Source organism: Malaclemys terrapin, chromosome 7 (genome assembly GCF_027887155.1).
Source record: "Malaclemys terrapin pileata isolate rMalTer1 chromosome 7, rMalTer1.hap1, whole genome shotgun sequence".
Classification (NCBI taxonomy): Eukaryota; Metazoa; Chordata; order Testudines; family Emydidae; genus Malaclemys; species Malaclemys terrapin.
Genome location: NC_071511.1, coordinates 94,695,839 through 94,984,196, shown reverse-complemented (window position 1 = coordinate 94,984,196; position 288,358 = coordinate 94,695,839). Strand labels below are relative to the sequence as shown.

Below are 288,358 nucleotides of genomic sequence, written 5' to 3'. Positions count from 1 at the left end.
AACTGAGTAAAAGCGGCAGTTAAAGGCAAAAAGGCATCCTTTGAAAAGTGGAATTCAAAAGCCTACTGAGGAAAATAGGAGCATAAAATTCTGGCAAATCTAGTGCAAAAGTATAATTAGGCAGGCCAAAAAAGATTTTGAAGAGCAACAAGCAAAGGCCCAAAAACTAACAACAACCTTTAATATATATATATATATATATATATATATATATATCAGAAGCAGAAAGCCTGCCAAACAATCAGTGGGGCCTCTGGATGATTAAGGTGTTAAAGGGGCACTTAACGAAGAGAAAGCCATTGTGAAGAAGTTAAATTAATTCTTTGCATCAGTCTTCACTGCAGAAGTTGTCAGGGAGATTCCCATAGTTAAGTCATTCTTTTTAGGTGACAAATCTGAGGAACTGTCACAGACTGAGGTGTCAATAGGTAGGAGTTTGGAACAAATTGATAAATTACAAAGTAATAAGTCACCAGGACCAGATGGTGTTTACTCAAAAGGAACTCAGATATGAAATTGCAGAACTACTAACTGTGATATGTAACCTAGTGCTTAAATCAGCCTCTGTACTCAATGTCTGGAGGATAGCTAATGTAATTCAGTTTTTCTGAAAGAGGCTCCAAAAGCGATCCTGGCAATTACAGGCCAGTAAGCGTAGCTTCAGTACCAGGTAACTTGGTTGAAACTGTAGTAAAGAACAGAATTATCTGATATGTATATGAACATGATATATTGGGAAAGAATCAACATGGTTTCTGTAAAGGGTAATCATGCTCCATGAGTCTATTAGAATTCTTTGAGGGAGTCCACAAGCATATGGCAACAGTGATCCAGGGGATATAGTATATTTGCATTTTTCTGAACGGTTTTGACATGCTCCCACACCAAAGGCTCTTAAGCAAAGTAAGCAGTCATGGGATAAGAGAGAAGGTCCTCTTCTGGATCAGTAGCTGGTTAAAAGATGGGAAACAAAGGGTGGGAATAAATGGTCAGTTTTTACAATGGGGAGAGGTAAATAGTGAAGTCCACCAAGAATCTGTACTGGGACCTGTGCTGTTCAACATATTAATAAATTATCTGAAAAAGGAGGTGAGCAGTGAGTTGGCAAAATTTGCAAATTACAAAATTACTCAAGATAGTTAAGTCCAAAGCTGACTCCAAAGAGCTGCAAAGGGATCTCACAAAACTGGGTGACATGACAGATGGAATTCAGTGTTGATAAGCGCAAAGTAAACATCCCAAGTATACATGCAAAATGATGGGGTCTAAATTAGCTGTTACCACTCAAGAAAGAGATCTTGGAGTCCTTGTGGATAGTTCTCTGAAAACATCTGCTCAATGTGCAGCAGCAGTCAAGAAAGCTAACAGAATGTTAGGAAGCAGTAGTAAAGGAGTAGATAATAAGACAGAAAATATCATGATGCTACTATATAAATCCATGGTATGCCCACATCTTGAATGCTGTGTGCAGTTCTGGTTGCCTCATCTCCAAAAAAGTTATATTAAACTTGGAAAAGATGCAGAGGAGGGCAACAAAAATGATATGATGGCATGAAACAGCTTCTATATGAGGAGAGATTAAAAAGACTGGGACTTTTCACCTTAGAAAAGAGACAACCAAGGGAGGATATGATAAAGGTCTACAAAATCACAAATGGTGTGGAGAAAACGAATAAGGAAGTGTTAGTTACCCCTTCACATAACAAACCTGGGGTCACCAAATGAAATTAATAGGCAGCAGGTTTAAAACTAACATAAGGAAGTACTTCTTCACATAACGCCCAGTCAACCTGTGGAACTCATTGCCAGGGGATGTCGTGAAGGCCAAAAGTATAACTAGGTTCGAATAAGAATTGGATAGGTTTATGAAGGATAGGTTCATCAATGGCTATTAGCCAAGATGGTCAGGGATGGAACCCCATGATCTGGGTGTCCCTAAACCTCTGACTGCCAAGGATAGGACTGGACACAGGGGATGGATCACTTGATAATTGCACTATTCTGTTCATTCCCTCTGAAGCATGTGGCACTGGCCACTGTCAGGAGACTGGATACTGTGCTAGATGGACCATTGGTATGACCCAGAATGGCCATTTCTTCTGTTCTTCAGTACACATCTTCCTAAATGAAGCAGGTGGTAGCAGCAATAAACCTGAGAGGCTGGACTGGATTCTAGGATGGATATCAAGTATGCTCTGCAGATTGCCTAGGACGCAATAAATTCGTTTCTGGGCTCTGTGGATCAGCAGGTAGGGTATGGAGTGACTTGCTGGGCTGGACTTGCAATATTAGCCCTAAAGACAATCTTTCCTGACAGGTTAATTCATTATTGTTATCTGCAGTGCAGAAGGTCCTAGGGGCACGATGTTAGGATGAGTGGGCCTATCAGGTTGGCAAAGAGAAGGGAAATCTCTTAATTTGCTCATCTATTTAGGGCATTCTCCCTTCTGTTCTTCTGGGGGGCTAGTGCTTGTGCTAGTTTGAAGGGTTGCAATGTTTGTTCTGGGGATTCTTGGCCATCCCCCTTCTATCAAGTGACAGATGCTAAGGGCACACACTTGGTTCCCTGCCCTTGAGCAGCAGCTTTGTGTTAATGGTGAAGTCGAGTTGAGGTTTTGAAGAGTCACGGAACAGAGCCTGCAGTTTGCTCTGAACTCACTGGGATAACTGTTCTGCATCTGCCAAGGTGCAAGTTAATGCCAGACAGACCCACACTGAAGGACAATATGACACCATACTGTGTGGGAGGGAGCTGGACACAATGGGGAATCATTTCTTAAAGCACAATAGAATTCACCTGTAGGAAAATCACTTTTTCACCCAGCAATTTAACTATATTTTGTCATTACCTATCATTAGAATTTTAATTACTCTCCGCAACTAAAGACCAGCCCAAGCTGCTAAGTTTGGCCACCGAACCAAACTTTCCAAACGTTTGAAATGGGAGGATGCTGGATTCCAGGTCAGATCTATCTCTAGTGGCAATTGACTGAAACAATTTGAGACTAATTCAGCTAAAACAGTTTCACTAGAAACAGCTTCCACTGTAGAAAATATTTCCATAGTTATACCTGGACATATGCTGCATCTAAAATGGCTGCCTAGCTTGTGATGAAGTAAGTTTAGAGGAATAGGGGCAGCTCTGCAGCTTACCACTTTACACGAGCTGTGTATCTGGCCTTTTTAGTTAATGCCAGTAAACAAGGTTCTATCAATTCCTTCTATCAACTATTCTCTCGGTTTGAGTTTTCCTAGAAATCATTAAGCTAAATTCAGAATAATCATTTAAATGTTTAAGTGTTAGAGGTTACCTTTTAGTGAAGTCATGCATCAGAATTCTCTTATCTACAAAATATATACCCTGGTATAGGGGATTTCCCACATATCTTCAGCTAAAGAAAAAGATGCACAATGTATTGTACACAATACACAATTTTTAATATTTTATCCTAACTCAGGCTACTTGAGCCAAATTCTTCCTTGAGTTATCCCAGGATTGTATATGGCCCATTTATTTAGATTAAAGTGGTACTCAGTTATGATTAGTGGGGGGGATGTATTCTTTTACATTTATAATAATATATCATCTGCAAAGCTACTAATAATTTTTGGGGAAACATTTCAAAGTTTGACTTAAATTTAAAGGAAAGAAACATATAGCAACTGTTTTCTTAGCATCTTCTCCATTCACTTATTTGTATTTCAGACCATTTCAAAGGCATTTCGTTAGAATACCTCATGGTTATTTTCATAACCAGCATGATGTACATGTATCTGCCACCCAGTGCTATAATGGCAATACTAGGAGTCTGTGTACTATGTATTATGTACAATGCATAGGAACATTGTAGGGTCACAACTTTCTGGATCTACTCTAAGAGTTCTTGGCTTCCGAGTCCCAATCCCAGTGCAGACCTATTTCATTTTCTGGATCTCCTACACTGGCACAGTGCTGCAGTACCTGGTTTCTATTTATCTATCCTAGGTACTTACCTGAAAGCCATCTCAATCTTCAGTCTAGTCATCCTCACAACACTTCTGTGAGGTAGGGGTGTATTATTCTCACTTTACAGATGGGGGAACTGAGAAACTGAGGGCATTTAGGCACCTGACGAGGCAGATAGGCACCAAAGTCCACCACTGGTATTTTTAAAACTGCAAATTAGCTGGTGCCTAATCCTGTAGATACCTGCTTTCTTGCTCATTGGCTCCAAAATGCCTGAGCATTAGCAAAGCCTAAGCACTGCTGCTACCACACAGCCAATAGCCACAGCTTTGAGAAACAGGGCTTATATGCAGGGACAGTCACAGATTCACCTAGCAGTACATCTGAACAGTTACATATGCCACCTCTCAGCCCCCCGCTGACATGGAGCTCCCTGGCTGTCTAATTGACATTTATACTAGGCTGCAGCACTCCTATCTTATTTCCAGTGGCTGGTCATGTAGGAGTGCTTGGGTCAAGCTTAACACATGTCATCTGGCACTGACTGCAGGTGTTAGATGGAGTGGCAACAATGAAAGTGCTTAAATGGCAGCAGGTGGCAATGGAAGTGTAGGGTGAACCAGAGATGTATGCCATGAGAAAAAGTTTAGTTAGATAGGGACAGATTGTAAGTTAGTGGGTTAGGGGGTTAATGGGGCACCTACAGGGAACAAGAGATGTGTGTTGGGACAGTTTGGGTAGTTATGGAAATAAAAAAGTGTCTTCATAACAAAGATTTGGGGGAAGTGGTGGTCAAGTACATGGGAGTGGGGGAAGGAACAGGTGTTAAGTGCACATGGCTGCTCATTTTTTACCCCCCCTCCCCGCTTTGGCACCCAGTGGCTGTCCCTGTACATTCCGGTTCTCTGCTGTATTGTGGGGCTTACTGGTGGAGACGTGCTGGGACTGGGGTCACATATCACTGCTTTGCCCTTTCTTTAATGTGAAGGTTGTGGTGGAGGGGAAACCAAAACAGAGGGCACAGATGACCATTATTGTCATTGTTTGAATGTGGATCAGCAGTTGCATCCTCAGAAGTAGTGGGTATCTGAGAAGTTACCTAGGTGTCAATATCAGTTTCAGCAGAGGTAGACAGTCCAGTTGTTGTTGGCTGTGGCAGACAGATTGGGGGCTGGGGTAGGGGGACGGGAGCACAGAGCCTGTGTGTGGTGGGGGATGGGACACAGATGAGAGGCAGACAGGCAGGGAGGTCTGGGGCAAATAGGAGTACATATGGGAACAGGAGGAGGTGGAAGGACAGAGGGGGGTGGTTGGGGAGGAAGGGACTGACAAACATTGGTACAAGTAAGAGTAGGAATGTCATGAGAGGTGAAGCAGGTGGATGCTGGTATGGTAGGTGGTAGTGGTTGGGGAGTAAGCAACATTTTGGCTAGGATTGTTTGAATTGATTCTGCAGGGGGAGAGGATGGGCAAAGCACTTCCATGCGCTTGGGTCTGAGTCCATACACTGATGAGTTGGGAAGAATGCCAGATGCCTGATACTGGGTGACCATTAGCATGATTACTCTGCCATCTTCTTCTGCAGTCTGGCTATCCTGCCAACCATGGAATGCAAAAATGGCCTCTTTAACGCCACACAGCCTGACACAGCTCATGCAGCTCACATTATTGGATTTATTCTAATACTCCAACACACCCTTGAGCCATCCAGCTTGCTCCACCTTATCCATAAAACTTCCCACACCAATCTGTCATTCTGGTTTGCTATGACCTCTCCAAAATTCTCAGTTGTAATGGGGGTGGGGTGGGAAAAACTTCATGAGCACTCTGCTGTAGGAACTGATGTCTCTACGGGTCTCTCTCGCTCTAGAGAGAATTATCGAGTTTGCTTGAGGTCATTTAGGGATATGCCATGATCCAAATATTATATCTGGTCCCCATCTGTGGCCACAGGAGCTGGAAGACCATGGCAGCTGCTCTAAGAGGTGCACCCCAGCAGTGCAGCTGGTGATGCTGATGCCCAGTGAAGAGATGTTGGTCCCGGTGCTGGTGCCAGGAGCAGACGAGCTTGTGCTTGTACAGGCCCAGCCAGGTTGTAGTCATGTGGTGCTGGTGGTTAAAAGCAGAGTTTCTTGTTTACTGTCCATACAGGTGGCATGTCTGAATTGCTACCCTCAGAGGGGATCGCCAAATGCATTGACGTCTCCCCATCTGACGGCTCCTCCTTAGGGTGGTAGGTTGAACCTGAGATCTCTAGCTCATTAGAATGGAGAGCATGGGGAAGGAGGGTTGGCTCCACTTGCAGAGATAGTGTGCACAAGGCATACATTAATGTATCTGAGCAGTCTCCATTGCAGTGCTGCCAATCCTGACCCATCGGACACATGGTGCTGGAGTGAGTGAGTCCAGCTTGATTGATGTGTGATCTTGTGGACAGACTGCAATGGCTAATTCCAAACTTCTCTCCTGGAATGGGTGCACGGAGAGGGGAAACTTGTTCAATCCCAAACAGGAAGCCTGCAGTAGAGCAGTGAACTGAATCTGGTTCTCCTGAGTACCAGGCTAGTGCCCTAACCAGTCCCTCATATTGTAAGGGAATAGTTAAATCCAGGGAAAAGAGGCCAAACCTATTTTCATTGCTATTTGAAAACATAATGACAAGTTATTATTAGCTTGAGATTTTCAGAGAGAACGTAGACACAGTATTGCCATCCCAAAAATCATGTATGCCTCCCCCCAACATGAAATGGGCTTGACAGCCATAAAAAATTTAAAATAATAAATGTTGGGTTGTTTTTATTTCCCCTTGGTTTTTGAGCCTGTGGAGTTTGTGTTTTCAAGGGCTAGAAAGTTATGTCTTAAAAAATTGAAGCTGAGATTCTTATATATTTCACTTGACTCCAGCTGCTGAGGTTTTAAGAAAAAATACCAAATATTGTGAGACTCACAATAAAATTGCAAGAGTTGGCAATACTGTGTTCCATTAATTGTAATGCAAGATGTCTAAATCTCTATATCTTTGAAAATCTCAATCTTAAATTCAATTATTAATTATTATTATGTTAAATTAAGTCTACATTATGGGTCTAATCTGCTTTACAGTTTCCCAGTAAAGTCTGCATATGTCATAGAGAGGATCGTTTGGCTGAAGACTCATTTTTCTAATTATACTTCTTTCACTTCCTCTGATTCTATTTCTGATAGTGTGGTAAGCCGTTGGGTTACTCCCGAGGGTTCTGTTCTTGATCCCATGTTTAGGATCATTGGATCAATGATCATTGGATGTCACTTTAGGCTCAAATCAAAAAGTCACCAAATGCCCTCCCTGCCCTCTCAGGAATATTGCCAGGATACATCTTTGTCTTTCCATAGCTAACCTGGCAACTGTAATTTATGGCTTTAAAACCTCTAAAATTACTCTCTCTACTTTCCTGTTGGCTAGACTTCTGACTAGAATGAATGACAATCGCCATCTTGTCCAGAATTTGGCTACCAAACTATTCAACTACCTAACCTTGGACTAGGGCTAGCCCAGCATTGAACTCCTGATTTAGAGCCTTTGCAGTGGTTTAAAACATTTTTACTTCAACATTTTGCTTTTGACTTTTCAGGCTCTTTGGGGCTACTTTCCTCATCTACCTCAGATTGAATAACCTCCCTTATTCCCTCTATGATCCTTCAGGCAGGAGTTCTCATCTGTCTTGTTGATCAGCTGCAAGCCTGTAAGGGCAGCACCTTTTCTTTCAGTGTTTCTGTCCTGTGGACTCAGAGTTGTAGTCCATCACATTTAGGAGATCTGAAATCAATTTTAAGACTAAACTGAAGACCTCTGGTTTTAGCCTGGCATTGGGTGGATGTTTTTAGTTTGATTGTTTTATTTTATTTGAAGTGCTGAGAGATGGTTAGATGGGAACTATACTATTTGGTCTCGTATGATTCACAACTAAAAGAACCTAACCCTCTCTTACTTATGGGCTAGACTGACAGAGCGTTCACTCAGCTGCATAGGAGAGTAACTGAGAGTGGAACACCAACTCACCCACCCAATTCCACTGCCCAGCGCTGCACAAATTGTTATTCCTCTGAGGAGGGTGGAGAATAAGATCTAGTTGCCAGATACTCTCCTCCAGGAGGAAACTGGGGGAGCCCTGGCTCAATCACCCCCTGCTTACCAACTGGAGTAGCTTTTCAGAGGGCAGTTGAGCTTATCCACAAAAGAGCAGAAGTAATTTACTCCCTCCCCAAACAAGAGGGGAGCAGCAAGAAGGAAGGAATTGTGACTGAGTTACAATTCATTCTCTGCTCTGCAGAGCGCAGCTGTGCACTAGCCAGTACTCAGGACACTTTGAACAGTCCAGACTCATGGGAGTTTAAAAGACTACCAAGGCTCTTCTCTCAGGCTTTTAGAGACGGGGTGGGCATGGGCTGAAGTCCAGGCTGTGTGCAGTGAGCATGCGGTTCTGCAGCTGGAGGATCACAGGGTATTTTATTTTCTTTCATTTTGGGGGGTGATGCATATATGTTTTGTACATTTGAGATATGGTAAAGGTGTTTCGAGCTTTGAATAAGCACCTTTTAATGTTTATATACTTAATAAATACATGAATGAAAGATGCACATTTCTGATGCATAGCCGAGTGTGGATCTATATATGAACATTCCTCATGTTGGAGCTTCTCTGTTAGGGATTTTTGCAAAAGTGCAGCGACACTGATGCAAACTGTTGGATTAAACATGCTGCCTTGTGTAAAGAGGGATTTGTATTGGTGCCATTTACCTACTCCTACATTTGGGAGTATTCACAGTTGGACTCAAATACAAAGCACAGCCCTAAGTACTTATTCTCACACCTTTTTTACAGCACCAACCTTGATAGCATGGCATTCTACTTGAACGTTCTAATTAAAGTGTCATAAAGAGCTATGCATTACACAGCTTTGTGGATTATGAACTAAGGTATACAAGAGCCTATATTACATCAGTGCACTTTGTAAGGGGGATAGAGAACAGATGACCAACCGAAAGATGGTTGTTTGCAACTACCTCCCAAAATGGGACAGAGAATAAACAGATTGCTTCTGGAATGGATTTAATATATTAAACAATTTAAATGTATCGAGTGGCAGGACTGTCACAAAACACAGGCTGAAATTCTGACAGTCAGGGAATCGGGTGATGTACTCAATATGAGTACAGGTAAGTCTCACTGAAGTGAGCGGTGCCACTCACAGAGGGTTATAGCATGATTGTGATCTGTAGTAAGCAGAGGGTGTTGTGTTGTTGTACTGCCCCTGGAACAGTCCTCTCTGAGCCCCGTCACTTTCCCATTTTCCCTGCTGCTCCAGGGAGAGAGTGAACTGCATGGGGTTTATACTGGGTGCAGCAATACTGTATGACATACAGGCACTGCTACAAGTCTGAGTGTATTGGGGATAGCAGCACAGTCTCCTTGCACTCTTCACCTATCCATGCTACTACCAATAATGCACAGGCAACAATGTGGGTGGCCCATAGTAAAGTGCACTTTCTTACAAGCAGTAGTATCAGAATCACAGAAAAGGTTCTATTCAAAGTGCACAAGGGTTCAGGATCTTAGTGCATAAAATGCTAACTTGTCCAAATACTATCTATCCAAAACACATGCAAAACAATGTACACACAACATTTAGAGCCTTGGTTTTGTTTATGGTAAAGAACAAACTTCACACAGATGAGTGTCTGGGCATGTCTGGGGTTTTCCTGTCTTTTGATGCTGTTGGTCTCCAGCCAGATTTGTGAAAAAAGAAACTAATGTCTAGAAATTATGCTAGAACACTGCACTGGATGTTGCAGCCATTTGATCAGTCAAGTTGTATATGTAATTCCTTGTCCACACTGTTCAGGGGCAGGCCTTTTAAGCATAAGGAGACATTTAATTTGGAATATTCATTGTAGTATTCTATTATTAGACTATTAATACTATTCTTTTATTGATATCTTTGTTACATTTAAAGAAAAACTTTAAAGTGACACTTTTACTTACGTTTCCCCACAGGGCAGTGACTATGTCTTCCTTTAGGTTTGTCAAGCATCTAACATAATAGGACCATCGTCCGCACTGCGGCCTCTGGGTATTACCATACTAAGTATAAAATAAAATAAAACAAATTATTTTTATATGAACCACAGATGCCTTTAGCCAGGTGTGGTGCAGGCGAAGGGAAGTTGAGAAGAGGAAGTATTATTAGGAGAAAAACAAATGGTTAGGGATTTTACAGAAATGGGACATTCCCCTCCAACCCACGTATGATATAGTTAGACGTAATCTGAAAGCGAATCACAAAACTGTTGCAACAGTTCTTGTAAATTTTACAGCTTTACAGCTTTGTCCTTCTGTTTTGTCCTGCAAAAACCCCATCCTTTCAGCCGAAGTAAGGCATAGAGCAGGTGCTAGGCATAAGCAGACCAAGCAATTGTTTAGTGCCCTAAGCAGCTCAAGGGGGCCCCCTGTTAATTATTAGTATATGCTGGGGGGGCGGCAAAATATTCCTGCTTAGGGCCCCCAGTGGGCTAGCACTGGCACTAGTAAGGCAAGCAGGATTTTGCCCTCTGAACATCCTGTTCATGTGCAGATTTCACATCCCACAGTTGTCTCAAAGTTCATGCAAATTACTTTAATCTGCTTAACCTAAGGGGGTGAGGAACCCTTAAGCTGCAGTTTAGCCCTTCTCTGTGCAATAGAGATATAATCCTAACAGAAATATGTATTTTGGATTTCTTGTCTATGCTCCCATCCTATCTGAACAAGGGCCCAATACTGCAAGATGCTGAGAGCCATCGACTCCTACTGAAATCAATGGAAGCAGAAGAGCTCAGTAGCTCACATAATCAGGTACCATTTGAAGTTTAATGGGGTTACATGATCAAACCAAGCATACTAATCAATGTGTGAATGCTAACTGGCCAGCCAGGAGAAAGCTGGATAGTCAGATGTAAATATTTTTTTTGCCAGCAAAAAGTGAATTCTCTGTGCCAGTTACTCTGCTTTGTTTAAATCTGAAGTCTACCTCAACTGAGGATACAGAACAAGCAACATTGTGAATGCCACACCTTTTAGCAATCATAAAAGCTTGAGTCTGCAACCCATATGATTGCTTGCTGGGATGAAGGGCCAGTTTGTGCCTTCTTGAGGTGTGTCAGATGAATCTTTCATGTGCAGATCACCCCCTTTCCCACACAACATGGGGGCTCAGCCATCCCCACAACATTGTCCCCCTTTTCAGATCTCACAGAGTCCTCTCTGTAGCATCTAAAGTCCACGATGGGGAGGAGCATGGACTGGGCAGGGCAGGGCCGAGAGGTAGTGTTTACATACCAGCTCCCCTCTAGCCCTGCAGAACTTGTCCAGAAAGGTAGTAGCCCCCGAGCTCAAGCCATGTTACTTTTTTTGGGTAGCCTGGACACCATGCCCAGTCCAATGCAGCCATGTTGCTAGGATTTTGTGTGCATGGGGATGGAGCAATTGTGGGGGGTCACAAGGCCTCTGTGCAGATGTCCATGGCTGTCTGTGCTGTGGATTTCCAGGGATCCACCAAATTTGAAGCAGACCTCCCATGCCCTTTCCAATAGGATGCCAGGGGAAAAGGTGCAGGAGGCAAACCCCACCAACCAATGGAAAGTTAGGCTGACAGGCACAAGAGACTCCTGATGGAGGCTCTCTCAGAAGAAATTATGGCTTTTTACATGGCAGGGGCAACAGGTTGGCCCAGAGATTTTTGAAGAAAGGAGACTTGTTTTATCGCTAAGGTTCAATGCCTTCCACAGCATACATTCAGGAAGACACGGCCCACGGCACTTAAGATGGCTGTAACTTCACAATACATAATCTAAATGGCAGTGTACAAGAGGGTATTTTTGCTGTACTGGGCCACCACATAAGTAGCGTGAATGTATTTTTGCCTCATGTGTCCCTTCTGTAGAAGTGCCCAGTGACACTATCATTTGGAGTGAAGAATCCATATAAACATGATCCTAGAAAGCAGGTATCCAGGAGTTTTTATGCTGCATCTTTATTTTTTAAACTGTAACAAACTTATCCGAGCAGCCAAAACATTTTTTATTAAGAGTTGTAACAATTACCAAAAATATATTTTGAAACGTGAATATCAGTAAAAGGTTTGTTTACTGGGGGTAGTACACTAGTATACTTTCTTGGCTGAGAAAGTCTGAGGGGTAAGAAAAGTGGAATTTGACAGACTATTCTTTGTTTCTAGATCAAAATGAGTAACAGAATATTTTGGTTTATGAAATGCATAAGAATTCCCCCACCTTCTGTAAATTCTCACTCACTAAAATAAAAGACTCAGTAACTGCTAATCAATTCAGCTAAAACATGACATTTTCAGAATTTAATTTGTCACCTATTCAAAATCAGGGACTATGGTATCCTCCACCAATATGTTCAGTGTAGTTCGTTTTTTTCAGATGTTTGGTTTATTTAACAGAATATTCTGTCACTTAATAATGGGTTCCTAGGAAACAATGAAAATTCATCAGTCACACATATCTGAATGCCATTTCCCCCCAACTCTGGGTTGCTCAGGGTTTGTGTCTTTGCAGTTAGATTGTAACTTTGTGGCATATAACCAGGGCCGGCTCCAGGATTTTGGCCACCCAAAGCAGCCAAAAAAAAAAAAAAAAAAGCTGCGATCGCAATCTACGGCGGCAATTCGGCGGAAGGTCCTTCGCTCCGAGCGGGAGTGAGGGACTGTCCGCTGAATTGCCGCCGAATAGCTGGACCTGCCGCCCCTCTCCGGAGTGGCCGCCCCAAGCACCTGCTTGTCAAGCTGGTGCCTGGAGCCTGCCCTGCATATAACGAGAGAAGAGAAATCACAGGCAGTCTGTATTTATTCAGGAGAGGCACATCAGTAGGTTCCACTACACCTTAGATGTATATTTTGAGGATTTTACAGCAAAACACCTAATATCCACCTTGCCCTTTCAATGAGTTTTCAAGTTCTCAGCTCACCTCCCTAACTTCCTACTTTTTCATGTGTTATAAACATGGCCACTGGGAGGGTTTGGTGACGGCTTGATCTTTCCTGAGAAGCCGAACACATACATAGCTTGTCATCTATGCCGGATACAGACAGCAGAATTATGGAACCAAGCTGGCTCTTATTTTAATTAAAGACACTTAAAGAGTCTCCTGTTACGGGTTGGTTAAAAAAACCCTCCAGTTAGTTAAATTGAAACTAGGGCATAGCATTCAACATTTTTCTTAACACAATCCCAGGCTCTGCCAAGATTGTATTCAGCAGGAGGTGTCAATGGTCCTGCATGTTATTTGCCAACATGAGATTATTATAAAAGTTGTCAGCGTAAGTGGAAACGTTTTAGTAACTGTGGCCAACAGAAAATTGAAAAACATTTTCTTTAGAAACACTTCAGCTTTTATGTAATAATTTCTTTGTACTTTCTCCCTCCTTTTTTAACCTCTGGGACTCTTGCATGAAAATAGTGTCTTCATTGCTTAGGAATTTTGCTTCTCCTGAGGTGCTTTTTCCTCACCCACAGGTATAATTACATCCACAGCAAACTAATTGTGATATCACAAACATAGAACTGGGGCTTCAGGTGAGAAATAGAGCTAGTCCAACAACATAACTACATGTTCATGAATGTTTTCTTTAAAAAAAAATAAAAATCTCTCTTTTGCTTTTTTGTTGAGCTTGACAAAAAAATGACTACAATCAAAATTTTGATTTTGAAATAAGCAGGACGGAGAACAAAGAATAGCAGAGTATAAATGAGGGAGAATGGACTAGCAGAGATGAAAGGGATGGGAAAATGAAGCGAGTCCAGTGTCTGTACAGAACAAATTCTTAGCTACACCCACTACTGCACTACAAGCTTAGTTGCTAATTGCAGGAGCAGTGATACTGGAAGGTTTATTGATGCTGTTAGTAGACTTCCTTCACAAACTCTGTAGGTAGGGTGACCAGACGTCCCGATTTTATCGGGACTGTCCCGATATTTCCTTGCTTGTCCCACGTCCCGACCAATGTGCGGTCGGGACACTGGACAAACAAGGAAATGCTCCGGAGCCCGGAAGTGCTTGCGCCCCAGCCCCGACTCCGCCCCCTCCTCCCCGCATCGGCTCCCTCCCTGAATCCCCGCCTCTTCCCCAGGCTCACCATTCCTCCTCCCTCCACAAGCGCTGGAGGGAGGCCCAGAAGACACAGGGGAAGCGCGGGGCCGGGGTGAGTGAGAGTCCGGCCTGGCCCCGAGCAGGCAGGACTCAGTCGGGCGGTAGGGAGAGTAGGGGGGCAGCCCACGGGGCCAGGCGGCGGCTGTTCTCCCCCCCGGGCAGCAGGACTCGGGAGCAGCCGCTGCTGCAGCTCCCACTGCCGCGGGGGGAGGAAGCGGCCGATGGCCAAGCTTGGCAGCTGCGGCTCGGACGCCCGGGCCCGAACTCCCCGAGCCCGGGCCTGCTGCAGGGACCTAGCAGCGCGCACACTACATCCAGCCCCTGGCCAGTCGCGTCTGGGCTGCTGCCCAGCTGGTGCAATTCCGCGGGCGGAGGCATCCGAAGCCCAGCCCCGTTCATTCCTCTGCGGGACTCGAGCGGGACGGGGGGGCTGGGGCCTGCTGCCCCCACTCCGGGGCCGCCGCGGGATAGCACCAGCTGGGCAGCAGCCCAGACGCGACTGGCCAGGGGCTGGGTGTAGTGTGCGCGCTGCTAGGTCCCTGCAGCAGGCCCGGGCTCGGGGAGTTCGGGCCCGGGCGTCCGAGCCGCAGCTGCCAAGCTTGGCCATCGGCCGCTTCCTCCCCCCGCGGCAGTGGGAGCTGCAGCAGCGGCTGCTCCCGAGTCCCGCTACCCAGGGGGGGAGAACAGCCGCCGCCTGGCCCCGTGGGCTGCCCCCCTACTCTCCCTACCGCCCGACTGAGTCCTGCCTGCTCGGGGCCAGGCCGGACTCTCACTCACCCTGGCCCCGCGCTTCCCCTGCATCTCCGGGGCCTCCCTCCAGCACTTGTGGAGGAAGGGTGTGGTTTTTTTTTCCCCGCCCCCTCGCCAGGCCTCCTCTCCCCCCCGCCCCCCGCGTCCCGATATTTGACTTGGGTGATCTGGTCACCCTATCTGTAGGAGACAGTCAAGAAAAAAAAAAATCAATGCTACTGTTCCATTTTGTTGTCTGGAAGATCCTGTGAATGAAATCCATTAGTCATGCTAAAAGGCAACGGGGTCTTTGGTGATGTAATTGCTGCAATTTTCTTTTTTCTCCCTTTCTATCTGGTAGATGCATTCTCTGCTGCACTCAGTCAGCAGTCCCAGCCCCGCATATCTTCAGTGACCAATGGAAGTCACTGAATTTAAGAGGCCAATTTAGTGTATCCTCCCACAGCAAGTGGACTAGTGGTCAAAGGAGACAAGAAGAAAACCACAGTAATTACTTAGGGTATGTCTATACTTACACGCTGGTTCGGGGGCAAGCAATCGATCTTCTGGGATCGATTTATCACGTCTTGTCTAGACGTGATAAATCGATCCCGGAAGTGCTCACCGTCGACACCGGTAATCCTGCTCCGCGAGAGGAGTAGGCGGAGTCGATGGGGGAGCCTGCCTGCCATGTGTGGACACGCGGTAAGTACCTTTAAGTTCGAACTAAGATACTTCAACTTCAGCTATGTTATTCACGTAGCTGAAGTTGCGTATCTTAGTTCGAACTGGGGGCTTAGTGTGGACCAGCCCTTAGTTACAGTTATATACCCCTTTTCTAGCGTTTGGGAGAGCAAGCGTAAGCAAGGAGAAGAGGGTCATCTGCTGAAATGTCAGTGTAAAAAAAAAAAGTTCTTTGTTTGACCCTGTCCTAACTCCTCATTCCTTGTGATTTGCATTGTTATTCTCCAATAGCCAGGTGGATTCGTTCTTGGAGAACATGAAGCCATAATGTAGTTCCCCTTTTTATGGAATCAATTTTAGGAAAGGTCTTAATTAAAACTGATAAACAAGAGGTCCTCATCCTGATTGGTTTTAGCTTATAGACCACATTGCAAAAGTAATTTTCATAATACTACAGTTCCCAATACAGATGAGGTCCTATCAGACCAGTTTTGTCAAATGAAATACAGGTAAACCTTCATTATCTAAATGAGAATGGGGATGGAGATGGGGATGGAGATATTTCTGAAATTCAGAGGAAAAAAAAGAATTCTAATTTGGGGGTATACTTTTGAATATCATTATTTTGAATTTCAAATAATTGGAATTATATTTTATGAATTTTTTGTGGGAGGATGTCTCAGACTGGATGAACTAACATTATTCCATGATTATTGAATAAATAAAGAAAATTTACTATATAGATCAATAACATTGGCATATTTGCTTTGGACACATTATTTTGGTTGTACAGTTTTAAAACATTCTCATAATGGCTCAGGAAACAGCCACTCTAGTTTGGCTTTCAGAATGAAAATCTTAGGAGCAGAAAAGCAAGTTCAATACAACTTTTGATTTTCATACAAGATATTATTTTTAATTGTATAAACTCCTTTCATTGGAGAAATGTGCAAGCATTGCAGGCTCAAAAATATACCTTAAAATCTGATGGAGTGTGAGCAGTTAGTGGAAGGGGACGGTGTGATCAGATGTTCAAGACATTACTTGAATTTCAAGATAAATACTGGGGAAAAGTAGCAGTTAGAGGAAAAATGACTACACATCCTTAACGTTTGCAAGGTGTTTCCAACCACAACATCTTAGAATCCTGAACAAGGCTGATCTTAGTCCTGTATTCTGTTCTTTATTTAGCAGTTTCCTTTCTTTTGGCAAATATTTTAATAATATCTACTGACCACCTGACAGACTCCCAATGTTGCTCTGTCACTAACCAACATTCTCTTATTAAAAGTGTATTAATTTGGTTGCTTTTAATAGGTTTTGCTAATGAGTACATCTAGATAAGCACTGTGGGGCAGGAAGGTTAGACTAGGAGAAGTTAAATCACTGTTGAGTGTGGTATCTTGAGAGATCTATAAAAGTCTCTGTTCATGATTCCTTCAAAACAAAGTGTTGTGAGAAAGGGGATGAGAATTCACCTGTTTTGTGAAAAATAATAAAGATGATGTATATTTTAAGGGCAAAAAAGGATATGAAACACCATTGTTGAGGGTCAAGGGACATCCTGAAACAGCTAAAAGGAGTCTCATGAAGTGGGTGAAGGATGTCACATGTGGCTCCTGACTTTACATCTATATTTTTTTTATTGTACACGAAAGACCCTGGCTTTCAAGACTCAGTGCCAAATTCAGAGTTGATATATAAGATAGTACAATTAACACATCAGGAGGAAGATGTAAGGTAGTCTGAGCTGGTTTTACTTTATGTTGAGGGATCCAAAGAAGTTGCAAGTTATAGTGTTTGGGTCCAATTCATGAAATCAGTGAAGTTATACAGGGCTGGATTTGGGTCTGCATAGGCAGTTACTTTAACTTGCCCCTACCTGCTACTCATTTTTCCTGCTAAACTGAACTCTTCCAAGTGCGGATCCTTTAGAGCAACACTTCCTTCCACCGATGTACTGATGTTTAAGTGGGCTATTTGGCACTTGGGCTGTGGGCTTGATAAATGGTGATAGGATGACCTTCCATTTTGAGCCCTGGCATCTTCTCTTCCAATATATTTGGCACAATTTAACCTTTATTTTAAAGTGTCAAGTACAAAGTACAGGATCTTTCTTGCAGAAAAAATTGATCTTCTCTTAGGTATTGTTTTGACCTTCTGGGTTATTTTGGAAGGGAAAACTCACTCTATGTGACAGTTGAAACTAGGTGTGTCCCAACTGCAATATTATAGCTACATCACTCAGCTGGGTAAAGGAGGAAGCACATTGGTGGGGCAGAATAAACATACACTGCCACTGTCTGAGCTATACATGTCTTGTAGTCAGAGGACTTCAGTCTCTAGAGCTATCTGGCACATTTCATCAACACTAAATTCACTTTTTAAAAAGTTCCATCTCTTTTGACAATATGCCAACTTTATTACTGTCTTTTTTTTTTTAAAAAAAAGTCCTTGCTTAATTGCTCTAACTTCAAGCTTCCATGACCTGTATGTGTAGTGCGGAGAGGGTTCTGGATTGTCAGTACTGCAGGCTGAATTTCTCAATCAAATGCACTGGTGGTGTTTCTGTTCCACCTGTATAAGCTTCTCCCTGCCCTTCTAGCTCAATACTTACCTGGGTGAACTACTTTATTGGTAGTGGATAGTTCAGTTTACATAGCCATACCATGGCTAGCCTCTCCATTGCCAACAACTTATGGTAGCCCATCTTGTGATGGGGACACTTGTCCACTGAGAACTGGACTGAGACTATCAAACTCATTTCACATAGGTAGAACAGCCATCAGATGTTGGCATTTTTTCACTAGCACCCTGAGCTGGATTAATACCAACAATTTAGAGGTATTTTAGTCTTTTGTAATAGCTTTGATGATCTCATTAAGCATCAGTCTCTTCTTTCAGTCTGTTTGTCCACACATCAAAAACAGGCTTCAGTGAGGCACAAGCTATTCATAACCGAAGCATCTTGTTCTCTACCTCTGCAACAATACTCTAGACTTTTCCATCTTTACTCTCTCTACTATAGGTAAATTAAATGCCTACTATTCAATTCTTCATTCAGCAAACAGTGGAACAAATGTTCAGTGACAGCCTTCTCCACACTGGTTTAATAGTTTATAAAACAAAAGGCTACTGATATAAGCTTTTCAAAATCAGCATTTTGTATTTAAAGCTGTTCAGCTTTATGATAATGGGACAGACCTTTCTGAAGCTAGGATTCCAGAGAGGTAGAGCTTTGCATGTAACGCAGTATCTTTTTAAAAAACAACAACGTTGGAATCCCATTTTCAAGTCCTTCCTGAGCGCTTAAGTGTATGTGTTGTTTCAGCCTATTGCAATAAGGACTGTCACTAACACCAATATCACACTAACCACAATGAGGCACTTAAAAATGTAATGCTACTTCAAATTCCCCTAAAAATTGACCAGTAGGTATAACCACAAGTAACCACAGTAACCGTTTTTTGTCTTTCCACTAAACAACAAGATATGACCTCACAGCAATTTTAAAGTTATTCCCCTAACATATATAATGCCAACTAACGAAAAACCTTAAACATTTGTAACCATGGCACCCTCCTGCCTAGAGGAGAAGCTGGGTTTTTGTATAGAAAAAAAGACAATTTCAGGGAAATAAATTCCAAACTTTGAGATACTTCCCCCTGTCTCCACATGCACACTGTCTCCACATTTACACTTACCCTATTTCCCCTCATTCACTCTCACCCCAACTCTTTCCTTACTCTGTAAACACACAGGTATCAGCATTCCATATGGTCCCACTTTGCCTTTCAGTCACTTTCCTTCAACATTCCTGCCCTCCTTTCCTCTCCTCCTCCACAATCCCTTGGACGGTGCTGTGTGCTCTCCTCACCAATGTCTCAGCGCTTCTGAAATGGATGGTCAGAACAAGCCATTCCCTCTGCTTAGCTCCTCCTTCTTGACTGAAGACAGTCTGAGGATGGTGAGGAGAGAAGTGGTTATTGGCTGGGAGTAGGGGGTATTGTTCCTCTTTGTTGGGACTTGGCAATTCCCCATAGCTGTTGTAAGCCTGAGGTTGCACCTCATGCTGCTCCTGATGTCACCGGACAGCACTATGGGGTGCTTCAAGCCATCACATGCTCTGCATATCCCTAATACTAGCTCTGTTTGTTCTGGGGCTGAAGGTAGCAGTGCAAACCCACTCCTTCTTCTGGAGATGCCTGCATTTGCTTTTGCCTGTCACTGGATGGCTGCTTTCTCAGCAAATGATTTTGGGGACTGCATAATGTGGGCTCTCTCAATTCTTAAAAGGTCTTTGGGACTGGATCAGCATGCACCTGCACATCCCAGTAATGCAACATTCACATTGGCAGCTGACTCCTCTGAGCTTGAACTATCCTCATGAGCAATACAGAAACTAGAGAGCTAGAAAAAACAAGGTCAGTCTCTTTACACAGATTGCTTTGGAAGAGATAAATATTTTGGGGGTGAGGGAAATTGATTTAGAATTCTTAAGTTCCTTTGAATATAGCTCTTTCTAAGCCCTTCCTTTCAAACTTTCCAATCCTATAGGAATCTTCCTTAGTGTAAGAAGTGCTGTAAACTCATTATCTTGATGTATTGTTAGTTTCTAAGCTTCCATGAAGTAAGTGTGCCAAATACACAAGCTGTATTCACTAACTGCACACCATGTGTCCTTTGGAAGGCAGTTTATCCAATAGCAAAGATCTGGAATGGTGTCCCTATGAAAAAAAGTCTTAGCATTATGAACTGACTATGGCGTCCCATTGCAAAACAGAACACTGATGCAATGAATTCAAACTGAAATTTGTCACTGAATATTCATTTTTTTAGGGGAGTGTGAGCACCTGCAACTCTTCATGAAGGCGGGGGGACCTGCGGCTGCTCAACACTTAAAACTTCTGTTTTTGAGAGGCAGCCTGGCTCAACAGGTAAGCTGTGTGCCCAGGACTCAGAAGATATTGGTTCTATATCTCGGTTTGCCACACCTGGCTGTGCTACTGACTTACTGGATGACATGGGCAAGTCTCTGTTTCCCCAGGTGGAAAAAAGTCGGGCTAATGACCTGCCTTTGCAAAGTGCTCTGAAGCATCAGCAGTACTCTGCTTCACTGAGTTAATCAGCCCCCCTCTCTGTCACTTTTCAGAATATGATGCCATTTTCAAAGAACAGGAAGATAATCACACCAGGTGATTTACCCATGCTCTGAGGTTGACTGCTGTTGGGACTGTATCTTGCCCATGCTTAAAGGGCCACCATGGACTTAAAAATTTCCCTTCTCTGATTTTCTTTTTAAAACCTACTACTATTTCAAATGTCTCCCCTCATTACTATAACTGCAAGAATTTTGTTTGTGTGTTTCTTTCAAACAGCAACAGGTAAGAAACGGATGACATTTTGCTACAGTTGTAAAAACTCATAGTTGCAGTTTCCCCTTTTTCTTTTTGAAAACTCTAGAATTAGCAATGTAATAATTTTACCTTGTATTAGAAATAGTAGCAAAATCTCACAAATATTGTCTCCATAATATTGTAAATAATTGACCACCATTTTCATCAAAAACAATCTCTTCTCTTAGATCTATTATGTATACCATATAAATGCATTTAACATCTCAGCACAATAAAAATTAGCAACACAACATTTTATTACAAGAGAGATAATGTAAGCACTGTAGTTAATTTTCTTCCAGAACATTAAAATAGTGACAGCTCCCATTTATAATACTGAGCACGTGCATGAGTTAGTCTAGCTAGTATTTGTCCACATTTTACACCCAAGGTAAAGTTAGAAAAAGCTAATTCATTCAAAATTTCATTCAAGCAGAAATAAAATTTTGTACTGCAAAGTTGGTCCATATTTGTACCTGTTTTTCCAAGGAGAAAAAGGAAAGGATTCATAACGTGCATTATGGCCTGTCAAAAACACTCACTTAAAACTTGAGAGTCACCACAAGAACTATGTCCTAGAACTCTGGCCAATTTTGTTGATTAAACTTCATAAGAAGTGAAAAGCTGAACGCTATCACAGGGGAGAAAGCACTAACAGGTCACTTTCTAAACAGATTTCTCAGAAACAGCAATTAATAGTCTCTTATAAACAATTTTCATGTACTCCTGTTGTATCTCAGAGTGTCAACAGAAAGTTTAACGAATCATAAAATAACATTTTTATGATTTTTTCACATCTAAATCAGACACTTCTAAGTACATAGAGTATTAGTAATGCATATACCACATTTGCAACTAGCTTTACTCATGGCCAAGGTCACATAGACAAACAAAGAAGTCCACAAAGAGAAAATTATCTAGACCCCCGCCCCAACAAACTTAGACAATATATTTACAAAACAGTAAAAAGCAGCTCCCACTCCTGTCCATAGCAAACAGATTTAAAACAGAGAGAGAACGTCTCAACAGTGGGGGAGGGGCAGGAAATCACTAGACCAAACAAATTATATAAAGTAACATTTTTAACACCTCTCGGGGCCCTGTGTGTCTTCTGCTATTCGTGTCTGTCTTTTAGAGCTGGTCTTCACTGCAGTGTTAGCTCAAGTTAACGTCTCTTGAGCTAGCTTAGCCCAAGAGTGACTGTTCTCACTGAAAAACAACACACAAACTGCAACAAATGATTGGATCAAGAGCACAGGGGGGTTGTATTAGCAGCACAGAGTAGCTGCATTCCACTGCATTACTAACTCCAGCATCAGCAGCATTCAAGCTTCAAGCCACACTCCCCGACAGGTCAGCTAGTTTGAGTTTAAAGCACCACCACACTCAAGCTGGACATTTGTGTGTGTGGACAGGATGTAAGTTAGGGGCAACACTTGACTTATAACCTGAGCTAACACTGTAGGGATAATAAACCCTAAGACTGTAAATGCCTTGGGGCTGGGTCCATCTTTGTCTTGTACAAATTTTTCTGCTCCTGTCTATTAAAGCCAGGCATGGAGATTATATGAGTCTCTCCCATCCTTCTCGCCTCATTTCCCAGTTGAAAGCCCATCTTATAGTTGTGCCAGCCTTGATCCCAGAAGATTATTCCCGAGGGGCTCAAGTGGAGTCCATTAATTGAGGAGAGTCTTCTACCTGTGAAGACCTCCCAATGGTCTATCATCCCTTCTTTATCTTCTTTAAGCATCTTACCAGCCTAATATAGTTGTCCTTCATCTGCTCCAGTAGGAATCTAGCAGTGTAATTTGTCCTGACATGTAGCAATTTCCCCCACTCCCATCACAATCCTTGTTAGCCTTATGTCCACATCTCATATCCTTGCCCTGGCATACAGCACTCTCTTTTGTTCTCCAGATATGGTCTGGTGACAGGCCTGTTGATTCTTCTTAGTATGGAGCAGCCAATCTCCAAGAGACCTGACTCTTCCAGTGTTGGTATGAATCTGTCTTATGTTCTCTCTCACAGTCCCCTGTATATCATCCTCATTTTTCCTTAGGCTCTGGTCCCAGACTATTTCCTTTGTCTCTTCCTCTCTTCTGCAGGGACTGGCTTCCCTTCTTTTCTTCCTTGCCACCCCATCTTCTGCCTGTTTTTCCTCCATGTTCTCTAGTGCAGCAGACCTATTACTCAACTATATTTCACCTCCACTATCCAGTCTCTTCCTCTGCCTTGTCCTTTTGGTCAGGTTGTTTCATGGGTCAACTGCCCATCAGGTCCTTTTGTTCAGCAAGTGTCTGCAAATCTTGAGTTGTCTTTACTACCTCCTCTCTGTTGTCCTGTATTATACTTTCAAATCCCTGTCTGAATTCTATCATCCATCTCTAATATTTGAGTCCTCTTTGCCATGAGCTCTATCAGATAACATTTCATGCATAAGTATTTTCTAGACCATCCCTGACAGGGGTTTGTTTAACCTGCTCTTAAAAATCTCCAATGATGGAAATTCCACAAACTCCCTAGGCAATTTATCACAGTGCTTAACCACCCTGACAGTTAGGAAGTTTTTCCTAATGTCCACCTAAACTGCCCTTGCTGCAATTTAAGACCATTGCTTCTTATCCTATCCTCAGAGGTTAAGGAGAACAATTTTTCTCCCTCCCCCTTGTAACAACCTTTTACATACTTGAAAACCATTATGTCTCCTCTCACTCTTCTCTTCTCCAGACTAAACAAACCCAGTTTTTTCAATCTTCCCTCAGACACCATGTTTTCTAGACCGTTAATCATTTTGGTTGCTCTTCTCTGGACTTTCTCTAATTTGTCCACATCTTTCCTGAAAGGTGGCACCCAGAACCGGACACAATACTCTAGTTGAGGCCTAATCCGCATGGAGTAGAGCGGAAGAACTACTTCTTGTGTCTTGTTTACAACACTCCTGCTAATACAGCCCAAAATGATGGGTGTTTTTTGCAACGGTGTAACACTCTTGACTCATTTTTAGCTTGTGATCCACTATGACCCCCAGATCCCTTTCCGCAGTACTACTTCCTAGGCCGTCATTTTTCATTTTGTATGTGTGCAGCTGATTGTTCCTTCTTAAGTGGAGTATTTTGCATTTGTCCTTATTGAATTTCATCCTATTTACTTCAGGCCATTTCTCCAATTTGTCCAGATCATTTTGAATTTTAATCCTATCCTCCAAAGCACTTGCAACCCCTCCCAGCTTGGTATCATCTGTAAATTTTATAAATGTACTCTCTATGCTATTATCTAATTCATTGATGAAGCTATTGAACAGAACCAGACACAGAACTGATCTCTGCGGATCTCACTCAATATGCCCTTCCAACTTGACTGTGAACCACTGATAACTACTCTCTGCGAGTGGTTTTCCAACCAGTTATGCACCCACCTTATAGTAGCTCCATCTAGATTGTATTTCCCTAGTTTGTTTATGAGAAGATAATGTGAGACAGTATTAAAAGCCTTACTAAAGTCAAGATATACCACATCTGCTGCTTCCCTCCTATCCACAAGTCTTGTTACGCTGTCAAAGAAAACTATTAGTTTGGTTTGACATGATTTGTTTTTGACAAATCCATGCTGTTGCTTACCACCTTATTATCTTCTAGGTGTTTGCAAACTGCTTGCTTAATTATTTGCTCCATTATTTTTTCAGATACTGAAGGTAAGCTGACTGGTCTGTAATTTCCTGGGTTGTCCTTATTTCTCTTTTTATAGGTGGCATTATATTTATCCTTTTACAGTCCTCTGGGATCTCTCCCGTCTTCCATGACTTTTCAAAGATAATCACTAATGGCTCAAATATCTCCCAAGTCAGCTCCTTGAGTAGTCTTATATATATATACACACTACATACTAAGCCAGAGCCCCAGCTTGCATAAATCAGCATAAACTCCATTGACTTCAATGGAGCTCTGCAATTTAAAACAGACAAAGATCTGGCCAGCATATTTAGAGTGTACCAGATGTATCCTAATTATGCCACTTTTCTCCATCACAGCAGGGTGCCTCTAAACTAAGGTCCCAATCTTGCAAAGTCTTGCTCATGTACTTATTTTATGCACTCTGACTAAAATGGGACTGCCCAAAGTAGGAGCATCCTCATAGTGTATAAAGTTAAGCATGTGCTCAAATCTTTGCAGGATCAGGGGCTAAAATATTTTAAATTTAAATTAACCCTCCCCCCCCACAAAATATGCATTGTTTACCAATGGCTCAATTTTGCTGCCTATACAGTACTTACACTGAGTAGATTCAACTGCCTTTAATGGACACTATTCATGGACTGTTTCTACTCAGTGTCAGGAAAGGTGGCAAAACTAGGCTCCACCTGTCAGCACAGCTGGTGTAAAGAGAAGGTAACAAGTTTTAACCATAAAACACTACTGTATAAGGAAGTGTCATATAAAAGCTACTTGATTTGACTGAGCAGTAAAACTGACAAATATTAGCAATCGTCTAGACAGAGATAATGGTAACATATGGCTTATATTGAAGTTTTCTATTGATATGCCTGTTAGTAAAGGATATTTAACAGTATAATTTAACAGTCCATTCCTGTGGATCCTTTTACATTTTTCCTCACTTCCAAAAATTATTCCCACATTTCTCTCCAACTCTTCCCTTTGCTTTTGGTTTTATTTTATGCCTTATAAAAAAAACCAGAAAATTTTGTTTTCGAAAGTCCCTCTTTTTCCCCCAAAAAAACTATTTTTAGTGCTTACAACAAGTAATTCATCAAAAGCAAGTCTCTGAGCCAAAACAATTTCAGTTCTTTAATGAAGCAGAATCCAGCAACGGAGCAGGTTCTTTCTGGCTGGCTCCATGATTTAAGCAACAGAATAATCCATCTAGGCCCCCTTCTTATGCTGATACAACACCCTGCAATGCATTACATTGTTATCTTGATGAAACAGAGCAGAAAGAGGTTCCACATTGCTTGGGCTAGCTAGGTTTAAATTAATGAAAGGGGAGGGTGACGGACCAGTTAGCTCTCTTCCTCTCCCAGCTGGCCAATGAGTTGCAGAGGTAGCCCTTCCCCCTCCAGACTCTGCTACTTCTGTGTGTTCGTCCTTCTCTGTTCAACTGGGGCTGTCCCAATTATGGTGACCCCATCTAATTTCCTACCCATTGAGGCGGGTGGGTGGCATTACAATCATCTTGAACTTTTGATCTGACAAGGTAGTTGTTTAAAACAAAACTATATTTCTTTAAGAGAGCTATTAAAGATGACCACATCCAGGTGTGGAATTAATTTTGCTTACAGGACAACTTCAGCAGATGGTAGAGCATATGTTTTTTATGGCACCAGGAAGGAATGCTTGCCCTAAATTAACTTCACTAATGCTAATTATAGCATTGTAGCAACAGCTTACAACCCTCTCAGATCTTTCTTCCTCTTTCTTTTCCTTTTATTCCTTTTTTCAAAACCATCATTCCCTAGATGTATCTCTTGCTTGCCTTTCTATTCCCCCTCCTCCCTTCACCAGTCTCTTGGCTACTTACTCAGTACATGAGGTTTGAAGGTGAGATAAGATGAATGTGATGTTGAATTCAAATCCTAACAGAAAGTTCAAACCCTGTTTTGCATTTTGCAAAGCAGCTTAAGAGATACTCTGTTCCCGCAGGTCAGAAATAGAAGCTCTGTAAATAAAAATTGCATTCAGCATCATCTGAGCTACTGTCCTGCAGCAAAAGGAATGCACTACTCCACTGTGTCCCAAGTCAGTGTATAATAAACTGGAGGAACATTATTGCTATCTACACTGGGGCAAATGAAAGAGTGAGATGCGTCAATTCAAACATTGAGTCAACTACAGCCAATTTCTAGTGGGTGCTTCCCTCCTGCCAGTTTTTCTGGGGTCAACACTGTAGCAACTAATGCAACTGCCTATCCTGCATGTGTGCCACTTGGCTGGATGCAGCGCTTCCTGCCAGTGAAAGAAGAGACTGCACTGAGTCTTAATACAACCTGCCTCACTTATTAACAGGAGGCATCGTGTTCACGGACATTCAGGGTGGGAGGCAGATAAAGTTTGATATTGGTGTCAGAGACTATTGGAATGAAGGCAAATAAGCAGTCTGGAATGTTGATAGAAGGTGGGGAAAGGAGAACATGATTTGCCCCTTTCCTTTGTTCTTGTTCATTCAGAATCAAGTGCAGTGCTAACACCTGGCAATAATTCTCTCCAAACAAGGCTTACCACTTGCAACATCATGCTGGTTCAGTGAGCTCAACTTTTTTTAATCATTCTGTGGCTGGCCTGTGGTGTACTGTAAACCATGTTAACTATACAGCACCTTTGGGAGAGTCTCCTTTAGTTAAAGTGCTAGGGGCCTGTGTTTTTAGGGTGCCCGAAGTCATGAGTTTCCCTGCTGACTGCCATAAAAATCTGCCAAAGCATGCAGAATAGGTGATGAGTGTGACTTGTGTGTCCAGAGAAGTATTATTCCCTGAACTGGGGACTTAAGTGACCTCGGAGCATGGTTAAATAATGTTCAGTGGTGACAATTGTAAAGATAGTATTTGCTCATAGGTATCACGCATTGTAATGGTCTAATAGGAACCTTTTACAGAATGAGTTCATTATAACCAAAATCATCACTCATTTGGGATGCTACACATGCACATTTCTACCCTGACTAGCCAATCAGTTTGAAACTTGAGCACAACAACATTTGAAAATAATTTGATTTCTTTTTTCCCTAAGGAGAATTTGATCTATTTGTGGTGATTAATACAGCATTAAAACAAACATTTTAGTTTTTATACAAATGAACATATACATGTTTACCAAACACTGGGCTTATAGTAATCCTGAAATACTGAGGTATTAATGTAGACAACAATTTTTATTGCTGTCATATGGAGGATATTTGTAACTGTCTTATCATACACGATTATTCTTTCATCTCTACATGGCACTCTGCCAGATTCCTGTATCTCCTGAACTGTTCTTTTGTATGCTAGATCTAATATCAGTTAGCACACTCCAGCATCCCCAGGCATTAATATTTCTATTTTTGCATCGAGCACTGGCTCATAAAATGACAAATATCATAGCACAAACCCCAGCATTTAATCAATGCTGTTGATGGCCAGAATTACATTTTTTTCTGGTGAGTAGTAAAAGGATTTCGATGAGATCTAAATACAGCAAAGTTTTTCTTTGTTCTTTATGGCTTTGCAGATTTAGATGAGCATGAACCCGCTTAATCTTAAGTCTCCTTTTCTAAATTTGTGGTATTATATATCTCTGCATAGGGTTCATCTTGATTTTTTCCTGAACAAGATAATCAAATAATCTTATATCAAATCCTTTTATTTCATTATTCTATATGTACCACTGTGAGCGTGCCCATCCATACATCTTTACAAAATGCTTGTCTGCTCATGCACATCATCTTAAACATAAATTTGACAAATTAATTTACAAATTAAATTAATTTACCTCGAGATCATACACATTTGAGAGTCCCCCCACCCATTATTTTATTTGCTGTTTACATGAACCCATAAAAAGGTCAAAAAACAAACCTTTTCCCCAAAGGTTTTCCCCTCCATCATGCATGCACATTGGTCTTGCATCAGCCGAGGATAATGGTAAAAGCTATTTCAAGTGCAGATGAGTTTCTCTGGATTCTGCTCACTTCCCTTGTAGGAGATTTTTAATGGTGATACTAAAAATTTATGTATATCACTTGTTGCAATGGAACCAAATAGGTGACAGCAAAGAAGTAGTAACACAAGTGTAAAAAACAAAAGTTTTTTTCCAGCAATTGTTTTTATAATAGGTAATTAAACTGCAAATGCTTTTGTTCCTTTTTAAGTTCTCCCTAGTGGTGTTATGTCCCCCAAGATGGGGGTATGTAATTTAAGTTAATTTCTGGGCAACAGAACCTACTTTTTAAACATATCAATATTTTAGTTTCCTAGGATGATTATTGTATTTATCAAACATCTCTTGGGGATGCGGGGGAAGAAAAAAAAAAAAAAAAGAGGGAAACCCTCAAGCAAATTTCCAGAGCGCACAATAAATGTGATTGTCTGGTATGACTGGTAAAATATCAAATTAATACTAGGGTTGTGTACATTTGGGAAGAACCACCCAATGTGCAAATTCACTCATAAAAAAAGTCAAATCCAGTTGAAAAACTGCAAGTAATCTAAGAAGTTAAAGTAAAGCAGAATGAAAAGTTTATTTGTGTAGTTGGTTCTCTCTTCAGAGTGTTTGCCTCAAAAAAACACCATTAGTAAAACAGCTGGAATTTGGCCAGCTATCCATACAACTTTGCATAGTTGGCACTCATCTTTGCTGTGTGTCTTTCTACAGCAATTAGACAGAAAAAGACAGTTATTTGTGTGGTAGGGGTATGATTACCCACAGAAACGGCATAGAAGAGACAGATTGGATTTTGCAGCACTAATATAATATATTCAATTTTCACTCCTGCCCACCTTTCAATGTGACTTTATCAATATTAGAGCTTCTATTTTTCCTTTTCTAGGGTATTTTGGAAAGAAATAATTTTGGCTGGAATTAGATGGACACTAGTCAAACTATCTACTGTGAGTTTCTTAGCAGCGTCCTAAGAAATATTTATCACCCATAGCAAAAACTACAAACACCATAATTTTTTCAAGGGGCAAACAATGTAAATGTTGGTGAGGTGCATGTTCAGAATGTGCACCACTGCCATCTACAGGAATATCAGGGAGCTACTTACATGCCAGATCTAAAGAGTGCAAAGTCAAATAATATCTTGCAACGTGGACTAAGTCTGGCCAAAAATACTCACAGCTGCCATTCTAGAGTAACACCGGTAGCTATTTTTAAAGCTTCAAAGGCAAGTGACTAAAGCTACTTTTTTCTCTCAGGTGTTTCAGACAGTAATAAGGGCCAGGATCAAAAGACTATTCTGTTCTATCTAGGTATTTATATGGCCATCATCATATTATCTAAGTGCTTCACAACTTTCCAGTGAGGTAGGAAGTAAGACTGTTGGTTAATCACAGTTAATTCATGTGATTAACTAAAAAAAATTAAAGCTATTTATAAAAATTAATCATGATTTTAATCTCACTGTTAAATAGAATACCAATTGAAATTTATTAAATATTTTTGATGTTTTTCTACATTTTCATCTATATTGTATTCTGTGTTGTAACTGAAATCAAAGTATATATTATTTTTAAATCTAAGCATTTAAAAGATGCCAACTCAAGTGTAAAAGCAGGTTGTTATCCATTCAGTTCTTTTTGAAATTTTCTTCATCTACACAAGTATCAGGGGGTAGCCGTGTTAGTCTGTATCTACAAAAACAACAAGGAGTCTGGTGGCACCTTAAAGACTAACCAATTTATTTGGGCATAAGCTTTCGTGGGTAAAAACCTCACTTCTTTGGATGCATAGCACGAAAGCTTATGCCCAAATAAATTGGTTAGTCTTTAAGGTGCCACCAGACTCCTTGTTGTCTTCATCTACACAGTTAAAGTCGTGAAACCTGCTAAACACTGCAGTAGCTGATCTGGGTCTAGCCCTGTTTCTTGTCGCTAGTTTATGGATCATGTTTCATCTTAGCTCAGGAGAACTGAACCTGCACCTCTGTGCTCTATAAACCTTTCTGCCAGCTCCAGGTTTTAGTTACCTTCTAATGATCCTCTAAAAAGGAAGAAAACCTTGGAATTTTACCATTGGCCCTTTTAAGTGCTGAACTTGTTAATCAACACTATTTCAGCAGCTTCTAGCTTTCACTGTCAACCTGACACATAGAAAGCTATGAACTTTAGCTCTGTAGATCTGAGGTAGGAGTACAGCTCTAATTAATTTGAGGAGAGCATAGATAGCCAAGTTAGGCTGATCTTCTCTAGATTCAAAAGAAAAGAGACTGAAGAGGGTTCAACTCATATGTCACTTATCCTGACCTAATATGCATGGACTGTAGAAGAGCAAACTCCTACTGAAGAGCAATTCTCAAAGCGCATCATTATACTATAGCTACAAATGTGTCAAAGTGCTAAGTCTTTGATTTCTGGAGTTGTCAAATACTCTGGCTCAAATCCTGACCACTAGCACACAGTCCGAATAATTGGGACTTGCACTGTGGAGATCCACATGGGTACAGGGAAAAATCTTCCTCGTCAGGGCCCAGCACAGCAGTGGAGCCTCTCAACACGTATTCATGATGATGGAGTAGTGGTATAACCTCCAAAGCCATTTTGCTTCCCTCCAGAGGAATGATTATAAGTATTTGAACTGTAAAAATGATAAACCATAGAAGTAGTATTTTTCAATTCACCTCATACAAGTACTGTAGTGAAATCTCTTTGTCGTGAAAGTGCAACTTACAAATGTAGATTTTTGTTATATAACTGCACTCAAAAACAAAACAATGTAAAACTTCAGCGCCTACAAGTCCACTCAGTCCTACTTCTTGTTCAGCCACTTGCTCAGACAAACAAGTTTGTTTACATTTACAGGAGATAATGCTGCCCTCTTCTTATTTACAATGTCACCAGAAAGTGAGAACAGGCATTTGCATGGCACTTTTGTAGCATGGCAATCATTAGTGGAACACTGGATGAACAACAACAATTGATTTACTCAGTATACGAATTGGCAACTATGCCACCAAACACAAAGCCATGCTATTAGTTCTTCTTTAAAAGAAATAAGAGCAAACATTAAACCAACACACTCAAAGAACGAGTGAGCCATTGGTCCGGTGAATACTTTGAGGAACATATTCTCATGCTCTTCATGTGAACAAGTTGTGTATGTGAGAAAATGAGTATAAGAGCTGTGGGGTAGAGTTCTGCAATTTTGTTAAATTTCTGAGCATTACTGAGCCACTGTTTAAATGACCTAGAGAAGGGACTGCACCAAAATCCTGGATCCAAACACCCTCAGACTTAGTGGAGTTGGGATTCAGATCTGCACTGAGCAGCCTAGATCCCATCTTAAAAAAAAAAATACAGTAAGTGTTGAAGAGCAATAGACTTAGAACTTGATCCTGCTCTCACTGAAAGTGACAGAACTCCATTGATGCCTATGGGTGTGGAACAGGTCTATAGCAAAGAAGTTTATTCAGCCAATATCTCATATGACAGGCAGCCTGATATACTGGCAGAGAGGGAGATGGTTAGTTACTATCCCCTCCCATCCTTTGAGTCACTATAGAACTTGGAAAACTGATTTTGGAATGGGATGGGCATGGGTGAATGTGTACTGTAACATATTATATTGTTTATTTTCCCTCATTTGGCCTGAAGCCCTGGTTCAACTCTTCAGCTCATCAAAAAGGCTTGACTTGGTCTCATGTTGTATTGAAATGTTATTGCTTCTGATTGGCCAGTTTTGCCATGTTGCCTGATCTTTAGATTATGCATTAATTATATTGATTACTTAAGAATTCCCAGTTATCAGTTTGAGGGTTGCCAGGTTTTTGCCCAAGGTCAGGCCCAGTATTATTAAATTATTATATAGTTGGGAACCCTGATGTGCACATACAAACTATATTTGTAAATATAAGAGTTCCTATACTGTATTAATACATTTAGCTCAGTTATAAACACCCCAACTTAGTAAGGTAGATAGCGATACTACAGAATGTACGTCTGCACATCCATATAGACTTACAGAATATCAGGGTTGGAAGGGACCTCAGGAGGTCATTTAGTCCAACCCCCTGCTCAAAGCAGGACCAATCCCCAACTAAGTCATACCAGCCAGGGCTTTGTCAAGCCTGACCTTAAAAACCTCCAAGGAACAAGATTCCACCACCTCCTAGGTAACCCATTCCAGTGCTTAACCACCCTCATAGTGAAAAAGTTTTTCCTAATATCCAACCTAAACCTCCCCCACTGCAACTTGAGACCATTACTTCTTGTTTTGTCATCTGCTACCACTGAGAACTGTCGAGATCCATCCTCTTTGGAACCCCCTTTCAGGTAGTTGAAAGCAGCTATCAAATCCCCCCTCATTCTTCTCTTCTGCAGACTAAACAATCCCAGTTCCCTCAGCCTCTCCTCATAAGTCATGTGCTCCAGTCCCCTGATCATTTTTGTTGCCCTCCGCTGGACTCTTTCCAATTTTTCCACATCCTTCTTGTAATGTGGGGCCCAAAACTGGACACAGTACTCCAGATGAGGCCTCACCAATGTTGAATAGAGGGGAATAATCACATCCCTTGATCTGCTAGCAGTGCCCCTACTTGTACAGCCCAAAATGCTGTTAGCCTCCTTGGCAACAAGGGCACGTTGTTGACTCATATCCAGCTTCTCGTCCACTGTAACCCCTAGGTCCTTTTCTGCAGAACTGCTGCCTAACCATTCGGTCCCTAATCTGTAGCAGTGCATGGGATTCTTCCTTCCTAAGTGCAGGACTCTGCACTTGTCCTTGTTGAACCTCGTCAGATTTCTTTTGGCCCAATCCTCTAATTTGTCTAGGTCCCTCTGTATGCTATCCCTATCCTCCAGCGTATCTACCACTCCTCCCAGTTTAGTGTCATCTGCAAACTTGCTGAGGGCGCAATCCACGCCATCCTCCAGATCATTAATGAAGATATTGAACACCACTGGTCCCAGGACCGACCCCTGGGGCACTCTGCTTGATACCGGCTGCCAACTAGACATGAAGCCATTGATCACTATCCATTGAGCCCGATGATCTAGCCAGCTTTCTATCCACCTTATAGTCCATTCATCCAGACCATACTTCTTTAACTTGCCGTCAAGAATACTATGGAGACCATATCAAAAGCTTTGCTAAAGTCAAGGAATAACACATCCCCTGCTTTCGCTTCATCCACAGAGCCAGTTATCTCATCATAGAAGGCAATTAGGTTAGTCAGGCATGACTTGCCTTGGTGAATCCATGCTGACTGTTCCTGATCACTTTCCTCTCCTCTAAATGCTTCAGAATTGATTCCTTGAGGACATGCTGCATGATTTTTCCAGGGACTGAGGTGAGGCTGACTGGCCTGTAGTTCCCCGGATCCTCCTCCTTCCCCTTTTTAAAGATGGGCACTACATTAGCCTTTTTCCAGTCATCCGGGACCTCCCCGGATTGCCATACTTATACCATCTCCTGCAGAACAACCTGAATATTGGTAATAAGGAAAATAATGGCTATTACCTTTCCCATTATTATCAGTGGCCAGTATTCTGGCACCTCCCAAGGACTACATCTTTTTCTTCTACCACCCGTAGGCTGGGGTGCACTTTTATAATATGTTACGCTGGCGCTGGTACGTTTGATGCATATTCAGCAGGTGATTTTTTTTCCTTTTCCTTATTTGTATTTCCTCATCTTACTAATAGTGGAGTGTCTTTTTCCTATAGGTTAGTATATCAATGATTTTAACTTGTTATTATATACATCCTTTCGTTACCATGGCTCTTTTGTGGTTAGGCACTGCATTTGTTATTTTTGTTCTAACAGGTTCTTTCAGTTCTTTCCAAGTTTCAATTTGTGGTGTACCTGTTAAGTTTAAAAGGGTATGAACTTAGGAAAGCCCCTATGCCACCCTGCCTGAATGCATCCTCTATGTTAAAGGTCGCAGCCATACATGGACCTTATGCTTTAGCTCTTCACCATTTATTAAGGTGAAAGGTCCAAAACATATGTATGCTAACTTTGCCTTAGCTTAACATATAGGTTGTGGCCTGCAGGTCCCCTGTGTTACAGCCAAAATACAGTTTAATATAAACCTATAAACCAGTGATTCTCAAACTTTTGTACTGGTGACCCCTTTCAAATAGCAAGCTTCTGAGTGTGACCTCCCCCCTTATAAATTAAAAACACTTTTAAATATATTTAACACCATTATAAATGCTGGATGCACAGTGGGGTTTGGGGTGGAGGCTGACAGCTCGCAATCCCCCATGTAATAACCTCGCAACCCCCTGAGGGGTCCCGAACCCCAGTTTGAGAATCCCTGCTATAAATTATTTATAATAAAAAAAAAAATAAAACCTACAAGAAAATAAGAAACTTATAAGAAAAAATACATAGGCACGCAAGCAGGCTAGTCTTAGATGTATCTCATGTACCTGTTATAAGTCAGTTTGTTGCAAGGACACTTCTGTGGTTGAATTATGTACCTGTGATCAGAACTTCCCCTTAAACTCTATTTTCAGCTCCACAAATACTTGGGGTTTTCCATTTAGCCTTCTCTCTGTGCAGGAGCGGCTCCAGGGTTTTTGGCGCCCTAGGCGGGGGTCCTTCCGTGCTCCCAGTCATCGTCGGCAATTCTGTGGCGGGGGGTCCTTCCATGCTCCCAGTCTTTGGGGCACTTTGGCAGCGGGTCCCGGAGCAAGTGAACGTCCCGCCGCAGAATTGCCGCCAAAGACCTGGAGCGTGGAAGGACCCCTCACTGCCGAATTGCCGCCTCTCCCCCCAAAATCCTGGCACCCTAGGTGACCACCTAGGTCGCCTAAATGGAAGCGCCGGCCCTGTCTCTGTGCAAAGTTTATCTGTTCAAAGTTCATAGGCTTCAAGCCTTATGCTAACTTGCTGAAGTGAATGTCTTACTTACAGGATACAGGCCTGTAGGTTTCTTGCAATACTGCTGACTATAATGCAAAGCAGTAAATATAATAAAGGCAAGCTAGCCCACTGGGCTACAGTAGCAGCGAACATAACAAAGGCAACTAGCCCACTGTCTTCATTGCCCACTTGTTAAATTTCCAAACGAGCACTTTATGCTTTCGCTGCCCTTCATGCTTGAGTGGAGCTCTCTGTAAACATCCACAAAGCTGCCTCATAACCCCTGTAGTAGTGTGGTGATCGTCCCTCCCACTCTGGGATGGAGGGAGGCCACACCACCTCACTACCCCATTGGGATCGCTGCCTAGTATCTGGGGGAACTAGCAAATAGGTCTTAGCATCCTGGCTGGTCCAATGGGTCCAACCCCCCAATAGTTAAGGCTGCGATTCTTTTATGGAGGTCGCGGAAGTCACGGATTCCGTGACTTTCCACGACTTCAGTGACATCCGCAGCAGCTGGTGCGGCTGACTTCAGCTGCTAGCTAGAGCGATCTGGAGCCAGCCGCACCAGCTGCTGCTTGGGAGGCCCTGGGAAGCTGGCTCTAGGGACCTCCTGAGCAGTGGCCGGTGTGGCCGGTCCTGTGAACTGCCTGAGCAGCGGTCCTGGGGGCAGCCTTGGGGAGCACCAGAGCAGTGGTCCCGGGGACAGCCCCAGAGGCAGCTACCCCGGCTGCTGCTTGGACGGCCCCGGGGAGCACCTGAGCTGCAGTCCCAGTGGCTGCCCCAGCACCAGCCACACTGGCTGCTGCTTGAGAGGCCCTGGGAGGCTGGCTCCGGGGACCACCGGAACAGTGGCTGGTGTGGCTGGCTTCGGGGAGTGCTAAGATTTAGTCACGGGTATTTTTGGTAAAAGTCATGAACAGGTCACGGGCTGTGAATTTTTATTGCCTGTGACCTGTCCAAATACAAACTGATAATACGTTTTCTTTAAGTACTTAAATTACTGCATTTTCTCCTTAACTATTTAATTAAGACTGTAAAATAAGCATTTGGTAACTTTTGTTGTTCCTGTAATTTGTTTTTAGTCTTGGGTGCCTTTCACTCTTCCAAAACTGCATTTTATTTTGTGAAAGAGTGTACTTTCACATTTGAACAATAACAGTAACTTGGAAATGGTGCAAATAGCCAATTATATTACAAGGTGATGTTAATGTAAATGAAATTAGTATGAGTAGGACTCATTCAGACTTTGAAAACATAAGCATATTATTTACAGCTGACACAGATAGCTGTTCCCATTTATGAGATTAAACTTTTAAAACTAGCAAGGATTTTATGATGAAGAAAATCTTGGTTATCCTGTACAGATAATACATTTGCACAAAATGGGTAATTTTACTGCTATGTTTGAGTTTTCTGGACATAATTCTATTTACTCCTTATAACACTTAGCACTAATGCAGTACTATATACCCTCGAAATGCTGGATGACCATCAATTAAACTGCAATAACAAATGAAAAGAAATAAATATGGAATTTTTCAAACACAACTGAACCAAGTTATTGAGATAGAATTTAATAACCATTTCTTTTCCTTAGTTGTTATATTTTTCTTTCCGATCAAATAAAGTTCCACTTGTGTGGAGGAATTAACTGTGTTTTGCTTTGACTGAAAGCTGAAGAATTAACATCAGAAACAAACAAAAAAAAATTTAAAACCCCAAATTACTTTAAAATCGCTGTTCTGATTTGTTCCCAAGTTTCTTTTAAATGTGGCCAGTACCTTAAAGTCACCTTTGCCACCCCTTCTATCCTCAGTTGTGCCAAGCAGAGTTTGGGGTAGCAGATCTGTTATCTTGGGCAAATAGGCTGTCTGCTCCTGGCTGAAACTAGCCTATTATGTCTAAATTCCCTCTCTCCCAGCCATCGATGGCTGGCTGAATTTATTTTCGGATGTTAATTAGGCTGCCATTGACTTGGCTCAAGATGTTATCTGAAGCTATTTTCCCCCACTCTCTTTGTCCTAGATTTAAAGACAGTGCCCATATTTCTCTTTACTTCCATAGTAACAATTTCTACTTGGTATCAGATATTTAACAGTGGATAAATTCCCAGCTGTTGCATAAGTGTAACACTTAGAATCAGCCTTCCAGTGCACCTACTCACTATTACACATTTTAAGTTTGTTTTCTGTGAATACCCTGTAATATTTATTTAACAGTCACTGTTTTGGCAAAACACTCCTGCCAGTACACGCAGGTGCTAAAATATCTGCAGAAAACACACACACACACACACACACACACACACACACACACACACACAGGGCATGAAATCCATTTGTTTGAAAAGTTAAATGAATATTTGTAGAAAATCTTTTTCTGCACCATTCAGCCAGTTTTATTTACATTAAGTGTGAACACAAGCCTGTGTTGGTGCAATACACTACTTAGAATTAGTTTATAGCTAAGGATTTCTACTATTTTTGTAGCACCACCAGGGGTTTTAAGTGACAGTCCCTCTGTACTTTGGCTGTGTGGAGTGCCTTGTTTGAGAAGAGAAGGGGCTGCTGTGAGCTGTGAACCAGAGACTTACAATCCCAGTTCTTTGTTGTGCCACTTGCAGTCCAGCCAGGGATTTTCTGGTATGCAATTTTCAGACCTGTTTACAAATTCAAAATCAGTTTATTTGCAGACTATTTGATAAGAAGTTTGCATAACTGCCAACAGATAAAAGCAATGGATGAGAATAGCTAGGGAGCAATACAGAAACACTTCGAAATGCCACAGAAATACATTGCCTCAGGCACCAATTATTTATCATCAATAAAAGATAGCAAAAGAAATACCATTTTATTCTGTATGATTCTTGTATGCAGGATGGTGCTTTTGCTTTGAAACCAATACTTCTCCCACTGATGATTAGAAACAGATCCAACTCTGAGAACGTATGATTAATGTCCTTTGAACCTTGGCAGTGAGCAAAAGAATGAAACACAAATCATTCAAAATTTCAACAAAAGTCATTTTCTTTATAAGAGCATGAGGCAGCTTTGGAGATTAGGGCAGTTTCATTAGCCCAATTTGAATCAATACCTCAATTCCTAACTATTCTAAAAATGATTTGCAGTGACTTATTAGAAGAATTGAATGCTAAAGCAATTTATAACAGCAGCACACGGATATTACTGCTATTTCTTATCTGTTTTCCAGGAGTGCTTGGAGGCCCCAACCAGGATTTGAATCCCTTTGTACAAGGCACTGTACTAACATACCAAGGCCTTGTTTACAGTGAGTATTTGCCCTTATACCAGCCATCCTAGTGAAGTCAGGAACAGCCACTGCACCAGTTTCAAGCCAGGGATTTGAATTGGTGCAGCTCAGGGAGGACAAAAATTATGATTTTTTAAATTTAAAATCAGATTTTTATGTACATTAAGTACATTTTTGTTTCTAAAATAAACCTATTTAAAATTAAATTTGAAATTATAACAACCTATGTTAAGGTCTAAACTTACTATAATATATTAAAATAATTTTAATTAAAATTGAAAAATATTAAGCAGTATATGTTTGTTGCTGAAGTTTTAAAGACAGTCAAACCAGAGAACTGATGGAACAATCAGCTTAGTTCTTGACTACATAATTATCATTATTTGTACAATGTATGGCATCCTAAGTAGAACATCTGCTTATCATTCATTACCTTCCTGCTAATTTATTCAGGGGTCTGCTGTTGATATTTAGAAGTAGCACACAAAAAAGGAACCTTAAAATAATTTCTCACCTCTCTGGGTGTGAACATATGTTTGCGTAAGAAACCCTCTACCATTAAAAACATCTCAGTTCCTTCTCTAAGAGGTAACCATAGGGGAAAGAGGTTCCCTCAATAAATAGTTAGGCATGACTATAGTATACAACTATATAGAATAAACTGTTTTCTCTACATTTATCAATATTTGCTGTAAATCGCTATCAATATTGTTAGAATTCATTCTTTGTACATCATCAGTTAATCATGTGAAGTACTTATATTTACCATTGTTTTAGCTCTGTTTATTGGTATGTTTATTGTTGATATTATCAGCTGTTTCTTTTGCTAATGAGAAGATTATTATTCACAAAGCATTCTTCTTCAGTCCTGCACAAAATGCCAACTTTGCTTCCAGTGGCTCTCTCTGTAGGTCAGTGTAAGATCTGTCTAGATACTTACATGGCCTCTATCAGAGTCTCTGAGTGCTCTCCCACAAAACATGACTTAGGCACTCACAAAAATAGTGATAGAGCACTGTCCCAGAGATCACAGGGCTTACCTCTATATATTAGAGTTCAAACTTGTTTGTGTCAGAATAGTGACATATAACGTCCCTAAAATCTTATGGAAGAGAGTAGTATAGTAGGTTTGCCACAGGAATCCCTAAAGATTGTGGAAATAAAACCCATGGTGTATTATGATCAGTGGAATTGGAGGCAGAGGGCCTGTATTCCCGGGAGGGATTGCTGTTGATGGGTCATCAGTGGAACAGGGAATGCAGAGAGTTAGGCTGGAAGCAACTCAGCCACGTGGAGAGAGCAGTGCACAGGTTTTAATAAAGTTTGTTCGACTTAGCAAAGAGCGAAGCTGAATGCAGGCTAAGGAAACATAGTGGCATCAACTGAGCTATGAGTTCGCTGAAGTGCAGCAGCTGGCAGTGTGAGCCACGGAGCTCAGTCTGAAGTCCCATAGAGCCCTAGATTTTGTGGACACAAATCTAGCCCAGCAATGGCCATGGTGGAAGGTGAGGTTTGAGCTGGATGCAGACCTGACTATGCAGGAAAGTAAAACTGTTATTTTATCTTATTGTGGGCCAAGGAAGGGAAGTCTGAACCACTCTGCCTTGAGCTTCACAGCACACCTAGGAGACCTGGGGAACTATTGTTCCCCATAGCAGAACAAAATTATGGCGCAACACAGGTTTTTCCACTAAAAACCAATCCAAAAAGGAGGAGGTAGACCCATATATATGTTACAGATTTACACACATTGGCCATTACATGCAATTTTGTGGACCTGACAGACTCCCTGCTTCAGGATAGGACATCTGTGGCACTTGGATCAACACCTGCTGATGCGGCTGTTCTAGGAAGGCAACCTCACATTAGACAGATGCTTAGACACGAGCATGCAATGGAAGCATCAAGAGAAAGAATGAAAGGAGGCACATCGCCCCCAGAAGTGCATGGAGCGACACACCAGCAGAGGAGAGAGCAGGTGGCCAGGTTTCCATACCCACAGTGAGTTGCATTTACTGTGGGAGACATCAGACAGTTGTGATGACATCATGACTCTCTCCTCGAGTTGGAGAGTATTTTGGGTGCAGGCTGTCAGGGACAGGGAACAATACCTAAGGAACAATACCAACCTCTGTGCATGCAACAGAGTTAATAGGGAAATGCCCTGTGTGGTTTCAGCTAGATAGCAGGACCTCCTGCAATGTTATTCTTTGGGTGAACTGGACTTGAACACCCCTAATACAAAGCGCAGGCACAATCTTTGATAGGATAACGAGCCTTGTGGATAAGGGTGAAGCTGTGGATGTGGTATACCTAGACTTTAGTAAGGCATTTGATACAGTCTCGCATGACATTCTTATCGATAAACTAGGCAAATACAATTTAGATGGGGCTACTATAAGGTGGGTGCATAACTGGCTGGATAACCATACTCAGAGAGTTGTTATTAATGGTTCCCAATCCTGCTGGAAAGGCATAATGAGTGGGGTACCGCAGGGGTCTGTTTTGGGACCGGCGCTGTTCAATAACTTCATCAACGACTTAGATATTGGCATAGAAAGTACGCTTATTAAGTTTGCGGATGATACCAAACTGGGAGGGATTGCAACTGCTTTGGAGGACAGGGTCGTAATTCAAAATGATCTGGACAAATTGGAGAAATGGGCTGAGGTAAACAGGATGAAGTTTAACAAAGACAAATGCAAAGTGCTCCACCTAGGAAGGAAAAATCAGTTTCACACATACAGAATGGGAAGAGACTGTCTAGGAAGGAGTACGGCAGAAAGGGATCTAGGGGTTATAGTGGACCACAAGCTAAATATGAGTCAACAGTGTGATGCTGTTGCAAAAAAAAGCAAACATGATTCTGGGATGGATTCGGTGTGTTGTGAGCAAGACACGAGAAGTCATTCTTCCGCTCTACTCTGCTCTGGTTAGGCCTCAGCTGGAGTATTGTGTCCAGTTCTGGGCACCGCATTTTAAAAAAGATGTGGAGAAATTGGAGCGGGTCCAGAGAAGAGCAACAAGAATGATTAAAGGTCTTGAGAACATGACCTATGAAGGAAGGCTGAAAGAATTGGGTTTGTTTAGTTTGGAAAAGAGAAGACTGAGAGGGGACATGATAGCAGTTTTCAGGTATTTAAAAGGGTATCATAAGGAGGAGGGAGAAAACTTGTTCACCTTAGCCTCTAAGGATAGAACCAGAAGCAATGGGTTTAAACTGCAGCAAGGGAGGTCTAGGTTGGACATTAGGAAAAAGTTCCTAACTGTCAGGGTGGTTAAACACTGGAATAAATTGCCTAGGGAGGTTGTGGAATCTCCATCCCTGGAGATATTTAAGAGTAGGTTAGATAAATGTCTATCAGGGATGGTCTAGACAGTATTTGGTCCTGCCATGCGGGCAGGGGACTGGACTTGATGACCTCTCGAGGTCCCTTCCAGTCCTAGAATCTATGAATCTATGAATCTAATAATGTACAAATGAGAGCATAATGCAGCCTGTAGGAAAAAGTGACCTCATAGTAACTAACCTGAAAATAACACACAGTAGCAACTGAAGTTTGCGATGGTGGATGGTGAACACCACAGAGCCAGACGCCATACAACCCATGGTGCAGCATCAGAATTTTATAGCTGCAGTGCAAGAAGCAACATGGGGAGTTCCATGGACTATGGAGACAACTTTAAAAGTGTATGGGGATGTTTACAGAAGTGATGGGTGCCTCGAAGGAAAGCTGTGACTGAAAGCAGACCCGACAGTGGAACCTGTGTGCTTACCATGAAAGAAAATTCTAAAGGTTCTGTGTAATCCAGTATACAAGGAGCTCTAAAGTCTGCAAAGCAGGGGTATCATAGCACCTGTAAAGGTCATTAGAGCCTGGGTAAGTAGCATGGTGGTGGTAAAGAAGCCACCAAGCAAATTACACAACTGCATAGACCCAAAGCCACTGAAATGGGCATTGAAAAAATGCCACTATCCCCTGCTCATAACTGATGATATCTTGCCAGAACTTTCCAAAGCCAAAATCTTTACAGTCTATGATGGAAGGAGCTGATTTGGGCACATAAGCCTGGATAAAAAGTCCAGTAATGCTGACAATCTTTGCCACACCATTTGGTTGCTACCGCTGGCTTCACATGCTGATGGTCATGAGCCCAGTACCAGAAGTGCTCTAGAGAACACTCAGCCAAGCACTGGCAGGACTGCCTGGGATGAAAATAATTGCAGAGGATATCCTCATTGTAGACAGAAGGAGCAGGGATACAGAAGCTGAACAAGACCATGACAGAAAACTATAAGGCTTTAAAACAAACAAACAAACAAACAAACAAACAAACAAACAAACAAAAGAAACCCACAGTGATAAGAACATAAAACTCAACCCAGAAAAAAATGTAACTCAAACAGGGTGTGGTGACATACCTTGGACATTTGCTCACAGTAGAAAGACTGAAAGCAGATCCCAACAAGATCAAGGCAGTCAGAGGCATGCCAGGGGATGTGAAAGGGATACACCGCTTGATAGGAATGATCAATTTTCTGTCCAAGTTCTGGCCACACCCGGCCACAGTAGCAGAAACCATATCAGCTCACAAGGCAAGATGTTGAGTGGGACCAGCAGGTCCCCAACAGCAAGCCTGTGACATGCTGAAACAAATAATAATGGATGCCCCAGCCCTGAAGTACTACCAGCCAAGAGAACCACTGATACTCCAGTGTGACACATAGGAAAAAAGGATTGGGTATAGCTCTTTTACAGGAGGAGCTGGTCACCAGCAGAGCCCTATAAGAGACTGAACAGGGGTATGCCCAAATAGAAAGAGCTTCTGGATGGAGTTGTTTCACTCCAAATACCACACTGGTACACTTACGGGTACACAGTAGTAGTGTAATCAGGTCACAAACACCTAGAGACAATCACAGAAAAAGCACCTTTTTGTGCTCCAAAGAGATTGCAGTACATGTTGATGTGCCTCCAGCATTACCAGGCTAGAGATCAGATTTTGTCCAGGGTGATTACTGGTGTTCTGAGCAGGGCATAGAAACCCAGCATCAGTGAGTTGGGGGAAGGAGATGAGGACACTGAATTCCCATTAATATGCTGCACTATTTCCCAGTTTCAACAGCAAAGCTGATGGAAATCAAAAAGGGGCTACAGAATAGGACATCCAACTACAGGCAGTCAATAGAGTCATACCAGCAGGTGGTCAGAAGACAAAAAGCTATGTACCAGATGGAGCAGAACCATCTTTTCAAATAAAAGACGAGCTGAGTGTCCTGGAGGGAATATTTTGAGGACACAGAGGTATTACATAAGGATGTTATGCAAAAAAAATGCATGCCTCCTACCTGGGCATTGATACATGTCTTAGACAGACTCAATAGCACGTTTGCTGACAAGGAATGAATACACAATTCCACTCTTTGATAACAGGGTGTGACTCTTGCCAGTCATGTGATAACCTCCAGCAGAAAGAGACTCTTACCACATGAGCTGCTCAGCCAACCATGGCAGTGGAATGATTTACCTTCAAGGAGAAAGCAGTACTTAGTTACAGTGGACTACTATTCAAGTTTTTGGGAGGTCGCTGCCCTGCCTGATATGAGAAGCAAGTCAGTGATTGGCAAACCGAAGGCCCACTTTGTGAGATATGGCCTTCTGGACACTGTATTTACCGACAACGGACCTCAGTTTGCCTTGGAAGAATTCAAGAGATTTGTACATAAATGGGAGTTTGCCACCACACTTCTTCCCCAGCACATCCATAGAGTAATGGTAAGGTGGAATCGGCTGTTAAAACAGCTAGGAGACTGTTACATGAGGTTTTTTCTTCTGGGTCAGATCCTTGTTAGGATTTTTGGCACACAGGAATACCCTATCATAAGGCTGTGAAAACAGTCCAGAGTAGGCACTGATGGAGTGAAGGCCTCAAACCTGCTACCAATGAGGGGAGACCTGCTTCAGCCAGCAGGGTGGAGATACCACTAAGGAGAGATGGCCAACAATCAGAGAAAGCATGCACTAGACCTACCAGCCCTGGAGACAGGCACTCCTGTGAGAGACTCCAGCCATTAGGGAGAGGAGACAACAGGAGGAGTGGACTAAAGGAGTTGAGAGGTGCAGTGGCATCCAGGCTATACAAAGTGACAATGCAAGAGGGACAAGTGATCCAAAGGAACAGGAGACACTTATGAGCCAGTGGACACAACATCAAGAGAGCGCCTACAGAGGTCATCACAGAACCATCTGGAGGTGAACTCCACAGGGAAGGAGGAGACTTCACAGAGAGACACCATGCTAGACTTGGAGACAGAGATAGGTCACTTCTGTTGTGGTGCTTGTTGAGAAGACCAAACTATCTCAAAGATAATGTAACCAGCTGAGCCTGTAGTAAAGAAGAGACTCCAACTCGGCTATGTGCTAGCAACCTCCGGCCAAAGGGAATTGGGTGAGGGGATCTAGGCATCTGTTATTTGTTGTTAATGTTTATATTAAAATATTTGTAAAATAGGGTAGATGTATTATGATCAGTGGGACTGGAGTCAATGGGCCAGTGTTCCCTGGGGGGGACTGGTATGGAGAGGACACCAGTGGAACAGGGAATGCATATAGAATAGAGAGATAGAATCATAAGATTGGAAGGGACCTCAAGAGACCATCTAGTCCAGTCCTCTGAACTCACAGCAGGATTAACTATTATCTAGATTATCTCTGACAGGTGTTTGTTTAACCTGCTCTTTAAAATCGCCAATGACGGAGATTTCACAACCTCTCTAGGCAATTTATTCCAGTGCTTAACTACCCTGACAGTTAGGAAGTTTTTCCTAATATCTAACCTAAACCGCCATTGCTGCAATTTAAGTCCATTGCTTCTTATCATACCCTCAGAGGTTAAGGAGAACAATTTTTCTCCCTCCTCCTTGTAACAACCTTTTACGTACCTGAAAACTGTTATCATGTCCACTCTCAGTCTTCTCTTCACCAGACTAAACAAACCAATTTTTTTTTTTCAATCTTCCTTCATAGGTCATGTTTTTTAGACTTTAAATAATTTTTGTTTCTCTTCTCACGACTTTTTCCAATTTGTCCACATCGTTCCTGAAATGTGGCACCCAGAACTGGGCACAATACTCCAGTTGAGGCCTAATCAGCCCAGAGTAGAGCAGAAGCTGGAAGCAACTCAGCCACATGGACAGAGCAGCCCACAGAGTTTAAATAAAGTTCCACTTGTTCAACTTCATTTGAAGAGCGTGAAGCTGAATGCAAGTGAAGCATGTGGTGCCTTAGACTTTGGGAGGAGAAATGGAAGTGGGTCCCCAAAAACTCCTACTATGCATCCACCATCTCTGCTGACACAGGCTAAAGCAAAACATGGAGTGGAAAGTAACACCAAATAAGGCAAGATTTTGGGGTTCAGACTGTTCACAAAAGATAGGATAAATTGGAGAGAGTCTGCAAGACATAGACAAGGAAATAATAAATATGAGGCAAATACAGTCCTCCTCTGAGACATGAGAGGCATGAGGGGCAGTAAAAACAGTGCAGTTCTCCCAGATGGGAGAGGCAGAATGTTGGGAGCCTACTGAGAGGGGTCTACAAGCTCTGAGTGCTGCAGGGGAGTCTCCCCAGGGCTCCATCTGCAGCAACAGGTGTTTTGGGGCGGGGGGGGGAAGGGGCAGGTCAGGTAACATTGCTAGTGTGTTAGCCACTATTCGGCTGGTGTGTGGGGGGGGAGGGAAGCAGCAGCTGCAGAGACTATCGCAGTCATGAGGCTGCCACTGCAACCAGCTCTACTGGTCTTCCCTGGTCCTGGGAAGCGGAGGAAGGGATGGATTCGGTCCCCACAGCACTCCTGTGCCACATCAGTTTAGGGCACAAAAGGGGAAGATTTGACTCTGTGGCTCAAAGCTAGAGACAACAGAAACAGCAAGCTGATAAAGAAAAATCTGACACCATCTCATCAGAAAGAGTAGCAGGAGAAGGGAGGCAATAGGGAAAGAAAAACAACCCGCTGGAGAGGAAGTCGAAGTCATAGTTCTAAGAATGTGTAAAGTATGAGAAGGGGTGTAGAAGAGTACTAGAAAGAAAGAAGGAGTCTCCACTGGGGATGTAGAAAGTGAGAGGGAAAGTGTTATTTGTGATAATGTGAGCAGGACTCAGTTTTGAGAGAAAAAAGACAATGGAGTAAGCACTTTGAATTTCAGCAGAGCAAATACTAGGAAAAGGTGATTAGTGGTGGGTGAAATCCATTGTGTGACGGGGGAAATGGAAAACAATCCAAGAAAAATTGCTGTATGTGCAATAGATGTGCATATAGCGTGAGCAGTAGATGCACTAGAAGAAAGCGCTCACTTTGGATGAACTTAGGAATTAAAGTTATTGAAAACTGGAAAACTAAAGCCTGCTGGGCTCGAGAGGGTGAGCACAGGGTTTTGAAACAAGAGACAGAGAAGGAAGTGAGACATTATTGATGGGGAAAAAAAGCACAACAGCTGATTTTTGGACTGAGCAGAAGTGGGGACAGTGACGATTCTGCCAAGTCATGAACAGGTGTACCTGGGGAGTTCCCCACACTTGGAAAAGTCTGTGCCCCACTTCTGGGTGGAGAGACCACTCCTCTCAGCACGAGAAGTCCCTGCTCAAGCGATCCGCCCTTGCGTTCCGGGTGCCCGGCAGATGGAAGGCCCGTAGGCAGATGTCATGGGCTATACAAAAGTCCCACAGCCTGAGGGCTTTGCGGCAGAGGATTGGGCCCTGCTTTGCCTGTTGATAAAGAACATCGAGGCCGGGTTGTCCGTGAGGACCCTGACCACCCGGCCCTCCAGGTGCAAGCGGAAGGCCATGCACACCAGCCGTACCGCCCGGAGCTCCTTGACGTGTATGTGGAGGGTCAAATCCTGAGCCGACCACAGACCTTGGGTCTGAACGTTCCTCTCATGGGCCCCACATACCAGGTCCGATGTGTCAGACGCTAGTTCCAGAGACGGGGCCCTTGGAGCATGTTTCTTGGGGAGGACCACCACCATAGAGAGGTGATCACTGGCTCTGGCTCTGGCACCATGAGGACTTTGTCCATCCTGTCCCTGGCCTGGGAGAACTCATGAGAGCTGGAGGGGGCCTCATCCTGAGTCTGGCATGACGGACCACATACGTTCACGTCGACATGTGACCCAAGAGCTGGAGACACGCTCTGGTTGTTGTCACCAGAAACCTTGTGACTGTGTCGATGAGCCCCTTCAGGGTCTCAAACCTGTCTGGTGGGCGGGAGGCTTTGGCCGACGAGGCATCCAGGACCGCCCCGATAAACTCTATGCATTGTACCAGGACTAACGTAGGCTTGGTGTCATTTACCAACAGGCCCAAAGTGGTGCATGTAGACAGAAGGAGCGCCACGTGATCCCGCACCTGCGACCAGGAGCTGCCCTTGACCAGCCAGTCGTCCAGATAGGGGAAGATCTGGTCCTCCCTGGTGCCTGAGGTAGGCCGCCACCACTGACATACATTTTGTGAATACCCTGGGGGCAGTGGACAGGTCAAATGGGAGGACTGTAAATTGGTAGTGTTCCTGCCCCACCATGAAACGGAGGAAGCGACTGTGCCCCTCAAATATATGAATGTGGAATTACGCGACCTGCAGATCGAGGGTGGCGTACCAGTCCCCGGGATCCAGGGAGGGGATGATGGAGGCCAAGGAGACCATGCGGAACTTGAGCTTCACCATGTACTGGTTCAGGCCTCACAGGTCCAAGATGGGCCTGAGCCCCCCTTTGGCCTTCGGGTTAAGGAAATAGCGGGAGTAGTACCCCTTGCCTTTGAACTCCCCGGGTACCGCTTCCACCGCTCCTAGGCCTAGAAGCCGCCCCACCTCCTGCTCAAGCAGAGCTTCGTGTGAGGGGTCCCCCAGGAGGGACGGGGGCGTGGGGTGGTTGGGCGGGGAGGAAGTAAACTGGAGCGTGTAATCCTGGGAGATGGTGTTGAGGACCCATCAGTCCTAGGTCAGCTGCAACCACTCCAGGAGGAAAGCACACAACTGGTTGGAGTAGGGAAGCTTTGAGGGTGGATCCCTGATGAGAACTGGCAGAGCGCCCCCAGGCATCCCATCAAAAACGCCTTTTCCCCGCTTGCTTGGAGGACCCAGGCTGGGGGGCAGGCCGAGACTGCCTCTGTGGGCGCCTCTTATAGTCCCGTGACGTCTTATAAGTGATCTCATATTTTGAATGGGTGGCCTGAGCAGGAGTCTGCTGCGGCTTGAACTTAGGTTTAGCCGGAGCTGGAATATAGAGACCCAGAGTCTGGAGGGTCATGCGGGAGTCTTTCAGGCAATGCAATTTCGTATCTGTTTGTTCTGCAAACAGAGCTTTGCTGTCAAACATGAGGTCCTGCAGGGAGGTCTGCGCCTTGCTGGACAGGGAGCCCCACAGATTGAACTCATACCGGCCCAGGACTCCTGGCATCTTGTCTGATCTGTCTCTTCCCCTCTTCACCTGCTTCCAGACATTTCCCTTCGTATCTCACCCCCAGCAACTCGTCCCAGTCTGCCTCTCCCTGGCTTTTTGTCCCAGTCTTTGTCCAGCCAACCCCAGTCTCCAGCCCTTCCCCAGCTTATCATCTGACCTCAGTATTCCCTCCCCACAACCAGTCCTGCAGTTCTCTCCCACCCTTATTTCCCTCACCATCTCCCAGATCCAATCTCCTTGCCCAACTGGTCACAGCCTCCACTCCATCCCACTCCCTCCAGCTCCCAGTCATACTCCCCTTGCCCAACCTGTCCCAGTCTTCTCCCCACAACTCCAAGTCACAGTATCTCTCTTCCCAGCTGTCCCACCAGTCCCAGTCTCACCAGGCTCCTTGTCCCCATATCCTGCTTTCTCTCTCACGAGACTGGCTAATATCCCTTCTGCATCTGAGTGAGGCAGCTTCCTCCTCTATGCTGTCTGGGCAGCAGTGTATGTGTGTGTGTGTGTGGGGGGGGGGGGCGGCGGGGAGGTTGGGTGGTAAATGAGAGCACAAGACAAGCTCCCTGCCGTCATTCCAGTGCCTGGCCCTGGACCAAAGCAGCCATTACAGGAAAAGTCCAGCTTCATCCCCGTCACCCTGGGTTGGAACTTGCTCTCTCATTCTGTGGAGTTGGAGCATACAGCGTCTGGTCACACATAGCATGTTCCATCCCCTGAGAGTTCATATGTATGACCAGACTGTGCATGCCCCATGCTCACAGAGCAACTGAGCATGCTCCATCCACCCTGTACTCGACAGTTGCTCTGTGAAGGTGGCACGTGCAGAGTCTGGTCAGCACTAGGCACTGTAAGGGTCTCGAGACTGCTCAGCGAGGATGGAATCTTCAGAATTTTTTGCCGCTAAACTCTAAAATCTCTGAGCCTGCGTGGACTGCAATTTTCAAAGGCTTATGACTGGGCTAGATTTGGGTGGCTTTTTATGAAGGTGGCAAAAGGCACATCCCTGACACAAAGGCCACGCTCTGCCAAATTTCAAGTCCTTGCTCCAAAGCATGGGGTAGCTAGAGCACCTCAGAAGGCTTCTTAAAGAAAAGGTCACCCGTTTTTTTTTTTTTTTTTTTTTTTTTTTTTTTAAACGCTGCAAAACAAATTTTTTTGAAAACATTCAGACTGTGGCAGACACCCAGCATAAAAATTGCAGTCCAAACAGTTAAATTTGGCAACTTATAAATAACTAAACAAAGGTTTTATAATGGGAAGTGTCAGTCACCCTTAATAATAGGAAGTGCTACCAGCCCCACCTATAATGACATTTTTTCATTTTTCTGGTTGAGCCAAATTTCAGATAAATCCAATGCCCCCTTGCCAAATATTTATTTCATGAAGTGCCATTGTGTGCCATTACTATTCCCGTCCACCATAGCAGATCAATCTGGAATAAACCACCCCAATGCCAACTTAAATTAATTTTAAGTATGGGTGATAAATAGCTCCTGTTCTGAAAACAACAAAATATGACAGAGAAAAATATGTTCAACTTGAGCTAACCAAAGCCACAAGATTTAACTATGGTATCAGTTGCTGTAACTGGTACCTGGAACTGTACTTCATACAACTGACTCTACGTGGACTCTCAGAAAGCTGAAGATGTCTCTAAGAAATCTCATTCAAGCTCCCCAAACAATTTTAGAGCTGGATCAACTATTTCATTCCTTTTTATTGAAACTCCAAAAAGGACTGAAGCAGACTGATTAATGTCCTTGTAACCCCACTGCATTGATTCAAGGAAGGCTCTATAATTAAAATAGCTTTTAAACAAAATCTCAGTATCAGACACCCAACATTATTCTTCTCATTAGTGGGAAGACTAGGAGAAAACTAGGGACAGCAGCATCTGTTTCCATTACAGTGTGGGTCTGCCAGCTAAAGAAGCATTTAATCACTCAGCAATGGCCATGTAAGCCTCTTGCTATATCAAGGCATACATCTATTGAGCTAGAAATCCATTGTCACTTGTGGTGCTAATATTCTGGGGTTATCAAAGACAAAGCACAAATCCATTGATTGAAAATACTAAATACATTTTTCTTAATCATTAATTATTCAGCTTCAAGGGGCAGAGTAGTTATGAAACTGACCTCTTACCTCATCTGACGTCTGAAAAACTGTCACAGAACCTGCTAATGAGAGTTTTGTATTTGAAATCATATGCAGCAGAAGCTTGTTAAATCAGATTATATTATAAAATGCTGCTGCAACAAGGTTAGTGGGTCTAATCCTTTTACAGCTATTTGTTTAAGGGGTCCCTCTCTGCTGTATGATATAGGTTTAGGTTTGGTTCGCAGGAAAAGTATTCATTTAAAAGATCTGTTCTTTTACCAGAAGAATTTTTGATTGCATTTCACTAGCTGATGCATCAACAAGGTCAACTGTGTTTCTCAGTCATGTGAGGTAGATACATATTTTTACAGTTTTACTGCAGTTTACTGTTTGTGGGAATTTTAGAAACAATGGAGGCTGCATCTACTCTGGGTGGCTTTTAAAGATTCTGGGACACCTTTTGAAAGAGTCAGGAAGTGGTTGATCATTTTCATGAATATCTGATAGCTGTCCAAATACTAAGCTCCCACAAATAGCAGCATGCCAAACTTATCACTGATATTTAAGAAAATAGTCATGAGTCACTTTCTGTGTTTATTGGACAGCTCTGTTCTTCACCATCATCATCTTAGGATGCCAGGTATTTCTCTTACCTAGCACAATTTTCCATTCAAGCTCTGGAACTTCTGAGGGTCCGTATCCATGAAGGTGAATACTATGGGTTGGATAATTCTTGCCTGCTTTGTACAAGGAGTAAACTCCTAATACCAACTTTCTTACTCTTGGTGTAGTGATGTCCTTGATTACAGACAAGTTGTGCAAAACATATCAAGGATTATAAATCAGGTTAGTTTGTCATGACTTTGCTTTTGATGTCAGGGTGTAGCTGTACTGCACAGAATTTTAATAAAATGTATGAAAAACACCTGAAATGTGCCCACAGGATCTCCTCCAAAGTCCAATGTAGTCAAAGGGAATTGACCTCAAAGGGCTCTGGATTAGGCCCACAGTACATTTTTCTAAGTATACCTATACCATACCATCAAGCAATAGGTGACAGTCTATTGAAGAGATTGCTTAGGATATACAATGCAACTGTCTAGTCTAAACTGTTAAAGAAATACAATTTAAAATAAATGTTAGCATGCACCAAACCAGGGCCTGATCCTGCAAATACTGAATGAATGTGAATAACTCTTGTATCATGGGAGTGTCTGCAGAACCCCAGCTACAAAAATGGACTGAAATCTTTTAGATGAACCGTAGCTAACAGAGTGAGATGCAGCTATCTAGGTGATGGGGAAGCAACGAAATGGTGCACATAACACTTCAATCTCTTGAAAGCATTACTTTCAGAATTAGAAGTCTGAGTCATTCAGGCACTTTTAAAAATGTTACTCAATTTAAGAGGCTACAAATGCTTCATAGTGCAGAAAACATCAGCTTATTTGGCAAATTCCAGATGCATTTGTTGAAATCCAGATCTGCTAGCAAACAATTAGTGCCTAGGAGAGAAGAATTAAATTCACAACAAATAATTCAGCCAGCTCTAGTGAGTTTGGCAAGTTTCTCCCTGGTTCACTGAATCTGTCAGCCTGGGAAGATTATTAAAGGTACAGTGGCCTGTACAGGCAAAAGCTCAAAGGAGATGAAGGCAGGAGGCATGCAACCTGAACACTGACATCATGCAATAAGACATTACTACTGGGCATCCAGGTGAGCTAACTGTTATAATCCTTCAGAATTAGCCAGTGATGGGGTAAGGAGGTAGAACAGAAGGATCTCCCCATGCTCCACAGTACCCTATAACTGGCCCTAAAGCTGAAGGAACTCTTTGGTGGGAGAGATAGCTGTCTTGTCATTCTTGTAAATAGAAAAAGTCACTGAAGCAGAACCTTCACCTGCATGAGCTCTTCAATCCTGAACAGCTCCCCAACTCCCTTCAATGGGGTGAGTACTTTTTCTCCTCATTGGGCTTATACAATGGGCCATCCTGTCCCCTAGATATTTCATTCCACCAAGGAGGCAGTGTTTGAGGTCTTTGGGGACTTGCATCACCCAGACGGCTGCACATAATTGTCTATGGATTATGCTCAAAGACAACAAGGCATAGAGTCCCCACATCCAATTTCAACAAACAAATAAATTAAACTGGACATCTGCTTTTTTTGTGGGGAGGAGTTTTGGGTTGCACTCTGACAATCCCAAGAAAATCTCTCTCTTTGTTCTTAAGGGTATGCCCACACTGCAAACAAACAAAAACAAAACAAAAACAAAACAAAAACAAACAAAAACAAACAAAAACAAACAAAAACAAACAAAAACAAACAAAAACAAACAAACAAACCCACCCCAAACCCATGGCAACAAGTCTTAGAGTCTGGGTCAACTGACCTGGGCTTGCAGGCATCACACTATGGGGTTAGAAAGAGCAGTGTAGATGTTCAGGTTTGAGCTGGAGCCTGGGCTCCGAGACCCTCCGCCATTAGCTGGGTGTCAGAGCCCAGGCTCCAGCCCAAGCCCAAACGTCTACACTGCTGTTTTTAGCCCCACAGCGCAACCCCACAAGCCCAAGTCAGTTGACCCTGGCTCCAAGACTTGCTGCCCCGGGTCTTTTTTTTTTTTTTTTGCAGTGTAGACATAAGAGGTGACACGTTTTTTCCTCCACATGATCCTTACAGATATAACTAAACGTAAATAATACTTGCTGTAGCACCTTCCATTCCAGGACCCAGAAGTGTTTTATTAAACATTTAAAAACTTTCCTAGGGCGATATTAGCAAGATCTGTTATTGGCACTAGAAGATGTTTTCACTTTGCAGTACTTTAAAAAAAAATATGAACCTTGGAGTTGCATTGTAAAGGCAGATCATTCTTCCTTACCTTGTAATTTCAGAAGCCAGTCTCTGATCAATCAACTGGTATACTTAGTGCTGTATTTTTCTATAACAAAACAGACCTTTTAGACTATCAGCCACTTGTTACCAAGGCTGGCAAGTTGCGTCATTTTTATTACTAGCTTAAAGGATACATGGAGAATCATGTGACTCAACTGCTTCAATAAAAGACATTTTATTACAAGCTGCTGGTCCCTTTTTAGTCTCTGTTCAGTATATTTTCTGGCAATGCCACCTGACATTATGGAGTCGCAATAATTCATTCATTTCAGCCAAACAAAAACATCACACAAACCAAAAACAAACCCTATTTTTTTTATGGCTTTGACACAGCGACATTGCATTTCTAAGGTCTGGTCTATACTACCCGCCTGAATCGGCGGGTAGAAATCGACCTCTCGGGGATCGATTTAACGGGACGCGACAATCGATCCCCGAATCGGCGCTCTAACTCCACCAGCGGAGTTGGGAGTAAGCGCCGCCGACAAAAAGCGGCAGAAGTCGATTTTGCCGCCGTCCTCACAACGGAGTAAGTCGGCTGCAATACGTCGAATTCAGCTAAGCTATTCACGTAGCTGAATTTGCGTATCTTAAATCGACTCCCCGCTGTAGTGTAGATGTACCCTAAGAAGGAAGAGGACGGGTGGGTGGGATGAAATAAAGCAGCTTCCAGTAATGCTCTTCCCTAGTAACTGATTAATTGGGATAGTTTCTGCAGGACTCTAACTTTAGAGAAATTAGAGATAAAAAAAATCCTATTAAGCAAACCTTCTGAAGTGTGTATAAAGCAGGAGAGACTGAGACACCAAGGCTATAAACCATTTTTTAAAGCTACTGTAGTTGCCAGGAATCATATACTTAGTAAAACTTAATCTGAGTGGGCATTGTTTGAAAAATTGTGCCCCCCTTTTAAAGGCAGGAAGAGTTTGAATTGTAGGTTCTTTCTGTACTTACTCTGGCTTCTACTGATGTTTGCTCTCTTACTATGCTCCTGCTTTCTAATGGTGTGACTAGTACTAGTGGCACTACTTCTTTCTTTGATAAATATGTCTTTGGTGGCACAGTAACAATTCTATTCTGTAGTCTTCTATTTTTCAGCTGAAATGACCAGTAGTGTGCTCATTTAACCACTGCAGAAATATGCAACAAGACAGTCCCCAGCCCGCACTGTTCACTTGAGTGGAAATAGCTGCAGCAGAGATGAATATGGGGGAAAATAGGAGAGAGAGGACCCAAGGCTCAGGCCCTATCTTTTCTAAGAAAAAAAATAAATGTGTAAGATACATTCTGTTTATTGATTTAGCTAATGAACAGCAAGGCCAGTTCTAAAGGGTAAGTACAGCCAACAACAGCAAAATAAAAGGTACAAGTTGTATTATATTTATTAGCCAAAACTTCCTGGCTCTTTTCACCATGTCATCCATGAAGCCAGATCTAACCCACATCACTTCTGAACAGTGAAAGCTAATAATGGAAAAGCTGAAATAAGAAAAACAGAAGCAAAGGGGTTATCAGTATCGCATAAATCTGGAAGAGCTCAATATGCTGGAAAATATTGTTCTCCAGTTGCTCTGTGGCTTTGTGATAAATGAAGGTGGGGGAGGGGGGCAATAGCTCCCTTTTATTGACCCAGCCAGCCAGTTAGCTATAAAATCCCTCTTAGTAGCTGTTCTCTACTTGCTTTACCTGTAAAGGGTTAAAAGTCTTACTGTGGTGCATCGGCAAAAGGAAGTGAGTGGGCACCTGGTCAAAACAGCCAATTGGAAGGCTAGAACTTTTAAAAATTGAAATAAGACTCCTCTTTTGCCTGTCTGTTGTTGTTCTCGGGAAGAAGCAGACACAGAGCAACTATGCTGTAAGACACCAGGGGCCAGGTATGAAAAATCATCGGTATCATACCTAGAAACTACTCATTTGAAATCCCAGATATGTAAGTAGATCAGGAAATGTCTAGGAAGACACAATTAGGTTTATCTCTTTTTATTTCTTTATTGCTTGTCTACTCTTCTATGCTAACCCCAAATACTTTTGTTTTGCTTGTAACCTTTAAGCTGGACCTCAAGAACGTTATTCTTGATGCTTAATCCTTGTAAGTGTTTTTTTTTAAATCTAGCAATAGCCTGAGTTTCCAGATTTTCTTGTACCCTTTTTAAAAAAACAGGATTGGATTTGTGTGTCCTAAGAGGTTTGTGCACATGTTGTTTAATTAGCTGGTGAAAACTGATTTCCTTTGTTTTCTTTCTCAGCTCTTCCCCAGAGTGGGGGTGAAAGGGCTTGAGGGTACCCCACAGGAAGGAATTCCCAAGTGTGCCTTCCTGGGTCCTCAAAGAGGTTTTACACTTGGGTGGTGGCAGCATCTACCCATCCCAGGTCAGAGACAAGCTGTAACCTTGGGAGTTTAATACAAGCCTGGAGTGGCCAGTATTCATTTTTAGAATCCTTGTGCGCCCCCACCTTCTGCACTCGAAGTGCCAGAGTTGGGAATCAGCCTTGACAGGCTTTTCATAGAATCGTAGAAGATTAGGGTAGGAAGAGACCTCATGAGGTCATATAGTCCAACCCCTTGCTCAAAGCAGGACCAATCCCAACTAAATTTTGCATCTTTACCTTTGCATAGCAGTTACAATTAATTAGATCCAGGACGAGCTAGGGCTAAAACCTGTTTTTATTTATTTTTTTAAAGGCAATAACATTAATTCTGTTGTCACTAAACTAATCACCTCAGCCAAAGACCAGAAATAATAAATCACTGTTAACAGTAAAATCATCACAGGACTTGTATTTTGAACATTCCCTCATTCATCATCCTTCAAGTCAGTCCTACATGATGCACAAGTCTTTTGGTATCAGGGCACAATGATTCATAGAGTTTATGGCCAGAAAGGACCATTAGATCATCTAATCTGACCTCCTGTATATCACATTCAGTTTCACGCTTTGCTCAGCCTCCTCAGAAAACCATAGAGCTGCAGCCATGCGATGTCCAAAAGGAGGGATCTGCATAGGATTTGGGGAAAAGGTGATGCCTCTTCACCTTACTCTCACTCTTAGTATTTACTGGGCAGATCTAGCCAGAAGTCAGTTGAGTTGCTCTGGATTTACAGCAGTCACCAAGTGCAGAATTTAGCCTCAGGACTAACAAGGAGGCTGTATTTCCTTGAAAGAGAAGAGAAGACTTCTGCTACAAAGAGGCTGGCCCATTAGTCTTGGAGAGCTCAGACTTGTGTGTGCAAGTTTTATACTTATTTTATACTCTGCATAATATAATCTAACACTGTGTTATTGGCTGCACACACATAGGAAAATGCTCTTACTTGCCTCTTTTTTGCTAATTGGAAATATCACTTCTCTCTCCTCTAGCTACCAGGTTCTATCACACCAAGTGAAAGGACCTGACACCTTTAAAAAAAACAAAAACAAAACAAAACACCGCACAACTGTGTTAAGTGCCCACTTGGTTAGAACAAAGAAACAAGATTCATGTAAAAGGTATCAGAGAAATAAAACGGTCAGATATGCTGAGCAGCCTTGGTCATATTTTTGGAGGAGAGAGGTACATGGTATTTCATGGCTTGACCAGCGTGCTTGGTTTCTATTAGAGCACCCAGTTCACCCCACTCACGCTGATGCAAGATTGCTGATTTTTTAAAAACTCAACCCTAAATCTGAGTAACTTGAACAGTACTGATCCCACCATTTCCCTAAGGCTATTCCACAGTCCAGTTTCCCTACTGCATGGCAGCATAACAGTCCTGTTATGAGACATTTTTCCTGATGAGAATTTTTTCCTGATACTCAACCTACATTTTCACATTAAATTTAATCTATTACTTTCAATAACTTAGTTCCTCCTTTATCTAATCAAACCAATTCTTCCAAATTTGATGCCCTACAAATAAATACAGATGGTGACATTAGCCTTCAGTTGTCACATAGATACCTAGGCCACTCTTACAGATCGCACTATAAAATCAGGGCCTATTTACTTTTAGCCTTTCCTCAGTGATCAGTCCCTCTAACCATTTAATAAATGTTACAGCCTTCTCTGGAGTCTCACCAATTTGTTAGCCTTTCTGGAAAGGCACAAGTGGGGAGCCTGAAAGCTCTGCTGCTGTGTGTGTGCGCACACATTGGTGAGCACAACAGAGAAAATGGAACAGGAAGTGACAAGGAACAGAAAGGCACACACCTGTCTTAGGGGGTGGAGTCAGGGGCGGCTCTATGTATTTTGCCACCCCAAGGACGGCAGTGAGGCAGGCTTCGGCGGCATGCCTGCGGGAGGTCCGCTGGTAACGCGGATTTGGCAGCATGCCTGCGGGAGGTCCGCCGGTCCCGCGCCATCGGCGTACCTGCTGCCGAATTGCCGCCGAAGCCACGGGACTGGCGGACCTCCCGCAGGCATGCCACCGAAGGCAGCCTGACTGCCGCCCCCCGTGGCTTGCCACCCCAGGCACGCACTTGGTGCGCTGGTGCCTGGAGCCGCCCCTGGGTGGAGCTCAGGTTTCCAATTCTTCAAAATTGATTCTCCTTGTGCTGTCAAATGCTAGCTACGTTGCCTGCCCATGTTCCAGCAGCAGGAAGCCCCAGTTGATCCTGGTTTTCTACATTTATTGTGCTACCATTTTCTTACTGCTTGCTTCAGGTGGCTTTTCCCCTTACCACTAGATCCTTTATTAATATTAGTCCACTGAGCTGCTGTATGAATCATGCTGAAAAAGTGATTGCTCAGAAGCTGTTGCAGGATTCTCCTAGTATCATCAGTAATTATATAGATTTGATTACTTCAGTGGTATTTTTACATCCATGTACAATTCTTGTTTCTTTGAGTTTATTTAGAAATAAAGACCATTTTTTTTTACCTGAAAATACTGTTATGCAAATCTTTTCCATATATAAACACAGCAAATGCAATTCAGAGCCCATGTTGTTATGTATTTCTAAAGAAGGTGCTCTGTACACTGTCTCTGAGGCAGCATTCAGACTATTTAATGTATTCTTGCTGTTGCTATGGAAATCGCTCCTTTTTGAGTCTGTGTGCAAATGCAGGTCTTATTATTGTGTGTAGAGGTGAAAAGTGTGGATGAGTCAAACTATTTGTTGTGTATTATTCTCCCACAACCTCAGTGCCATGGGGGAAAAAAGGGGAATTAGTGCCTATAATGAGAATGCGTGTAATAAGGAGCTAGAGGGAGATCGCTGGATATCAGTGAGTCAGAAAAGCTCTGGCTAAGAACCATCAGCAGAATGCATTTTCTGCTTCATCCATAGGAGATTAATTCTATAACTAGTTAAAGTCATCAGGCTGAGAAATAAAATGTACACAGCAGCATTTTTGCTCAGAGTGATTTCAAGTGTGTGACTTTTTCAAACAAAGTCATGAATACGATAGTATTGGGGGGGAAGGTCAGGTTTGGCATTAAAACTCTGGCAGCAGGTCTACAATCAACCTTGACTGTAAGTGATGGTGAGAGAGACCTGTGGCTGACAGGTTAGCCAAGAAGAACTGTGCCTCTCACCTGCAGTTGGCCTTACTAAGAGAGTAAGAGCTAGTTAGAAAATAGGCTCCATCCCCTCACCCTAGAATTTCAATTTTTAATCAAAAAGCCAAAAACTTCTGATCCAAAAATTTGATGGAAACAAGATGTTCAGCATTCTTGAATTGAAACATTTAATTTAGATTTGGTTGTGGAACTGAATGGGAATATTTCAGTTTGGCTCAGTCCAACGTTAATTTGCATCCTCCTGAGTTGCCACAGTGTCTCATGGGACTTGCAGTTCAGGTGCTTTGTGCCCCTTCTTTTTCTCTGTGGGGTTCCCTGGCTGGACTACATGGCTCATGTTTGACCATAGTCTCTCCTATCGCTGAGCTGCCATGGTGCATCATGGGAGATATAGTGCATAATGGGAAATGTATCCCAGGTTGCAGAGGAGAATGGTAATCATGAAGCACTGCAAATTTCCCTAATTAAAGTTTCATTTTTTTCAGCTAGAGGTTTTTGGATGTCCAGTTTTTCAATGAAAAGTTGAAAATTTCTGCAGAAAGCAAATGTTGTGAAAAATTTTGTTCAAAAGCACAATTTTTCATTGAAAAAATAGTTTTGATGCAAAATTCTTGAGCGGCCCTGGTGCACAAATTTAAGGATCATATTCACTATTCTTATCACAATGCCACCAAATATATGTCTCACTTTTACTCGCTGCCATGGCATACCTCACCCTTTGTCCTGGAAACCTGCACACTCCTGCTTGTACACTAGGGAATTTTACAAACTGTAGATTCATGGAAGTCAGTAGATATCTTTGCTGAAGAAGTGACTGAAAGAGAAGGCCCTTGTGAAACTCAGGTTGGAGGGAAAGCTAGCTGAAGAAAGAATTCTGCACACCTGAGTGAGATCTGAATACCTGTATAGCATATTTGATTGTGAAACAAATGTCCCAAGCTGCCACCTAAGCATAAAATATTAAATGTAAACTTAAATAAAACAGGGCTTCCCTCAGCCACAGCTCAAAATAAAGATACAGCTTAGTTCAGCCAAGTCCCACAGAGACTGCTACCACAACCATCCTCAACTTCAGCCCCCTCACTCCTGCTGCTTTTCTCAAGTGGATCTATACGCCCCTTTCATCAGCTGCCTACTGATAAAGAAGCTCATCAGCACTCCAGACAGGAACACCTCCTAATCCAGCCATGCTTAACAACAGAGTGCAGGGAAGACTGGCTATTTGGGGAGATGTTTTAACCCCATCCCTCCCATAGTCTGTGTGCAGACTCTTCACCCACACCAGCCCAATTCACATACAGTGGTGTGATCCAAGTGTCAAAGCAGAATCAGACTTTTAGTATATTTTCAGGTCTATCTATACATGTACAGTTTCACAATAATAGTAACCAAGTATTTAGAAAAATACAAATTAAAGACAATTTTAAATCCCTCTTTGGTTATTGAAATAATTGTAAAAAAGACACATCTATGAAAAATACAGCAAGTAAGGGAGTTAAATGACATTGGACTCAAATTATATGAAAAATGCTAGAAATTGCCTTTTTAAATTTACAATTGATGTTTTCATTACGTATTCTAAGACACTGTACTTTTAGAACAATGGCAATACTTAATATTTATATAGAATTTTTAATCTGTAGATCTCAAAACACAACTAAAGGTGAGTAAATATTATTAGCTACACTTTTTAGATGGGGACAAAGAGGGACAGGGAGATCATAATTGAAATCCTTACCTCACTGAAAACACAGAGTTTTGGCATGGACTTCAATGGAGTCAGGATTTCACCCTAAGTGACTTCTCCAAGGCCATACAAGAAATAAGGACTCGATCCTGAACCCATTGAAGTCAATGGTAAGGCTCCCTTTTGCTTCCATGGGGTAAATCAGGCACTAGACAAGAAAGCCAAAATTAGCTCTTGTGAGTTAACCCTGATTTGTAGTCCTGGGCTCAGAGAACTAGGCAATATTGTGTCATTATAATAAATTATTGCAACTAGCAGTCTGCCCATCTTAAACATCATTGTGACATTTGTGTGTGATAATCAGACCAGGGACAGATTAAATATATGGGTACATTTGTTTGTTTTCCCCTTATGTTTTTGAAAACATTAATTCATAATAGTATTGCAAAATATCTTTGCTGTATTTCTCTCTTATGTGCCATTAGTTAACTTGCTGTGTTTCATGGGAAATCAAATTACTTCAGATATTTACACTTTCAGATGTACAAAAACATATGAATTAAAGGATTTCTTCTATTATCATTCACTAACTGTCTATTTTTGGTAGTAGAGAATGATTAATCCATATAAATAAAATGCAAAATGGGTGTATTGCTATAACAGACTAACTCATATCATCATAAAAAAAGTTAGATTAATAATTTGATTATCTCATGATGTTTTTCCTCAAATGCATCAATAAAATATTTTAGATTGTTCAAATATGATTTGTGTATTGTGTATAAACCTTACCACCTTCCACTCTAAGTGCAAGGTGCATGTCTTAAATCTTGCAGTCTCCAACATAAACCCATGGAGTGTGTACTTTAAAAAAAAAAAAAAATCCAAACCTAAAACCCTACCAAAGCAAAAACATTACAGATTGCATACACAGTTCTGTCCTGGGAGAGAGGATGCACCACATGTCAGAGGTATCAGTCATGCTGCTTAATGCATTACTGGAAGACACTCAGATACTACAGAGATGAGGGTGGTATTATAGGCTATAAGAATAGAAACAAAACAAATGCACAGCATGTGTATGTGACTCTCTCTCTCTCTCTCTCTCTGTATACAGTGTATTTAAGTATCCACACATATGAAGTTGTGTGTGTAGGTTTTTGAACAATGAAGCATTTTTGTTAAAGTTATTTGAAATTTAAAAATCTCTAGATATGTCATCCCTTACCTTGGGATTACGGGAGGGATGTGACAGTTTCAGAATGATCATTAAAATGGTCATCATCTACCCAGAGTTTTCTTTCATTTAAAAAGTTGCCTGACTGTCATAGCTCAGTCATCTTCAACATCATTTAGTCAGTGCACTGGAAGATTACTTAAAAGGAACTGATTGCAGAGAGCTCTGTTTAAAAGACAGTTTTATCAGCCAAGAACAAGGTGAGCAGATGCACTAAAGGCTAATTCTTTTATTTAGAAATGCTGGTTTGCTTTTTATTGTTGGATTTACATTAAACTCTACTCTGTGAAGTTTGTATTTCAGAGCTAATGGAAAAGCTTTCTGCCGTTCTAAGTCTCAAGGAGTTCAGATGGGCATTTTTATATTGTGTTATTTAAAAAGCAGCTGCATCCAAGTTTGATAAATAGCATCCTAGTATTCTAATGAATTATTTCACCATTTAATGGGAGTACGATACTATGCAAATCACTCCATTCTTAACTACTGTGAGCAGACTTGGTATGAAATATGAATTAAATTAAACACTGCTTTCATATAAAAGTATCTTGTGGTTCATAAGTACCATTTGCAAGATGATACCACATAATTCTGTAGCCCAGTGGATAAATGTTTTTGAAGGAGTACAATTTAGAAAAAACAAATGCATCAAGTACTTTCTAACGTGGGGGTAGAGAATACAAGTGTAATAAGAAGCTAACGGAGGGTTTTATTCATGGGTGACTCAGTACTTTGCAAACTGGACTACAATATCATGGATTAAAAATTAAAAAAAAATTAATGGAGATGTCCTATCTCCTAGAACTGGAAGGGACCTTGAAAGGTCATCGAGTCCAGCCCCCTGCTGTCACTAGCAGGACCAAGTACTGATTTTGCCCTAGATCCCTAAGTGGCCCCCTCAAGGATTGAACTCACAACCCTGGGTTTAGCAGGCCAATGCTCAAACCACTGAGCTATCCCTCCCCCATTAGAGGTTATGTTCACTTTGGCTCTCTGGTTAGAGTGGATGTAAGTGAAATACAGGGGAAGAATAGCTCAAGGAAAAGATGTTACTTATAAAGAATGTTTTATACAGTAAGTACCAACAATGTGAAAATCAAAATTCCTTTTACATTTATTATAGTAGTATTAAGGCTAAGAACACTGTGGGTGGCAGTATTGAAAACTGTGTCACTGAAAAGGGATTTCATTCTAATTTAGTATGCATCCGATCCATGTATGAAATTCATATCGTGCATATACTACACTCTTATTAGAGGGACTGGGAGAGATTATCTGTGCTCCACTTGCTCTCATGCATCTTTAAATAAGCAGATCAAACAAAAGTTTAGATGCTTAACAACATGCTGTTGAACTCATTAGCCTTTTAGATTCAGTTTGTATCTCCCGAACCGTCTCATTCAAACATCTGCAAATACTCTACTAAATGTTTTTAGTATCCAGTTCAGATGGCCAGTGTTATTGTTCAGTTTGGTATGAAAGAATAATTTCTAAAACATTTGATACCCCACGATACCCCATTTCATACCCCACAAGTATAAATAGTTGTCAGGTAATAAATTGGTTTCATTAAGTCTCAAAATCTTTTCTGCAATAAAACAAGTTAACCCTCCCGCAGTTAATGTTCTTATCAACTGCAACTTGGCCTCACATTCTGTTAGGATTGTTTCACTATGAAATGAGACATTAGGTTAACAGATGAAGGAAGTGTACATGTCTAAGAAGAAAACAAAGAACAGAGGAAAGGGCTGGCTCAAATCAGTAAGTAATTTAAATGTTCACTAACACAGCTGGCGATATTCTGCTCTTATCATAAGAGGCTTGCTCAGATATTAACTGCCACAGGAAAGACTACCAGCTACTACCATCCCTCTGTAAGATTTGTGCAAGGGTTTATGCAGCTGAATGTCAGGAGGAAGGTAAATGTATTTGCCTTATGCCAAATTCTAGACTATAACTATAAGGAAGAGAATGATACTTGTCATCATTTCAGAAACAGGACTCAGGAAATCAACCCAGTTACACAATTAAATAAGTATTGAGGACCATCCTATGAAAACATTAACTGCCCTCACCTCCCATTAACTTAAATAGGAGTGGGAGGTTGCTCAGCATCTGCCAGGAGTGGCTCAAGTACATTGCAGGACTAGGCCACGTCCTTATTTTATCAACTGCTATTGAAAGGTGCTTGCAAAGTGGTTCTTAGAATGCAAGCTGATATACAGATGTGTGCACACACATGCACAAATACAGGTCAGAAAATGTAATCATCAAAAGATCTGACAAAAATTGTCACCTCTTTCACTGGTATTGAGCCAGCCTGGCGTCACTGGAATAGCAGCACACAAGAACAAGCACATAAGCAGAACAAGTACACAAATTCTGATGTGGAATGAAAGCTTTTCTCCTACTGCATTGTTAATGAAACCATTTTATGAATACTATTCAGCTCTTTCCCTGCTAATCTCCTTTGTGGTTGGGTTTATTTTTGTGGGAAAAACATATGTCTTGTAAATAAAAAAATAAATCAAATGGCCATTTTCTTCATTTCAAACAAATACTTTTAGCGGCTGATCCTGGAAGATGCCAAGGCCCCAGGCCCCAGCACCATGCAGAATTGGATCCCTAGTTTTATTTTGTACTACCAAGTGAATGAAGCAAGGGAGATTTCATCTTGTTCTATAAGACTTTTAGCACTGTCATAAAATTGGTCCAATAAACTCAGATATGAAGAATGACAATCTTATTGTTTTTAAATGTCCTATCATTCTCCCAGTATTGTCCAGTAGTTACTTTGTATGCCCTCTTTAGAATGCTTTATATCACATTGTTACGAAATGGAGAGGCACCCTATAGATAGTAGTTTTATGGGCAACAAAGACCAGTATCAAGTAAGATTTTCAAATTCTATACTTGTTTAACTATCCCTATGGGAAAGATATTCTGTGCCTTTAAACATGAGAAATATTAAAATCAGCTGCAATCAGCTGATTGCAAAATTCAGACAAATGTTTTACAGTCCTATTTAAATTAACAGTTTATATTTATATTCCAGCTAAAGACATGACTTCAAACAACATGTGCCCAAACAAATACTAGTTTATTTCTGAAGATGAATGGGATACTCTTGGGCTAAATTTCTATAAAATCCAGTTTTAATCCAAAAGGGGTACTTCTGTGAAAGACGTTTCCTGTGCTGGAAGATGGAGAGTGACATGTGAAAACATTTTTTTCAGACGAGGTTATGGAATGATACTAAATGGAAAATGACGGTTTCCCCTCTAGATTGATTCAGAGAATGGTGTTTTGGCAAAGTCCAGCAGCTAGTTCCATTTTTGTCACAACCACCCCACTATTCTTATTCATATATTTGCTAAACAAAACACCTCACAGACCTAATGATGATACTCAACATCAATACCAAAAACTTTTTCATGTTGAAATGTCTTAATAAGTCAGTTCCACAGCTATACAAAGTCCCTATGGCCTTTCAACTATGCAGGGATAGAGTATGTATGCAGCACGACTGTTTTCAGGAGTTTTAGGTTTCAATGAAGTTTCTTTACAATATGTCAGAATCAGAGTTAGAAATGAAAACAAAAAGCTATGACAGTAAGGACATAAGAACAGCCATACTGGGTCAGAACCTAGTATCCTGTCTTCCGACAGTGGCCAATGCCAGGTGCTTTGGAGGAAATGAACAGAACAGACAATTATCAAGTGATCCAACTCCTGTCATCCATTGCCAGCTTCTGGCAATCAGAGGCTAAGGACACCCAGAGCATGGGGGTTACATCCCTGATGATCTTAGGTAATAGCCATTGATGGATCTATCTTCCATGAACTTATCTAATTCTTTTCTGAACCCTGTTATAGTTTTGGCTTTCACAGCATCCCCTGGCAATGAGTTCCAAGACTGACTGTTGGATGAATAAGTACTTCCTTTTGTTTGTTTTAAACCTGCTGGCTATTAATTTCAGTGGGTGACCCCTGGTTCCTGTGTTATGTGAAGGAGTAAATAACACTTCACTTTCTCCATATCAGTCACGATTTTATAAATCTCTATCATATACCCTCTTAGTAATCTCTTTTCCAAGCTTAAAATCTCTCCTCCTATGGAAGGTGTTTCATACTCTCAATCATTTTTGTTTCCCTTCTCTGTACCTTTTCCAATTCTAATATAACTTTTTGAGATGGGGTGATCAGAACTGCATGCTGCATTCAAGGTGAGGGCATTGCATGGATTTATATCACAACATTATGATATTTCTATCTTATTATCTATTCCTTTCCTAATGGTTCCTAGCCTTTTGTTAGCGTCTTTTGACAGCCACTGATCGGATGTTTTCAGAGAACTATCCACAATGACTCCAAGATCTCTTTCTTGAGTGGTAACAGCTAATTTAGACCCCCCATCATCTTGTAGCATTTTGTATAGTGCACTTTAGCCAGAAACCAATGGCAGCTATTTGTTACTCATAGGTATACAATACTAAGATACTACAAATAGCTGTAATGACATAGTTCAGCACTTGCTGCTCAGTAATGGATGTTCTTAGAAAACAGAGGTCTGCGTTAGAGTGTTGGGGCTGGTCCACACTTAGTCCGGACTTCGGACTAAGGTACGCAAATTCAGCTACGTTAATAACGTAGCTGAATTCGAAGTACCTTACTCCGGACTTACCGCGGTCCAGACGCGGCCGGAAGTCTCCCCCCCGTCGACGCCGCGTACTCCTCTCGGCGAGCTGGAGTACCGGCGCCGACTGTGAGCACTTCCGGGATCGATCCGGGATCGATTTATCGCGTCTTAACCAGACGCGATAAATCGATCCCAGAACATCGATGGCGTGCCGCCGGACCAGCCGGTAAGTGAAGACTAGGCCTTAGTCTGACAGTCCAGTGTCTCAACCAATGTGGAGAATACAAAGTCATCCCCCTATGCAAAAGCTGACATTGTACCCAACACACAGCTTTCGCAATTAGACACTTATTATGAATACCCAACAGCAGCAGCTGGGAATAGTTTCAAGTGCAGTGCTTGCATTCTCTGCATATACAGATTACAAGGGAGAGTCGGCAGCTGCTTAGGTCAAATTCATTAGTCATCAGACAAGGTTCTGTATTCTTCTGACCCCATGTATCTTGCCTGGACTTACTGGCTCCATGAATGTACAGCTGCAGAGGCTGCATAGTTTGTATTGTACTTGCTCTGACGGAGTTAGGTGTGGACAGTTAAATGCTATTACTGTAAGTAGATTCATATGCTTACTTCTTTTTTCTCCAGTGGAATTTTATGGATAACAAATGTCTCATTCCATTTTCATATCTATTTAGGGTGACCAGATAGCAAGTGTGAAAAATCAGGATGGGGGGAGGGGGAGCAGTAATAGGGTCCTATATAAGTCAGAGCCCCTAACAACAGGACAGTCCCAATCATCAGGACATCCGGTCACCCTATATGCGTTAGGCATCTCTTCCCTCCTGCTGCTCGTACCATCTCAGTGGTACAGGGATTGGGCCAATGCCTGAAATTCCATTACACTAATGCAATACTTAACAGGTAATGGTGTTTACATGCCAAGATTGCTGAGAACATCCAGGCTTAGAGCAAACACCGATTAGGGCTTGTCTACACTACCGTTTAAATCAATGTAAGCTACATTGCTTTGGGGTGTGGAAAAAAAAAACCAAAAAAAAAACCAACAACCACCACACACCCCAAGTGACATAACTTACATCGACTTAAAGCAGTGTCTACACTGTGCTATGTTGGCGGGAGATGCTCTCCTGCCGATATAACTTCCGCCTCTTGTTGAGGTGGAGTAATTACATCGGTGGGAGAGTGCTCTGCCATTGACATAGCGCATCTGGGGAAGACGCGCTACATCGGTGCAGCTGTATCAATGCAGCAGCGCTGATGTAGGTGGTAGCGAAGACAAGCCCTTAGAGAGTTTTCACATAATACATTATCCATCACAGAGCTATCTGCATCCCACAACTAAAAATAATGTTGCACGCACTCTTCCTTCCCTGGCAGAAAAGAGGTGTCATTTTTTGCTTAGTTGGTTTTGTACAAATATATTAGTATGAAAGTGAAGATCCTGTTGCAGGACAGGTGGGCAATGAGGTAGAGTTTGCATTTAATTCTGTATGTGGTGAGTTTAGTGGTTATTTTTAGTGCATCTGGCAGAAAGTTCTCTATTTGTGGTCTATTTTCTATGAAAATTCTGTTTGCTGTGGGTAGGAGCCCTCAGTTGACAGTTGATGGTCAGTGGAACGTAGCTGTTGTGAGTGCCTGTGGTCAGAGATTGAGAGCGAGATGGGCTTACAGTTAAGCAGGAGAAATTCCACGGTGGGCTTGGAAATCAGAAAAGCAACTCTGAACTGGACACAGTGTTCAGTAGTGAGCCTGTGTAGAAAAGAATGAGTTAGGATGATACGTTTCCATTAACCCCTGTTGTTAGATGGAGATTTCTCAGGGATTGAATTTCATTTAGATTAATAAAACTTTAAAATTTTTAGGCATTCCCAAGTCTGTACTTTAACTAAATTATCCAAAATTCAATTAATTCATGCCAAACATTGTACAAATAATTAATTAAAATTACTTCATGAAGATGTATCATCTCCCCAGTTACTGATATCAATAATTTACATCAGTAACAACTCATCATCAATCACCTCAGACAAAAATTAACTCCATATCATTTCAAGGTCTATTGTTGTGACTTAATTTGAGATGTATGTCATGCATCCCTCTGTTAATATTTTGGGGATGACAATGAGGCTCAGGACTGGAAGGAATTGGATTATTTCTACTATCCTTGTATTAGCTAGTGGCTATTTATGTGAACCAAGTTGGGATCACAACATCTTTATGTTATATTTTTGCACTTTATATTTTAAACTTAGGAGATGGGTGCTCACTAATCGGGTGACTTAATTCACCAGCCCAAGAAGGAACCAACACCATGCCTAAGCCTGTTTCAGGCTCTTGCCTAAGGGTACAATTGGTTAAATTCATTAGAAACACTAAAACAAAGCAATTCCCCTGCTCTAAATGGGCATGAGTCTCCTTTCCCTTACTTCTCTCAGCCAAGGGAGGGAGGACACATCCTTCCCTTAAATCCCCTGCTGGTTCATATGACAGACAGATAGCCCTTAACCCCTTCCTGGTTGTTTCCCCCGTCACAGTGCCTATAATCATTTTTATAAGTCAAAATAAAGTAAAATTCATTTTAAAGATCCAGCTGCCTCGCACTCAGTCCTCAGCAGGTTAGGAGGTAAATTGTCATGAAGAGTACACGTCAGCATGCCTCCTCCTACAGATACCATATTCCATAGAATAAGAACAGAGCAGAGTTTTTTTGTTCAGAACCGCTTTGTCTGCAATTGCTAAGGGTGAGTGCACCTTAGGAACAGAGCAAGTATATACAGAGAACACGTTGGTTCTTTATGAAATATACTCAAGTGACCAAATAACCAAGGCCAATAAGATTTACTGCTATAATCCAATAATAATATATAGAACCTTTTTCCTGTACTATATTGATACCAGTCTCCAGGAACCCATCTCATGCTGTGATGTTACATTCACCTTATGCAGAAGGTATGCTCTCAACGTTACACCGCTAAGACCATCTTTTTATACCCCTACCTTTTTACAAGGTAGTGTGTATGTCATCTGAAACGAGATTTAACCAATCAGCTTTCTACCTTGTTTTTCTGGTACCATGGTGTGTACCCTTTTTATCTTTGTTCTGAATACATGCATTTCAGGTAGCAAAGGGTGTGAAGGCACATCCTAGGTCAGCTCTAGGGTAGAACAATCATATGTCTTGTCCTCTTCCTTTGGGATATTCTCACAGGCCTGTGAGAATAACTCTGTTGCTATGGTAAAGCACTCGTCTGTCCTGATATTGACAGCTTCCCTATTTGCTCAAGCCAAAACTTACTTCAGTAAATGCAAGGGGTTATGGGATACTTAGCGTAAGTGAGCAGGGTTAAATAAAAATCATAGGCCAATTTAACATAACTACTATAATATTTGTGCTTGATGCTGGTTGTGCTCAATGCATATTATATCTATATCTAGGGTGCGGATAATACATATTGTTAATGATATGTATACATTGTAGCCAACATATATTAGTGTCCTATTTTTCTTTGATTTCACAGTAGTTGTATGCACACAATTGGGCTGAATTAAGCTTGCATGTGCAATCTCAAGTATGACATTTCCTAACTGTTCAGTACTTAACTTTGCAATCTTAATGTTCTTAAGTTTTTTTAGATGTAATATAGCATACAATTATACATATAAATACTGTATACAAAAATCTGCTGGTATCAAAGAAATGCCATTATTATTGACAAAGTTGCCAGCACTTGTCCTCCTGCCATTATTAATAGACAATACAGAGAAACACGTCTCCCCCATTCTGAAGGCTCCATTAATATGCAAAACTGAAAAATTCCTTAGTAAAGAATGAGCACACTGATTTGTGAATATGTTCAGAAAAATAAAACCAGACTTACACTTTAAGGGGTTGTTCATATGTACACTAATGTATGTACACAAATATACGCAATCCCATGGATACTAGTGGGGATACATATACATACCAAGGGGAAAATACATCCTCTACAAGTCGTTTTGCTGAACATGGCAAAGCAGGATAGTTCGGGGTGGAATGCCTATAGTAATTTAATGGAAGGGATTAAGGATGTCTGACAACTGCTCTCAATAAATTAGTGAGATCAAAGAAAAATAGGACACTTTGATAAGAGATTGACATGTGGAATTAGCATACATACTGCTACAATTAAAAATGCATACTACTTTAACCTCTTAATATCAGAAGTTGAATTTTTGATCCTGTCTCATTGTTGATAGGAGGATGGTCCATAAATGACTGCTGGCACGGGAGAATAATGAAAGTATTGTCAACATCTTGATTCTATCACAGCCCACAAACAAACATACTGATATTTTTATGCAAGCATTAATAGTTCTCCCATAGAATATTAGTCTTTCAATTTTAGAAAATTTCAGAAAGACTACATTAGGATGTAGAGCTCATTTTGTTTCCAAACATTTATTTTGAATGAGAGGCTGCTTTCATTCTCCCAAACAATTTTTGGCAGTTTGAGGGAGGAAGAGTAAGATTTTCTCTAACTCTTGAATGAAGACAGCATCAATTCCAACTTCAGAGCTGGTTTGCATTGTAAACTTTTTAGTGAAATCTGAGTTGGGCAGCTCTGGAGCGGAGCAAAACATGGATAGAAGTTCTTGGAATACATTTCTCCTCCACAGATGATCTGCTTATACTAGAAGCAGTACCACATTTTCACTGTTCAGGAGTCTCATTAGATTTCTAGTACTTTCTGGCGTCAGCTGTGTTTTGCTTCCCATCCCTGCCAAATCCAGGAAATACAGAGAGGTATGTAGAATAAAATAATGAAACCAAAGACTTTCTATTCTCTAGACATTCAGGATCAATTTTTTGGCAATGGTCTGGATAATTTCTTAGGTTATCCAAGTCAGTTCCCCATCCTTACTATTAATGGTATTGAGAGAGTCGAAGGGTAAGCTAAACTCTTCTTCCTTCTTACCATGCTGCACAATATGAAAGCAAGAGAGGACACAAATAAACTAAGAGTCTTTAAAAAAAGAACACCATTGGTCTGAATCAGCACATCATACCCTATATTCCTATCCCTTTAGCCTTATGTTTTCTGGACAAAATTGCTAAATATAGCTAAAGTAAAATTCACAGTTGCTTTCATTTTTCTGTTCTGGCTTTGTGGTACAGCCTCTTCTGCTCGTTGGCCACCTGGTGTTTTCTTCATCCTCCAAGTACTCTGACATCCAGAATTCCTCCTCCTCTAGTTCACTTGTGTTGTTCTTATTACTTCAAGCAACAAAGCAGGAAGACCTCAGTTTACTATATTGGCTTATGGCTCACTGAGTTGTGGGCCAAACACTATCACTCTAGCCCAGGGGTGGGCAAACTTTTTGGCCCGAGGGCCACATCTGGGTATAGAAATTGTATGGTGGGCCATGAATGCTCATGAAATTGGGGGTTGGGGTGCGGGAGGGGGTGTGGGCTCTGGGGTGGGGCCAGAAATGAGGAGTTCAGGGTGCACGAGGGGGCTGGCTGGGGGTATGGGCTCTGGGGTGGGGATGAGGTTGGGGGTGCAGTAGGGTGCTCCGGACTGGGAACAAGGGTTTTGGAGGGCAGGAGGAGGGGGAAAAGGCTGGGGCAGGGGTTGGGGTGAGGGAGGGGGTCAGGGGTGCAGGCTCCAGGCGGTGCTTACCTCAAGCAGCTCCTGGAAGCAGTGGCATTTCCCCCCTCCGGCTCCTACGCGGAGGCGCAGCCAGGTGGCTCGGTGCGCTGCCCCATCCGCAGGCGCCACCCCTACAGCTCCCATTAGCCATGGTTCTCGGCCAATGGGAGCAGTGGGGGTGGCGCTTAGGGCAGGGGCAGCGTGCAGAGTTCCCTGGCTGCCCCTACGCATAGGAGCCGAAGGGGGGAAATGCCACTGCTTCCAGGAGCCGTGCGGAGCTACAGCACGCGCAGAGCAGGGCAAGCCCTGGACCCCGCTCCCCAGCTGGAGGGAGCTCAAGGACTGGATTAAAATGTCTGAAAGGCCAGATGTGGCCTCCGGGCCATAGTTTGCCTACCCCTGCTCTAGCCCAACCATGCAAATCTAGAATAAGTAGGATTTGTAACATAGGTGTTGGGGACTCTCCCCACTCCATCCAGCAGTTTAACAATGAGTGTTTGTGCAGACACTTCTACAGTTCATGACCAGCAGTAGTAGTGTATCACCCATAAGGGAAGCTCAGGGTTAAATTTACTTGTTCCCTGTCCCTTTATGGATGGACGGTCTGCTGAGGAGGTCAAAGGGATTAGCTCTGGTTCAGCAGCAGAGTTGTGCACACTCTGAAAGGACTGAGTAGCAATGATGCTTGTGCAAACTGTATTTGGTGGTGGGTTTTTTTAATATTAAGTTTAATACAACTGCCATTTTAAAAAACCGTGCCTGGTCTGGGAGAGTAACAGTACCTGGGGCCCAGATGAGCGTCCCTATGAAGGGAGTTTGGGCCTGTGATTCTGCCGAGAGGTGGGTCTGCTTTCTATCCTGGTCTGTCTGCCATGTCTCAAACTCCCAACTGCACTGACAGAGAGATGCACTGTGGAGCAAAGTTCCAATGTGTCGAAGAGCCACCTTGAGTGGTCTGTCCCCCAGGGTCTGCCACCCTCTGCTCAGCAGAACTGTGGTGCTTCCACTAAATACAGGCCCTTCTGTGCTCAGATAGGGTTACCATATGTCCGGATTTTCCTGGACATGTCCAGCTTTTTGGGCCTCAAATCCCCGTCTGGGAGGAAATCCCAAAAAGCCGGACGTGTCTGGGAAAATAGGGAGGGAGGGGTCGTGGGTCCCGGCCGGGGCTGCTGGGGCCGGCGGTGGTCGGCCGGGGCTGCTGGGGCCGCCGGGGCCAGGGCGGGCTGGAGCTGCTTGGCCGGAACCAGGGCCAGCGCCCCAGGGCCCGAGCCGAGCCAGGCGGGAGATGCCGGGGCCAGAGCCTCTTGGCCTGGGCCGGCCGGCCACTGAAGGGAGCCGCTTGGCCGCTGAAGGGAGCCGCTCAGCTGGGGGGCCGGACTGGGCCACGCCGCGCCACACCCCGCCCCAGCCTCAGCTTACCTGCTGCCTCCCTGTTTCAGGCTTCCCACAAACATTTGATTTGCGGGAAGCAGGGGAGGGTAGAGGAGCAGGTGGGCGGAGCGTTCAGGGGAGGGGGCAGAGTTGGGGCAGGGACTTTGGAGAAGGGGCGGGGGCGGGGAAGGGGCAGAGTTGAGGTGGGGGCATGGCCCCATGGAGTGTCCTCCTTTTTTTAAATTAAAATATAGTAACCCTAGCTCAGAGCGGGTGCTGGTGGTCACAGCCCAAGCAGAGGATTGTGCTTCAGCACTTTCCCTTTCTAAATTCATATCCTACATCTGTCCGACCCTCAGAATTGAGACAGAGAATGTTTTCACATTCCTCAATGCTGGAATTCCACACTTCCTTTGAGTTAGAGAGGGGAGAGTTAGGGGGTGGGGCGAGTGCTGTCCTGTAGTCTCCCCTATATTGCCATATTGCAGGGAGGCCTCCCATGTGCTTTCTCTCATATAGAATGGAGAGAATATACTTCTCCTATGGCTTTGTGAAGTAATGACAGGAGCAAGCTGGTTTGATTGAAAAGGTGTGGAAGGCTATAGAAGAAGCAATTCAGGGCCCAGATGTACCTTGGCTAGATATGGGCAGTGCTGTAGCAGGGTCTAATCTAAGAGAGGCAGAATAGAACATCCTTGTGATTTTTCCAGCTCCTTGTAGTGTACTAGGTGCCTTCAGTAGGGGCCTGAACTGCTCTCCCCCAATCCAGTTTCCTCTGACCTGAAGCAGGAGTGCCGCCAGCTTTTCTGTCGCCCTAGGTGGTGGAAGGTGCCGCCCCGAAATGCCGCTCCCCACAGAGGTGGCGGAAGGTCCCGCCACCGAAATACTGCCACGGTTGCCGCCCCCCAAATTGTAGCACCCTAGGAGACCGCCTAGGTCGCCTAACGGGTTGCGCCGGCCCTAGCCTGAAGGTATGTCTGCAGAGACAAAATAATTGTCTGAAGCCATCTTGTGTCTTTGCTACCCCTGAAGTAGCAGCTCAGAGTTGCTCCCAGATCAAGTTAGGAAGCTTGCAGGCCTGGAGAAATCAAGTCACTTGCCATTCATCTCCCTCCACCCCTCACTTAGACATTCCCCACACCCTTGCCTAAAATAAAATAAAATACAGAAAGCACATGTCAACATACCAAAAGACAACCCTTTTCAAACTTTAATGCATTACAAAAGAATGAATATTTTTTCAGGCTAACCCAGCACCAGTTTTGCCTCCATTATGAAATTGCAAACGAAAAATGAAGGAGCTTTTACAAACTTTTCTAAAATTAAACACAAATTGCATTTTTAAAATATTTTCCCTGCTTTTCACAAGTTGAATAAAAAGAGAAAGTTATTTTTCTTTATGTTTGTAGTCACAGAAATATCTCTCCTATCCGAAGTGGATGTCATACATAACTGGATGTGAGGTATTTCCAAAGTTACATCTAGGCTTTCTTTCCTCCTCCCCTCCCCCTAGTGTTGCTATGACAATCACAAGAGATATTTTTTAAAATAGCTTGGATGAAAACCCAATACCATCTCACTGCCAATGAAATCTCATCTCAGAGAAAAAAATAGCTATTCAGAAAGTTTACTAGGAAGTAGATTTGTGCATGTAAGTGTTGACATCAATAAATTAAAAGAAACAAGAGTTTAGATATTTGTGTCTAAAAAAAACAAAACCCCAACAACTTGTGTATCTAAGAATATAAAAGAAATACAATGTTCCTGGTTTCACTAAGAGAGAGGAAAACATCAGAGTGTACCAGCCTAAGAGTTAAATTCATTGCTCTTTCCAAACTCCCTCATACTTTTAAACATAATATCCCTCTAATTCCCCTTGCCTAGTTTCCTGACTTCTAGGCTGCATAACAGTTATATGATTCTAATTGAGGTAGAAATATTGGTTATAGGTCTGAAGATGTCACATGCCAGAACCTCAGCTGCTGGAAATTGGTATAGCTCCATTAGCTGCCCTAAATGTATAGTGAAAAAGTTCAGTTGAAGAGGTGCTCTGCAGACCGTACAGCAAGAGTACAGGAAAACAGTCTTGTTGACTTGTACTAAGGACTGACAAGTGTAACTGTAGGCAAAAATTTCTTCCTACTCTCCATGGACAGCATAACTTCTGCTGTTTGCTTCGCCTTATCAGTTTGGTTACTTTGATTGGCTAATTCACACGGAGCAGTTTCATTGTGTTGCAAGAATGGTACATAAGAAAACCCAAGAGCTGAAATGAATTTAAATCCTGAGTTTCAGACATAATACACAATATTTTTACCATCATGATTAAAAAAACCCACCCCCTAGCCAACCTTCAAGTCCCTAGAGAGCTCTCTTTAAAATCCCATAGTAAGTGATGCAACCACTGACTCATTTCTATTTTAGGTTCTGACAACAGAGGATGGTGTTGTTCAGAGCAAACACCTGTCAGACTATGAGACATCAACATCTCTTTTATAACAATTGGTCACAACAAATGAGATTTACAGACATCTTCATCATTAGTTTAATAATTTGCTATCCGTACATTTTTTAGTTTAAAATATCTTTCCATTTGTAATTTTGAATGGCACAGGCTTTTATTCTGAGTGAGCCAATACGATTCCCAATAGCAGCCTTTTACACAACTATATACATGCAGCACTAAATGGGTTTTAACAGCTATTAAGAAAATATATAGAACATGTCGTGACGTTGCACTCTATATGATTTTATGAAAATATGCTAATGAGTGTGAATATAATGTAACTGGAATATGCTTCATGCAAAAGGTCTCTTGTAAGGTATCATTACAAAGTTTATAATCTACTGAGTGTGTTCTTCCTATTTGTATCAATGTATCATTCTTGTATCTGAAACTAGAAATATGAAATATAACTCTGAGGGCCTATTGTAATTATGAAAAATGTGGGCCATTAATGGTGGTTTGGAATCTTGATGGCTCCCATTAACCAGGACAATTGTCTGTAGATGGCTCTGTTTTACTTGCAAGTCTTCCTGTATACGTGTGAGCATGGTATATTGTAGTTCAAGTTTATTTTTTTCCATGTGCGTATGTATTACACATTCACACACACAAAGAAATAAACAAACACTTATCTACATTTACTCACTTGATAGGTCACTAATCCAGGATGAATGAACCACTTATGGCTTACTGTTCCTAGTTGTGCATCTGTGTGTATGTAATCATACACACAATTAGGAACATTAAATCATGATTTGTTCATTCATGCTGGGTTAGTGCCCTATTAAGCAAGTAATGACTTTTCAGTAACTGATTTTTCATACGTATTTAGTAGTAGCAGATTGACAGTGACAGCCATGCACAATGGCATTCTAAAGTGCACGTGGCAACCTCTTAGAAGTCAAGGGCAGAGCAAAGGTATTTAAAATGTAATATAGTTAAGCAGAGTGATGACAGCATCAAAAACGTGATGGTAAACTTCATAGGATGTGGAAATATCTTCTACAGTCTATGCAAAAAAAGTTTTCCATACAGTCTGTTTAGTCCTTTTGAACAAAAGCAACCTCCACCCCAAATAAATCTTTTACAATAGGCAACCAACTTCTTGAGTGGTAGTAGGGAATCAGGTATGTAATAGAGATATTTCTACAGCATATACAGCTTATTACCCTTTACGTTTTTTAATCACAATCTTACATTTTGCAGACCTTTGCTTTGCCCTTAACCTTTAGCAGGTTGCCATATACGCTTTAGAATTCCATGGCACACGTGTACCACTGACTATCTGCTACTATTACCTTAACAGAGATATGACAAATACAGTTGTTGAAAGGTTAGTACTCAGTTACTATTCTAGCAGGAGAGAACAAGCTAATGGGTAATTATGCGACTCCTTCTTCCACTATCAGCGGATTGTGCTGAGAATTTGGGCTAGATTCTCAGCTGTGTAAAGTAGTGTAGGACTGTTGAAATCAACAGACCTACACTAATTTACATCAGGCAAGGGTCTAGCCTCAATCCTTTAGCACTAATTCAATTCAAATTTTACTCTCAGTCAACCTAAGTTTCTACGTGTCACCCTTTACTGCTATCGGACCACCTTCAACATTAGAATCATAGGACTGGAAGGGCCCTCAAGAGGTCTTCTAATCAAGTCCCCTGCACTCATGGCAGGACTAAGTATTATCTAGACCATCCCTGACAGGTGTTTGTTTAACCTGCTCTTAAAAATCTCCAATGATGGAGATTCCACAACCTCCTGAGGCAATTTATTCCACTGCTTAACCACCCTGACAGTTAATGTCCAACCTAAACCTCCCTTGCTGCAATTTAAGCCCATTGCTTCTTTATAAATGAAGTAATCAGGGACTGGACTTCTACAATTAATTACTGCATGATTTATTTTTTGTGGTGTTACTGTGGGAAGAATGGGCCAGAAAAGTGAGTTTTGCATCTTCTCTGAAAGCAGGGGGATCTGTGGGAACAGGGCCGGCTCTACTCTTTTTGCTGCCCCAAGCAGCGCGTCGAATTGCCACTGCGGACAGCGGGGGCAGGCCGTGTGCCGTTAGGGCAGCACACGCCTTTCCGTGGCGGTGGAAATTCGCGGCAGCTTCTGTCTTCAGCCGGAAGACAGAAGCCGCCGAATTGCCCCCGCGGGCAGCTGAACATAGAAGCTGCCGCCGAATTGCTGCCACCGCGGAAATGCGTGTGCCGCCCTAACAGCACACAGATTGCCCCTGCCGTCCGCGGCAGCTATTCGGCGCGCTGCTTGGAGCAGCAAAAACACACGGACTGCCGCCCCTTGCAGATTGCCGCCCCAAGCACCTGCTTGGAATGCTGGTGCCTGGAGCCGGCCCTGTGTGGGAAACCTAATCTGCATTTCAGATTTGTGAACTAGTTGCTGAGAAAACTCCATCTCCTTTTAATTTCTTTTAATGTAGGATTTTGCTGGCATTCTTTCATGTATGAAACACCCCCTGCCTTTTTTTAAAAGTAAAATAAAAAAATTTAAAAACAAAAAAAGGATCAAGTTTCAACTAAAGCAGTAACAGTGAGTTTGTATCTTCTTACATAATTTTTAAACCGTTCTGACAAACACTCTTGTATTTTCCTTCCCATATCAGTCCTGTGGCTATAACCTGCATCCATTGAATCAGAGGTGGTCCAAGTAGCTGTAAGTGGGAAGGGAGGTGTTCATAAGACACTTTCTCTAACAAGACATGGCCACACTATGACCACGTCTACATGGCACTACAGCGACACAGCTACGGCACGGTAGCTATACTGCTTTAGCACTGTAGTGCACATACTTCCTTCAGTGGTGGAAGGAAGTTTCTGTTGATGTAGGTAATCCCCCTTCCCAAGCAGAAGTAGCTACATAGACTGAAGCATTCTTCCATCGCCCTAACTGCGTCCACATCCTGCTTATATCAGGGTGTAACCAAAACCAGAGTTTAGGCTGGCATAGCTATAGTGCTTAGGTTTTGTTTTTCATATCCCTGAGTGATGTAGCTATGTCAATCTAAATTTTAAACCTATGAAACAGTTGGAGAGCCCCTGTTATGGCCCATTTACAACAAGGCAAAGCCAAGCCAGAGTTAGTTGCTGTTCTAGATAATGTACACCAGGAACACAAAAGTGTTTTCTAGTTAAAATGCAATATAGAACACAACTATTTTGGAGTGATGTACTAGGAGGTATTAGTGTTTGGGAAGGGAGATGCAGAAAGGCTCTCTAGCTAGCCAAACACTATTTTAGTTCTGGGGCTCACCCTCCCATGTCTCACATTGTTTGAGTAGTAAAGGAACCACCTGATGTTCAGATTCATTTCAGGGAAAGGGAGGGCAGAGGGTAGGTATGATGGGGGCTAGTAGACATGTTTAGAAATACTCAAAGTTACTGATGGATAGATCAGGGGAGGACAGGGACCTTGAAAGGTCAGTGACCTTGAAAGGTCAGTATTATGAATGCAGTTTTACCCAACAGCCTAGCCACTCAGGTCCTGATCTAGCAAAGCACTTAAGCCCATGCTCAACTTTAAGCACCTGAGTAGTCCAACTTGTGACTTACTTGCTTAAAGTTAAGCATGGGCTTTTCTGGATTGAGGACCTAGGCATTTGAAAGTGCCAAACCAGATTTCTCCTTGTATTTGAAATTTGAAGGTTAACAGATCTTCCTTTTGTAAAGACACAGGGCCAAATCCTCTGCTGATGTTAATTAGTATAGCCCCACTGTAGTCAATACATCTGTGCTGGCTTTCGACAGCCGAGGAGCTTGTGCACTTTTTTGTAATAATCTGAAAAGTTGCTTCTGCCCATAACTTGCTCCCCATTTAATATGCATCAGCCAAGTCCACTTACTAAGTGGATCATTTTTACACCCATATTCCCTGAGATTCTAAAGGAGAATATTGCTTAAGAAAGCAGCAATTATTTTACTTTTTTTGAAGAGTAACAGGTCATAAGTTATCATTCTCTTTATAATCGGTGACAACTTCAAGGGAAAATGCAAAGCTGGCTGTTTATGTCATCTTACACTGACTAACTTAACATGTCATAGGCCCTTTTAGCACCAGAGACATCATTCTGGCTTAGTAATCCCTTTAGAGAATTCCTTCCAACAAATATAGAAGGGTGTCCTCATGAGAAGAAAAATCTTTTCCTCTAAAATTGTTTACAGTCCAGGAATAGACCATAATGAAAAGAATGGCTTCACAAAAACCTAAGGGGCTGTCAGTCCACTTATCAGAAAAATATTACTACAAGTGCTACAGATGGGTCACTTACCCTTTCCGGTAACTCCTAGTGGTCTGAAAGTCAGGGGGAAAAAAAAAAGCAATATCAACAGACAGCTGTCCTAGTGGGCACTGGATAGACAGAATGACTAGCATTGCTGAGCTATTTAGTCATTGCCAATGGAATGATGAGCTCATGTTGCATAATGAGTCACATATTCACTGTGGTTAGACTGTAAGCCTAGCCCTCTCCCTCAGAACACCCCCACCCTATCCTGACCCCGACACTAGGTCTGGCTAGTTAACACATGTGGAATGAGAATGCACCTACCTCTGAGTTGGCAGCGTTAGGGATGTACTTGGATTCCCAGGTTGGAAGATTATCTCACTCAGTCTAAGTTCTCCCAAAGATATATAAGCTAAGCTATCGTGGTGAGTCTCAGCAGAGCTGACCTGAGCATTAGGGGATTTCAGTCATAAAGGAATACAACTTACAATCATTGGCAAACATGATGATGCTGAAAGTAGAGGAGCTGGTAGGTATAAACTACTTTTCATTCACGATTATTGTTATTTCAGGATTTTTATTATAACTAATCAGTGGGAATCTTTATTATTACAGGTACTTAAAGGACAACTATCACTATGATATTCTGGTACATAATTATATCTATTATACCACATTATGCTGGGAGGATCTTGTTTTAATTATTCCTTGAGTGTTGAGTTCACCATGTAATATAACAAAGTAGTTGACTGGGTTTTGTACTGGAAGATGACTCACCAGAAGGAATGGTGTAGCCTGGCATTCGTTGTATACTTTTTACTTTGTTTTTAAGCTTAGTTGCTGTATTTATATGCAAATCACATATTTAAAAGGTGTGCACTCAATAAAAGGAGAAAGAGGTCTAGATGTTAATTAGTGCTCAACCAGGGGTACACGTACTGCTGGGGGTAGGCAGAGGTCTTCCAGGGGCTCCATTAACTCATCTAGTTATTTGCCTACTTTGACAACAAGTTACATAAAAAGCACTAGCGAAGTCAGTACAAACTAAAATTTCATACAATGACTTGTTTATACTGTTCGATATACTATACACTGAAGTGTAAGAACAATATTTATATTCCAATTGATTTATTTTATAATTATCTGGTAAAAATGAGGAAGTAAGCAATTTTTCAGTAATAGTGTGCTGTGACACACATTTTTAGGTCTGATTTGTAAGCAAGTAGTTTAAGTGAGGTGTAACTTGGGGGTACGCAAGACAAATCAGACTCATGAATGGGGAATGGTAGTCTGGAAAGGTTGAGAGTCACTGGTCTAGATCACATAAGCAAGATTGTTTCCTTTGTACTTCTAATGTAATGTTGAGAATCACTAACAAAAATTCCTATAAACTGTTTTTCATGGCTTAAGGAGTTTTTTGAAAGATAGGCTGAACACTAAAAACTAAAACTTGATTTGACCAATAAACTGAGCAAACATGACAAATGTAGAGGAACATTGGAATGTTGTTAGGAAACTCCTTTTCCTCCCTGAGGAATGCTTTTAAGATGGAACTGCTGTATAGCATAGTTAGTAAACACTGGAGTTAAATTCTTTGGTAAGGTCCCTCCAATTCCTGCACTGCTAAATTCTCCAACAAACCAAATTGTGTGACAGTTTTTGATTGAAATAAATCCCAAACAGCACCATGCAATCATCCAAGGTTAACACACACACTTTGAAGGTACTTTAGCAATCATAGGAAACATTTTCAAGGACTGTTCTCATTTGTATTGTGTGCATAGGCTACCTAAAGCTACCATTATCCAGCAACATTGACGTCAATGGGAACTTTACCATTGACTTCAGTGGGTGAGGAGCAGGCTCTTAGCCTATGTATCAAACCTGTTTTAATTCTATTGTATGTGTCTGAATTAGACTGCAAGTTCCCAGAGACTAGCATATCTTCAGCTATGTCTGCACACTGCAGCATGCAGACTGTGCTTGTAAGTAATAAGGAATGATTTTGCACTGACAGGAAGTTGATCAGGCGGCTTTAATGTATCTTTCCACCTTGAGCTTCTATGACTTTCTAATGAATGTAACACAGGATAGAAATTAATGGGAAAACAGAAAGAGATGTTGGCTTTGTAGTCAGACACTTGCTGCAGTAGTACTACTGTTATCATAGCAGCAACCAAGACCCAGCCAGTAAGAAAGGGGATTCAGAACTTCATAATCCATGCTAGCTGGTACAGTGCTTGATCCAACACCCACTGACATCAATGGGAGTTTCTTCATTGATTTCTATAGATGTTGGATCAGGCCATTAATGAAACTGCAGCAACTATTGTCATAAAGCCAATCCTGTTGCAGAGCGTGAGTAAGCACTGTGCTCCGACTGTCACACACACACAGTCTAGGGACAGATAGAACACTTACACATATGTTTTTTTAACCACTGCAGTTGGCTTCTAGCTACTAAGTGTTCCCAGTAGGTGGGTGCTTAAGACATGGTGCTGCTATCACAAAACATTATGTTCCCTTTTACAGGTGACAGGGAAGAAGAGTGACAATAAAGAGACTGGAGATTTCCTTCCTGAGGACTTCAAAAATGGAGAGTACGAAACTGCTGTAAGATTAGAGAAACAAGAAGACCTGAAAACACTCCCTGAACACTCCCTGACCCGAGGAAACCTGACCCATGAAAAGGAGAAAAAGCTACAGGCAGAGGTAAGTGCTTTGGTTTTGTGTTCATTTTTATCATCATGTGGCTGCTGTACTGGTGTAGCCCTAAAATGCCACATGGTTTTGTTCTAACTAAAATAATTTTATGATGAGCTTAAGAAGTAAAACTTTTGCAGCTCACCACCCAGTGAGAAGGACAGAGGACCTCATCCAAAGTCCATTGAAGTCCAAAGAAAGGATCCTATGGACTTCAATGGACTTTGTATCAGGCCAGTAATGCTGTCAAGCTGCTTCTAAAGCTCTCTTCATTTGTAATTTCTAACTGAAGAACTAGGAATCTTTTCTGTCCAGAAGGTACCTGTGGCCAGCTGTAGAGTATGTTAAGGAGTGGCATATATGGCAAAAGCTCTCCCATTCATAAACATAACTATTGTCACCATCAGCTAGACAGCCCTTACTCCCCAAGCTGGCACACTCACACCATTCGCCTGCCAAGTGTTAATAGCAAAGTTCTGTACCTTGGCCCCCTGTTACTAAGGGCGTTCCTTTCCAGAATGCCCTGCCGTGTGCTTACTAGCCAGTGGGAGTCTTTCCACTGACTCAACGGGGCTTTGGAGGAGGCCCTTATTACAGAGCATATCCAAAACAGGGGAAGGTGAAGCTACTTGATTAAAATCCCCCTTAAAAATAGACATGAAGTGTCTGCTCACCTAGTCATTTTACATTTTTAGTTATTTAGGCCCAGATTCTACCCCCTTTACTCTCCTCATGTAGCACTGTAACAGGGCATGCTCTGGCCCCACCCTCAGATACCCCAGGAACCGCTCAGACTCTTTACTGAGTAGCAACTTTGCATAATTGATTTACATTCCCATTCCCCAACACCAATATAGTCCCATTCAGCAACATTACATACAGTGCATCCTTACCTTTACGGCTTCACCCCTTTCCTGCAAGGCCTGGGAAGTACAGAGATCACCCTTTCTTAAGATCATTAGGTGCAGATAGTCCGGCTTACTCATTCTGTGGCCCCAGTACTATCTTCCTATCACCTTAGTCTATCAGCAGAGAGGTATAACTGGATCAGCCAGCCTCCCAACCTGATCAGCTAATTAGCTTACACCTTCCCAATCAGCCTTCTCAAGGCAGCTGGCTGATGCCTACGTGATCAGAGGGCTGGCTCACCTGCTAGCTTCCAGCCCTGTCACAAGCACCGGCCTCCGTTGCGTAGTCCTACTGAAGTCAAGAGAACTATACAATAGGGGTAAGAGTGGCAGAATCTGGCTCTTGAGCACTTAGTTTTTTAGTCATTAGGGGCCAAATTCATATTTGTAAGCAGGTGTAACTATAGTGACTTCAGAACAGCTGCACCTTTTTACACCAGATCTGAATTAGGCCGTAAGCATTTACTGGCACCCCCTTTTAAGGACAGCAATGACATTTTTAGTAGATTTCTGCAGTGTAACAATACTGAGTGAAACTACAGGTCAGTATGAACCCTGGGTTCATTTAAAGGTGTATTTTCCTTAAGTTAAAGCCATCAGCTACACAATAATACGGAAGAAAAACTGTGGGCCACATCCCGAAAGGTTCTGGGGACATGGAGCTGGTATTTGAAGTCAATAGGAGTTATAGGTACTCAACATCGCTCACTATTTGGCCATAAAATTCCATGGGAAATGATACAATATGCAGAAACAGGGGAATTTTATGCTACATAGAGGAAAAACAAAAGGCCAAGTTCTTCCTTCATAGCTTGTGCAAATCTACTGACTAGGGAATGCTGTATGGGTTCTTAGGGCAGAAATTAGTCAAGCAGAACAGGGATCAAGGAAACACAGAGGCAAAAATTACTCATAGATACTTTTGCTACCCCTAGTATCAGTACAACTATCACAATTCACAGGTTTCATAGATTTTAAGGTCAGAAGGGACCATTATGATCATCTGTCTGATTTATATTACACAAGTTGTAGTATGTCACCCAGTGATTACTGTATCTACCACAACAAGTTGTGGTTGAAAGGTAGAGCCCTGCAAATCTGTGTATATCTACTTTATATCAGCAAATTGCAGATGGATACGGATCCAAATTTTATATCTAGAGCCCTGCAAATCAGAGGACATCTGCTTTATATTTGAGGACCATGTTCCCGGATCGGATGTGGATACAAATTTTGTATTTGCGCAGGGCTCTAGTGAAAGGGTGTAACTTTTAGAAAGATTCAATTTAACTTAAAGGCTACAAGTGATGGAGTATTAACCAGATCCTTTAATTACCTATTATAGTGGTTAATTATCCCATACAGTTGAACATTGACATCTTATTTCCAGTTTGAATTTAGTTGATTGACAGTGTAAACTGCATTGCTGTGCTGAAAGGAGTTTGCATTCCCTCTGGACTCAGTCTTATCATTTGCTTGTTTTATTCAGATCAAGAAGAAAAAGCTAGAGGAGAGACCAAAACTTGAAAACTTGCAAGATCTTGAAAAAATTATTCAGCTGAAGAAAAGGAAAAAATGCACAAAAGTGAAAGTACCCGTTTTAAAGGAACCTGAACCAGAAGTTATTGTAAGTTCTATTGTTAGAAAGTGCATTCTTTTATGAAAGACTTGATGGGATTTCTGGAACAGTGTACAGCTGCAACACACATTTATATTCTGTACATTTGTCTCCATCAGACAGGACCAGTGGATGTACCTACATTTTTAAAAGCTGCACTGGAGAATAAATTGCCAGTAATTGAAAAATACCTGTCAGACAAAGGGGATCCAGATGCTTGTGATAAGGTACAACCTTTATTCTTATTACTTTAGAAAGATAGCAGCAAAAGAGATCACGGGGTGTAGTTAAGCAAAATTCCAATTTCAATTACATTTTGTAGCCTCTCTTACCCTTTGGCAGCATAAAGGAAAGAGCATTAACTACAGGAAACTACAACGTATTAAGTTTGCTTGCTTTAAAGGGACCCCCGGGAACAAACACAGTATATTTTACGTAGGAAAGTCTGTATATTTATTGGAAGCATGATGGCAATCAGGAAACCCTGATTTCCTTTGGCAAGAGGCCTTTCAATGCTGCAGGATTCCATGACAATGAGCTACAATACAGAAGCCTTTCTGCACAGTTACGAAAACCGGATTCTTTCATTCTTAAAAAGCACAGCTTTGTTTGGATATCCGACTCTGCCACATTCCAAGCTAGGAAGGAACTGTCTGATTCCTTACACCATACCCTGCTTTAAAGTGCATTTGCAACATAGTATAATATGGACGTGGGAATTCAAGAGGTTCATAAGGTTTTTAATTTGAATGCCACATTGCAGACATTACTCATGCCCTTTAAAATGTGCTGGGTAGGCAGCTGTCATCTAGGAGGTTGCTATTAAAATTTAGCAGATTTAAGGTCTCAAAAGCATACATACTCAGAAATGAATCAGCATAAAATGTGTGTTTGCTATCATCCCAGGGTACAAGAAGGAAAAGGATTTCACAGATCTCTGTGCCACACACAATATTTGACTTATCCCTGTTTTATTTGACAGTATCAACGCACTGCATTGCACAGGGCATGCTCAGAAGGACATCTGACGCTGGTGGAAAAGTTAGTGGAAGCTGGAGCCCAACTTGAGTTCCAAGATATGGTATATACATGTTTAAGTTTCTTTGTAAAACCAGCTGACCCATACAAGAGACAGAATTACAGGGTCCATCACAAGTGATTAGAGCAGCTTGTAAGAGTGTACCCCAAAAACAGGACTATTGAGAAGGGAGTATAAGGAAAGGGTGTCTGCCCCTCTTCCTGCAACCTCCCCAAATGGGCTGCTGGAAGATGCGAGGATGAGAAACAGACTGCCCAGCATATCTTCTGTTGCTTATTCACAACAGAGCCTGACCAAAGCTTAAAGAAGAGTAGCAAACTTGGGGTCAGGACACTACTCCAGGCCTGTCACCTCTACAAAGTGGTAGAGATGCCATAGCCTCATCAACTGATCAACTGTGCACAATACAACCCCAATGCCTGGGCTGGGATTTCAGCCTGGAGCAGAAGAGAGCACGCTGCTCTTCTGGAATGCTAGTGGAGTAAGCAACAGCATTTGCTGCTGCTTCTGCACTTCTCCCCGCCTGACTATTTGCATCATTGTTACACGGCAGGGCTCAGAGAAGCCTCACTTAACTCTCCAGTGACTGGAGTTGTAGAGGGATGGAGGAACAAGAAGGATTCCCAAGGGGCAGGAGGAAACCTGGGGAGTAGATGGTGAGAGGGACCCCCTCCCCATCTGCAGAACAGCTTGGAAAAAGATAATGGTTCTTTACACTGAGCTTTGTTTTTCTTATGTTTTGGAGTCCAAAAGGCATCAAAACAGAGTAAAAAAATAGTGCTAGACATCAAAAACCGAACACCAGACTTGGCTAGAATGTTCATACTTGGCTGCCCACAGTTAGGTTTCTAAACCCATAGCAGGCACCCAAATATAAGTAGCTTGATTTTTAAAAGTGCTGATCACTCACTGCTTCCATTGAGTTCACTGAAATTTGTGGATGCTGGACACTTTTGAAAGGGGGGATCATTTAAACTTAGGGGGGCCTCCATATAGGCAGCCTGGTTTGAAAATTTTGGACCTCTTGTTTTAAATTACTGTGTAGAAAAATAAATCTGCACTTAATACAGGTTTAATTTAAGGCATGTGATAATCATCAAGTGGCCCAGACACTCTCTACTATAGCCGTGTTGCCAGATCCCACTGCCTTTAAGTACAACATGCAATGATTGTGAAGGGTGATAAATCAGCAGGACTAGAGACATTAAAGCCAATTAAGAAAAAGCTGCTAATGGCTACAGCTCAGTGTTCCCTGACTTGCAGTAATTTGATTTAGGTCAGACTGAATTAAAACCAATATTTATTCATCTTAAAATGATCACAATTGTTTAATTTGTTGGGTTTTGGTTCAATTATTTTATGGTTGTAGCTTGAATCTACTGCTCTTCACTGGGCATGTCGTGGGGGAAGCCTGGAAGTTCTGAAATTCCTGCTCAACAAAGGAATAAACAGAAACGCCAGAGACAAGGTATGTTCTTATATGGCTTTTTAAGCTGGATATGAAAAATTGATCCTCTGTCCATTATTTTGACAGCTGTTCTCCATGTACTGGCTCTAAATCAGATTTAATTATTTTTTTGTTGGTAATTTTCCTGCTCCCTCTGATTGTTTTCTCCCTCCCATTTGCTAGTTGCTCAGTACACCTTTGCATGTAGCTGTAAGGACGGGTCAGTATGAATGTGCTGAGCACCTCATCGCCTGTGAAGCAGACCTCAATGCCAAAGACAGAGTACGTAAATTATATATTTTACTTAACATAGAGGCTAACTCTCAATTATAATCTAGCACTGAGCTGACAATATGCCTTTATAATTCCACTTGATTGTAAAATGGCTGTGTACTTTGTTCAGCCTTGAATGATGGGTGAGCACACAGAATCTAAGCCAGTAATCAATCTTCTTTTGTTTGTTTTAGGAAGGAGACACCCCACTTCATGATGCAGTGAGGCTGAATCGTTATAAAATGATTAGACTCCTGATTATGTATGGAGCAAATCTACATATAAAGAACCGTGTAAGTAAGATTAGTACAGAATCTTCCCATCAGAATAGTTTCATAGATCTGCAGGCCAGAAGGAACCATTATGATGATCTAGTCCAGGGATGGGCAACGTTTGGCATGCGGCCTGCCAGAGTAAACCACCTGGTGGGCCGGGCCGGTTTGTTTACTTGCTACATCCATAGGTTCGGCCGATCGCAGCTCCCACTGGCTGCGGTTCACTGCTCCCGGCCAATGGGGGCTGCCGGAAGCGGCACGGGACGAGGGATGTGCTGGCTGCAGCTTCACACAGCCCTCATTGGCCTGAAGCGGCGAACCGCGGCCAGTGGGAGCTACGATTGGCCAAACCTACGGATGCGGGCCAAACCTTGTCAATCCCTGATCTAGTCTGACCTCCTAAATAAGATTAATTTAAAGTAGAACATACTGAAAAATGGTTTCTGTTTCATGAAAAATTCAGTACATTTTTGAAAAAATCAAATTTTTATCCAACTCAGATTTAAAATTATACTCCACCTTAAATCTACCCAGGTGATCTTAAAAAAAAAAATCCAGAGATGATATTCTTTTGGAGCAATTCTTTGTTACAACCTGTTGCACTTGCACTGTATATTTATAATATTTTAAACATCACAAACTGCAGTTGACTCTTAACCCCCTAAAAAGAAAGTCAGCTGATGGCTGGTCTTGGCTATGTCTGGATGAATAGTTAATTAGTAACCTGACCAGCTGGACCTGTAAATCAATTGAGGGAACTCTGGCTTAAGCAGAACTTTAAAGATTAATTTCAGACGCCCCAAAACTGACCTTTTGCATTTGGTAATTCTGACAGTAGCAGCTATGGAGTAACAGGAAGATGTCTAAAGCAACAGAGGGTCCCTATGGCACCTTTAAGACTAACAGAAGTATTGGGAGCATAAGCTTTGGTGGGTAAGAACCTCACTTCTTGCATCTGAAGAAGTGAGGTTCTTCTTCAGATGGAAGAAGTGAGGTTCTTACCCACCAAAGCTTATGCTCCCAATACTTCTGTTAGTTTTAAAGGTGCCATAGGATCCTCTGTTGCTTTTTACAGATTCAGACTAACACGGCTACCCCTCTGATACTAGGAAGATGTCTGTAACCAGTTGTTAAAAATACAGCAAATTAGCTCATCCCCACTCACGAAATCAGGACATTTTTTTCCCAAAGCCATGGCAGGCTGGAAAGTGACCTCTATTGCCGTCAATCACCAATTTTTGCAATTTGATGTTTTCCAAATTATCTGCCTTGCTGCCCAGGGACAGCATTTTGCTAAGACTTCCAGGCAACTTCCTCAGTCCACTTTTATAAGTCCCTCTGTAACATAGTCACTAATGACCATATTCATCAGCATATGTATGAAGAATAATGAATGGACAGTAAGTGCTGAAAGCCAAAAATCTGCTCTCTTAGGCCTTGTCTACACAAGTTGTACCTGTTAGCTTAAGGTGTGATTTTTAAAGCTGTTTAGTTAAACTGCTGCAACCCCCTATGTAGATACTTATTTCACTTTGAGTGATTTATGGTTTAGCTAACAAGATTCCTGATTATTTTGTTTTAGCTTAAATTAAACTTTGTGTAACTGAAAGAGTTAGGTATTTTAAAAGATGAAATTTAAAGTGTGCTTTATTATTGATCAGGACGTTTACTAATAGGGCCTGCTCCTGCAACCACTGAAATTAATGGATAGTTGTTAGCCGCTAACTTCAAAAGGAGCAAGAATATCTCTATAGAGTGGGGCAGTGGATACCATGGTGATGAGTTTGAGCCAGAACTTAGGTGTCATCAAATATAGAAAGACCATACATTAAACATATGTGTCTACTTCACAGAACTAGAAGAGAACAGGGACATTAATTTACTTGTTTATCAACTGAAATTAAACCTGGTTCCCCTCACTCTTTTGAACAGGAAGAGAAAACCCCTATGGATCTTGTTCTTCAGTGGCAGAATGGCACCAAAGAGATATTCAACAGCCTTAAAGAGAACTCCCACAAGAACTCCCATATAAACACATTCTGAAGAGAGAAAAATTACTTGCCTGGAGAAATGTAGTTTTCTCTTCAGCAATTTAAAGGCACCAACCAACCTCAAGAAAAATTGCACTGAACATGCTATTTTTACTGAAGAAAAAATTTGTATCCGATTGGATTATATGTAGCTGCCTTTGTTGGAATACTCTAGAACAAAGATTCAGAAATATTTAAAGACAGTTTGTGTTAAAATTCCATTGATTTAAAGTTGATTTATTTTATTTTGTTAGTGGTTCAAATGATTATCATTGTTGATCTTTGTCAACAAGTCATGTTACCGTTGTTTTTATACAGAGCGCTACAGTTACTACTGTGGTAACCTGAATCAGTCAGCAATATTAGCACCCTCCCCGCCCTTATCTTAGTCAGCAGTCCAAGTGTACTCCTATCAAGCCTTTCAATAGATCTAATTAGCTAACATGTCATTGTTGCCGTCTCTGTTAACTGTTAGTATTAGAGTAAGCTGGTAAAAATGAGTGGCAATATGTGGAAGACAGTAGAAAGCAATGGAAGGTTTACTAAGATGCCAAGTGGAATTAAAGGGACAGTTCAGTAATTGGACTTGTGTTGTTTAGCCATTGATAAAGAAGCCCAAGTCTAACATGAAGTAATTGTTTGGTTGCTGGGTCAAAGAAAGTTCTGAAGGTAAGAGGATGATAGTGAAGGAACATGCACCTCTGACAAGCTGGTATACACTGATTTAAGGAAAGAGAGATGTATATTTGTAAATGTGTACTGCTTTTTATGTACATTTTGTATTGATCTTATTTAAAATTTAATAAACTGTGTGGTTCTTTTTATCTCCGAGTGTATTCTGCCAGGTGGAGAAGTTGTATGGAGGGAGCACCATGATGCTGCCAGACAGTCCGCTTCTTTCTCTTTGTTAGCTAAATGATTAGGTGTAGTTTCTTTAGAAAATTACTCAGCTACCTGGAGCTGCCAGCTCTGAAGTACTATGTTTTCATTATTAAACCCCCTTTTAGCTTCATTTGTGTGGGTTTTTTTTTTTTTTTTTTTAAAAAAAGGTTAGACTGATAGTGGTCAATACCGAAGTAAAAATTCAGTTTTGAGTTGGAATAGGCATCAGATCCTCAGCTAAGTAGTAGTTAAAGCAGAGCCAAACAGGATGGGAAGCTTGAACAGCACCAGCCAAGGAAGTGGGGGAACTGTACTTGCCCATGTTGGGAGAGGAAGAGCAGCTCTCCCTTTGCTTCTAGTAGAGAAAGCAAAACGATATTCTCCCCTGCTCTCCCTTACTCTAATCCCTGTAGATGCACCAGGTGGGAGTTCTAGATCTTTTAATGTTAGAGTGGGCTTTTACACTGCACTTAATTAAAACCACACACCAGTGTCGCAGCCTCCCACATGAGAAACTACCACTGCCCCATTGTGTACACCCCTCCCCCAGTTCAGTCAGACTTTAGTCAGCAAACGTTAGAAATAAACCCAAATCAAGTCCTGGTGATACATTGCTGCAAATGATGGGCTATAGCCAGTCATTTAAAAACTGTTAATTATATTTAGACTTTGGCAGTATGCGTGAACATTGTATTACAAAAGTGTGGTTTTGCAGCATGTGAGTGTGATTATAACCGAATAAAAGAGCACAGATGTGATCTACCCACAAATCATCAACACCTATAGAATTCTATTAGCAGCCACCTATCTTGATGATGGATGAAACAGATCATCCTCTTCAGACAAGTGTTTTCCAAAGTGCCCCCTAATTAATCCAGCCCACTATATGCAAGTGCTTACAAAAATCTCTGTAAATGCTGGGACTTAATAGGCTCCTCTTTGTTGAGTCACAGTAAATTCTGTTACTGCCCACCACCCACGCACTGCAGCTACACCACTCCTATGCAACAGACCAGCTCAGTGTCCATGAGAGCTAGAACAGAACTTGCTGGAAATAGGCTCTGACTTTTTCTTTTGTCCACATTTATACTTGAGAAATATTTATACAGTCCAGGCATCAGAGGCTAGTGTGATACAAAAAGAAATCCAATTTAAAGAATTAAATGTGGTGTCTCCTACTATTCTATCAGTGCTTGGGAGGGAGGAGATAAAGAACAAATAATATAGGCTGTTAGCAAGGTTATGTCCAGGCTCGAACTGATGTTAAACAAATAGTAAGCCAGATTACCATGCTGCTTGTTCCACATTCACAAACCTCTCTCTATGCATCATTCAACAAGCAATTTCTCTCTCGCTCAAAGCAAGTACCATTCTGGCCATGGCAAGAGAAGGCAGTGCCACTCCCGTATTTAGTAGTCAGCTGGATTTGGTCTCCCCCTTTGTTTCAGCCAGAATGTCAGGACCTTGTTTATGATTCATTAAAGGACAAACTAATGTAATGATACCCAATGACTGACAACAACAGATCAAGCACAAAGTCAAAAAACATTAAGGGCAAAAATTGCATTGTACGCTCCTCAAAGTAAAAACTTCTTGTGACTAACACAGTCCATTTCTAAAAGTGTTCGTGAATTTTAAAGCAAAACTCCATCCATGGTGCTTAGTCCAATTGTTGAGTTTTACCTTCTATAAATCTACTGCAAGAGGACATGCAGTATGTTACAAGCTATAATTAGCATTTCTTCGCTTGCTTCCAGAGGTGGCCAAAGGGCTGAAATCATCATAGTTTGACACACAGCTGGTCCATTACAGTCTCTTACCCCTCTTTCATATTAGTTCACCATCAAAAGAAAAGCCTTAATCAAGACTTGGAAGAGCCTTAAAAACGTTTTGCAGGAGGGAGTTGATTATAATCTGCAGGCAGCTGGGTGATATGCACTGAGGTAGGAACTAGTAACAATAGATGCTCTTGCTGGAGAACATAGACCCTGATGCAAGTTCTATTTGTCTAAGGTTACTTTGACCGAGGTTAGGCAGTTAGCATGCTGTGACCACTGCTTATCGTATTGATCACACTCATCTAAGTGTTACCTTAGGCTCTTCTTGTCTGTCTGCTGTAACTAGCCGTTGTCTCATATTTTGATTTTAAGATCTTCTGGGCAGGGACTGTCTTTTAGTTATATCTTTGTATCATGTGTAATATAATGGGCTCAAGCCAGTAGGAGCTACTGTAATACAAATAACTGACAAGGGATTTCCTTGCAATTCAAAGATGCCAGAATCTCTGTTTCAGTAGACTATCATAATGAAATAAAATTAGACAGGGCTATTCGGCACCATGCAACTATTTTTCTTATGCCAGTTGGGGGAATGTGGGTACTGGCTTGCAGTGGTAAGGTAAAATATCTGGAAACTTTCTAAACTTTGATGAAGAGAAGAAGTGGTGATCATGTTTTAGAAGGGCTAACAGTAAAATCATGTGACTGCATAGAAAGATGTATGTAGCTGTAAAATTCATGCTGTAACATTTTTCACACTAATACTACAACCGCTACACCTTTCTAACCTTCAGCGATTGGGAGGGGTAGGGAAGAGACCACTGCTCTAACAAAAATGGCAAAATAGTCCTCCATTATCCTTTTACCATCAGCAGTAAGATCGTTCTGCTGTGGTGAAATGTTATGGATTTCAATAACCTTATTCTTGCACAAACATAAAAGTGTTTTTTTTTTTTATAAAAGATTCTTAGCTGAACAAATTAAAATAACGAATCAAGGCATCAAGGTTGGTAGCATGGGAGGAAAGGACTTTATGGAAGCTGAGAAGTTGGGGTTTGATCCTCATACTTCAGTCTTGGCTTTCTTGCAGACTGGGAGAACGCCTTCCTCCTCCGAAGCTCGGGGGGTTTTCTTGGTGTACACCACTCCAAAAGCAGTCTTTCTGGTTTCTGGAATTTAAAAATGAAAAAAAGCTAACTATGTTCAAAACAGATCAAGTAAAAGTGATACTAATATGTTAACTGCTTATTTCAGTCTGTTTCCAACCTGTGCCTAACAAGTACTTCTCCATCTCCCCCCCCCCCCCCCCCCCGCACAGATAATGCTGGCACAATGCAATGGATCTGAATTATGTGTTACTAACACAGTGCTTCTCAAATTTGCATTCTGTTGCCCATTTCATATGGGAGATAACCCCAGACTGCATCACTCTGCCAATCCCAAATGCCGTCTTTTCATATGGCATTGCATCCCTCTGCTCTCTATAGTAGCAGCCTGTGCATTTCACACAGCTATGGAGCAGTAAAATACAAGCATTCAAACACATTTAAAAAGGCAGCAGAGACAAAGATGCTCAAACCCAAGAATAAATAGTACATATTCAAAAGATTAATTATTTCAGTCTCCTGCGTTATGCCACAGAACTGGTTAGCGAGATGCTAACAAGGTCATTTCATCCAGCTTTGCAGAGACCTCTGGATTCCTCCTTCCCAAAGGAAAACTCCAAATTCTCAAATTTTGGATAACAGATTCCTGTATGTTTCACACAAGGATCATTAAAAATTGCATTCCACTCACATTCACTGGGTCCCCCAGACACCCAGCTCCTCTTCTTCAGGCATAATTATCTTGACTTTTGGCATCACAAGACCCCAGAGGCAATAGGGAATGGAAAAGGAAGTGGGACCACTAATTCAATCCCCAGGAGTGGCACGTCTGTTCATCTGCTCATTCTGATGCATGCAAGTGAGTTTACGACCTACCATTCCTCTATTTCTTGGGGATCCTCCTGTGATGTCTCAGAGGAGTTCAGTGGACTTATTCTGCAACTATTATCGTGGAGAGCACAGTTTCCACACTTCACACACTTCCTAGACATAGGAAACATGCACACTGAACTATCAGGCACCATCAGCAGGGAAAGAGCTGAAGGTCTTGTGTACCAGGAGGGTGGAGATGGTTTAAAGTTGGTTATCAGTGCAACTGTTCCAGTGCAAACCCGAAGTGCAGATGTTCTGCGTAGGTATAAGCAATGACTTGCACTGGTCAGTTATAAGGCACATGGTTATTCACGTAGATAAGACCCAAAACGGGTCACCAATATTAGGCAGGATAATATCTATACATTGTATTTTCTATGGCCTCAATTCCTGAGATCCTAAATGTAGAGAATACAGGAATTCTTGACATAAGATAGAGAAGGGACAAATATGGCTTTCAGATCCTTGTAAACCCATGAGTTAGGAGGCTACAAGATAGTAACTGAGGGAGAAACTAGCTCTTGAAGGTGACTTGAAAAGGGAGAGAGAAAAGTGGGCTTGTGCCCTGAAGAAGGCCGGGAAGGGTTTGTGCTTTTTTAAAGCAGAAATTAAAAGATAGAAATTCAGGTGTTTGTTTTGCCTGGAGACTACAGCAACAGGAGAATTAATTATATTATAACTTCACAAGAGTCAGGAGACAAAGCTGAATTACTAAGAGAACAAGGACTTGTTCAGACTGTTTAAAACTCTGTTTTCCTTTGGCTACAATCAATGGACTAATGAACATTTTAGAGAAAAGATGCTTCTGTTAAACATTTGACACCTTGCTTCCCTTCAGCTAAGGCGTGCAATCTCACAATAGTTACTTGCATGACCCAATTTCCCCCCCCACCTCCCAAGAGATGCTCCAGCAAAACCAGGGAACATCAGACTTGATATACCCAATATTTATGAAGTTAAAAAAACAAACAAGAAAAAATAAAGATTATCCCGAAAGACTGAAAAGACCTTTAGGACTTCTTGATATAAACTGCCAAACCCACTTAAAAATATCTTATAAATTGGACAATTGGTTAAAATACAAAATCAAATGGATTTGTTTCAGTTTAATACCATAGAGAGAAAAACAGTTTTGCACAGACTTGTAATAGTTTTTAGTAGTAGCAGTGTGGCTTTACATTAATCAATTAGCACCTAGTTACAACAGTAGGGTATAAATAACCCTTATGCTAATTCTGCTAATTTTATTAGATGCCCAAAACTCCACAATCAAGGAAGGCGGCCATATTGGTTAAAAAATGGTTTAGAGGAAAAGTGAAGGTAGCTATAAAAAAATAAAAAACTACTACATAAATGGAAGAACAGGGAAGTTGACAGTAATGAATATATAGAAGTTAGAAATTGTAGAAAATTGATAAGGGAGCAAAGTGACACAAGGGAAAAGCTATGGCTAGCAGAGTTAAGGACAATAAGGAATTTAAGTATATTAGGAACAAAAAGAATTCTGATAATGGTATTGATCCATTAGTAGATGGACGTGGTAGAATTATCAATAATAATGCAGAAATGTTAAATAAATATTTCTGTTCTGTATTTTGCAAAATAAATAGATGACATAATGTCATCATATGATAACACACTTTCCATTCCTCTAGCATCTCAGGAGGATGTTAAACAGCAGCTACTAAAGTTAGCCATTTTAAAATCAGCAGTCCAGATAACTTGCATCCAAAATTTTAGAAAAGCTGGCCGAGGAGCTCACTGGCCTCTTAATGTTGGTTTTCAATAGTCATGGAACATTGGAGAAGTTCCAGAAGACTGGAAGAAAGCTAATGATGTCCCAATATGTAAAAAGGGTGAACAGGGTAACCTGGGTAATTATAGGTCTGTCAGACTGACATTGATAATTGATAATGGAGTGGCTGATACGGTACTCGATTAATAAAGAACTAAAAGAGGAGAATGTAATTAATGCAAATCATCATAGTTTTATGCAAAATACGTCCTGTCAGACTAACATGATACCTTTTTTAAGGATGATATTTTAGAAGATTACAAGTTTGGCTGATAAAGATAATAGTGTTGATGTAATACACTTAGACTTCTGTAAGACATTTGACTTTAGATTAAAAAAGCTAGACAAATATCAAATTAACATGGCACACATTAAATGGATTAAAAACCGGCTAACTGATAGGCCTCAAAATGTAGCTGTAAATTGGGAATCACTGTTGAGGGGATGTGTTCCTACAAGGATATATTCTTGGCTCTATACTATTCAACATTTTATTCAATGACCTGGAATAAAACATTAAATCACCACTGACGAAGTTTGCCGATGACACACAAATTGGGGGAGTGAATGAAGAGGTCAGGTCACTAATACAGAGCAATCCAGATTGCCTGTTAAACAGAGTGCAAGTAAATAATATGTGTTTTAATACAGCTAAAACATAACTGTATACATCTAGGAACAAAATGTAGGCCATTCTTACAGAATGGGGAACTCTGTTGTGGGAAGCAGTAATGCTGAAAAAAATCTGGGGGTCATGGTAGGTAATGAACTGAACATGAGCTCCCTGTGCGACCTTGTTGCCAAAAAGACTAATTCAGTCGTGGGATGCATAAACAGGGGTACCTCAGGTAGGAGTAAAGAGATTATTTTACCTCTGCATTTGGCACCGGTGCAACTGCTACTTTAATACTCTCTCTAGTTCTGATGCCCACAATTTAAGAAGGATGTTGAAAAATTGGAGACATTCAGAGGAGAGCCATGAGAATGACTAAAGGGTTAGAAAACATGCCTTATGGTGACAGACTCCAGAAGCTCGATCTATTTAGCTTCACAAAGGAAAGGGTCAGAGGTGACTTGATTAAAATCTGCAAGTACCTACATGCAGATCAAAAAATGGGATCTTCAGTCTAGCAAAGAAAGTTATAACATGATCCAATAGCTTGAAGATGAAGCCAGACCGAATTTAGACTGGAAATATGGCATACAATTTTAACACAGAGTAAATAACCATTGGAACAATTTACCAAAGGCCATAGTGGATTTTTTGTCGCTGACAATTTTCAAATCAAGATTGGATATTTTTCTACAAGATATCCTCTAGGAGTTATTTTGTATTATAAAGGAGGTCAGGCTAAAATGATCACAATGGTCTGTTTTGGCCTTGGAATCTATAAGTCTGGGGTAGTTTAATTGGTTTAGAACAAGGCTACCACCCAAGTGCTGCACTAGGCATTTATTTAGCTGTTAGGGTTATGAAATGTGGTTTCATTTACAAGCCCTTAAGGTCGAAGGTAGAATAATAGTCACAACACAGCCACAGTGTTTTAAACTCACCAAGCTATAAAAAGCAACTAGATAAAAGATTAAGCTTTATTTTCCTCTCCTGAAATCTTATTTGTATTCCATGTGAAAATGCCTTGCAGAAAGGCCAACTGCAGTGTGTCTGAAAGGATACACATGTTGCATTTTGGAAGACGTAAAATTTTTCTCCAGAGTATTTGAAAAAGTTCAGCACTTCTGAACAAAATTTCTTGTTTTTTAAAATTCCTTTGCATCCCAGGATTTTAAAAGTGGACATTTAAAAATCGAAAATACATTGTAAACTTCAAATCAGGCCTTTACAATATGTAGATTTTTTTTTTAAATCTAACTTAGGGGGCATCTTAATTCTGAAGTATTAAAAAGCAATGGCATAACACAGACTTGAGTGTTACCCTCTTCAGTATGCTTGTTCAATCTATCTGCACCTAAAGCATTTCAATCTATTCAAAAGCACTTTACTTTACAGAAGGATGAAAACTGATACGGGCAGTTATAATGGCACCTAACACCACTTGTCAAGTATGCTAGTATCCCCCAGCCATACATGCAATTTTCACCAACACTAATTGGAAAGATGCTCCTCTATGTGTTGGGAAGAAAAAAAACCTCCTATATATGTGTATTGCAAGCAGACAGGAAACATACCTTAAGAGAACCTTGCAAAAGAACTGCTCACTCATCTTCGGTAAGCACTTTTTTTGGCCAGGTAAAGAAAATATCAGCTTTTTTCAACATCGTGGTAAAGGGTGAGCAAGTACATTTTGTCAGGGCAATGCCGTTTCAATATGCTACTGTCACTGCAGATTTGGCAGGAGGATAGAGGCTCACAGCGAATAGGCTCAGACTTTCGCATGAAGTCAAACCTGTCATTTACAACAGTTTCAGATCCCACCTGTTTTGTAGTTTGAGTTCCAGGTCCAGACCCAGTGTGTATCCACCTCATAGAGCAACTCAGTTCTGGCATTAAATTATTTCTATGGTCAAAACTGACCAGTCATTCACACCACTTATTATGGTACACATGGCAGACTTCTCTTACAATGAAAGAGATTCAAGACAGAGTAACCAAATTAAAATAAGAAGTTTCTAAGAGGTGACAGAGTTTTTATTTTATTTAATTTTGGGGGGGGGGGGGAAGGAGAGGAGGAATCAGTGGCACACTATAAAGTGGCTAATTGGGAAACCAGGATGTTTAAATTGATATATGTCATGTTGGCTTATTCATCTCTATGCGCCAGTGAATGCAGCACATAATACAACTGGAAACTTGTTGATTTCCACTGCAGTAGGTAAGAGTCAAATTACCTTCTGCCTATTGTTAAATGATGACATATATGAGCTGTGACAAGATGGTCGATATAGTATGGTGGGTCCTGCGCTTTTCTTGGTGGGGGGGCTAAAATACCACCCCTTACCCCTGCTCTTGGGGCATTGAGGGCCTCATTAGTGGCCCAGGAAGGTGGTAAAGGGGGGAAGCGGGGGAGGGGTCTGAGTTTGCTCCTCACTCTGGGTCCCAGCTCCTCTCAACCCCTGCAGGTTCTTACCCTCTTCCCCCTTGGGTGGGGTACCTTCAGTCCTTAAATGCTGGGGGAGGGAATGTCCCTCCCCTGCTGGGGCAGGGTCTCCCTTACTCCCGTTTTCTGTTCCTCCAAGTCTCACAGCACACCTCCAAGCGCCAGTCCTTCCTCCTTCCCCCTGACTGCCTGAAGCAGGGGGTTTTATTAGGTTTCTAACAGGGCCTTAATTGATTACAAGTGCTCCAATTAACCTGTAGCAACCTTCCCTAGTCTACAGGGAACCACGCCTTAATTAACCTAGGGTTTATATACTTCCCTTCTACCACTTCCCACTGCTCCCTGGCCCTCCTGTATCACAGAGCATATAAAAATTACAGTCCTTGTATAGATTTCTATACTGAAAGCACAAAGATATAAGTTCTAATTTTCTAATACTTCAGATCATTGCATCTCTATTAGTAGCATTTCTTAGCAAGCAGAGAACACTGAGTTTGATTTCACATCAAACTTCATAGTGCTCTCACAGCATATGTAAAATGATAAAGTTGATGTAAAATGAAAAGTCACAAAGGGAAGACAGGGGCATCTACAGAAATGCTTAAAGAGGGTGAATGCAACCGAATCTGCTGTCATTTAAGACCAAATCATGATCCTATTGAAGTCATTGCCAAAGGTCCCATTGATCTCAGCCAGTCCAGGATTTGGCCCTTATGAATCAAAATGCTATTTTGCTACATAATGTAATAGACTGATGTGTGGTTTGATTCTATGATCTGTGCTTTCCCAGAGGAGACCCATAAGTAGTAGTATAAGTATTCCAAGGCAACCACCACCACTGGTAAGACCATTCATTTCCTCTTGCTTCTTGTGGAGGCCACTGCACTGATGGAGAGAAAAGTACATGGAATGGAGAAGAGGCACCTGTGGATCATCACCTAGAGAAAGAATTCCAAGAAGACTCTTCCTTTAAGAGAGGGCCCAGCACCACTTGGAAAATAAGGTGTCAGAGCTGTATTACTAAAAAAAAAATTATGTAAGTTAACATGAAACAGAAAATAGTTTGGCTGTTCACTCACCTCCATGAAGAAGGACTGCTCTGCAGTTGGTAGAAATAGCTGCCTTGGCGTCACTTTCAGACAGGCCAAACAACAAACCTCTGTCACCTTTGTTAAGGAGCTTAGTGTATAGAAAGGAGTGAACAGATTAAGTGGTTCTTTCCCCGGAGGTAGATCTGGTCACTTGACAAATAACTGGGAACTATCAAAGCTGCAATTCAGAATGACATCTTGCATAAAGTTACCCGAAGAGTGGTACTAGTGTATGGGTAGCACTTAAAATATCGAGGATCTGATTCAATGCCCATTGAAGCCAATGGAAGTACTTACATTGTCAACATTCTACTGATTCTACTGTTGGATCAGGCCCTCAGCCGAAGAACCCATTCCCTTTTGAGGACAGAACCTTCAGTCCAGTTGAGTATTTTTCTCCAGACTTGTCCCTGTCCAGACTAGCCTTTCATTGAAGTTAGGAAACCATGTTTAAATGCTGTTCCATTGAACCTGGTTTGAAACATGGTTTTGTAGGGCACTGTGAAGGGGACTAGGAGTTGGCCAGAACATGGAATTTCCATCCTACAGAGTATTCTGAAGCCTTGCGGGAGGGGGGGAAATCCTCCTAATTTGGGAAGAAAAGGAAACTTGGATCTACTTTCTACATGGGACAAAACAAGTTTGCCACTCTCCCATGCCCATTCAGAATCCTGATTCAGGAAGGAAATCATCAACTGGCCTCATGTTGTGAAATACAGCAGGTGTACACATGCCCATGTTCTCCAAAAGTGACAAACTAGAATGCGGAGACTTTACTCTTTTTTTTTTTTTGGTCAGTTGCAGTATTAGCATTTTCTAGTATTAAAGTGTGAAACCAAAATCTGTTTCTCAGATCTGACACTGTATTATAAAAGCATTATAGTTTACAATCACAAAAGAACCCAAACACTCCTACTGAGGACAAAGCTAATTAAGAGTTATTTAACAGTCTTTTTATAGTTGCAATGTTTATGTTGAAAGAATTCTAGTACAGGTAGACTGAACCTTACCTTTTCACTGAAAGGTTTTATTTTATTTTATTTTTAAACTTTGTTTTATTCAACACTGCAGTTGGGGACATACACTAAAATCTCTTCTATATTTCTAGAGTATAATTTTGTTCTGAAATTAATAATTCAAACAATCTTCCTGCTGCCATGAGTTCTGTTACAATCACTATGTATTGCATCAAGGATCCGACCTACATAAGTCACAAATTTTAAAAAGGTCTGGAGGGTGGGGGAGAGAAAGGCATAGAAATATTTTTATTGCAATATCAAATATTTAAAAGTAAACTGCAAGTTTCCTATATTATTCTTAAAGATCAGATTTTACATGGGAAAGGATACAGATTAGCCACATCATAAGGACCTCGAAGTTCTAATGGCTAAAACAGACGACACAAGTGTGAATATCTACACACCCTCTCAATGTATTTTAGAGAGTCACAGTTTGCAAGATAAGATTATTTACAGAAACTATCAGCCATTATCTGTTAATTTAAATTTCATATAATCATGGGTTCCTGAGTTGCTGGAGATGCTAACATGAGAGCAAGACAATTGCTTTCACCAAGGGAAAACAGGAAGTGCCCACTTCCACTAGCAGAATTAAGAAAATTCAACAATAAGGTGATACAGAGGAAACCAAAAGAAAAATTCAAAAGAGTAATTATATTGATGCTTATATATCTAGCAGAAATTTATTTACATTAAAAAAATACTGACTTACCCTTTCAGCTGCACTAGATATAATTATGTTCTAGAGAATAAAGGAGAACAAGCATTAATCTTAGATAAATGTTATTAATAAATTGAAGATTAACATAAACCCAACACTAATACTCCTATGAGTATCATTTGAAGTTAATAGTTAATTCTGTTGTCCCTATCTAGCAAAAGTATCTGCTGCTTTCTGGAACAAAGAAATCCATGAAGATTGTGTATTATGGCTCCTTGGAAACAATAAACCAAAACCATCTATCAGCTCTGCACGTTGCAGAGTTTACCGGGTCAAGAGTCTATACCAAAAGAGAGCATCATAATTACACTCATTCCATCTACAGCTGTGTCTGGCCTGGGTCAGCTGACTCATGCTCATGGGGCTTGGGCTGCCAGACTGTGAAATTGCTGTGTAGATGTTCAGGCTCAGGCTGGAGCCCAGGGTCTCAGACCCTCCCGACTCACGGGGTCCCAGACCTCAGGCTCCAGCCTGAGCCTCAATGTCTACACAGCAATTTCACAGCCTGGTAGCCTGACCCCAAGTCAGCTGCCTCAGGCCAGCTGCAGGTGCATACCTGCTGTGTAGACGTACCCTTAATTACAACCCCTCACCCACAGACGTGAAAAAGCCAGAGTTACATCAGCTATGGGATGACCCAAATAGTCTGTCTCTGTGTTTTGGAGTTGAACACACAAAACAAACCCCCTAACTCGTCTGAGGGCTGGATTTTTAAAAGATTTTTTGATGGGGATTGAAGAAAAAAAAAAAAAAACCACTTCTAATAGCGTTAATTCAGCAATGGGGAGATCAAATCTTCAGCACATTTTAGCCCCTATTAACAATTATACTGGCTAAAAGAACTAGCCTGACGTCAGCCAGTGAGAACCCATTGGTATCATCCACTGACTTATCACCACTAATACTGATTGCCCTCAATATCAGCATCTATGCATTCAGATGAAAATGGTGGGTGAAGGAAGAATACCACACTCCTCTCCCATCTCCCTGGCTGGCTAACTCCCCTCTTTCCTTCACTAGGCTTCTATGGGACCCCAGGCCATGGCAAAGGGTGACTGTTTCGGGGGCTCACACATCCCAGTTCTTTGCATAGCTGCCACAGTTCCTTTAATGGTGAACCCCAAAGGACTCCTGCCTGTAATGACTTGAGATGAGGTGCTCATGGAAACCTACTTCTAAAGTATTAGCCTTAAAGATCTCTCATACCATTTTAAAGATGAAGATAGGGCTGTGGGATTCCTTCTCAGGACAAAGCCTGAGCTGTGAGGCCCTCTGCACTCTTCCCGCTGACATCACTGCCCCTTACATACCACACATCTCCAGTTAGAGGGATATGGCCCATTTGCTGCTCTTCTACATGGCTTCACTTGCCCTCCGCTTTCCGAACACAAGGAGTGGAGCATGGATTTGAGGAAAGCAACTGCATACACAAGTAGGAGCTCTGATTACCTCAGAGCTATTTGCATTTCCATGGAACGACCTCACTGTCTCCACTATGCACAAGACTTCTTCTGGTGCTGAGCACAAAAGAACGTGCAGACCCCTATGACTCAGAGAACACTAAAAGCCAGAAGCAGAAACAACACATAGAGGAACTTCCCCCCACACATCAGGAAAGATCTCAGGAGATATTTTTGCTTTGCAGGTCACCTTTAAACCTGCTTACTATGGATCTCGAGGGTGCTTTTGAATTTCAAGGGTGTTGACTGCTTCAGCTGGAAAAATTAAGCCTGCTGTTTTGAGCTGCAGCAGCCAATGCCTGTCTTCCAGACTCTGCGCAGAAGGGGAACAGCCAACAGAGTCCAGGAGGTGGCAACACCATAACTCCCCTTAGCTGGAGGGAGGCCAGAGGAGAAACCCTGCCCAGTGCTGAGCGGGCACAGGAGGCTGAGAAGAAAGATTCAGGAGGTGGTGCTACCTATCACATCTCCACAGAGAAAGGGAAAAAGAAAGCTGCGATTCCTCCTCCTCTCTCTTGAGGACTGGTGGGCAGGAGTCTGATCTGCTGCTATACATGTGATGTGAGGCCCCACCAGGATTGACAGGTTGCCCTGGTGGGATGCAACATATCAATAGGAGGGACATGAGGATCTTCAGATACAAGATTTTCTTCATTCCTCAGTTTCAGAAGCAGGGCAGAACGTAGGACAGAGCTATTTCAGCCAGAAATCTGCCCTGTGGCAGCCAGCAGTCTGGGCTTATTTTATGTAATAGGAGTTGTCATAACTATAAAGGGAAGGGTAACAGCCCTCCTGTGTACAATACTATAAAATCCCTCCTGGCCAGAGACTCCAAAGCCTTTTACCTGCAAAGGGTTACGAAGCTCAGGTAACCTGGCTGACACCTGACCCAAAGGACCAATAAGGGGACAAGATACTTTCAAATCTTGGTAGGGGGAAGGCTTTTGTTTGTGCTCTTTGTTTTGGTGAAAGTTCGCTCTTGGGACTAAGAGGGACCAGACATCAATCCATGCTCTCCATATCTTTCTGAACAAGTCTCTCATATTTTAAACTTGTAAGTACAGCCAGGCAAGGCGTGTTAGTTTTATCTTTGTTTTCTCAACCTGTAAATGTACCTTTTACTAGGGTGTTTACCTCTGTTTGCTGTAACTTTGAACCTAAGGCTAGAGGGGGGTCCTCTGGGCTCTTTAAGTTTGATTACCCTGTAAAGTTATTTTCCATCCTGATTTTACAGAGATGATTTTTACCTTTTTCTTTAATTAAAAGCCTACTTTTTAAGAACCTGATTAATTTTTCCTTGTTTTTAGATCCAAGGGGGTTGGATCTTGATCCACCAGGAGTTGGTGGGAGAGAGGAGGGGGGGATGGTTAATTTTTCCTTGTTTTAAGATCCAAGGGGTTTGGATCTGTATTCACCAGGGAATTGGTGAAGAGTCTCTCAAGGCTACCCAGGGAAGGGAATTAGCACATTGGGAGTGGTGGCAGCGGACCAGATCTAAGCTGGTAGTTAAGCTTAGAAGTTTTCATGCAGGCCCCCACATCTGTACCTTAAAGTTCAGAGTGGGGAAGGAGACTTGACAGGAGTTTAGTGATGTTTTCACTTAACTGTTTTTAAATACATGCAAGATCCTGTATTTAAAGTATTTTGTAAGATATGATATGGTATGATACAATAGTTTAACATATGTACAGATACCTAGATCTACAAGATGTGCTTTTTGTCAATTAGAAATTCACTACATATCTTTAACAATATGCACAAACATCTATCTTTGTGCAAATCTTAAGTCTCCAGGACTGTTTTTTGTGAATGCCCTGCATTGCCCCAGTTTTACAGCTGCAGTAACTGACAGGTTGCTCTGAAAAAAATCTCGACCATTTTAAAAGCATCGGCCTTAGAAAATATTAGCTGTTCCACAGCCAAGGGTATTTGTAGTCGGAATTATGGTTTGCACATATTGGCAGGCAAAGGCTCAGTCATGTGTTCAGAAATTCCAGCATCAAACCTTCTTGAAACTGCTCAGCCGATGCAACTCCAGAAGAATCTCAACAACTGACTGAATGAATTGTATTTCGGTTTGAGAGCTCACCTTTCCTTTGCAGATCTGCATCAGACTCAGAGCATTTGAAATTGTGTATCTTCTCATTGTGGAGTCTTTGATGGCAGGGGTGTAAAGAAGTTCAAAGTAAACACCGCGATCTATTGCCTTCACATGAAAGAAAGAAAATAATCAAAAACCAAAAGCAGAGTCGCATACCAATCTTACGACGAGTGTCTATTATTGATGACTTCTTCGCTCAGTTCTACCGCTTTATGTACAAAACTAACGTGCGGCAGGAAGTGTTCCACCAGAAACACACCGTAGTCTGAAGGGTGAAAATAAAGACACTGTGTCTGTATGCCATGTAAATGCACTTGAACTTAAGACTGTCAGGTAACTGAGGCTTATAATAAAAATAAATAAATAAATAAACAAAGCCTTCTCTTCCTCTCTACTTGCCAGGCTGTAATAGGCTTTCAGATGAGAGACAAACACAGTTGTTCAGCTGCAAGTGTGGAAGTCTCAAAGCGTGAGAGAAAGAGAACAGTGGGAAGTTTCCTCTCTTCAGAAGGCCAATCATGGCGCCAAACTCTGAAGAGCTGGTTAATCACTGGAGCATTTCATGAACAGATAGGCACTGTAAAAATCGACAGAACACTCCTTCTGCAGCTTCACAGCTGGCCCTGAAGAGTATCACTTTCCAAAGTTGAGGGTTCTCCCTAGCACCCATCACCATAGTACTCAAGTACTGACTAATGGAGAAGTTATTCCGGGAGAAGAGTGAAGTTAATTAAATATTCCCCACCCCATTTGACAATTTTTGAAGGAAAGTAGATTGTAGTACAGTTTGTTATTATTTATTATTTCTGTTATGGTAGTGCCTAGGAGCCCAGCCATGGACCAGGACTTCATTATGCTAGGTGCTGTACAAACACAGAACAAAAGAGCATTAACCCACCCTCACAGCCCCTCTGTGAAACAGATATTCTCACTTTTGCAGATAAGCTCCTGGCTCTGTAGTCAGCTCACTGCACAACACTATCTCACACTAGCGGTATGGAGCTTTATAGCAAGATGTTGCAGTACACAAAAGAGAACCTTATTTCATTTGTCCAATTAGCTGCTGTGCCTGTCCTCCACATACACCCGAGCATGAGATTTATCAAACATCATCACTAGCGCTGGTCAGAACCAGGGAAACCTGCCTGCCAAACAGGTTTCAGTCAGAAACCTGACTGACTTCCTGCCAGCTTGCCTGCCCCAGTCCTCAGCAGCCCACCAGATGGACTGTGCCAGAGCTGGCGCTCTCAGGGTATGTCTACACAACAATGTAAGCCTCGGGTTAGTGGGACTCGAATCAGCTGACCCATGTCAGGGCACCCTGTGCTTGTGTCTCTACACTACATTTTAACCCTAGGTTAAGGATTTTCTGACCCATGCTTGAACCTAGGGCTCTGGCATCCACACTGCAGTGCACAGACCTGAGTCAAAGTAACCCTATCCCAGAGTACCTAGCGCCACTTCTCCCCCCCGCAATGTCAACACTCTAGACCTAGGAATGGGATGCACTGTGGAAAAACGCGACTGCCCACCCTGTTTCCACACTGGGGTGGTGCCATTGATGCGACTCAGGTGCCCATAAGAAGCCCACAAGTACATAAACTTCATAACTAGCTCCTTTGGTGGCTATCTGAGGACAATGACTGCAGTTTGAGGAGGCTTTATACTGAACTACCATCTAATCTGAGAATTGGGCTCTCTACCTCTAGGCTGAGTCACATTGGCGGGAAAATGCCCTTGTGCACCCATTCTCAAGATACTTAGGACATCAGTGTTCAGGGCTTTCAAACTATTGAAATGAAACATTGCAATTCTTAATTTTTAAAATTGGATGTTCAGCAAAGGTGTTTGTTTGTTTTTTTAATTTATTTTTGTCTGTTTTGAAGTTTGACATAAAATGTAGATTTCAGAGGAAAAACACTCCCACCCCCAACAGCTGGCTGCTGCTGGCTGCAGAGTGGTGAAGTGCATCCCTAGGGCTTGGGGTACAGTGTGCTCCACTGTACTCCATTTGCAACAGAGTGCAACAGACTGCACCACAGATTGTTGGCATAGAGAGGACTAAAGAAGCTGCCCCAGGGAACTCTGGGATACATCCAGAGGCCTTCTGGGATCTGAGTCAAGTTGGAGTTGCGTGCACATAGGAAAGCAATAGGGCTCAGACCCTAGGTCCCAGCTTAACATGTGCTTGGACACTCCAGTCCTGCAGGGTCCTGGGGTACTAGGTTTGAGACCTAAGTTAACACATTTGGTGTGTGGATGCAAGGGGAGATTAGGCTTGAGCCCAGGCTTAAATTGGTGTGTAGATATACCCTCAGGGTCCCTGTGCTGCCCAGCTCCCCACATGGAGAACTGCTGGCGCTCTGGGAGCCTCAGAAACATTTTGAGAGGTCAAAACAAAAATGTTGTTTGGGGGAAAAAAAATCTGAAACAAGATGCTGAAATTTCTGTTCTGTGAGAAATTTAGAAATTTCATTTTTCATTGCATATCAGAACAATTTTTTGTTGTTATTCCTATGGAACAGGAATTCACGTTTCCAGCCAGCTCTAGCTGTACATTTTTCAACAACAAGGACTAAAATCTACCCATGGATGTCCACCCATGAGTAACTACTACTGACAAGGAGCTGATGCTGGTCCATATTCAAGGAAAGAATCTGACCTAAGTATCCAGACTAAGTTGTGTGGGCAGGATTTTATTTATAAAAGATAGTTTATAAATGGCTGATGCTTTGTTTTTACTCTAACTTTTATCCAATATCAAATATTCAGCAATTCCATTGGCTGGCACTGACTTCATTTAATGAAGCACTGCCTTACACAGATGAGACCTCAGTATAGTCATAGTGTAGAAAAGTAAGGAGAGAACACATCTTCAAAGAAAAACCACCCTGTAGTACAAGAGCAAGAAAAAAACCACTCCAGTGGAAAACCTCAGTTGTGTTAGTATTATATACTGAGTTTAATAGCAGCAAATGATTTAGTTGCAAATTTACCATGTTAACAGGGGGTCTTCGGAAGTAGAATGGCAGCTTTTCTGTTACATTTATGCATATCAGATCCACATCTAGATTTGTGCAAGCGACCTACATCACAAAAATACAAACAGATAAGGCACCTTTAAGTGAGCTGCCAGCTTTAGACATGCAGACATTTGCTATATCACAGATATGTCAAAGGCATTTCCAGCGTAGTCTATGTTTTAAATCCAAGAGCTGTTCCACGGGGATACCAGCAAGACACTGCAACAGTGCCATGTGGGTATGTTGGATTTATTTATTTTTAAAGCACTTGGCACTTTTAAAGCACCTTTTCCATTAAAATAAACAGATAGCTTAGCAGTGGGCATCACTGCTTTGCTCTCAGTTGGTTGTAAGGCACCCCTTAAAGTGGGGTTAGGAAAGTGATCCACCCTTACCAGATACATTGCTAATACAGCAGAACCTCCTTTTTTCAAACAAACTGCAAAGTTACTTTTCAAGTCCCAGAGGGATGATTCTTATTTGCTTTTAGGAAAAAGGATCTGGCCTAGGACAGCAGCACTTCAGACACTGCTAAGTGACTGTGGTTTTGGGTGACCAACTTGAGACCCATTAAAGGAGCCTGATTTTCAGAAAATGCTCAGCACCCACCTTCTGAGGGCCTCAAATTGGGTGCCCAAAATCACTACTCACCTTTAAAAAAAATCTTGGCTCCAGGCTACCAGGGCACATCCCCACAATTTACATTCTCTTTAAAAAGAGAAGAGAAGAGCTAAATGTGGCCAATGAACTGTCTAGAGACAGTTAACTCCCCATGAGGGGACCACGTGATTTATATAGTTTCTCACACAAGACATTAATTGCATACACTGTCTTGTTCATGCTATATATGCATACACAGTAAAGATGATTATAGGGGACCAGATTTTCTGGTCCATCAAGGCCATTTTTAAGGCTGGAAGCTATAAAGTGGCTGGAGATGGTCAGTGCAGAATTCCCTGTGTGGGGGGTGGAATTCCCCACTGGCAGAAATAGCTCTAGCACAACCTGAACCAGTGAAAGAGCCCCCCCGCAATTCCTTCTCCCCACCACTGTAAGGCAAGTAAGCGTGTCAGGGTTTTCCAGGGCACAGCACAGAGCTCGGCAGCTGCTAATGAGGGAACTACATGTGGTTCCCTGCAGCATCACTTCTCTACTCTGAGCACAGCTTGGTTGGAATGGAGAATCTAGCCCATACGTTATCACCGGGTGCGCTGCAAAGCAGAACCCAACTTCCCCATCATTTTCTGTTTCTCAATGAAATTCAGTTCAAAAGTCACTTTTGTTTTTTTGTTCTAAAATTAGCAATGTAGGGTCCTCCCTTCGTTCTCTTCACTCAACACCCTGGCAACTTTTTTGGAGGTGCTGAACCATGTCTCATAAGACCAATAGCAGAGGTGTAGCTCTCCCACATCCCTACCTACTAGCCTTGTATATCATCACTATTCCAGTCCTGCAAGGGGCTTACCAAGGTCCTCCAGGGAAGAGAGATTAGGAACACTAAGGTCTAAAATGCTTCAGCAGGCCATATTTATACATCATAAAGGAGACGAGTAAACACTTCTGGTTTTCCTTCCTGGTCCCTTGAAGAAGGGATCTCTGTTAATCAGCCTGTGTCGGGCGCACTCGACCCATACTGGATGGGGAAGTGTTAACCCTACATTATGGGATGAGGAAGCCATGCCTCAACTCTACTGGGCATGCTCCAAATGCACTAGTATAAAAGGGAGAAGCTCAACTCAGTTGAGGTGGACTGCTGGAGAGGAAGGACGCACGCCGTAGGCTCCAGCCAAAGCCCAAGGCCATGGGAGCCGGAGACGCCGCAACCCAGGCAGATGCCAGGGTACCCAGGGAGGCCTCACAGAGCCTGGAGTCACCAGGGACAGCGCAGACCAGGGAACCTGGAGACAGCAGAGATGTCCAGCCCGCAGCAGTGGGAACCACGGCAGGAAGCAGCCCAGGGGAATTATATAGTGGCTTGATTAGAGAACCGGAACCTTTAGTCAGCATGTTTTGGTTGGACCCCCCTGCTGACTCAGTGGCATGCACTCTTGCCACTACCAGAGCCCTGAGCTGGGGCCTGGTGGAGAGGGAAGGCCTGGGCCTCCCCTACCCGGGCCGCCATCACCCCCCTTTTTTGTGCGTGACTGACTGAGGCCACTTGGCCTTACTGCTCTGCTAACGGGGCAGATTACTGACTGACTACTAGGCCTTACTGCCCTGCGGACTGGGGGCGAATCCATTGACTTTGGCCACTAGGCCTTATTGCCCTGCTAACAAGGGTGGAACCACTGGTTTTGGCCAGCAAGCCTTACTGCCCAGCTGACTGGGGCAAAAGTGGTGACTGTGATTAGGCTCCACTGCCCAGCTAACAGGGGCAAAGCTATTGACTTTAGTCACTGGGATTTACTGCCCTGCTGACAGGGGCGAATCTGTGAACTTTGGCACTAGGCCTTATTGCCCTGCTAACAGGGGCAAGTATATTGGCTTTGGCCACAGAGACATAAACATGGGCTACTTACACCCTGCCCCTATACCCTAACGCGGGAGGGGGCACACACAACCCTGTCACACAGCCCACATTGCTGATGCAAGAGTCTCCAAAGCACAATTGTTTTACACCATGTACAAATGATTCCTAGATATACTGAAGAGGGCTTTGAGGAATATTGTCATTCCAAAATTTAGGCCCCATTTACCCTCCATTTCAAACCAAGTTTGATAAAGTGTTCAAAATCAGTTTAACTGCAGTTCTAGCTTAACAGATTTCCAACCAGCTGGCTATACTATCAGACACTCATTTAGCTGGAAGGCTGTTTAAACGGAGTTTAAGTATGGTTCCTTGGTCCAAGTATGGACAGAGCCTTAACCTATTTTTATCCCCTTCCTTATCTACAGTCTAATGCTATCAACTGGAAAGATGGGCAACTCATGGGACACCTACAGGAAATTGCAATCATCATTTTGGATTCTCTTTGGCTACTTACAAACTTTCTTTGATATTTAAAATGTCACCCTGGCCATTCCTGTTATCAAGATACTGACAAAGAGCCAAGGGGTTAGTGAATTTAGTGTGTAAATGTTGACAGTGAGCACAAACAACGCCCTCATTTGGCTCTGAATCATCCCCTACATGGGACAGCAGCAAGGGCACAGGAACTGGATACAGGAAGACACAAACAAGTGAATGAAAACAAAGGATCAGTCCACATTGCAATAAAAAAAACTCAGGGCTGGCCTGTGTCAGCTGACATGGGATTGCAGGGCTCAGGCTACAGGCTATAAAACTGCAGTGTAGACATTCAAGCTCAGGCTGGAGCCTGGCCTTTGGGACCCAGCCTGAATGTCTGTACTGCAGTTTTATACCCCTGCAGCCCAAGTCAGCTGACACGGGCTAGCTACGCGTGTTTTGTTGCAGTGTAGACATACTCAAAAATACAAAACAGAAGTTCCAGCAGATGATGTGTTGTGGGATGACAGAGAACCAGCCTCTCTCTACACCTGAGTTGGTTAGGAAAACATCTATTCCATGTCACGAATGTGCCATAACTGGAGGGGGAACTGTTCAAATTCAAGAATACCAGCCCAGACTCCCAGTGATTAGGAGCTGTCACAAGGAACAAAAAAGGAAAAGCCAAACTAAATAGAAGAAAGAAGCATGTTTAAAGGGAGAATTCCTAAATTGTCAAGAAAGTTGGAACATTTGCTGAGATCCACTCTACTCCAGTAATGGTCTTTGGATCAACCAGACAAGTCACACGGAGTCTGGTTGCCCAAACTTAAAAAGAAAAAAAATACATGGAGTCCTACCACTACAGCTCAGATCATGCACCCTCAATGGGGACAACAGCCTCATCTTGTGGACACATTGGTGTTGGCAGTAAAATAAATGAGTTATCCCTTGAAATTCCCAAAAACAAAAGGCTTACACTTTGGCAAAGTGATATTTTACTGATGAAGCCAATAAGATTTAAATGTTGACGTCTGAAGGAGATGCTTCAAAGGAAGATCAGGTAGATGCTAGTGAAATACGACCTACCTATTAATTTATTTAACAATCAACAGGACATTCAGGCTCTAAAGAATAATGTATTGCTCTAATTTCTTGTGTAGACTGAACATTCCAGTTCCAGTTGTTTTACATTGTTACTAGTGCCTCCTGGAAAGATCTTGAGCCACCTTAGGATAAAATAAATAGAATCATAGGACTGGAAGGGACCTTGATAGATGATCTAGTTCAATCCCCTGCATTGATGCAGGTCTAAGGATTATCTAGACCAGTGGTTATCAAATTGGGGTACACATACCCCTAGGAGTACACGAGTTTTCATGGGGGGTAGGCGAGAAAAATCCTCTAACGGTGGACAACGCACTTTATTTAGTAAGACTTGGCAATCTAATCAATGTTTAATCTCCATTCAATTAAAACTGAAGCCGCACTGGTGCAAATTTCCTTTCTGCTGTGTGACTCAGAATCAGAAGTTTTCAAACTCTGGGGTGTGCCCCCTTAGAGCAGGGGTGGGCACACTACAGCCTGTGAGCCGTTTTAAGCCGGCCCGCGACCCTGCTGAGGAGCGAGGTCTGGGGCTTGTCCCACTCTGGCGCTCCAGCCGGGGTGCTGGGTCGGGGGCGGCACCACGCGGCTCGGCCCCACTCCGGTGCTCCGGTTGGGGTGCTGGGTTGGGGGCTGCATCTCTGCCCCATCCCTGATCCCCTTCCTGCTCTCTGAATCTCTCAGTCCCATCCCAGAGCACCCTCCTACACACCAAACTCCTTATCCCCAGCCCCACCCCAGAGCCCTCACCCCTTCCCGCACCCCAACCCCAATTTCGTGAGCATTCATGGCCCGCCATACAATTTCTATTCCCTGATGTGGCCCTCAGGCCAAAAAGTTTGCCCACCCCTGCCCTAGAGGGACAAGGAGGAATGTTCACAGGGGCAGGGCTTGGGGAGGAAGCTCTACATCACCTCACAGGTCCACCCAGCCCGTCTGGTTGGGGGGTGGAGGGGGGAGGTTGCAACCAAAAACTGTAACTCAAGGGGGGAGGGGGTTTCAGCTCAAAAACTTTGAGAAGTGCCACTCCCATCCCCATCCTGAGCATTCCTTTGAACCCCCAGGGGGGCACACAGTTTGAAAATCTCTAGAAGCTGTTGCTAAATGGAAGGCAGAACCCCCCGCCCCTGCACACATTGCTTCTGCCTATCTCAGATGGGAGTACGTGACAGACTACATTATTTGGACAGGAGTACGCAGCCTAAAAACTTTGAAAACCACTGATCTGGACCAGCCCTCACGGGTGTTTGCCTAACCTGTTCTTAACCTCCAATGATGGATAGAGATTCCACAACCTCCCTAAGTAATTGGTTCCAGTGGTTAACTACCCTTAAAGTTAGAAAGTTTTTCCTAACCTATATCTCCCTTCTTGCAGATTTTTTCTGATGTCATTTGCATCTTTCAAAACCTAAAAACAGAAAGAGGATGACAGTCCAAGGCACCTTAGAAAACTATTCAATAAGAGGAACATTAATTTAAAAGAAAAAAATCAATCAAATGGTAGTTTTCTTAAACTACAGTTGTTACAAGTAAGATTTAAGATTACTATGGCTGAAAGATATTAGAAAAAAAATCTTTCAGTGTGTTTACTTTATATAGTCAAATTCTACCGCTGTCAGTTTCCTGTACATACGAGTCTTTCACAAGGCAGAGGTAAATTTTTTTTTTTTTTTTTTTTTAAAGCAGGGAAGTTTGATGGTTAAATTACAAAAATAGGCTGGGGAGGCAGGAGCATACAGTGGCAGCTGTAGTAACAGAAAATAGTTTTCAGCCATTTTTTTAAATAGACTCCATTCCAAGTTGGCAGACTTCCTTTGAAAGTGAATACTAGCATTCCCACCAAGAGATTCAGTATGCAAGTTGGTAGTCCATCATCTCCCACGTTAAAGATCAGTTTGTTCACTGTCAGTCAGACTAGCAAAAGCACACGGTTACTTGCTACTCATGCTTGGAATTCCACAGTTAGCAGAGAAGCCTAATGAGTTTTCAATCAATGAATCCACATGACAATTTTATGTGTGCAAAACATTTTGATAAATGACAGGCTGTGTCAGACCGTCAGCCTGATTGGGGCACTCACACCAGCTACGCAAATATCGCACATTTTAACACCTTGTATACGAGACACAGGGAGGTAGCGAATGTCTACTGCCTGACTTGTTAATCCAGAAACCACTTTGCATTAGATAGTGCTTTAGAACCAATAGTTTTCTGGCCGTGGTGTTTGTTCAAGATATATTGACAAAGAAACAGTACAACTTAGTGTGCAGTAGAATGCTCAATAACCACCGGAGTCTGATTGCACATTAAGTGTATTTCCACAGCAACTGTAAAATGCTTAAAAACATGATGGCCAGAAAACGCAGTTGATCAAGAAGCCGAACCTTCTCCTGTCTGACAGAATGACTCTGAAAAGATATGGTACTGCGAGGGGAAAATGTAATTTCTACTACTAATTATTTGTATTACCGTAGTGCCTAGGAGCCCTCATCATGGACCAGAACCTCACCATGCTAGGTGCTGTACAAACAAAGACAATCGCTGCCTCAGAGAGCTTACACTCTAAGTAGAAGACAACAGATGGATACATGCAGACAGATGGAGTAGGACAAGGAAACAATGAGCACTATTGGTCAGCATGATAGTGCTGTGATTTCAGGTCACTAGTGGCCTAACCACTGTCAAGTTTTCTGTAGGCTTCACAGCGCAAGTGAGTTTTAAGGGGGGGTTTTGAGGAAGGTAATGAGGTGGTTTTGCAGATGTTTACAGGGAGCTCCTCTCAAGCCTGAGGAGATGGAGGGAAAAAAACCACAAAAGTGCTTGTCTGAAAATTAAACAAAAGGGAGATGGAGGCTGGTATTATGAGCCAGTTAGAGGCAGGAGGAAACCTCTTGATACTCAATGAGAGATGATAGGTAGGGTGAATGTCACCTTACTGGATAAGAGTAGAACAAATTTTCTCTATCAACTACAAAAACTGAACCACATTAGATCATATTCAAACACACAAAACTGCCTTTATAAGTTGACAGGAATAACAATACAAATTTTAAAGGGTATAAAATAGCTGTATTTTGAGTGATAACCAATATGAGAAGCAAACCTTATTTAACTGGTTCCTGAATATATATCACAGAAAGATTAAACCACTAAAAGTGAATCTTTCTCAGGAGTATGGTGTGGAGCCCTTTCACTGTGATAGTTTGTAGTGTCCAAAACATCTGTTTAAAATATAAGAAGATTTCCGTGTAGCAACACATTCAGAGAATGAATCTTTACCAACAGGGAACAGGGTAAACCTGAAAGTTTGTTTTGAACTATCACACTATTGTGTTCAAGAAAACTACAGCTTTCCCTTAAATATTTTTCTCCTCTTAAATGCTTTTGCCTGGGTTTACTTCACTTCCTGCAGCTTCAGTGCTGCCCTTGGCAGCAGAAGGGAAAACTGCACACAAATATTTTGTAAGAAAAACCATGGTTTTGCAAGAGCAAAGCTTTCTCCTCCTACATTTGGCAAAAGCCCGTCTCAATGCCAAGGGAGACTTTTTTTTTTTTTTTTTTTAAATGGAAACATTTGATTTAGGAAAATACATTCTACATGTGCAGAGACTATAGACGCAAAGCTGCGTCCTGCCCTACCCTCCTCCACCCTATTTTGTTTTTTTTTACAAAATGATTGGCTGCTATTTCCATATGGCTTTTCAGTAAGAGATCTCAGACTTTTTTTGTGGGGGATGGGTGGTAGGTCAGTGAGAGAAAGTCACCCACAAAACCCCACTGCTCAAACATTTAAATCCTACATTCCTTCAGTCATCACAAAGCATCATTTCAACAGAGTTCTAAAACAATTCCTACTAAGCCAAAGAGCTAATGAGCTGAGGAAGGTGTTCAAATTTAGGAAGTCAAATGGTTTGAGACAACCTTTCTAAACACTGACAGCTTAACATGGGTAATGGATGCTTTTCTCTCACTGCCACTTGGTGTGCTTTTTCTGCCTTGCACTCTATCAAGTTTGAGATGAAATCCAAGCAGAACACTTGCCTAATCCAACTCAAAGCACTAAACATTATTCCAGCATTGGCAGCTACGATCACAAATGGATTCTCAGATGCGTCGAGAGAGGATATATATATATGTGTATTTAATACTTACGTGAAACAGTTTCTCTGTCTTTGGAAACACGGCTATGATGTCATACAATCTTATATTTGTAGATGTTGATCTCTGACAACAAGGGAAAAAAAATCACGCTAATTTATGGAAGATGTTAAAGGTATGTACTATGAAAATTGCCAAAACAACAACTAATAGAAGCCACGCTTCTCCAATTGTGAGTTGTAAAACCAAACCACTCCTATTAAGGCTCTATTAGCAGCCCTATCTGCTGACAGTGTTTCACCACGGTCATTATTTTGGCGCTCATTCGACACAATAAGTAAAGCACTAGCGACTGTTTGCCTTGTAAGCCACACACATGTCCTACTTTATCACTTAGAAAATGTAAGTCCTCCCCTCGCCCAAGTTATTAGAACACCCAGCAAAACTCCCTGGAGCCTCAGGAAGGAGGAGGGGAGAGGGATAGTTATGCTGGAGTTCAAGTTTAAAAACAAACAAACAAATGCAGTATCAGCTCTATTGTCATATTTTAAAATCTGAACTCAAGTTCTAGAGATGGGGTGATGATTTCATGTTTTAACACTTCTTCCCCCACCTTATCACATGGGTTGGTAGCAGCACTTTACTTGAAGCCTTCAGGCATGGGAACAGAACTCTGATTTCTCATGGCAGCATGTTACACCATTAGTAAATCACCAGTGCAGAGCACATCCCAGTTTTATAAAGTGAGATCTTCAGAGAGTGATGTGATCGTAAGGAGACATTATAGCTCAGCAAATTAGTGCAGTATTTTTTGTGAAATCCATAAAATTTCAAAAATAACATTTTACTATGAAGAGAAAATACAACTTACAAAATAAATACATTTTAAAACACTTACCAATACATTGCAGTGAGAAGGATCAGAAACTACAAGCGTTAGTCTGGTTACAATTTTAATTGGTTTGGATTTTCCCTGTAAGCAAAATAAACCATCAAAGAGACTGTTGACGAAAGTACAAAGCAAAAACCTAGCTAATAGATTTTCATGCCTATTATTATATATAGAGAATGATGTTTTGTTTATATTTTTGACTATACCAATTTTCTGATCACTTCTAAATATACTCTTCATATTTTTGTCTTTCTAATTTTAATGCTTTGCTTCTGTATTTTTTTGGTACATTTCTGCTCTTCAGAAACAGTGGATTTTCTTGTATTTCTTTGACATCTGTTTTTGCTTTAAACAAACGAACAAAAAAATCAACACAGCAGAGTAACAACACATTTTATTGTGTTACCGCTACTGTTCTCTAATCAAAGAATAAGGGCACTACAAATGCAGTTTTAAAATTGAAGTCCATTTTTATATATACACCTCTACCCTGATATAACGTGACCTGATATAACATGAATTCTGATATAACGCGGTAAAGCAGTGCTCCGGGGGGGGAGGAGGAGCAGGGCTGCGCACTCCGGTGGATTAAAGCAAGTTTGATATAACGTGGTTTCACCTATAATGCGGTAAGATTTTTTTGGCTCCCGAGGACAGTGTTATATCGAGGTAGAGGTGTCTTGCAGTTTGCAGAAGATAATGCTGCCCACTTCTCATTTACAATGTCACCTGAAAGTGAGAATAGGTGTTTGCATGGCACTGTTGTAGCTGGCGTGACAAGATATTTATGTGCCAGATGCGCTAAAAATTCGTATGTCCCTCAATGCTTCAACCACCAGTCCTGAGGACAGGCGTCCATGCTGATGACGGGTTCTGCACAATAATGATCCAAAGCAGTGCGGATCGACACATGTTCATTTTCATTATCTGAGTCAGATGCCACCAGCAGAAAATTGATTTTCTTTTTTGGTGGTTTGGGTTCTGTAGTTTCTGCATCAAAGTGTTGCTCTTTTAAGACTTCTGAAAGCATGCTCCACACCCGTCCCACTCAGATTTTGGAAGGCACTTCAGATTCTTAAATCTTGGGTCCAGTGCTGTGGTTATCTTTAGAAATCTCACGTTGGTACTTTCTTTGCATTTGTCAAATTTGCAGTAAAAATGTTCTTAAAATGAACAACATGTGCTGGATCATCATCCGAGATTGCTATAGCATGAAATATATGGAAGAATGTGGGTAAAACAGAGCAGGAGACATACAATTCTCCCCCAAGAAGCTCAGTCACAATTTTAATTAACACATTTTTTTAACAAGCGTCATCAGCATGGAAGCATGTCCTCTGGAATGACGTCCGAAGCATTAAGAGGCATATGAATCTTTAGTGCATCTGGCACATAAATATCTTGCCACGCCAGCAACAACAGTGCCATGCAAATGCTTGTTCTCACTTTCAGGTGACACTGTAATTAAGAAGTGGGCAGCATTATCTCCCGTAAATGTAAACAAACTTGTTTCTCTTAGTGATTATCTGAACATGAAGTAGGACTGAGTGGACTTGTAGGCTCTAACATTTTATATAGTTTTGTTTTTGAGTGCAGTTATGTAACAAAAAACCCTACATTTGTAAGTTGCACTTTCATGATAAAGAGATTGCATTACAGAACTTGTATGAGGTGAACTGAAAAATACTATTTCTTTTGTTTATCATTTTACAGGGCAAAAATTTGTAATAAAAAATAATATAACATGAGCACTGTCCACTTTGTATTCTGTGTCGTAATTTAAATCGATATATTTGAAAATGCAGAAAAACATCCACAAATATTTAATACATTTCATTTGGTATTTTATTGTTTAACCGTGTGATTCAATCACGATTAATTTTTTTGAGTTAATCGCGATTAATCCACAGCCCTAGTTAAGATTTTGTCACAGTTATTTTTAGCAGAAGTCATGGGCAGGTCGTGGCCAATAAACAAAAATTCATGGGAGCCCTGACCTGTCCATGACTTTTACTAAAAATAACAGGGGGAGAGAGGGCTGAGGGAAGGAATGACACCTGGATCCTCATGGGGGAGGAGGGACTGACAGCCCCAGCCCCACTGGAGGGGCACAGTCTTGGCTCCAGACACTGCCAAAGCCGTGGGGCGGGCGCACACAGCAGCGGAGCCAGCCCCAGCCAAAGCCATGGGGGAAGGCGGGCACAGTCCTGGCCCAAAGGTACGGGGGGGGGGGGGGGGGGGGGGCGGGGAAGAAGGGGGACAGACGCGCATGGCCCTAGCCCCGGCTGAAGCTGCAGGGGGAAAGGAGGGGTGAGCACAGCCCTGACTGCCTGAAGCCAAAGTCATGGAGGTCCAGTAAAGTCACAGAATCTGTGACTGACCTCTGTGATTAAATCGTATCCTTAACTATCATGTGCAGGTGGAATTTAAACTCTAACATACCTGTACAATAGGCAAAGATGGAAACAGTTCTGAAGGAGATATTGGTTTGACAATCTCCTGAAACAAAAAAAACAAACAAAAACACCACGGTTAAAATGTATTAAACATGGGGGATAAAAAATTTAGGCCCAAACTGTACAACTTCTAGATAGATGGGGTTACAAAATGATAGTTTAGTCATGTACTGAAGGATCCTGTAATTCCCTAACTTGCTTCCTTCTTAGATCACTCATCTAGATGTATGCATAGTTATGAACTTATTACTAAGTACAAATAAAGAAAACAAGAATAAATATTGAAACAGAGCCCTACCTGTTTCTTTTCTTTGAAATCAATGACATGGTTAATAGCAACAGTTGAATATCCCACTAGAAAAGGTAAACATATGGTAAGTTTGTTTTGTCCAATTTACTATTTAATAGAAATTAATCAGAATAGAGAGATTTAAGATTAGCAATTAAACTCCACACATCATTTACAAATCTGAAAGGTTTATTTGTGTAATAATTTGAGATTTCTGAAAACAGAAAATCAGTAGGAAACATGATGCCTTAACGTTAAAAATTTCCCCCCCTTTAAATACATGAAGAATTATGGTCCCAGTCCTGCAAACAATTATGCAAATGCTGAATTGTAAGAACACAAGTAATCCCATAAATTCAATGGGACTACTTGCTCCTTAATGTTAGATGCACAGTTGCTTATAGGACCAGTGCCTGAAGGTATATGTCTACTCAGAAAGAAAGAAAGAAAACCCACAAAAACACCCCGCTGCAGAGAGTCTCAGGGTATGTCTACACTACGATTAGACACCTACAGCTCACCTGTGCCAGCTGACTTGGGCCATATCTACACTTACATGGCTGTGCCGCTGTAAGATTGCTCATGTAGGCACGTTATGCTGACAGGAGAGAGCTCTCCCGTCTACATCATAAAACGAGGTCAATGAGTGGTGGTACCTATGTCAGCTGGAGAGCGTCTCCTGCCGACATAGCGCAGTGGACACGAGTGCTTATGCTGGCAAAATTTATGTCACTCGGGTGGGTGTTTTTTTCACACCCCCAAGCGACAAAAATTTTGTTGATGTAAGTGCTAGTGTAGACATGACCTTGGACTCACGGGGCTCAGGCTAAGGGGCTGTTTAATTGCAGTGTAGACACAGGGCTCAGGCTTCCTGAGCCCTGGGAGCCTCCCACCTCACAGGATCCTAGGATCCAGCCTGAGCCTGATTGTCTACAACACCACAATTAAAGAGCCCCTTAGCCGGAGTCTGAGTCAGCTGGCACAGCCAGCCACATATTTTTAATTGTGTGGTGTAGACATACAATCAGAGCCAGGTCAACTGACTCAGGTTCCTGCTGCAGGGCTAAAAAATAGCAGTGTAAACATTCAGGATCCAGCTCCAGCCCGGGCTCTGAAACCCAATGAGACCCTCCCCCTCCCTGGGGCTCCAGCCTGAGCTGAGGAAGCTACATAGCAAAAATTCCCGACTAACAGGGTGGCTAGTATTACAGCGAAGTTTTACTAGCAATAGTGCACATCTGCCACGATAGAAAGGGAACACGTACACTGGCTTATTCATTGGACCTATCATAAGAGTTAGCCAGGTTATCTTTCCAGCCTCAATACACAGGAGAAGTTAAAATGTATTGCATGATGTAATGCAAACAGAGAGACTTAAAACTGGCCAGTAAAACTTATTTTGTTAAGAATGCCCCGATGCAGTTTGTTTGCTAAACACGGCATTACCAACGGTGCTAGGACAAACACGAACAGACACACAAAAACTGTAGCATGAGGTTGGCTTCCAAATTAGGAGATTTAACACCCCCCTCCCCCATCACATTTAGTTTCAGTCTGGGGATCTAGTCGAAAGGGAGACTGGAAAACCATGTTCTCTCAGTCTAGAGCAGGTCCCCGCAGTGCAGAGAGCACAGGTGGATGGCACAGTTTCAAACGAACGCCCCAGGCTCTGGGAACCAGGCGGAGTTGGCAGGACGATTCCGCACCCAAATCCCGAGACAGTCACCGCGACCAATGAGGCTGGTGCTACCAGCACAAAGGCTACTGCTTACTACCAACAAGGGGGAGAAGGCGGAGCAGCCGCACTCTCCGCACCTCGGCTCCACCCCGCAGGGCGGGCCAACAGCCCAGCGCCTAGGGAAGGGGGCATTCCTCGCACGCACGCTGCCGCCGGAGAGCGCCCAGCAGTCCGGCTCTTGCAGCAGGAGTCAGAACCGTCCCCGTGGGCTCAGAGGTGCCCGGTGCTACCCACCCCGAGCCCCGCCCAGCCCAGGGCCTGACAGGCTGGTTGAGCTGCGCGGAGCCCGCCCAGCGCCCCGGGAGAGGCCGGGCGGCCGCTACTCACGGTGCGCGGCGGCCTCCAGCAAACTCTGCAGCGACTTCCTCTCCAGCGCGCCCGGGACGTTCAGATCCGCAAACACAGCAGCCATGCTGCAACCACGTGGCACCAACAGCCTGGGGGCTGCAGCAGTGCGCGTGCGCCTCCGGCCCGGCTCCGCTCAAGGCATGCTGGGAGTTGTAGTTTGGTAGCTGTGGCGGTGCATCCGCTTCCCCTTCCCCGCCCAGCCGGCCTGCCTGCCAGTAGCGCATGACGAGTGACACCGACACTGAGCGCAAGGCCCCGCGCGCGGTGCCCACACGGCGGCCACCTCGGCCCCCGGACTCTCCCGGCTGCACCCAGGGCAGGTTCCCCTCAGTGCAAACGCCGGGTCCGCTCCCCCAGAGCGCCGCACCGTCTGCGAGCATCTCAGGCGCACAGCGCTTACCACTCTGGGGGCAGCCAGCCTGGGCCAGGGGCTGTCAGCCTCCCGGCACGGCCCCCGCCAGGAGAGCAGAGCCCGTGTGCGCAACAGGGAGAACGTGCGGCAAAATGTCTCAAGTGGAGACAGCATCCGCCGCAGGCCCCAGCGTGCGGAGACCAGGGGCAGCTTTCTGTGGGCAAGGGACAGCACCCACGTTAATGCTGCTTCCTGCCCCTACCTGGGGATTCCTTCCCTTGCCGATCCCTGGGTTCGGGATGCTGAACCCCCAGTGCATCAACCGCAGAGGCACATTTCAAAGAAACTCAGAAAGGTGAATCTCAGAGTTTCTGAAGCCCTCAAGCCCCCTCCATAGATGCCTCCCCAGGAGGGGATAACCTGGCTCTTTAGCTACACTGTAGCTCGGTATATAGATATTTTGTGGAGGTGGAATCCTTTCCCGAAACGAAGTTGAAACAGAAGACCTGGTGGTGGGCTCCTTGTTTGCTGGAAAGAACAGCACTGTAGCCACTAGATGGAGCAGCTATATATTTTAAACTGAATGATTACCAATGAAATTATTTAAGGCACCAACGGAGCATTGACAATGACAAGAAAAGGGGAAAATGGGTTTTTAAAACTCCTCATTTTCTGATCGATTACATTTGAAATGTAATCGACGTTGTTTATAAATAACTATACATTTGGCTTACATACACTATTCATGCATTTTAATCTCTGTTAGTGAACCTCACCCTCAAACTAGGATTCACATTCAGGGAAAATATCAGACAAGTTCTAGTGGTTGAGCATTTAAAGAAAGTAGGGGGGACTTAGATGGTCATGTAGGTACCTAGATTAATAGGCAACTAGTTAACTACATATTTTCAACACAAAAGAGTCAGGGTTGCATTTAGTTTAAGTTTTGGGTGAAATAATTATTTTATTTGTACCAGTTAATGCATCTCTCATTATAACTGCCTAGATATACTGCTCTTTCCAATACCAGTGCTTTAGTTCTCTTATTACTTAATCTTAAAGGCTCCTTCCTGGGTTATCCTAAATGTATCTGTTGCAATTATCACTCATTCAGTACAACCTATCGCTGTTGTAACTATGCACACAACATCGATTATACAAACAATGGGAGAGAGTGAGTGAGCCAGCAACCTTAGAGTGAGCCAGCATTTCTTCTTCTCAGGGTCTTTGGAGACTGCTATGGTGAAAATATGTATCTTACAGTTGGAATGGAAAACATCAATACTGGGACACTTTTTTACTTCCTTTATGAGAAAATACCAGAGCCTAGGGATGGCTGTAGAGAAGTCTTTATTTCCTGCTACTGCAGACTTATATCTGGACTTAAGATGGATGGAATTTGGTATTTGGGTGTCAAGAGTCAGTTATGAGTCCAACATGACCCAAAAAGCTGCAGTTTTCTTAACTGCTAGGGGAAAATGATGGTGTCAGTCAAGGAGAAGGTGAGGTGATCTCCAGCCCTTGAAGAATTCCTTCTCTCAACTAGCACCTCTTAGGTCTTGGTTCAGGTTGAGCCAACTATCCTTTTTCCAGGTGCCAGTCTCCTTGATACACTGGAATAAATAGCACCGTTGCACTGAATGAAAAAGAAACGGAGTTATGTGTCATTGGCAATATTTCTTGCACTGCAGCCTGTCCGTTTTACAATGTCCTGTAATGGTAATACATAGGTGTTAAATAGGAGCAGCAATAACAGAAGGAATTCATGCATCACAACTGTTGGAGAGGGGAAGCAGCTGCCCATCGTGACTCTAAAAGGAATAAGAATAGCCAGCTTAGTGCCATTTTGTTGACTCCTGCCACGAGAAGTAGCTGAATCAACATTACTTCATGTTTGACAATTTTGAAGGTGGATGACAGATGAGAAAGTATCAATATCATAGTTTGCTTCCGTATGTTGCCATAAGAGGTCTGTCCAACAGTATAGCCAGTGCTATTGGTGTGCCAATCAGATGCAGTCCTGAAAGATGTTTTAAGGAATTTCCTTTGACATAGCTGAACATGGAAAAGCTGTAGGTATTATTTCAGGTTTTCTTGAGCTAAGTTTAGGGCTGAATTTGTTTTTCTTCTTGCATTTGTGATGAATTCAAGACTTGCTTTTTAATTATTGAGTATTCATATTGTGGTAATGCCCAGAGGCCCGTCAGGATCTGGGCCCTATTGTGCTAGGTGCTGTACAATGCATAAAGACAGTCCTTGTCCTGAGACACTTACATACAATGTAAAGCCCTGATCAGGTAAACTGATCTGTATTTGTAGCCCTACTGACTTTAATGGGGCTTTGCTTTCTGGAGCAACTTGCAGGGTCAGGGCCATAAACCATGGCCCAGATCCTCAGAGGTATTTAGGTGTGGGGGGGGGAGGGGCAAGTGGGGCAATTTGCCCCAGGCCCCGGGCCCCACAGGGGCCCCCCGAGAATATAGTATTCTATAGTATTGCAACTTTTTTTTTATGGAAGGGGCCCCCGAAATTGCTTTGCCCTAGGCCCCCTGAATCCTCTGGGCGGCCCTGTTTAGGTGCACAACTTCTATTGATTTTAACTGGCTCTGTGTGAGAAAACCTATGCCTCTGGATGGAGCCTCATTTTGTATGTTGCTTAGGCCTTGATCCTACAACTGCTTTTGTTTGGACAGACCCCAGTCTCTATTAAAACACTTGTGTTCCAGCACTGTTAGCCAAAAACCTCTAATGTGTCCTGCTTCCACCCTTACCGACCCTAAATCCCTCCTGGTGAAGCCACGTTTCCCTTCAGCTAAATTAGTTTTTGTGATCTCAATACTGAGCATAGTTTGGGCCAGGTAGTGCATTTGTCTGGGACTCTCCATGCAGATTCCGAGGGTGCTCACATCCAGCCACGTACCCTGAATTGTGCTGGTGCACTTTCAACAGACAGCTCATGGCAGCTAATGTGAGACTTGCCATAGCTCTGAGTTTAACCCTTCTGGCGGAGCATTTCTTATTAAGTACTCCTATCTCAGTAATTCACTAATTTCATGCTCCTGTTCACCATAGCAGTGCCCTTGCTTGTTTTTGTTGGTGCAGGATGAATTTTTTGTGGTGGTAGAACTTGTCTCCCAGAGATATAGCACCTTCACCATAAGTTTTGCCTTTTCTTGTTTTCAGGTGAGATGCCTCCATAACAGTTTCTGGGTAACTGCACCTGTGTTCTCCCATCCCCACTGTGTAGTTTACTTCAGGGGTTCCCAGTCAAGTCTCAGCTCTCATCTGTCGCTGGGCAGGAACCCTAGTCCCACTCCCTTCTGACCAGATGGTTTTAAGGCTGCACTTACACTGTGATATTCCCAGCAAACCAGTCTGTCTAAAGGCTACCGCCTGTGCTTTGCTTTCTCGCCAAGGGCTATGACCAGGGTATTGCAGCCATCACAAGTTACCACACAGCTCTTTCTAAGCAAGCCATGGTGGATAGAAATCAATGATTTAAAAAAACTTGATTTTTTAAATTTAAATCAGATTTGTTTGATAAAATGTGTCTTGAGGGAAAAACCTATCTAAAGATAGACACATTATAGCTCAAAGATATCTCAGCATGGAATAGGGATTATAAATTCTAATTCTATAGTATGAGACAATATATTCATGCAATGTTTAAGAAAAAAATTTGTAAACGAGTTCCAATAGTTCATGGATTAGGGACCCAATCTAATGGGGTTCCAGGGGTTTCTGTATAGATTATTTAGGTTAATCTTTCTATCTACCCAATGGGACTAAGTGCTCAGTCTAGAACAGGGCTCAGCAATCTATGGCACAAAGGCAGCACGCAAGATGATTTTGAGTGGCACTCACACTGCCCAGGTCCCAGCCACCAGTCCCGGGGGCTCTGCTGCCATCCTGGTGTCCTGGACGCCGGCCCCCTGTGACACGGGGTCCTGTCCGTTGGCCCCACTCAGCCCGCTGTCGGCCCCGGGTCCTGGCCACCGGTCCCAGGAGCTCTGCTGCTAGCCTGGGGTCCTACCGCCAGCCCCCTGCCACCCGGGGTCCTGTCTGCCGGCCCCGCTCAGCCTGCTGCTGAGTCCCAGGGGCTCTGCTGCCATCCTGGGGTCCCGTCCGCCGGCCCGGGGCTCTGCTCCTGGCCTCAGCTTGGGGCTCTGCAGCTGACCCCAGCTGCCTGGGGCAGTGAGGGATGCAGACAGGGGCAAGAGGGGGCTCAGTTTAGCACCCCACCTTAAAAATTGTTCCAGTGCCACTATACTGGGATATTTTTAAGTCCTGATTTGCTGCTTACATCACTATCACGTCACGTGTAACAGTGCCGTCTGCCGCATTTATTTTTCCACTGTAAGTTGAGAGGTACATTTGACAAAAGCAAAGTTAGATGTCTGTTCATTTCAGCCTTCTTGGACAGACACATTTGGATTTATTCAAAAGAAGGACCGTGCTGTTTGTGCTTTCTGTTGTGAAATTGTTGTTTGTCGCACATCAAGTGTTTGATGACATTTACAAACGAAGCACGGGCAAACTTTTCTTGACAAAGCAGACAAGACTGAATTGATCAAAAAGGCAGTAGCAAGATATGAGAAGCAAAGCAGTGATTTTAAATGCTTAAGTGTAAGTAAAAATCAAGCCACAGAAGGAAGTTATAAGATTGCACAGGTTTCAGAGTAGCAGCCGTGTTAGTCTGTATCCGCAAAAAGAAGAACAGGAGTACTTGTGGCACCTTAGAGACTAACAAATTTATTATGCATCCGAAGAAGTGGGCTGTAGTCCACGAAAGCTTATGCTCTAATAAATTTGTTAGTCTCTAAGGTGCCATAAGATTGCACAGTGCAGTGCAAAAAAATGGAAAGCCGTTTACAGATAGGGAATATATAAAATAATTTTTTCTCAGAAATTCTGAGGTTTTGTTCGATGATTTGCCAATAAAGATGCGTAACTAAATAAAAAGAACTGCTTGTCTCTGCCAGGACAGTTGAGAGATGCGTAAGTGAAATGGCAGAAAACATTAATGAAAAGCAGACGACTGCATTAAAAGATACAACAGTGTTTAGCATTGCAGTTGATGAGAGGGTGGATATAAATGATGTCCCACATTTTGCAGTTGTTGCCAGATATTGTGCTTCCGATGAAATCCAAGAGGAACTTTGTTGCCTAAAACCCCTGCATGGCACTACAAAGGGGGAAGATATAGGGAAACTTTTGTAAACCATTTTGAAGAATGAGGAGTTGACATCAGAAAAATATTTTGTATGACAACAGATGGTGCTTCTGCCATGGTCGGAAAACAGAAGGGATTTGTAAAGTTACTTGAAGATCAGATTGGCCGCCCGACAGTCAAATTTCACTGTATCATCAATCAAGAAAACCTGTATGCTAAAATTTCAAATTCAGAGCTTAATAATGTGATGAATACAGTGGTGCAAATTGTAAATGTCCTTGTTGCTCAATCTGCTTTGACTTACAGTTTCAAGCACTGCTAGAAGAGATGGACAGTGCTTATAATTCCACTTCACAGCAACATTTGGTGGCTAAGTCGTGACAAGGTTTTGGTGCGCTTTGTAAACTGTTTTGATGCAATCAAGGCCTTTTTGTCGGAAAAAGGACAAAACTACCTTGACCTGGATGATGACAAATGGCTGTGTAAGCTCATGTTTCTAACACCGCTCACCTAAACGAACACAACCTACATCTCCAGGGTGCAGGGCAATCGGTTCTGGATCTTTATGAAACCTGGAAGGCATTTGTTGTAAAACTTGCAGTTTTTTCTCGGGATATTCGAACTTCGACCTTCCGCTACTTCCAACACATAAAAGAGCTATCGAGACGTTGCACCGTCAATGTCGATGATTGGAATGTACATGCAAGAACTGGAATCAGAATTTTCTGACAGATTTCAAGATTTCCAGCGATTTGGCCCGAAGCTTTCTTTTCTAATTAAACCTGAAAAGTTCAACGGAAGCGACTTGGATTTGTCTTTATTTCAGTGGATGGGTGTTGAAGATTTTGAAATGCAGCTCATTCCGTTAAAAAGCTCAGAATTGTGGGCATCAAAGTTTGGAGATCTGCTGAGTGCACTTGAAGCTACCGAGAGAGATCATGGGGCCTCTGTTATGACCTGCTGGACATCCCTGCCAGTGAAATTTAACTGTTTGAAGAAAATTGCGTTTGCAATGCTTTCAGCATTTGGATCCACATACCTGTGTGAACAGGTATTTTCACACATGAAATCTGTCCTCTGTCCTTCTTGGAGCCCATTAACAACTGATTACTCAGAAGTCTGTGTGCATCTTAAAGTATCCAAATATGTGCCAGACATTGGAAAACTCAGCAAGGAAAAGCAAGGGCAAGGATCACACTAAAATTCATATGCTTGTTTTGTTAAAGCATTATATGTTTGCTGTTGAAGAAAAAAATCCAGAATACATAATGTTGTTGTTTTAGTTGAATAAAACAATTTAAATGTCTGTCTGGTGATGTTCTCCTCCTAATACAGCACAAGAAAATCCTCCAAATATTAATGATTAACCTGCTGAATTGGAGATAGTTCACCTCCCAATGACTTCATAAATATCAGCTTCAGTTACATTTGGTAAATGAAATAATCAAAGAATCATTCATTTTCTGATATAGCTGTAAAACTAATTTTTCAAATTAGTTTTCAAAATAAATCACTTTAAAAAGGTATAGTGTGTACCTTCTAAAAATGAAACCTACATCTATCTGAGTTGTGAAGAATATGTATTAAGATTATAACAACCAACAAGAATGCACTTTTATGTAGAAATCAATGATTAAATCGAGTCTTCCTGACTAGTGATTTAAATCAAATCCATCCTGAAGCAAGCCCATTTATTCTTAAGGTAAAAGTATTACAGAGAAAACATCTGAAAATAATAAACAGATTTAAACATACATTAAAGATACCAGGAGTCACCTATCATTCTTAGGGGCCCTAGTAGGCCAAAGACTTTCCAACCCTTCCACAAAGGGTGGGGCCCCTCTAGGACAGAAGGTCTTGTCCATTTGCTGGAGTAGAAAAGATCTGGTAACAATTCAGGCTCATCCTTTTATACCAAAAGACCTTTCTTTATTTCTTAGTCTCTAGAAAACCCACTTGAACTAGCTGTTTAGTTTGTGATTGACTTTAATAACCCCCCTCCCCGACACACACATTATTTTTAGTTCCTGGAGGACCTGTGGTTACCCTCTTCCTGGAGAAAAACACAATCATACTCATATATAAACCATTCATAAATTAAATACAATGGCCCCTAAAGATACTGAATGGGGATGCGATATCTGTCACAGCTGTGCTGCCTGCTGCAGTCAGTATATGTAATGTAGTCATCAAAAAAGTGAAAAATTCATTTCACATTTGTTTAAGTTGAGCAGATGCTAACATTTATTTTGAGAAGAAGAAAAGAAACACCAAAGAAATGAATGTTTACCACTCTGTTTTACTACCACAAAGTGGTGGTGATTTATTTTCACAAAGCCAGTAAAGAAAATTGCAGCTGCAACATCTCTGCTACAAGTCAAACAGAAACACGATGTGCTAAATACTACATGCTGGGAATAGAAATCCAGGTTCAAATAATAGTTAGCTTCAGAATGTAATTCAGATGGTGGTAAAATATGTTCAACATGTTGACAACATATCCTCCACAGGCTGGAGGGACATTTACCTATATCTTATTTATTATTCCCAGCACGCGAATGTTCAAAGCAGCAATAACTTACCAGACCTTTATGGGCACCAACGGAAAGGAGATGCTGATTTTGAAAGGAGAAAGAGTTGAAAGGAAAGAATAAAGAAAGAGAGAAAAGAATAGGTAAACAAACATGATATGAAGATGGACAGAATGGATCAGACATGGAAGGAAAAGAAAAAAGGGATAAAGAAATAGAAGGGAAAAAGCAAGAAAAATTTTCTGTTAATCGTACTTTTATTTTTTTGTACATCCCTGACACCATCCTGTATTTAAGTTTGGGGGGGGGGGAGTGGGATGGTGATTATTTTGTGCATTTTTGTCAATTTGGTTGCCCCTTTGCTTCAAGTGGTTAGCCAGTATTCAAGGCCTTATTGGGTTGTTTCCATTAGAAGGAGAAATTGATGATATGCATCAAGTATTTCTTTGGTGCAAATCTGTTTATTTACAAAGAACAGCTGTCAGTTTCCTTGCTCACAAATTCCAAACCTGCCTTTTCAGCCAGTCCTGTGCCCCAAGGACCCCTGCTCACTGTCAGGGCCACTCGTACCCTGCATCTCTAGCTTTCTGCCTCTCAGATATAGTCACTTGCAGCTGCAATTAGTCATTCCCTCAGCCTCTGCATTTCAATCATTCCCAGGAAACTTCTTGGATGTTGTGGCTTCACTGTGCTCAGGTTTTTCCATGCGGCCCAGTGCCTTGGGTGGTAACGTCCTATTGTTTCTAGTTATCTCACTCCGTAAAGGGGTTTAATTGCTTCTTCCACTTAGCCTGAAAAAAGGTGGTTAGCCTACTCATCAGCTTTAATTAGGTATGTGATTGTCTATTGATTAAAGAGTCTCTTGATGGCAGCCATTAACATCTTCCATCATAGCAATATTAATCCTGCTGGCTCCTCCGTATTCTTTAGTTGTCAAGTAAATGCAGAAAAAGACAACAGCTTTGATTCTCATTGGATGGAGTGGAGTGTAGGGGGCCACAGGGAGCCAGGGTTGGCTGCCTGATTCATAGACGCCCAGCCCTGGCACAAGACAGGGCAGCAACATACATTATTGGTGTGAGATCCTCAGGGACCTTACACCAGTGGAGGATCAGCTGTGGCAGAACTCTGTCCCACCATGCCCATACCCCTTCCTTCTCTTTACACTGGGAGTCAGGGCAGCTAGTGCAGAGGCAATGGAATCTCCTCTAGTGACTTTCCACTGGCAGAGAGTTCCTCTTTCCTCCACATTTTATTGTTTTTAACTTATTTAATTCTGTCAGATCTCAGTATCATAATCATCTAGTTGAGTCAGGCTTGGCACTACTGAGGGGAAAAGGGGACATTGTCCCCCCTCCCCCCATGATCTTCAAGGGGCCCCAAAGCTATTGTCAGAAAGGCCAAAATGTGCGCAAAGTTATCCAATGTTAAGCAGCAGAACGGCAGCAGATTGGAGAGGCTTCATCCTTTACATATAAGCCCCTTTGTTTTCAGTTTAAACCAATTTTTACTGAAAAAATCCTGGTTTTTACAAAAAGTATTCATTTTTTTCTGATTTTCACCCTACTGTTGTATCATTCAAATATATAAAAAAATTACTTGTTTTGTTAGGAAAATACAATACATTGCATGAGATAAATGTATTACAATAATTCATTAGTCTGTGTGTATATGCAAAGCTGCCTGTTGAAGTAAGGCTTAGCCTATTAGTCTAGTGTATTAGTCTAGAAGATACACACAAACGGGCAGACATGCAAGCTCTGAAGCACATGCGCATCTGAATGTACTGATGAATCTCATGGCCATCACGTACACATTTCAAGTAATTAGCAGATAATGGTTTAAAGATCTGACACACTAAAATGGGAAGAAAACAAAAATCTGTACCAGAATACATTTCAGAACACAAGGAAGTAGCTAAAAGTTCTAAAAAGACCCCAAAATGGAAGAAAAGAAGTTGAGTAAATGCACTGCAAATGGTGTTGCCCAGTTATTAAATGTAAATATTTATAGGCTAATAGTTCTAAGTCTACAACAGTAAATGTTTATTCAAATGAAAAGTTTTATTTGGGGATTAGAGAGATATTGTTTTCTTAAACTCAGAGGTAGCATTGTGTTTGGAGTTCTGTTTTAATTCTGCAGCAAACCACATTGAATTCCATTAATCAAAGCATCAATCTACTGAATACTTCCCCCCATCCCGTCCTTCTATCCACCAAAATAAACGCTGATATTTACCCAGAAAAATTATAAATAGTTTTTGCCACTGATTTTCACCTGTTTTTGTTGTAGCAATAAATACTGATACATTTTGGGGAAAAATTAAATAAAATAAAACCCCCAAACCAAAGTACCTATTTATATATTATAAATCACACCAAAATACTGACATCGTAGCCAAATTTTACTTTTTAAACCCAAGATTTTCCAGGGGTCTAACTAGTCTCTGGACTCCTGGAAGGTTAGTTGTTTTTTAAATAGTGACATCCAAGGCCCCAACATACCCACTTGCGCCTCCCAGTAATGGGACCCTAGAACTGGCCCTGAGGTCAGTCAAAACAGTGAGAAACTTCCTTTTACAATGTAGAATCACACCAATGACTACTAAACTCTTGCTGGATAAGCAGCCTGCAAGAACTTAACTCTTCTCTGGGTGCAACTGTAAAGAGGGCCACCACAGCACAGAAGCATTGCTGCTGAATGGATCCATCACTAGGCTGGGCTCAACACAGCTCACATTTCATCAGGAGAGAAAGAAACACACTATGACAGTGATTTCAACCCCGTGGGGGTCCACAGACTATATCTAAGATATCCAAAGGGGGTCATTCAAAAGTTTAGGGGTCTGCAAATGCACTACTGCATGAGGCCATCCAGAGCTATTTAGTGAAAATGAATGGAGCAGGAATTCATTCAGACTCTGGTCAAATGAATCAGCCTTCAAGCAAATTAGGAAAGAAAGGCTAGCAATGGATAGAGTTCCTATGAGGCACAGGCAAGCTCAAATTCAATGATAAATCTGCTGCAAGAGACGTTGCTAATGATATTTCTTGTTAGCTTCTCAGGTTAACTTTGCTCTTCACCTCACAATGCGCATCCCACAGGAATCTCAGCCCTCAGAGTACAGGGTACATCAGCCCTCCCAACACGCCTGGGTCCTGCTATTTCAAATAAATGAGCTCCTTAAGATTCTTCTTCCTTCTGCGAAACCTCGTGGGAGTGCAAAGCCTGGCTCTCCACATCCCCACGTCCTCCCGGGACTGTGATTTCAGAGGTCCCCTGGTCCCACACGGAGCATACCACAGTCTCAGTGCCAGTCTGGGGCTAGGGCTAGGATGCGGGCAGTTACTCATCCCAGCCTGCAGTCCTAAGGGCCCCCTCCTTTTCCTCCCACTCTCCCCTCGTCTCCTTCCTCGCCTTCCGGCCCCTTCCCCCAAGCAAGGGTGGCGGGGGACGGCGCAGAGGGGAGCATGCCCAGGACGGGTCCATAGCTGCCGGGGTCGCGGGCAGAGCTGTGGGCAGACCCCTGTGTGACCCTGCTCTGCTCCCGCTCGACTCGACCCTCCCGCCCCAGTTCAGAGGGGCAGGCTACTGAAGCCCAGAGGCAGCTGCGAGCGGCTGCAGGCGGGCGAGGGGCGGAGCAGCCAGGGAGACTCAAACTTCCCTCCCCGCAGCTCCCGCAGCAGGTAGCTAGGCTGGGCGGGGGCCGGCGCGGCTGTGGAGGCGGCAGCTGCGGGCGAAGAGCAGGCAGCCTCCCGGGTCAGGAGGGAGCAGCGGGCGCTGTGGGGCGCGGCCTCCCCGACGGCAGCGCTCAGGGCAGGCTGACCCCATGGCGAGATGCCCGCCCCCGCGGAGCGCGGCCAGCGGCGCGGAGCCGGCGAGCACAGCGGGGCATGGGGAAGTTGAGGCACCCGCCCCACCTCTGGTGGCAATGATCAGCTAACCGGGCTGAGGCGCTTCTCCCGCGGACTGTCGAGCGAGCCTCTGCCCGGGTCGCGGGGGCGAACCCCGGAGAGCTGGGGGCTGAGCGGGCTCGGGGACCCTCCCCAGGACCCAGCGTGTTGGGAGCCGGCGGCTTCATGGGCAGCACCCGTCAAGATGGTTATGGACATCAACAGCAGTCACGTGTCCGGCCCCCTCCGAGCCTTCGCCCTGGAGGCTCCCCGCGAGCTGAGCAGCAGTGGGATGGTGGCTGGCTCCCTGCACCCCCGCTGGCTGAAGATCATCCAGGATGTCACCGCCAGCCCCAGCCCCGCTTCCAGCCTGGCGGCCGACAATGACACTCGCTGCGGGGAGCAGATCCTCAGCTACGGCAACATGGAGAAAGTTGTTATCGGGGCCATTCTCTCCCTCATCACTCTGCTGACCATCGCGGGCAATTGCCTGGTGGTGATCTCCGTGTGCTTTGTAAAGAAACTCCGGCAGCCCTCCAACTATCTCATTGTCTCCCTGGCTTTGGCCGATCTCTCGGTAGCGCTGGCCGTCATGCCCTTTGTCAGCGTAACGGACCTCATTGGAGGAGAGTGGATCTTTGGCCACGTTTTCTGTAATGTCTTCATTGCTATGGATGTGATGTGTTGCACTGCTTCCATTATGACTTTGTGTGTGATAAGTATTGACAGGTGAGTGCAAAAGCGGAGATGCCAACATCTCGTGTGTACTTGTGCTGTGTGTCTCTTTCTCTCTTTGTCTGGAGCTGAGACAAGCAAACCGAGTGAATGCCCCCGTTTGAACACTACAGTGGCTAGGAGAAAAAATACAGAGTAGAAACATGACTCAAAGTTATTTAGTTGATAAGTTAGCAGAGAAGAATCTTGAATGCTGACTGCAGCTGGCAGATATGTTGTATGGCAATTCCACCAGGGGTCTCTTTTGCTTGCTTAATTTTCCTTGGGAAATAACAGATATTCTCAGAGGAAAAATTGATGGCATTTTTAAAAAGAAAAAAATCAGTTCAATCATAGACTAACCTATTTTACACCCGCAGCCTATCGTTGCTAACCTACACACAGGCAAATACACGTGAAAAATGTGGACACTAAAACCGGGATAGGGTATGTACTGACTGCAGGACAGCTTACTAGTAATTTGTTTCCAATGTTTAAATCGAGTTTATGAGTTCGATTCACCCCGAAGCTGAGGGAGAGGCAGCTTCAGGGAGCCTGCTGTGACTCCCTTTTTCTGCACTGGGCCAGCCCTGACATAAGTTACAGCAGGCTATAAGCTGTTGAAATTTATGCCTGTGGAGGATCGACACAGTAGGACCAGCCTCACCCCCACCAAACTCCCTCCCTCAGTATGCTGCCTGTGTGGGGCAGCAGTTGGCTCCAGCAACTTTACACCAGCTGGGATTTCCTCTCCACCCAGTGGTTTTGCCAGTGGCTATTTACAGCCCTTGTGCTACCTGAGTAGTGCAAAGGGGTTAGAGCAAAGGAGAGGATCTGGCCCGAAGATATTTCATAATTTTATTTAAACTATTGGGAATTTTGCTGTTATTGTCAACAAAAACATAGCAATTTGAAACCTTGAATTAAAAGCCAGTGGATTTTATTAATCAATATATATCAGTAATAATTGCTAGCATGGATAGAGCCATAGGAACTGCCTTTTTGAAACAGAGAAGTGGTCCATTTATTTCTGTGTCCTGTCCACCCGACAGGGGGTGGCAAAGGGGCAATTGCCCAGGGACCCGGGTGATTTAAAAGGGCAAATTGCCTGGGCAGGCAGCAGGACTCCTTGGTACACACGACCGCTCCGGAGCCAGGCCCCACACTTTGGGGGGCCCTCCGGGCCGGCGCGGGGTCGGTCCTGGAGGTAACGGATTCATCACTTCCAGGCCCTGCCGCCCCTAAGGACGGTCCTGGCCCTGGGGCCCGGAATTCCTGTCAGCGGGCCTGGTCCTGTCTGACAGTGTACCAGCTGTTTCAGAGGAAAGTGCAAGAATCCTGCAATAGACATGTATGGATAACCTACCCTCAGGAAAGTTTTCCTCTTGACCTCCAACAATCAGAGGTTGTCTTATAACCTGAAGCATGAAGGTTTATATCTCATTCAAAACTCTTGTTTATTAATATTTGCTGTTACAATTGTGTATATTCTTGCTCACGATGTATTGACCAATCCTTAGTAGAGTCCTCCTAAGCTCTTGAATTCAATTATATCTTGTAGAAATGAGTTCCACATACTCTTTAATGTTGAACAAAAAAGTATTTCCTTTCATCATTTTTAAACTTGCCATCTTTAAATTTAATTCTTGTGTTATGAGAATGGGTGAACAGCAGTGGCTGACTTACCCCCCTCCCTTTTTTTTTTACTATTCATTGCTTTGTATATCCTTTTATCCATTTCTGTGGCAAAGAGTCCCAATTTTTAAGTTTTTTCATGACTCTAATAATTCTTGTTGCCCATCTCTGAACCTCACATGCCAAGTAAGGCTGTACCATTGATATACATAATTGCACTGTGATATTTTCAGTATTATTCTTTATCCTGTTTCTTATACATCCTAACATTTTTGTTTGCTATTTTTGGCCAGTGCTGGGTATTGGGCAGAGGTCTTCATTGAGCTATCGACAAAGATACTCAGGTCTTTTCCCTGAGTTGTTATAGTTACCCTAGTGATAGTGTTATAGTTAAACCAATGATAGAAGTTATACACATGTATCAAGGGGATAATATATCCTTTTAAGATAGAATCTGGAACTAGAATTACAAAGTGATTGATTTTTAATGGACAAAACAATGAAAATATTCTCTCATTTTTTTACTTTGTTTATTCCTTGTTTTGTATATTAATAAACAAATACTTGTATTAAAGCAGGATCTTTTGGTTCTTAAAGAGTTCATACTTTCCTGCCGCTTATTTCAAACTTAAAATTATAATTCTCTGTGAAGCCTGATGCCTTAACCTCTGTTTACTTCAAATCTGTTATACAATCATGAGTTGTGATGCTGTAAACTAAGGTTGATGTCAGGTAAGGAACAGCTGCAGATAAATCCTTAGTGAAATCTTACTAAATGTTTAGTAACAACTGAGAAAAGAGAAATAAAGAGATGAGCTAGAAGAGTAATTATTTTTAATGGAGTTACACTGGCATAGAAATGGATTAACAGTGGTGAATCAGGTGCAGGTTTTTTCAAGGTAACCATGAGATATTAGCGACTTTTTGGAGATGTGACGATTCATAGAATATTTTCAGCAACTAGTAATGACCAAAATTTTAATTTGAACAGCAAACTATCACCCAGATAGCACTGATCTCATGCTATCTCATTTACAGTAGAATTACCCTTTTTCATTTGTGTAAGTAGAAAGCCCTTCATTTTTGGGTGAGAGGTGCATATCACTGAGTAAAACTCTATGTGTATAGTTGCAACTTGCAAATCACATGGTATGCATTATTTAAGTGAGTCAAAGAACTTTCACAAAGAACAATGGATTTGATGGAAGTGCCTGTATATTTGACCTTGCTTTAGAGGAAAAAAGCCTTCCATCCTACCCCAAAAACCTGCTCTGTGGAACAGTGTAGGGAGCATACACAGTAATCCAATTAGCTTCCCCTTGTGGGAAAAGCAAGAAGCAGGGTTTGGAGACAAAACTAACATGTTGGGCATATCATTTTTGCTTTTCTTTGTTAGAACTCTAAGCAGAAATAGCTCTTCCTGCAGCAAGTCATCTTTCCCAGAGATGAGAATCACTATCAGTCCAAGGAAAATCTTGAAAGAACTTAAGTATTTAATGAAAGTAAAAACCACAGTTTCAAACAAGCCATCCTTTTCAGTGAGACCCAGGGGACAAGGTTTGCAGTATGTGTGTGAAATTCACTCCACACACAGGGTCAGCACAATCTTCTGTACCATTTAAATCTCACTGAAAGCCCTTGTGTGCTTAGGCCTCATTTTCAGTTGTGTTAAGCAAAAGCCCTGCGAGATGCAGTCTAACACTTTTAAAGTCCTGTTGTAGCCTAGTGTGGAGCCTACACCATGGCCAGCTAACATGGCTTCAAACTGGTTAGCCTGCATTGTAATGCCTCTTTTCAATCTGTTAAGCTAATTCAGTTGAAAAACACACCCTTTTTGCCTATCGAGAAATACCCTCTGCGTGTGGTGTTCCACAGCACCATGCAAAATCCTGAAGTGTTCATTCCACAGGACCACAATGCCTTTCAAGTGATGGCATTTTATAATACCTAAAATATGTGCAGAGAGAGCGGAACAGCTCAATGTATTTGCATAATACTTTACTGACATTCAGAGACAGTTTGTTGAAGGAGAGTTTTGATGCATATCAAATAGAAGGCTAAAAGGAAATATAACTGAAAAGGTGATGGAATAATAGACCTATATGCACTTCAGTGATAGGCAATTTGCCTGTCTTACTAAAGATATGCAAGGACCGTATCCAATGCAAGATATAGTATCCAATTTGTTTTTTCACCCTCTGGGCCCACTTTTCAAATATAAGGATGTCCATACTCACCCTGGCTACTCAAATTGACACATGAGCACATAAAATGGGTATTTATTTCCCTAAGTGCTGCTTTTAGAATTCAGATACAGGATTTAATGATGCTCCATGCGGTTACTGAGCATCTAAAATGAAACCCAGACTTTGTCTGAAGTACCTGAATAAAACAGCTGGTAAATGTTTATGCTCTAGGTTGTATTAATGCATGCTATATTAAGACTGTGCAAAGCACTTATTAAAATGTTAGTATAGTGATCACTGACACTTTACAGGCTCCACAGGGACTAGGTCAAATTAGGAAAAGCACACTCCGGTGAGTATCTATACAGGACTGAACTTAATGGAGAATCTAAGGTAATATCCTTGACAATATCAAACATTGGAATTTTAGGCTTTTTGCAGGCCGTATCATCTCTTCTACCTTCATAGGATGAAAACCCCAGAGATCCTCATCAGGGAGTGCAAAAGTGGGCAGTGCCACCTCTATGGCATCCACCCTATATCTTGTGGAAGCTCTTCTGTAGGAATAGGTATCTGCCTATAGGATGGGGTGGGCTGGGTCAGAGGTGGTGTAGGGTGGAACTGGGGAAGTCAAGCATCATTCTTCCACCACTAGCCCCATGGAGATTCCAGAGCTAACTTAATATACTCACAGAGTCAATGTTAACTTTGCTAAGCACCGCATCTGTGATGTAGGAACCTGTCTGAGTGGGAGTTTTGGGGGAAGGTATGGGCTGCAGAGACTTGGCAGCATGGTTGTCCTGCAGTAAGAGGTAACCTTCCTTAAATAATACCTCTTATTAGTTGCTTTCCCCCTAATGTCTTCTCTTCTGGATTTTTAGCATATAGATTACACAAATTTATATTCCCTCAGATTCAAAAGTGAGCAAAATTCAGACGTGATGTGTAAGAGGTATAGGCTACACCTCATTAACTGGGTACGCGTCTAAGGGGAGTTTAAGTTGGTGTGGCTCAGGCTGAGGTGCCCAGTGAATTTTGCCCAATATAGCTGCACAAACCTAATTTGGGAGACAGTTAACTAAATATCTACATAAGAAGCAGCAACTTTTAGTCCAATTGAAAACCCACTCAGTTGGTTCCTTTCTAGAACTACTCTGGCTTCATGATTCTTTAGAAGTTAAATAAATACTATCATACAAGAAGAACTGTAATATTTTAACCAAACCTGCTTGAGTCATGCATGCTTTCTGGAAGACCTTTCCAATCTTTATGCTTCATCCAGCATACCATGAGTATTCTAAACTTCCTTTAAGTCACTGGGAATTTGGGGTATGCAAGTAATGCAGAATTGGGTTTTTTATTGTCACCAATATATTTATACTTGAATAGAAAAATCTCTCCTTTCTAACAGAATTCTGTTCCTTCCTGATTCATTCATTAACACTATAAACAGATATATGTGATTTTGCAGTTACTAAGGCCACGTCTATACTAAAAAATTAGATCGACTCAGCTACATCGCTCTGGGGTCTGAAAAATCCACACCCCTGAGCGATGTAGTTAAGCTGACCTAAGACCCAGAAGAATTTTTCCATCAACCTCACAACTGCCTGTCAGGGAGGTGGATTAACTACAGCAATGGGAGAACCCCTCCTGTCACTGTACTAAGTGTCTATACTGAAGCACTACAGTGGCACAGATGCAGCTGTGCTGCTGTAGTGTTTTAAGTGTAGACATAGCACCTTGGAGGACTGAGACCTAAGGTTGAGTGTCCTCAACTCCCACTGCAATCAAGTTGCCTTAGAGAAGAATGTGGATTTGCAGCCATTCAGCATGTCGGATAGCTCAGTGGTTTGAGCATTAGCCTGTTAAACCTGGGGTTGTGAGTTCAGCCCTTGAGGGAGCCATTTGGGGATTTAGTTGGGGATTGGTCCCACTTTGAGCAGCGGGTTGGACTAGATGACCTCCTGAGGTCCCTTCTAACTCTGATATTCTATGATGTCCCCGGAACCCCATCATGCCTGGCAGGATCAGGCACAAGTATTGGAAGAGCAATATCACTGAAGGAAAGATGAAACTTCCATTTACACTGAAATTCCTGAGAGATCAATAACAATGTGAAAGGAATTAAAGAAAAAGTATATGATGGAGTAATTTCAATTATGGTATATATTTCAGCAGAATCAACTCAAAGAATTAGCTTTATCCTAAACATTATTACCATCATAAGGGCTATTCTTTCCATTTCTAAATCCTTTAAGGAACTTACTGGTTCTGAGTCTGTAAATAATTTATTATCTAGCTGATTAAATATACGGCAGTGATGTCATGCCTTAAATGGAAAAGCAGCTAGACATTTCCTCTTTACTTTTGCCATGTAGTTTACAATTTTGTTTTTTCTAATGTAGTCAATTTAAACAGAGCCACTATCGTTCTTTCTCTTCCAAGTTGTTTTATTTCTTTTTAAGCAGAATTGGTAGGGTACTGTTTAGAAACAATCTATGCCTGTTCTATTGTTTATGCTGAAAAGACAGAGCTCTCATCATGTTCTGTGCAACACCTGTGAACTATTAGATGAAGAAACTAAATTTGAGTCTGAGAGATGTGATTACTTAGACTGTAAGCTCTTTGTGGCAGCATCTGTCTTTTTGTTATCTGTTTGTACAGTGCCATTGTGATTCATGAGTGGAGTTCCTAGGTGCCACTGGACAACATATTAATAATAATGTGAAGCAGATAAACTGGTAAACAAATGCTCAGTTTCGTGAATGATGCCTTTCAAACTTCTGAGGTAACTGCACCACCTCACAGAATGGCACCAGTATATGCAATTCATCCCAGCGGGTGGTACTTCTCTTGATTTGTTTACTGGTCCCAAGATCTGCAATAAATTCTCCCGCCTCAATGATTTGAGTTCCTGAATGGGGCTTAGTAACAATCCCTAGCCAGCCATAATACAGTCCCTCACAAATATGCAGATAACCTTATTCTTAAAGATATGCCTGTGTTTGTCATATATGTTACAATGACACTTCAGGAATGAGGTTGAGATCCTACTCCTACTGAAGCCCCCAGAAGTTTAGTCAATGACTCTGTTGGGAGCAGCATTGGGCCCTAAAACATAATCTGTGTCTTGTGATTGCACAGGGGAAGGTGAGAAAAAAATTAGGGATTAGGGATGCTTAGTAGCTATTCTTGTCACCTGTCAGCTACATTTAAGTACATTAGTTACTATAAAAAAAACAGACTACTCAGAATAGGGAAAGCTGCAAATTTTCCTGCACTTAGAGTCAAAAGATTATTGGGAAGGCTTGAATGCTGCAAAGTAGGTGGGATTATTGGATCAATTGCTAATGGACATTTTCAACGACATAAATTTTGGATCTCTACTTTTCATTGAAATCAGTTTGTTGCATTTTCCATCTGAAAGTAACTATTGATGCTTGCTCCCACATGGATATATATTGTGGCTTAAATTTTAACAAGTGATTAGTGATATCAGGTGCCCAATTTTTGGGTGTCCACTTCAAAAAGGGCCTGGTGTTCAGCACGTGGGTACTGTGCATTTCTCACAATCAGGCTCCTTTTAAAGTGGCTGAAGCTGAGCCCACAAAATTACCTTGTCATTTTTGAAAATTTAAGCTTATGCATATTAAAAAAAAAAAGTTTGTTCCCCAGTTCTTTTACCAGTCTGAGAGAAGGGAAGATTCCAACTGTTGCTCAGTGCCCAGAAATTACTTTGATGTTAAAAATAGGAATATATTTCCAAATAAAAAAAAATTGCACAACTTATTTCAAATCTGTCAGTCAATTTAAAGGATGTGTGTAATTCCCGGAGACATTGGAAATGGACTCCCCTCTTGGTAGTCATAGTAAAGGTTTCCATGAAGACAGACTGAACGTTTTCTGACTTGACAAAAAGGCTGTGACTCTATAGAAAGCTTTTGGGTTTTATTCTTTTTAAAATATTTTAAAGTGTAGCACAGACATGTCTTTTGGAGCCTAAGCATTAGATGGAGACTTCCATAAATACAGGCACTGAAAATGCAGGAAATATTCAGATGTGTATAATGAAATTAATCGGTACATTTGCATTGATCTGTATTTTCTTACAGTCCAGTAAGTGTTTCTTTAACTGAATCAATATTATTATGGTATGGAATATCAAGCCATTTCTATGTTTGTCAGCTTATGAACGGCAAAGTGATTATCTTCTATGAGGTTTGTATAGGATAGAAAAAATTGCTACAGTTACCAATGGTGAACTGCTCTATCACAGTGTCTTACACAGAAACAGAAGTATTTCCACAAGGAAATAGTTATAAAGCTTTTATTGAATAATTTTCTACAAAGACATGACTAGTATTCATGTGGAATTTGGAAGTTAGGTATGGTGATAAATGTTTTACCCCTTTAAAGGAGTTCACTGGTATTGTTAGGATTATTCTTGCAAATGCCACATTGTACCATGGAACTTTGTTGTGGTAACTTCAGTGAGATCCAAGTAATAGAAAATCCAGTATAAACAGCATCTTGGTATTGTATATGTGAATGTGTTCTTCAGATACAATGTGTTAAAATCCTGAGGTTTGTGGTAGGTTACTTTGGGCCCAATCCTGCATTCTTATGTACCTGCAAATTCTCAAACTGTGCAAGGAGTACAGGATCAGGGCCTTAATGATAATAGATATTATTGGGACTCCAGGCATATTTTAAAAGGAACAGTTTCCTTATGGCGTGTACAGGGAGGTTTCTAACAGCAGTTAGTGCCAGTATCATATTGCATGCTTGACGTTACTATGGGTCAGATTTTGCCACCTTAGTCCATGACTAATTGTAGTACTACTTATTAATTAATGCCCAACCTTATTACACAGGAGGGCCACATAAACCTAAGTACAACCTTGTGTAGGCCAAACAGATTCTGCACATTTTAGTAAGATTTAAAGTCACCTGTATTGATTTATATTTTAAGTTCATGTTGTTTCATATGTATTTAGACATACTGTACATAGAAACAACCTATTTACACACTTGTGTAAACATGACAAAATGCTAATGAATCAGCCATTAGTATATTTTGTTGAAGCAGGCCGTGGGTCTTATGAAATACTCTGTTGGGCCGTGTACAGCCTGTGGGCCATAGGTCGAGCACCCCTGATAATGTGTTAGAGCCTAACTCCAGCGGGAGGAGTTCTAGGAGTTCTACCTACAGGCAGTAACTAGGTTGATGGAAGAATTCTTCCATCGACCTACCACTGGCTATATGGGTGTGTGTGTGTGTGGGGGGGGGAGTGGTTAGATCAACTGAAAGTGTGGATTTTTCACACCCCTGAGTTACACAGCTGGGTAGACCTAACTTTTTAGTGTAGACCTGGCCTAAATACCACAAGCCGGTTGGGTCCCACTGAGCTAAGCGTTCTACAAACATATAATAAATGACAGTCCCTGCCTCAGAGACCAATTTAAAAATGCACGCAGTAAGATAATATCCATAGTATCCAAATAAGGAGGCACATTCTGTCTCTGTATATTTGTTACATCACCTGTGACAGCTTTTCTGATGGATGCCATTTATTTTGTCATAAACAGCTATTTGAAACAGCTCTAAACTGACGGAAATCAGTAAGCAACAATGGGCCTGACTCCATCTGCTCTGAGCTGCTGAGCAGTGGAAAGCTGCACTAAAGGAACAACCAAAGATTCCTCCAACAGAGGGAAATCGCGGGCTAGTTTTGTGCCACCCACTTCTCACCACTCTTTGTAGGGGGCTAGTTAGAGGTGAAGAGGACCAAGGAGAAGGTGGTGTACACAGAGTATGTGGTGCTCCACCTGATCGCTGACTAGCACAATGGTTCCAAAGGATTGCTGCAGCTGGTATAATTTAGAGCAGCCCTTAGGTTGCCCTAAATTACCCCAGGAGCTGATTTGGTTCCAGCATGGCCCAGAATCTGGGTAGTGGAAAAGGTAGTTTAGAACCACCTCTCCCCCACTGTGCTAAGTTAGGATCTTGCCTGCTATGTTTGAGTTTGGAGATCTCTGAAAAACATTTTGCAGCTAAAGGAAAAGCTACACATTGAATCTTTCACTTTAATATTAAAGGAGGCACTTCAGTGAGTGTAGCCTGTCAAAAGGCAATTGCTACTTAGGGAAAAGTCTGAAATGTGATTACAAAGACTGAAGTCTGTACAATCAGTTTACAAAGTGTGCAAATTCTAAAGCATTGCTAAACTTTTGTAATTAAAAAAAATAATGACAAGTGTTTGGGAAAGTGAAAACAAAAAATTCACCAGTTGTAAAAGCTGCTACTTCTACTTTCTCCTATAAATTCAGAAAGCAGCAATGTGTTTCAATGATGATTGTTCTGTAATAGGCCTGTGCCTACATAATATAAACAAACAAACATATATATCATCACATACTGTCAGGAGTAGAGAATGCTCAGGCAGCTCAAAACCTTAGTGAAAGTTCTTGCTATTATGATAGAGAACTCCCCACTAGAGAGAAAGTTAGATATGTCAGGACTCAACACTTGGAGGTAGTGCCTTGTAGAAGATCTCACATTTTGCACTTAAATACTGTTTTAGCTGATTACTAGATGTGATCTACCCTTCTCGTAATGTGCTGGAGCTGATGAGCTGCAAACAGATTTCTGTTTCAAATGTTACAGAGATGGTCCTTTTAGAAATGCTTAGAGATTGATAGGTAACTGAACAGGTTAGGGGACTTCCGATTGCTCTTTGGAAGTGCTTGAATAGGGCAAATAAGAATTCTGATATATGTACCCAACAGTCACACTTAGCAGAACTATTAACAATCTCTCAGCACAAAGATTAAACCTTCCCCAGGATTTAAAGCTGACACACTAACTTTTGACCCACATTTGGACAGATTACAGAAACTAGACACAGCTACATTGGGGTAATAGTATCTTGAATCCATTTTGACGGGAGTGTGTGTATTTAGATATCATACCACATATGGGAATTATTTACAATGAACTTGACTCTCCAAAACCAAACACAATGAAAGTTCAGTCAGAGGAGTGAGTGTACCCAAACCCATCTCTGTTTTGGAGCTCCTGAGATTTCACATGAGTATTGGCCATCCCAGGTATTTGAGGAGGATGGCTGATGTAGACTGGTTCAATTCAACTCACCGTTCCCTTCAGTCCATTCTCTCCTTTGTCCTTTTGAGACAAAGATTTTGGAGCTGGCTGTCAAGGCCATAGGAACTGTCTATTTTCTTGCATCTCCTCAGAGGAGGGAAAATGGGGACTTTTCTTTCCAGAAGAGAAAGAGTTAAACCAAGATTCTTATTCACTCTCCTCTTCCATAAATGTCTCAGGCCACTAAGCAGTCAGCAGAATAAATAGTAATTCTGATCATTCTACTTGCCAGTCCACAGTTGGCACATCCAAGAGAATGGCTGCCTGTTTGGCAAGTTCTCAGTGTCCCAGTCCAGGCCTGCATGATCCCATGGTAATGCTTAATCCTTTATAGCAATGTTGTAAATCTGAATAGACAAGAGGCTGCTGGCTGTGCATTTAGGCCCAGCACAAATTGTGCTCATGGGAAGGAGGCAGAGAGGGAGTGGAGCCAGAGTTGGACCAGAGACAGAGGGGGAAGGAAAAGTCTGACATATTTCTAATGGAGCGCCAACATCAGGTCAGCAAGAAGTACCAATAGGGCATATTGGCTATACCAGTTTAATTCAGTCCCTGAGACTTAGAGCTAGATCACAAACCTCATGTGAATATTTGCTCTCCAAGACAATAACAGAGATAATGCAGAACATCTAATTTTCCTTCTGTGTGTTGCAGGGAAAGCTAGATTTAGTAAAAGAAGAGAATTTCAGCCACCAGAGAAGGGCAGAAGGGATTAAGTACCTATGTTTTACTTGTCTCTGTAATTCTGAGGACTTCTGTGAAAGCAGTCTATAGGCTTTCTGATACATACTGCTAAATAAGTCAACCTTTGAGTTTTGAAACTGAACAGTTGTCATTTTCTACAACCATTTGAAACGATTTTGCCAAATTTAAAAGTCTCCCTTTGTACATAAAACTAGTATCATCATAAAGCCCTGAGTGAAAAATTAAACAGCTAGAGCGGTAAAGTTACAAGATCACTTACAGCTGATTATCACTAACAATTAAATAAGGAGTCAAATTTCACCTTAACACACACAACTCCTGTTGACTTTAGTGGGAGCTGCAGGCACATATCTGAGGGAAGAATTTGGCTCTGTCCGGTTAAAATATGTCAAAGGCTTTGGTTGTTTTGTCAGAAAATTTCACACAGGACATCAATTGTCCGGTACTCTTTGTATCTGTACATGCAAAGATAATTAATCATTTCCACCACTAAAAAGTTCCCTTGGTGAGGAATCCATAGAGATAAAATTACAAGCAGTTGCAGAAATATTAAAATAGAAAGATAAATCAGAAAGTGAGTCATATCTCAGCAATAACCCACATTCCTTGGCTGGTGTTCAAGCAAGACTGAAAGTGCTAATAGCTGCAGTAGTGCTAATATACAGAACTGACATCTTAAGAGCATTTTAAGGAAAGATAAATCAGTGGATCTAATCACAAGGAACTGCTGCATGTAGACAATCAAACTGCCTTGGAGCAGAGGGATAAGATTCATGAAACTATTACAATTATGCATTGATATATTGCAATTTAACTGAATAAAACAGTTTTACTAACTGAAGAGATGAGTACTCAAACAATAATAATTACTAGTATTTGACTTAGAAAAGTTTGCAAATAACTACCTTTGGGCTGGATAATGAACTATAAGCCACAAGCAAGGAGTAGTGCATCGTTCTGTTGTCTCTGGAGCAGACTGTTCTTGAGTCACATTCTACCGCTTCCTACTGGTCTCCCCTGCTACAAGGGGGAAATGCCCAGCCCTAGGCCTAAACCTAGCACAGCCTACTTCCCCTAGTGCACTAGTGTAACTCTGCAAGTCGGCACATTGTGTGAGGCAAAGCCAAGGCTCTGCTCTGTCCCTAACCACTCCCGCCCATGAGCAGGGGAAAGTGGCAGGTCTGCAGAGCCTACTCTCCTTTTTTTGTACCTGTGGAATAAAGAGTCATCACAAGGGAATCAGGAGGTGATATACACCCAGTGCTTAATTTGTGCCAGGACTTGCCAGGGCTGAACCCCGGCACTTCAAGCCTTGGCAGTTCACAGCCCCAGCATCTCTGGGCTTGCTGTGTCAGTTATGAAAGTAAAAAATTGCTTGAGCTCTGGCCTCTCTTTTATGACAAATTAAGCACTGCTTTCACCCACTTATTCCACTGTGTAAGCCAGGCCACAATTTAGCCCACTATGTCGAAAAAAGACCGTGGCTAGAGCTATGGCATGCAGGGCCGGCTCCAGGCACCAGTTCAGCAAGCAGGTGCTTGGGGCGGCCAACGGAGAGGGGCGGCAAGTCCGGCTCTTCGGCAATTCGGCGGCGGGTCCCTCACTCCCTCTTGGAGTGAAGGACCTGCCACCAAATTGCAGTCGAAGAATGAAGTGGCGGCAGTGGAGCTGCTGCAGATTGCAATCGCGGCTTTTTTTTTTTTTTTTTTTTTGCTGCTTGGGCTGGCAAAAACCCTGGAGTCGTGCCTGACGGCATGGAAGAAATCTGTATCCGAGCTTTCTTCATTACAACAGTTGTGTTAAGGCAAATTAAGCACTGGTCATGGCAGTAGTTACAGTGGATCAAGAGAAGAAAGAGCGCTCATCTCCCACCGATGGGACATCCGAGAGACCAAAAGCTCCCTAGGGAGGCCCCAGCTGCTCTCACTTCAGATTCTTCCATCTGCTTAATCCTCATTTCACCAGCCAGTGAAGACGCAGAAGAGAGGGAACTGAACTTCAGAAGCCTGCTGTGATCTACACCAGCCTGGGCCTTAGGCATACAACTGATCCAAGAACCAGGAACCACAATCAGCTTTGTAGCTGCCCCCTCTGTGAGCCACACCCAGCTATCACTGGGCACTGCTCTGGAGATAGGCCCCAGTGTTACATAGTCTGGGGAGAGAACAGTTGCAAATAATGAATATTTTTAACACAGCTTTTAATGGGATATTTTAAGATAAAAAACTTATTGTTAAAGCACAGGATATTTTGGTGAAACCTTTTGTTATTCTGAGCCATGAAAATGCTCCTAAGATTCAACCTGGGAGATACACCATAGTTTCCTTGAGGTGATTTCTTTGTTGCCAGAAGCCTTAGCATTGAAGCTGTTTAAATATATGAAGCATAAGCTAATGTATAACTTTTAACCCAATTCTACCACCCTTCTTCCCATTGAGTAGTACTTGCATCTGGTGGCTTCTTGAGACTAAGGATGGCAGGGCTTGGCAGAATGAGAAAATATTTTCTTTAACATTTTTTGTCAACTGCATCTACTTAAGTAGCTGCATTCTGTGGTATGGCTGATTGAAAACTGCAAGACTGAGGATCAATCCAAAAAGCGCAGCTTTCTTTAATGGAAAAACAGATCCTCAAAACTATTTACCTACAAAAGTTTTATTGGCCTTTTGATTTCCAGGGGATTTACTTTAGTAACTGCAATTTACACAAAAGGGTGTTATGCATGAAAATCATCTACATATCAATGGAAGAAACTCCCCCCAAAATGATCTTTGTCCTCATTTTTCAACTGATTTTAAAAGCTATTAAAAGTACACTATACTGCATATTCCTTTGAGACAGCTGAAATTCATATAATTAATTGTCTAATGCCATGTGCTTGAAAAGGAAGTTTGCACAATGAACAGAAGTGCATGCTGTTATATTTCAGTTTATAATGAAACTTGCAACGTGCTGTCACCATATTAAAAATGTAAACCTTCAAATCATGGTGTGACTGTTGCTAAATATTGTCCAGTATCAGGGGGTAGCCGTGTTAGTCTGTATCTACAAAAACAACAAGGAGTCTGGTGGCACCTTAAAGACTAACAGATTTATTTGGGCATAAGCTTTCGTGAGTAAAAACCTCACTTCTTTGGATGCGTAGAGACATCCGAAGAAGTGAGGTTTTTACTCATGAAAGCTTATGCCCAAATAAATCTGTTAGTCTTTAAGGTGCCACCAGACTCCTTGTTGTTTTTGCTAAATATTGTGTATCTGGCAGCAACATATGCCAGCAGGATTCTCCAAAAACAACAGTCCTCCTTTAATTGGGTTTCTAAGTAATTTTTAATGCCTTGTTTGTTGGTAGTAGAACTAGACAATTAAATGGGTTGAGAAATGGAGAATAGTGCAGAGAAAATAGATGATCCATGATCAGTTGTTCATCTGTGCAGGGAATTACATGGGAATACATATGCCTGAACCAAGAACAGCTGGTGGTGTTATTTTGATGCAAAGCGCTTCTTTAGTAGCCTATTAAGGTGTTGTTTTGATATTACAAACAATATGGCTCCTGCGGTTGTAAAGATGCACTTTTTGCGTTAAGTTCCGGAACATTAGTTTTCATTTTAAAAAATGTCTTTGCAGTTGGAGAAACCCATTTTTAGCACAAGTTGCTTTAGCAACAAGACTAATTGCAAAATGCCGTTGTCCTGAGTAGAACAGCTTTATTATTTGCTACATTAGTTTGGTCACTAGCACAAAACAAGCTTCATTTCTTCAGAGATTATGTAATTTTCTAAGCGAATTAAGATGACCTCAGAATATTCATCTACACATAAGAAAACATAAGAACTAGGGTCAACATTTCCAAACCTGGGTACTTAATGTTAGGCTCCCAAGCTCATAGTTAGACACCTAAATAAAAGTGGCTTAGTTGTCAAAAGATGTTGAGCACCAGAAGCTCCCATTGAATGCAATTAGATTTGTGGGTGCTCAGCTGTTATGAATATCAGGCCACATGAGTGCCTAAATATGAATTTAGGAGCATAACTTATGATACCCAGGTTTTGAACTTCTGTCCTAAAACTATGAGGGGAACTATTGAGAACTGAAAGTACAGTTGCCTTTTACTCCTGCATAGCCAGTGCCATCAAGGCCAACAGCTCCTGAAGGTTGCCAGCCCAGAATAGGAAGAGAGAGGACCCACACCCACTGCTTATCAGTGTGATATGCAACCACCTGTGGTGGGGGGAAGGTGGGCAGCCTTCTGCTGATCCTCTATCTACCCCTATTGCACCCATGAAGGTTGCTGCAGCAGTAGCCCTCACAAGACAGGTAAGAAAAGAGATGGGAGAACTGGGATTCTGGGCCCTTAAAATCCCAGTTATCTTTGAGGACATTGTAGGGCAGGCTCTCGATCTTCAGTTGCTCACAAAAGGCCTTTCCTCTTGCAACTGACAGCTCAATTTTAGAAATGTCAGCTTGCTGCATCACTTGTGCAACCCATCCCACCTTCTCTTCCTGGTGATCACTCAGTCAGTGGAAACCTGTCCCTAACCTTTCTCATATGGATGTCATTCCTCAGGGCCCTCAGCTAGGGTAGGGCAGATTCTCAGATGCTGCCTAAGGAAAGAAGTCAGTGGCTATATAGCACCCCTGCTCACACTCAGGCTATGACTAGTGTTTGTGGGCACAGAGCATGGATGGCCTGGAGCCCAGCAACCTCTGTCACATGGAGCTGGCCCACATACAGTAGTCTAAATTATCATTTTGCACAACTGGAGTCACAACATGGGGCCAAAACCTATCCTCCTATGTGCAAGCCCCAGTCCTACAAGATTTAAAGCAAAAAAGCAGCTCTCTGCTCCCAGGGCCGGCTCCAGGCACCAGCCCACCAAGCTTGTGCTTGGGGCGGCACCTGGAGGGGGGCGGCGTGGCGCGGCGCTCCGGCCGCCGGGGAGAGCGGAGCCACCGTGGGTTCGCTGTCTTCCCCCGGCGCTCTGGCTGCCGGGGAGAGCGGAGCCACCGTGGGTTCGCTGCCTTCCCCTGGCGCTCTGGCTGCCGGGGAGAGCGGGGCTGCGACTGGGCTCGCTGCCCTCCCCGTGGCGCTCCGGCCGCCGGGGAGAGCGGAGCCGCAGCAGGCTCGCTGCCCTCCCCCCGGCGCTCTGACCGCTGGGGAGAGCGGAGCCCCGGCCGGGCTCTCCGCCCTCCTCCCAGCGTTCTGGACGCCGGGGAGAGCGGAGCCCCGGCCGTGCTCTCCGCCCTCCTCCCGGTGCTCTGGACGCCGGGGAGAGCGGAGCCCCGGCCAGGCTCTCCGCCCTCCTCCCGGGGCTCTGGCCACCAGCGGAGCCGTGGCGGGCTCACTGCCTTCCCCCCGGCACTCCGGCCAGTTGGGGAGAGTGGCCCGCGAATGGGCTCGGCGCCCTCCCCTGCTGCGCTCCGGGGGGCGGTGGGAGGCTTTTTTGCCTGGGGCGGCAAAAAAGCCAGAGCTGGCCCTGTCTGCTCCCCTACGAGAGAGGCCTTGGCTACATTTGCGAGTTACAGCGCAATAAAGTCACCCACAGCACCGTACCTCACTCCCCATCCACACTGGCAAGGCACGTACAGCGCTGTGTCTCCCTGGCTACAGCGCTGCAGGTACTCCACCGCCCCGAGAGGAATAAGAGATGCAGTGTAGTGGCTACAACTCCCAGGTGTCAGTGTGAATGAGGAGTTAACTTGCTGCGCTGTGATAATCCTCTTATCAAGTGGCCACTCTTTTCATTGTTGTGATCGGCTCCAGGAAGTACCAGAGAGAAAAAGCAAACATTTTGCTGTTTTCTTTGAGTGAGTGAATGAGAAGCAGGGGGGCAGGGGGGTTGGAACTTGCAAGGCAGCGTGCTGACACACTCTCAGCACCCCAAAACCCACTCTCTCTCCCCCCACACTCCCTGTCACACTCCACCCCCCCTTTTGAAAAGCACGTTGCAGCCACATGAATGCTGGGATAGCTGCCCATAATGCATCGCTCCCAATGCAGCTGCAAACACTGCAAATGTGGCCATGCCAGTGCGCTGTCAGCTGTCAGTGTGGACAGACTGCAGCGCTTTCCCTACTCAGCTGTACAAAGGCGGGTTTAACTCACAGCGCTGTACAGCTGCAAGTGTAGCCATACCCAGAGGGGGAAGCCAGCTCTGGTAAGCTTCAGGTACATACTATGATTTCACCTCTGTGCAGTTCTGTATAGTGTCATGTTGTATTGTGGCATTTGGGTTCTTTTGGAAAATGATTCCAAGTGTAAATATATGTAGGAAAAGGAACCTGGGGAAAGGAGTTCACCCTGAGCTGTCAAGTAGTGGACCCTAACTGTGTAGGAGCCCAAATTCAACAAGAGAAGCAGAAACTTGAGCAGAGACCAGAGACTGCTGGAGAGAGCAGAGACCCTGGACCAGAGTCTTGCTTTTCCTTTAGGTTTCTTCCCCAGATTTGCAGCTTGTGTGGAGCTGACTTTGTAGAACTTGACCTGGCAGTGGCAGGCCTAGTGGTGTGTACTTCCCTTGCCTGCCGCAGACGGGCTAAGAAGAGCGGTCTCAAGGTGCTCACTTGGCCATTCTGAATCTAAATGGATTTGTGAATGAGATGTAGATGGGTGGGGGGATTGTTTTGTGAATAAGCATTCTGGGCGGTAACAATCTGGGCAATTAATAACTGGAACTGTAGGGTTGGCTGTATCTCCAAACACAGTGCTTGGGGTTTGCTTATGTTGTCATTAGATGTTTATCTTGTTTCTCCCAAATAAAAGGAGTTGCCTAAGGATTCCTGTGTGCTTGCAAGCAGGAAAGAAACAGCTGTAGAGGTGACCAGGCAGGATCAAATGTGAAGTTCCTAAAAGCTGGGAGCAGAAAAGGTTTCATATGGGAACTTGATCCAGTCATTTCATTTATTTTAAATGGAACTCCTAGGGTATGTCTATATGTACAGTGCTGCAGCGGCGCAGCTGTCCTGTTGCTCTCCTGTTGGCATAAAAAAATCACCTCCACGAGCAGCATAAGCTATATCAGTGGGAGAAGCTCTCCTGCCACCATAGCACTGCGCACACGAATGCTTATGCCAGTGTAACTTATGTCACTCAGTGGGGTAGAATATTCACACCCCTGAGCAACATAAGTTTTGCCGACTGGCTGTAGTGATGGGCTATGTCTACACTACAGCCTTAGACTACATTGAATGTGGCCCTTCCTACGATTAACAGTACCCAGGAGAAGGGCTACACACTGAAGTCATTTAGGTTATATAGTGTAAGTGAAGGGAGAACTACGTGTAAGCATATTGCAAGTGAACACAGGGCCGCCCAGAGGATTCAGGGGGCCTGGGGTCTTCGGCGGCAGGTCCCGGGGTGGAAGGACCCCCCGCCGCAGGTCTTCAGGGCACTTCGGCGGCGAGTCCCGGGGCGGAAGGACCCCCCGCCGCGGGTCTTCAGGGCACTTTGGTGGGGGTCCCGGAGCGGAAGGACCCCCCGCTGCCGAATTGCCACCAAAGACCAGAGCGGAAGAAGCTCCGGGGGCCCGGGGCCCACAAGAGTTTTCCGGGGCCCCCGGAGTGAGTGAAGGACCCCGCTCTAGGGGCACTGAAAAACTCTTGTGGGGGCCCCTGCAGGTCCCAGGGCCTGGGGCAAATTGCCCCACTTTCCCCCTCCCCCCCCGGGTGGCCCTGAGTGAACAGCTGTGTAAAAGTAATAAGTGCTAGGAAATAAAGTGAGGTTTGCTTCAGAGATGCCATGGAGGTGGTAGGTACATGCTTATGCTGGTACTGAAAATTATCTGATCAAGTATGACCTTACCTTTGCAGCATTCTGCACCACATCTGTAGCATGAAAGAGGACCTCCCTGCCTCCTCCCCTACCGTCATCAAAACATCAGTGGGAGAATAAATAAAATAAGATCTGTAAATGGAAAAAAAAAAGTTGCTTAACTGAGCTACAGAGGAGGAGGAGATGGCTTATAATCTTCTCATCAGTTCCCAGCGAAGGATTTTACAATTGAAAGAACTGTAGGTAAATAGTGGTTGGAAGGTCTTAAATTGCTGCTGCACAGGCAGCCTGACATCTTAACACTGTCACTTTTCCTCCCTCAATGCCTCTCTTCCCTCCCGCCCATTGCTCTTTATTTCTTCCTCGGATTAATATTCCCCCACTCCACTGGTTTATTATAACATGTAGGGATTTGTTATTGCTGTTGTAATTCAGTGGTTGGTCCTGGTTGAGTTAGGCGCTGACTTGCAGTTGTAACAGTCATAGAAGCATAGAATATCAGAGTTGGAAGGGATCTCAGGAGGTCATCTAGGCCAACCCCCTGCTCAAAGCAGGACCAATCCCCAGACAGATTTTTGCCCCTAAATGGCCCCCTCAAGGATTGAACTCACAACCCTGGGTTTAGCAGGCCAATGCTCAAACCACTGAGCTATCCCTCCCAAAAAGGCTTAGAGCTGATCACAGAAACTTCAGCTGAACCACATTCCACTTGGACATGTTTTGACATTTTCAGAATGAAATATTTCAACATCTTGTTTTGAAAAGACAATGTCATGCTTTTTATTTTAATATAACAAGTCAAAATTGAAATAAAACATCTAAATCAACCTGAAGCAAAAGTTTGTTTGAATTTTCTAGGGGAAATTTTCAGTTTTTGCTCATATTTGGAACAAAGCCAATTTTTAAAAATCCACCATGAAACAGAGCTTCTGTCCTCTGCACTCTGACAAACCCAATCAGAATATGCCTTTGGTTAAAGTATGTATCTACACTTCAAGCTGGAGCTGTAATTTCCAGCTCCAGGAGACATATAGAGCTAGTGCACTTTCTTGAGTGGGGCCCATGGCTGCGTCTATGTGCTAGGGTGTGATTCCCAGTTTGCATAGGCAAACTCTCCTTGAGCTAGCACACTAACAATAGTAGTGTAGCTGCAGTAGCATGGACACAGTGAGCAGAAGCACAGGCTAGCTGCCCCAAGTACATACCTGCCCGGACCCTATGGATATGTACTTGGGGCAGCCAGCCTGTATTGCTGCTTGCCGCTGCCTCTGCTACCACAGCTGTACAATGGGGCTTCAAGCTCGGTGCTCTCCCTGCTACTATAATTCAATTAATAACAACACCTTTAAAACAAAGGTATGGAAACAGATATACCCTATCATTGCTGCCGTCTTCCCCTCCTTCCCACAGCCAGGGAGGGGCCGTCGTTCACTTTTGAAAGAAGAGAGATTTTCTAATTTTGAAAGTGAGGCTGTGACTCATATCCCAGCTCCCCTCTCTGCAGCCCAGGAACTACTACTTCTTTTGTGTGCCAAGGTAGATGATTAGCAACGTTTGAAGAACCAAGTCCAGATTAGTGAGCCAGTGGGTAGCTTCAGGAGTGATTTGGAGATGCCACTGGCAAATGACCAAAGCGGACATGGATTTATAACGTGGTCCATAGTTTGCAACTAATGTCCACATTGACAAGATGCATTGTCTCATCTTCCAAAGGTGTAAGAAATGACAGCATCTGTCATGCAGTGTTCTAAAACGATTCAGCGTATGCCGTTGTTTCCTGGGTAGGTTGAAGCCTGGAAGTTCATTGATCAGGTGTTTGTCTGGGACATTTGCATTATCCCAGAATACTTTTCAGTGTGCCCCAAGACTGAATGAGGACAATTTAAGAGCCTTAGCCTGATCCTGAAGAAACTTGTGAGATTTCAGATGTGTCTTTAGAACCTTCTGGAAGTCCTCATGAATTGGTAAGTTCAGGTTGGCCATGGTTTGATTGTATGCATGAGCTGTGTGTCTCTCTGGATTGTGAGAGTGGGGCTAGGGCTGGAGAGAGTCTATGTGCCAGAGTGGACAACCTTTGAATAGGAACCACCAGTGGGAATGAGGCTCTCAAAGGCTTTGCCTCCCTTATAGGGAAGGACCCTCAACTATGCTCCTCCAGCCTTCACTGCCATCTTCTGTTCAGGTGGACATTTTACAGCTGTAACTCTCACACACTACTCATTAGTAATACTATTGCCTGCCTCGCCCCCAAAGCAGGAAAGGGAACACACACACAGTTGCCTGATGCCATTGATACCCCTGTTTTCTTGTACTCAACCCTACCTAGTATTATTGTTACTATTATAATTATTTTCATTGTTATGCCACAATGCTTCCAGCACATCCATGACTACAGGAACAGACTATTCTAGCTCTGTCCATCCCTGGGACTCAGCTAGGTCATATTACCAAAAGGGGTCCAACAGGTACGTCTTGCTCATGGAATTTGGCGAACCAGACAACCTTTCCTCTATTCAGAACATCCCATGACACAACACACTACTTCACCTATCACAGTCCAAATAGGGAGGAACTGTCCAAGAAGACAGCAGAGTAGATATAAGAAACTGGCTACCAGACATCTACTACCTATCCACTACACAGGACCATTATCTAGGTAAGGGCCCAAAAAAGGCAGCACAAAGCTACCTGAACTAAAACAGATGCTGATCAAGAAAGACCTTTTGCCATCAAATAATACATGACATTCTCAGTGATGACGAATCTGATGTAGTATGTATCACAGAAACCTACTTGATGACACTACAAGTCCTGTGCCAGGCCCACCTTGTCTACCAGGATACTCTGCTCATCCCAGACCCCGTTTTGTCCCCTAGATGACCATTTTAGGCTGTCATGTGGCATAAAGCAGCTGCAGTGAAAAGGAGAATCAAGCCCCTTGTTTCTGTTTCAGATCCATGACAAAACTTTGCCTCTTTCTTCATGACTATGTAGTTTTCTGAATAGTCTCTTGGGAGGGACTTTGTCAACTTACTTGGGCTTTCAAAAAGCCTTTATGTCAGCTGGTTTCCCCGTATCTGCTGTTTTGATGACATGGTCAAATCTTTTTAATAGGTCAAATCTTTTTAATGGGTTAGTATATATATATATATATATATATATACACTCTTATTATATGTTCCATTCTATGCATCCAATGAAGTGAGCTGTAGCCCACGAAAGCTTATGCTCAAATAAATTTGTTAGTCTCTAAGGTGCCACAAGTACTCCTGTTCTCCTCCCAACAGGGACAGAGCTGCAGCAGCAGGAACCAGTTCCAACCAGCTGCATCAGCCTTTAGGAAATTCCAACTAGTAGAGGCAGCTGCAGCACATCTCAGCAACATCTCAGGCAGGGCCGGCTCTAGGCACCAGCAAAACAAGCTGGTGCTTGGGGCGGCACATTTTTAGGGGCGGCATTCTGGCGCGGGCCATGCCGCCCCTAAAAATTTTCCCCGGCCGCCCTAACTCACCTCCGCTGCTGCTGCTCGCGCACCGCTGCTCGCCCTCCCTCCCAGGCTCTCAAACCTGGGAGGAGGGGGAGACCCCGAGTGGCCGCGGCGCGCGAAACAGCTGATTCACGCGCCGCGGCCGCTCGGGATCTCCCCCTCCCTCCTGGGTTTGAGAGCCTGGGAGGGAGGGGGAGCAGCGGCGCGTGACAGCTGTTTCGTGTGCCGCGGCCGCTCGGGATCTCCCCCTCCCTCCTAGGCTTGAGAGTCTGGGGGGAGGAGGCAGGGCTGGGGATTTGGGGTAGGGGCGGAGTTGAGGCGGGGCCGGGGGTGGGGTAAGAAAAAAACAGGTCGGGGGGAGGGCGGCCAGAATTGTTTTTGCTTGGGGTGGCAAAAATCCTAGAGCCGGCCCTGATCTCAGGAGTACATCAGACTTGTCCTCTGCTCCCTACACTGGTTTCCCATTGCATATCGAGTCAAGATCTCCATCCTTATCTTTAAGTTGCTCAATGGCCTTGGCCTCACATATCTAAAAGAACACTTAAAGCTCTGGGACGAAGACCATGGCTGACAACTGTGCATCTCAGGCGTGATGGATCTCTACCATCAGGGTACAGGTCATCTGTGCAGGAGACAGAATTTTTGTGGGGGTTCAGTCAGACTGTGCAATGGACTCCCCCCAGGATGCTGAAGTGTTATGTCTGGAGGCTAAGAATTGAGCAGGGAGGGGTGACAGGCAAATTGGGCTGACAGGAAAAGGGAAAATAAAGGCAAAAGTGAGCTGGACTGGGAAAGCACATCTGCCAAGATTGGGGTAAAAATGAATGAGATTTCAGAAATTATGTGAGAGATGATAAAAATCAAATGGAAACACACTGCCGGTACCTTTATTCTCAGGAGATTATAAATTGCCTTAGAATGAAAGCAGAATGAATGTCTCTAAAGGAAGTGGAGTGGTAGGTCTGCAGACAGAAATGAAGAGGGAAACATACAGAGATAAAAAAAAGAAGAAATATAAATAGAAATACAGGACCAGCAAGAGACTGAAATGAAAATGGAATGAAAGAGATAAAGGAAGAATGAAAAATGAGTTAAAGTGAAGCATATACAGAACATACAATGCAAAAAATATAAAGCAGTAACTGCTTTCAGAAAAGAGTAGAAGGAGGACTAGAAAAAAAAGAATAGAAACAAATAGAAAATAACACAGAAAAACTGGGAAATGGAAGAGAGGGAAAGAACCATAAGAAAGCTGTAAATATGTGAAGAGAAATTTTATTTAGTATTAACATAAAATATTTATATTTATTGATTTATTTAAAAAAGTTTCTATCAGTAAAGGTTTACATTTCTTTGGATTCTGTCAGAACTAACCAGAACCTCAAGATTGGATGCTGGGAATAAAGAGTCGGAACTTTGTCAGTCTCTCTCAGTTTTGGTGCTTGCATATTAGTAACAAATCTACCCCACTTCTGGCACTGGGAGTGAGCGATTTTTCTGGGAATAAACTCCCCTTTGTTTTCAAAAGGAAAGATGCTTAGGCTCCATTTGCAATCTAGAAGAATAAATGAAAATGTTCACCTTGGTACAGAGAATCACAATTGTTCACAAATATTTAATTTTCTCCATGCTTCACAATGAAAAATTATCACTTAATATTTTAGCATGAGACTAGTAAAGACTTGTACATAAAGTGCACAATATATAAAGTCTAAACTGTTATACGTGGTGAATAATGAGCTATAACACTTTTTGTAGTAAAACTAAGCACTTTCATGACACCTGACATTTAGCAGGAAGAAAAATTAAAGGATTAGGTTAAGTAATGTAATTAGGGTACAGAATTAGGCCGGTACTGTAGAGTTTGGGATTTTCACAGACTACCTCTAATTCACTACATAAAAAAGATTGTTTAATATGAAATCAGAAAGTTTTAGCTTTAGCAATGAGTACAGTACTCTCATTTTGGCTAAAGAACCAACCTTACTAGCCTGACATTGCAAACATTTACCAATATTTAGTCTGAGTTTTTAAAGTCATGCAGTACCTACAGTTTAACCAGCAAAATGCCCCCCTTCTAGGAAGGAGAGTAGAATTTCATTCTTTACTTCCTTTGGTTCCACATTATTCTCTTCCTCTTCTGCCATGAGCGGACAGGGTAGTTATGTGGTTTGCTAGGCTACAGCCAGACTGGCCTCAAGATTTAGCCAGTGCGTGTTGCAAAGAGACTTATGAATCAATACTGTAAAACTAGAAATCAAGCCAATTCCTTTCCACATCCCATCATCCTATTTATCCCCCTCCCTCAAGCTCATTCTAATTTATGTACATGTGTTAGCACTGAATGTGGTAAAAATGCCTGTGTAGTACTTTGTACTGCTATTACTGTTAATGAGCTTATGTGACTAATTGAATGCAAATCAAAGATGCAGTGTTATCCTGTGGTTTGTGCATGGGAATAGAGATCCAAAGACTTAGGTTCATTACCAAGTTCTGCCACTGACTTCAATAAGCTTCAGCAAGTAACACATCTGGCCCTCCGGACGTTTTAATCTGGCCCTCGAGCTCCCAATGGGGAGCGGGTTCAGGGGCTTGCCCCACTTTGGCACTCCAGCCAGGGAGCGGGGTCAGGGGCTTGCCATGTAGGAGCCAGACGGGGGACATGCTGCTGCTTCTGGAAACTGCTTGAGGTAAGCGCCTGCACCCCTGACCCCCTCCCACCCTCCAAACCCCTCGGTCCCAGCCTGGAGCACCTTCCTGTACCCCCAACCCCTCATCCCCAGCCCAGAGCTCCCTCCCAGACCCTGAACTCCTCATTTCTGGCCCCACCGCAGCCCCCGCACCCCAACCCCCAATATCGTGAGCATTCATGGCCTGCCATACAATTTCCATACCCAGATTTGGCCCTCGGGCCCAAAAGTTTGCCCACCCCTGATCTAGTATAACAGGCCTCAGTTTTGATCAAGGCCCTTAGTTGCTACTGTAATAGAAATACTAAATAGATTTCGTGGTCACTTTTACATTATTAGTTATGTGTTATTTAAGTAGTGGAGCATTACAATTAAATAAAATATATTAATGAAGAGGCAAAAATTGTTCTAGACATCAAATATAGGTCATGTAGTAGGGAGAAGGTTTGTAAATTCTCGACAGCTTCTAAGAATCTCTGTTAAGTTTTGTTATGTCCTAGTCCTATACTTGTTTTAATACTTCATTGAATTCAATAGAAAATTAACGATGGATTATTAAGAGATTATGGCAGCTCTGCAGATGGAGTGAACGTTAAAGACAACCAAGCCCTTAAGTTAGCATCATTCTTTAAAATAATTTATTCTGATCTGTGAACAGATTTGAAAGGCCCAAATATGGTGAGATAGATATCTAATTCCTGACACATTACAAAAGGAAGTATATCAGGTTTTGTTATTCTTAGAAAAGATTAAAAATAAATAAAGGCAAACATTTATATTAATCTTTTAAAATATAACAAAAGCTGAGATCTTGGAACTAAACACAAGTGCAAGCAGGGCCTTACCATGAGGTGAACTGAGGCGGCCGCCTCCGGTGCCAGACTGTGGGGAGAGGGGGGGGCACCACTAGGATCCAGAGTGTAGAAAATGGTGTCTGCTGCTGGTGCATATGTATTCTCTCTGCTCTAGATGCACAGAGATGGTGGAATGCTGTACTGGAGGAAGGAGGGCACAAGAGACATAACAGACAGGCAGGAGAAAAGGTGAGAGGGAATAATAGAAAGCAGCAGGAGCTGCATAGAGAGAGAGGAGGAGGAGCCTCTTATGTATCTCTCTAGCACCCTCAGGAGCTTGGACTGATTAATACCAGCTTCTCAGGGAACTTCCTGTTTCCTGCTGCTTCCCTGAACCCACTTGAGGAGAACAGGCAGTCAACGGAAGTAGTAAGAGCCAGTTAGGCCCTTAAGATGCTGATATCTTCCCTCACTTAGGCCATGCTACCAGCCTGCTTATTTGTCCACTTCAATTGAGTGTTGAGAGCCACTATAGCTGGCACAGAACAGCAGTCATGAGTGAAAGAAGAAAACGCCCCTCTGGGGCAGCATTCAGAAAAAGAAAGCAACAAAGGAAGCTTTTCTATCTAAGCAGGAAGGAGCTCTCCTGAGATACATAGACACAGTTCATAGTGAGCCTTCCGGCCCCAGTGGGGATGTGAGTGGTGAGGAGATGCCTGATCTTCCAGTTAGTCAGAGTGCAGGTGACCTGGCACCTACTGCAGCATTCATATCTCCATCTCAAATGGATGTAACCATGCACATTCCTGAAGAAAAGTGTAGATCAGAGAAGAGTGTGGTGGAGGCGCAAGAAACAGCTGCTGCTGAGTTTAGTTCCTTAAGTCTAGATGATCGAGGACTGTGGACCCACTTGAGCAGTAGCCTGAGGGACTTCCTTGTACTGCATGGGCCACAGCAAGTGAAAAACAAAGACAATGAAAATAGAAGTTTCCATCCAACACATTACTGGCGTGAAATCCCCAATGGTGACAAAGTGGAGAGGCCATGGCTTATGTACTCAAAAACCCAGAATGCTGCATACCGTTTTTGTTGCAAACTCTTCCAGTCTAATGTTCCAGCCACATTGGGTTCTACAGGAACAAAGGACTGGAAAAATCTGGCATGCCATGAGAAGGCAGCAAATCATCAGAGAGCATTCCATAGGTGGAAAGAGCTTGAGAGAAGACTAGGGTTAAAGGCCACCATAGCTGATCAGCATCAAGAGAAGATTGCATCAGAGTCTCTTTACTGGCAAAATGTTCGGACAAGGCTCATTGCCATTGTGAGAATGCTTGCTACCCAAAACCTAGCACTGCATGGCACTTCAGATCAGCTGTATGTGCCAAACAATGGAAACTTCCTTAAAATTGTGGAGCTGATGGCTGAGTTTGATGCTGTACTCCAGAAGCATCTAAGAAGAGTCACCACCCAAGAAATGTACACACACCACTACCTTGGAAAAACAATTCAAAATGAGATCCTATAGTTACTGGCAACAAAAGTCAAACAGAAGATTGTGGCAGATCTGAAGTCAGCAAAATATTACTCTGTTATTCTGGACTGCACACCTGACAGCCATACAGAACAAATGACTTTAATGGTGTGTTTTGTAACAACAATAGAACCTGCAGTGGTGACTGTCAGAAAGCATTGTCTAGAATTTATTGACATTGATGATACTACAGGAGCTGATATGACAAAGGTGCTTCTTAAAAAGCTGGAAGATATGGGAATTTCGATAGCTGACTTGAGAGGTCAGGGCAACGATAATGGTGCAACATGAGAGGAAAGAACAGAGGAGTGCAGACACGGATGTGAGCTTGAGCTTTTTTTGTCCCATGCAATTCTCATTCATTGAACTTGGTGGTCAGTGATGCAGCATCAGCTTCTAGTGAGGCTGTTGAATTTTTTAATGTAATTCAAAGCATCTATGTATTTTTCTCTGCATCAGCTCATTGATGGCAAATTTTGAAGCAACATCTGGGAACATCCTCTCTGACACTGAAACCACTGAGTGCCACACGATGAGAAAGTTGAGTGGAGGCGATAAAGCTTATCAAACACCAAATTGGGAAGATAGATGATGCCATAGTTGCCATTATGGAGGATAGTGCTTTGACAGGAACTGTTCATGGGAGAACAGTGGCAGAGGAAAATGGAATCACCAGAAACATACATAACTTCAAATTTCTGTGCGGCTTAGTGTTTGAAGTAAATGTTGTAAGCAAGAGACTCCAAGGTGTTGACCTTGATATATCTGGAGCAATGGAACAACTGGGCAAAGCAAAGTCATACCTACAGTCTTATTGGTCAGATGAGGGATTTCAAAACGTTCTGAAGAGTGCATAGAAGTTGGCAGAGGAACTTCACACTGAAGCTATTTTCCCACCCATTCAAGAATACAAGGGTCATTGAAGAAGAAGATATTTTGATTACAAGGCACAGGATAATCCCATAAGAGACCCCAAACAACAATTCAAAGTTGAATTCTTTAACCAGGTGCCAGATTGTGCAATACAGTCAGTTGAAGAACGTTTCATGCAGCTCAAGGAACACAGCAGTACATTTGGGATGTTGTATGATATTCCAAAACTCCTCGCTATACTTGAAGAAGACCTACACCAGCAATGCAGGACACTAGAGACAGTTTTGACACATGATGACATGCGCGATATTGATGCGAGTGATTTAGGTGATGAACTGAAAGCCCTTTCAAGATACATTTCAGCAGGATCAACTCCAAAGACTGTTCTGGAATATATGTGCACAAATAAGATGACCACCCTCTTTCCAAATGCTTTTGTTGCTCTGCGCATACTTCTAACACTTCCTGTAACAGTTGCCAGTGGAGAACGCAGCTTCTCCAAGCTGAAGTTAATAAAAACACATCTACGCTCCACAATGACACAGGAGAGGCTGGTCGGCCTTGCAACCATCTCAATAGAGCATGAGCTGGTCCAGACTGTGGACCTTCCGTGCCTTCTTTGCAACCAAGAAGGCACAGAAAGCACCACTTTGATTATTCAAACAGATAAAAATGCCAGTGTTTACTATGCAGACAAGAAAAGTAACATTTGCTGTTCAGGCATTTGAAAGTTAAGTGTTACTTAAAATTTTTGAACAAGGCATTTTAAGTTGTTAGTTCTCCTTTATTGGAGTAGGTAGCAGAGCAGTACCATGAGAGGAGTAGAACAGGAAGAAGGCAGAATTGAGACCTTTCAAAGTTTTGGCCCAAGCCAGGGGACATGGGGGCGTCATTTGAGCTCCCCGCCTCAGGTGCCAAAATGTTGTGGGTCGGCCCTGATGGCAAGCCAAACCCTATTCAAGATTTAAGTAGTAACTAAACAAAATATGTGGATTCCAAGTAGTATTTGTCTTCTGCAGTTTTTCCATTTTTACTCCATACTCATCCATTCATCCTCATGAAAGAAAAGCCTTGGCAACTGTGGTTGGAGGTTGAGTCAATGGCTTCTGTTACACACATGGAACAGTCATATGCTTCAAGCACAAATGCAGGGACATTCAGAGAGATGTAGTGAGAAAGTTCTGAAAAGCCTGCCACATCTGTGATAGATGGGTGTCTACAGGCACTCACTTCTGTACTGCTGTAGATGAAATAGCCTCCGCACCATTTTATGGTTTCAAGGACTCAAAGATCTCCATACTGACCATAAATACTATATAGTTTATTATTTGTATTATAGACGCACCTAGAGACCCCAATTGAGATCAAGGCCCTGTTGCACTAGTTGCTGAACAAGCACATAGTGAGAGAGACAGTCCTTGGCCCAAACAACTTGCAATGTAAATAGACAAAAACCAACAAAGGGTGGGAGGGGAAAAAGAGGCACAGAGAAGTAAAGTGACTTGCCCAAGTTTACATCCTAGGTCAGGTCCAGAACTCTGCTTTTGGGAGTGCCTGTCCAGTGCCCTATCCTCTAGATCATGCTGCTTTCTCTGTGCATGTTATAGCCCAAAGCACTTGCTATAGCTTTCTGTATAGTTTAACACACTGTAGTAAGTGAGGTGGTTGTGTGATTTGTAGTTAATATGAAAGCACAGGGAATATATTAGCATTGTTAGATATAGACCATTTTCTATAGTCATTGTAGTTTATCAATGGTATATCAAAAAAGCCAAAATGTAAAAAATAATGTTCCCCAAGAACTGTAACCCACAGTGAAAATAAATATCCTTAACAATACGGTAAATATTACAAAAGAATATTAGGTCACACTGAGCTGGAGTTTTACTAATAGTATTGAGTAAGGTCTCTTTTCTTTGTAAGTATCTTCTCTATTATTGTTATTCAGTAGAGACCTGATGTTTATTAATGGGTAAATGTGAAAAGTGGTGACCGAATGTTCAAGTTCACTAGTTATATTTGCTGAAAGCAATAACATTTGAAACAGTTTTACTGTCAGATCCAAGTCTGTTATTTATTTTTAGGAGAAAACATCCATAAATGGAAGAAACAATGAATGTTTATAATATTGCTGTAAAGAATCAGAGTCAGATGGTACATTCTTCTGCTGCTGCTGGTATTGTGGCTTGACATTATGTGGTATTTAAATCTCTAGGTCAAGAGCCTAGGGAACATACTTATCTAGAGAAGCCAGCTACTACAAGTGTGACTATCACTCTTCTCCTCATGGAGAAGCAGGTCTGCCAACAGGGTAGGGGCAAAGAGTGCAGTTGCCCAGGGGCCTAGGTGATTTGAAAGGGTCTGGGGGCCCCCAGCTGCCGCTGGCAATGCAGTAGGGCTAAGGCAGGCTTCCTGCCCAACCTCGCTCCACTTGAATCCGGATTCCAGAAGTGGCTAATGTCCCTGCGGCCCCTGGGAGGGATGCAGGCGGTCTCCGTGCGCTACCCCCACCCCAAGCACCTACGCCGCAAATCCCATTGGCCAGGAACTGGGGCCAATGGGAGCTGCAGGGGCGGTGCCTGTGGGCAGCAGTCCACAGAGACCCCCTGGGACCCCCGCCTAGAAGCTGCTGCCAGAGGTGTGTGCTGGTCACTTTTGGGAGCCACCCAAGGTAAGCACCGACCCCCTGGTCCCCTCCTGCACCCCAACCCCCTGCCCCAGCCTAGAGCCCACACCCAGCACCCAAACTCCCTCCCAGAGCCCAACCCTGCACCCCGTCCTACACCAAAACTTCCTCCTAGAGCCCAACCCCGCACCCCGTCCTACACCCAAACTCCCTCCTAGAGCCCGACCCCACACCCCCTCCTGTGCCCAAACTCCCTCCAAGAGTCTGCACCCCTCCAGCACCCAAACTCCTTCCCAGAGCCCATACCCCTCCCACACCCAAACTCCCTCCCAGAACCCACACCCCAACCCCCTGCCCCAGCCTGGTGAAAGTGAGTGAGGGTCGGGGAGAGCGAGCAACGGAGGGAGGGGGGATGGAGTGAGCAGGGGGAGGGGCCTCGGAGAAGGGGCAGGACATGGGCATGATCTCAGGAAAGGGATGTGGCAGGGGAAAGGGCAAGGGTCTTTGGGTTTGCGCGATTAGACAGTTGGCAACCCTACCGGGGGGGCATGTGGAAGCCCTGGCCATGCCAGCAGCTCTCTGAGCACCAGCAGCACAGTCGACAGCTCTCTGGGCACCAGCCAGCACAGGCGCAGCACCTCCCAAATGTCAGGTGGACCGCGACGGCAGCTTGTGTGTGCGTGGGGGCCCATTGACTATTCTGCCCTGGGGCCCAGAATTGCTGTCGGCAGGCCTGTGGAGAAGGGAGCTGTCTTTTTTAAAGTCTGGTGCCACATTGTAGGGTCTAGTTCACTACAGATTCTAGTCCCCATCACACTTTTGGGGGCTGTTACATCATAATAAATTACTGGGATTATTTGTTTTCATAGCCACCCTGCAGGGTTGCTGTCAGTTCCAGTCTGTCTCACTTTTCTATGTACCTCAACAGCCCTTATCGGTTTTGGAAAAGAAAGAGAATACCATTTATTTGATAGGTTCCATTGCTAGTAGTGTGAATATATTCAACAGGGGGTGGGATAGCTCAGTGGTTTGAGCATTGGCCTGCTAAACCCAGGGTTATGAGTTCAACCTTGAGGGGGCCATTTAGGGATCTGGGGCAAAAATCTGTCTGGGGATTGGTCCTGCTTTGAGCAGGGGATTAGACTAGATGACCTCCTAAGTTCCCTGCCAACCCTGATATTCTATGAACAGTATGTAAATAGGCCAAATTCAATGTGGGTTTATGCCTGCTGGGACTCTGTGATTAGTGGGCTTGCATAGGGTGTTAATTTTAAATGTAACCCACTAGGACCAGTAATTAAGATAATGGTATGAGATCAATACTTATGATTTTGTGTTCTTATATATATATATAAGACATTGCTTGGAGGCCCCAGTTTAGTTGAAACTCCATTGTGCTTGGCACTGCATGTATGCATAACAAGAGACAGATTGTAAGCCCCTTCCCTGAAGAGTTAAATAGACAAGACAAAGAGTGTGGAAAAGGAAATATTATTAGCCTCATTTTTCAGGTTGGAACTCAGGCTCAGAGATTTGCCCAAGATAACATAGGATGTCTTTGGTAGAGCCAAAAAATGAATCCCAATCTCCTGAGTCTCAGCCCAGTACCTTAAAGATCATCCTTCCTCTTCCTTGCAGTAAGGATTCTGAGAAACCAATAATCCGACAGGAAGTTTGGACAATGCAACCTCTTTGCTTCCATGTCAGCAAGGCCTCAAGAGGTTACAGACTCCTTGGATGCTGCTTTTGTCCAAACAGTATCTGAAAGCAATTGCTTCCTATCAGGAGCACCATTTCAGATTGGGGAGGCACAACTCCCGGCTGGTGAGGGGTGAGGAGCAAGCGGCAGCGGGAGGGGTCGCTCCCAGCCTGTGGTACGAAACTCCGGGAGAGGCAGGGGGCTGGTGCCCCCTGCCCTCTCTAAATGGCACTGCTCCTTCCTACTCAGTAATTTTTGGAAGGTAATAATAATAATACTGACCGTATTAGAGAACCTACTTTCTGCTACTCAATAGTGACACAATAGTTCAGAAAGGCATGAGTTTTTGTTAAACCATTCTGTAATCTCCAGCATATTATACAGTGGCAATGATTAACGTTATATTAAGGTTGTATCTAAATTTTCAAGGTTAATGGAATTTATGCACTCAGATAAGAGATGTGAAGGTTACTTGATTTATGCCTGTTTAGTTTTTCCAGCCCATTACATTTAACAGAAGTAGATAGGGTAGAAAGGAAACCAGTGTGTTTTTATGTACATTAGTTCATTTTAATTTCTAATAGAATACATTGTGGGACTCAGCTTTACACTGACACCACATTTTACTAATGCATTTTCATTCATATGGATATATATTTGCTTACATTAACTTTTTTGGTTACATTAGGATGTGTTACATTGCAGCACTGGGCATTCCTAAAACCAACATGTATAATGCACAAATTTGTCTTTCACTGAAACTTAGTTTAATCCCTCAAGCTATATACCCTTGGCCCTCATCATCATAGCCTGATTGTTTTCCATGATAAAGTTGGACACATATAGTATGAAATAGTTGGACATATATAGTACTATGCATCCCAGGAACACGTGTCTGCTGCTATTGCTCATGCCCTTCAGGTACGAAACTCTCCAAGGACCATATCCTGTGTTGATTTCTGTAAAGCTATGTCTGCCTGACAATATTCTGTAATGTCCTGAGTGAACTTTATTGAATTAAGTTAAACCTTGTTGAAGTAGTTTTAATACCTTTGGGATCCATTGTATTTAAAATGCAGTTCTCTGTGTGTTACTGTGGAATTGCATGTGTATATCTTCTATAAGAGATTAATACAATCGCTGGAAGGTATTAGGAACTTCAAAGGGCTTTTTTTTTTTAATAATACTCATGAAGTGGATTTCCTAGGAAAGTGCCTGGGGGCAAGGGGAATGCAAATGACTCTCTTCGCATCCACATTTTTGAAGCCAGGTCCTCCCTGGGGAAGAAAAACCCATTGTATACTAATTACCTGCTCCTGGAAACTCCAGATCAAAGACCCCTGAACTGTATAAAGGGTGGACAAAATGTGTTCTGACCATGCTTGTTCTGAACTGAAACTGTTATGAGATTGTCATCAGAAAGGAAACCCCTTGGGTGGGGCACTGAAGAGCTGCTCCTTCCAAAGCCCATGCTAGATTGGGTTAATCTCTGGCAAGCTTATTAGCATGCATGCAGTTTCTTAATATGCTTTCTCTGTAATGGTTTTTAGTTTAAGAATAAAATAGGCCTGCCTAGAAAGAACTGTATGGGAACTTAAAACTGTAGACAATCACTCTGCTAACCATCTAGGAAGAGAAAGCAAGCAGGTATGCTTGGGCAGCCTGTCTCTGCTGGGAATAAGACAGTGAAGGCAGGGAACTGTCCAGCCTGGAAATACCCTAGTCCAGGGGTCAGCAACCTTTCAGAAGTGGTGTGCCAAGTCTTCATTTAATTACTCTAATTTAAGGTTTCGCGTGCCAGTAATACATGTTAACGTTTTTAGAAGGACTCTCTCTCTAAGTCATTATTATATAACTAAACTATTGTTGTATGTAAAGTAAATAAAGGTTTTTAAAATGTTTAAGAAGCTTCATTTAAAATTAAATTAAAATGCAGATCTTATCAGTTTAGTGTGATCTTTGCCTTTGCTTTTCCTTGCTGAGTTTTCCAATGTCTGGCACGTATTTGGATACTTTAAGATGCACACAGGCTTCTGAGTGATCGGTTGTTAACCCACTCCGAGGGGGACAGAAAACAGATTTCATGTGTGAAAATGCCTGTTCACACAGGTATGTGGATCCAAATGCTGAAAGCATTGTAAATGCAATTTTCTTCAAACAGTTAAATTTTACTGGCAGGGACGTCCAGCAGGTCAGAATAGAGGCCCCATGATCTCTCTCAGTAGCTTCAAGTGCAGATCTCCAAACTTTGATGCCCACAGTTCTGAGCTTTTTAACTGAATGAGCTGCATTTCGAAATCTTCAACACCCATCCACTGAAATACAGACAAATCCAAGTCGCTTTCGTTGAACTTTTCAGGTTTAATTAGAAAAGAAAGCTTTGGGCCAAATTGCTGGAAATCTTGAAATCTGTCAGAAAATTCTGATTCCAGTTCTTGCATGTACATTCCAATCTCATTGACACTGACATTCCAACGTGTCGATAGCTCTTTTATGTGTTGGAAGTAGCGGAAAGTTGAAGTTCGAATTCCCTGAGAAAAAACTGCTAGTTTTACAACAAATGTCTTCCAGGCTTCATAAAGATCCAGAACCATTTGGACTGCACCCTGGAGACAGAGGTTTAGTTCGTTTAGGTGAGTGGAGATGTCAGTTAGAAACATGAGCTTACACAGCCATTTGTCATCCAGTTCGGGGTAGTTTTGTCCTTTTTCCGACAAAAAGGCCTTGATTGCATCAAAACAGTTTACAAAGTGCACCAAAACCTTGCCACAACTTAGCCACCAAATGTTGCTGTGAAGTGGAATGTCATTATAAGGACTGTCCATCTCTTCTAGCAGTGCTTGAAACTGTCTGTAAGTCAAAGCAGATCGAGCAACAAGGAAATTCACAATTTATATGTTCATATTCATCACATTATTAAGCTCTGAATTAGAAATTTTAGCACATAGGTTTTCTTGATGGATGATACAGTGAAATTTGACTGTCGGGTGGCCAATTTGATCTTCAAGTAACTTTACAAATCCCTTCTGTTTTCCAACCATGGCAGGAGCACCATGTGTTGTGTCACAAAATATTTTTCTGATGTCAAATCCTCGTTCTTCAAAATGGTTTACAAAACTTTTCACTCTATCTTCTCCCTTTGTTGTGCCATGCAGGGATTTTAGGCAACAAAGTTCCTCTTGGATTTCACCGGAAGCAATATTTTGCAACAACTGCCAAACATGGAACGTCGTTTATATCCACGCTCTCATCAATTGCAACGCTAAACACTGCTGTGTCTTTTAATGCAGTTGTCTGCTTTTCGTTAAGGTTTTCTGCCATTTCGCTTATGTGCCTCTCAACTGTTCTGGCAGAGACAGGCAGTTCTTTTATTCTAGATACGATTGTATCTTTATTTGGCAAATCATTGAACAAAACCTCAGAATTTCTGAGAAAAACTTCTTTTATATATTCCCCACCTGTAAACGGCTTTCCGTTTTTTGCAATGCACTGTGCAATCTTGTAACTTTCTTCTGTGGCTTGATTTTTACTTACACTTAAGCATTTAAAAACATTGCTTTGCTTCTCATATCCTGCTACTGCCTTTTTGATCGATTCAGTCTTGTCTGCTTCGTCAAGAAAGGTTTTCTTGTGCTTCATTTGAAAATGTCGAACACTTGATGTGCGACAAACAACATTTTCAAAACAGAAAGCACAAACAGCATAGTCGTTCTTTTGAATGAATCCAATGTCTGTCCAAGAAGGCTGAAATGAACAGATATCTAACTTTGCTTTCTTAGGAGCTGACATTTTGTCAAATGTACCCCTCAAATCACAGTGGGAAAAAAAAATCGCAACAGATGGGACGCACAACATCAAACGCAGTGCACTGTTCCATGTGGCATGATAGTGATATAAGCAGCAAATCAGGACTTAAAAATATCCCAGTGGTGCCGGAACAATTTTTAAGGTGGAGGTGCTGAGTTGCACCCCCTCTTGCCCCTGTCCGCACCCCTCACTGCCCCAGCTTGGAGTCAGTGGGCCACAGCTGGGGGTGGCTGCAGAGCGCCAGGCCGAGGCCAGGAGCTGAGCCCCGGACTGGCGTCCGGGACCCCAGGCCAGCAGCGGAGCCACCCGGACTGGTGGCTGGGACCCGGGGCTGGTAGACTGAACACCGGCTGGCAGGGGGCCGTCGGACAGAACCGCAGGCCGGCAGCAGAGCCCCGAGGCTGGTGGCCAGGACCTGGGCAGTGTGAGTGCCACTGAAAATCAGCTCTCATGCTGCCTTTGGCACGTGTGCCCTAGTCAGAACTCCACCCAAGAAAGGCAACAGCTGGAAGCCTGAGTGTGGGTGCCACTGCTGAACCACTGAATGGAAATACAGGTTCAGTTGCCCTGAACTGTGAAACTGCTTTACAAGTGACTTTTAATTAATGCTCAGTCATGCTAGTAATTTAACTCTTTTGGGATTAAATCCTGCTAGCCTCAACTAAGTATTCCCATTGGCTTCATTGTGAGTGTGAGCTGTTGTACCTCACCCATTTATAGTACCAACACAAACCTTAAAATGCTTCAGCTAATAAATAGATATTTTGAAGGCTCCTCAGTCAGGCACTTTCTGTCCTGTGACAATTGAACTCCAGACCTTTCCAGTATGAACTCTGATTTTTACATCTTGGAATGCCCTGGGGAACTTTCTGTTCATCACGGTGGCACAATCTCCAGCCAGTGATTTCACAGAATAGAATTCTCCATGACATCTACAGCTTGTCTCCAGGACTCCAAGACTTAGCAGAAGATAATATTCTAATGCAAAAGGTGAGAGAGAATGAAAACAACAAAAATACTATAACTTTTATAGTATCTGTTACAATATGCGATCACTTATCATGGAGGTGCAATTCCAGCCAACCACAATAACCATTCTCAGCCCACTCCTGACCCAGACTTCAGAAGTACAGAATGATTTGACTAGAAGCTCACTGTAACTGGCCAGTCCAGGCTGTGAAGGATATGGCACAGTTACCAAAGTCTACCTTTCACACTCCTGTCATGCCAGTGATGCTTAACGTCAGTGATGTTGCTGAGTGATTGTTGCCACTGGATTCTTACTTAAAGAAGTAGCATTAGCCATAATTTGCTACCTTGCAATTAGGACACCAGTGTGGCGCTTTACAGTAGTCTCACCATCTAAATGGAACTTGAGTCATAAAAGTTTCTTAGAATAAAATATTTGTATTCTAAGTTCAACAACTAACATTTAAGAAATATTTACAACATGGAAACCTGTCAGTAGACTGCATTTTATTCATAAACTCTATGACAAACCCTATTGTTTCTATAGCACTTATGTAATTTGTTTTCTTAGTCTTTTGTAAGCCTAAATATAATAACTTTTATCAGTTATAGCTAGATGCCTTTGTTCTCAAGCATTGTTGAATTGAAAGTTGTAATGTATTTTTATTTTGTTTAGTTAATAAACACTTGATGTGAGTGTTGAAGAAATGGCATTTCTTTCTAATTATGTAATCATAAAATGTATTATAATGTACTACTAAAATGATCGAATCATGGAATACAATTGCAAAGTCTGTTGTTTCTCTTGGAAGCACAAAGGTAAGAGTAAAACAATGTATCCTATCCAGTTTAGTGGCGTGGATCTATACACTTTATTTATAGAATACCTCTTGTACGATCACTTATATTGCTCTAAGCACAGTGATAAGTCAAAATGTGAAAGAGTAATTGCTTCTTTGGGTGAATTGTAGACTATGTACCAAGGGTTAAATTCCAGACGTTAGCTAAGTAAAAACCCAACTTTCAGAATCTTTTATAAAAAACTTTTGTAAGCAAAAAATGATTCCGTCTTTACATAATTAGAAAGATTCTACATCTGGGGTGAAATCCTGGCCCCACTGAAGTGAATCGGAGTTTTGCCATTGATTTCAATGGCAACAGGATTTTACCCTAGGAGAATAACTGTCTCTACAGGAAAGCAGGTTCTGCCTATCCTAACGGTGATTAAGTTGACATGAATTAACTGCAAGTTTGAAAAAGTGCAGAAGACAGGAATAGAGAATGTAAAATAAAATCTAAAATATTTATTCAATCTCTTTATGGCAGGCACATGAAATAGTTTACCCATAAATCAATGAACCATGTAGTAACTCTACCTTATTGTTCTAGGTACCTTGGAATAACAAGACCACTTACATATCCTGTGAGGCAGAATGGAAAATGTATGGCTAAAATGATCTTGTGTGTATGGCTCCTCTCTGCCTCTATCACCATACCGCCACTTTTTGGTTGGGCCCAAAATGTGAACGATGAAAAAGTTTGTTTAATCAGTCAAGACTTTGGTTACACAATTTACTCCACTGCAGTTGCATTTTATATCCCGATGTCAGTGATGCTTTTCATGTACTATCAGATTTACAAGGCTGCTAAGAGGAGTGCTGCTAAACACAAGTTTGCTGGTTTCCCACGGCCAGAAGAAAATGAAGGCATGGTTTCTGTGAATGGAGTTATAAAGCTACACAAGGAATCAGAAGAATGTACAAATTTTTCACGACTCCTTAAACATGATAGAAAAAACATTTCCATCTTCAAGAGAGAACAAAAAGCTGCCACTACCCTGGGAATTATTGTTGGGGCCTTTACTGTGTGCTGGTTGCCATTTTTCATCCTTTCAACTGCCAGACCCTTTATCTGTGGTACAGCATGCAGCTGCATCCCATTTTGGGTTGAAAGAACATTTCTATGGTTGGGTTATGCAAACTCTCTCATTAACCCCTTTATATATGCCTTCTTCAATCGGGACCTGAGGACAACCTATCGCAATCTACTACAATGCAGATATAGGAATATCAACCGGAAACTATCAGCTGCAGGGATGCACGAGGCTCTGAAGCTTGCAGAAAAGCCAGAATTTGTGCTGTAAGGTCACTTATCCCTTTTTACAATAATTCCCTATTTTATATACATTTTCTTTCAACTCTGAAGAGAAAGCTAATCAGAGAAACTGCCCCGATGAAATCATTAACTATCTGTAAGACACAGCTCCTAAACTTAGTCCTAAACTCCACAGTTTTTTGCTGTAGTAAGGACTGGGCCCTAGAGTATTTGGGATTTTAGCATAAACCAACCCTTTCCACTTTATACTATTATAAAAGGAAACAATGTAAGACAAAATTGGACTGGGGAAATTGTGTCATTTGGGATTATTATTATTTATATGTTTCAGAGTGGTAGCCATGTTAGTCTGTATCAGCAAAAACAATGAGGAGTCCTTGTGGCACCTTAGAGACAAACAAATTTATTTGGGCATAAGCTTTCGTGGGCTAAAACCCATTTCATCAGATGCATGGAGTGGAATGTACAGTAGGGAGGTATAAATACACATTGGCCAAACCGGACAGTCTCTACACCAAAGAATAAATGGATACAAATCTGACATCAGGAATTAGAACATTCAAAAACTAGTAGGAGAACACTTCAATCTCCCTGGTCACTCAATAATAGATTTAAAAGTGGCAATTCTTCAACAAAAAAACTTCAAAAACAGACTCCAATGAGAAATTGCAGAACTGGAATTAATTTGCAAACTGGACACCATCAAATTGGGCCTGAATAAAGACTGGGAGTGGATAGGTCAAAACTAAATAAATTTGTTAGTCTCTAAGATGCCACAAGTACTCCTTGTTGTTTTTATAAAAACTAATTTCCCCTTGCAAAATACTCACACCTTCTTGTCAACTGTTTGAAATGGGCCACCTTGTTTACATTGGCCTCATTAGCACTACAAAAGTGATTTCCACCCCTTCTTGTCAACTGTTGAGAAGCCCACGTCCAACTTAATTGAATTGGCTTGTTAGCACTGACCCCCCACTTGGTAAGGCAACTCCCATCTTTTCATGTGCTGTATATTTATACCTCCCTACTGTATGTTCCACTCCATGCATCTGATGAAGTGGGTTTTAGCCCACGAAAGCTTATGCCCAAATACATTTGTTAGTCTCTAAGGTGCCACAAGGACTCCTTGTTGTTTTTATTATTTATACGTAATAATTTTATTCACTTGATTACCTGTGAATAAACATTAGTGAAGGTTACTATCACTTTTGTATACCTTCCAATGAAACAGCATTTATCGCTATGAAAAAATACACATTGATTATATGAACGAGATCATCTGCTGGTATAATTTGGTGAAGCTTCAATGGTGCCATGTTGATTTATGCCAGCTGAGGATCTCGTCCCACATCTCTAACTTAACATATGAAACTGGTATATAACCTATTTTAAGACCAGGAAAAGGCAATCTGGCCCTTACCTGACCCTGCTTAATCTAAGTCTTCTGATTTTATCAGCTGAGCCCACCTTCTCTAATTTACACTTGAACTTTCCCAGACTCAAATCTAGTGTTCTGTTGGCCTTGATATTCTTTGCTCAACAACAGTAGTGAATTGTCTGAGTTTATCGCAGTTTTCTACTTTCTAGAGCCCATCTGCTAGTTTGTGAACCACTCTTCTGTATCAAATATAAAACTCGATACCTAAGAAATCATCTTTTGGTCACTACTCATATGATTACCTAATCTTTTTTCAAAATTATTAAGTTTTGTCAAAAATCTCTCTTTTTCAGTAATGCATTCAACCTTGCCTAAAAACGTGGACATTTGTTCTATTTGTTGCCCTGCGCAGCAGCCTCTCTAAGGGCTTGATCCTGCTCTCATCGAAATCAATGGCAAAATTCCAACTGACTTGCATGGAGCAGGATCAAGCCTTTTATCAATAATATACTTTCTGTGGAATGATGCTCAGTACTGTGCACCATATTCCAGGTAATACTCAACAAGTTACAGTTCAGTAATGGTCTCAGGGTGTCAGATCATTCATTTTGCTTTCTGTCCCTTGCTAACATACATGTAGTTTGCTCTATTTATTAGAGCTGTGCATTTAGGCTAGAGATGTTCAGTTTTACCCAAAATAACTCCCAAATCCTTTCCTTATCATTGTGTTGGATGACTGTTCCATTTGGCGCCTATTTCTTATCTTGATTTCTTCTTGGTTAACTATTTTAAAGTTGTCTACAGTGGTCACCTTTGCCATCTGCTGACCCAGTCACCTAACACTGGAGGATTCCCTTCTTCTTACTGATTTCTTTGAGTTCACATATGAATGAATATTAGAAACCACTTCACCAATTGGTGTTCCTACATTTTGCAAATGTTAAGCTTAAGAAAGGAAAACTTGGAGGTTTTGTAAAAGAAATCTCAGGAATAGCTAATATTGCATCATGGGGAGGGATAGCTCAGTGGTTGAGCACTGGCCTGCTAAACCCAGGGTTATGAGCTCAATCCTTGAGGGGGCCACTTGGGGATCTGGGGCAAAATCAGTACTTGGTCCTGCTAGTGAAGGCAGGGGGTTGGACTCAATGACCTTTCAAGGTCCCTTCCAGTTCTAGGAGATAGGATATCTCCATTAATTTATTTATTTAATTGCCAATTAAACCCTTTCTATTATTTCACAGTTTTAATACTCCCAATTTTTTTTTTAGAGAAAGATAATTTCTGAGGAGAAAGCATACTCATTACAAAGTAGTCTCCCTCACTATAAGTTAGCAATAAGGTTATCTCATACATTCTATTATCTTATCATGCCAAAATGTATTTTGGGCTAAATTCTGCTCTAACATTCACCACATTAAACTAACTTTAAATGAATTCAGTGATGTTACTTGAGACATACACCAATGCAGAATTTGTCCCAGTCTTCTTGTATAGAGTTTGTAAACTCACTGGAAGTGCACACGGTTGCAGGCAATAGCTGATGTTTACCAGATACATAGATGTGTACCAATATTCCCTCACTACCTTGCTCACATGCATCACTGTGCACCCTGCTGGCAGGCTTCATGCACAGTTACATTTGAGCCATTCAAGAGACCTTTATTTGCCAGGAGGCATCTGCTTCCTGCTGGAAGAAGGGGCTTAAGGGCTCCCACTCCACCTGCTGTCTTCTGTCTGAAGTAAGGGTGTCCCAAGGCACCCCGTCCTCCCACGGAAAGAGTGAAAGTAGTGAATGATAGTGGTATATGTGTGAGTGAGAGAGATATGTCTCTACTGTGGTGATAAACATTAGTACAAAACCCTAAAACAGATTACATCTCTCTCTCAGACAGACAGAAAGTTAAGGGAGGTTATACAGGATGGAGAGAGGAAAAGGGAAATGAAAGGGGGCAAGGAGCGTACAAGGAATGTAAGTTATAAGAGAAATATATGAGGAAAGACAGCTAGTAAATGGACGGGAAGGAAGATGAAAAAATATGTGAATGATAAATAAGATGAATAGAAAGGGAAGCAGCGTAGCCTGGGGGAGAAAATGGGGGTGGGAGAGATTGGACTCCTGGGTTTTAAATTTAAGCTCTAGTTGTTCCTCATACAGAAAAAAAAATTAGAGGCAACCTGGGCAGCCCCCAGGAATCTGAGGGCAGAGACATGAACTGATCTAATTTGCATCCCGGTGAAATGAATGGAGCTGCACGGGTGCCGAGAGCAGAATTTGGCCCAGAATGTACAAATGGTACTGGGGCTGGTGTTGCCACAAATAAATTTTTATATCTAACATGAAATGAATTATTTTGACATCAGAGGTCACCCATCTGCCCAGACATATGTTTTAAGATTACACAATTTAAGGCCAGTTTATTTTTAACTGGGGAGTGCCTAAAGTTAAGTACCTAAATCAATATACTGAAGTCAATGGGAGCTGCAGGTGTCTTTAGTATCCAGCTTTATGTCCCCGCATCTGAGAATTACGGCTTAAGTTTTTTCAGCAATCTGATGCTCAGGTGTGGGGATTCTTGCTGGATCTGGGAGGTATTTAGAAAGCTTCTTGTTAATCAGAAAGGCTGAAAGACTTCTGAAATACCAAGTAAAAAGCTAATTTTGTTGGTGTTTTGGAATCTTTACAAAATATTTTTATATTTGATACTAAAGGTTCAATCTTGTCCTCTGGAGCACAGGGCAGCATAAGCTGGAGAGGAGAAAAGTACAGAAGGAGCCCTTTCACCCACGTAAGCACTCAGTCAGTATTTCTACAGAGAGGTGTGGCCACTTTATCAAGCAGGTCCATGCGTTCCATCTCAAAAGGGTTGAGGTCTGCCATTAGAAGTTGCATCTAGCCCTTGCTCCACAGCTGACTAGTATATATATTGCCACTGACAGCATATTTTAGCTGAACAAATGGTAGATGTACACATCTGCAACTTGGAAGAACAAAAGTGTAACCTACAATGGGGATGTTCCCACTAGGTAGGAAAGATTTTAAAATGTTCCTAATGTAAACACTCCCACTATAGGATATACTTGTCTCTTACCAATACCCATACTATTGAACCAGCTATGCAGCAACAGGAGTTATTTGGCTGGGGAAGTTCCAAACAGCATCCGTTTACTCCTTGTGGCACCAAGATCAAATATTTCTTCTTAGAAAGCTCATTCACTTCCCTGTATTTCCTGGAACATTCTCTTTTCCACATTTATATTCACACTCCTAGGGCTCCAGAATTCCTTCCTAGTTAAAATTATATAATCTCTGGCTGTAAGGAAAAATGGGCCAAATTCTGCCCTCTTTTACACCGAGGTATCTGGTATAACAGAGCAGAATGTGGTCCATGGATTTGGAATTTGGCTGAAACAAAGATATGCTTTCCTTCTCCTGAGAATGCTCTCTCACTATCTTTACTGTTTTTAACTAACTAGCTTTGTGAAAAAGATGTCTAGTAAATCACAAGGTTCCAAAAATCCCAGAGGAAATGATAACCTTAATTAACAACTTAGATATCTCTTCAGTGCCTGTTGAGGCAACATATTAGTGTAGTTTCTGTTTAGTTAACACTAAAGTTGTGTAAGTAATGGGAAGCATTATCCACAAATATTTACTTAAATTTGAAAGTGAAAGTGCTTTGTTTGTAAACCACTCTTGTGTTTACTTTCCATGTGCATTCCAGCAAATGAGTTTTACTTGCAAGAATGTGTGCAGGAACTACATTTTAAGCTCAAAAGCTGGAGTATGTAGATAGTTGATATGGAATTCTGTTTGAGGTTCAGGCTTTCCAGGTCCCATTACCAAAGCCCAGGTACATAGGCAATTCATGTATTATTGTATCCAGCAACAAATTCTGACTTGCTTGCTCCCAGAACTGTTCAGTCTCCTTCATTCTCCATGGCTCCTGCCCTAATGGACAGGGGCTTGTACATCCTGATTTGGAAAGCAGGGGAGTCACTCTAGGTTGCATTTCTATGATTAGGGTTGATCTGTGCAGGATCTCTATGGTTAGACTTTCTCAGGACTCACAGGGTATGTCTACACTGCAATATAAGCCCAGGGTTCAAACTCAGGCTCAAGCCTAACCCCCGTTCCATCCACACACAAATTGTGCTAGCTCTGGCTCTGGCCCAGAATCCCATGGGGTGGAGGGTCCGAGCCTCAGTCAAGCTAGGTACCAGGGATCAAACCCTATGGCTTTCAAGTATCAGGGGGTAGCCGTGTTAGTCCGTATCTACAAAAACAACAAGGAGTCTGGTGGCACCTTAAAGACTAACAGATTTATTTGGGCATAAGCTTTCGTGGGTAAAAACTTCACTTCTTCGGATGCATCAACAAGTTATATGCATCCGAAGAAGTGAGGTTTTTACCTATGGCTTTGCTCTTTGGATGCAGCCCCACTGGACTCGTGCTCTGGGAGTCTCCACAAGTGTCCTACACTTGGACCGTCAAGTTTTCCGACACTGCACCACAAACAGGGCTACAGCAGCCACATTTTGGGAGGGTGCTAGGAAGTCTGGGATATGGCTGGTTGGAGTCGGGCCCACATAATGCACTGGAGACACTGGAGACTCAGGGTGGAACCCAGGATTCAACAATTCCTAACCTAGGGTTACAAATGTGCATAGACACTCAAGCCCTAGGTTTACAAACCCAGACTCTGCTAACTCAAGTTCTACTAACCCTGGGCTTACATTGCGGTGTAGCTCTATCCCCAGAAACCCAACCAGACATTGAGCCTAAGGCACAGTCCCTAATGGCCAAAAACTGGGAACAACAACTAGAGTGCTCTAGCAATAACTAGGGATCATTAAGTAGTCAGGACCACCCCCACCTGAGCCAGGGCCAACTGGGAAACACCAAGATCCCACTCGTTTCGATTTCCTCCCACCTCCAGCAGCCCATCAGAACCTGGGTTTGGTGAGTGTCAGAGTACAATATAAGACCTATTTGTTTAACCACTCTTCTGATTAACTGATGGATTCAATTAATAGCAGAAAGTGGAGATCTGTTGTTGAGCCTTTGAAATGAAAGAATTATAATTTGGGTTTTTTTCCAAGTTATTTTTAACAGTTTAAACCAGGATCAATCTATCATTTTATAGTCATTTGATCAAAATAAAAATATTTTCTCATTTTCTCTTCCTATCCAGATATTATTTTATTATCCAATACCACACAGAGCCATAGATGTGCCAAATAATCTGAAATAAATGTACTGCAGACAGTTATTGAGTTAAGGGTGTCTATGAGTAAATCTATACTGCAAAGTTTTATCTTTTTGCTCCCTTTTCATGTTCTAGCTTTGTGGTGTATAACAAGCATCCGGTATATATAAAAGAACATGGTACTATTTTTACTATTCAACATAGCATCGCTAGAGCACTGTTGAGGTAAATTTAGAGATGTTCAACTAAGATTCTAAAATGCAGGACACAAAATACCATGGAATCTTGAAAATGACGCCAATTATTTTGTGCACAGCTACCACCTTAACTTTCTATTTGATTTTTCTTGTCTTTCAGGAAAAACTGCTCAAGAGATAAACTTCTCTCAGGGAAAGCAAAGAAAAAAATTATCAGCAGATCCTGTTCATAGCTCACCGTAGATCTTAGGTTCTTTTCTTGTTCTTTAAAAAGAAAATCTCTCTTTGTCTATTGGTTTTTGTACAAGAAGTACATGCTAATAGTATCTTTATTGCTGTTATCTTGATTTTTTTCTCTAAATAGTCATTGCCACACATGAGTTTGGTACATTTTTTGTCCTCTCATGTATTGAAAATGTATTGAAATTTGTTTATAATTTTTTTCAATGTTCATTTTCTATATATCTTAATAATGGTAGACTAGTAGCTCTTAACCTTTTTCAAACCAGGAACTCCTTCAGCCCCTCTCCCAAATAACCAAGACCCTTTCGCATTGAGCAGTATGGGAAGTACAGAGTGTTTGCAATCCCATGACACATGTTCACAACCCCCAGACTGACATCCCTCACTGTAGACAAAAGGCAGTCTGATTATTTGCTTTCTTGTGGATGCTGATATATATATGTATATATATATATATATATATATATATATATATATATATATATATACGATGTACGAAACATTTTAAGACTTAGTGAAGCTATGACTTTTTAAATTAGTATTATCATTGTCTATCATTTATGATAGATTTATATATAGTTCTAATTGAATAAATAATGCCAGAATCAGAAATACATATTGAAATACCTAAGTTTCCAGAAGAGAGAAAGCCCACTGAGAGGAAACCTACTATATTGTTATAAACTATTGACATACCAGACTGGATAAATATTTTGCTCTTAGTTTTACATCTACTCAGTCAATAAAATGTCAAAAATTCTCTTTTAATAGAGCAGATGTGTGGGCTTTCCTTATGTGTGGTCTTGTTAGTTCCAGAAAATGGTGTTTACAGTATGTTTAACCTTTTCTTTCTACATAAGAGAGAGCCACTGTAACACACTTGTTCTCTAAGAGCGCAAGTATTAAAGTCTGTCATGAATTAACAGAATGCAAATGACTAGACTCAGTAACTTAAAACACAGAATAATTTAGCCCCGTCTGTAAAAAAAGGATAATGGTACTGATTCCCTTTGTAAAGAGCTTTGGGATCTGCAGATGAAAAGTGCTCTATAAGAGCTAGGTATCAGTAGTTGGATAATGGAGCCAAGCAGCATTTTAAAAGAGGACTCTCATACCGTAATAGGGATCATTCAGTCACAAGAAAAATACATACAAAATGGGAACAAACATATGCTTGATACACATACTAAGGAAAAAAGTTATTTTGTGGTATCTCAGCCTTATAGAACATGGCGAGTAAATAGAGATCATAGAAAGGTAGGAATGGAAGGGACCTCGATAGATCATCTAGTGCTGCACTGAGGCAGGACTAAGTATTATCTAGACCACTCCTGACAAGTATTTGCCTAAAAATCTCTAATGATGGCGATTCCACAACCTCCCTAACTAATTTATTCCACTGCTTAACTACCCTTGTTGTTAGGAAGTTTTTCCTGATCCTCCTCTTTATGTCCCCCAATTAGTCTTCTCTTCTCCAAACTAAAATCACCCATTTTTTTCAGCCTTTCCTCTTAGGTCTGGAGTTCTAGACCTTTAATCATTTTTGTTGCTGTCCTCTGGACTTTCTCCAATTTGTCCACATCTTTCCTGACATGCGGTGCCCAGAATTGAACACAATACTCCAGTGGCACCCTTATCAGTGCTGAGTAGAGTGGAAGAATTACTTCTTGTGTCTTGCTTATTATACTCTGAATACAACCCAGAATAAGGTTTGGTTTTTTTGCAACAGTATTACATTGCTGACTCATATTTAGTTTGTGATCCACTAGCACTCCCAGATCCTTTTCTGCAGTAATGCTTCCTAGCCATTCGTTTCCCATTTGTGCAATTGATGATTCCTTCCTAAGTGCAGTAATTTGTATTTGTCCTTATTGAATTTCATCCTATTTATTTCATAGAATTTCTCCGACTATTTCTCCAGTTTGTCAAAATCATTTTGAATTCTAATCCTGTCCTTCAACTGCTCCCAGCTTGGTATTATCCGCGGACTTTATTAGTGTACTCTCTAGGCCATTATCTAATGATTTACAAAGACATTAAATAGACCCAGGACAGATCTTTGCAGGACCCCAGTCAATATGCCCTTCCAACTTGACTGTGAACCATTGATAACTACTCCAAGGACAGTTTTCCAACCAGTTGTGCACCCACTTTAGAATAGGTATGTCTAGACCAGTGGTTCTCAATGACTGGTGCATGGGCCAGCACCATTCCCTGAGATTTCCCTGACACAGTTGGGAAGGCAGCAACTAGTCCCTGGTATCAAAAAGGTTGAGAAACACTGGCCTAGGCTATATTTCCCTAGTTTGTTTTTGAGACTGTCACATGAGACGATATCCAAAGCCTTACTAAAGTCAATATATCATACTGCTTCCCCCTTAACCACAAGGCTGGTTACCCTGTAAAGAAGGATATTAGTTTGGTTTGACATGATTTGTTCTTGACAAATCCATGTTCACTGCTACTTATCACCTTATTATCTTCTAGGTGCTTACATATTGATTGATTGAATATTTGCTCCATTATCTTTCTGGGTATCAAAGTTAATTATACTGCTCTACAAGTCCCTGAGTTATCCTATTCCCTTTTTTGATAGGCCCTTTTCCAGTCCTCTGGGATCTCTCATGTCCTCCATGCCTTCTCAAAGATAATCGCTAATAGCTCAGAGAGCTCTTCAGCCAGTTCCTTAAGTATTCTGGGATATATTTTGTCAGGCCCTAACTTGTCTAAGTAATTCTTATCTTGTTCTTTTCCTATTTTAGCCTCAGATCCTACCCCATTTACACTTATGTTCCCTATGTTAGTTATCTGATCACTACTAACCTTTTTGGCGAAAACTGAAACAAAAAAGGCATTTAAAATTTCTGACATTGCAGCATTTTCTGTTATTGTCTTTCCCATGTCATTGAGTAATGGGCCTACCTTGTCCTTGGTCTTCCTCTTGCAGCTAATGTATTTGTCAAATGTTTTCTTGTTACCTTTATGCCTCTAGCTAGTTTAATCTCATTTTGTGCCTTGGCCTTTCTAATTTTGGCCCTATATGCTTATGTTTATTTTTTTTAATATATTCATCCTTCGTAATTTGACCTAGTTTCCATTTTTTGTAGGACTTTTTTTGTTTCACATCATTGAAGATCTCCTGGATAAGTCATGGTGGTCTCTAACCATACTTCCTATCTTTCCTCTGCACTGGGGTAGTTTGCTCTTGTGTCCTTAATAATGTCTCTTTAAAAAACTGCCAACTCTCCTGATCTCTTTTTTCCCCTGGACTTGCTTCCCAAGGATCTTCCCTACCAGTTCTCTGAGTTTGCTAAAGTTTACCATCTTGAAGTCCATTGTCTTTTTTCTGCTGTTTTTCCTCCTACCATTCCTTAGAATTATGAACTCTTATCTTTTCATGATCACTTTCATGTAAGCTGCCTTCCATTTTCAAATTCTCAACCAGGTCCTCCTTATCTGTTAGAATCAAATGTAGAACAGCCTTTCCTCTTGGTTTTTTCTCCACCTTCTGCAATAAAAAGTTATCTTGAATGCATTCCAAGAACTTGTTGGATAATCTCTTTTCTGCTGTATTATCTTTTCAACAGATGTCTGCGTAGTTGAAGTCCCCAATAACCACCAAGTCCTGTGCTTTGGATGATTTTGTTTTAGTTGTTTTTTAAAAAAAAGCCTTATCCACCTCTTCTTCCTGGCTAGGTGATCTATAGTAGATCCCTACCATGACATCAATCTTGTTTTATGCCTTTTATCCTTACCCAGACACTTTCAACAGGTCTGCCTCCCACTTTTGAGTCAGTGCAAGTTTATATGTCTTCGATATACAAGCCAACACTTCCTCCCTTTTTTTTTCCTGTCTGTCCTTCCTGAACAAGCTGTACCTTCTATACCAGTATTCCAATCATGTGAATTATCCCAAGTCTCTAAGTATTACAGTGATTGGACACTATATAGAAACATAGAGCTGGATACACACAAGGGAACAATTTGTCCTTTCCTAGAAAGCATGTAAATACTACAGCTACACACCTACCTATGATAAATAGATTGATTTGCCTCCACTAGAGACAAGATTTTGTTAGTGAAGACTGATTAGTTAAAGCATGCTTAATGGAAGCCTGGCAGTCACTATGGTTTAGTAGTCTACTAAGAGATTTGGGAATTTTCTGTAGAATCTTACCTTAGCATGAATTTACCCCGAGGAGCGATTTGTCTTGAATGGTTGGGATTGATTCTCTAGGGCCTACACAAGTTCTTTGCTGCCCCTCTTAAGGGTTGCACCTGGGAGGCCTGATATCAACACTGATAGGTTAGGACTTTAAACATGTCATGGAAGTCAAACAGCATGAGAGAGAACTTATGGATCACTGATGGTATACATAGAATTGGCAGATCCCATTATTCAATAACCATTGGAGTTCTTTTCACCTAGGCATGGATTGCAGGACTGTTTCATACACAGACATTGATTTAGATTTCTCTTTTTAAAAACTGCCATAAACAGGCATTTAATATAGCAAACACTATGAAAGTACCAATAAGGGTTTCTAACTTTCAACCATAAAATCAAATTTAGAATTAGGAGAGTCAATCTACAGTATCTTTGTTATTCCAGATTTTCTCTCTGTTTCACACAGAGCATATATAACTTACTCCAAATTTTCTCTCTCTCTCTCACCCACCATATCCACAAATAAAGATCAACAGAACCAGCAATATCTGAAGTCACTCCTATTGACTTCAGTGAGTGTGCATCTCTGAGGGCAAATATTTGGTCCTACAAGTTGTATTCATTTCAGATTTATGCAATATATAAGCAGATAAAAAATAGAAAACTTCCTTAGGCATGTGAATTCAACTAAAGCAGACCCTGAATATTATTTTTATTTAAATATATAGAGATATATAAATAAATGAAACTTAACCTATTTTTGATTATTTCATTCCTCCATATCTAGTTTTGACCTTGGATATGATTATCTGGTTAGTCTTTACAATTAATTGCTTATGTCTTCTCATTTTAACTAACAATGGGAATAAACTTGTTTGAAATCTATTTTTGCATTGTATCCCACTGTAAAATTGCTTTTCTTGTGTTATCCTTTGTTGGTCTCCAGGAAGTGCCTCCTTTTGTTCAATTTATTTCCTGTTTGCTAGGGTGGGTTCATGTGCTGAAATACTCGAGAGTTAATGAAATGATTGACTGTTAAAGGCCTGCTCCTGCAGCCTGTGCTGATGTCAATAATCCCATTGATTTCAGTAGGAGTAGTCACATGAAAAAGGGCTCTGCTCAGGCTCAAAGGTACCACTATGCCTATGGCATGCTGAGGGAGTTGAGTTTAGGCTGTCATGCAAACTAAACTCAGAAATTCTCAGCTGTTTCAGTTTTTAATTTTCAGCCTTACTGTTGAACTCGTGTTTTTTGTTTGTTTGTTTTTTTGCATTAGTGCCAAATCCTGGATCTCAACACAATGTCTAAGGGGCTGAGGAAAGACTCATCCTGTGGGACAGAATGATTGGTGGATCTATGTAGTCACAGATCCGCTACCATTCTCCACAAATAACTTGATTTTGAATTCGGTGAAATTACTCATCTGATTAAGTTTCAGGGCCAGAGAGCTCAGCATCTTGCAGGGTCAAGCCCCCAAATCCTTGCTGGCTGGGGTGCAGGAAGCCCCCATGGAACAGAACTCTGATATGTGCAGAGACTGATGGCCCCCTACTTCCTTTTCCATAGCAGAACAGCTCTAGTTCCACTGGGTTGAGTTTCTCTACAGCATCAGAGGAGGGAGCAGGATTTGGCTCCAATGATCATTAATGGGACAATGTTGCAGCTAAGATAAAATGTGACATTATTTTGTCGACAAATATTGGGTGTGAAGTTGTTTTTGCAGAAGTTATGTGGATAAAGGTCACTTTGCAAAATCAAGGGAGGGATTCTCCATCCTGCTATGGCCCCTTTACTCAGCTTTTGTGCCTGGGAAATTCTCCTGTCATAAGAACTGAGCCAGGACAACCACAGGTTATCTTATGAGACCCCCTCCACAAGTCCTGACATAGGCTGTGGGGCTTGGTGTACGACCAGAGAGTAGAGGGGCAGGCCAGGGGAGGGCTTTAGCAGATGTTGCTTCATTAGTTTTTGGGCTGCTGTACCTTAGGGTTGTCCAAATTATGCTAAGGGCCTTTTTAGCCCTCATAGAAGCCTGGAATTGGGCAAGCACAAAGGTGACCTTAGCCACCCACTTCCTTGGGCCTCAAGTTTTGTGCTGAACTTCTGGGAAAGAGCTCTAATTCTTTATAAGCCTAATCCAGTTCCCATCAAGGTCAACAGGAGGCTTTCCGTTGATTTAAATGGGAGTTGGATCAGGCCCTGTAGGGGATGCTGTTACAGTTTCCTATCTAATTCATTGTGGGTTGTGTATTTTTTCTTAAAACAGGAAAAACTCTGATTACTCAAGAAAAAAGAGTCATGACTTATGACCAAATGCACAGCGAAGTAATCAGATATGGCCAAGGCACGACTGGGGAAGGAAAAGTAATGAAGATTTAGCCTGAGAAGAAATGGAGGGGTTATGAAATGCACTTAAACTTCTTTGAATGGGAATGCTTAAAAAATAAAATAAAAATCAATGAGCTTGATGCATTGTATTTAATGTATTTCTCATGGAAACGGTGACATCTCTCATTTATTACTGGGACAATTGCTATTGTGTACAAATGAAAATAGTTTTCTGTTTGAGAAAGCCAAATCATTTTAGCAATAAGCAGTTTGACGCTTGAGGGGAGAGAAATCAACTGAAATCCAGAAAGACAAGACATTGTACATATCTGCACCTTTATCAATCAATGTAAACAGAAGAGAGCATTCATTTATGTTTCTCATGCTTGTGGGTTACAACATTGCTATTAATATTCAGGGATCACCGGTGATACAGAATGTATTTTGTTTTACTACAAAAAGATATTTTTCAAGCAAATGGTGGCAATGTAGATGCTTTCAAGCCTTGTGTTGAAAATGTTCTGTGTGTCTGAGCTAAAATCCAGAAAGGCAACAATAAAAGGCTGATTTTTTTTAAAAGTGGCCCTTTGGTACTAAATGGCGAAAGCCTTGTCTAGTTATATATCTTTGACACAGGTGGTGGTTGGTCTTTAAGATAAAAATGGAGCATAATTTGTTGGTTGTCTCAGACCTTTCAGTAAAAATGCATCTCATGGATTTTATTATGACTAAATCCAAGAGACAAGAGCAGGATGTATATATTTTACACAACAAAAGGTTAATTTATGTCCTTTCTAAGTGGTGATTTTTGATGTATCAGAATATATAGAGAAACTAGGATCTCTCTTCATTCAATTAACTGCATAAAAGGTGGGAGGATTTCAACAGTCTCTTGTGTGCTATCTGTTTCCGAAGAATATATATAAAAGCACCCTTTTTACTTTGAATCGCATCTGTTCAGTTGAATTTCATGGGGGTGTATGCTGTTGTACTGATGATAATCAATTACCAGAGTAGCCATTGTCACTGTATTAAAAGTCACCAGGACTCCATTCAGTACCTCATCAATAGGATTATTAGTCACTGTGAACCCCACATTTTAAATAAAATAAGTGCCTTTGGTAATTCACTTGGATTTCCCAAGAGGTACATAGTGAGAACAAATAGATCTGTACAAAATTCAAGCATGTCAGTGATAAAAGTTTTGTTAATCCTTAAATATTTAATGTGAGAAAGTTTATTGTAAGTACTCAATGGACCAAATTCTGATCAGTTACAATGGTATCGATTTCAGTGGAATTACTCTGAATAAAGTCAGATCAGAACAGGGTGCAACAGATAAAACTAAGGATAGAAGATTTAAGGGAGAAGAGGGACTCACATAAGTGACAGTAAAAGCAAAAGCCTGAAGATTATTTTTTCTTCAGTAAATGCAAAACAGAATGCAAAAGGACATCTGTAATATTCTAAAGCTAGTTTTTAACTCTGATGTTTTTAGCTACTTCACAGACACTGAAGCACCTGTATTCAGAACAAAGTGGAATGTCACGCTTTCCTTTTAGATAAAGTCATACCAAAACCTTAACTTCAGATTTAATAGAATAATTGTACATTATTAGATCTATTATTTAAATGAATTTTTGTAATATGTACTAGTATTACAATTTTCTGTGAAATTCATTGTAAATATTGTGACATTAAATTTAATCAAAAATATATTCTATTTGTAAATGTTGTAAGAGAAATGTTATCTGAGGGGTAAGAAGCAAGGAATGCTTCAAAAAACTGGTGGATGGGGAGCTACAATGAGGGAATAGGTGCTAAATGCTTTTGGTCCAACATTGCCCGTGAAAACACAAGCAGTACAAATTTATAATATCATTGTGTTGCTTCAGCCAATGATTTTGTTCTCATTTTGTCTAACAGATTTTAAGAGGCTGAAATGACAGGCACCTGCCTAACAGCCATTAGTGCTTTTAAAACTCCAGCCTGAATTTCCATCTCTTTGTTAAATTAGAACAATGATCCCTTAGAAAAATAATGTAGGTCATGCTACTGGTATTTATTCTAAAAAGAAGAATATCAAATAGAGTACGTACAGTGAGCCAAGTTTGGCATTTCCCTATTCCCAGCATGGGAGAGCTGGTGGAATGTATTGCGTCATAGTAGGTTACAGTTCCACACCTTATCATTATCATCATCACCATCCAACAACAGTCAATCAACTAAACAATACATCTGGGTTACAAAGAATACTGGAAATCATAATATACTGATATTTTATCATGCAATACAGAGCTCATTATTCCAGCTGTGGCCTTCCTACAATCCCATCTCCTGCCATACTGAGCAGTAGATGGCAGAGCTTACTTTGCTAAGGAGTGATCAAGGCTTCCCTTAAGTACCTACACACCTAGAATACATTAATTAAATCATGTGCACAACATGCGACAGGGTAAGAAAAGGAGTGTACAAAAATGCCAATGGGTAATTTGATCATCTGCATAAAATGACACTCGGCACTTCTCTGATGCCTTCCATCTGCAGTTCTCCAAGTGCTTTACAAACATTAAATTAAGCCTCATGTAAGGTGGGCTGGTATTATCCTCATTTGCCACATGAGTAGAGTAAGGGTTTAAGTGATCTGTCCAAGGCTGTAGCAAAGCCAGAAATAGAACTCAGGGTTTCTGGCTCCAACATCTGTGCCTTAACAAAAAAGGAGTCTTCGCTGCTTTTCCTTTCTCATATTAGTATTTCACCTTCTAACATTAGCTCTAGATAGGGTGGCCAGACAGCAAATGTGAAAAATCAGGATGGGGGTGGGTGGTAATAGGAGCCTATATTAGAAAAGACCCCAAAATTGGGACTGTCCCAATAAAATCGGGACATCTGGTCACCCTAGCTCTAGATAACTTGTAAAATAGCTGAAGTTTAGTGTAGAGTATAATTATTCTGTTAGTTTTTGTGGTCATGGATGATTTGTGGAGTAATGGTCCGAATTTGAATTCTGAGAGGTTACACTGATATGTGGGTGAACTTAAGCCACCTTAAAGGGGCCTGATTTTCAAAAATGCTGAGCACTTGCACTATGAAAATTAGGTTCTTTTTAGATGTCTGAAGTTGGGCACACACACAAAAATGGGAGGAACTCACGGTCAGTAGTCACTTTTGGATATGCCAAAAATACAAATGAACCAACAAATAAGGTTGGGGTTTTCAAAGGCATCTAGGGGAGTTAAGTAACCAAATCCCCATAAATATTAATTTGATTAGAGTGCCTAACTCCCTTAGGCTCCTGGGAGAACTCCCAGTTTAAGTACATACAAAAAATATAAGATGTTAAGATGCAATGTTAGGCTCATGCCTCTTTCAATTTCTTTCCCATCTAAAAAAAAGCCCCTTTACACTTTCACCCACAACTATTTTACATTTGGGGACAATATATACCTTCAAGTCAGCGGCACTGCTATGGGTACCCGCATGGCCCCACAATATGCCATCATTTTTATGGCTGACTTAGAACAACGCTTCTTCAGCTCTCGTCCCTTAACGCTCCTACTCTACTTGCGCTACATTGATGATATCTTCATCATCTGGACCCATGGAAAAGAAGCCCTTGAGGAATTCCACCATGATTTCAATAATTTCCATTCCACCATCAACCTCAGCCTGGACCAGTCCACACAAGAGATCCACTTCCGGGACACTACAGTGCTAATAAGCGATGGTCACATAAACACCATCCTATACCGGAAGCCTGCACATCTACCAATGTGATATATGCCATCATGTGCCAGCAATGCCCCTCTGCCATGTACATTGTTTAAAACCAGACAGTCTCTATGCAAAAGAATAAATGGACACAAATCAGCCGTCAAGAATTATAACATTCAAAAATCAGCCGGAGAAGACTTCAACCTCCCTGGTCACACAATTACAGATCTCAAAGTCGCAATACTACAACAAAAAAACTTCAAAAACAGACTCCAACAAGAAACTGCAGAATTGGAATTAATCTGCAAACTAGACACCATTAAATTAGGCTTGAATAAAGACTGGGATTGGATGGGTCATTACATAAAGTAAAAACTGTTTCCCCATGATAATTTTTTCCCCTACTGTTACTCACACCTTCTTGTCAACTGCTGGAAATGGGCCATCCTGATTATCACTACAAAAGTTTTTTTTCTCCTGCTGATAATAGCTCACCTTAATTAATTACTCTCATTACAGTTTGTATGGCAACACCCATTTTTTCATGTTCTCTGTGTACATATATCTTCCTACTGTATTTTCCACTGCATGCATCTGATGAAGTGGGTTTTAGCCCATGAAAGCTTATGCTCAAATAAATTTGTTAATCTCTAAGGTGCCACAAGTACTTCTCATTCCCTTTACACTTATATCTGTTCTCCATTTTGCTTGAATAAGTGATATACTGAACCCATATTTCCTCAAACTACAATTTGTGCAATACTTTCTTTTCTGTTGCTAAATTAGATGAGGCTCATGTCCATTCTGCAGCAGAGAATTCCAGTTTTTTAAACATCTTTGGTTTTTTACAAGTCTACGGAGACCCACCAACATCACGCTTCCTGAACCACCACAGCTGTGTTTGAGTTTACAGGATATTTTTCACCATGCTATTTTACATTTAACTTCCCCCCCCCACACCCCAGACAAGAGAGTATGACTTTCTTTCATCTTTCTACCTAATTATATTGCACTCTTCACTGTTGCATCTAAGCACTTTTCAAAATTACATAAATCCAGACAAGTGGCATACGAACAGACCCAGTAGTATTCACTCTCATTTCCTTCTGTCAAAGAAAAGGAAAAACAAAAGGTTTTTAATATTTATTAATATAATTATCATGTTTTTAATATGAGGATGGAAAATCTATGGGAAAGAGGAGAGTCTTGCATTTTGTCTTGAAAACAGTCAGGTTTGTGGTCATTCTTGTGGAAGGCACTTGTGGGAGGGAGTTTAACAGAAGTTGTCTAGCTACTAAGGGCAGGTCTTCACTACGGGGGGGGGGTGTCGATTTAAGATACGCAAATTAAGTTATGTGAATAGCGTAGCTGAATTCGACCTATCGGAGCCGACTTACCCCGCTGTGAGGACGGCAGCAAAATCGACCTCCGCGGCTCCCCGTCGACAGCGCTTACTCCCACCTCCGCTGGTGGAGTAAGAACGTTGATTCAGGGATCGATTGTCACATCCCGACGAGACGCGATAATTTGATCCCCGAGAGATCGATTTCTACCCGCCGATTCAGGCGGGTAGTGTAGACCTAGCCTCAGAAGTATCTGTCACTAAGTGCCTTCTAGTTACCATTGCCATTAAGGGTTCCATTGTTCCTGAAGATCATTGCTGCCCAGGATGGTCTGGTGATCACACAGGGAGAGGTAACCTTGGAGATGTCCCAGGACCAGCCCATTGAGCACACTGAAGATCAAAGCCAGGACTTTAATCTTGAGCCAGCATTCAATGGGTATCTGGTTAAGTGATTGGAATGAATAAAACAGTACTGTTATTGACCTGAATGTGTCAGAATGCAGGATGCTGCATCCTCCACTAGTCAGGACCAGCTCCAGGGTTTTTGCCACCCCCCCCCCCCCCCAAAAAAAAAAAAAAAGCCGCGATTGCAATCGCGATTGGCGGCACTCCAGCGGCAGCTCCACCACGCCGCTTTCTTCTTCGGAGGGAATTTGGTGGCAGGTGCTTCCCTCCGAGAGGGACCCGCCGCCGAATTGCCACCATGCCGCCCCAAGCACTGGCTTGCTGGGCTGGTGCCTGGAGCCGGCCCTGCCACTAGCTGAGGTTTCTATAATGAATGCAGAGGTTTGCAGTAATCTAATCTAGTTTGAAGGTTATAAATGCATAGATTACAGTGGTCAGGACTGCAACTGATGGGATGCAGCATTATCTGCTGGCCAGTCAAATGTGGAAGGCATCATTTTTTCCCTGTTCTATTTGGGTAGCAGCTGTGAATAAGCAATCTGATTTTTAAGATCAATTTTAAGGCCCTTTTACTGTATCAGAGGGGTATATGGGAGTCTGATAGGGCTTAACCACATCACCTCCAAGGTTAGAGAATACATCCAATTAGTCATGCTCTGCACCTGAAGAGGTGAGTAGCTCACTGACTCCCAGCCAGAGGGGGCAGATCTAGGCCATACTAAATAGACTGAAGGAGCTTAGTTGAGGGAGATGCTGTAGAGGAGACAGGCCTCTCTGGCTGAGAGAAGCCCAGGGTTATGGGGGCAGCATACGCTCCTGTGAGGGAATTGCTGAGATAGGGTTTGTGCCAGTAGAAGGGGAGGATTTTAGTAGCCCCAGGGGCCTGGGAATTATCCAGGTTCATTTGGACCTGTTTGGGATACTCTGGAAGCGGTTTGAATGTTGTGACTTGGCCGAAGGGCTGAGCCACAGAAGATCTGGAGCCAGAGGCAGGCAGCCAACAGGAGGCACTGAAGTCAAAGACAGCAGCAACATCCCACACTGACGCAAGAGCATGCTCCAAGGATGGGTGACGACTATCACAGGGTGGCTAAGTGTAACTCAGTATCAGGCCCAAAGTGTTCAGGAGGACATGCAAGCTGCTTTGGTGATGGTGCTTACTGGCTGGATCAAGTTGCTGCTGACACCAGCTATAAATATAAGAATATTCATCACCGAAGCACCCGATACTAATACATCACTAAAGTTCTGCTGAAGTCAATGTGGTTTGCCAAATGAAAAGTAACTGATAGTAATGACACATTCTGATCGCCAGAAATAGAGAGGAAGTTTGATAGTTTCTTTTTGTTTTCATTCATCCAATAAAACCATTAGAAGGAAGGAAATAAATAGAAATACATCTTGGTGGCTACTTTTTCTAGAAATCTCATTCATTTATTCTACACACAACTGAGCCAAAGAAGTGGTGTTCCACTGAGTTAATCCTACATTTTGAATAACATTTTGTCCTGTTAATCTGTGACATGTCAAGTGATTAACCCCAGTTGTACTGACACACAGACTAAGGGAGAATTCAGAAGTGCTGTTTAGAATTTAATGATAGGAGAAAAACAGGATGCATGTGTCAAAAATGAAGACAAATATCAAGTAGATATAAAGCAATAAGACAGTTGTGAAAATATTTAAGATGAAACAGGGAATAGTATTGATTGGAAAGCAAATTCTGGATGAAACTAAGCTCATAAGCAAAAAAGACAACAGTTTTGGAAACCAAAATCTTAATTACTCTGGCCACATTTTATGTAGAGAATTATGAGGAGAATTGTCTTTCCTGTATGAGAGAGAATGGAAAGGATAGGAGGAAAACCTAAAAATATGACAGGTTTCAGAGTAGCAGCCGTGTTAGTCTGTATCCGCAAAAAGAACAGGAGTACTTGTGGCACCTTAGAGACTAACAAATTTGAAAATATGAAATTGTCTTGGCAAATATAAGGAGTTCTGGCAGGCTTCTTAGTTGCCGGAGGCAACCAAACAAGGAGTTTTTCTTTGTTTGTGTACATGACCTGGGTTATCTCAATCCTTTCAAATAGTATTTCAAATTCATTCCCAGTGTCAGCCCAGCAATACCATCTAACTGAACGAAGATTATGGCCTATGATGAGTCAAAGTTAGTTAATTATATTGGCATGCACCTCTGAAGTGGTCCAAGAGTTTCAAATGGATCAGATGTGAAAGGGTAAAGAAAATTTATCCCTGTCCAAAGAGAAGTTTAGCTCAGCAAGAATGTAAATTGGCTGATAAACTGATGATCAAGGACATATATGATGAAATCCTAGCCCTACTGAAAATAGTGAGAGATTTGTTATTAATGGCAGTGGAACTAGGATTTCTCCTATGAATTTTGCTAATCCTGAGTTCTAGTCTTCCTCTCTCTGTTAATTAGAAACACATTCACTGGAGAATATACTTTTATTTGTTAAAACCAAGTTGAAATAAAAAATATTTAAAAGCAATTATAAAAATATTTAAAAACAAAAGTATACTGAACTAGAAAAGCAGCAATGTCTGAAACACATTATCTTTTTAAAAAAGGTTATTTCTAAGTATGTAGGTGCTTGTGGGAGAAGAAGACAGATATGCAATTGAGGCTGGCATCCCTGACAGAGAAGGCAAGGGTTGATGGCTTGATAAGCTCATAGATCTGATAAGTAGGGGAGGGATAAATAATAAAGGGCCTTAAAAGTAAAGACAAACAGTTTGTATTTGAATGGGAAAGCCAGGCAGGGAGGGCAGATACAAAGAAAGAGGGATGATATGATTGGAGTGACAAACCAGGAAAATGATTCCAGCAGCAGCATTTTGAATGAACTTGAGGGAGGCCATGTGGCGGGTTACCATACGTCTGGATTTTCCCGGACATGTCCGGCATTTTGGGCTCCAAATCCCCGTCCGGGGGGAAATCCCCAAAAGTCGGACATGTCCGGGAAAATCGGGACATGTGGGGCCGGCGGTCGGCGGTGCCGAGCCAGGGGCTCGGGGGCCGGGCCGGCGGAGCGGTGCCGGGCCGGGGGCTCGGGGGATGGGCCGGCGGAGCGGTGCCGGGCCGGGGGTTCGGGGGACGGGCCGGCAGTGCTGGGTGGGCCGGGGGTGCTCGGCCGGGGGCCGGGCCCGGGGCTGGCACCCCAGGGCCGGAGCCGACCCAGGCTGGAGACGCCGGGGGAGCCAGACTGGGCCGCGCCTCCTCCCCCCACACCTCCCTTACCTGCTTCAGGCTTCCCGTGAATCAAATGTTCGCGGGAAGCAGGGGAGGGGGCGGAGACTTTGGGGAAGGGGCGGAGTTGGGGCGTGGGCGGGGCTGGGGCGGGGCCGGGGCCCCGTGGAGTGTCCTCCTTTTGGAGGCACAAAATATGGTAACCCTAGCATTGAGGCCAGAGAGAAGGAGATTACAATAGTCAAGGCATAAGATGATGAGGGCCTCAACAACAGTTTTGGTAGTTTGGACAAAAGGGGAGAAAAGAATTTTAAAATTTTCTGTTGATAGAGAAGTAAGACTTCGACTCTGTATGACATAACTAACAAACTGCATAACACTAAACTAGCTGCCATGCACCACTATAATTTAGTGCTGTCAAATCCACAATGAGTTATCAAAATTAGACATTTTTCAGTATTGTAGCATTAGAAAGAAGTGATACTTGCAATGCTTTAATACTAGAGAGGAAGACATCAGATAAGGACTAAGATGTAATGTCCAGTCCTGGAAAACCATGTTTTTAACAAATCTTGGAATACTGGGGAACATAAGAATGGCCTGCTGGGTTAGACTAATGGTCCATGTAGCCCAGTATCCTGTCTTCTGATAGTGGTTGCTGCCAGATGCTTCAGGACAATTATTGAGTGATCCATCCCCTATCATCCAGTCCCAGCTTCTGGCAATTGGAAGTTCCAGAAGACTGGTACAACATTAGCTTTCCCCCCAGTATTTAAAAGGGTTAAACAGAATGGCCTGGTTGATTATAGGCTGGTTAGTCTGACATTGAGATCCAGGGTAAAATCATGGGATGGAATCAATAAAGAATTAAAGGGTGGTTCCAAAATTAATGCCAGTCACATGACATGGAAGATAGGTCTTGTCAAACAAACTTGATATATATCTCTGAGATTGCGAGTTTGATTGCTGAAGACAACTGTGTTGACATAATATACTTAGACTTCTACAAGGCATTTGACTTAGTCCTGCATGAGCTTCTGATAAAATAATCAGCACTATGCAAAAATCAATGTAGCTCATATTAAATTAATTAAAAAATTAACTGATCTCAAAGTCTTCACCCTCTTAAGGGGTGCTTTTATTGAGGTCCTGCAGGGATCTGTTCTTGGCCCAATGCTATTAAATATTTTTATCGATTTATCTAGGAGAAAATATAAAATTGCTTGTAAAACTTGCAGATGTCACAGAAATTGATGGAGAAGTAAATAATGGTGATAGGTCAGTTATACAGACCGATCTGGATCACTTGGTAAGGTGGACTCATTTGAATAATTTATATTTTAATACACTCAAATGCAGGGTCATATATCTAGGAACAAAGGTCACTGTAGCAGAGTATTTCTGGATCTGGCACGAGAACCTCATATTCCCTTTCTTGGGAACTGCACCAAAGTTCTCATGTTTGTCAAATAATATCCCTTTTTGAGATATGGTTTATTAAAACAGCATCACAGTTCAAATGTCAACTTAAATCAGAATAGGTGTGTGTGTGTGTGTGTATGTATATATGTAGTGAATTATATATATTTTATATAATTATAAAGGTTCCTTCCCAAAAAAAACAGCTGCTGCTGCTCTGTATTTCCTCTGGCCAATTTTTCTGAAGGATTCTGCTCCTGCCCTTCCCTGAAGGTAGCTCCAGCCTGGCCTTTGCATCTGCATTGGGTGGAGAACTGCCACCCCAGTCCTCTGAGTCTACATCTCGAGCTGGTCTCCCTTCACTGATGAAGAAGGTTCCCTCTTATAAGTCTCACGCCAGGTTACTAACTGGAGATTTGATCCTCTGGCTCAAGTGAAATGCTGGCTCAAGCCCATCACCTGGGGACAGATAACTAGACACAGACAAGGCTGAGCTCAACTCCCTAAAAGAGCCAGTCCACCCTGTGACAATCACATTTACAAGATGGGGGACTGTATCCTGCAATGCAGTGACACTGAAAAAGACTTAGCTGCTTATCCATCACAGACCCCTGAGCGTGACCTTCAGTGTAATGCTGTAGCTAAGAGGGTGAATGTAATCCTTAGATGTATAACCAGGGGAACAGTAAGTAGGAGGAGAGGGGTGGTTTTGCCTCTGCATATGGCATTGGTGAGACCATTATTGGAATACTATGTCCAGTTCTGGTCTACACACTTTTAAAAGGATATTGAAAATTTGGAAAGGATTCAGACAAGAGCTATAAAAATGATTTAAGGTCCGGAAAACCTGCATTAGTGAGCCACTTAAGAAACTCAATCTATTTAGTTTATCCAAGAGAAGGTTAAAAGATGACTTGATCATGGTCTAAAAGGATTTCTTGCAGTACACACCTCTTTAATCTTGCAGAAGGCAAGTTGGAAGCTGAAGCTGAACAAATTTGGACTACAAATAAGTCACAATTTTTTAAACAGTAAGCATAATTAACCACAGGAACAACTTACCTCAGGCAGTGATGAATTCTTTATCACTCAAAGTTTTTAAGTTGAAAAGAACATTACGGGCTTTATGCAGAAATTAGTGGGGGACGTTCTATGGCAGGAGATCAGACTAGATGATAATGATCCCTTCTGCCCTTGAAAAATCTATCAATCAACATCAAATGACATTCTGAATAAATCTCCTGTGGAGTACGATCCTGTTAAAGTTTGTTATTTTTCTGAAAGAAGAGAATCTCATCTTTGATGTTTGAGTGTGTGTATATATATAAATAAATGATGCGCATACTTGATAGTGTAGAGGTTTATTCCTAGGAATGTGGGACTGCTTCATAATTCAGAGAAGTTAAAGCCACGTTCAAGGTATCTAGGTGATTCCAAACTCTATGTCAATAAAACCTGTTCCAGAAAATATTAAAGCACTGTCATGTTTGTTAAGCCATTTTATAGTGTAAGGTTTATGGCTTTTTTTATTGGGATTATTTTTGTATCTATCCTCTGTAATGCTGGCTTCTCTTAGTACTATGGAGCATACTGTAGAAGTCTTGGGAGAGAGAGAACAATACATTCTATTTTTAAAACTTCTAATATACCTTTTCTATCGAATAGGTGGCCACAATGTAAAGTCACACACATTTTGCAGTGCTCTAAAGCTACAACCAAATGCTTTATACCACTGAGAAGGGGAGATTCCCAATTCTTTAATGGGATAAAGGATCTGTTGCTAGTTGAGATGTTTCTATATCGAATCATAGAAACATAGAACAGGCAGGAACCTCGAGAAATCATCGAGTCCAGCCCCCTGCACTGTGACAAGACCAAGTAAATCTAGACCATCCCTGACATGTATTTGTCCAACTTGTTTTTTAAAGACTTCCAATGATGGGGACTCCATGACTTCCTGTAGAATTCCAAAGCTTAACTACCCTTATATTTAGAAAGTTTTTCCTAATATTTGTTGTAAACCTCCCTTGCTGCAGACTAAGCTCATTACTGCAGTGGACATGGAGAAAAATTGATTACCAACCTCTTTATAACAGCCTGGAAGACTGTTATAAGATCGCCCCTCAGTCTTCTTTTCACAAGACTAAACATGCCCAATTTTTTCAACCTTTCCTCATAGGCCAGGTTTTCTAAACCCTTTATCATTTCTGTTGTTCTCCTCTGGAATCTCTCCAATTTGTCCACATCCTTCCTAAAGTGTGGTGCCTAGAATTGGACACCATACTCCAGCTAGGGCCTCACCAAGGCTAAGTAGAGCGGGACAATTACCTCCTGTGTTTTACATTAAACAGTCTTAGGGTTGGTCTTCACTACTCGCCCGGATCGGCGGCAGAAAATCGATCTCTCGGGGATCGATTTATCGCATCTCATCGGGACGCAATAATCGATCCCCGAATCGACGCGCGTACTCCACCAACCCAGGTAGGAGTAAGCACCATCGACGGGGGAGCTGCGGCGGTCGATTTGCCGCCGTCCTCACAGCGGGGTAAGTCGGATCAGATATGTCGAATTTGGCTACGCTATTCATGTAGCTGAATTTGCATATCTGAAATCAATTCCCCCCCCGTAGTGTAGATGTAGCCTTAGTAACACACCCCAGAATCATATTAGTGTTTTTATTTTTTTGCAGCTGCATCATACTGACAGTTCTTATTCAGTTTGTGGTCCACTATAACCCCAAGATCCTTTTCAGCAGTACTACCACCCACACAGTTATTTCCCTTGTCAGGTATCAAATCTTACAACATCATTAGTCCAAGCTTGAAATGTATTAGTCCTGGGATGAAATCCTGGCCTCACTGAAGGCAATAGCAAAATTCCCAGTGACTTCAAATGAGCCAGAATTTCACACCTGAACTTTATAGATAATGGGAAGTGGAGGGGTGGGGAAAATTCTGTAGTTGGAAGGAAACATTTGTGGCAGGTTTTTAAAAGAAAAATCATTAAATGATGATTGCTTAAAAGTTGCTCAGTGGTTTGGGATGCTAAAGAAGACTCAGCAGAGATTAATTAGTGGTCAGAGAACAGGTGAAAAGGGAAAATGTCCACAATATGTAGGGCTGAATTCTCTAAGGTGCATAAGCTGCACTCAGCATAGCTTGGGGCAAGAGGGCAAAGGTGACCTTTGTGCCCTTTCCAATCCTGGGAACAGTTGGGGACAAATTCAGCCCTGGTATAACTTGCAGCAGCCTCAGAGACAGTTCAATGCAGGGTTGGCATCTCCACCACAGGGTGGAGCCTCATTCAGCCCCTGGGCCTACTCAGGTCTCCTCGCATGGAGCTCTCCTGCGCAGCTCCTTTTCCTTGCACAGCGAAATCACCTTGCTTCTACTGCCAAGCAGCAGTCTGCAGAACATAGGAGGAGCAGGATTCATCCCCATGGGAAGAATACAGGCAGAAGTGCTCACATAGTGACTTAGAAAATAGCCCTGAGTAACACAGGAAATACATACTGATGCTGTTTAGAATACCAGTCTAACTGATAAAGTGTGCCAAAACACAGGCCAGAGGAACTAGCAGTTGTGTGTGAAGTGGGAATGGCTGCGGGACGCAGACAGAGAGAGATTTATCCCATAAGCACTTTAAGGGAGGCTTTTTTCCTGCTCTCTCTGCCTCTTTCACCTCCCTTTCCCCAAACCTAATATCAAGATGTCATCTCACTGTGCTCCTAATTTCATAAGGAGTCAGACCAGCTGTGAGGAAAGTGAAGAGGAAAGTTGCAGAAACTGTAAGAGAGCACAGCTGGTCTTATCGCACATTCCACAGCGACTCACTCAGCAGTCACCACAGCACCTATGGTAGCCATCTAATGTGTAAACTTCATTTGAATGAGAACCAGCGACATATGTGAACTGCATTGTACCACACGCTCAACATACCAAGAGATACTATATCAACATCTACCCATAGGACATTCTGATTGATTTACTTCAGATCTGAGCATGAAAAAAACATACTGCTAAAGTAAAAAAGCGACAAAGAGTCCTGTGGCACCTTATAGACTAACAGAAGTATTGGAGCATAAGCTTTCGTGGGTGAATACCCACTTCGTGGTCATGCGTCTGACGAAGTGGGTATTCACTCTCGAAAGCTTATGCTCCAATACTCCTGTTAGTCTATAAGGTGCCACAGGACTCTTTGTCGCTTTTTACAGATCCAGACTAATATGCCTACCCCTCTGATAAAGTAAAAAAGGAGTCTCTTTTGATTTTCACAAGACACATTGATTCAAGTTGCACAAAATAGTTGCATCAAAGCATGAAAAGCCATATCCATGTGTGATGTAACACAAGTCAATCAGATATAATGTGACAAGAATAAGACACTGAATAGTTTTAATAGATGAGATATTTTATTCATCATTTCAGTGAACTGAGTGTTCAATATGCAAATAACTCAAATAGAATTCAACTGGCGCTCTGTATATTTTTGAAATTCATAACATTTTTTCCTTGATGAGACCAAAACAAACCTTTAGACTGTTAACATAATTAGAGAACTTATTTATCAAAAATAGCTTAAAGAAAAACAGGTATGCAAGGAAATTAATTCCCAAATCCTTCACATTTCAGATGCCTGTGACAAAAATGTTAAATGCCTGTGGCTATAAAATATGAATCTTCATTATAACCAAAAATGATGATTGCCATATCTGTAACAAATGATACACATTGTGGAGGAGACAAGATTAGTAGGAAGAAGAAATGGATTTTTGATGTACTTGGTACTAAGTTGTATTCTGTTCTTACTTATAATATTCAAACCTATAGAGAGATTAAATGTTAATGTAGGTAGCATTTAAAAGGAAATTACTTTTATACAATACACTACAAAACTCACTGAATGGAAACCTCTTTGCAATGTGGCCTCTTTGAACGTACATACTATAGAGAATAGTGAATACATTGGCTGAGGCAATTTTAATTTAGATTAATAAAAGACAAGTAAGTCTGATTTGGTTAAACTTCACTCACTTGATTAAAGCTCTCACTAGAATAAAACCCAAGATACAGAAAGCTATTTAAATTGACTGGATAGTGTTGAATAACTCTGAAAGAATAAGAATTAGGAAGTTTTAATGAATCCCTTGACGGGTAGCTCCTACATTCCTTTGGCACACAAAAGTAGCACTGACTCAGTGTGGGGATACACAGAAATGCAGAATCAGGGCCCAAGGGCTCAGTATAGTGGTGATCATGAAGGATGCTGACAATATGATTCACACTCCAAAGTTGCAGGTACTCAGAACCTCTAATGATCAGGCCTTAAATGAGGAAGACTAAGGAAGTGAAATTCTTCCCTGTCCCACTTACCAGTTCCCTTCCCTGCCACATTCCTGCTAGTTCACACCCTGCTTCCACTTTGGTGCAATTTTTTCCAACCCTAACCCATCCTTCACCACCAACCACATAATATAAAAGTATTGCATATCTCCCTATTTTATACATTGTTCTGAAAACTGTTTGACAATTTGGATGCATAAACCCACTTGTAAGTCATGAGTTTTCTTGTTATAACATTGGATACTCTATGCATGTTGGTCACCGGTTTTATAGTATTGCATCAAGCACTACAAACTAAGAACCCCAGTGGTGCAATTTTCTTTCTTGGTCCTATAGCTATGTAAACCTAGTTATTAATCAGGCACTAAGTTTAATAGAGAATTATGGATAACAAAAAGTAAGGAAATAAAAATAAAGACAAATTAATGACCATGGCAAATCCCACAATTCCTGCTGCAATCATTTGTAGATGTTTGGCGACATCAACCAACGCTCAGTTAGTGACAGAAGACATAGTTGCTACTTCCTTTTGCTGGTACCATTTCTATGGATCTGTCCAGCAAACAACTCCTCCTGAAGTACATGGTATCAGTGCTAAATGCCTACCCATGAAAACTAGTAACATTACAGAGCAGAAAGGCTACTGTCCTCCCTTTTCTGCACTTCATCAGATTGGCTGTAAGTGAATAGCTTTCAGCTGATATTACAAAAGTTTAAGAGTTCTACAATAGTATTTACCCATCTAATTCCAGGCATAAAACTTTTTAAATCTTCTTGCCAAGTTATGGCAAAGAAGAATTTGATAGTGACCTTGAGAAGTGTGTGTATGTGGGCTGGAATGAAAGGAGGAGCTACTCTGGCTGAAACTCAAATCTTTTTATTTCTTCCGTTTGTATCAGCTAGGTTATTAGCACCCAAATCTGGCTGTTGATGTCACCTAATAAAATAAAATTAAAAAAAAAACCCACTACTGGATGTGCTAAAAACATTTGCATATTATCTTAGATGACCCATTTGATTTATGTCAGTCACTTGACTTTAGGAGAGATGAAGTGGGGAATTCATTAGAGTAAAAGCCTCCAATACACAACTAAAAATTGACAGTATTTTTATACTCATTGCCCCACTCTTATTTTTCTTCTTCTAGATTCCTATTTTTCTTGCTGCCTTTACATATTTTTACCTTTAATTCCTAACAAAAGTATAAGGGATGTTTTAGGGCACAACCAAATAGAAAAGGACACATTTATATGCCACTTCACATACTGAGTTCATCTTACAACATCCACAAGGATCAGTAATTAGGTCTCCTATAGTGTTAATCTTGTCAGATCAATTATTTATTCTTTTTATTTCCCCTGGCACAGCAGTGAGTGTTTCATTGGTCTGATACCCTCTCTGCAGGACCACATACCTGAAGCCTTTTATTAAGGGTGTAGCAAATATCTAAATTTAGTATTCATTGAAATAAGTGGAAATGTTATTTAGCTGAGGCAAAATTAGAAGTCAAATAGTGGCTAGAACAATAAACGATACAGCCACATGTATTATCTTTGGTCACTTATTGCAGCAGGAAACAATAATATACATGAAGGAACATTTTGAACTTGCTCTTAAAAAACAATCTTATGGAGAGTCATTAGAGTTCTTGTGAGCAAAGATGCATCCCTCATAGGTTTACAATTACCAGCCAGAGAAAAGAAAGATCGAGACAGCAACATAAAAACATTAGGGGAATCAGGTCACAGTAAAGTCAGTGGAAGACGTCTTTGAAAAAGTAACTTTACATTTATTAAGCTATATCACCAGAAATTTTTTTTTTAAAGGAACACACAATAATTCTTCAGTGTGGTCCCTGGATTGACCCAACAAGGAGTAAGTCACTGAGCCCCTTCCAAGAATGAATTTGGGTCAAAATCAGCATGTATTACTTCGTTTACTAAGGATCTGATCCAGCTCCCATAGACTGGCATATGAGTTATTAGATGAAGCCTCAGGGCAAGACTCTGGCTGTGCTATAGTTGGAGCAAGTGGGGCAGAAACATAGTCCCAACCTCACCTATAAGCCCCCAATTCCTTTGGTGAGTCTACTATAATTGTCTGTGCATATCAGGACATCCTTCTCCTGCTCTCAGTCTCTTATGCACTCACACAGGACATATTAAATATTATTTAAACAAGATTAAGAATATTAAACTCTGGCTAATTTCTTTCAGCTTTTTATGATATTCTTCCATTGGGTTGAGTTATGACCTACACTTAAAATAAGGAACACCAATAATCTCTCTCACACTGGTCATCACTTTACATATGCCTACTGTACATTCACTAATGTAACACTACTTTTATTCTGTTCATTAAATGTTAACTGGATTTTCACCCTTGCAACCATAAAGACACAGTTATAATGGTGGTGCAAATGACAGAACTAAAGATTGAATAAAATGTGATTTTTGTAAAGGAATAATTGCTAGTAGGAAACCTGGTTGTAATAAGGTCTTACAATCAGACAGCAATTACTAAAAAACTATGGAATTATTGCATTCAGTACAGTGTTTTATAGATAGGAAGAATCATAAGAGAAAATTTGAGAGGGTAATCTAATCTCTTACCCAAAACATTGAGACGTGGAGTGGGATCAATCTGACTGAAAATTTGTGAGTCTGAAACCAGCGTGAATAACAAAGAATAAAAGATTATAAAGTTGCTGCTTTCTTCAAAATGATTAGACACATCAAGGGCGGGGGGGGGGGGGGGTCTACACTGGGGTTCGTGAGTGACAGTCTAAAACCAAGCTTTGTCCTTGCAACAGGTAGCAGCAAATGATGGTTATTTCTGAAAGGGAAGAAAAACTTTTAAAAATGTTCCAGCAAAAAGATGTGGATACATTAATGGAAGCCGTTATGTTACTAAAATTAATTAACTGATTAAAACTTTATAGTGTTATTTCTAAGGGCTCGATAAGTCGTATTCAAATTACTACTTCTGTAGTGCCATTGTACACTCAGCACAAGGTAAAATGCTATTTTTTACATCTAATTCTTATTATATCTGTTAATATAATTTAAAGGAAGGAGACAAAAAGCTTAGATTGCAAATTTTTCCATTTGTATCTTTGAAGGCATAATTTGTATTAGAGTGCTGGTTAATCTCTTGTGATATATTTTGGAGATAAACTTAAGGACAAAAATTCTCAAAGCTAAAGATATGTGCATCTAGATAGCAAATTTCTTTAAGGTGGTAAATAAGAACAACAGATTCTTGTTCTTGTTTTATTCATTAGCCTTAAAGTAATTATATCTGTGTTCATCTATTTCAATTATTCCTCCATCTCTAAGCTTCCTAGAAATGCTACAATTCTATTAGATACACATATATAGAATAGAACCTGTTGGACCCAAGAGTTGTAATTCATTAGACATATTGAATATATAAAGCTGAAAACTGAGAAAGCAAATGTACCTTTCTATGCAACTGCAGTTACTGCAGCCATGAGATTACGTCTGCTTGGTGAATTTCTTACCCACTACTCTCTTCCAGGCCACATAGCATCATTGTTTGCCTATGCCACTTTCAAGACATTGGCGCCTATGAACTGTGACCTCTCCCACTGCCACTGGAGTTCCACTACTATCTGTCCTAATTCTCTTTGGTCAACCGTTTATGTTTGGCAGGCTATATAGGGGTAATGTGGAAAAAGTCACAGAAATGCTCTCCTCTCTGTCAATCTGAAACGGAGAACATTAGGTTTCATATATTATATCAGGATCAACACCTAGTCAAGGAAAGTGTAGGCCCCTTACTGAATGAGGGAGGCAACCTAGTGACAGAGGATGTGGAAAAAGCTAATGTACTCAATGCTTTTTTTGCCTCTGTCTTCACGAACAAGGTCAGCTCCCAGACTACTGCACTGGGCACCACAGTATGGGGAGAAGGTGACCAGCCCACTGTGGAGAAAGAAGTGGGTCTCTCTCTCTCTCTCTGAAAAACCTTCCCAGGGAAAGTTTTGTGGAAATTTATGTCTGCATGAAACATTTCGGCTTAAACAAAACAGCAATTTCACCAAAATTTTGGTGAAAATGTTCCAACTGGATCTAAAAGGAGGCATTTTCACATTTCAGTGACTGATGGCAACTACACAAAAACAAACTAACTATTGTAGCCACAGATTTTCATAACAAAACAATAACATTTTGTTCATCATAGTTATAATTAGACAGGTATTTTGAATATGTATTAGATAAGCACATCTTGGAGACTGCCTCTTAAAATGATAGCTTTGGGCCAGATACTCTGTTATTAAATGATACATTAATAGTGACGTGATGATACATTGTAAACCCCTGCTGAAGCAAAGACTGTGCTGCATCCAACACTTGTTATTTATTATTCACTATAAAAATGAACCATGTCCAATAACTCCTTCTGATGCTTGGATTAGTTCTAATGAATTTATCCCTGGTCCCTAGCTACCCATAAGAGGTTTAGCTAGGGTGACCATATTTCCCTATGCTGATACGGGACGCCTTGTAAAATTACTTGTATTCAACAGCAAACAATCCGAACTATGCAGTAGCCCCTCCCGCCCCCCAACATGCTATTAAAAACTCCAGAGCCCAGCAGGGAAAGGGGCCCCATGGAAAGCACCAGGGATCCAAGATTCAGCCCCGCGGCTCCTGCCTTCAGCCTCACAGCTCTGGCTTCAACCCCGTGGCGGGCGCTAGGAATCAGGGCTTCAGTCCCCCCCTGTGGCTCTGGCTTCAGCCTTGCAGCGGGTGCTGGGAATCAGGGTTTTAAAACTCCCCCTCTCCCGTGGCTCTGGCTTCTGGCCCGTGGCGGGCGCTGGGAATCGGGGCTTCAGCCCCTCCACAGCTCCAGCTTCAGCTCTGGAGCCAGCATCGGGAACTGGGACTTCAGCCCCCGCAGCTCTGACAGTGAACAAAAAGGGGCATGAGCATGATTGAGCCAAACACAAGTAAACAATTGCAACAGATATTCGAAAACACTCCCCAACTACAGCTAACCAGCTTCAGAAATCACATCTAATTTCTCCATTGAGGTGTGTTATCCTTCTGTATATTTCCTGCCTATAACTTTCCTTATAGTACATAGCTGTTTACTAGGATATGTTTTCCTATACTGAGATAATTAGTTTTCTGATTTGCTAGTTACTGGGATCACTCATGTGAGTAAATATTGGAGAATTGGCTATTAAGGGCTCAATCCTGGATTTCTGGTCACCCAAGTCTCCCATTAACTTCAAATCTCAACAAGAGCTTTAAGTAAATGAGAGATGCAGAATCTGACCCAGATTCTCAGATAGGAATCCTAACACTCATGTATTTTAATAAGAGTTGTGATTGAAAGCTTGGGTTCATTTTACAGAATACCAGAATGTGGTATCGAAAACTTGGCAGTCATTGGTTAGTAGCAGGGATTTTGACTCAGGGTCATCTTTCTACAAGTGTTCTACAAGACTGGAGTTTTTGATCTTCCACATCCAAAAGACTGTGAACTTAAATCACAAGAGCTTTTATATTAAATCAGATTTGTTAATAGCTCTTCAAAATTGTTATATTACCATTAAGTAACACTATGCCCTTTAAAAGGGAGACAGTCGATCCATGGCTCCCTCTGGAACTCTATCAGATCATTGGCAGGATGCACGAATATTGTTTAGCTGCTTAAATTATCATAAGAAAGAGACAGTAACTTAAAGAGACTGAATTGTCTCATGACTCAGCCTATCTAATCAGCTGATTAATATTTACACAGCAGATTTCCTATCTGGAGGAACTGCCTAAATAAGCCCACAGAACATATTTTTCTTTATGTACTTTTGTTACATAAACTGCATAACATAGATGTATCTTTTTCTGTTAAATGTCAAGCTATTATCTGCAAGTTACAGCATGTAGTGCCTAAATTCTATGTTATTGAACAAAATACCAGAGAAGACTGACTAGTTTTGATAAAATACAGAAAAAGATTAAACCTTTATTTGAGAAAATGGTCATAGGATCATTTGGGAGACAAATTCCCATGAGTGTCTCCTGGTTCCTACTGAAATATGTTCAACATGCAGCTCTTTTTAATTTGCAATACAGAGAGTTGCTACTCAGTTGGGAACTGCTATGAAAGAAATTGGAGTCCATCAACCCTCTATGGATACAGAAACAAAGTGCAGTGCCATTGTAACTATCTCCCTACAAACACTGCTGATGCTAATTAATTTTAATTGAGAAGGGGTTAGTCTTATCCAAGGCCCTTGAAGGACTCATAGTCCATTTGTAATTATATGGAGAAGAATCCACTTCTGCCTCTTATTGGTATACGTGAAATGCTTATTTTATTATGGATGTTTTTCATTGGAAAAAATGGCTTGATATAATGGGCCTGATCCACAGAGTGCATGGCAGGCTGCATGCATGAAAGGATGGTTTAAAATTAATCTTCATACTCACCTGATCCTGGCCCAGCCTCTGTACCACATTAGAGCAGCTATGTTAGTCTGCTCTAATTTATACTGGCTGCAAAGGGCCATAAGGGACTGAAACTACAGCCAAGAATAGGTTTGGATAGGGGGGGGTTTCCCAGCTATGCTTCCTTTTACCTCTTGTACTGGCAACTGGGATGAATAAAGGTGTAAGGAACTTTATGCCTCCAGTGGTTCATCCTTACACTGGGGTGATCCTGCCTAGGCCAACCAAACCAGTTTCTACTGGTGGTGCAACACAAGGTAGTTACCCTGCACTGGGGATTCTGCCCTAATACTTTGGATTTCATACAACGGGCTGAATGACCACTCTCTTTCCTTTCCCTCTAACATTGTCTGTAATATAGCATAATTAGTTTATGTTTATGTTATGAAGCTGTCACCTTCAGCCCCCAACTAAAACCTCTCCAGCGCATCATCAGAGATCTACAACTTATCCTGAAAGATGATCCTTTACTCTCACAGATCTTGGGAGACAGACCTGTCCTTGGTTACAAACAACCCCCCAACCTAAGCAAATACTCACCAGCAACCACACATCACTGAACAAAAACACTGACCCAGGAACCTATCCTTGTAACAAAGCCCGATGCCAACTCTGTCCACATATCTATTCAAGTGACATCATCATAGGACCTAATCACATCAGCCATACCATCAGGGGCTCGTTCACCTGCACATCTACCAATGTGATATATGCCATCATGTGCCAGCAATGCCCCTCTGCCATGTACATTGGCCAAACCGGACAGTCTCTATGCAAAAGAATTAATGGATACAAATCTGACATCAGGAATCATAATACTCAAAAACCAGTGGGAGAACACTTTAACCTATCTGGCCATTCAATGACAGACCTGCGGGTGGCTATCTTACAACAGAAAAACTTCAAAACCAGACTCCAACGAGAGACTGCTGAGCTGGAATTGATATGCAAACTAGATACAATCAACTCAGGATTGAATAAGGACTGGGAATGGCTGAGCCATTACAAACATTGAATCCATCTCCCCTTGTAAGTATTCTCACACTTCTTATCAAACTGTCTGTACTGGGCTAGCTTGATTATTACTTCAAAAGTTTTTTTCTTTTACTTAATTGGCCTCTCAGAGTTGGTAAGACAACTCCCACCTGTTCATGCTCTCTGTATGTGTGTATATATATATCTCCTCAATATATGTTCCACTCTATATGCATCCGAAGAAGTGGGCTGTAGCCCACGAAAGCTTATGCTCTAATAAATTTGTTAGTCTCTAAAGTGCCACAAGTACTCCTGTTCTTTTTGCATAATTAGTTTAATCTCTCTACACACAAACTGGCAGCGGAATGGATTTAATGATCTAATGGATTTCTTCCATATCGCTATTATAATCCAACATTTCTCAATACATTCTGTGTGTCCATCTCATATGTTGTATTACTCAGTAAAGCAGTGGTCTGTAAAAGAGAATCGTATTTTAAAACTAACTCAGGTTTTCCACAAAAAATTCCCCAAAGAAAATGGAACAGAAAAAACTCTAGAAAGTACATGGAATTCACACCCTACCAGTGTTTAAATCAACAAAACCCAGAAATTCCCTCACTACTATGTCCCATTATGCAAAACAGAGAACAGTACAATGTGTAACACATACAATAACACACTTCTCTGAAGACTTTCCAACACTGGAACAAAACAAAGTTGAATATGGATGGATTTGGGGCTTCATCTTTGAGTTTCCTAACATTTGTTGGTATAAGCCAAAAATCTTCAATTTTTAAAAAAAGTAATAACTTAGTCTAGTTCTGATGTTGAAGACAACACATGAGATATTTCTAAGGGCTTCTTTAACTATTTCCTATGGGCAAATTAGTGATATTTGGGAAAAATTACTTTTTAAATACCCAGGTAATTTGCCAATATGTATTTTCATTTTTTCGCCTTAAATCCAGTGTGTTTTGTGGTGCACTATGAACCTGTATTTTTCATTTAAAAAGTAATTATGTGAGATTTGCTATCATGTGTACAGGAAATAACATTGCTAATAGGCACTTCAGTTCCCTGTCATTATAGATAATTTAACATTTGAACACAATTATTGATGTGTTTGGGTGTTCTAGCATATTTGTTACGTCTTTTTTCTTACAATCATAATCTTTTTTTTAATGGCTCTCTTCTATCAAAACTGTGATGTCTCCAAACACTTTTATAGCACAGTGCTTCTGCCTAACAAAATCCCTACCCAGTCCCTTCTGCATTCAACTGGCTTTGGCTCCATTCCTTAGTCCTTTAGTTTAAGCAGTAGGCTCATGCTTGTTGTGATGGAGGTAGATTCAGTCCCGATAGTTAACCCAAATGGGGTGGGTTACACCTGGATAAGTGGGTACAAATAAACAGGAAAGGGAATACAGGTAAAACTACCAATACATGTATAAAGTGTGTGCAGTGAACGGGAGTGAAAGGTTTTTGTTTCTTCCTTTGGATAGCCAGCAGACTGGTTTTATGTTTTAGGTATATTTTGGACTCTATCTAAAACAAATGACTGGGAATACTGCCCTGATACAGCAAAGCATTAAAGCATCTGCTTAAATCTGTCATTATTCATCAAAACTCCTAAGCATGTATTTAACCTCAGTCATATGTTTCAGTCCCATTGAAGTTAATAATATTTAAGAGATATGCGCTAGGAATTATTCTGGGGAAGTTCTATGGCCTGTGTTATACAGGGGTCAGATTAAATGAGCACAAAGATCCCTTCTGGCCTTGAAATTATGAATCTATGTGCTTAAGTGCTTTGCTGAAGCAGGGCCTCTATTAGGTAAAATGGAGGAAGGAATTGCTCTGTATCTGTGGCTTTGTCTACACCACTGGGGTAAGTCAACCTACGTAGCTGGAGTCGATATAGCTTAGGTCAACTTACTGTGGTGTCTACACCATGCTGCGTCGACAGTCTCCCATCAATTTACCTTAATCTTCTCATTCTGGTGGAATACTGGAGTTGACGGGAAAGTGATCTCTGATTGATTTAGTGGGTTTTCACTAGATCTGCTAAATCAACACCCAGTGAATCGATTGCAGCAGCATTGATCCCCAGTAAGTGTAGACATGCCCTAAGATAACTTTTGTGAGCTTAGAAGAAGTACATATGGTTTTAAGAAGAGTAAATAACGTATGAGAATGTTTTTGTGTATCCAAACCAAAGGACTTATTTTGCAATATGGCCAATGTAATAGTAAGCTAATTCTTACCCTGGGAGTGTTTTCCTTACAGCTTAAAGATACAGGTAATGGAGACATTTGTGGGGGGCAGGCGGGAGGGCAGTCTTATACTTGGGAGGGTACTATGAACTTTGATCCTTGGCCAATGGATTTTTGGGAAATAGTTTAGAAACTGGATCATTTCTTTGCAGGTATTTTTGGTTGTGATTAGTTTAATTAAATATTTGTATAACGGAAATTTTGTATTAAAAGGTGGTAAAGACACACCTGCTGTCTTCGCAGCATGTGGGAGTTAACTGGGGGAGGGATTTTCCCTGTGCAGTTTGAACTAGATATGAACTGAAAAACCTATCTTAAACTACTGAGTAACATTCCTGTGCATTGTTTAACAGCTAATCAATTTTTTCCTTAAAAATTCTTTTGACTGTTAATAAAAACAAACAGACAACAAACATACATTAAAGCAAAGAGACAAATGTCAATAGTAACCAAGTAAGTATATACATAGAACTCGAGCAGCATGATAATGTTGAGCTAGTTGTCTTAACTTTTGGCTTCACAGGTCACAGAATGAAAAAAATATGCTAGAGGAGAACAATAAACAGCAAAAATATAAAAAAATAATTAAATTAAGAAAAGGCAGAATGAATTGGTTTTGAAAATAGGAAGTAATCCCACTAACCAAGGACTGAATCACAAATCCAATATATTCCATCATTTCACAATGTACTGCATATACAAAGTTTCTACAAATTATTCACTATTAATCTGTATACTCTCTTACAAAACAGAACTGAAAAGACCTCACTTTCCTGTGTTTAGAAAACGTCACATTCATTGTATGTGAGCTCTTCAAAAGTGAGAAAAAACAAACTAAAAACTGTCTTTCAAGTTAGTGGCAATCAATATTTTTTTCACATCCAGCAAGCCGAACACAACTTGTAATACTACTGACTGGGCTGAGAAAAGGAGGGGTAGGGCAGGAGTTGACAAAATGATTCTTATGCACAGTTTGTAGATCAGGTTCAGTTTGTAAAGTGATGGAAGATCATTTGGGATGAATGGCAATAAAAAAATGTAAGTGCTTTTATTGTTTTGTTAACAGAAGCTGCAAATTAGTATTTGCACACATACAAGTTATACCATTATTAGTGTAAATCTTCAGTTTTCTACGATGGTCAAGCTATTGGGACTGATTCCAATTTTATATCAAATTTAATTTACTTGAACGGAGTTATACAAAAATTACATTGGTGCAAGTGAGAGCAGAATCAGTTCCACTGTGTCTATTATGATTCATATCTTTGTGATAAACTCCAGTAGTATGCCTCTCATTTACCATGCATTGCTAATCAAGGATAAGGCATTGTGATTTAACTTCTTTTGTGGTGACTGAATGAGAAATAGGTTTTCATACCAAGTATGACTGAGAAATTGACTTTTATATTATATTACATAAGCACTCCACTGGTTTGTTTTTGGAAAAGCACTTTCAGGTCAAGGTGACAGTGATATAAATGTCTATAAGATAAAAAAATTATTTTATGATTGCTTCCTTTTAAAGATAACTTGCTTGTCCCATAATTGAATATTAATTGGCTCAACCCCTTTAATATCCTTCGATAAAAATAATGTTTCAGAAAAGTCTGTTTGAAAAATATAGCTATAGTCTCCTCTTCTCCGAACAGTCTGACTACTGTCCCACTGATGATTTGTACAACTAAAATAGCCCTTATGACCACTGCAGTAAATGCATCTGCAGATATCACAGATGAAGATCTATATAAAATTCTTCTGAAAATGAGATTATGTTTAGTGAATAATAAACTATAGGGATTTCATGAGCCAGCTCAACCAATTTAGACTAGCAAAAGCATGTTAGCCATAAAAATTTTATTAGAACATTTGTTATAGAAGAGACACTATTCCTGGAAGATTCTAAATTATTTTCCATTTAATTCATAATTTCTGTCCATCCACATTATGTTCCAAGTTACGCAACCCCATAATCTCAGTGCCATCCTTCATTCAGTCCTCTCACTGGATCCCCCCTCATCCAGGCCATTTCTAAATACTGCTGCTTTTTCCTTGTCACAACTCATCTAAATGCTGGCCTTTCCTCTCTGTTCACACAGCCAGAACTCTTGTGCAAGCCCTTGATACTTGTCTTGACTACTTTAACCTCCTCTCTTTTGCCCTTGACTACACCAGCTTTGCTCTCCAAGTCCATTCAGAATGCTGCTGCTAAAAATCATTTTTGGATCACTGTTCTGACCCCATCAGTCTTGCACTAGTGCCTCTTTCACCTCCCCATCAAATATAAGTGTCTTCTCTTTTTACTTTTAAGGCCCTTCATAATCTTGCCTCACCCAGTTGAGCTAATAACCTATTGTGACATTGACCTCTGCCTATATTCCCAGCCTTTACTGCCCACCAGTTAACTTCCCTGAACATATCCATGCTTTCTCCCACACAGCCCTACTTGCATGAGGAAAACTCCCTGATAAAATCCAAATGCCACTACTTTGTCTTCCTTTGAATCCGCTTCACTGGCATAAAGTCTGAACATTTGGGCTGTATGTGGATGAAATGTAGAGCATTTGGGGAGGTAAAATCTACTTTAAAATTATGAGAATTTAAAAGAATGCTAGGATCTTTCTCTTCTTGTTTCTGTGCCATCAGGGTACACTCATGCCACATTTTCAAGCTTTGCAGCCATGATGGTTAGAAACTTACTTTACAAAAAAATGAAAGTTAGCATTTGTTATCAGAAGGTGAGGCTTAAAGAAAACCATGAGAGTTGGAAACACTGGGAGTATTCCAGGAGAGTAGGTCTGGTGCATGCTTAGGACTTAGATTTTCAGAACTGCTCAGAGGCCCTCCTCTTGTGAGTCAGGTGCTTCTGATTAGTCATGTGTTAGCCGCATGATTAAGGCAGCAGGTGCAGCTCAGTCTGCTCACGGTTGCTCTGCACACCGCATAGGAACCCCCACTTCTAGTTGATTAAGAAGATCCCAAGGACATAGGAGAGCATGGGTGAGAGAGTTTGCACATGTGATTCTGATTGTCTATGAGAATCTGATTGTCTAAGTCTTCCCCCACTCCTCCTTTCTCTCTAGATATGTCACCCGAGGATGGTTGGGTGTTTAGTCAATGGCTGGTGTGGCACCCACTATGATGCACCTCCCTTATTCCTACCTGTTGTATCTCTTGCCTCTCCACTGGCCCTACCCTTACTCCAAAGCCCTTACAGGCTTTACTGCCCACTGTCTTACAGGCTTTGGAGTAGGGGTGGAGCCAGTGGAGAGGCAAGAGATACAACAGGTAGGAATAAGGGAGGTGCATCATAGTGGATGCCACATCAGCCATTGACTAAACACCCAACCATCCTCGGGTGACATATCTAGAGAGAAAGGAGGAGTGGGGGAAGACTTCCTCTGGCTCAGAGATGGGGGAGGCACCAATACTCTGCAAAGAGCCTCTTTGGGCCCAGGAGGACAGTCCTTGATATATGGGGCACAGGTGGTCTGGCAGTACCAGCTCACTTCAGAGGCCATAGTGTACCTACAAGAGGAGCTCAGGGATGACCTTGGTAGGGTGAGAACCAGAGTCACTACCAACTGGTGTCTACTTGTGTGAGTCTCTCAGGCACTAGGCAAACTGCTGTCTCCCATTGCTTGGAAGAATTTCTAAATGCCATGGTTACAAGGGTAACCAATCAAATATGCTTCCCTGTGGACAAAAACAAACAGGCGATTGCCACTTTCCATCAGTGCTAACCCTTATGAATGGGACTCAAATCCCTAAGAGCTCCAAGGGTAGACAAAGATACCCATGGAAACAGAAAATATATGAAGACCATAAATGTGATGTGGGTCTGTGACCAGCAATTGCTGTTACAGTTGTGGCTACATTTCCTGGATCCTGACATGACCATTATGTACTGACAGTATGGGCTTTGGACAGACAGTGGAGTCGTCAATGGAGATAGAAACAGGAGACAAAGGGGAGAGATTAGGGAAAGAAAGGACAAATTCGGTTTTGGAAAGAGAGTTAGAGAGGACAGCAGGACATACAAGAAAAAAGGTCAGAGAAGGAGCTACAGTTCTGAGACTGAGTGGAAAGAGAAAGGTTAGGAACAGTGGGGATAGAGATTTTGAAAACACTGGGTGCAGAGATGGTAGTTGAAGCCATGGGAATAGAGAAGAAGATGAGACTGGGAAACGTATTTAAGTTGGGAACAGAAGCAACTGAAGAGGCAATAGGGGCTGGCACTCCGGATTTTCCATCAGATTACAGGATATACTTCATAATTACTTGGATGAAAAAAAAACAATTTATATCCAACACTTTAAATAGAGAAATATTATTAAACACAGCTAAGCAGTCTTCTGCTGTCTATGCTTCTACATAATACCATTAAGGTCAATGCGAGTTACATGTGTCAGGAAAAGAAAATACAAGTCAGAAAGAATTACTGAAGGATTACCTTGAAATACTTACTATTTTTAGAAAACCTTGATTTTTCTATTCATGCTACTACTGGTAATAAATAGCTTCATTTTCATGTTCAGTGACACTTTAGATCAGATGAGAAAGTGGCACATTATGTACAACTGTAAGACAAAGGACATTACTGTAGCTGAGAAGGATATTTAGGTAGGAGTGGAGGAAGATTCTTCACTGCATACCCATTGTCAGGGAGATCATTAAGAGTATCATGGTGAGAACTGTAGTAATCAAGTTGATTTTGAGGTCAAACTACACTTTTTTTTGACTACTTATGCTTTTGTTCTTGTTTTTCTGAAGGTGTGCTGTGCAATGAAGACAAACGCCCAGTTGTCTTCCCTTCATGGCTAAAATTCACCCTACAAGGCTACTTACATAACAGCAAGTGCTTCTGAAAGGAGCTTTAAGTAACTTGACAAATAGTCACTTGGAGAAAGGCTTCTCTCTCTTCCATAAAAAGAACAGGAATACTTGTGGCACCTTAGAGACTAACAAATTTATTTGAGCATAAGTTTTCATGGGCTACAGCCCACTTTATCGGATGCATAGAATGGAACATATAGTAAGGAGATATATATACACATACAGAGAACTTGAAAAGGTGGGAGTTGCCATACCAAGTCTAAGAGGCTAATTAATTGAGAGAAAATTTTTTTGTAGTAATAATCAAGATAGCCCATTACAGACAGCTTGACAAGAAGGTGTGAGGATACTTAACATGTGGAAATAGATTCAATGTGTCATAGAATGTCAGAGGTGGAAGGGACCTCAGAAGGTCATCTAGTCCAACCCCTGGCTCAAAGCAAGACCAATCACCTGACAGATTTTTGCCCTAGATCCCTAAATGGCCCCCTCAAGGATTGAACGCACAACCCTTGATTTAGCAGGCCAATGCTCAAACCACTGAGCTATCCCTTCCCCCAAATTCAGCCATTCCCAGTCTCTATTCAAACCCAAATTGATGGTCTCTAGTTTGCATATCAATTCAAGTTTAGCAGTTTCTCCTTGGAGTCTGTTTTTGAAGCTTTTCTGTTGCAAAATTGCCACCTTTAAGTCTGTTACTGAGTGACCAGAAAGGCTGAAGTGTTCTCCTATTGGTTTTTGAATGTTATGATTCCTGATGTCAGATTTGTGTCCATTTATTCTTTTGCGTAGAGACTGTCCGGTTTGGCCAATGTACATGGCAGAGGAGCATTGCTGGCACATGATGGCATATATCACATTGTTAAATGTGCAGGTGAACGAGCCCCTGATGGTATGGCTGATGTGATTAGGTCCTATGATGATGTCACTTGAATAGATATGTGGACAGAGTTGGCATTGGGCTTTGTTGCAAGGATAGGTTCCTGGGTTAGTGTTTTCACTTGAATTGATATGCAAACTCAATACTATCAATTTGAGTTTGAATAGAGACTGGGAATGGCTGAGCCATTACACACACTGAATCTATTTCCCCATGTTAAGTATCCTCACACCTTCTTGTCAAACTGTCTTAAATGGGCTTGATTATCACTACAAAAGTTTTTTCTCTTAATTAATTAGCCTTTTAGAGTTGGTAGGGCAACTCCCACCTTTTCATGTTCTCTGTATGTGTATATATATCTCCTTACTATATGTTCCATTCTATTCATCCGATGAAGTGGGCTGTAGCCCACGAAAGCTTATGCTCAAATAAATTTGTTAGTCTCTAACGTGCCACAAGTACTCCTGATCTTTTTGCAGATACAGACTAACACGACTGCTACTCTGAAATCTCTCTTCCATATTGTTCATCTTGGACCATACCTCTAGAGGAGAATAACTGGCTTCAGTTACAGATAGTTCTCTGTATGCAAGCCTACTACAAGAGGAAAATCATTGAAGTCTAATACATTTTAGCATTTACAGAAGTTAGTATAAAAATCCACATCTCTAGTTTTAGTTAACATTAAACCAACAGCGGCAAATTAGTTAAAACTGAAGAACATGAGGAAAAAGAGATAGACAAAACGAAGTTTTAGTATAGCATGAAGACCCAAGTTGCAGATAATATCCTGTATTTCTGCAAGAAGCAACAGTTCTGTCCATCCTTCCCAGCAATACTGGGACAGATTTTTTTCTTTTAATAACCTTACTTGAAGTCATGTTTGGAAACAGTCATAAACTGTCTATTAAGTCCATGATTTTAAGCAGCTATCAAATTTTACTACCTGTCTAAATTGGCAATTTTAAGCCGGCTCTCGAGTCAGTGCTTTGAGACATCTGTAATACCTCTAATTGAGAGTTTTAATTTGTAGGTCCTTTGCACCTGTTCAGATATTTTGTTCCTTACCCTCTCATTTGTGAGAATTTCTTAATAATTTATAAATACAGTCTAGTTCATGTCCTTAAACAATCTCTGCTACAAAAAGACTCCACTTTCTTAGGAATGTATTGTTGCAGCCTTAAGCGTCTGACAGTTTTAGCTCTAAGTATTGGACCAGATTCAGATACCCTTACTCATAATTTGAAATCAGAGGGTCTCCTTGAGGAGTTAAGTGCTACTCACCATGTGTGCAAACATCAGAAACTGGTCCACTAAAAAGCTGGGTTTTTCAAAAAATTCCTTGTTAGAAACTAAAATCAATTAAAAGAAAGGTGAATAGTTTAGATATTATCCCCACATAATTCCCTGTTGCAGACAGAAGCACCATTACTTTTGTTCATAAAAGGATATTTAATTCAGGTGAAGGGGGATATCTCCAAACATCACTTATGTTTCAAAATTTTATTCAATAGAAACTGCAAATCCCACAGGAGGATTTTATTCAGTTGCAGGTATTTCCACTCTTGGGGTGAAATCCTGGCATCACTGACTCCAATGGGACCAGGAGTTCATCCTTGATGTTTCAGTTGAGACTCTATCAATTTGAGGAAAATACAGACCCATCAAGTTCCTTCAGGCTTGGTAGCAGTATTAATGTGATAAGAAAGGTTAAGGTTAGAAAATGCAAGAAGGTGGTTGGCAAATTAAGATGAATGCTGTGGTACTTGGGAGTTTCTTCCTATTCCTTCCTTATCTTTGGGAGAGACCAGTGCTAAGAATCTAACAAAAATTTGAAATCCTCATTTGTTTCTCTAGGATTCCAAAATTTCCGATAGAATGGATATTTAGGTAGGAGTGGAGGTTATGAGAGAAATAAACTTGTGATCAGCATAAAAATTATATTAAGTTTGTCTCTGCTCCAATATTAATAAAAGGACTATCTGGACAAGGTGTAATAAGTAGAGATAAAGGCTGTAAGTCTACACCAAACAATAGAAAAGGTGGCAATCCTATGTAGTGTCTTGGTAGAGATTAAGGTCAACAATCTCTGGAGTTTGCATTAACTCTGCGTGTTCAACTTGAACCATATTGTGCCGGATTTTCAGAATTCATCAAGGTCACTGGGAGGTATGGTTCTTCAGCAGTTCTGGAAGTCAGACCCAGGGAGGTACATAAAAATGGTAAACATTTTAGCAAGTTTGGCTACATTACTTGCTTGCAATTAGTGTTTATTATGATAGAATGGGGAAGTTGATAGATACATGGAGGTTGCTCATTTATAAAAATCTGTAATATAAACTTTGACTGGAGAGTCCTATTCTACCCCATCAAAAGCTTTTGGTACCTAAAGAAATTAACATGTATGAACTATGAGAAGAATCAATACTCTGCTTATTTAACATTAACTACAAAATGTACAGCAGTAATAAAACCATTTTATTGATATTCATTGGGGAAGATATCACTTTATCCAAGTTAGAGACCAAGAGTTTGTGCCAAATGTGAGAATCCAAACTGAATGATGAAATGGACCATAACTGCTGCTAATAGCTGCTTTTAGTGTATGTGTATATATATATATATATATATATATATATATATATATATGAACTCCTGAGAGAATTCTGCACCTCAAAAAATTACGCACACAATATTTTAAAATTCTGCAAATTTTATTTGTCAATAAATAAATGTGGCTCCAGCATGGCAGTGGGGAGCACAGGCTACTGGTTGCATTGAGGTGGGAGATCACCCTGAAGCCCCTATATCCCCCAGGACAGGGACTCGGCCGTGAGGCACCTGACCCTGACACGGTGCAAGGGCTGGGCCTGCCCCAGAAACACCCCGGGGCCCTGCCCTTCTGCGCCAGGTGCATCAAGTGCGGGTGGACAAGCTCAGCCCAGCAGGATCCAAGTGTCGAGAGTCTTAGTGTGGGGGGATCCAGGTGTGGCATGAGAGGTTTCTCTGTGGGGCAGTCTGGGTAGGGGTGGCTCAGTGGGAGATCTGGATGCACAGGAGCTCATTGGGGGGTTCCAGGTGCAGGGGCAATGGGATTCTGCAGGGGATCCTGGTGAAGGTGGTTGGGGCTCAGTGGGGTTGGAGTGGAGGGGGGCTCATCAGAGGGTCCAGGTGTAGGGGGAAAGGGCTTGTCAGAGTGAGGGTTCAATAGGCCTGCTTAACAGGGGAGCCCCAGCTCCTGCTGAGGGGATGCCACATTCTGGACTCCTGCCCTGTGATTCCCCTATCCCCTTTTCTTCCCCATCTCATCCCCCTCCGTCCCATCCCCCTCCTCTCACTCCATGGGTGCTGGAAGCATTTGTATAGGGAGAGTGCTGAGAGCCATAGAACCAAATAGTAACCCCGGTATATAATGGAAACCACTTCAAGCCAGGGTGTGCGGCAGCACCCCCAGCACCCTTAGTTCCAGCACCTATGCCTCACTTTCACATTCCCCTCCCCTATTCCACCCCCTTCCTTCCCCACTGCCCCCGATCCTCCTTCCATCATTTCTGCCATCCCCCCCTTACTCAGCCCCACCACGGGCACTCACTGTTGCACAGAAAACAGGAAGACTCCCAGCACACAGAAGCTCAAATGGCACTAGGACCCAGGAGGCGGCATTCAGCTGCAGAGTCAGCAGAGCCCAGAAGTAGCCTCCTTCAGCTGGTCAGCTCTGCGCTTGCAGAAATGGGGGGCAGTGGCACATAACCCTGTGTGCTCCCCCCTGCCTCAAGAATTACCCCAGGAGTAATATATATCTGTCTACATACATACAAAATGTGAACTTGTTGTTAAAGAAGAAAAGACATAGGAAAAAAGGCAGAAAAACAAAAGTGAGCAAAATCTTTCGAGAGTTAAGAACCTAGCAAAATTTAGATTAGCCCTTGATGCACATTGCTGTAAAGTAAGTCTCTCTCTTACAACACGTGTGATTTAAGTACAAACGGAACGATCTCCGCATCATATTAATACAGTCTACAGATTTGTGGGGAATGTTAATATCCCAAGGCTCTTCTTTTGAGCTAAACATTTAGCTTAGGAGGCAAAATTAATACATTCAAATAAACTAGCACATTGCTAATTAGTGCCTCTTTTGGCAAGACTCTCCAATCCCAGAGGAGCAGAGTCCCATTTGGATCTGTTAAGAAATATATTTGAATAAAAATTTGAAATTAAACATTTAACTTTATACGAACTGCATCAGAAACTTGACATCACATTAAAGCAAAAAAAAGTTTGTTTGTCAGTGAAGTTCCTGTTTACTCCATAGGGTTTTTCATAGGCAGGTGCAGCTTTACTTCAGGGTAATTGTATAGAAAGGTCTTCTATTGTTGTGAGATATTAAAGAAACAGCATTTTCGTAATAAAGAAGAGTTCTTTTTGCAAAGTACCAGATCTCAGGTGGTTTAGTGTCCTATCTTGGCAAATTGATCCCTGTGCTGGTTCTATTCCAGCTGGCACCTCAGTCTCCAAGCTGAAGTCAGGAAAAAAAGAATTCTCTGCATGAAAATTCTCCTTCTTACATTCTTCTACCCGAACATTCTAAAAATTAAGGCTCCAGGCATATTTTTTCCTTAAGATTTGGTTTGGGGGAGGTGGATGGGACCCTAGCAAGCTAGCTGTCTGTTCCAATGCTAGGAGTCTCGTATTCTTTACCAAACTGATGGTTAAATAAGTTCTGAACAAATGAAATAGGATTCTTGTCATCTTCCTTCTCAGGGACACCAGTGATCCTGATATTAGAGCAACACTTATTATCAAGGTCTTACTTATACAAAGTACCAACATCGTCCTTTGAGATCAATGGATTTCTTCTCAAACGCAATCTCTCCGATTTCTAGGTTGCTCGTCATTTGCTCAGCTTCTTTCTTTCTTTCCTTTAATGAATCCACCTTGATGTTCATGATTCTTGGTGTCCATTCTCATGAGAGTCTTTTGAAGGTGATCTGTGAGAATCTAGGTTTCTTGTTGACAGGCCCAGCCTTCAGGAGTTCCCTTTTTGAAGTCAGGTTCCTCCACATTGCTGGCAGCTGCCACAATGCTACAATTTAAAGGCCTCTGATCTATCAAAGCCATTACTCTGGTAAAGTACTTAATAGTTCTGAGTTTTGCTATGGTGTGGAACTTAAGTTACCCACAAGTTAGGTGTCTTTGGTGGAAAGTATATGTTCAAATAAGGTTGTTTAAATCAGTTAATAAAAATCAGTTAAATGATGTTCTGAGACAAAGTATCTCTCCATCACACAAATTAGCTATTTCTAAGTTACTCATCACAGAAGTATCTAAACTTAGCAAAAAGTATTTTTCTTAATTCCTTCATCATTCATTCATCACTTTGCACTATTATGGTGCTGTTCTCTAACATTACCATGAAATCAGTGAACAGTGGCTAGGCAGACAGGAAATATTTGGTACATTCAACAACATAGCAGCTGACACACTGTCTACATGAAAAGTTGCACCAGTTAGCTAAAGCTCAAGGTGTGATTTTAAAGAGATTTAGCTAACCCAGTGCAGTGTCCCCACAGGATTAGCATTGGCTTAGCGAAACCAGCGCAACTTTCTCATGTCATCAGGCCTTGAGCACTACCTAAATGTGAAACGTCAGCAGTCAAATGGTTAAAGATATTCAGATTCCAGTTGTACAAGGTGTCCTGGAAACAGTTGTACCGTGCTGTTGACAATGCATCACTTGTCTGATCTCCTCCTTATCTTTCTCTTTTTAATGTCTTATTTAAGTTTTGGGTACTTAAGACTAATGTCGGGGTGTAGTTGAAGATTGGTAATTAAAATGTTCACACTACCCACTGCATTTTAAAATAGCAGAATTGTCAAGAGAGAACTTTGAATGCTGTCATGCATCATTGATTTCAAAACCAGTACTGAAAAAAAAAAGCCTTCTCAAACAAGGAAACAAGGACAACACTAAGAAATACAGAAATAGTTGTTTTGTGAAGAGTGGCCTTTTTGCCCTCCTGGCTGATGATTGATGATACAAAGAAACTAGGACACGTATAGAAAGAGCAGAAGGCATAGAGGGACTTTTAGATAAAAGATCCTTGTTTACGGATGCTGCCAGTTTCCTCTTGACTCCATTTAAATGTATGCTCTACTTGAGCCTATTATCTCATCTGGATTTTGGAGGTTTTTCACATTACACAGGATTATGAAAGTTGAACAAATACAACACTCAGTGAATATAACTATTATTAAATAACTTACTCTGGTATTCAGCCAATTCTCATGTCATTGTTACATGTCCACTCCCTCAAAAATGGTCATTAATTTGCTGAATGTTCTCTCCTAAAAGTTAGCTGTATTATTGAATCTCAATATCTATTAGTTTGGGTTCAGTTTTAATTATGAGTGAAGTTTTAGGTTGATTCGTATTTCATCTGAACTAATTTAACCATCAGAAGCAAGTTAATTTTGTAACAAGCATTTGAAAGAAAATTCAGTATAACTTAAGCTATCCAACTTCACATGAATTAACTAATGTTGTAAGTCATTAGAGTAACTCTAGGTATATCCCATTCATTTTTGGTATATAGAGAGCTGACAGTCATATCCAACATCTGGTAAGCATTGTTACTAAGTAAGTTGTAGTTCCTTGGGTCACCACTTGTTGTTGATAAACAATTGTATGGAAAGAAACAGTGAGGTGGGCAACAGAAAAGTGTATGACAGCTGCAGCATAATACTGACTGTGTTAGGGTGAAATCCTGGGCCCTTTAATGTCAATGGCCCAATATCTGACAGATCAATGAGGACACTGTTGCACCAATTCAGCATCTTCATTCACAAAAGCAGATGCTTGCATCCACATGAAGCCAAGTTACAGGATCAGGGCCTTGCTTTGTACCCCGCACAAATAAAATCTGCATTCTGACATATCCTTCAAAAAGAGAGCAAATATGATAAATAAAGACTGAAGCAAACACTAGTTGCGTCTCATTACTTCTTCATGTCTGTCTCTGACGCAGTGCTGTTTGGAATATATCTTCCATTTGATGTGTTTCTTCCTCTAAAGGATATATGAATGCCACCATATCATCTGCAGTTATACCTTAGATGCATTAATCAGAAGTATTGAGAATTGAGGGAAAAGCTCTTTACTCTTTCTCTCTTCTCATTGTTATTCAGCTTGGTGCACTGTTATCTCACAAAGGGGGCCTTAAGTTCCTTTCTGAACTGTTTAATTAGCGTTTCAATTTGAAATACGGAAATGAGTGAGCAAGCTGCACAGAATGCTGCATGATATGTTAAATTTAGCTCTTGCTTGTACTTGTTATATGCGAAACTGAAGACCATGAAGGCATTGGTGAAGTGCAGACCTTGGCCATCTGCTGTGTGATGGCTTAAATGGTAGAGCAAGTGGTGCAATTCCCAATGAAACCTCTGTATTGCAATTTATCTAACTGAAAATCAGGGCTGCCTGGGGGGTAGGGGGGGGCAAGTGGGGCAATTTGCCACAGGCCCCGCAGGGGCCCCTACGAGAATATAATATTCTATAGTATTGCAACTTTTTTTTAATGGAAGGGCCCCCCCCGAAATTGCTTTGCCCTGGGCCCCCTGAATCCTCTGGGCAGCCCTGCTGAAAATGGGCTTATTATTTAGGTGTCTTTCAAAGGCTTTATCAAGCTTACTTAATGTTTGTAACGCCCCTTGAAATCTTCAGATGTAAGGTGCTATAGATGCACAAGTATGATTGCAGTGACTCTATTATCTGGTAGTGTCATGCAAGAATCTATATCTCTTCCACATGGGAATGAGATAGAGGGTCCCCTCTTTACATGGATCTGGTGCCTCACATAAAGTTAAATTGTACCATATAATAAAACTTCAATGTATTCTCTTAGAAAGTGATTTGAGTCGGATGTCAGTTTCACATCTTGAGTAAAAAAATCCCCTCTGGCTCCTCTCCTATCTTTCAATTTTTTTTGGATTTTTCTTTATGTTCCCCACCCTCAGTCAATCATTAAAAACAAAGTTGATTTTCAAAGATGACTAGGAAAAAAAGTGAGAACAAATTATGGTAAAAGGAAAACAAAAAAAGTTAAAGAAAAAAATTAAAATATAAAATGAGAGAAATCTTCAATTTTGAGAAAAGGCCATTTTTAAGATAAAGTTTTTCCATTTAGAAAATTTCAACCAGCTCTACTTTTAAGCTGTTAGTGACAGCTACCCAACACCTATTTTTAAACAGAAAAGAAACAAACTATTGTTTTCTTTTTTAAAAGTAATTTTGTCTTTTGTATTTATTTTCAGCCCTCCTTTCCATAACTGTCCTATTCAGTGACCTAAGGACTTATTCATTGACTGCCAATGTAATCAGTAATTGATCCCAGGTAATTATTCATATGTGCAGTAATGCTAAAACAGACTAGATCACCTGGTAAGAGATAGCATTTATTTAATGGCTCTGTCATATTACACAGCTCATTTACAAGATGGTATCTATCTATCATGTGACTGGGATCATTTTACATTGCCTCCCATGGCTACTGTTGCAATAGTCACTAAAACGTATTTGTGTACAAAGAATCAAAGTTACAATGTTACTAATGTTTGCATTTTTGAGTAATGGTTAGATGGTGTATTAAGGATAAATGGTTGTTCAAGTTATGAGGTGTAGAAGTGTGATAAATTTAATTTATGAGTTAGCTAACTGCAGTGTATGATTGATGCATCACTGTAAATAAAAGTAACAAGAACCATTTGATAGACAACGTAGCTGAGTCAGCCAGGTTCACTAACAATGTTTGCGTTATTTTGTAGCCCATCTAATTCTTAGCAGTTGCTAAATTTAGAACAGTGGCTGTGCTTTTAAGATGCCTGTCTCCTTAATATTTGGTTCTCAACCTACTTTTTTGGCAGTTTTCCTAGAAGTTACAAAGCCTACCAGAATTTCCCACACTAGCAAAACTTACTTCTAAAAGCATTTTAGAGAGAACATCTTTTTAAAAATCCAGTCCAGAACTTTGTTCAAACTTCAGCATCACTTTCTCGGAGTTCATTTGCATATTGGGTCATGCAATTCCCAGCAGAACCATCTACTGTGGAGCACACTGCAACAGCAAGAAAACCAGGAAAAAGTGTTTAGTTTTGTGAATTGTCCATACCTGGCATGTATGAAGTTCCACTAGCTACAAATAAGTACACACAGTGGTCAGACTGAATTGGGACACCAGACTGGCAATTACTCTGATGTCTCCATCAGCTTCGACAGAATAAAAGGTCTCATTTAAAAAAAAATCTGTTTGAACCCTTATGATTAGGAAGGTCTTTTGTCAAGCATGAGCTGACCCATTACAGCATGATTGCAATGGAGAATATAGACAGGACATTTCAGTCTCCTATAAAAAGACTAAAGCTCATTGAGGACTTCACTAGTACTCTATACTCATGTCAAAGTCTCATCTATGTTACACCTTGTAACTGTTGCAATTAGGAGAAAGGACAACTGTGTTTTATCTATGTCCCTTGAGTCACTGGTAGCACCCTAAAGCTAGAAACAGAAACAACTGGTAAAGGTCAGACTTTGGGTGAGGTGATGCTAACCCTGCTCCAGAATGTTAAAAATGTCAACAGCCAGGGAAGCCACGATCATTACCAAGGATAGGAGAAAATTTGCACAAACCCTCTCATGTAGTCAAGAGCTTCAAAGAGTGACTCTCAGGAGAAGAAAATGGCAGCAAGGGAAATTTTCCCCTTTCAGCATTTGTTCCATATGAAAGAACAGTGCAGATTATACAAAAGAAAAAGAATCATGCTAGTTACGATAGTTCTCACCTTAAAAGAGCACAAAGGTTCTAAGTTACCTTTTAAAATACTAAGTTCAGTTTAGACACAAGGCCAGGTTTTCTGTTGCACCTGGGATCTGCTCAGTGTAGCAGTGAGGGAATAGACATGGAGTTGGTTACAATTTCCCAATTCTCTGCCCTAACCTGGTGGCTGTTCTTCATAGGCCAACTACCAATGGCCCCCAAGGAAGTAAATGTCAGCCCAGCAAATGCTCCAGCCTTGCCTCTCCTTTCCCCCTGTGCTAGGACTACAGGGAAGGAAGGCCAATAGCATAAGTGTATCATAGAATCATAGAATATCAGGGTTGGAAGGGACCTCAGGAGGTCATCTAGTCCAACCCCCTGCTCAAAGCAGGACCAAACCCCAACTAAATCATCCCAGCCAGGGCTTCGTCAAGCCTGATCTTAAAAACCTCTAAGGAAGGAGATTCCACCACCTCCCTAGGTAACCCATGCCAATGCTTCACCACCCTCCTAGTGAAAAAGTTTTTCCTAATATCCAACCTAAACCTCCCCCACTGCAACTTGAGCCCATTACTCCTTGTTCTGCATCTGGTACCACTGAGAACAGTCTAGATCCATCCTCTTTGGAACCCCCTTTCAGGTAGTTGAAAGAAGCTATCAAATCCCCCCTCATTCTTCTCTTCTGCAGACTGGAAAAGGAGCTTGTTGCCTTCAGAAAATTTCAATTCAGAATGGCTGCCTTGGTACCTTGCAGGAATTGTCGTTTGGGTGCCTCATACTTGCACTGTCCCTTATAGGCTGGGCTCCTTGGTTAGACTAGTGGAGACCAGCATAACAAGTACCAGTGACTGGAAGCTGAAATTCAAACTAGAATTTAGGTATAGTTTCTTCTTTTCCTTTTCCTTTTTTAAGGACAGTGACAGTTATTAATCATGGGAACAAGCTACCAAGGGAAGTGGTGGGTTCTCCATCTCTTGCTGTCTTCAAATCAAGTCTGGATGCCTTTCTGGAAGTCATTTTTCAGTCAGACAAGTTATGACTCAGTACGGGGTACCTGGATGAAATGTAATGGCCTGTGATATACAGGAAGTCAGTCTAGATGCTTCACTGGTCCCTGCTGGCCTTAGCCTTAAACTCTATGAATACTGTATGATGGCCTAAAGTCTTATCATGGTGAGGGCAGACAATTGCATCACACCCCTAGTGGGAGTGTATCATAGGCAATGTAGTCCAGCTGGGGAGACCAGCCCATAAGAGAGAATGGGGTCATGAGGAAACTGAACTGCAGCTCTCATGAGGCAAGGCAGTGGGGTACCTGAATTGAAATATTTTTATTTTCAGGAGTTTACTGTGACAATACATTCATGCTCTCCTTGGAAAGTAGACACTTTTTGTGAAGTTTCATTTAGTCAAAAATCCAATTAAGAAATGTTTTGGCAAGCCCTAGATAGGAACAATGCTTCACCTGCTGAGGTCCCCCTACTGGCCGGAAGAACCACAGTTAGGGAGTTACAGGCAGTTGGTCTTCTATTTGAGCCACCTGCACAGTACAGGGCTGAGAATCTGGTTTGTTTCCCCACCACCAATCTCCAAAGGAGTAGAGTTTCATTCTGTAAGATTTGCAAGGTAAATACCAAACCTTGGAAGAATGAAGTCAGTGATCAGAGCTGAACTCCACTTCATTACTCGATTTCTGGGAAGTTCAGATAAGCTGTAATCACTTAAGCCTCTGCAGCACTTTCAATTACTTGTAAATCTAATTCCCATAATTTGTTTTATTTCTAATTTTGTTGCAAATAACATAGAAGTTTCAATATGCATTCCATTTAGTGCTATATAATTAATTTCCATTATTAGATTGTAGCATAAAGTAAACAAACTCTGAAATGGCTGTGTTTTATACCACTAGCAAGCTGCATAAAAGAGCAATCTATGGTAAGATCTTTAGGTATTGTACATGCTAATGGAGAGTCTCACCTGGTTTAGATCTGTTTTTCAGATAGAGTAAACTGCTTTTCTGACAGGACTTAGTCCTTGCAGAAAGCTTGTTATTAAAACATCTCCTGTAAATCATGGACATCTCAGAGCAAGGCCACTTCACCTACTCCACAGTGACTCATACTATCTAGTTAGAGATATATTAACAGGAAATTGTTCCATTCATTTATTATTCTTGACAAAAAGAAAATGCCCTGTTCCACAATATTTTATTATCTGGGAATTGTTAAGAGTGAATAATTCTGAAGATGATTCATTAATTTTTTCATATTGCAAATAGCCTGACTTTGTTAAGACTTTGTCTAAGGCCTTTCACTCACACCTGCAGTGGTTTGCCCAGGTTACAGTGATTAAACCTTACCTTTAAGACATGCAAGAGTAATAAAAAACATTACTAGGCTAAGCATAAATGTAACAATGCAGAAACCAAAGTAATAGGGAATGTGTTTGACTGATGAAGAAAACAACAAACACCATTCCTAGGACAGCGTTCCCTTTTTACCCATTGTAGGTAGCATAGATTGTGACATCTATGTTAAGATCGCCCATCACTTCCCATTATAAGACCCAGTTTTCAATTATTTATAACTTTGTCAAACTTAAGTCATTTGGGCTGAAATTTGTCATGCTGGGTGTCTGCCTCGGACAGAGGTTTTGGGGATGCCATAAGCAAAAATGGTTCAATCATTTCTCAGAACAAGGTTAGGGAAAAATAGGTTTTGTCCATGTGTAATGTCTTTGTCAGGTTGTATATATACAGTATGGAATTGTAAGCTTTACTTGAAGAATGCAGTAAAACAGCATTATAACAGAAGTGCCTTTACTTTCTAGGATTATTTTGGAGTCTACGCTGAGTTCTTATATCCTTTTAGACACACATGTTCTTTAACCATCACATCCTAATTCTGTTAAAAGCCACCTGGAAAGTTATGTACCTCTATGGCTGGGTGCCATCCCATAGCACATCCACCCATGGCATGGCCCTGCAGGCATCTCATCCCCAGTTCCCTTCTGGATCTCTCAATAACATATTCATAGTCCAGAGCACATTTCCTTTCTTGGGGTCTAATTTATTAAGCCTTTATATAATATAGTCTCCAACGGCTCTTCAGGCCCAATCCCTCCCTGTTAGCGCTTCCAACTCACTCCTTCAGGCTTCAGGATCCCAGGTAACCTCCTGTTCCCTCTGGGCCAAGGACTTCTGTCAGTCCCATTGTAGCCCCTGGCCTCTCTGAAGAGTCTCTCTCTCCATTTTCCTTCTGCCCTGATCCAGGAACTCAACTCTTTCCCCTTAGATCAGGGCCTGTGATTCAGGCAGGCTGCAGTCCTAAACCATGCTCTCCCAGCGGACCCCTTGAAATTACATGTATCCATTCCACCTAGACTGGCAGTAAAGACTTTCAAACAAACAGAATTCAAAACACCACCTTCATGAGAAAGCCCTTTCCTCTCAGACATCTCTGCTGGGGTGTAGTTGTCCAATCATCCTTACCACTTAGAGGCCACCTCAGTCATTTCCCCCTGGACTGGTAGAGAGAGAAGCAGTCCTCCTCCTGCTAGTCCCATTAAGAGGGAAGAAGCAGCTTATATGTGGCCCTCCTTCTCAGAACTTGGCCTGGTTGGCTGAGAGAGAGGGGTGTCTTGTCCGACTTTACACTACAAGGCTCCTGCTGTCAGGTCCTTAAATAAACAGTAGCCTCCACTCCACTCCCTGTCATCTCTGACGCTAGCTATTACCTCAAGACCACTTCCTCTCTCCCAGCATCTGCTTCTACCATTCCCTACACCCTTGTCTGCTCCAGAATTCCTGGAACTTTGAAGGGCCTGTGTCATAGAACAGGGTAGCTCTGGTCCCTACTACTTCTTAAAGGAGACAGACCACTTTATCTTAAAAGACTCACTGGTTTGATTAAGAAAGTTCCCCACTTTAGTCTCTTATATTCTCCCTTCTCTACTGAAGTTATTTTGGAGAAATACTTCCTCCTGTGGGAGGCCCAAAATACAGTGGAACCACTTCACACCAATGTCAGGCCATGAAGAACAACTTTGCAGTTCACTGTGGAACCAGGCCTCATGGCAGACCATTTTGTAAGAGCAGACATGGGCTTTTGGCATCCTGCAGGCTAACGGGTGGCCCATGGACCAAAGAAAAAACTGCAGACCAGTTACACAGGTGTCACATGCTTTGTGTATTGAATAGGGGAGGAATCTGTCCTCCTCCACCCCATACTGGTCTTCATTGCAAAACTTGTTGAGTCAGATTTTGTAATGAAATTTACTTGTAATGCTTAAGAACCAGTCATGAATCACACCTCTAGGACTTACCCATAATGGAAAGCTGGGTGCTTTTGAGGTCACATGGCTTTAATGCAAGATCCTTGAGACTGTGAGGATATACAATATATCACTGCAGGGCCATGTGAGGCTCCTTTGCTTCGTACCCGTTTTATGCAGGGGTTGAAAATTAATCAACAAGCAATCTGTCTTCCATAGAATAGCAATTTCAGCCCCTTAAGCAAAAGTAAAAAGCACTGAGGATCAAATGTCTGTGATAATCCCCATTAAGCTCTCTTTAAAAAAAAAATCAAAGGCTTTTTCAGTTAGAACCTTTCCATTATTAAGTCATGAGATCATTTTCAACAACTCTCACATCCTTAATGTAGTCTACTGTTAATAGCCATCTGACTTGTTCATCTTTAGTCTAAACTTATGCCATGTCTACACTACAGGGACTGTAGTGGCATAGCTACAGCGCTGTAGCTATGCTGGCATAACCCTGTAGAGTAGATGCAGCCTCTACCGATGGAAGGGTTTCCCCCCATTGCTGTGATCAGTTGTTCTCCATGTCCAGTGATGGTAGGACAAGAAGTAATGGGCTTAATCTTCAGCAAGGGAGATATAGGAGAAAGTTTTCTAACTTTACAGGTAAAGTTTTGGAATAGGCTTCCAAGGGAGCATGTGGAATCCCCATCACTGGAGGTTTTTAAGGACAAATGCCTGTCAGGGATGCTCTAGGTTTATGTGGTCCTGCCACAGTGCAGGGGGCTGGACTTGATGACTTTGGGGTCCCTTCCAGCCCTATGTTTCTATGATTTTCTCTCAGCAGATTGGGAAGGGCCCATTTCAATTGACTCTTGTGGTGGGTCCATTGTTTCTTTTTTTGCTCTCTAAGCCTTTGCTTCTATAATTGTGTTTCCAGCTGGGGAGGTAGTCAAGCTGGAGTTCTGTCTCCCTATACTTCCTCAGATGGTCCTTAAGGATAACTTCGGGCTTAATCCTGGGAGGCAACTCTATACATCATTTCATTTATTTATGATGCTACTGTTCAGTGTCTCTTCCAAGATTTATCCAGTTTAGGACTCCAATCCTACCTTTTCTTCTCCTAGACAAGGTCCCATCTTTAAAGGATTATCCTAGGCCAGAATTTACCAGATCAACTGGTTCATATTTTGCTGCTGTGGTTATCTTCTGACTACTATCTGTTTGTCCAAGACCTTCAGCAAACAAACATGAATCTATTCCCACTTCAGGTCCACAATTACTTTAGCAGCTAAAGTTTCTCTCTTTATCCCGTGTCTCAAACCAAGTCTCAACCATTCCCCCACTCTTCCCCTTCTGGAAAGCTACCACACCATATAGCTGTCATCATGGTTTCAGCCTCTAGCAGCCTGGGCTCATACTTGTTGCACTAAAAATAGCTATGTGAACATTGTGGTATTGGTGGAGGCTTGGGCTAGCTACCTGAGCTTGGATCCAGGAGGTTGGGTGAGCTTGAGCTCAGGTGGCTTGAGCCTCTGTCAGTGCCCCAATGTTCACACTGCTATTTTTAGCAAGGCCCTGCTAGCACGAGACTGTCTACTCAGGTTGGGAAGCTTGCTCCCAGCTGCAGTGTAGACATACTGCAGGAGAACTTGTTCACTACAAACAAATCATCCCCAAATTATTTGTTTCACATATGCCAGAACTTTAAAGGAAATTTCCACAGACAGAATATGCAAGACACCTTTCCTGAAATTAACCACAGTTATTAGCCATAATGAAATCTAGGCTCATAGTGAATGAGCTCAATCTTAATTGCTCCAGTTCTAGAGGTGCAATATTAAACCCAACTTTTCCCCATGTTTGGATGGGTGAATGTTCCTCAATCACTTTCTCCCTTTGAGACCAGTTAAGAGTTTAGAATCAAGGGGTTTGATCTTGCAAGCTCTAATTTTTATGAACTATTTTGGGCTGCACTGGTAATCTGCATAGAAGGGGCAGTGTTGAATTACTAAATTACAAATCATGAACTTGCTGAATAAATTTTTTTTTCACTGAGATTGGTAACAAGGAAATGGAAATAGTCAGGACAGAAGGACTGGTTCGAAATACAATATTTTTAATAGTTTTCCAGAAGATATGAGAAAGTTCTCAGATTGTTACAATAGGCAGTAAAAATAAACCAAAACTAATCTTACTAAGATACCTTGTTTTACATTATAATTTTATAGTTGTGGAGTTATACAACCAAGAAGAAAACAAGGTATCGGGGTTGTGCTAGCTAGTCTATATATCTGGGAATTTACTAGCACAATCTAAAAAGACAATATGGAGCATAGGATGTACTGGTTGAGATTAAAGCACTTGACAGCAGAGTACAGGGAAATGAGTCAGTAGGTTTTCATTGATTTTGCAATGACTTCCATTGTTAAGGAAGGTGAATGATTTCAGAGTCAGGTATAAGAAGCGTTTGTGAAAAAAATGTAGTAAATATAAAGAGATTTGTCCAAGCTACTAAATTTGATTGATCGATTTTAGGTACTAATACAGCCCATATTACCTTAGTATTTGAGCAGCTGTTAGTCTTTAATAAATTTATTTTCATAAGACCTCTGTGAGATAGGTGGGGAAGGAGAACTATTATCCCCTTTTTATAGCTGGGGAACGGAGGCACTGAGTGGCAAAGTGACTTGCCCTAACTCACACAGGGAGTCTGTGGAGGAGCAGGTCTCAAAATCCTAGACTAGTGTCCTCCTAACCACTGGACTATCCTTCCTCAGGTTTGGGTCTAGTAGTTTGTCCTTGGTAGGTATGACTGGATCAAGACCTAAAAGTTTTCTGGAATACTTTACTTGCCATTATATTCTGAACCATAGAATATCGGGGTTGGAAGGGACCTCAGGAGGTCATCTAGTCCAACCCCCTGCACAAAGCAGGACCAATCCCCAACTAAATCATCCCAGCCAGGGCTTCGTCAAGCCTGACCTTAAAAAGCTCTAAGGAAGGAGATTCCACCACCTCCCTCAGGAACCCATTCTGGTGCTTCACCACCCTCCTAGTGAAAAAGTTTTTCTTAATATCCAACCTAAACCTCCCACACTGCAACTTGAGACTGTTACTCCTTGTTCTGTCATCTGGTACCACTGAGAACAGTCTAGATCCATCCTCTTTGGAACTCCCTTTCAGGTAGTTGAAAGCAGCTATCAAATCCCTCCTCATTCTTCTCTTCTGCAGAATAAACAATCCCAGTTCCCTCAGCCTCTCCTCATAAGTCATGTGCTCCAGCCCCCTCATCATTTTTGTTGTGCTCCACTGGACTCTTTCCAATTTTTCCACATAGGCACCAACTCAGTGGGAGCTCCAGCCCTGGAGCACCCATGGAAAAGAATGGTGGGTGCTTGAGCACCCACTGGCAGCCCCCCTATCAGCTCCAAACCCCCCCCCAGCATCTCCTACCCGCTGACAATCCCGCCTCCCCTCCCTACCAGCGCTTCCCGCCTGCAATAATCAGCTGTTCCATGGCATGCAGGAGGCGCTGGTGGGGGGAGGGGGCAGAATGGGGCAGGAAGGGGCGGGGTGGAGACAGGGCCTTGAGGGAAGGGGTGGAGCTGAGACAGAACCTGGGGTGGAGCTGGGGAGGAGCAACCCCCCCCCAGCACATTAGAAATTCAGGGACTCTTATGAACTCACTTGCAATCAGGAGTTGAAGATAATAATTAAGTGAATCAGTTCAGACAGAACACCATGACTTGTTTCAAATTATTTCCTTTTATTTCCACAGGAATTTCAGTGAAGTCTGTTAATCAGATGTTTTGTGAGCATGGACCAATGAGGAAAGGCACAAGGTTATTTAGCAAATCGCCAAAAAGATGTCACTTTACTGAGTTGAATTTAGAGGAGCACCTTAGGGCAACAGGTCCTGGCAATGGCTCAAAGGGGGAGAACAGCAGTTCCTTTGCTGTCTTTTAAATCCACAAGACCCAGAATGGCAAACTTTGACAATGTTACACCATCACCATTTCAATCTTCTCAAACAGTTCTAAGTTCCTGCCACTATCTGAGCATCCCACCGAGTTTGTTTGCCTTTTATCAGCCTTTCAGGCAGTGAACATCTTAACTACAGATTGCATCTTGTAGAACAAGCACAGTGTGGGCTCTTAAACTAATAACACCATCACTGTCTGCCCCCCTCTTTTAGGGAGCTGAGTGTCTTTAATATACCCAAATGGGGCCAGCTAAACCCAAAGTCTAGACAGACCTAAAGTTTGGCAGAAATACTGGGCTGGGAAGTGTCCACGTCTTTCAGTAACAGATATGGGAATGTCTGCAGTACATTTTTCATTAGCATAGAATGATAGTTTGATACCTCATCCCAGGAAAAGGCATATTCTCTAATTCCCAAACATGAAATTGGGAGATTAGGTGACCTCTACCCCACAGTGATCTTAATCCCAATGTGGGATTAATCCTACCGCCTACATCTTGATATACTGCCCAATATTGTGATCCCATGAATCAAAGAGACATGACAGTTGGAACCGAAGAGCTGACATATACGCTAACAGCTAACAAGCATATATTCTGTTGCCATGTGGCAGGGCATCCAATCTCACAATCCAGGTTGCAAAGCAAATTCATTTTTAGCTGCAGTTTTGAAAACTATTTTGTACCCTTTCATGGAGCGTGTCACTCACCACTGGACTGGCACCTCCTGATCGCCATTTTGGGGATTAGCTCAAGGCTGATGTCCCCGTCTGTGGTCTGCACATTATCACTTGATCTCTGCAGTTTGCCTGCAATCCCTCTCTCAGCCTCTGGAATCACAGCATCCTCTTTGTGACTCAGCCCTCCAGCTGTGTCGCTGTCTGTGTTCCCACCTTCTAGTCCTGCCACTTCCGCAATGGCGACTTCAGTAATTTGTCCTGCCGCTTCCCCAGTGGTGAATGTTGGGGACCTAGGCCCGCCCACTACTCCAGGACCCAGCCAAGGGACCCTGTGGATCACAGCCTCCTGCTGCACCTCAAATTCCTTTCCCTGTTGCTGTGTCTCCCTGGGCCACTTCCCCATGGCCCTAGTACCGTCTTTGCCCTTCCTTAGGGCCTGTCACTACCCAGTCTCAGCAGCCAGTCAGGAGCTCCTCTTGCTACCCAGGTCCCTGCCAGCAGTAGCTCTGTCCAAGGTGCTGCAGGTCTCGCAGCCTGCTAGAGACACAGTCCTTTCTCTTCAAGCTCCAGACAGCTACTGACCCTGTTCTGACCTGAGACTCTTTATATATGGGCCTGCTGGGCTCTGATTGGCCATTCCTCACAGCCCCTCTCCTATTGACTGCTTTTTGCGCAGCCTCCCTAGGGGTCTTTAACCCTTATTTGCCAATGTGGGATAGACACCCCATCACATATCCTAACATGTTGAAATTAGACTGTTATTCATAGCCATTTGGCCTTGCTCATTAATTAAAGTATCTACCATAACTACAAATGAAACTCTATATAAAAGGTCTAACCATTATTAGTAGTAGTATTGCTGTAGTACCTAGGAGTCCAGGCATGGATCAGGACCCCTTGTGCTAGGTGCTGTACAAATACAGAATAAAAAGACAGTCATTGTCCCCAAAAGCTTACAATCTAAGTATCAGACAAGAAACAACAGATGGATACAGGCAGATGAGGGAGTAAAAAAAAATATATTAACAATTGTTATTGTTGTTGAAGATCAGGTCTAATCATTCTTATTTCTAGAAAACTTATTGAATCACTCTACTGCTCAAAATATGTTCCCTTTATTAACTGTAGATCTTAATACCAAGACCCTTTTACTCTTTCAACAAGCATAGAAAATAATTAGAGTGCGAAGGGTGGCAGGGGAATGAAAATAGACAAAACCTACATCATCCTGGATATAGTTTATACCTTTGTAAAGGAGGACTGGTATTTAATTTCAAGCAGATGAAAAAAGTACTAGCACATGTTTTTCATATACAAGAACCCTTTTCATTCCATACTGCAAGTCTTTGCTTTCCAGGGATTCCTTCACATTATTCTCCCTTTGGGCCTTTTAAAACTACAATTCCTTTTGTTACTTTCACCTGAAATTGGCTATGGTGCAGTGACTTGGTTTTGGCTGCTTATACAGGTGCTGCCCACAGAGATAATGACCATGGTTGCCCTTAGAACACACCTTTCCACTTTTAGGCAATGGAAACACCTAATTCAGTCAGGGCAAAAGCCACTCCTGAAGCAAGGCTTTCAGGCTATTTTTTTTATTTTTGTAAATTAACTTAGCCAAGAGCTGGAAAAGTAATCACAGAGCCCTATAGTTAAAGGCATTTAAGCACAGAGGCGGTGGCAGTTAGACACTTATAGTACTTCAGGTGCCCACAAGAGACCCAGGAAGGCCATTTGTCATAAGTAATATGCAAGTAGAATATGGATGCTAGGAACTCTGTACAACACCAGTACACTGAAGACAATGCTACTGCTCCAAGAAGAGCCAATTAAGCCAGTTTCAATGTTGGCAGCAATAATTTGAAAGGTTGACTCATGAGACTATGCCAGGATATGCAATTTCATTGGACGTTACTTTGTTTCCCATGGCTGGGGCTATGTTTTAGGGTTCTTTTTAATACTCTCAGCTTTAACTTTTTAATAACAGCACAGGATGTTAACCCACCTTTACTTACTAAGTGCACAGGAAAAGAAAATAAGCTCCGCTTCTTAATGATCTTCTGAATTATGAACATGTAATTGAAGCTGCAATCAAAACATTTTCAGCTTATTTACAAAGAGATGAGTTTTGTCAAGTCAGTTTCTCAAAGTGAACGCAGACACACAGAGAAAAACCCAGGTAAGAGAAGACAGGAGCAGGGAAAGGAAAAGGATAATGGGTGCTCCTTTTGTGATCTAGTGGTAGATTGGTAGGGAAGTACTGTCAGCTTCAGGCTGGAGTCAGGACCGATACTGAGGCAGAAACCAAAGCTAGGATATGTTGGTAAAACCTTAGAAACAACATGGATTGAAGTTTAAGAGCACTGACACTCATTTAAATACATACATATTGGAGTAGAAATGTAAAGAAAGAGACAGTCATAAAGAAAACTAAAAACCAACAAAAAGCAAAGAACAGCTCTTTTTCCTTCCAGGTTACTATGGGTTTTAGACTTCTAAATCCATGGAAAATGCTTAGGCTTTTCACAGCAGTCTTTCCAGAGTTATCAAGTAGCTTTTCTGATCCAAGTAAACAAGGGTACCTTGAACAATCTGAAAACCTGCCTCTTATAGCAACCCTAGATCATCAGAAAAAGCCCAGTTCTCAAAAGGAGGACCATAAATGTTCCAATATAAACCAAGTTCTTATAAGTATGACCTTGGTTAGATGCTTTTAGATCTTCCCAAGTCATTCGAAGATCTTAAATCTGTTAGTTTCTCTCCTGTAAGTAGGTCAGGCTTAATCTCGTCACAACAGCTAGCTAGCAAGTGGATGGAAGAGAACACATTTTAAAAACTGGTTCTGCTATGTGGGAGGATTTTTAAATGCATTAAAACAGTGGGGGTGTCCTATTATCCTGGTTTTCATTTCTTACAGAGTATAATATGCACATCCTTCTATTCTGCAATAGCTTGTAGCTCTCACTTAACTGAACATGCATAACTCTGCTTGTCCCTTTCCCACCCCATTCTCTTATTTTATGTTATATAAATATATAATATGTAATATATGTTGGGAAAATAACACAGCTGGGCACAGACTATCCAACAAATTCTTGGACTGCACTGCAGACAACTTTTTATTTCAGAAAGTTGAAAAAACTACTAGGGGGGAAGCTGTTCTAGACTTGATTTTAAGAAATAGGGAGGAACTCGTTGAGAATTTGAAAGTAGAAGGCAGCTTGGATGAAAGTGATCATGAAATCATAGAGTTTGCAATTCTAAGGAAGGGTAGAAGGGAGAACAGCAAAATAGAGACAATGGATTTCAGGGAGGCAGATTTTGGTAAGCTCAGAGAGCTGATAGGTAAAGTCCCATGGGAATCAAGACTGAGGGGAAAAACAACTGAGGAGAGTTGGCAGTTTTTCAAAGGGACACTATTAAGGGCCCAAAAGCAACCTATTCCGCTGGTTAGGAAAGATAGAAAATGTGGCAAAAGACCACCTTGGCTTAACCACGAGATCTTGCAGGATCTAAAAAATAAAAAGGAGTCATATATAAAATGGAAACTAGGACAGATTACAAAGGATGAATATAGGCAAACAACACAGGAATGCAGGGGCAAGATTAGAAAAGCAAAGGCACAAAATGAGCTCAAACTAGCCACGGGAATAAAGGGAAACAAGAAGACTTTTTATCAATACATTAGAAGCAAGAGGAAGACCAAAGACAGGGTAGGCCCACTGCTCAGTGAAGAGGGAGAAACAGTAACAGGAAACTTGGAAATGGCAGAGATGCTTAATGACTTCTTTGTTTCGGTCTTCACCGAGAAGTCTGAAGGAATGTCTAACATAGTGAATGCTAATGGGAAGGGGGTAGGTTTAGCAGATAAAATAAAAAAAGAACAAGTTAAAAATCACTTAGAAAAGTTAGATTCCTGCAAGTCACCAGGGCCTGATGAAATGCATCCTAGAATACTCAAGGAGCTAATAGAGGAGGTATCTGAGCCTCTAGCTATTATCTTTGGAAAATCATGGGAGACGGGAGAGATTCCAAAAGACTGGGAAAGGGCAAATATAGTGCCCATCTATAAAAAGGGAAATAAAAACAACCCAGGAAACTACAGACCAGTTAGTTTAACTTCTGTGCCAGGGAAGATAATGGAGCAAGTAATTAAGGAAATCATCTGCAAACACTTGGAAGGTGGTAAGGTGATAGGGAACAGCCAGCATGGATTTGTAAAGAACAAATCATGTCAAACCAATCTGATAGCTTTCTTTGATAGGATAACGAGTCTTGTGGATAAGGGAGAAGCTGTGGATGTGGTATACCTAGACTTTAGTAAGGCATTTGATACGGTCTCGCATGATATTCTTATTGATAAACTAGGCAAAATACAATTTAGATGGGGCTACTATAAGGTGGGTGCATAACTGGCTGGATAACTGTACTCAGAGTTGTTATTAATGGTTTCTAATCCCAATCCTGGAAAGGCATAACGAGTGGGGTTCCGCAGGGGTCTGTTTTGGGACCGGCTCTGTTCAATATCTTCATTAATGACTTAGATATTGGCATAGAAAGTACGCTTATTAAGTTTGCGGATGATACCAAACTGGGAGGGATTGCAACTGCTTTGGAGGACAGGGTCATAATTCAAAATGATCTGGACAAATTGGAGAAATGGTCTGAGTTAAACAGGATGAAATTTAACAAAGACAAATGCAAAGTGCTCCACTTAGGAAGAAAAAAATCAGTTTCATACATACAGAATGGGAAGAGACTGTCTAGGAAGGAGTACGGCAGAAAGGGATCTAGGGGTTATAGTGGACCACAAGCTAAATATGAGTCAACAGTGTGATGCTGTTGCGAAAAAAGCAAACATGATTCTGGGATGTATTAACAGATGTGTTGTGAGCAAGACATGAGAAGTCATTCTTCCGCTCTACTCTGCTCTGGTTAGGCCTCAGCTGGAGAATTGTGTCCAGTTCTGGGCACCACATTTCAAGAAAGATGTGGAGAAATTGGAGAGGGTCCAGAGAAGAGCAACAAGAATGATTAAAGGTCTTGAGAACATGACCTATGAATGAAGGCTGAAAGAATTGGGTTTGTTTAGTTTGGAAAAGAGAAGACTGAGAGGGGACATGATAGCAGTTTTCAGGTATCTAAAAGGGTGTCATAAGGAGAAGGGAGAAAACTTGTTCACCTTGGCCTCTAAGGATAGAACAAGAAGCAATGGTCTTAAACTGCAGCAAGGGAGGTCTAGGTTGGACATTAGGAAAAAGTTTCTAACTGTCAGGGTGGTTAAACACTGGAATAAATTTCCTAGGGAGGTTGTGGAATCTCCATCTCTGGAGATATTTAAGAGTAGGTTAGATAAATGTTTATTAGGGATGGTCTAGACAGTATTTGGTCCTGCCATGCGGGCAGGGGACTGGACTCGATGATCTCTCGAGGTCCCCTCCAGTCCTAGAAACTATGAAATTTACAGAACATATTTCATCTAAACCCCAGGTTATGTTTTCAGACAGTAAAAATGGCCTCTTCTGCACTTCACATATGTAAGATCTCTGCATTAAGGTGTTATTGTCCTTGGATCTGAATTTCCCTGCTCTTGACAGTTTGTGATATTAGCATAGTGTTAGCTTTTAAAGCCAGGGTTATGATTCATTTTTTCAAAGTGGTTTATTCATGTTTATTACTTTCCTGAGGGTTAGCTATGGGCTGGGTTATATTTTTCTTTATAAGCATTTAGTGCTTGAGAATGATGCCAGGTTGACAGCTTGGCAATTAAAGTTCTCTATCTATAGCACACAGCAGTAGCACAAACCTTTGTATACTGCACACACCAATATGACTCAATGTAATCTTAAAGAAGAACACAGGTAGCTCAGCTTCCACATCCAACCAACCCTGGGCTTTTCTGAAACAGGCAAAAAAGGTACCAATAAGATCCAATTCTTTGATAGGGTCACCTGGCTCCTGGAGTAAAACCACAAACTCAGGCACTTGGTTACATGGTGATGAGAGTGGTATAAATCATATTGAGAGAGCTTTAATCTAGGTTACCAAGTAGTCATCACAAAATTGAATTTCAGTGCATATAGACCTGGTCTTGGATACAAGCTAGAGACCTAAAGGAGGCAGGCTCTCTATGTCATTAGTGATCTTCTACAACATACAATCCCGCCAATAGACATATTTGCATATTTTGCCCCTGCTTATATTTTTCCAAACCACTAGTGATTTTAGAGAATACATTGTATTGTTTTATCAAATAAAGTCATTCTGAAACAAAATCACAAAATCCATCAAAAACAACATGCCTTACTCAGCAGTCATCTGATGCAGTTATTTAATAATGATTAGTTAATTGTCTCCTTTGCAACTTATCCTGAGGCTATTTTAAATGTATATACTACATAGTCACATCCGACAAGCGTATAGTCTCTATTTTAAGAAGCAAGTATGTTGGGGGGTGTGGGGGAGAACAGACTCAGTCTTGGAAGGGTCAGGGGTCATCAATTTTCCTCAGCAGCTTTCAGGTGACAACATATCAACATGTTATATTTTTTTTTCTTGCTCATGTAGGTTTTCAAAGCATCTCAAGAACACCAGTATATAGCAACTGAAATGTGTTTTCCTATTTACATACAGATTATTAGGCCAATGGAATTGAGAATAACTAGCCTGTAGTAAATAACATAACCACTTGTTATGTTATGTTATCTGCACTGCTAGTATCCAATGTCCTTGGAGAGGAAAACTGTACAGAGTAAATATGGCCTCTAATCATTTTGCTCACCATTTCAAAATAAATTGTGTGTACACCATCTCCCATGTTATGTGGAGATTTATGGCCTCATTTTTGATTGGTGGAGAATTCTATATAACAGCCTATCAGCTATTTTAGAATGGGAAACAGTTAACTGAGTTATGCTGAACAGTTAGAAGAAATCCTCTTAATTTATAAGATTAAAAACAAAATATTCTAATACTTATGTGACTCTACTATTATCTACATGCCCGAAAACACCTAATATTATTACTTGATTTTTAAAATTTACTTAAGGAGCAAATTCATGTATTAATTAAAAAACACATTTTCTTGTTAGTTTCCCACTTCTTTTTGTATATTGCCTAAGATTTAGTGTTCCCAGTATTCTGTGTAGAGATGCTCTGCAAGTTTCTTTATATCAAACCAAATCTATGACAGCTTTTCAAATACCATAAGTGAAATCTTTTTCAAAGGAGTTTTACTTTACTATGATTTTCCTTGTTTAGGCATGGCCCTGTGTATTTAGCAATACTATGGCTGAGGGATTTGCTGCAGAATCTGTCCTCTGCCATGGAAATGTAGGACAGAGTTTAAGCTTACATTTAAACATTGTTTCCTAGTGTACAGTTGCAAAGGAAATGAAGTAAGAGTGAAAGGAGGTAGTGTACTCTTCCTGAGTCTGCAGACAGCCCAAAGCAATAGCTCTGAGAGGGTATACTGCCTTCTTTCATCTCAATAAGTGTGAACCCTGGAACCTAATGACGATAGTTTAAAAACCAACATTGTTAACTATTTCGCTGCTGATCATTTTACCTAATGCACCTTCTGAATATAATGGAAGAGCAGTGCGGCAGCAGATGAGCTTCTAGTGACAATAAAGTCTCTCAATTTCAACTCACCTTCACCCCTGTTCACAAGGGAAAGAAGCAGTGCACTTCCACAGTTTCCTGGATGCCAAAACCCCAAATTATTTCCAATACCATGTAGGATCTTAGAAACCCCAGCAACCTCTATAATTATGCTTTTCCTCCCAGCTTGGTGTTATCTGCAAATTGCATTTACACTCCATTATCTAAGTCATTAATGAAAATACTGAATAGTGCCAGACCTAGGGCTGACCCCTGGATGACCCTCCTAGATACACCCTCCCAGTGTGACAGTGTACCATCAATAACCACTCTTTGAACACAGTTTTTCAAGCAGCTATGCACTCACCTTATAGTAATTTCATCTAGACCACATTTCCCTAGTTGAGAATGTCATATGGGACTGCGTCAAAAGGCTCACTAAAATCAAAATATCCCCCCATCCACTAGGCCAGTAACCCTGTCAAAGAAGGAAATGGGCTGCCCCCCTCTGAAACTCAAATTCAGGACCTTTAGTTTAGGAGACTGACATACTACCGACTGTGCTAATAAAGCACCTCTCCCCTTTTTCCTATGTCACTCTGGTTCTTTGTAAGAATACCTGTCCTCTATCAGGCCCCATCCAGGCTGTGAGTGAGGCACAGGTGGGCTGGAGTAGTTCCCTGTCCACCTTGTGAAAGTGCGTCTTCACTAGCTCTTTTAATAAATCAAAATATACCTTGTGTCTGTCCCATGTTGAACTCCTGGTGGCAGATGCAATGATGCATTTATGGTGGAAGGCCCTTGGCTGTGGAGTTAATTCCTTCTTTCACGCTGCCAGAATTTCAAATATGTTGGACACAGTGCAACATGCATTTGTTTACTCTGGCTTTTTCTTAATCCCATTACAACAGGCAGGGAGGCAGTGTCTGCGGGGCGGGAGGGGGGGTGGAGAGAGGGGAAAGGGGGAGGGGAGGAATTGATTTGCCACAATTTTTGGAAAAAATTGTTTAAAATTTTTCTATTATACGCCCAACTATCGTAATGATGGATGCAATAAAAGTAAAGTTGTGCATTACACAATTTAGGCACTGCAGTGTACCTGTGGCTATAATTTTTACTCAACACATCTCTGCCTATTTAAATATCCCAAGAATATTTTGCTGTTTCAAACAGATACAGGCCCAAGCCATAACTTCCCCTACGTTTTGGGGTGTTCAGACTTGGGATTTTAGATTGGAGCCCTCACTAGTTTCATTCTCCCTCCTCCACTTCCAGAACTGCATAAAAATCCTTCTTCTCGAACATAAACACATACATATGTGCATACGTGTGTGTGAAAAAATCCTACCAATCCAAATACTCGATTGCATGTGCTTCTTCCCTGGAAACTGGTACCAAATCAGCATCCTCAGGTGCATATTGCTTGGGCTGTCAGTCTTTTTCTTTCTCTCTCTCTCTCTCTCTTTTTTTTTTTTTTTTTTTTTTTTGGTCCTCAGCTGCTCAGGGGGAGGGCGGGGAATGCTTTCCACCCTGGGCAGCAAAGCACTTGGGACTGGCACTTCTGCTACCTCTTCATTTCTCCTCTCTCTTGGGTATAGATTCTGTTCATTTAGGTTCTCCAAGATGTAAAAGAAAAGACCCATTAACACAGAAAAGAGTGGGGAGCCAGGTGTCTGCCTACATCTTCAAAAGTAAATTAATAGTAAGAATGGGAAATGTATTGTACATGAAACAGGACATTTAGATCCAGCACATTTTTGTATAAGGGTATAGAACATTCTTCCTCAACAGGGCTGTAATGGAAAATTCCATCTTACTCTGACTGAAGACTAATGAAGATATTTATGATATTTACTTTTTACTGCCCCTCTCCACAAGATTCGTTTTCAGTGTAAGAACTGGTGAGCTGGTATCTGTTACATATTGCAGAGATATCCATGGGGATTTTAGAGGGTAAATTGAGTTAATGGATATAGTTCTTACACATTTCATAGGCTGGATTGTAGAAAAAAAATAAACAAATAAAGGAAACTTGTGTTAATTTATGACAACTGAGCCATTTTGTTTTAAAAAAATACCACAGATAATAGATTCAGTGTTTCTTTTTAGTCTTGATTAAGGCAATTTATGCAAACTGGGAACTTTTACAGATTGCCAGTGGGTAGACCTTGGCATCTGTGTAATTATGTGGGATCTCTGCAGACGTTTAAATACCAGTTGACTAGTTTTAAATAATGTCATTTAAATTAGGACAACTAGAGTACAAGGATTTTGTAGGCCAAAGAAAGAATTATGTTCTAAAATTGCCAGCACTATCCCAAATATTCACCAACCCTGAAAGCCTGTCTCCAACTATGTTATATAATGTATATATATAAAAAAGACATATTTTTACATTGCACAACTAATGAAAAAAATCCAAAGTCACTGGAGGCAAATTTGACCTAATGGATGCCTTCATTATCAGAAATAATTCATATTGACTTGTCTAGCTACTAGATTTTAGGTCCAAGAAAAGTAAGTTTTGTTGATCTGTTGTTTAAGTATTTCTTCGTGTGCAGCTGCCAGTTTCTGTGCTCTCATACTTTGTCAGAAAGAAATACAAATTACTTTTCTACAAGTCCTTGGACAATTTGCTTGGGTCTTCAATTCTTTCTGTTGGCCCTATCAGTATAAACCAGATCATCCTTAATATCTGATTACAATGCCTTTAATACTCTTTAAAAAAAGCAGCAGCACAGGTCATTCTCCCCTTCTCTCTGTGGTACACACATGGTGAAATCCTAGCTCTACTGAAGTCAGTGGCAAATTTTTTTTAATTTGGTTCTTGGATATTTCTACATTTGTTAGTGACCTGCTTAGTTTCTGTCAGTTGCTAACGGTAATGGAAGATTATGTCAAAATAAAGCATGTTACAATATGCCATTGAAAACTGAGCATATGGTCAGTATAAATTCTTTTGTAAGTGATCCCAGATGTCATGATAAATAGAACCACTTATTTATTAAAGAAGACAGCTACCAGCTACAGACAGACAGACTTCCATGCAGCTCAACATCCAGCTCTTTCACCCTTGTTTACCAATGATCACACCCTGTCTGGAATTCGATACAGCACACAGCGACAGCTAAAAGCAGAATAATATACTGCAAATAAACATATCATTATACTGAGAGCTCTGCAGCATGTTAGGTGGTTCAGTGAAGTCCTAGGGCATGTCTACACAGCATTTTGGAGTGACACTCCCAGCCCATGTCAACACATTTGGGCTAGTGGGACTTGTGCTAGCGCTCTAAAAATAACTATATAGACTGTTTTGAAGTTTGCAGCTCAGACTGGAGCTTGGGCTCTGAAGCCCACCCCCTCCTTAGGTTTCAAAGCCGCGCAGCTACAACTTCAAAGCATGGTCTACACCAGGGTGGGCAAACTTTTTGGCCCGAGGGCCACATCTGCGTATGTAAATTGTATGGTGGGTCATGAATGCTCACGAAATTGGGGTTTAGGGTATGGGAGGGGGTGCGGGCTCTGGCTGGGAGTGCAGGCTCTAGGGTGGGGCCAGAAATGAGGAGTTCAGGGTGCAGGAGGGGGATCTGGGCTGGGGCAGGGGATTGGAGTGTTTGTGTGTGGGGGGGTGAGGGCTCCGGCTGGGGGTACGGGCTCTGGGGTGGGGCTGGGGATGAGGTGTTAGGGGTGCAGGAGGGTGCTCTGGGCTGGGATCAAGGGGTTCAGAGGGCGGGAGGGGGTTCAGGGCTGGGACAGGAGGTTGGGGTGCAGGGGGGTGAGGGCTCCAGCTGGGGGTACGGGCTCTGGGGTGGGGCTGGGGATGAGGTGTAAGGCGTGCAGGAGGGTGCTCTGGGCTGGGATCAAGGGGTTTGGAGGGCAGGAGGGGGTTCAAGGCTGGGACAGGGCATTGGGGTGCAGCAGGAGGTCGGGGTGCAGGCTCCAGGTGGTGCTTAACTCAAGCAGCTCCCAGAAGCAGCGGCATGTCCCCCCTCCAGCTGCCCTGACCGCAGGCTCTGCCCCTGCATTTCCCATTGGCCATGGTTCCCGGAGCAGGGCAAGCCCCAAACCCGGCTTCGCAGTGGAAGCTCAAGGGCCAGATTAAAATGTCTGGAGGGCCGGATGCGGCCCCTGGGCTGTTGTTTGCCCACCCCTGGTCTACACAGCTATTTTTAGACCTCCAGTGCAAACTCCACTACACCTGAGTCTGTTGACCCAGGCTGGGAGACTCACTCCAAAATGCTGTGCAGACATACTCTTACTGATATTTTAGAAACCACCCACACCTAGTGTGTATCACGCAGTCTGGTGTGCTAAAATAGCTGCTGCTACATTTATTCTTCTTCTGAGGGTTTGTCTACACTGCAGCTAGGAGTATGCTCCCCAGCATGGGTAGATAGATGCACTAGCTCTGCTCAAGCTAGTGCACTAAAATCAGCAGTGTAGCCGAGGATAGCATGGGCTACATTTCAGACTAGTTGATCGAATACGAACTCACCCGGATCCACAGGCTATGTACCGGGGCTGCTGCCCAGGCTACCCCCAACTATGCTGCTATTATTAGTGTGCTAGTTTGAGCAGAGCTAGTACATGTCTGTCTACCCATGCTGGGAAGCATGATCCCAGGTGCATTTTAGACCGAGTGAATTACTCTTAAAAAAAGCAGAGATGGTTGTTGCATAAAATTGGAACAAAGCAAAACTTTTCTGAGCACCTTCCAGGATTGTGCCTCTTTATTGAATGTCATATTTTGATCCTTTCTACAACCATTTTTATCTAGATAGTGAATTATAATTAATTTATTCCATTTACACATTACAGTTTGTGTTCCTCTGATGACTCAAGCTTAAAGTGCATCATAACTGTGCAGAATAAACTATAAAGGAAGAGATAAGAGATATTGTCCAACAGAAAATTATAAATGTCTGTACTACTTCTGGCTCCAGTATAAAATTTAGGGCACAATTTTTCAAGGAAATGCAGACTGCATTATTACTAACTCTTATATAAGCCCACAATTTATTTGTCTCCTGCTGGAAGAATATAATTTGTTTTACTTCCTTTTATACAGAGTAGGCGGTTGTAAGATGGTTGCCTATTCATCATTTGAGCAAATATTTTGTATCTTCTGGATTTTAATTGGGATTTAGTCACTACTTAATATTGGTTTTATCTATTGGTTGCATTAGAACAGGGGCGGGCCAACTTTTTGGCCTGAGGACCACATCTGGTTTCAGAAATTGTCTAGAGGGCCCCCCCCCGCTTCTCACCCCCATCCAACCCACCCTGTTCCATGATGGCCCCCAGGACCCCTGCCCCAACACCTCCCACCCGTCCCCTGACTACCCCCGGAACACCCACCCTTTACTGTCCCCCGCCACCCCATCCAACTCTCCTCCTTCCCGACTGACCCCTGGGACCCCTGCACCCATTCAACCCCCCCATTTCCTCCCTCTGACTGCCCCAACCCGACCCCTATCCACACCCCTGCCCCCTGACCACCACTCTGAACTCCCCTGCCCTCTATCCAAGCCCCCCTGCTCCCTGTCCCCTGACCGTCCCCGGAACCCCTGCCCCTGACTGCCCCCTGCCGCCCCATCCAACCCCCCCATCCTTCCTGACTGCCTCCTGGGACCATTGCACCCATTTGACCCCCCATTCCCCACTCTCTGCCCAGCCGCCCAGAGCATTGCACCGGCACCACGCTGAGGCTGCAGGGGAGAGGATAACAGTGGGAGAGGGGCTGGGGGCTAGCCTCCTGGACCAGGAGCTCAGGGGCCGGGCAGGAGGGTCCCACGGGCCGTAGTTTGCCCACCTCCACATTATAGTGATCCTGCCTGGGTTGGTTGAGTCACATTTATGGCCACATTACACCAAAGGATCTGATGCTGTATCTTTATTTACTTACACAAAAGATATAAAAAACACTAAACCTCCCCACACCCATCTGGGTAATTGGAAAAACAAAGTAACATGGGTTTCATAAACCAGAACAGGTCATTAAGGACAGTAATGTTGTTTCCTATGACATCATTTACAAAACCCAAGCACCTAAAAGCAAGTAAATGGATAAGGACATAATAAATTTCACACTGCACATGTAAACACACACATTTTTATCAAGTGATCAAGTACATATTCCTTTAGGTAACCTCTGTGGCTCACCCAATATTATTCTTGCACAAGTAATATCATTAAAAACACAAAACAAAACTTTTTTGAATGAGAATTATTGATTTTGTGTATAAACTGATAAGCTCCAAATGCAAGTCCACATACAAAATTTCAGCATAAATCGGTACATCATTTTCCTATCAAACTGCATATTGCACATTAGTCTCAATAGCAACTAGAAGCACTTGCTAAAATACGTTACTGTCAATTGATAAATATACATAAGTGATGCTTAAAGTACAATGAAATCAAGATAACAAAAAATTATAAAATACAACCCCAGGGACAAAGTTATGTTTTCTATGTTGTAATGAAATATATACTTCTTTATACTTTATACTCATTGGAGCTTGGGTTTTGTAAATGGTGCTATAAGTTACTACACTGTCATCAACCACACTGCAACCTAACTTGTTCTTTATAATGAACTGTTTTGTTTTTGGAATATATATTTCAGTCAGTTATTTACTTGTGGACCATCTCCTATTGATTGAGTTTGGTGGGTGGGTGGGAAGAGGAAGGGATATTCTTTAGTGGGAAAGCTACTAAATGGCTCAAGTTATCTGTTTAGGATAACAATTACTAGTGTGCACACATTTTCCAAAAGGAAAACCTATTAGTTGAATTGATTTATAATTTGTTTAACAGAACTGTCTGTCCTCGTGTACACCCAGGCACTTTCCACTGAAATCAGTGACAAACACACAAACACAATCAAGGACAGAATGTGGATTTTAAGCATTTGGTCCCAGATCTCTTTATTTACGCAGGGTTGAAGGACTATCAGATGTCTTCTGATATTATCCCCTCCTCTTTTCTCCCTGGGATCCACAACTGGAGAGGGAAAATATGCATCACCCCCACTATCTTCAAACCTTTTGCAAAGCTTTACTTTCAGGTCCTTCACAGTCAAACCCCAACCTACCTGTCATCTCTCATTCACTACAGAGCTGTCAGTGCTCGCCTCTGACTGGCCCATGATGCCAGCCTCCAGTGCCAACTTATCAAATTTTCAAGCAAATGCCCTTATGCTTTCTCCTAATGTGCTCACAGTCTGTTTATGCTCTCTGTATGTGTGTATATATATCTCCTCATTATATGTTCCATTCTATATGCATCCGAAGAAGTGGGCTGTAGTCCACGAAAGCTTATGCTCTAATAAATTTGTTAGTCTCTAAGGTGCCACAAGTACTCCTGTTCTTAGTCTTGGAAGGTGCTCCCTGAAAACATTGGGAAAGCTACCTCATTATCCACCTGCAAATCCCTCCTCAAAACTCTCTTTCACCATGACTTCTATCCAAAAACTTAGCAATGGTTAGGCTGCTAGTGTACTGAGACCACAGCCTATCATGACTAATACTGTCTTATTGTTTCCATCTGTCTGCATTCATCTTTTGCCTTATACTTAGATTTTAAGCCTTTTGGGGAAGGGACTGTCTTTTTGTTCTGTGTACGTACATTGCCTATTACAATGGGATCCTGGGCAATGAGGGGGTGTCAGGGTTCCCTCCCCACTCTGAACTCTGGGGTATAGATGTGGGGACCCGCATGAAAGACCCCCTAAGCTTATTTCTACCAGCTTAGGTTAAAATCTTCCCCAAGGCACAAATCCTTCCTTGTCCTTGGATGAGTACTGCTGCCACCACCAAGGGAGTTAGACAAAGATTCAGGAAAAGGACCACTTGGAGTTCCTGTTTCCCCAAAATATCCCCCAAGCTCCTTCACCCCCTTTCCTGGGGAGGCTTGAGAATAATCTACCAACCAGATAGGTAAACAAGGTGAGCACAGACCAGACCGTTGGGTTTTTAGGACACTAAAAACCAATCAGATTCTTAAAAGAACAGAACTTTATTACAAAGAAAAAAAAAGTAAAAGAACACCTCTGTAAAATCAGGATGGAAGGTAATTTTACAGGGTAATAAGATTTAAAACACAGAGGATTCCCCTCTAGGCAAAACTTCAAAGTTACAAAAACAGGGATAAACCTCCCTCTTAGCACAGGGAAAATTCACAAGCTAAAATAAAAGATAATCTAATGCATTTCCTTGCTATTACTTACTATTTCTGTAATATTAGATGCATCATTTCAGTAGGAGCTGGATTACTTGCTTGGTCTCTCTCTTTGTCTCAGAGAGAGCACCCACACAGAGCACAAAGCAAAAACCTTCCCCCTTAGATTTGAAAGTATCTTCTTCCATTTTTGGTCCTTTTGGTCAGGTGCCAACCAGGTTATTTGAGCTTCTTAACCCTTTACAGGTAAAGGAGGGATTTTATGCTACCCTTAGCTGTATGTTCATGACAGGGGGAGTGCTAGGAGTTATGGTAATACAAATAAATAATAACTTCTGAGTTGGTGCCCTTTGATGCAGGAGACCTCTTCCGATCCTTTATGAGAGAGTTTCTGCAAAGGAAGTCCTGCAAGCAATCTCCACTGGAGCTTTGCTGACAAAGGCAGAGGAGGGCTGCAAGAGCCAACAGGCCATGCAAAGGCACAGCATGCATTCCAAGATGGACTTGAGTTCCATGGGGGGAGAAAACCCAAGAGGAAAATAGGAAGGAACTCCACAAGGAAAAGCTTGTGGTAGGCTTTGGCAGGTTTACCCCTGAAGACATCAATCTGGGCCACTTTTTGAACTAACAGGATTATTTACTTTTTTTTTTTAAACTGTCCCAAAGTAATGGCTACTGAACTGTCTTGTGAGATGCATTTAGCACTGTGGGACCAGACATATATGAAAAGGACATAGTATGAGGGAGGGAAAGAACTTGGAATTCAAGTTGTTTCACTTTGCATTGTCAATTGAGAAATGGGACCATTTCCATGAAACCCTTATCTCAGGCACTTGAATTGTTTGGCCTATTTTCAACTAAAGGAATTGTTATAACTCATAGTATCATCCATTTTAAAACATTATTATACATGTTCAAAGAGTTGATTTTGTCATAAAAGGTGATTTGATAATTTTGGAAGTAAGTTAAAAGTGGAAGGCTTTTCCCAGAAGCTGTGATTATGAGTGCCATAGGAATAAGTATGGATGGAATTTAAAAAAAAAACCCAAAGGGGTTGGTTACCTAACTCCATAGATGCTTTTGAAAATCCCACCCAATGTCAAATTCAGGATGACAAGGCCAGTGCATGTTTGACATTTTTTTTTTAAAGAGTCAATGAAGCACTTCCAATGCATAGACAACCCAGTACCAATGTAGAAAGGTAGACTATGTAAAAGAAACTTTTATTTGAATCTGGCTAGAAAGAAAAAACTTCCTCCAATTTGTGTAAACACAAGCGTGGAGAATTTCCTCAGCTTTGTTTAGCTTAGGCCTTTGTGCATCTAGTCAAGCTTAATGAGGTTTAGGAGCCTAAATCTCATTTTCAAAGGGGATGTAGGCACTTAGTAGACTAAATCCCAGCCACTGTCTGGGATTTAGATTCCTAAGTGCCTATATCCCTTTTGAAAATGAGACTTGGACTCTTCAATCAGTTAGGCATTGCAAGGCTATGTGAAGTAGACATAAATACCTTTAAAAATCTGGGCCTGTATGTTTTGTGAACTTGTTTCAGTGTTTATACACTGACTCATCACTATGCTTCCTGCATCCATCTGATTAAAGCATCACATAATGAACGGAATTAATAATGTGTTCGTTAATGCAGTCTAGCATGTCTAATAATTAACCTTTAAGATAAATATTAAAAGGATGGTAAATTTTACAAGGAATGCAAGCCATGGTGGTCTCATTCAAGGCCAGGCTTACGGAAATAAATGCTATGGAAACAGTATAAGATAATTTTAAAAGTGACTTGTTTTTATTAGTTAAATTGAGCATCATTATAGTGGCATTGATTTTTCACCAGAACTCCTCATCGGTTTAAAGAAGAAATCTGCTTAAGAATCAGTAGCATGATATGGGCTTTTGGAAGTTACTTCTGTAAGGCAGAAGGTATAAATTCTGCTCACTTTATATATATATATATATATATATATATATATATATAAGGTTATTCCTCTGATTCATGTGACGTAACTCCAGCTTTACACCAGTGTAACCAAACAGAATTTGTCCCTCTATATTCTGATTTGCACTCTTCCTCTCCATACAATGCCAAAAACATAGAACTTCTTTTAAGACTTTGCAGTGACTGAGATTCACATTAGTTTTTAAGCTTTTTTTATTCCATACTCTACATTAATCTGGAGGCAAATTTTCCCAGCAAACCCCCTCCAGCTTCACTCCCTTTTCTCCCAACCAAAACCACTCTCTTTGACCCAGCGTGGTAGGCCTCACTGTGCAGACCTGGAGTTAACCCCTCCTTTCCCAAGCCCCAAACAATCCTTTAGAAGACTTTGTGCTATCCCCATCCTGGTGCTTGTTCACACACATAACAATGCCTCTCACTGTACAGATATGCTAGAGTGACAGAGGACATGGGAAACTTCCCTACACCCCCCAAAGTACCTCTGTATGAACCAACCCTTGTGGCTAAGAGCACATGAGTATTTCTGGGTGCAGGTAAAGCTGTGGCCCTGTTCCTGGCTCCCCTCTCTCTCCAGCTCTCTAACAATATTGTCCAGATCCTAAACTGGTGTAAATTAGCCTAGTTTAATTAAAGTTAATACAATTTACTTCAGTGAAAATGGCCTGCAATCCCATTGACACTTGTGGAGGGTCTGGCTTATTATGGAGAGCTGGTAGGAAATTTGCTCTTAAATCAAAACATTTCTGTGGAAAATCATTCTTTCATTGTGAAAATTGAAATGAAATATTCATCTCAGGTCAATTCAACCTGAACTGGAATATTTCAGTTTTTTGAAACATTTCATTTAGAATCAGTTCATTAAAACATTAAACTGCATTTAATGGGGTCCAGATCCCGAACTGGCCATCTGGATGCTACATTAGTAATACAATTATCCTATAATAAGCAAGGGAATAGTAAATGGTTTCTCTACTTGAGAGATGAATTTAAAGTGTGATTCCTCCTACACAGCTTGATATTTAACAGAAATCTTAGGTGTCACATTTTCTCAGTTTTCCTAAAGCTTTAATTTATCAAGGTAAAACTAACCACCCTATGGCATTTTAAATTAGTCATTCACTACAGTTATTCTATTGAATTATGTAATTCTAGGCATATTAAATTTTTGAGAGACTAATTTGACTAAACCACCCTGATTATAGTCATCTTCACAGTTAACTATTTCTCTCCCTAAAAATCATGTTATTTTATGCAAGCACATGTAAATGAAATGAGAATATGGGATATTTTATTGAGAGTACAATGTCCAGAAACCTATATTTTGGGGAACCAGGCTACATCTAAGTATAATCAAATATAATTTGATTTGTCCAGAACATTAAGTATATAGAAAACGTTGAGAGCTCCAAACCTCCTCTGAAGTCAGGATTCTTTTCCAATTATCAAACTAGATTTGACTAAATTTGTTCCCGGTCTATACCCTAGTCAGGTAAAACAAAAATATATTAGGGCACTTGGCATGCTCTTCCTATCTCTGCAGTACCTTAAACAAGTCACCAACAAACAGCCTTATCCTCACACACAAATCTCAATAGCGGTGTAGAATTTTATTTTATTTAAAGCAACTTTTGTAATGTTGTATTATGCCATTGTGCGTTCGGCTCTACGGTGGCTACAGTTTCAAGCCTAACAGAGTGAAAGTTATCCTTGTTATTTGCTTTAAATTTAGAGTTTCTAGGAATACGTAAAGACCAAAGATAGTGACCACACATACATTTCCAAGTACAAGGTCTAGTTTGTTTTATGAATTTTATTAAAGTTACAATTAAAGTTATGGTTACTCAGGCATATAGAAATGTTATTAAGACCTATGCACAAGTTACAAATATAGTTATACTTACATAATTAACAATATTCTTAAGGTCTGATGGCTGCCTTGCCAATTGATTATCAGTAGAGGGATGGTTCCTGCTGGAGTTTTCCCATAGTGAACTCAATTTTTCCAATTCGGGCACTCTCTTTTTATAATGTGACTTTAACTATATCTCATTAGAGTTTATGCACAGTGCACCCTGTGGTTAGGGCATGTGCAGTGCTGGCACTTCCATTAGGCGACCCTAGGCAGTCACCTAGGGCGGCAGGATTTGGGGGGCGGCATTTTGCCATCCTCGGTGGCAATTCGGCGGCGGGGGTCCTTCCGCTCCGCATCTTTGGGGCACTTCAGCAACGAGTCCTTCACTCGTTCCGGGACCCGCGGCCGAAGTGCTCCGAAGATGCGGAGCAGAAGGACCCCTGCCGCCAAATGCTCTGAGGAGGAGTGCTGCCACCTAGGGCGGCAAAAACCCTGGCGCCGCTCCTGGGCATGTGTTAGAAAAAAGTAACTACCAGGTATCTTGTAAGCAAAAAATTACTCTGTTAATTTTTCACAATACCATTGGCACTTCTTTTTCAGTAATCTTGTGGCATTGGGTCATTCTTTGATCACTTACTTATGTCAAGCATTTCTTAAGCCTATGGCCTAGTATGGATAAGCTGACATCTTACAGGCCTCAGCTTGTAGGCCTGGCATTTCTGCCTCACTTATTTGGATACCTAATGCATACTTATTCCTTCTAATTACTAAATAATTTTATACTTTTATAATCCCAACCCATAAAACACACAATAAATGAATGATAAAATGAACCAATTGGCTACAGCTGGACAGATTCTGTTCCCCACTCCAGTCCAGTTAATAAGACACAACTGGTTAGGGCAGACATCCCGCTGTGCAATGACAGCATAGGGCCACCATAAGCAAGTCTCTGTTGCCTCCTTGACAAGCTCCGTTGTAAGGAAGATGCTGGAGGTAGGGCTCAGGGCAGAGCTGTAGCACATTGTACTACGGGGATTCTGGAGTGCCCTACAATCCAGAGGCATCCAGGGACGTGCCAGGGGCTTCTCTATGTTGTGCTGGAGGTGTTTTGGCCCCTGAAGCAGGCCAGAATCTGAAAGGCACAGAAACAGCACCAAGTCACCTGTGTTTGTTAGTCCAGGAGGCCCAGTACAGAATGTGCATCGGGGGTGAGGTGGGGGGGGGGCGGAGAGATAGAGAGAACGACGACAGGAAACGTTTGTTTTTTGGTGAGCTACTAAACAAACCTTTAAACCAGCAACATTAACTGTTATGAGGGTGTTTTATACAAGATAACTTGGTACTCAAGTGTGTAGCACTAGCCTGGGAGAGGCTTAAGTCCCTGCTTACTAATTGTCTAAAAAATTGACATATTCTATGCTGTGTGAGGGATTCTCCCCGTCTCAACACTGAAGTGGCACAGAGGGACTATGAAAGCCTATTAGCTGGCCAGGTGAGAATTCCTGCCCCCATAGGGCAGTCATTACTGCCTTGCACAACTCCCTTGCAAACACCTATATAAGGGGCATGCTGGGGGTGAGTGGCCTGAGAGAGACAGGTTCAAGTCCCTGCTCTGCCTGAGTCAGAGCAGAGTTTTTCATCCCCGATCACTCTGAATTAGGCAGAGCAGGGACTTGAACCTGTGTCTCTCAGTCCATAGCCCTAACCACCAGGCTAGAGAGAGAGCGAGAGACACTCCAGCTCTGACAAAATCAGTACATCTCTGTGAAGCATTTTGTCAAAAGTGTTCCAATCCACTCTAATGTCTACTATGAATAGATTTATTTATTGTTAGCATGACGAGAAATCTGTTGTTTTAACTAGGAAGGTGGCATTCAGTGTTCTCAGTGGCATATGTAGATGTCTAGAACTGTATCCTTGAATAATGATGAATGTTACTGAAGTTTCCCTAACAGTAAATAAGAATATAAAATTTTCAGAGTGAATTTTTTTTCAGGCAAGTTAACATACTAGAGACTTTGCAGAATCCTCTTTTTCTGGAGGAAACTGCTGCTATTTATAGTGAGAGGCCACTGAACAGTACAATGCTGGTAACATTTCAGTACAAGAGCCAGAGCCTATTAGACTGCATCCCTGTATTAGACATCAGATCAAGGCCTCCTTGTTCTGGACACTGAAAAAGACACCTGGGGAAGGATCTATGCCGTGTGAGGGATTCTCCCTATCACAACGCTGAAGTGGCACAGAGGGACTATGAAAGCCCATTAGCTGGCCAGGTGAGAATTCCTGCCCCTTTCCCCACCCCACAATCATTTCATAGGGCAGCCATTACTGCCTTGCACAACCCCTTGGCAAACACCTGCATAAGGGGCATGCAGGGGGTGAGTGGAGAATCCCCATAGCTTATGCAGCAGATAGTTTCTTCTGTCTGTTGGCAGACCTGGAATAATCTCTGCCAGTTCACTCATCTGGAAAGCAACACACTCATTATTTTTAGACAATTAGTATGTTAGATAACCTGTCAGAAGAGCGGAAATACTAGGTCTCTAAGGTAGGAGCTAATAATGAGTATTGGAACACCTGCACAGCTGTCTGTGGGACATCAAATACAATGTTTGATACTTAGTGAATTATTTTTGCAAACAAGCCAGTGGAAAGGCTTAAATAGCAACATCTGCTAGTAGAATATAAATAGTTCTAATAAAGATTACTGATAAGTAAAGCTCAGAAGGCACTATTCAAATCAGAGTATTTTTCAAGTAATGTGTACAAAACCAAAAGAACAGGTATAGAAAATAAATTTATATTCCTAAAAAAATGTACCTGATTGATAATCTCCAGGCTGTAAAACCAATTATAGTTATTAATCAAATTGTGACTAACATGCAAAAAGACTCTTGACAGCATTTTTATTTTTAAATTGAATGCTACAGTACAAATATTCAGATTTGTATTTTTATTAAAAATCCTATATTAGAGAATAATAAGTTCCTTGAGTAAAAAAATAAGATTAAATTTCTGTTGTCATTGATACAAAGCCAGAGCTTCAATTACTACTTTTATCATTCAAACTCTTAAAAAATACTGAGTAAAATTTTCAAAAGTACTTAAGTGATTTAGGAGACTAAGGGCTTGTCTACCCTTAAAATGCTACAGCGGCGCAAGTGCGCTGCTGTAGTGCTTCAGTGTAGATACTACCTATGCTGAAGGGAGGGGTTCCCCATTGATGTAGGCAATCTACCTCCCCAAGAGGGTGATGAAAGAATTCTTCTGTCAATCTAGTGCCATCTACACAGGGATTTAGATCAGTTTAACAAAGCTGCTCAGGGGTGTGGATTTTTCACACCCCTGACCAATGTTGTTAAACCAACCTAATTTTCTAGTGTAAACCAGGCCTTAGTCTTTGCTTTCAGAAGTGACTGAGGCTATGTCTACACTATAGCTTTTGTTGGCATAACTTATGTCACCCAATGGTGTGAATAAACCACCTCCCTGAGCAACATAAGTTACACTGATATAAGTGCTGATGTGGACAGTGCTATGTCGGTGGGAGAGCTTCTCCCACCAACATAGCTACTGCCTCTCGCAGAGGTGGTTTTATTATACCATTGGCATAGAGGGTCTTCATCAGAAGTGCTGCAACAGCGCACTGCGCTGCACTGCTGTATGCGTAGACAAGCCCTTAGGCAAAAAGTCTTATTCAAAATCAGTGGGAATTAAGCTCCTCAGTGCCTGAACCACCTTTCAAACGCACTTAACACCAATAGCAATCAATATTTTGAAAGTAAATAGATTTGACTTTATCTGTACTTGTGAATAGAGCTGGGAGGGAAACCATTTTCTGGTCCTTTTCATATTTTTTAGAGTTTGAATTTTTATTCTCATCCTGAAAAGTACAAATCTCAAAAATGTTCACAAACCAAAAACCAAAAAATATTTTGTTTTGATTGTGACCTTTTCTTTTTTTAAAATCACGTGGTTTTTTTGGTCTAACTGGCTTACATTTCAAAATGAAAAGTCATTTGAAATGGAAAAAACTCGAATTTTCATTTTGACACTTGCAAAAAATTTCAAACTTTTTGCATCAGGAGATTCACTGAAACTATTTTATGAACAGTTTTAGTTTCAATGAATCAGCATTTTTCAATTTAAAATGTTTAGTCAAAAATTCCCAACCAATTTTACTTGTGAATACACATATTCATGGGCGTTTGTCGAGATTAAATAATTTGCCAAATTTCTACCTGGCCTCTTTCAGAATTGTCATCCTCTCTTGTTTTGGCCTTGGGTCTTATATTTTAATAGCTTTGGTGTTGGGTCATTATAATTTATCCTTTAAATTGATAAGTGAGTCGTTTAATGTCTTTTTCATATTTACATTGTTAATTTTTATTTTTGCACTTTGCTAAGTGGTTGGAAGCATCTTAACCATCATCTTATTTATTGTTCCTTAAAATGAATAAAAATTGTTTTTTTCTGGTGTAATGAAACGTGCAGGGGGAAGCAATGGTGAAGGTACAGCTGTCTTTGCTTTTATCTGCTTCTATTCCATAAACAAGTAGAATATTAAGGCTACACTAGTTTTTTCACCATTATAATTATTATTGCAAATAACTAACACTGTTTGTACCAATCCACTGCACTGAATATACAGAAGAATTATTGAAACTCTTGTCAAGTCTTATAAACTAAGCAACACTGGATCTGGAGTGGTCAGCACTTGGATGGGAACTTTTCCAGGATAATCTAGTGCTGCAGGAAATGGTGTTAGTGATTCAGTTGTTAGCAGTATTTCTTTTGAATCAATATAAGCCAAATATGCATCATGTTGCTAGATGTCAAAGAGGCACTGTGGTTTTGGAGATACAATCCCATACCAGAGTTACCAGTGAAACTGTATTGACTCCAACAGAGTCACTCATGATTTAAACCTAAGTGAGAGTGAGAGAAGAACCAGGCCCCTTGTTGTTTTGTTAAGCTTAAGATCGAATTTCCGAGGTGACTTTTTAAAACCTATTGTAAAATGTTTGTCAAGTTATTTTTTCTCCTGAGGTTACTGATATTTATTTACAACCTTTAATTTTGTGGTCTTGGAATAGCACTAAAAATAGAATAATAGAATCATAGGACTGGAAGGGACCTTGAGAGGTCATCTAGTCCAGTCCCCTACAGTCATACCTGACAGGTGTTTCTCTAACCTGCTCTTAAAAATCTCCAATGACGGAGATTCCACAACCTCCCTAGGCAATTTATTACAGTGCTTAATCACCCTGACAGTTAGGAAGTTTTTCCTAATGTCCAACCTAAACCTCCCTTGCTGCAATTTAAGCCGATTGCTTCTTGTCCTATCCTCCTTGTAACAACCTTTCATGTACTTGAAAACTGTTATGTCCCCTCTCAGTCTTCTCTTCTCCAGACTAAACAAACCCAATTTTTTCAGTCTTCCCTCATAGGTCATATTTTCTAGACCTCTAATCATTTTTGTTGCTCTTCTCTGGACTTTCTCCAATTTGTCCAGATCTTTCCTAAAATGTGGGGCCCAGAACTGGAAACAATACTCCAGCTGAGGCCTAATCAGCGCAGAATAGAACGGAAGAATTACTTCTCGTGTCTCGCTTACAACACTCCCTACTAATGCATCCCAGTTGACGATCTTTTTTTGCAACAGTGTTACACTGTTGGATCATATTTATCTTATGATTCACTATGACCCCCAATCTCTTTCTGCAGTACTCCTTCCTAGGCAGTCATTTCCTATTTTGTATGTGTGCAACTGATTGTTCCTTCCTAAGTGGAATACTTTGCATTTGTCCCTATTGAATTTCATTCTATTTACTTCAGACCATTTTTCCAGTTTGTCCAGATCATTTTGAATTTTAATCCTATCCTCCAAAGCACTTGCAACCCCTCCCAGCTTGGTATCATCCACAAACATTGTAAGTGTACTCTCTATGCCATTATGTAAATCATTGGTGAAGATATTGAACAGAACCAGACCCAGAACTGATCTCTGAGGGACCCCACTTGTTATGCTCTTCCAGCATTATTGTGAACCATTGATAACTACTCTCTGGGAACAGTTTTACAACCAGTTATGCACCCACCTTATAATAGCTGTATTTAGGTTACATTTCCCTAGTTTGTTTATGAAAAGGTCATGTGAAACAGGATCAAAAGCTCTACTACTGTCAAAAAATATTATGTCTACCACTTCCCCCCACCCACAAGTCTTCTTACCCTTTCAAAGAAAGCTATCCGGTTGGTTTGACATGATTTGTTCTTCACAAATCCATGCTGACTGTTACTTATCACCTTATTATCTTCTAGATGTTTGCAAATTGACTGTTTAATTATTTGCTCCATTACCTTTCCGGGTACAAAAGTTAAGTTGACTGGTCTCTAATTCCCCAGATTGTCCTTATTTCCCTTTTTATAGATTGGCACTATATTTGTCCTTTTCCAGTCTTCTAGAATCTCTCCTGTCTCTCCCATAGGGAGATGTGGCAGTGCAGACTAGCAGTGAGAGTAGATATGGAGGGGAGGGGAGATCATACATCCTGTGTTGAAGCTCACACCACTGTGTCCTCACTGTTATTTTTGGCAAGCTAGCTAGATTAAAGCTAGTGCAGGTATATCTACACAAGTTGCAAACGACACACCTGGTTCCAGTGTGAAGGAGAAGGAGAATTTGTGGCTTCCCTCAACTTTATCTCTTGAGTTTGCTACTCACTAATTAGCAAATATAACTAAACCTGGGTTATGATATCAGCCAATCTATTTATGGCAATGCTGAGCAACCTCATATACCTGCCATATTTGTTTTTATGTAAGGTGGGTTGGGGGAGTGATTGGTAAAACAGAGACTCTATAACATGAGTAATAACATTTCTTTTCACAGTTTCATTTCATATTCTTATCTTCTCAGTGTTTTATTTTATTGTCTTCATTGTTCCATGACAATGATGCTAAATACTAAAATGACACTTGATCTAGCCAGTCATTTAAAAGTCATTGATTTGCATGACTGAACATGATTCAAGTAAATAATTGGGCAGCAATTACATTTTCCGCAACAACAAGTATAGAGAGCAGTGATTTCTATTCTTTCAGTTTAGGTTCACCTTTAGAGTTGACAGCATGAGAACTTCGAATAAAAGATCAAGGTAGTTTGGACTGCAATTTTCAATAATTCCGTTAAGGTTATACCACTTTTTAAATGCTCTTTAGAATTAAAACATTTTTACATGTGGAAAAATGCTCTCTCATAGCAAACATAGGATGCACCATTGTGTAGTTTATTAATGCTCTATCAAGGAGTAAGATAGCCAAGAAATATGGCTGATCAAGACAGAAATCCCAGATTTGGTGTTCAGTTAGAAAGCTTAAAAATACTCTGTGGGTTAATGATCTCTTCAAACAATTCGTGACAGTTTCCTAAAATGACGTGATCACAAATCATTTTGAGGCACTTATTCCTTTAATGGAAACTGACAAGGGCAAGTTAATATCCTGCAATTACCTGCTCTGTGTCCTTGATATACAAACTGAGAAGCTAGGAAATTGAATATTAACTGTATTAGAACTATAAATTGATCTCTAGGGAGTGTGCATTGGGAGCTGTGGGGGAATTAAATGGAAGTGCATGATCTAATTCTGGCTAAGGCAAAATCATGGTTAATTTTAACAGGAGTATTAAATTAAGTACATCACCTCTGTGCAGTCTGGAAGTGTACTTGATTTTTTCATTATGTTTATTATGAGAAGGAAAGACCTCTGTGTTTGTACTGTGAATGACCCTAGTAAGATTTGATTGCTTTGTTGAATACATTTTAAGAACTGCTGTTAGATACACCGGCATTTTTATTTCTTCTCAAATGCTAACAGGAAAAATATTTGAATTTTTCCAATCTGTTCTTCAGAGGAGTACCCCAACCTCCTAAATCCCCCAAAATGTCAGCCCATAATTTAGCCCCCCTGAAAACAAAGCATTTCCTTAATTACCCACATATCCTTCACACTATGGCTAAATAGGACTTGTGCTCCTAAAACCACTTGCATACTTCTGAAAAATCCCACCCAAAGTTAAGTCTTTTAACCATGCCAATAGATAGCAGAAATGCTGACCCCAAGGAAGATGTTTGATTGGGTCAGAAGGGGACAGATAACCCCTGTGAATAGGCTTGAGGTGAAGGGTAGGCTCAAATCACTTTGGAGCCACTCATACCGTCTCCCTGCTTGCACAGAATGCAGATGGATATTGTGCCTGGCTGCGGGGGGGGGGGGGGGGGCGGAAGGGCGAGACCATTAATAAAAGCAAGGAGCTCATTTAACTACTGGATCAAACCAAGCATGATCAATGGAGAGAGAGCGCGAGAGTACCAAAGATGCACAGTACTTATTCTAGCTGGTAAGACTGGTAGACTATCAAAAGACTCTCCGGAGAGTCCAGTCTCAGTAAAAAGAGTTTCCACTGCAAATGCTATCACATCCCAGTCAGTGGCTAATGGCTGTACACAGAATTGGATAAGGTTACAGAGAGGGGGCAGGCTCCTTGTGTGTGGATTCAAACTTGATGGTTCATTTTCAGACAAAGAGATGGACCACACCATAAAGCTTAAGAAAACAGGAAATGCCCTAGGCCTGGATTATATCCGTATAGAGTTCCTACTTCACCCGTGTCGAAAAGCTGGTTGCTTCAGTTCCTCAACGGATATTTCCAAGAGAACTGCATCCCAAAAATTTGGTGCCGTGCAAAGGTTGTAGCCATTCCGAAGCCAGGAAAACTGCTGGAAGATCCTAAAAGCAATCAACCCATCTTTCTCCGCTGTGTCACATACAGGCTTAAGGACAGACTGATTCTGATAAGAATCAATGAGGTTACTGACCCACAATTACTCTTTATTCAGGCTATCTTCACACAAGAAAGGTGTACCCAAGATCAAGTCATTTGTTTAACACAAGACAGAAGACTTTGTGAAGGAAGAAAGTTGGCACTCTTCTGGTGGATCTGTCAGCTGTATACGACACTGTCTAGCATGTGGGGCTGACTGCCAAGTTGTTGAAGACTATTCCCTGTAAGCCCAATATGTGGTTCATCATGGAAATGATAACAAATGAGAGTTTCATCTTGTAAACCAGAGATTGCCAGATGGTTTAGGCATCTCTGTAATGGACTTCTGCAAGGATCCATGCTAACTCCTCTCCTTTACAACATATATACTTACAACAACAAAGGCCAATGAGTATGTATATGTGGATGACATTGTTTTGCTGATGTGGGTAACTATCTACATTATATCAAAGGGTCTCTCAGCCAAGGCATGAATGCTCTGGCCATTCACTGCCATCAGTGGAGATTTAGATTCATTTAATGTAAGATACTGGCCACAACTTCCCATCTGAACAATCACCTGACCGATCAACCACTTACAGTCTGTTCTGAGTATCATCCACTCCCTTATCAGCTAGTTGTCACTTATTTAGGAGTCAAACTGGACCGTAGTCTAACATACCAATCCCATCTAGAACATCTAAAGAAAAAGATTGGCTTCAGCACTGCTTAGATACAAAAGCTAATAGGAACATCCTGGGGAGCAGAGGCAAATGTTCTACAAACATTCAGTCTTGGGGCTGGTATTTGCTTCAGCAGAATATCATGCAGCAGTTTGGGGAAGAAGTCAGCATATACATCTTATTGATTCAGAGTTGAATACAACTGCCCATATTATTAGTAGTTGTCTTAGAATCATGGAAGTGCAGGACTGGAAGGGACCTCAATTGCTTATCTAGTCCAGTCCCCTACATGCAAGGCAGGACTAAGTAATAACTCGATCATTCTTGATAGGTGTTTGCCTAACCTGTTCTTAAAAACCTCCAATGATGGAGATTCCACAACCTCCCTCAGCAATTTGTTCCAGTGCTTAACTACCCTGACAGTCAGGAAGGTTTTCCTAATGTCCAACCTAAAGTTCCCTTGCTGCAATTTAAGCCCATTGCTTCTTTTCCTACCCTCAGAGGTTAAGGAGAACAATTTTTCTCCCTCCTCCTTTTATGTACTTGAAAACTGTTATCATGTCTCCTCTCAGTCTTCTCTTCTTCAGACTAAACAAACCCAATTTTTTCAGTCTTCCCTCATAGGTCATGTTTTCTAGACCTCTAATCATTTTTGTTGCTCTTCTCTGGACTTTCTCCAATTTGTCCAGATCTTTCCTAAAATGTGGGGCCCAGAACTGGACACAATACTCCAGCTGAGACCTAATCAGCGTGGAGTAGAATGGAAGAATTACTTGTCATGTCTTGCTTACAACACTCCTGCTAATACATCCCAGATGATGATCTTTTTTTGCAACAGTGTTACACTCTTGATTCATATTTAGCTTGTGACTGTAACGCCCAGATGCCTTTTTGCAGTACTCCTTCCTAGGCAGTCATTTCCCATTTTGTATGTGTGCATTGATTGTTCCTTCCTAAGTGTAGTACTTTGCATTTGACCTTATTGAATTTCTTATTTACGTCAGACCATTTGTCCAGATCATTTTGAATTTTAATCCGATCCTCCAAAGCACTTGCAACCTCTCCCAGCTTGGTATCATCCACAAACTTTTTAAGTGTACTCTCTGTGCCACTATCCAAACCATTTATGAAGATATTGAACAGAAGTGGACCTAGGACCGATCCCTGTGGGACCCTACTTGATATCTTCTTCCAGCTTGACTGTGACCCACTGATAACTGCTCACTGTGAATGGTTTTCCAACCAGTTATGCACCATTTTACAGTAACTCCATCTAGGCTGTATGGAGTTAGTTTGTTTATAAGAAGGTCATGCGAGACAGTATCAAAATATCAAGATATACCACATCAACTGCTTTCTCCCTATCAACAAGGCTTGTTACCCAGTCACAGAAAGCTATTAGGTTGGTTTGACATGATTTGTTCTTGACAAATCCTTGTTGAGTGTTACTTATCTTATCATCATCTAGGTATTTGCAAACTCGTTGCTTGATTATTTGCTCCATTATCTTTCCAGGTACTGAAATTAAACCTACTGTCTGTAATTCCTCAGGTTGTCTTTATTCCCCTTTAGCTGCACATTAACCTCTAATTTGTGTGTGTTGGCTTATATAGGTCCCTCAAAACTTTGATGAAATGCCATTACCCTTAAAACTGCATGAAGGGCAAAGACGGAAGAAAACAACCCGCTGCACGCAAGGCTGACAGTTGCAATAGGCTCAAATAAGTAACACACACTTCCCACAAGAAAATCTGCCTTCCTCCAGAAGAAAACACCTATATCTGCCATTTCTGCTAATTTGCCACAACTAACTTTGAGACATCCTTTTGTGGCAGCTATACATGCATTCATGTCCCATGCTGCTGGTCCAGTGCCAATCTCAGATGAACAATGGCATATGAAGTTCTACAACTATGTCCTTGAAAAGTGGCAGTAACTCTGGGATAGAGAGACAGGCATAATGATAAACTTCAGAAGCCCTAGCTTACTCCCACCTGTTTGCAACTTGGGATGCAGATCCTGGATGAGGCTTACCATGTGGCTGAACGGAACGGTCAGAATGGCTGCCACAATGCAGAAATTTGGCATAGCCCAATCTTCACGTGACTGCAGGGCAGCAATGCAAATGGTCAAATGTTCTGGGGGACTGCACAGTTAGAAGATTGGTGTTTATGCGGCAACACCTTACTACCCTCAATGATGCAGCTGTAAGATGCCTGAGCGATCTAGACATTGACTTGTGATGTGTATAAAAGAATGTGGCTTGTGTGGACTCCTCCCTTGTGATTTGACTAAGCTGTGTTCATAAATTTCAATTCCAGCTTGCAGCCAATGTCCACTACAGATGAGGCTCAAAGAGACCATCTCCCAGAAGTAACCATGAGTAAGAGACCTTAGAGATGGCTGGGGGACCCATTGGCCTGATCCTGTGTGGGTGTACTCAGGCTCACACTGAGCCCCACCACATTCTATGGATCTGTACCTGGCTGCAGGAGCCCAGGCATGTGGAATTTACTGCAAGGTCAGGACCTACAAAACTAATTTGAAGAAACCAGGCAATTTTTTTTTCATTTGAAAGAGACCCTATAATGTTCTAGAATTAAATAAAATTTAAAAAGTTAGTCAAGCATGATTTTTAATGATTGTTTCAAAAACAATGCTGGATGAATGCTTGGTAGCCTTCTCTCATGAAAAGAGCAACCACATGTTATCCCAAGGTTTTATGTCCCTAGGTATGTCTAAAGAAACTATTTACTCTTTATGCAATCACAGCAAATATAAAGCAATAGCAATGGATGAGCTATAAAAAAAATGACTTTCTTGGGTTGTATTTCACAACCATAAGGGCAGCATCTTATGTAAGTAACACGCAAGTAAGGAAATGCTGGCTCTGACTAATAATAGCAGTGTGATATATTAAAAAAAATAACCTGGCAGGGTGTTATGAATCTTACATGGAAAAAAGCTACTAAATATGCTGACAAGGGCTTGTAGCATGAAAGTATTTACATCACTGGTCATATAGTCCTATAATTCTCCTGATTAACATTTCATTTCAAGCATTCAGTAAAGGAAAATCAGTTCATTTATACAAAAATCATTCAAAGCAGCTGATGCATTTTTCTATTACTTATTCCAACTAGGTTATAGAGATGCCAGTGCTGTAACCATGTATTTTCAGATGTCTCATTGAGCTAGAATGTAGATAACTATTTAGGCGATGAAAACATTTTAAATAAATAAATTTGAAATTGGAAATAAAATCCTCATTAGCAGATGCAGCCTAGGGTGACCAGATAGCAAGTGTGAAAAATCGGGGCAGAAGGGATTGGGGTATGATACTTGGTACCATGCCATCAACCATGGTCATTCTGGCTGGTGAAATGGTCCTCAATAGACTATGCACAATAAGGAGGAAGAGCAGAAAACGAAGACCAGCAGTTTTAACATACCTCCACAGCATGGGGCAAGGGTCGCTAGCTGGAGGATTCTCTGCGACTTGAAGTCTTTAAATCACGATCTGGGGACTTCAACAGCTGAGTTAAGGGAAAGTGGGTGGGTCAGCTTTTGTGGCCTGCATCATGCGGGAGGTCAGACTAGATGATCATAATGTTCCCTTCTGACCTTAAAGTCTATGATAGGAAGAGGAAGCCTAGGCTCAGAAAGGGGATTGTGGATGAAAAGCAGTTTATCCTGAGACTGATTTTATACCCTGGAAGGGAAAGACTTGGTTTTGAGATTGCATTTGTTCCCAGGACCTTCAACATCTTGAAAAAGGAATTCAGCAACTTGTAGGGAAAATACCAATCACAATGTTAGTTGAGTCAGCATGGAAGGGGGAAAGTAGCAAGTGCAAGAATGAAGTGTCCAGCTCATCCATGCACAGATGAATAACAATGTACCATATGCAGAAAGCTACAATGATGCTATCCTTTGCATGTATTTAACACTAAACAAGTCCAATACTTACACAATTGAAATAAAGCATGATGCTGTAGATATTGCTTGGCTTATAGTAAATAAACATGTTACAAGCTATATATTAATTTAATTACATGTACCTGTAAGAAGTTTACAAAGCATCATACTAAATTAATTGCAAACAGCAAATGTAGTTTTCTAATTAGCAAAAGGAAGTTGTTCTCTTTCCAACCTGCATTCAATTTCTAATTAAATCCTAATTAGAAATCAGTATTCCCACTTAATTGAGTTGCTGTACACTTTGTTTAGAAACATTTACTGTATTTTAAACTACTCACAATTTTAGCAAACCCCCCGCCCCGAAAGTCTTGCAGGAAAGCAAGATTATTGCTGTCTAAATGACATTTTTGAACTATTCTAATGGAAGGGTGGACATCTGTAAATTCAGCTAGCACTACATTCTAAACCATGATGAAGATATTAACACCCAGAAACTAAAGCTAGTGCAGAATGTGATAGTCCACTTGCCAGATGGAATTTCATGAAGACAGCATATAACGCTGATGCCTCATTATCTGTAAGGAAATAATTAAAGATAGCAAGCAACTTAACTGGAGTTGGGGATATTCAGCATTTCTGAAAATAAGGCAACTGAAATTAATGGCAAAATTTAGGTATTCACATTTGAGAGTATAGGTCACATATCTAAAGTTGGACACCCAAAAAATGAGGTACTCAGTGTTAGAGTATGCTTTTCATAAGTTGTGTATTAACTTCTGCCTTAATAATAACAATCCTGTATCCATCCACAGTCATGTTGTAATAACTGTGCAACACACCCTAAATATTGTCATCATAATGCACTTCTCAAGTAAGATTTCAATTTTCTTACCACTTCTGACATTAATTTATCCACTGATTAGCTAACTAAACTGAAGACATCATGACTTTGGTCTGTAGGAGTACTGCTGGCATCAAGAAGTTACAGCTCTGAAGGACTTCAAAATCTGTGGTGCTAGCAGTATGCTAGTTATCTTCAAGACACCAAGTTTTATTCTGAATCACAACCAAGTTTTGTCCTGCTTGAATATAGTTGTATTCACATCACATTCTGCATTATCCCGACGTAATGTTTAAGCATTAATAGAGTAGCAGGGAGATGTTATTTTATCATGCTGTTGTTTCTAACAAAAGATGGCCTCTTGTTGCTACGAGTCAGTAAAACAAAGCATTCGCTTTTGCAAGACTGTGTCAAACCTGAAGGGACATAAAGGATGTCACAAATGTAGCACTGCTATGCTTAGTACTTTTGTAGTTTTAATTTTGCAATGCTAATAAACATGTCCACCTTGTTCACAGTGCACAAATTTGAGCTAGATTAAGGGTTTTTCAGTATCATAATAAAAAACTTGCACCTGGGGTGTGACCATGGATGGGAGTGAATAGGCCATGGCCCACCCAATTAGCACCCAGGCTCATCCAAATCTGAGCCTGTGTGAATGCAGAAGTCAATGCCCACATTGTTATGGATCACCAACCCTGGCTGAAGAATGCATGGCTCTTACTCCATCTGCAGAATGCCATGGATCGCAGGCAGCAGGGTGGACTACAGCACCTTGGCTGTTGCCTCCACCCAGCATTGCAAAACTTCTCCAGGCCCCAGACAACTTTGGTGAGTAACTGACATGAAGGAGAGATGAGTTTGCCATCTGGGCTGCATCTGGCCTGTGGGATGGGATTTTAACATTCGTGAACTAAAATCCATAAACGGTTTGTAAACAATTGCATGCTGAAGGAGGTTTGTGGATGATGTTGTCAAATGATGCTAAAGGATCCTAAGTTTTTTTTTTTTTTTTTTTTTTTTTTTAAGTTCTCTGATTATTCCCTGAAGTTCAACAAAGATTCATTGATCAATGTTTGATCTTCCGTAGAGCTGGTCAGAAAAATTCAGACAAAACATTGTTTCATTGGAATTTGCCAAAATTGAAATGTTTTGCAGAGACAGTTTGATGTCAATGAAGTTCTGATGGAACACAATGGGGGTCTGATGAAATGCTGCCTGCTGGGCACATTTCTGTCAGCAACCTGTCTAGTATCCTGCCAACCTGCCCAGCAGGCTCCAAGGCAGTCTTCCTGCCAGACTGCCTCAGAGCAGGGGACCCCACAGCTTTCAGGCTCCATTCCCTTTCACAGAGAATTTAGAAACGTTGGGGGTTTGTTCCAAACTGGAGCCAAACCAAATTTTGAAATTCTTCACTGAAAAGGAATTAAATTTCTGCACCCGGCTCAAATCTTCAGGGTGAATTAAAATACAGTAACGCTGAAAGAATGGAGAGGTGGATGATATCTACATATTTCAGGAAATTTGTCTGACAGGATTCTTGACTTAAGCAGAAGTTTGTCTCTTCTAATTATCCTGCTTTTAAGTATTGGAAGAATGAAGTCAGAATTGAGGCCATAGCAACAAGAAACCATAGTGTTCTGATAACCTGCTATTGTACACTGCATTGCTCTGGACAGATTGGTTTTCATATCTTTGAAAAAACTAACCTAAGGGATTAGATCTTGTAAACCTATAAGATATTGATAGAAAAAAAAAATCAACAGGGAAGCAACTCCAACAGGTTTTAACCCTTAGAATTCTGAAAAGGTTATTCATTCTTCATACACTTCAGTGTGATACTGCAGATGAGTATACTATTGCCAAACCCTTCCCTCTGTGACTTCCCTGATACAACAATCCCTGCAAACCTCTGCTAGATCATGTTGAGAGAGAGAGTAGCAGTCACATTTTATTTTTACAAAGTAACATTTATTTCTTATGGTTATAATAAAGTACATGGTCAGTGATCAGTGAAGCCAGAAGAAGAGGGCATGGCTACAATGCCTCTGTGCTACAGTTATCCTGAGCTAGCAGAATGGCGTCTTGAGGCCATTGGCAGTTGGGTGTTAGAGCCTTCAAATTCCGTTAACTCATTCTAGGAACCATAATGGTCTGAGCCAGTCTTGTTATCTGGAGACTCAGCTAGTCCTGAGAATCCAGTCATTTACCTACTAGGCTACTGAGTGCCACAAGGTCTGGCCCCACAAAGGATATCTATGGTGTTAGTTTTCTAATGCACTTAAAATTACTACCATAAATATGGCATAAAGGAAATGCTCACACAGTTTTGCTTTTGCTCTTGTTCTTATTTACTGCTGCAAACCGTTTTTGTATTTTAAAAAGTGTCTTGTTTTCAGTATTTCAAGGATGACAATTTACTTTAGGAGGCATAGCCACAGGAGATGCACAACTCTTGGGAACCTCAGTACACCTGCGGTGGAAACAGATCTTTCTGAAAGTATAAACGCTCTTGCACTTGCTCCTTGCAGATCATGAAGAATGAGTGCTATATGCTGTCTGCCTGAAGTTCCACTTGGCAAGAAGGCAGCCTCATTCCACACTAGCTTCAGTTTCCAGTTTTTAATATCTAGATATTATTTTTAATAATGTTCCTGGCCTGCTATGGATATAGTAGAACCTCAGTTACAAACACCTCAGGAATGGAGGTTGTTTGTAACTCTGAACAAAAGTTATGATTGTTCTTTCAAAAGTTTACAACTGAACCTTGACTTAATACAGCTTTGAAACTTCACTATGCAGAAGAAAAATGCTGCTTTCCCTTTATTTTTTTAGTAGTTTACGTTTAACACAGCATTGTGCTGTATTTGCTCTCTTTTTTTGGTCTTTGCTGCTGCCTGATTGCGTACTTCTGGTTCCAAATGAGGGGTGCAGTTGACTGGTCAGTTCGTAACTCTGGTGTTTGTAACTCTGAGGTTCTACTGCAGGGGTCGGCAACCTACGGCACGCAAGCCGATTTTGAGTGGCACGCTGCTGCCTGCCACGGTCCCGGCCCCCAGCCCCACTCAGCCCCCCCGCCCACCACTCTCCCCTGCAGGGGCAGGAGGCAGAAGCTTGGTCCTGTGCCAGCCAAGCTTCCCCCCTCCCCCTCTTCTTCCCACAGCGTGGTGCTTTCCTGCCCCTCCTCCTCTCCTTCCCTCTCCCTGCACCAATCAGCTGATAGCTCTTGGGAGGGGGAGGAGTGGCACCGTGCTTGCTGTTCCTTAGAGGAGGCAGAGAAGAAGTAGGGATGGGACCTTGGGGGACGGGGTGGAACAGGTCATATCCCTTCCAGTCCCCTGCCGTGAGCCGCTCAGGGCAGGGGGCAGGGAGCACCCCATGAACCGAGCACCCCAGCCCTCTGCCCTGACGCCTGAACCCCCCCCACCCAGCCTTCTGCCCTGCACCCCTCCATACCCTCAGCCCTCTGCCCTGACCCCTGAACCCCCCCACACGCCATCCCTCTACCCCGACCCCTGAACCCCCCCCATTGCCTTCTGCCCTGCACCCCCACAGCCCTCTGCCCTAACCCCTGAACCCCCCCCCCACACACACACAGCCCTCTGCCCTGACCCCTGAATGCCCCCCAGGTCTGGGGTCCCAGCTCCCGGCCCCTTGCCAGTCGGCGTCCCAGCTGCAGGCCCTGCTCAGCCCACTGCCGGCCTAGGTGAACAGAACCCCAGGCTGGCAGCGTAAGATCAGCCTTTTAATTTAATTTTAAATGAAGTGTCTTAAACATTTTGAAAACCTTGTTTACTTTACATACAACAATAGTTTAGTTATATAATATAGACTTATAGAGAGAGACCTTCTAAAAAAACATTAAAATGTATTACTGGCATGTGAAACCTTAAAGTGAATAAATGAAGACTCGGCACACCACGACTGAAAGGTTGCCTACCCCTGTTCTACTGTAGTCTTTTTAACTGTTTTTCATACATGTGTATCTGGGCAGCAGCAACACACTTGGGATTTATAGAATGCTGGTCTAATTCTCAAAAAACTTTCTTTTATTCCACAACACATGCATCTTATTTCCATACTGATTTTATAATTCCGTGGTAGTATTCAATTCAAGTACTGAATGTCATCATACAGCAACGCCACTTGCAGCACCCTCCTGTGACAGCAGGTGAGCCCCTGTGTTGCACTCCTGCCTTCAGCCCTCTCTAGCCCTTGGCTTTGGCTCTCCAGCTTAGAGCAAGTAGGCAGGTATTTCCTCTGCTGCTCCCTCCTGCCTTCATTGTACGCTAGCTTGAAGAAGTCAGCCAGCAAACCTCTCTTGCTGCTCTGCTTGCTTTCAGCCTTTCCCCAGGGCTTTTGGTTCTTCAGCTCAGGAAGGATGGCTGGCTAGTCCCTCCATTGACTTCCTAGCTCTAAGCCCTTTTCAGCCTCTCAGCATTGGCTTTGGCTCTCGAAAGTCAGCGAGCAAAGCCCTCCATTGGCTTCCTGTTAATTCCTCCTCCTACCAGGGAGCACCTGCAGAGAGCTTCCTGGAGACCTCCTACAGTCTCCTGACTCCAGTAGCTCTGATTCACCAGGTATCTCTTCCTTGGTCCTTTATAGCCTCCCTGCAGCCCTGCTGTCTTAATTAGCCAAACTGGGAGCACCTATTCTGGCACAGGACCTGCCCCAAAGCTCAGTGTACTTTGAACTTGGAGACAGAAATAAACTTCATAATTGTAAAAGTGTAATACCATTTTATTAAAAGAGGCAGCAACTTTATACTATATATGAAAACAAACAAGTTCCCCTTTGGGCTGTAAGTAGCATTAATGCTTCTCATTCTGAGAATTTAAGAGATGGTCAGAGCCCAATTCTAATCTTCCAATTTACTTTCATGTAAATCTCATTGGAAATGAGATTGTAACTGGGACTTGGGTCCCCACCCCAGTATGCCAGGAGTTAATGCTTTCTTGTGTCATCCAAGAATAAAACTATAATTGGAGAATATGAAAAGCTTACAGATGTAGTGTTTGTGAACAAATTCTTCAGATGCACAGGATTTGATACGATGTTTGACTTGAAGCAGGAATTAATTTAGGGAAGTCCTGTAGCTTGTGTTATACAGATCATCAGACTAAATGATCACAATGGTCCCTTTTCTGGCCTTATAATCTATGAAAATGGCATTGAGTGGTGTAGCTGGGAGTGGAAATTTGGATTGGTGCTGATATTACAGCAAACCATGTATATTGCATATTTTTATATTATTGCATATTAGATATGAATGCTGGGGCAGGATTGGGGATGTGTGTAACTGAAAGCAGAGAAGGGATTTGAGTTCAGGGAAGCCTGGGGGTGGGGTGGCCAGTGGAGAGGAGCAATCCCTGCAGCCCCACAGGCAGGCATAGGTTAACTTGGAGCTGGAGGCAAAGGGTTAGGGCCTAGCTCTCACCGAAGTTGTGTGGAGGTGGGAGAAGTTTGCAGCACAGGGCGAAGGCAGCAGTGGGGATGGGCGAGCGGCTTCATTCCCCTCTGCTCCTAGCTGGCTTTGGCATTCCACAGACAGGCCAAGAGCCACTTGCTCTTTAGCCAGGATTTCCTGATCCACAAGCACCTGGACATTGGCTTCTGCATTCACGCAAGCTCGGAGTTGTGTGGGTGCTAACTGGATGGCCAACCCAGGCCATTTGTGGCTTTGCCCCTGTAACTGTAAAGGGAAAGTGATACTCCCTCAAGTTGTAAAGGGAAAGTGATACTCAATCTCCTTATATAGGTGACTTTGACACAAATCAAGTCCTCAGATATTTGGGGTGGGGACTGCAATTAATTTCAGCAAGAACCCGAAGCATGCATCCACAGGTTGGGTCTAGTCTAAATCATTGTGAAGAGTTTGGTATAAGGGAAACCATCTAGGAGTACAAGAACTACAAGCAACTCCTACTTCCTCCAGGTCTCTGAAGGATGGGCTGCCTGCATCACCAGCCCCTACTCAGCATAGATTATTGGAAGTCCTATAACTCTCAGGCAACTCTGGGAACTACCACACTCAGAACACCCTGTTCCTGCAGCAAAGTGTTCTTAGAACACATAATGTCTCACTGGGCCCAGTGCACCCCATTACAAAGTCACAATTCACCTATTTTGGGAGTAAAGAACCTACTAGAAATGTTCATTTTTGGTAATACATTCTGCTAGGGACAAGCTGGCAAATATTTGTCTCCTTGAACTTGAGAAGAGTTTTTCTATTGATTTCAGTGGGGAACAGTATTTGGTCCTAGATCTGTTAAAGTCTTTTTTCCATAAGATGAGTAAAAAGTTACTGTTCCCTATGGAGAAGCTTTATTAAACAGGAAAACAGAATATTAATTATTAGGGCTAGAACTTGATTCCCAATTTGTCAGTCTGGCATACTTGCCGAGTGGTTTAACAAAACATAGCTATTTTCAGACATGGGAGAGTTCAGCTGTTTTCCTGTTGGCAGGTTGGATATTATACTAAACCTATGATTTTAAAAAATATGGAACAAAGGTGTGTGCATAATGAGTAAAGAAAGTCAAATTTAAGACCCCCTTTTAATTTTTTGCTCAAGTTTTTAAAGAAAGTACAGCTGAGAAAAGTAATGCTAATTTTCTAATGCTTAAAGCATTTACATACATAATTTATGCATTTTAACTTCCTGTGCTTTGACCCAAAACCTTTCAACATTACAATTTCTTCACCATCCATGGGCAATTGCCTGTGATATGCTATTGTGTGGTTGCTTGCTGAAATTCAACTTGATTGTTTCCTCAGAGAATTCTACCAGATTTGTTAGATTATATGTATTGTTTATGGTTCTACACTGATGAGTTTCTATCAGCTCAAATTTTCTAGCTTTTTAATGATCTCGCCAATTTCCTCAGCAAATCTCTTAAAATCCTTAATGAAGAAAACTATTTTGCAACTCAAACCCAATGGTCTGTTTCCTAAAGAGAGAAAGGGAATGAAAGATGCTGAGAGAAGCTTAGCTTTTAAAATATAAAAAAGTCTTTCTACTTTATTTACCATAATATAATGGCATGCCACCACCATTTAAAACCTACTTCCTAGAAGAATGAATGAATGAATTTATTGGGATGGATACACTTCTATCAGGAATAGCTCTGGTTGTGTCAGAAAATACTTGAAGAAAGAGTTCCTGAGAGCAAGATGTATTTAGGTTGTGAAATAGTCTTCTGAGATCAGTGCTGAAGCTTAGTTGTGTGGGACATGTAAACTAGAATAAATAGTATTCTAGAAAACATCCTGCAGGGAACAATCCTGTACTGGCAGGAAGATGAACTGGACAACATTATAGACCTAAGTCAAACACCCTACAAATAATCTACTGTACCACCTAGATGCTGCCATTATACTCCTACTGGAAATATATTTGGCAACTACATGTGTCTTTGAACAGTGAATCACAAGTAGCTATTTGAAACTAATCCAACTTGGTATATGATTTCAGTGTTTGAATTAGTGTAGACACAACTTGGTTAAAGATTTAAGAAAAAAAATAAACTACTAAATAAAACCCACAAAATCCCAAGAAGTCACATTTTCCAGCAGCAGATCATAGCAGTTACCCCAAAGGTTACAGTATTTATGCTCTAAGATGCCTGTTGTGTAAACAGCCAACACTAGAACAAGGCAAAAATGGAATTTAACCTGGCAGAGTTTAGGTGCCTAGTGGCAGATTTTCAAGGTATTCAGGCACCTAGAGATGCAGATAGATGCCTACCAGGATTGTCAAAAGCACTTAGACACCTAATTCCAATAAGAGACATAGGCACTGTTGAAAATCCCACTAGTTGCCTTTCTGCATTTTGACCACAAAACATACACCCAAGGAACCAAGGTAGTCCATGTGGCAGATATACAATACACCTCTCCCCTGCTATAACGCGGTCCTCAGGAGTGAAAAAAAAGTCTTACCACATTATAGGTGAAACCACGTTATATTGAATTTGCATTGATCCACCGGAGTCACGCAGTCCCGCCCCCCTGGAGCACTGCTTTACTGTGTTATATCCGAATTTGTGTTATATTGGGGTAGATGTGTATTTATTTTTCTGAGCAAAGATCAGGAGAGTTTTGCATGAATGATGTGCCAACTTGTTTACTTTTTTTAATAAATGTCTTTTACAGTGCCAAACCCATAATTATTAGTTTGTCAATCTATTAACAGTTAATGAATTGTCTCACTAAAACACAGCAGATAGGTGAAAGATATTATATTTCAGGAAAGCATAGTTTGGGGAAACAAGATGTGATGGGCGGAATAAATAATCCAGATAATGAATGAAAACAGAGAAAACCATAAAGTACATGCAAAAGCCTACAAACTTTCCTCTAAAAAAGAAAGCAGCAATCTATAAGCAGCATATGTCACTTCACAAGGACTGATCAGAGATCTGAGGACAGAAAATAACTTACTGGTAATGGAAAAGAAGGGAAACAACTAAACAACAATGCACTGTGTCAATCAGGCTTTGAAGGGGTAAAAGAAAAGATAACGAAAATTAAGAGAACAGATTACAGAGTATAAAAAGTTTTACAAAAGCGTCAGGGAAAGAGTATAAGAAAGAAAGTTGCTCCATTAATAAAGGAGGATGACAGGGATTTTAGAGTAGAAACTCCTTTTCAAAATCCTTTACCAAGAAACATTTTAAAAGAATTGAAATGATGAAATATGAAGACTAAAAAAATAGATATTACTAAAAGCAGGAAAGTAGATACTTGCAAAACTTCAATATATACAAGACACCAGAGCCTGACAGGAGACACCTTAGCATATAAAAAAATTGGATAGCAAGACTTATGAATCAGAGGGGTAGCCGTGTTAGTCTGGATCTGTAAAACGCAACAAAGAGTCCTGTGGCACCTTATAGACTAACAGACGTATTGGAGCATAAGCTTTCATGGGTGAATACCCAGTTCGTCAGATGCATGGAGTGGAAATTTCCACTCCATGCATCTGACAAAGTGAGTATTCACCCACGAAAGCTTATGCTCCAATACGTCTGTTAGTCTATAAGGTGCCACAAGACTTATGAAAACACTAACAGTTACTTTTGAAAAGTTATGGAAAACTGTGAAAGTATCACACAATTGGGAGCAAAAAAGCAAATAAGGTACCAATTTCTAAAAAAGGAAAGAAGTGAGATCCTTGCAATTTCTGCTTGGTAAATCCAGCTTTATTCTCTAGTAAAATAATGGAATGAATATTGAGAGGAGAAGTGAAAAAAAAACTTGGGGATGATGGAACTATAGACAAACTTCTAAAGAACAAATCTTGTAAGACACTTGATTGCGTTGTCTGACAGAATTACAAAAAAGCAGACAAATGGCAAAGTAGATATAATCCATCTAGATTTTAGTAAAGTATTTGGTACAGTAGGAGCAGTTCTCAGTTGTGGCCCAGCCTATTTACTCTGCTCTAATGGTGTGAAGATGCTGCAAAGGAGTCAGATGTGACCTGAGGAACACAGCCAGCATAAAAGGGCTTTTTGGAGTAGCAAGGAGCAGAGGGAATGGTTCTATGCTGCCCTACCCTTTGCAACCAGTGGCTTAGAAAACATGTTGCTGAAGCGAGGGGGTGTGGCTAGACCCTACAGGGCTGTTGGAACAGGGCAGTCAATAAAGCAGCCCTGAAATCACTTTAATTCAGATGGGACCTGGACAGGTCCCAGCAGTGCTGAGCATACAAGTAGCACACAAATAGCTTCAAGCCACCTTTGCCCCCTCTCTCTATTCTTGCACTCAGCAGAGCTCAGATGGAATAGATAATTGGGCCAGCATGTCATGAAATCTTACCCTGAAAATTAGTTCACATTGACTTGGATATGAACTTTATCAAGCAGATTAAAAACTGGCAGAAGGACAGTTCAAAACAAATAAACTTTAACATGTGGGACAGTCATAGGGATCAAGTGTTTTATTCAACATGTTCATTAACCATGTGATGTGTAACTAAACCTAGGATGTTAATAAGATTTACAGTGATACTAACCTGGATAGCATTAAGGACACTAATGGGCAGAGAGAAACGATATAGTGACCTAGAGAGACTGGAAATAGGGGGCAGAAAATAAACTGGAGTTAGAACCTGGAAAGAGGAGGAAGTAACCTAGAAAGCAGTAATGTTAAGGGACTAGGAGGTAATAACTGGCAGCAAATTAAATCTCAATTTACAAATGTGATGTGGCAGCAAAAAAGGATCAATGCTAATTTGGGCAGCTCATGCAGAGATATTGTAACAGGAGCAGGGAGCCAACAATCCTCCTTTAGATGGTTCTAGTGAGCCTGCCCATGAAATACTACATTCAGTTGAGCGCTGCTCAATGCCAGAAAGATATAGGCAGGAACAATTTTTAATCCCTATTTAAATGAGCTGCTAATTGAGCAAGATGATTACTGGGCTGCAGGAAATAGTAAAACAAACTCTGGATAGCTTGGTTAAATGACAAAGGCAGGGTGGGGACAAAGTAACTATCTATGTGAACACCAAGAGGAGTGACAAGAACCAAGGCATTAGTATTAGAAGTGACATGAAATGAAGAAATAGGAAATTTAGGTTGAATGCCATGAAAAATTCCTGAATACTGAGATCTGTAAGACTGCGGAATCTTCATCCGCGGATAGCAGGATAATGAATGCTCAAAAGGAATATGATTTCTCTTTATAAATACATCAAGGGGCAAATAGCAGGGAGATAAGTTCTGTAAGATAAAGGACAATGTTGACACAAGTACAAGTGGATATAAATTGGTCATGAATTGGAAATGAGAAAAAGGTTTCTAGCTATCAGATGAATAAAGTTCTCGAACAGCTTCCAACAGGCTTGGTAGTGATAGTGGCTTTATAAATTTATGAAAGGGCTTATATGCTAGAGTTGCCTGCAATAGCTAGGAACTGGACTTGATGACCCAGAAGGTCCCTCTGTGCCTACAGCTTGAGACTATCAAAAATGAATGGATAAAGACAGTGCATTTAGCTAGCAAGTCCTGTATTGATGAGCAGATAGAGTAGATGGTTTAACACTGGAAGGTCTTTTCCATCTCTAATGTCTATGAATTTAGCAAACCCAAGATTGAAGAACAGCAAGAGATATTGTATACTACTACCCATTGCATCAAGTCACAAATTCATGTCAGAGAAGGCTAGTATTCCTCTATTAAAATAGAAAAAATAAAGACAGTGGTTCTAAAATTCTAGGAAAACAGACTTTCTAAATAATGTTTACTATTTCAGTGGTCAGTATAGTTGAGTAGCCTGCTAAGTAATCTTCTACCAGCTGCTTCTTTGGCTCATTTCAGCCTTTTTGTGTTGCAAAACTAGTACTGTCTGTCTCTTAGTAGTGAATTAAATAAGTTTAGAGCCATGCCAGATAAAATTAGCACAACAAAAAAGTTAATGCTTGTTGTACAATGCAGCACACTAGACCAAGAGCACACAGCAAAGCCTTGATTTATATGGTGGAGCATTATGGGCTAAAGTTAATTGGTTACAGAATCATTTGATAAGGTTATGGCTACTATGCTGGGGAGAGGGGACAGGCAGCAGCAAAAAGGTTGTTCTGGGGGGAAGGGAGCAGTAAGGAGAGTCTTGCAGGAGGAAACTAATATCATAAAATGAGATTTTTAATTTTTTACAGTAGAGATTATCACAGCCATGTTCATTATCTGTACTGAAATAGGAATACCTCATTGTTCCTGTCTGTCAAGAAAAAAAAACAGTCGTGCACCAGATTTTTATGAAATAACCCACTCTATTGTGCATTTCTTACAGTAAATGAATGCATAGCACTGTATTTCAAAATGCCTCTCTCTCAGCTATTGGTGATGCAAGTCATTACATCCAAGTAGAGTATCTATACTCCAAAAAGGAGAAGAGCCAAGACTCCATGAAGTCTGCTAGGGACTTCACTATTGCCAATCTATGTATGCAAAAGGTGCTCAGATACTATGGTGATATGAAATCTTGCAATAGATAAGATAGCGTTGTGTTGAATTCTGCTCTTGTGAATTGGGGCTCTGAAATTCTAATAAATGACAAAGTAGAAGAGACAAGAGTATGGGTAGGCTATCACTCTCAAATGATCACATGATATTTTACCCGCGCCCCAGTTACCTTGCTAATTATTTTTCCACCCCCTACTGGTGCTGAACCATTTAGGTTCAGTTTGAAGGTAAAGGGTTGGTTTCAGGATGAGCTTCCAAAATAAAGTTATTTTTTAAAGCACTTCAGTTTAAAATGTTATTTTGACTAGCTCAGCTTTCTGCTGATAATCTGTCTTGAAATTTAAGCTTGTTCACTTTAATAACAGTTACCTCCAGTGTCTCAGTTGCTTCTTATTTTCTTCTGGAGATAGTTGTGATTGCTGTTCCCACGTTTATCTACAACTAATTACATACTCGTGTTTGGCTAATGTTTTAAAAATGCTACTGTTCTGACTGCTGCTGGAGTGGCTATGTTGTCTTCAGGGTTCTTCCACATACCTGAATATGAACTAATGTCCCGGTCTCCAAATACGGTCTCTTTAGTGCTGCTTTCAAGCTTTTTGGCTGAGTTTTGCTAACACTAGCATGGTGTTTACTGCTCATGTTCTGGTGGTGCATGGTATGGAATAGGAGATGCTTCATGCTGACAGCTACTTGAGCCACCTGTGGAGAATCCCACTTACAGGGGATCATGATCTTAAGCAAATTGCATTCTTCTTTCCTCTTGTTTAAAAGGAAATCCCCATTGCTTCCTTCCCCCCACCCCAGCTCCCTCCACACACACACACACCCTGGATTCAAGACCCATTCCCCGCCAGGGGACTGAATGTACCTTTCCAGCTTGCATCATAGGTGCTGGGAAGAAGATCACTTACAGAATCTTGGACCTCATAGCTAGAGACTCCAAATGAATGGCTTCACATAGGACACAATGTGTATTTGAACTGGCCCTGGATGGAGCATGCTGGATTTCAGAAACTGGGACATCTCTATTTTTTCATAAGCAGGGATGGGAAAACTGATTTTCAGTAAAACAAGAGTAATCCCATATCACTTCTAAAGATTCAGAGGTTTGGGTAAGGACTCTCTTCATCTCCCAGTTTTCTTCCATCTCCTGTGCCAACCCACTGATGTTTGTCACTCTAAGACTATCTCTGATCTATAGTATGCCCTATCTTTACAGAAAAGTTGTGATGACACACAGTATACGCAAGGTTAATCCAAAAGCAATTTTTCTTGGCACCTATCTAGCACTGGAAGCACTTCCTTAATTTTTCTTTTTTAAAAACACAAGCCATTAGGAAAAGCTATCATGCATTGTTAGAATACTTCAGATCACCACAACTCCATTTATTCATTTTCAGCTTACAGGATTTCCCCAAAAAACCCAGAAACCTTACAGACTGCCCAAAAAGTTAGCAAATCCAGGTCTGGTGGACCAAGGAGGGAACTGCATTCTAGATACATTGACCCTCATAGAAAAGAGCCCTATCCAGTCACTCCCTCCGATTTATAACTGGGGGTTCCAACTTGAGTGCCTCTATTGTTCTCAACTGTGTCAGCACAGCCTGGGGAGAGAGGTGGATCTTCAGGTCACACAATCCAATTCCATTCTGTTTAGGTTATTGCCAGCCACTTGAAATCTACCTATTGGACACCAGTACATTTCCTGAAGTATTGGTGGTTATACACTCATTGTTCTCAACAAGTGGATAACAGCATTTTGCATTAACTTAAGCTTCTGAGTGGTCCTACTATGCCTCCCCACACTGAGCATGTTACAACAGTCTAGCCTTCAGGTATTGAAGGCATGGTTAATAGGAATAAGTGCTATAACAGAAAGAGCCAGTTGATTCTTCTTGCTGGATGTGATTGGAAAAAAAAAAAAAAGCCGCGATCGGCGGCAGCAGTTCAGCGGCAGGTCCTTCGCTCCTAGAGAGAGCGAGGGACCTGCTGCCCCCGAATTGCCGCAGGTGCCTCCCCTCTCCATTGGCCGCCACAAGCACCTGCTTGTTAAGCTGGTGCCTGGAGCCGGCCCTGTCCAAGACTGTGAAACTATCACAAATAGTGGGTGCATTTCTTCAACCTGAAGAGCAGATGTCACTCTTGCCATCTTTTCTGGTTGCCTTTCCCAATCCAGCAGTATATCTTCACTTGCTCTGGATTAAGTTTATGACTACATGCCCTCAACTAATGGCTATTCTTGTAGTTCAAGTAGCAGTGGCACTACATTTGAAAATGAGGATCCCTGCTTTATGTTCCAGCAGAACAAACTTCTTCCACTGGGATTCTTCACAGAAGCTATTTTGTGTGGAATAAAACAGGGTTTTGCTCTTCTCGGATGTTAACCTTTTTTACAAAAATCTTAATTCTAATGTTGGGAGCATCAGAATGGAAAATTAAAAGCCAATAATCAAGTACAGAAGTTGTTGCAGGCATAAAGTCCTCTAAGAGCAATAAGCAGTTAAAATCTGAGAGCTGACCATAGACTGGATGGGAAAAAAAACAAACAATCTCATCT

The 288,358-nt window shown here is 41.7% G+C and overlaps 3 protein-coding genes across 6 annotated transcripts; 2 read left to right on the top strand and 1 right to left on the bottom strand.

Annotated features, from left to right (window-relative positions):
- The first annotated feature begins 81,445 nt into the window (after positions 1–81,445).
- Positions 81,446–92,139, top strand: ANKRD1 (ankyrin repeat domain 1). Its single transcript, XM_054034451.1, has 9 exons — positions 81,446–81,551; positions 83,555–83,734; positions 86,123–86,260; positions 86,371–86,478; positions 87,234–87,332; positions 88,660–88,758; positions 88,921–89,019; positions 89,205–89,303; positions 91,218–92,139. Exons 1-9 carry the CDS (start codon positions 81,525–81,527, stop codon positions 91,326–91,328), a joined length of 960 nt encoding a protein of 319 aa, XP_053890426.1. The 5' UTR covers positions 81,446–81,524; the 3' UTR covers positions 91,329–92,139.
- A 699-nt stretch (positions 92,140–92,838) lies between these two features.
- RPP30 (ribonuclease P/MRP subunit p30) lies at positions 92,839–124,249 on the bottom strand. Its single transcript, XM_054034452.1, has 11 exons — positions 124,072–124,249; positions 122,016–122,071; positions 121,704–121,760; positions 119,268–119,342; positions 118,424–118,495; positions 110,194–110,283; positions 107,186–107,302; positions 103,628–103,657; positions 103,246–103,283; positions 101,885–101,964; positions 92,839–95,144 (listed from the first exon to the last, which is right to left on the bottom strand). The coding sequence occupies exons 1-11, from the start codon at positions 124,154–124,156 to the stop codon at positions 95,038–95,040; spliced, it is 807 nt and encodes a 268-aa protein (XP_053890427.1). The 5' UTR covers positions 124,157–124,249; the 3' UTR covers positions 92,839–95,037.
- An 11,385-nt stretch (positions 124,250–135,634) lies between these two features.
- HTR7 (5-hydroxytryptamine receptor 7) lies at positions 135,635–192,048 on the top strand. Of its 4 annotated transcripts, XM_054033260.1 has the most exons (5): positions 135,635–136,770; positions 176,086–176,835; positions 183,754–183,843; positions 188,792–188,816; positions 190,271–190,283. In XM_054033260.1, the coding sequence occupies exons 1-3, from the start codon at positions 136,247–136,249 to the stop codon at positions 183,824–183,826; spliced, it is 1,347 nt and encodes a 448-aa protein (XP_053889235.1). In that variant the 5' UTR covers positions 135,635–136,246; the 3' UTR covers positions 183,827–183,843; positions 188,792–188,816; positions 190,271–190,283. The 4 variants fall into 4 exon arrangements, with proteins under 4 accessions (XP_053889235.1, XP_053889237.1, XP_053889236.1 ...); XM_054033262.1 differs by lacking the exon at positions 183,754–183,843 and having other exon boundaries at positions 190,271–192,048; XM_054033261.1 differs by lacking the exons at positions 183,754–183,843; positions 188,792–188,816 and having other exon boundaries at positions 190,271–192,048.
- Positions 192,049–288,358: the final 96,310 nt, after the last annotated feature.

Coding starts and splice junctions, on each gene's coding strand:
- ANKRD1 (XM_054034451.1), top strand. CDS start 81,525: ATGATGATGCTGAAAGTAGAGGAGCTG. Junction 87,333..88,659: donor AACTTGAGTTCCAAGATATG/GTATATACATGT, acceptor TTATGGTTGTAG/CTTGAATCTACTGCTCTTCA. Junction 88,759..88,920: donor ACAGAAACGCCAGAGACAAG/GTATGTTCTTAT, acceptor CCCATTTGCTAG/TTGCTCAGTACACCTTTGCA.
- RPP30 (XM_054034452.1), bottom strand. CDS start 124,156: ATGGCTGCTGTGTTTGCGGATCTGAACGTCCCGGGCGCGCTGGAGAGG. Junction 110,284..118,423: donor AGACAGAGAAACTGTTTCAC/GTAAGTATTAAA, acceptor TTTGTGATGTAG/GTCGCTTGCACAAATCTAGA. Junction 101,965..103,245: donor CCTTATGATGTGGCTAATCT/GTATCCTTTCCC, acceptor CAAAGGTGACAG/AGGTTTGTTGTTTGGCCTGT.
- HTR7 (XM_054033260.1), top strand. CDS start 136,247: ATGGTTATGGACATCAACAGCAGTCACGTGTCCGGCCCCCTCCGAGCC. Junction 136,771..176,085: donor TGTGTGATAAGTATTGACAG/GTGAGTGCAAAA, acceptor TTATTGTTCTAG/GTACCTTGGAATAACAAGAC. Junction 176,836..183,753: donor GAAAAGCCAGAATTTGTGCT/GTAAGGTCACTT, acceptor CTTGTCTTTCAG/GAAAAACTGCTCAAGAGATA.